Genomic DNA, 288,358 nt, shown 5'->3' on the forward strand with positions numbered 1-288,358 from the left:
TGCGATGATGTGGCGATACCGCGCCGCACGTGAAGCGCCCGACGCTAAATCAACGCGCCTTCGACAGTGCTTCTCAAATAGTTTTGCAGTGAAAACTTCTTTAACGACGGTGTGCTAAAGAAGTTTTTATGGATAGGTGAGAAATGTTAAACACGTCGCGTCACATGGAGGAAAAACAAATCACCGTCCCAGCTTAGGTAATGAAAATGTTCCTCTATCCACCGTGCAGCTAAAATGTATGACTACTGTTTCTACTTTTGCCGGCACTCCTATGGTGTAACTCATTGTTTATTTATTAATATAATCGATCAAAGTATTGATGACGACGAGACCACGACTTAAAAGAGACACATCCAGAGTGATGTACTGATCTGTCAGTTGTAACATTAGATTTATCCATCGCGATGAATAATGTCTTATTAAAACGACAATCCTTTAAGACTCATCAAATCAAAAGTTAAGCGTGTAAAGAAATATACACACATCTTTAACAAATTTACTCTAAAAACATAACTTTCTTGCCGAAGTAGGAGAAAAATTATAGAGACTCTCATTTTCCTATTTTGACTTACAAATTGTCATATCTACTTCCTGTAAATGTTTCTTGGAGACCTTTCTGTTAGTCTTAGGTAAGAAAAAAGACTTAATTAACTTGAAAGTAACTAACGGCCAATGACTTTACTTTTTAAATTGTACGTTTCTGTTATAATATTATTTCTTTTTCCTTTCCTATGAACTGTTATGTACTCTTGGAAAATCTTAGAGTATTTCAGTAAAAGCGAGTGCTTGTAGTGGGAGTTAATCTATTTTGTATTGAACTTATTGAAAAAGCATTTGAAGAGCAAAATACTGGAGAGCAAAATTTGTAGCACGTCGGAAAATCTGCTTACTTGGAATTAAATGTTGCAGGGTTTACAAAGGAATTCCTACTTTGCTCGCCTCTAATTAATGATTCAAGGAAACGAATCTGTTGATTCGTTTAATATAAGTTTATTTATGGAATGAAATCAAATCAAATCAAAATAATTTTAAATCAGTTTTTTAAATTTATAAAATACTAGATGACGCCCGCAACTCCGTTGCTCCAAAACTCGTTTATCGCGTGGGATCCGTACATTTTTCCAGGGCAAAAAGTATCCTATGTCCTTTTCCGGGACTCAAAGTATATCCATGCCAAATTTTATCGAAATCGGTTCAGCGGTTAGGGCGTGAAGAGGTAACAGACAGACAGACGGATAGACAGACAGACACACTTTCACATTTATAATATTAGTATGGATATATTTTTTTAATTATAAAACAGTTTTCAGTATTACGGCCGTACTCAAATAATGAATGATGACATTTCATGAAGATTTGACATAAACTCGGTAATATTTTCTGACAAACACTTGTCAAAATGATAAAATGTCTCTGAATGCGGCTGTTAGACTGCTCAGCGAAGTTTGAGCGCCAGCGGTCTAGATCATCAGACATTTTGTTTATGTAACGTACTGGGCACTAAATGGATGGTAGATTTCACGGTATAGCGGTCAAAGCCTAAACGAGAATGCACTAAGTAACGGGCACGAGAAATCTAAATAAAATGATACCATCTACAGGGATAAGTATAACACTCTTTTTCCAATTCGCTGCACATCGTCCGGATCGGACGGAAATAAAAATTTACACGTATAATATTCCAACGAAATAACATCTAATCTTAGAATCAGTAAAAATTAATAAGGAAGCGAAGTTAAACTAATTATACACATAAATGGCATGAATTTGGACAAAAAATTGTAGCTTACTTGGTCGCGTGTATGGGTTCAGTAGAAAACTATGGATATAGTTTTGAAGACGCAGAAACAAAATCAGCCACAGAAAAATCATTTTAAACACTTACGTTAAATGTCAAAATAACCAGTAGGTAACTTGTTATTTGGCCAACTGCATAAGTCCATAACTGGTAAATTGCTCTTTGCTACTGACAAAAACTACTAAAATATGTGTAATTATTCTTCCTCGACATATTTTATAAATTCATTTTTACTATTTTCGAGAAACTTGTGATAATTTATGAACTACGGATTCCTAAAACTGAGTAACAACGATTTGAGCATGAAATTATTATCAAAGGATTAATATTTACCGGACTATATTTTTTTTAAAGTGTAAAAAAGAAAACTAACTCGAACAGATCGTCATGTTCTCTTTTTACGACAGTCAGTAGAGATACTTTTCTAACTACTCAATATATAAAAAATAAAAGACAATTATTAAGTTAATAATTCTACTAATATTATCCTACTATCCTATCCTACTTCCTACTAATATTATAAAGGCGAAAGTTTGTTTGGATGTATAGATGTTTGTTACTCTTTCACACAAAAACTACTGAACGGATTTTAATGAAACTTTACATCCTACTATCCTACTAATATTACAAAGGCGAAAGTTTGTTTGGATGTATGGATGTTTGTTACTCTTTCACGCAAAAACTACTGAACGGATTTTGATAAAACTTTACAATAATATAGCTTATACATCAGAATAACACATAAGCTACAATTATAACCGACTTTCAAAATGGGGAGGTGTTATGTTCGTTTTTTTATGTTCAACGATTACTCCGCCGTTTGTTAACCGATTTTCAAAATTTTTCTTTTGGTATATAGGGAATAATCCTAATTTGGTATTATATTCACAAAAGTGGTGATCTGATGAAGGATCCATAAGTAATCGAGGGAACTCCTCAAAATTTATAGGGAAACATGTGGTGACTTCGGTTTCGTGAGAAGTATTCTAAGCATATGCTACCAACAAGTAAGATTTTGCACCGAGGTATACCTGGTATACCGTGGTTCGAAAGGTGCTGAGAGAACTCCTGATCCTTTATAGATACAAGTTTGGGAGTTTCGGCATTGTTTTAAGAACGGAAAGTATATGCTACTATGCAAATTACATTCATCATCATTATCATCATCACTACCATATTATACCATGCATCGTCCCATTATTATGAGCCGATTATGACCCTGTTATTGGTACTTTTCATAGTCTTTTAGATTGAGACTCAAGTTTGTCAAGCGATAATTTAAAAGAATCTATACTTAATAATATTATAAACCTGAAGAGTATGTTTGCTTGAACGCGCTAATCTCAGGAATTACAGCTCCGATTTAAAAACTTATTTCAGTGTTAGATAAGTAGCTAATTTATTGAGTAAGGCTTATAGGCTATAATATAATATTATCACGCTAAGACTAAAACGACGAAAGAAATTCAGGAAAATGTGGGAAAAACGGGGGAAATATTATAAAAGGGTTTATCTCACGAACTACTAGAGCAATTTTTATGGCAATATTTGGCACAGATATAGAGTACACCACGTGAAAGGAGTATAGCTATTTTTTATGGGAAAATGTACGGTTTCCGTAAAATTCCTAATTTGCGCGGGCGAAGCCGCGCGGGACATCTAGTAATAATATAAAAAATAAGAGACAATTAAGTCTGTCTCTTCAACAATATAACTGAACACCGAAAATAATAACCTCCTCATTTTTAAAGTCGGTGAAATAGCAATTATTACACGACGTAATAAATTTAAACCTGTCTGAAACGATGATTATTATAATTAATATTATATATTAACACTTTTACAAAAGCCAGGCCAAGCTAGGACTTACAAAAACCAAATTTTCCTATTAGCATATTAATTTGCGATCACGAAAGGCGTTGTAGCATATTATTATGATAAGAATGATATACGCAATGTTGCTCGAAATTACTAAGGCATAAAGAAAGAACCCACTTCACAGCGCAAGAAAAAACCACTTTTTTACGACGAAAGAAAGAAACACTTTTTTTTCACGATGAGATGTAAGTTTCGTGGCGGCACCGGAACCCTATTGAACTAGTCGTTTCACACTCGTCGAAAACACACATAATTATATTATTCGACAGTCTTGATTTTTTGTTCTCGAATTATGAAAATTAAGTCGAGGAGCTGATGATTGTGGGCTTACTAATGACGCAGCGCAAACGGACGGGACGCCTGTTATTTTAATATTTCGCTCACAAATTAAATAAATCAAAGAAAATAAATTATACAGTCCGATCATTTTATAGTCCGACTTCGATATTTAAGCAACATACATTTGAAAATTCGACGGCGAATTTGTTTAAAAATTTAAAGATATTTTTAAAAAGGGGGTGCGCATTCCAATTCAAAAAGGGGTAAATAAGACGGGATAAACAAAATAATATAATAATGAGGTATATTTCTCTACATTTATACAGGTGTAATTTGAAAATACTTACATCACGTTTCTTTTGAAGTTCCCCCTTGAGCCAGCATTAGCGTTGTTGATTTTAAACAATGCGATCAGTTGCGTTACATTTCATATTCATCAGGTGCTGCCCATAGCTACCAGTTAATCTCCTAAATCTGTTTGGGGGTAAAATCTGGGGGGTGAAATCGTTTGGGGGCGAAAACTTCGGGGGCCAACGCCCTACGAATTATCCCTTGAATTATACGCGTTTTGATCTCGCACCTGTCTCTATAATTGTCGAGATTTGAGATAAATACAATTACCGTCTGTTACAAATCCACTTGAACACAAAGAATAAAAGTATACCATTGATTTTTTTAAACATTTCTCTTATGTATTAGGTAAGTACGTGTATTTGATTTAAAAAAAATCATACTAGCTGCTTTGAAATGTTTTATCGTTATTAAATTATTGTTAATCGTATACGAGTGAATATTAAAATAGTATGTAAACTATTGTACAATGTTAAATCTAAAGGAAATGAAAACAAACCATATCAGACAACCAATAAGATAGTAATTTTTAAGTGTAGTTGGCTGATTGCTTTTATTAAAAATTGTTTAGCCTTTTTGGCACAGGCAACAAACACAAGCGAATTTTAATTTTACTTTTTAAACGGTAATCATAGCAATTATAAATACAGCTGTTAAAAAACTAAATTATTTTATGTAAATAAAAAATAATACAATAGTTTCACTTTCGAGTTTTAACTACTACTTCTAGTTTTATTCATTTCTAGCTAAAAGTTAAACTAACTATGAAATATTAACTGTAGGCTATTAAATATTACTGTTTAACACTAATCAAGAGTTTTCCTAGAACTTTTGTTGTTATTTCTCAAATATGTAGATCGTAAAAGATAGATGGTATAGCTTATAAGTTTGCTTAAAGGTTTTTTATATAGCTAATATTATGTTCTTTTAAAAAACATACTTATTTACTAAACAAAATTGCTTTAAAATATTTTAATTGCGCAATTATTGTGCTGTGTTTTATCCTAGTTTTATACCTTTGTTTTTTCATTTCACATTTAGTTTTATGAGGTTTAAAAAATTGTATTGTATAATAAAGACGTAATTCTTTTTCTTATCTGTCCAACTGCTAGGTAAAGGCCTTCCCCGGGGTCTTCTTATTGTGCTCGCTTCTGCGTCATCGCTAGCCAGCCTGGCTGGTAAGCCTCCAACTCTTCGCGGCATCATAAGTTATTAAATAGAAAATAATTTCCAACATCACTGTTTGTCACCCACTAGTTTCGTGCTATTTCGCGGATAATTAATAAAGTTTCCGCCACACGTGTGATATAGCCAAGAGACCGCGACTGTTCAATAAAAAACAAGTGCAACTAGAGAATCACACTAATGATAACGACGTTAGTAACGAGCCTCGGAAGCCGACAATGACGGCATCATTACCACGCCGGCAACACAAATTGACAAGCAATATTTCAAACTGGATGATTATCATATCGTCGGCGAATACCATAAAATTAAATCGCTAGGGTTGGGTTCAGTGAATGGAACAATTGCGGGTAAAGTGCATGTGTCGCGCGACAATGACTTCATTAGGTAGCAAATTGCGTCGTGTGGGACCGCCTTATCACAATACTGTTGTATACAGTTGACCGGCCGTGAGGATTTTAAATTCACGTTATGTGACATGTCTGGCATGATCTGGCAGATCTATAACATCAATGAACATCATGAATTGACCCAATTGATCGACCGCTTAGATGCATGTGGAAAGCGGCGATATCAAAATCTTAAATCACAAAACGGTGTCGAATCTACGGCACTATAAATATTCAATATCCTCATTGTGGGAATTTGACCGGAATCCCAAAATTGAGATGTCTAATTTAGCGAGACTAGGCTGTTACCAACCTAATGCATAATATTATAGTGTGTGCCTGCTTTTGACTCGGGCGCCCTTTTATGAAGGTAGTCTACTGTGATTATACTGTGGCCTTATGATGCATGGCTGCCAGTTGCTACATCACCAGATCCTGTATGTTTACAATAAACACAATTAGTGAATTATGTTTTTGTACACATATTTTTGTTAACAATAAAACCTTTCACGCAGGAAGACAATGAAATAAAATTATACGGATTCACACCGATTCGTCGCGACTCGCGATGTGTCTTGGGGGTAATAAAAACAAACCCTTTTACTAATAAAGATATTAATATTATGTTTCTTTTTTGTCCGTAGCGTGATAATGTGCTTAGTATTTTCTATGCTTTAAGGCCATCGTAGATGAAAATATAAAAAAAGAATGTACTTATGTTTTTGTTATTGTATTTCAATTTTCAGTAAAACTTAAAAAGCAAAGACAACAACATAGATTAATTAGTTGTATCTAATTTTTACCTCAAATTTTTTCCTTCAAATTAATAAAACTTGTGTGAATGAACAAATGTAGATAGGTACACAATATAAAAATATTTATTTTCATTAGATATACATACTTTGAATAAGTCACAATTTTTGAATACTTAAAAAACCTGCTGATTAAGTTTCAGAAACACCAAAGTCGGCTTCCAGCAAAATATTAAAAAAAAAGTAAAATAATGAACCATTGATTTTTTTTATATCTGCTGATTACAGATTACAGAAAACAATAACATGTCAATATCATGAATCTGCATCAAAAATAAGATAGGGAACAATTACTTACTGAAAAAATCACGGATTATAGGAAATTATAGGAAACACCACACCACAAGGAAGTCTGTTTAAAAAAAATTATACATAAGTCAATAATATTGGATAGATTACAGGTTTCAGAAACATCGAAGCGCTTCGAGCAAAATCACTTCATAAGTCAAAATATGACTTCATAGTACGGGAGCCCTAGAACAATTTTTTTTGTGATTACTAACAAGCAAATTTTTTGTGAGTAGCTATATTTTGATAAGACAAGATATTGGACGCCTGTCACCTCAGTCCACCCGTGACCACGGCCGCTGTAAAAAGGCGAAAAGTCGGGATTAATAAAAGTGCTCCGCGACAAAATCCGTAAGTGTTTGAACCTTGTAATATAAAAGTAACCTTGTCCTACAAATAAAACAATCCATATTTTAGGACCATCAAGTCAAAGTATGAAATCCTTTCTATCTCTGTTAGCTACCACATTCGAGATTTTTCGAAAATAAAAATGTTGTTCGTCTTATCAAAATGTAGCTACGCACAAAAAAATTGCTTGTTAGTAATCACAAAAAAAATTGTTCTAGGGCTCCCGTACTATCATAATAATATGCGTCTTAGGTCAATAATAAAATGATATAACTTATTATTACATATTAATAACATTGCGCATTAACAAATACTTAGATTACAGGTTTCAGATACTAAAGGGCTTCGAGCAAAATGACTTCATAAGTCAATATGCGCATTAACCTATCAAGCCGCATGATAAGAATAAGGACACCGGTGACCACGACAACAATAGAATAACAATAGATATCAAAGAATCTGCGATCGAAGGATTAAATGAAGTTAGTTATCTCAATAATGAATGACATAACTTATTATTAGATATTAACAACATTGCGCATTAACAAATACTTAGATTACAGATTTCAGAAACTAAAGGGCTTCGAGCAAAATGATTTCATAAGTCAATATGCGCATTAACCTATCAAGCCGCATAATAAGTATAAGGATAACAATAGAATAACAATAGATATCAAAGAATCTGCGATCGAAGGATTAAATGAAGTTATGTCAATAATGAATGACATAACTTATTATTAGATATTAACAACATTGCGCATTAACAAATACTTAGATTACAGGTTTCAGAAACCAAAGGGCTTAGAGCAAATTGATTTCATAAGTCAATATGCGCATTAACCTATCAAGCCGCATAATAAGTATAAGGATAACAATAGAATAACAATAGATATCAAAGAATCTGCGATCGAAGGATTAAATGAAGTTATGTCAATAATGAATGACATAACTTATTATTAGATATTAACAACATTGCACATTAACAAATACTTAGATTACAGGTTTCAGAAACTAAAGGGCTTAGAGAAAATTGATTTCATAAGTCAATATGCGCATTAAATGCAAGTTATGTGGTGTGGGGTCTATCCCGGGATAATGATACACTAGGAGACATATGTCAGCGATCATCCCCCCGACCCCATGCCAATTACGTGGGGTTGTTCAACTGTTGCTAATGATTTATTTGCGCAGAGTTTCTGAAACATGTTTACTTCGTTTCAGTAACTGAATTATTTATCATCTTTGGGGACATATTTTTTTAAAGTAATTTTTGCGCTACATTCAGATTTGCAAAAAAGTCTTTGAAAATTGCAATCGATACACCGCAAATCTTTAATAATTTAAACTTTTACAAAATAATAATAATTTCCAAAAAATAACAAAGCTTTTCAAACTTAAATATTAGTTTAGATTTCATTAAGTAAATTGAAACTCTATTACAGTTAAGTGTTACTAATTACAATAATATTAAACAATGGCACCAGTATCACAACACAATTACAAACAGTAGTTTTAACTCAAATTTATTCTAAAAATAATTTTCGAGAAACACAGAGAGAACAATATAACGCCTGCAACGTGATTTAGCATTGCTCTGCACTCAAAAATTATCTATAACTAGATGACGCCCGCAACTCCGTTGCGCCAAAACTCGTTTATCGCGCGGGAACCGTGCATTTTTCTGGGACAATAAGTATCCTATGTCCTTTCCTGGGACTCAAAGTATCTCCTTGCCAAATTTCAGCCAAATCGCTTCAGCGGTTTGGGCGTAAAGAGGTATCTAACAGACAGACAGACACACTTTCGCATTTATAATATTAGTATGGATAATATTATAATCCCGCTTGTATGTGCGTGCAATCGATTAAAGCGGTCTAGTACGAAGATCGTCCACTTATACTTACTCTCTTATTTAGTACTAGTATAGTGGGATATTTAAAACATTGTTAGAGCTAGTATTTATTAATGCTAGTTCTCATGATGGACATAAATTATAATAATAACTCCAAATTCGCGGTACGAAATAATAAAGAAATGATATTTACTTTTATTAAATAATTACAACAGCTGTTTTGGTTAGAAAATATTATAAATAGTTTAATTATTTTTCTAACATTTGCATATCCGTTATGTAAATGAATTCTGGACAATAAAGAATCTAGCCTATTCACAAACGTTGTGTAGGTTAGTACAGTTAATAGTTAATACTTCAGAAACTTGTGTCTAATTAACAACTTTTTTTTTATGAAATAAGGGGGCAAACGAGCAAACCTGATGGAAAGCAACTTCCGTCGCCCATGGACACTCACAACATCAGAAGAGCTGCAGGTGCGTTGCCGGCCTTTTAAGAGGGAATAGGGTAATAGGGGAGGGTAGGGATGGGAAGGGATGGGAATATGGGAGGGTAGGGAAAGGAATAGGGTAGGGGATTGGGCCTCCGTTAAACTCACTCACTCGGCGAAACACAGCGCAAACACTGTTTCACGCCGGTTTTCTGTGAGAACGTGGTATTTCTCCGGTCAAGCCAGCTCATTTTTAATTACGGCACTTAATTAATTATTTTGGTTGTAGTAAGTAAATATCATCTTTTAATCTCGCCAATATTTCTATACAAATGAATGTATGATATGTTATACAGTACGAGAAACCATAATTTCTACAAGCTTATTTTTGCGCTTTTGCAAAATCTTATATGAATAATACTGGTTACTGGTTACATATACAAAATATTAAGAAAACAATTTTATCGTCACTATTAAAAAAAGGAGAAATCAAAATATAGAACACGTTTTAGGAAAGGACAATGGTTACTTTTTACCTAAGTATTAAGAGTGCGTTTTTGACTACGAAAAAGTGCTTGAAACTAAACAATGGTACAAAGGAATTAAACAATGAAAACAATAAAGAGCAGAAATTAAAACAAACATCACCAATTTATCAACAAATACGTCACCCTTACATCGACTTTGCTTTACATACGTCTAGGTTATAAGAGTCAGCGACGTTAGTCGTTTATACTTAGATTACAGTTCAGAGAGATATCTAAAATCAATGTTGTGAAAAAAAAAGTTAAGGTTACGTTTAAGTTAGGTAATGTAATTTCGGTCACCTGTTGTAATTGTCCTTAAATAAATAAAATAATAAATCTACTGTTATAAGTTATAACATTACAAAAGCCTATCGTTTCGTCAAGTAGATCTACTTAAAAATAAAATATTTTGTATTTATAAATAAATTACCTAGGAACTTCGACTTAAAAGTTTTATATACAATATATTTGCATATTGTACATTGTATTTTTCCTAGTTTTTGGTTTCCTTTTTAGTATAAGTACTTATATATTTATTATTATTTATTTTTTATTTTCCGTTACACAATATAATAAACTGATTAGGAAAAAATTGCCACATTATAATAAGAATTAGGTAATTTCTATTGCCGGTATTTTATTTCGTATTACATCGATTTCTATTGTCCTTTTCTCTCTTACAACAAAAATAAATAATTTGTCATAAAAGCGCCCGCTCTTATATTGGGCCAAACATCATAACAAATAATGTACAGATTATGAATAATAGACGAGAAGGGGTGGAAAGAATTAGGAGTATTTGTACATCAAAAGTTAGTAAATATCATAAATAAAAAAGCTTTAGTAACACTAGCATTATGGCCCATAACTAACGGTATAATATTAAGCTAATTGATACAAATAATAAACTTCTGCAATGACATGGAAATATTAAAAGTTACAGAAGACAATTTGAAGAGGCAATTTTGGTTTCCATATTTTCGAGGCTACGTAGACTATTTACTTAAATATAAGACTGGATGTATCGATCATCTTAAGCTTTGTGATAAAATTTATAATATTGTATTGCTATCAGTAGAGTATTTATTTAGAAACGTTAAGTAAATAATATTCTAGTTGTTAAAAAAAAAATACGCCCTAGGCGAACACGATTACGATGATTACGATTTACGACGAATATTATTTAATAGAAGACAAATCTAAGTTAACCGATAACAAGAGTTTGAAGTTTAATTTCAACATAAGAATGTTGAAATTAAGCTTAAAGCTCAGGTAAGATTCATCTTCTATAAATCCAGTCGAATTTGAGCTAAAGGGGTACCCTTCTATCTCGAATTCGACTGGCCGTGTAGACCCCACAGCCAAATATGCAAACGTTTGGAAAACGTTTAAGCCCAAAAAGAACTGCCGAAGCGCTCATAGTGTGATCAATTTCAAAATATTAGTGTTAGGAGTAAAATCATCTTTGACAGGTGTCCATTGTTTCTCCAGTCTCGATATCTCTCTCGTAGACATCTCTATCCGACTACGTGTGAATGAATTTTCTGTCTAACTGTCATCATCACTTATACAGAACGGTGGGACTCATCGCACACTGTAGTTGTCCAAACCTTTAAACTTTAGAAAAACCACGTAATAGAAATAGTAAAAATACGAAAAAATATTATTATCTAAGTTGTTAATGCGAAAGTGTTTCTTTTTATCTGTCTATGAACTCTTTTCTTTACATATTTATGCGCATAGGATAGTTTGCATGAGGGGAAATTAATGTACGATTCCGCATGTACCGCGGATTTCGGAGAATCGTATTTACTGCGGCAAAGGAGGAAAAAGTGGGTGTTGATTTTATTAATTATTATTCACACTATACCTGTAAGCTATAAGTTATTTATAACTAAAAATACATATATACTTTAGTATAATGATACTAAAATATACATTTTAGTTAATGGCAAGGACAGGAAAACATAAAATAATACTTGCGGCTACAATTCGATAATTTAGGTTTACAAAATCGAATTACAAAATATATGTAATTTAATATAATTGGCACAATTTTATGAAATCTATTTTTTTTTTACTTTTGTTAGTTTTACAAAATAAAGTTACAGGTACAAAGAAGTCAATACAATTTACAAATATTATATTTATGTTTTGCCCTTCCAAAAACACTGACAACATAAATCTTTGAGAGAAAAATTCTTAAAGTGTTATACAATTGCCATATTTTTGCCCCTATTTTAAGCGTGTAAAGTGTGCGATGGGTCGAATGTTTTTTTTTTTGTTGATGTCCCAAAAGCGATAAATGGGACGCAACAAAATGTCTGTTTATCTACCTGTACTTAAACTAAAAGGGACTTTTATATCAATACGTTGAATGAAATGATGGATTTCACTGATAACGCTAAACCCGTTTTAACCGCCTAAGTGAAATGTAGAGTTCTGTATTTTTCGATTGATAAAACATCGCATTTTTATTATATAAATTCTAATGGTGGCTGTTAGTTTGTCTATTCACGCGTAAATTACGGAACAGATTTTGGTGAAACTCTACATGGTAACTTGAGTGCCAGGAAAGTTTTCCGGGATTAAACAGGTTAGGTTTGATTCATTCCGGAAAATTGTGGTTAAGTAATAAAATGTACGGTAAAAAACTATTTTTTTAATACGACAAACAGACAGTTTTAGCAGGCGCTCTACTTTTCTCCTCGTATATTTATAACTTATATATAACGTTTATATCGATCTGACTATATCTGGAGTCAGATCGATATAAAAGTTTCCAAGTTAGCTTGCATCGGGTGAAACGTAATAATTATATAGTTTCGGCTTTGGAGTTGGTACAATTAAATAAAGTTACCTCCGAATTTGTTGAATTTGACCAACTAGATGTGAAATCGCGAGATAAAGCCTTTTAATAATGTTGTTTAGATGTGGGTCCCATGCCCTAGGGATGCGGTCTGCTCTCATTAGGCCTCGCTGGGGCTACGCTGGGGCCACGTGGACGCCACGCGCCTCTCTTCATTACCAACCTCTTTGCAGAGTTTTATTATTTTTCGGCACGCGCCCTATTATGGCGGTTTTTTTTCGTAAACTCCTTTAGGCCGTGTAATCGGATACGGAGGATTATCGTGTAATAGAATAGACGCGATATACGATCAACATAAACACGACATTTATCGAGGTTAATAGTGTCGTATGACATAATAATATGTCAACCATTTGCGCTTAAAAACATGGGAGATATAAATCAAAAAGACAATATTTTTTTAAGAATTATACGTTCCTTTCCCAATTATTGTATTTTTCACTTTCATTCTGGGGGTGCGATATTGCTGATGTTATTAGTAATTAGTTAGTTTCGACAGTAGAAGTTAGGAAAGAAATCCGGACTTAAGAGGCCTACTAACCCAAAAAATCAAACATCGTCCTCTCTTCACACTCACGCCCGTCTTTCATAATAAAATGCCAGGTTAAAAAGGACGACGCGGAATCATCGCCAAGTTAGTTTTACTATGAATAAAAGACGAAATATGATGATTATGAAAAAAGTATTTTGAGCAAAATTAGGTTTTATCAATAGCCTAAGAAAATTAAGCCGAAAATGGACGATCAGCGGAAATAATTCGTGTAGTTTTGAAAATCGCTATAGTTATTCCTTGAGATATCCAGATAAACATATCGAAAATCCCCAAGGGTGGGGGGTGAGCTAAAGGTGTAGGGGGGGGTAAAGGACCCTTTTTTTAGATTTTAGCTCATAAGTCTAAAACCTGCACAAATAGCGTAACGGTTACTTCTAGGAAAACATTCTACATAAAATTTCCTTTAAATTTGATCCTATAATTTTTTTTGTATGGTCGATACTTTAGAAGTTACAGAGTGTTCAACTTTATATAGGTATAAAAAATGAGACGGTTTTAAATTGGTATGTTTTCAAAATGTATTCAAAACTAGAAAATAATAATTAGACAGTCTTAATTAAATCAATAATTTTCTTCTACTACATCATCACCATCTTCACCTTCTATATCTACCAAATCTACAGGTACGCCATTTGTACACGAACCCAAGCAGCCGTTGCATACTAGACTGCACGTGATACCAGCTTTTCGGCATCCACAATTACCAGTGCAATCACTTTTGCAGCGACAAAATATTGACTTCAGCACGGTGTCAGGAGCTGGAGGATCATGAGTGGTAACATGCTCGAGGTTTCCATCAGCTCCTCGCTTCCATCCCCACATTTCAGGAGGCAGTGCGTTACCTAACTTGTACTTGGTGGAACACTCGGAATGAGTGAAATTTTGCTGATCCTTTTGTAGGTGGGAGAGAGGAAAGATCTGGTTTGGATTTGGTGCTGGATTTGACAAAAACTGAGTATCGATGTCTGTTAAGATCAAGCTGATCAGTGGCTGCACGATACATCGTCAAAAACATCCTTTCTCCTGACTCTGCTATTTCTTCAGATGTTGATGTTGGATTGTAGAAGATGGCGGCAATATCCTTGATTTTTGGTTTTTGTGTGGAAAGAGTGACTAGCATGGAATTAGTAAGAACTTCGTACAGCTGGAAAGCTTACTGTGCATTAAGCATGCGACGAGCGAGAGGTCATTAATCTTGGTCTGTCCCTTTCAAACTAGTGTAACCATGCTTCTTGCCTATGTGTAAATCTTAAGACATTTTAAAAGAAAATCGCACAACTGAGAAGCTCAGTTTAATAACAATTATTGAAATTAAATAATATTAAACTGAAGCAGGAAAGCGCAGTATTAAAACATGTCGTTTATATAATATTTATGCCTTATTTTATCGTTTTCTACGAAAAATGCTTTTTTCAATTTACTACCAATGTATTATCGTATATTTTACATGGCAATTGTGCGAAAGGGACAAACCAAGAAAATCGATTTCTCGCTCGTGCTCGCTACTATAAGGAGATATTAGTTAATAAAAATAATACTTTAGCACATAAAAGTAAGGTTCATTTTAATATTTCAAAATGATGAAGTAAGCCTTCCAGCTGTATAGTACTTCCTAATTCCATGGTGACTAGTCTAACGTTTTGTAATAATAGCAGCTAGGACAAATAATTATCTGTGAATAGCAGGTATTTGAATCAAAATAAGTTGTTTTCTTAGTCTCGGACGTTCGATGCGTGTTATTTTCGCGATTCGCACTTTTGAGGAATTTGACCCCCCCTGTAGTTCCTAAAGTATCGACCGTACAAAAAAATTTATAGCACATAATTTAGAGGAAATTTTATGTAAAAAATTTTCCTAGAAGTAACCGTAATGCTATTTGTGCAGGTTTTTTACTTATGAGCAAAAACCTAAAAAAAGGGTCCTTTGACCCCCCCCTACACTCTTAGCTCACCCCCCACCCTTGAGGACTTTTGACATGTTCATCTGGATATCACAAGGAATAACTGTAGCGATTTTCAAAACTACACGAAATATTTCCGCTGATTTTATTAATTTGATCGTATTACAAGGCCTTTTCAGATATTAAAAAATATTAAAAAAACGACAGCAAACTTCGAAGATCCAAGCAAAAATGTGTTTAAAACAAGGTTTTTTGTAAAAAATTAAACTACCGAGCATTTTTTTAGTAATTGTGTTTCCTATTTTTGCTCTATAACGGTACGGAACCTTCGTGCGCAAGTCCAACTCGCACTTGGCTGATTTTTATTTAATATAATGAAGAGGCTACGAATGGTGATGTTTTAAAAACGTTGCGATAAGATTTATGCTTTCCTACAGAACCACTTTACTGAGTGCGCAAAATAAACATTTTATTATTGCTATAATTTCTACGATATCATCGCTGAATTAGAAGCCAGAGCTTCCACCTTTGACATAAAAATACCAGCTTGCCTATTTTATTAAAATATACTGTATTTTTTATTAAAATATAATATTATTATAACTGAAAGATATAGCCACTGCTAATGATAGTTTTATTGCTACCACAAATTCCGAGACCTTTATTATAACTGACACTTAATTATGTTTGGGGAAAATTAATTAATATGATTTCATAAATATTTAACAAACAGCGGGCGAAAAATGTACATACGGCAGCCTTGAGTTGTTTATGGAGCTGGTATTAGGCCTGCTTAACCGATGGTAAGAAGTATGATAAGAAAAAAATCACAAAGATGCATCTAATTTTCACGAATTTTTCATTTATTGCTATAACCGTGCATTGAACTAAGTTAATATTTTAACACATTGTATAAAATGCTATCATTGAGAGATCGACCTAGCGGATTTTCAAAATGTTGTATATTTATCGAGTTATTGAGAAAAAACTAATGATGAAAACTGGCGATGAATCCGCGTCGTCCTTTTTCACCTGGCATATGAAAGACTGGCGTGAGTGTGAAGAGAGAAGGACGATGTTTGATTTTTGGGGTTAATCGCCCTCTTAAGAAAATTAAGGATTTACCATTACAATCCAGTTCTTTTGTTTTTACTTTAGTGATTGATTTGACTGAAGAAACAAATATTATTAAACGCTTTGTATAAAAATACTGTAGCCGAGAAGACTGGAGCTTCGAGAGGTGGCAGATTCGATCCTAGGTGATACCATCCTCTAATCATAATGTTTTCTGATTATGATTAGAGGATGGTATCACCTAGGATCGTACCTCGTACGGAAAAGGAGAACATCTTAATTATGAAAATCCGCTCATTGATGGCATTACTTGTGGGGTATAGGCGATTGTAGAAGAATGGGCGTATGGGAGTGGGCTATAGTGTGGGGCCCATATCCCTAGGCACAACTTTAACACCTCCATCGTGGGTATCGCAGACACCATAGATTTTTAATTGTTATGCGGCAGCCGGCCGCCGCTTGGGGGTTGATGGATTAAAAGTAAGTATAAACAACCCCAAAACGAAAATAGTCACAACCGACACGGGGGCTAAGTTTTTACGAAGCTTGGTAGCTCGTTATCGCAAAAAAGGCAATAACAATTTGACACCGATCCTATTACCGAAAAAGCGAATATTACCCAAAAAAAAACACGTTAAATCGTGTAAAAACAAATAAGTGAGCGTTGAATCGGGCACGCGTGCGCCACGCGTCTTTACAAATCCTACTTGATTTCAGGCGTATACAATATAATAGTGCCCATAGGAAGGGAAGGGCATAGGAAGGGCAGGGTATAGGAAGAAAGCCGACAGGCCTCCCTAATGAGCGCGTGCTTTCCTGCGGGGTTGTGAAATCTCATCCGCTAAAGGGCGCCCTACGGAGTCCTCCCGTCCCTCGCGATTTACACGCTCACATGCATGTAATAATTATACACTTGAAAATATTAGAGGTAAATATTGATTATATCATTACTGACAACGTAAATAGTGAGTGTTTGGATAAGTTGGTAAACAGAAAGATTATGCTAAAATATTCAAGGAGTTGTGTTTTGGTTGACCCAAATTGATCGTTATGAAACCTTATTACGTTAAAGTAAAAGGAAAGGGAAATACATATTAGATAGACTGGCAGTCTATCTAATAATAATTATGTATGTGCCCTGGTAACCGCTAAACTATAGGTACTGGTCCGATTTTAACAAACGAGGTTTTCAAAAAGAGGTTAATCTACAGTGGATTTTTATTTTATTTTAGTAATGATGCCGCGACTGACACAAGCAGTTTTTTTTTACATTTCATAGTCTTTACTTAGTAGAGAAGGAGATTTTTAAACTTAAACTTACTATCATTTTTATAATTATAAATCATCTTTGATTATGATAAATCATTATAATATTAAAAAATTTCGGTTTCTTAATTAAAATTTGTGAGTGTTGACGTAAATATAAAATTCTAATTAATAATATTTATTACCTATGTAAATAAATGAATGCTATTCAGAATTATTATTCAAATTGTACGATGATTTCAAAAATCCTAACACGTGCTTTAAAGGAACAATAATATTATATTTGAAGACGTAAGTAAATGAAGTGGTTGTCAAACATTATTCTAAGGGTCGGGCAATTACTCATTTTTTCCTTTGAATAGTTTAAACAAAGCTTGTGTCTTACCTTCTTAATCATCTGGCTATAATAATATAATATCTTGGTTTTTGCAAATTGTTAGTTACCCACTTCATCCTCATACGTCTTCAACTTAAAACGTATTTCCCGGCGCAGGCGTTACATTAGCTGGCTAATTTTACTACATGGCTAGTTGAATGGACATGGAATAGCCACGTGGTGTCATCACGGCCCCAAACGTGATTACTCTGTTCAGTGAGCTGATCACCGTGCAGGTGTACAACCCACACAATTACTACCAAAATCCAAATCCATACTATATATAATATATGTGTGAAAGTATGTCAGTATGTTACCTCTTCACGCCCAAACCACTGAACCGATTAATTTGCTGAAATTTGGTATGGACATACTTTGAGCACCGGGAAAGGACATACTTAGGATACTTTTTATCTGGAAAAATATACGGTTCCCTAGCGATAAGCGAATTTTGGGGCAACGTTGCATTGCATATTACTAGAGATCGCCCAATGGTCGAAATTCGACCTTAGTTTCAACGACATTAGGACTACTACGTTTAATTTGTAAAAAAATATTGACTTTATCGAAATTGTTTTCATCCCGTCTCTGGGACTGAGCTGATCTCAGACTGGCCGTGTAAGCATTGTCTATACTCTAGTATCTAAGGCTGGTATAAATAGTCAGTACTTAAGATGCGACCCAGTCTCAAGACGCGGTTCGGCTCTGTGATTGGCCCAAATTACAGTACAAAGCGTACGTTTAGCCCCGCTGTTTTCATATTTTTCTTTTATCTGCACTTTCTGCTATTTGAATCCCACATGAATACATATTCGATTCAATCTGGATTCTAACGTAACAGAAAAATAATTGTTTATAGAAAAAACATGTTGTAATTTTAGTACAACGAGAATCAAGACTTACCGGGGTTGAGATTATATTTTTGTAAGAAAAAAATAATTTAAATAATATTTTTTTCCTTTTATATTAGTAGTTTTAATAGAGCTAAAAGAACCTTATTAGTAATAATAACAAATAAGTAAATGAAATATTAATCCCGAGTAAGGTTCTATATTTTCATTTACGTCTCTAGTAACATCATAATATTGTAATTAAATGTACTTATACTTAATTAAAAATTTCTAATGTAATTTTTCCAGAACATAAATATCTATTTCAAGTTTTTTCAGGTTTTAATTAGTGTTCAGATGAATGTAACATTATCTATAGACTTGGTTGCTCAGGTTTTAAATTTAAAATGGTATTTTATTTGTGTACAGACCTAATTACTAGAGCTTTACATACGATTTTATTATATTTCAAATACCTAGCTATATATTTCAAATACTACTTCCGCCGGTCTTCAAAGCCGCTACGCATATAATTACTTTGGCAAAAATATTTCGCCCATATTAACCGACTTCAAAAAAAATGAGGGCTTTATTTAAATCTATAACACGAACTGCGTGAGAAAAAAGTATTTTAGAAATGCAAAAAATAAAGGGTCTATTCTCACATCCTAGGCACACGACCACCCGACAGAACACAATAGGTGTTCCAATAATACCCGCAAAATGCATTATTCCCAAGACCACTCGACTCAACCCTGCACAACCCCCGCTCAACCCCGCAGCGCAGAACGTGAGCTTTGGCGCTTTTGACCCCACAACAAGAGGGCACTAGCCACTATGACACGTGTGCTATATTATAATTTGTATAATATAAACCCTATTCTTTATGCATTAGAGGTTATGTTACAAATTATTTTATTAATTAAATTGATAAAATTTTTTGTTGCCTTGACCGATTTGAAGTTTAATTAGAGTTACGAAATAGTACATATATACAGGGTGTAACAATACTAAATATAATACTTAAGGGTGTGTAAGTGTTCCATGTAGAGAGTTCACTGTGAATTTGTGAAAGCAGCCGCACTGAAAGACATTTTTTTTTCACTTTTGTACAGCAAGCGCCCCAGCAGCGTTACGTTACGTTTCCCCATACAAAGTTGAAAAAACAATTTGGTATTTCAGCTGCTACTTTCAGAGTGAACTCTCTACAAGGAACACGTACACACCCTAAAGTATTATCACTTAGTTTAGTTACACCCTGTATACTTTACGAGGAAAAAATGTTGCATGAAAAACTGTTCTTGGAATTATGATATCATGTTATGCTTTTATGATAATACCCTGGTCACGGGACCCAGACTCATTACCACCAGACGAAGATTGCAAATATACGTAGTTGAAAATGTATAAAAATGATAACAAAAATATATACGTGGTAACAACATAACATAAATATGTAATTTTCAGTGAGATTTGACGTCATATTATTACTGCATTTGTTTTAATGTTTAAGACTAAGACCCAATTTCACCAACCTCTGTTTGTTAAATCCTAACAAGGCATTACTTGACGGACCTTGGAAAATTAAACAGACTGTTAAAATACTTATGTCCCACAGTAAAAATTTAACAGCGGATTAGTAAATGCAACGTTACGTGAACAACGAGTGAATAACATTCAATTCGTTCGTTCTTGTTATAAGGCGACGAAATTGCAATGTACAAGTTTAATACGACATGTTGGCTGCAATGTGTCATTTTCACCTTATTCGTATAATACGTCATCTGGTGGATAATGCGACCAAATTAAAATATCACTGATCACATACATTTGTTACACTACAATAGTTCTTTTTAATTTACCAGGTTAATAATTATGGTCTGTCAAAGCTGAAAACATGAATCATGATACAAACTTTTATTTACTTATTTCGGCTTGGTAATTTTGATACAAGTCAGTGTATTTGCAATGTCAAGGAAAATCCGAGGGCTGAATTTTTGACAAAATGAAAATAAATAACTATTCATAACATGAAAAATAATTAATAATATGTAAGGATGTGGCGAAACATAGCGGCAACACTCAAAAGTCAAAACAGATTCTTTTATTGATATTGGATATTGTCTTTAAAAAGTTGTTGTTTTGACTATTTTAACGGCCTGTTATATATTTAACGGACCTCCCCAGCAGGAATTAAAATTTAACACCGTGTTAGGCGATTTGACATGACATTAGCGTATGGCAGAACGATAGCTCTAACAGGCCGTTAACTGATTTAAAAAGCCGTTATTTATTTAACATTGCTTGATGAAACTGGGTCTAAATCTTTTAACATTAAAACAAATGCAGTAATAATAAATTTTTAAATTGAAAATTTAACTAAATGTAATTCTTAAATTTCACTCTACCAACGTCATAGTTGATGGTAGTTTTAAATAACTTAATCTTTGACTAAACTAAATCATTATGGGCGCCATATTTGACCATAACCTTAACCTTAACTATAACTACACCTCTGGTGCAACTCACCCTTATAATATTTTTTTATAAAATAAAAAGTACTTAACAATAAATTTCTGATAATAATAATTGAAGGAGTTAGTGTGAGGCACGTAAGTAACAGTTAAAAAATTGGCGGCTTTTTGCATGAATGAACAAACTTTAGGGCCGGTAAAATGGGTTGATTTTATGTATAGCCAGACGATGAAGCAGGTAAGTTACAAGGTTTGTTCAATTTTTAAGGGAAATGAACGTATTATCTAAAATTTGTCCTTATGTTATAAAAATATGTCAGTTATCTGGTTTATCAACTCACGTCTTCAATAATAATAATTATTATTAAGAGCTGTATTTTTATAGTTTTCATTTTTATAATTTTTCTTTGAAGTAACACGGAAATTGAAATCTCATTTATGTTAAATACCATCAAATATAAAAATATAGTAGTTGTCACTATTAGTACGGGAGCCCTAGAACAGTGTTTTTTTTTTTATTATTATCAAGCAATTTTTTTGTGAGTAGCTTAATTTTGATAAGACGAACAATTTTTTTATTTGCGAAAAATCTTGAAAGTGGTAGCTAACAGAGATAGAAAGACTTTGAATTGATGGTCCTAAAATATGGGTACTGTTTTATTTGTAGGACAATGACACTCTTAAATTATATGACTATTAATCTATCAATATACAAAAAAATCTGCTCGATAGGGTTCCGTTATAGGGTTCTGTAATCAACAAAACTTGGTTGACTACTGAACCCAATAGTTCCGGTAGGGTGAAGTATTATCTCAAATGACATTTTCGTAGTTACACTCTCACTGGTTGAGATAGTACTACGGCGGTAATTTCTACTGAGATAAACTGGAAAATTCCTCACGATAAATACATAGTTCCCACCGGCTAATGTTAATTTGGCTCCGAGCAGATAAAATCTAAATCATAATATTTGGGAGGCGGGAAGACGATATCTTCTGTCAGGTGTACTCAATGAATCAAACATAATTGATGGTGCGCCGACTTGATCGTGCGATGACGTTGTCAGTCCTGTCAGATCGAACACGGGTTTTTGTCACTTTCAAATATCTTCTTTTTTTTGTGTTCTGTGTTTAGATTACGTTTGCAGGCCACTGAGCACTCGCATGTTAACATGCTAAGCTAATTTTTGTGGTCGGGGTCTTTTTGACCGCAGATGTGTCAGCACTGGTGTTATTAAAGTTCTGTAGCCAATTGGCCCTGCATTGGAGATTATAGAATTAATAATTATAGATCACAGTTAAAATAGCCTTATTGATTTGTTATGTCTGTCTGTCTATCCCGTCCGTATGTCACAAATGCACATTGCACAGCCAAAACTTACAAGAAGATTGTAATAAAAATAAATTGCCTTGTTTGCTTGATTTCAATATTATTATTTACCTAGTCTGATAGTACGGCACTACGTGTGTAAGCCCGATCGCACTTGGCCAATTTTTTATATCTGCCGCAACAAACGGTTAATAGGAAGATTTAAAATATAATATTATGAGTTTTATATTCATGTTTAATCTTTGTTATCACGATGACAGACTGACAACGCAAAAAAATCTTAGCTGTAGTTTTATTCCTAAAAGTCATAAAAACATCCCAAAATAGCACTCTGTAGTTCAGCATTAAAATAAAGTTACAATATTGATCGTAATAATAATAATTTCAAAAATTATTATAATATTATATGTATAGATTAACCATTTGAAACTTCTGTTTAATAGATACATGTTAACATAATATTTAATATTAAATGAATAATTATTGTAGTAATGATTTTGTGTATCTGAAATTTCAATTGTTATTAAATACAAAACAATGAATTTGATCGTAGATTTCCTCAATAACAAATTTATTTGAAATCATTGCATACTTAATGTTTTATTTTAAACAAGTTCACAATTTACATTTTTTCATTATAATAATAATTATTATTGTTATGTCCTCCGCGGGATTAACAGTATCATACAAAATTTAGCGTGGAAGGTAGTTTTTATTATTCGTAGGTGGAAGGTAACATCTAGATGAACTTTTGCGTATTTATCAATCCGAATGTGTTTAAGCTATTGATAAGTAAGACTTACAAGCAATTTATAACATTTTCTCATTTTATGAGAAAATGTTAAATTACTTGTAACCTGAAAGGTTCTTTCAAAGCCTACCTCCTGCCGCCGACAAACGGCTACGCAGTTTGGGAGGCTATTAAATTAAGGTGATTTTTCTCCAGGCACACTCAAAACTTCGTTTATAAAACTTAGTTCTCATTGAACGCGTTCACGCGGTGACGTAAATCTCGTTCTGTTTCAAATGGATTTCATAAACTTCTTTTGATCGCGATTATTAAAACTAAGCTTAAGTGACGTCATGCGATTATTTTTCATGTTTTCATCATTTTATAGCCTTATCACGTTCATTTAAGTACAAAATAGCAAGAAACAATACATACACTAACCAAACGCATGTGTCAAAACTGTCATCTTGACATTTCTATTTCTATTTCCGCCATGACAGGGCTTGAACGGGTTTCATGATGTTAAACTTCAGACTTTGGTTAGAAGATAAAACTCGGATTTGCTGTGAACGTGTTCAGTTTATTTTAGTGAAATGCAATTCAATGTTATAATCGCGTTTATACGTTTTGAACCGGTTCAGTGTGCATTGAACGCGTTCCTTTTTTCAAACATTACGTACGTAGTATTTGAAAACGTAAACGTTTCAAACGCGATATACGCAATATACTTACGAAATTTTTTATTTATTTTTTGCGTTACCTTTATTTCTGCTATTCTAACCGACTTCCAAAAAGGAAGAACTTTCTGTGTTCGGCTGTGGATATTTATTTTAACAACATTCTGTATAACTTATCTATTCTGAACTGTCACGCACAGTTAAACACTGGAATGAACTATTGCGATCGCCAGCAGTATTTCCGGACGAATACGACCTGCAAACCTTAAAGAAGAAAGCGTTATTCTCTCGCCGGCTATGCACCTGCAACTCTTCTGATGTTGCGAGTATCCGACGGAACTTGCTTTCTATCAGGTGAACGTTTGCTCGTTTGCCTCCTAATTTTATATTAAAAAAACTATTCTACCATTTTCACAATTATTCTACAGCTCTGTAGTTTTTACAGTTGTGCAGTTTTTACAGTATTTTATAGTTTTTTACAATAATTATGAAGTTTAAAAACTACAGAAGTGTAAATTGCATAGTAATTATAACGCAGTTTACACTTCTGTACTTTTTAAACTTCTGCAGTTTTTACAGTTTTGCAGTTTTTATAGTTATACAGACTTTACACTAATGTAGTTTTTAAACTTCTACAGTTTTCACATGTATATGCAGTTCACACTTCTGAAGTTATTAAACTTCTGCAGTCTTAATCGTTCTGCAGTTTTTACAGTTCTGCAGTTTTTGCGGCGTCCACGAATCTTGCCGGATGTGGCAACGACACGGGGCGACCTATTTCGTCCCAATTTTTTGCCGGCGCTCCGTTTACCGTTGCTACCGGTGCCATTTATTATATTACCCCATTAATATTATTTATGGTCAGTTTTTATTCACCACAACATCAGGAAACTTAACACTCGTGACGCGTGGGTAACATTGATAAATAATACAGAGATGTTTGTAATACGGTAGGTTATCTACCGAACCAGAAGAAATCATGATCGGTAACCATGATGGTAAAGCCTACAATAATCGCAGTCCACGCCAATCAAAGGAGAATAATATAATTCTCTACGTACCTACTCATAATCGCCTGTATTTATCCATTGTCCGATATGATTGGTGACCCAATATAAGTACAATACATAATATATTTATGAATTTCCACCATCCTTACTTATATTATATATATATATATATATATATATATATATATATATATATATATATATATATATATATATATATATATATATATATATATATATATATATATATGGACCAAACCACTGGACCGATCGGGCTAAAATTTGGCATGCAGGTAGATAATATTATAACGTAGGCATCCGCTAAGAAATGATTTTGATCAATTCCACCTCCAAGGGGTTAAAATAGGGGATGAAAGTTTGTATATAATAATACTTCTTAACGCGAGCGAAGCCGCGGGCAAAAGCTCGTGTACGATAAAAGCGAAAGTGTAGTCTGTTACGTCTTCACGTCCAAAACGCTAAACCGATTTTGCTATTTGGCTCAAAGTATCTCTTACTTTGATTCCGGGGAAAAGAGGATAGTTTTTAATTTTTATTCCAAAAGTACGATTCTCACACGATAAGTATTTTGGCGCGACGGAGTCATCTATTCATCACCCATACTTCCATACTAATATTATGGAAATGTATAAATGTGAAAGTGTGTCTGTCTGTCTGTTCGCTCTTCGCGGCCAAACTACTGCACCGATTTTCCTAAACTTTGGTGTGAAGATACTTGGAGTCCCGGGGAAGGACATCTGGGTACTTTTTGTCCCGGATAAATGCACGATTCTCACACGATGAGTATATTGGCGCGACGGTTTTGCGGGCGTAATTTAGTCATTTACACAATTTATATGATACGAACATAGATTCATGTAATATGTAGGTATATGTAATATAAAGAAATATTTCGGCGGGTAAATAAAGCATATTTTATCCACCTACTTGTCACGGTCGGGTAGGTGTGTAATGCATTTCAGCTGGCAACAGAACGATCCCGACTCTAAATCGTTTGACACAACCAAATGTGGCCCGACTCCCTAATTTTACTGCACGCAACATTACTCGAGCTAGTGTTGTACCGTTCATTTATCGATGTTCGTTTTTATATATTGATAATAATAATACTTTCATTGTGATTTTGTTATTTCCGTAGTTACCTGATGTTCATATTGTCTTGTTTGGTTTACAATAAATAGTAACACAATTCATAAAATTGGTAATTTTCGAATTATAACTTTGTCGTAACTATCCAATATGTAAATCGAATGAAAAATATAAATTTCATATAATATCATAGATACCTATACAATTATACATCTATATCTATACATATTATTAAAAAACAGAGTCTCTTTTTTTCCCTCTTGTCCCTTTGTTCCCTTTAATCTTTAAAAATACGCAACGGATTTTGATGCGGTTTTCTTTAATAGATAGAGTGATTCAAGAGGAAGGTTTATAAATTATAAGTATAATAACATTCATTAAATAGTGGAGAAATACTATTATTGTTGGGGTTTCTAATGTGATGCCGTAAATGATTACATTTTTTTCCGCTTACATTGCAAACTCAGGCTGAACCCTACGAGATTTATCGACATAATGTACCAAGTATTGTACACTATGAAAAATCTACAGAAAGCTCCCCGATTGTATATGTCTATCTCTTATGGATATCCCACAATAACATTTTTTGTCATTTACTTTATAAATAATGGCTAATTTGCGAAGCAATTTTAATAAATACAGCATTAATCCTTATGCAATTAAATAACTTAAATACATGGTTGTTTTAATGTAGATCTATATGGCCCTTTCCAGCTTAAGATTTAAATGAATATTTTCGAAGATATTACAGATTTAAAAATTGCGGGACGTAGCTTTTGCGGTGGTACAGACCAATGCGGGCCACGGGCTGAATCGATTTTAATCATTTTTTAGTGGTTATATATTTTATACCCGATGCGAAGCCGGGGCGGGTCGCTAGTAAATTATAATAAAGTTATACATAAATTAAAGATATTAACTGAAAACATTTTTTAATACTTTATTTACTATTGATACTTTACAGTTTTTAACGGAAATCGAAAGCGTGTTAATGTAGTTAATCTGTATAAGTAGGTATTATCTTTTCTTTAAAAGATAAAAAGATTATCTAAAATTAAAAGTAAGTTACACCGCTTTCGTATATTGCTTCACGCCTATCTTCTTAAGTAACGAGTGCTGTGGAATTTTAAAACAACTGATAAGTGTTCGTCTATACGTTTACTTGAGTAGAATACAGCTGACTCAATTAAGATTCTTAATTTATATTCGATCTCTTTTAATATAACTAATAACCTATGGGCTATGAGTTAAAAATTTAAAAGTTTCTTAGCACTATATCGGTACAATAGTATATTTTGAAAAAGTCAAATAATGTCATAACTCATAAGCCTTAACATTTATAATTTTCTAACGTCATTATAATATACTTAATATGTATTATGTCAACACAATATTAACTGCAAGGGAAAGGCAATTTTTTTAATTTTATCGATAAAAAATAATACACACTGCCATCCCTAAGCTAGTTATGATTTATTAGATCAGAGCAAACTAACAAGTGAAAATAAAATATTTTGGCCGTTCATTCACACGCTGATGAATAATTTGTATTAAATGATACCAATAATGTAATAATATAGCAATGTCAAATACTAAACTTTAGATTTTTCTACGGCCTCTGAATATTTTGTTCTAACATTTCATTAATATTACTGTGGTAATGAGAAACAAAAAAAATATACAAAAATCCGTTTTAATTAATACATATTTTATGTATCGGCTTAATTTTTAAATACATAAAATAATTTATTGAACTAGATGACGCCGGCAACTCCGTTGCGCCGAAATTGGTTTTTTGCGCGGGAACCGTACGTTTTTCTGGGATATAAAGTATAGTATAGTAAGGCTCAAAGACGGACAGACACACTTTCGCATAATATTCACCAGTGTTCATTAGTATTGATTAACAATTAAAAGTTTGCTTGAGGCTGGCTCATGTCAGTGTACATAATATTATTTCTAGTTTTACTGTAAATGACTCTAGGCATGACTTTAGGCATAAGTATATCCTTTCATTCGAATTCTTGCTATCGAACCCCTTGCTTCCATATTTCTTATTAAAAAAACAATTCATTGGAAAGCTTACACAGAGTCTGAGTAATATTTCGTCGAAATATCGATGCAAAGATCCAGCCTGCGCCAAACTCGGGCCAAAACTTGTCGCGCCGTTACCTATATCTGTCCCTTACTACCCCATTTTCCCCGGCTACCGTCTCTTTTTCCCATGAATGGTGACTACCGGATTGCGAGCGGAGGACCAGTTTTTATTCACCAACCACGATGTAGACGTGCCCTCGAAAATTCACGAATATGGAGTCATATACCTATAGCCACAGTTTTATAATGGTATCAATTTATATACTATCTCACCCGGCAAACCATTATCTTCCTCTTCTATATTATGTATGTGTTATACATAATTTGAACCTTCCTCTTAAAACCTATCTTCTTTATCTATTAATAATCCGTATCATAATCCGTTGCGCAGTTTTAAAGATCTAAGCGGGCAGACACTAGGAAGCAATTTTGTTTGTTTAAATACTACGTCGAATTTATCAAAAGGTTCGAGCTACATTATTATTGACCGAGACTTGAGACTCCATTTGGAAACTCAACCTATGACCCCCCAGTCCCAACCTAGTCTTTTACATTCCGAGCATTTAATATATTGTATAAATAAAAATGAATTAATTCGAATTTTGCTAGTCCCGCTAAAACAAGAGAACTGATTTGGCTACTTTTAGTCTTGAGATACTCGTGGAAGTCGTGAGGAAGGAGTATATTATATGACATAGTAGAGAAAGATTACGAAGTACACAGTCTTCTAGTTAACTTCGATTCGCTTCAAATTCTTAGCTATTAATCTTCCCTGTGGTGTTAAAAGTCACCGCTCAACATAAAAATAGATCATTGCAGTCTTAAAATTTAGCTACTGATATAATGATAAGAGGTATTTCAAAAGAATTGAGACCACCCAACAGCGGCTGCCTTGGCTTATTTATAGTTTTAATTAAAACAACATAACTCAACCTTTGCCGCTTTTACCTGACAGCTAAGAAGAGGGCCACATTGACGGTTTGAGAGCCAAAAATTTTTTATTGTAGTGTGGGTGCATCTTCATGAATTTCCTTTGAACATTTTTCACACAAAATATGGCTCTTTGTGATAATTATTTTTAGAGTTCCGTACCCAGAGGATAAAAACTAAAAACGGGACCCTATTACTAAGGTCTGTCTGTCCGTCTATCGTTTCGTCTGTCTGTCCGTCTGTCTGTCTCTCCGCTATGCTATGCTAGAATTCTGAAATTGTGTAAGTATACTGTATACCCGTTGCCGCTATAACAACAAAATATACTAAAAACAAAATAAATTAAATATATAAGATTTTTTGCTCGATATCAATAATGGCAGACTACAAAATACTCAGTTGTGTTTGTACTTTAATAATTAATAATAAAATTTAAAAAATAATAATAATAAAATGAAAATAATAAAATCCCACACAAAAAAACGTGAAAACCTTCGTGCGCGAGTCCAACTCGGCCTTGGCCAATTTTTATTGATATTTTAGCGTTTTTTACAAGAATCTCAGCAAGAAAAGACCGCGTTTTTATTAATTATACTTATCCATAGTCTATAATGCCTAAAGTATATAATATAACATAATTATTATAAAATAGTAACAGCGTTGAAACAGCAATTGTTTTGTAATTTGTTTGCTAGCGCCCCAGCGTCATGAATTAGCCCATATAAAAAAAGTTACTCTTTCAGTGCTGCCACTTTTACAGTGATACACAGATACTCCATACAGATTACTATAGTCAAGTGTACCCGGCCAATCTAGGCGGTAGCGGTCATAATGTGTAGCGGTTATTGGAGCTATAAAATTATAATATGATAAATGCTCGCATTGTATTCCGTTAACGACAAAAAAGGGGACACATCACACACAAAAGTATTGTCACTTCGAGCTTCGTTTTGTTACACCTTGTATAACTTGATAAATTCGTTTATCGTGCGATAAGCGTACATTTTTCCGGGATAAAAAGTATTAGTTGTCCTTTCTCAGGACTCGAAGTATCTTCATACCAAATTTCAGCAAAATCGGTCCAGCGGTTTAGGCGTGAAGAGGTTACAGACAGACAGACACACTTCTTAATGTCCTACAAACAAAACGACTCGTTCGAACTTTAGCTCCATTAGAATCAGTTTAAACAAATTCCAGATCATATGGGAGGTTAGCCATTGTTTCAAATTAGGCTTTATCAAAGGTCATTGACTCCAATTCGGTGATTCTCACGTAACAGTTAATCTTAGGTCTTATACTCACATTCAAATGACCTAATCCCACGGATTTAGTAATTTAACTGTACATACTTACTTGATTATTTAGTAGTAGTCTAATTTTTCATCTTAGTTTAACCATCTTATATATGAAATTCTCGTGTCACAATGTAAGTTACCGTATTGGATGTACTTGTTATATGTTTTAATAGAATTGGCATTTTCCTTTACGTTTCATTCCAAAAGATTTTTATCTCAATATTATCGTCTATCTGTATTTATTATTCTTTTAAGCTAATCGCACATTTGTCAGCACCGTATACGCGTCAAAGTTCGAACGCACCCCATACGCACGAAATGCGGCGCGTACGGTGCGGACGAATGTGCGAGGTTTCCCATCATTCCATACAACCAACAAACACATCAGCACGCACGCGCCGCAGTTCTTTAAACTGCGGCTCGTGCGTGCTGATGTGCGATCACCTTTAACATTCACAAAATATTACACTTCGTGACTTACGTCAGAAGCGCTTGTAAGTTTTTTTAATGATTATCGGAGTTGAACAATTTGAGGTCTATAAATATAGTTTTTTGTTGTAGGGAAATATAACAACGGAATTTATAGGTCTACCAGAATCTGATGGCAAAAAGTGAGAAAATAAATTGAATCTAGCAATACCGGTAACCGGGGTAATTGGAACAAAACATTTAGATATTTTTAGGGTTCCGTAGCCAAAGGGTAAAAACGGGTCTGTCCGTCTGTCTGTCCATCTGTCTGTCCGTCTGTCTGTCTGTCTCCAGGCTGTAACTCGATAACCCATAATAGAAAGAGTTCTAAAATTTTCACAGATTGTGTATTTCTGTTGCCGCTATAACAACAAATACTAAAAACAAAATAAAATTAATATTTAAGGGGGACTCCCATACAACAAATTTTTTGGCCTTATTTGCTCGTAAAAAATAATGGCAACAGCTGTATGCACTTGAAATGTTTATAAAGGACCTTATTATATGTCTTCTTTAATAATTAATAATATAATCCCATAGAAAACACAATTTGTGGCCTATATTTCCTCTATAACAGTACGGAACCCTTAGCGCGTGAATCCGACTGGCACTTGGCCGATTATTTTCTTATAGCGGCTTATTCTGTGTGTGAAACATGCAAATATAAAAATTTATTCAATGATCAAGGATATTTTTTGAAAATCTGCCATCAAAATTTGCCATCAGATTCTAGTAGACCTATAATAATTATTGTTTTAGTATTTCCAATGACTATGAATCATGGTTTTCCTCAAGTGTACATACCATATCAACATACCAGTGCTTGTCTTTCACAGATACTAGTTTGTTTGTGTGTGTTACATAATATTGTTATACTTACTTAATATTATTTTATTTTTTTGAAATTGTAATTTTCCATCTTTTTAGTATTTAAGGTGGCCCCGTGCGAGTTTCTTACACTGCCGGTTCTTCTCGCCGGGTTAGTTCCCGAACCGGTAGGCATCTTAGTTTCTTCTTTCTTTCTACGACGTTCAAAATGAGTAAGTATTTATGATACCTATTTTGAATAAAAAGATATATTATTTTATTTTTAACATGTGCTTGTATGTAAAACGTACATTAATGATGTTACAAACGCACACATACCTACATATCGCCACCGCCAGTAGAAGAGTAGAGACTAGAGAGTAGAGTAGTCTTGAAAGAGTTCAAAACTTTAACGCTACTTAAGGCGTTCTCATGAAAGTCGCCCGCATCAAGTACGCGGCCTCAATCATGTTGTCACCAGCATGCGGACCTGCCCTACTAGACAAGTGCCAAGCGATTATTGTAAACGCCAACAAAATAAGCGATGACTTATGTCAAATCGCATACATTTTGTTGGCGTAATTTACGATAATCGCTTGCTTCTTGTCTAGTAGGGCAGATCCGCGCGCAGGTAACATAGCAAGCGCCCTTATCGCATCAGTCAGTGGCTTGACATATTTTGACAAGTTTCAAAATTTTCTGATATAATCTGAGAAAACAATTTCCGCTCTACGCCGTCAGAACTTTGTTTTTGATGCTGCGTTTCCACGCTTGCCAAGGCTTGACCAGCGTCCACAAGCACAAGTGTGTAAAGAGAGTATCTGACTTGGCTTGCGTGAGTAGTGTCGGTTTTTATACACAGATCAAAGTGCGCTTGCTTGGATGTACGTAATACACTGATGCATTCACAAGCGTGTTTAAAAATGACTTCCAAATGCGAAGCGAGATTTGTGGACGCTTGTGCCTTGTGGATGCTTACCAAGCCTTGGCAAGCATGGAAACGCAGCATCACATTCAAATGAATAGAAACAGAGTACATTATGAATAAAACAAACTTTAAAATGGAATTCTTTTATTAACAGATTGTAGTAACTTTTAGCGAAACGCAAAACATTTAGGTTTGCGTTCGCTGCGTAACCTACCGAAAGACCTGAACTCAGTTTTACAATTAATTTCGGCTACTGAATGGATAGGAAATATTTCGGTTCATTAACCATAATATATTTAAATTATTACACTAAGTATATTAAGTTTATACAAAAAAGGAACTACCAGTGCGTTACTTAACTGGAATAACTATACTTATGCTAGAAGGTTCCGATTACCATACCTCGAATCGCGGTTCGATTTTCAGGCTATATTAGACACTCTTCATGCAAGATTCAGCACAGGAACACGCACACATGCGCGTGATTTCAGATAACTTAATTAAGAAAGCAATAAAAGTGATACGAGTTAAATTTCAAAGACACGTTTTACAGTTTATATTTATAATTTTGGTGCCTTGGAATCGAACTGAATTCGATGTACGGGAATCGGCACCCGGATTATGTGACAAAATCACCTTTAATTCGAAATTATTCGACTTGCTTGGGCACTCCCAAGCGCCTACGAATAGTCTTCAATATTTACATTTACGTTATTGCTTCACTACTACAGATACCACTTTTTATCCGACTTCCGAAAAGGTCCTATATTATAGTGATGGTTGCGAGAATGTTTCAACAGAGAGATAAGCATGAGTTTCTGTAGACAAATCGTAACGTTAACGAAAATAATTCGTGTAAAACTATTGGTGGCTCTATACATTGATTGGCATATTATTTAGTTAACGTTACGATTACCAAGTATACAGGAATACTCACTCCTCTGTAGTTATAGTTACAGTAGTACATAAGTTTCTGTAGACATGTGGTATCAAACAACAACCTTTGAGATTGTGGTCTATCAATAAATTCTAATGAAACTCTTGCTATTAATACTGGAAGTGTCATACGTTTATATTACAAAACCAATTAATTATATTTTATGATTTTTGAGCTTTAAACATTAACGTTATTTTGTGCGTAAACAATTTGTCGCGTTTTGTTTTTTTTTTAATTATTGTGGGACAGCAAGGCAAGACGGGTCTTTTCGACATGTTTAAATATATTTTATTATTTATTGCTTTAAAATTCTTAGTTACGGTCCCCTGCTCATTGCTGTTACAGATTTATATTGGCTTTAGTCTAGGGTTTTGCTAAGTTTTATACAAAGTAATATTAAAATATAATATTTAATGAAAAATGCATCAATATAATATTACAGATATAATGCTAAGCGCCAATTTCAGCAACAGTCATTAATTTAATTAATGTTCTATTTATTTTATATCATAAACAAATCAACTTTTGAATTAATGAAAGGATGCAGACAGAAAAGTTAACAGTCGTTGTTGAAATTGGAATTTAAGGTTATATTGTAAAGTTTAACAGACCTACAAGCATGTTTTCAACATAAAGTTAATATACCTACCTTCCGCTAGGTATATTTACTTTATGGTTTTTAATAATTTGTGTGATGACATTTATTTAGTAAGTTTGTATGTGAATACGAAAAATATGTCACTCGAAATGACGGTATTATATGTATTATGTACCATCGAGGAAATTGATTCGTAGGCAGTTGACGGACCTACGTCATTTGGTCGGCAATATGTCAATTCAATGTTGGCTGTGATCGGTCGGTAACCAAATTACTTAGGTCCGCCATCTGCATAGAAATCAACTTCTCTGATAGTACCTACATAGCGATATTTAATAATTGAGTCATATACGCAGTGATACCTACTGCACGGTCTACGTGTGAAGTGTATCTGTAACTTTGTACAAGATGGCGGCGTTAATTCTAAATTCAAAACATCTCCGTAGGACTGTTAAAATATATAGAGTTCTGTCAAGTACAAGCATAGATACATTATCGCACCCTTTATCTTATTTCTAGCTTTATCGTCGATACTAACGTTCTATGGAAATTCTTTTCTACCACTACTTAGTCTAAGGACATTAAATATTATTATTCAATAAATAAATAGTTATAATATATTAATTAGATCTCCCCCATACTCTACATAAAATAAGGCTTAGCAATAATTGCAAAATAATTTTAGTAATAATATACATTAAAACTTCTACATCGTAAAAATTTCGAATTGATGTTCCTAATTACCTTATATTTTCTTCGTATACTATCAGAAAATTAGAATCATAGACAGGTGTATACTAATATTTTGGTCGCGTCATAATATCTTATAGTCCAGTCAACTCGTCGACTAGACTAGATATGACACACACAAAATATAGAAGTCGACAGATTACGACTAAAATTACCTTGTCATAACCCGACCAAATAACGTGGGTCCACCATCTGACTATGAATAAATTTATCTGATAGTACTTACTTAAAAAAATATTAATTTTGCAGTTATGTATCCAAAATCAAAATTAACGAATGATTAGTCAAAGCAATTTGTTTCCTTTTGCGACTTATATTGTGGTCAAAGCAATAATTATTATTATTATGATGCTAAGTCTTATAAAGGAGATTGGCAAATCCTGCCCTAATACCTGTTCAGGTTTATAAAATATTTCAAAGAATAAATAATCGGCCAAGTGCAAGTCGGACTCCCACTGCATAATTTAGGTCTTTGTGAAATGTTGTCATTATTGATAACGAGCAAGAAAGATCAAAAAAAATCAAGTTTTATTGTAGGGAAGCCCCCGTTAAATATATTTTTTTTGTATTTGTTGTTATATCGCAACAGATATAAGTACGTAATCTGTGAAAATTTTATAAGTCTTAGTAATTGGGTTCCGTTTTTTAGCCTTTCGGTATGGAATCCTAAAAAGATAATTTTAGAGATACAAGAAAAAAGTTTTTTTAGAATCAAGGAATTAATCTGAATCTCTAAATACTTTTGGAAAATATAAGAGTAATTTAGCAAAAAATGAAATTATATTAGGTAATACTTGCATTCCTGAATTTTCAATGATAATAATCAGTTAATATTTCAAAAGTGCAATAAATCTCAATTTTTAATCTGTTGGCTTTTTATTAATAAAATTTTTAATTATTATATTATGTATGGGTATCGTTTAGATATCCATACTAATATTATAAATGCGAAAGTATCTCTGTCTGTCTGTCTGTCTGTCTCACTTTCACGCCAAAACTACTGAACCGATTGCAATGAAATTTTGTACACAGTTATTCTAGAGACTGAGAAAGGACATAGGCTACATTTTGATGTGGGAAAATATCTTATTTCCATGAAAATATCGATGAAAATTAATTCGCATTGCGCGTGGCCAGCGCTCATCCCGGGGGTCCTGGGTTCGAGTCCCGCAGGCGGACCATAAAGTTTTCAATGTTCCTGGGTCTTGGATGTGTATTAAAATAATATTTCAAAAATCTTAAATATATTTTATGTATAATATTATAAAAAATCCAGAAATATATCGATGCAATGAACATTTTAGTTCTAATACGATTCAACAGATGGCGTTTTATTTTTTACTTCATTGTAACATAGAACTAATCATACTTATTAGTTAATATGTTTTTGTTTATAGCTTTTAATACGTTAGATTATTATGTTTAATGATATTATCACTTGAATAATAAAAATCAATCTATCTTATATTATAGAAATCCTACTGCATTTCTAATATATATGACAACTTGACAAGTTGACAACAGAAGGCGCTCTAAAATAAAGGAGTTCGAGTGTACCGTGTTGGCCTATATTCCATCCAGAAAATATATCAATGCAATCAACATTTTAATTCTAATATATGAAAACAGATGGCGTTTTATTTTTTACTTCATTATTGTAACGGAACTAATCATACCAACTTTATTATATATTGTTTTCATTCATAACTAGCTGTTGCCCGCGAATTCGTCCGCGTGGACTTTAGTTTATAGCGCGCGTTGTCAACAAAATTTGTGTCAAATTTAAAAACTTTTTAAAACCCTGGTAAGTGGTACCCCTCTTAGGGCCGCGCTACACCGGAATGGCAGCGCTGAAAGTGCTCGCCTCGCTGCTGCCATTCCGGTGTAGCGCGGCCCTTTATTAATCAAAATACCCAAGAACAGCTGTGCAGTGTGCACATAATCTATACTAATATTATAAATGCGAAAGTATCTCTGTCTGTCTGTCTGTTTGTCAGTCTCGCTTTCACGCCAAACGCCAAAACTACCGAACCTATTGTAATGAAATTTTGTATAGAGATAGTCTAAAGCCTGAGAAAGGACATAGGCTACTTTTTTACTGGAAAAAAAGGTTGTAAGGGGGTGAAAATGCGTAAATTTGTTCAAATTAAGTTAGTTCAAAAAAAATCATAATAGATGGCGCCGTGCGTCTTCTACATCGCGCTGACGCTCGCTCAAAAGTATTTCTATAAGAGGTGGTATCATCTTACATATAAGTTTTGATTTTTTTTTCGATTGTTATATCTATTCTAAGGTATAAAATAACTCAGTACTTTATCTGTGCAGTGACGTAACCTTAAACCTATTAATGATAAATAGTTTATGGGTAAAGTTGTGTAATTGGGGGCTAAATAAGCTTTAAAATTTGGCATAAAATATAAAGTTTAATATAAAAAAATGAAATACTTATTGTGTGCACACTGCACAGCTGTATTGATTTAAGGGGTACCAGCATAGCTAGCACAAGCACGTAGACAAACGAAAGAAACTAAATTTTGACAGTTTTACCGGAAAAACACTGGAGAAAAAGTTTCTTTCGTATCTCGATATCTTCCGCTTTTGAAAATCTATAAGTCAAGCATGACGAACCGCTTATGACATTTAGTTTCTTGATTCTTTTTTATTTTTATTATGGCACTCAGGCGCGGTCGCAGCCTGAAATTTTGGGGGGGTTTTTTATCTGCGCCCTCGGACGTTTCTGGGTTCACAGCAGCTGTCTAAGGTCGGACGAAGTGGTGGCTAGGGGATAGCTAGATATTTCCTTTTATTATTTAGCAAGATTTTGAGATTTTTCAATTTTACCTTAGATTTTGGGGGTGGTCATGTCCCCCCCCTTCGGACCGCGCCTGATGGCACTTGGCTATAAAACCATGGCTAGTGTCGAGTAAATGGCAGCAAATTAAAAAAAATCGATGTATAGCAACCCTGTCTATAGCCGGAATTATAGTTTCGATCTACAAACTACGAATAATAAAATTACTTAGTTTTTATTTTTCGTATTTCGTAGATCAAAACTATAATTCCGGCTATAGACAGGGTTGCTGCACGTCGATTTTTTGAATTTGCCGCCATTTACTCGACACTGGCCATGGTTTTATAGCCGAGGTGCCATAATTAAAAAAAAAGAACCAAGACACTAAATGTCAAAAAAAAAATTGCCGTTGCTTTGATGGTCGCTATGGAAAGAGTTTCTTGTCTTTGTCCACTGAAACTCAAGTCGATGGGTGGTGCCATGCTCGGGAATAAGATATGTAGACATGGGAAAGAAACTGCCATTACTTTCTTCCGAAGAATCGACTGGGAAACCCCGTGCTAGCTACGCAGGGTTTTTTTATAAAAGCTTTTGACACCAATTTTGTTGACATCGCGCGCTTTAAACTGAAGTCCACGCGGACGAAGTCGCGGGCAACAGCTAGTCTTTTATAAACGCGTATTTGAGATACGAGCCATTTAATGTAATATTTAATATGCCGACTTGCCAACCTCCTTTATTTCTTTTTTTTCGTAGTAAGTTATAAGTAAAACTTAAACGATTTCTAATCGCTCATAAATTCTTTCTCATTTCAATACGAAAAGGAATAATTAATTATGTTAAACACATCGGTACAGGCGACATTGTTTCCGAATGTAATTTTACAAATGATTAAAATGTTTTGAATAAATAACTTTCGAATAAAATTTATTGAACATAAATTCTGTTATGTCTATAATATTCAATTATAAATAAATTAAATGTACAACTGTTACACCTGTGATACACATGCGAGTTACCTGGAAGCAGGCAAAAAATAGAAGAGTCGCACGGTGCTTCCATGATTTTCCAGTAACTATTCATCAGTAGCACAAAAACCGAGTGTACCGACAAAGAATGTCAGCAAGTTTAACATTTCCAATCGCATGTGAATCACGGGCACAACTTGTATTACAAAAGTATTACATTTCTATAGGAATAACGTTTAAAATGTGATATGTACGTAGGTCACACTGAAAGTTTTGCGTAACTTAAAAAAACGACGTGTTATAACCAAAATATTATGTATATTGCTTTTCAAAACCTTTTCCTTTACATTCTAAATATTTTTTATGCAATCGAACCATTTTTTAAAACAGGAGGACCACAGATCTGAAGGCATGTTTTCTACGTGCTGATTGAGTCTCATTTGTTGATTCTCATTGAGATCAGTGCCTCTTCGGAGTAGGTAAAAGTAAAACCTCTCATTAAATCTTTAATTTTGTGAAAAATACAGAAATCACAGGGTGCTAGGTCGGGGCTATGTGCAGGATGGGTGACGAGTTGTGATTTTTCGGAACCTAAAAATGACTTTGTTTTGTTGGCTGTGTGTGAAGAGGCGTTGTCATGGTGTAGGAGAATGCGGCTTTTTGGTCGCCTTTCGCGAACCTTTTTTAATATCCTGGGCAAACAAATAGTAGAATACCACTCAGCATTAAAACTCTTTTGATCTCCAAGTGGAATTGTACAAATGGGATCCGTAGTTCAGAAAAAAAACGCGATCACTTTCTTACCAACGTTTCTCGCCTGCCTCACTTTTGTTGGTTAGTTCTCATTTTCAAACACCCACGCACAAGATTGCTGTTCTTTTTTGGGTTGAAAACAACAAATCCATGTTTCGTCTCCTGTGAAATTGTCATAAACAGCATTAGAATGTCCGTGGGCGCGGTTCAGTAGCATCTGTGAGCACCATTCCACGCGAGCCCGCTTCTGCTCCGCTGTCAGTTCATGAGGGGTCCAACGACAACAAAGTCTCCGAACTCACAATTCTTCGTGTATTTTTTTTTTAATTTGGCTCATACCAATCCCCAATAGCCCTCAAATTGTCTCATAGGTAATCTACAGGTTTTCTTCAATTAGCCGCTTAACAGTAGCCACATTAATTTCGTTGACGGCAGTTGAAGGCCGCCCTTCACGAAATTCGTCATGTAAAGAAACTCGACCTTTCTCAAATTCAATATACCATCTCCTGACGGTGCTTAAACAAGGCACTTCCCTCCCAAAAGCATTTTGAAGACGAGCAGCACAGTCTTGCGGAGAGAGAGAATTTTAAAATCATAAAAAATCATCGCTCTAAAATCTTTTCGACCTAATTCCAATTTCGTTGCGTACGTAGAACTTTGATGCGTGGTAAAAAACAATTGACAAATGATTTCCCGCCATATTTTTTTTATATTGCTAGGAAGGTTGCAACGTTTAAAAAAATATAACAGTCAAAACTCAAATAGAAAAAAACTTTTAGTGTGCCCCATGTATAATACAGGGTGATGTAGAACGGTGCTACTAATAATTAAGCCAATTATACCTATTATTATTTATAAATATCACTGTTATTAGTCCAGTCCGAAACAAGAACTACAAAAGCATCTTGTAAATGGACGGATACAAAAAATTCTGAGCCTATTACAACTGGCCTAGTAGGCTTGCGGAAACGGACTTTACTCTAATGATTATTATATCGCTACATGTAGGAATATGACAATAATTTATTAATATGAAAACTGAAATGTTTCGAAGATAAATACGGTGTCCATTTCTATACACTCACAACACTCGGATATGCGCAGGCCGGCTGCGTCCGTGCGGGCTCACTCACAATGTTCAGCCGCAGAGCGCTCATAAGGCGCAAAACTGGGGCTACGGACAGTCCATGGAGTTGGGGCTGGGCGGCCCCCCCATGACGCTGTAGGGCGGACTGTGGGGAGGCAGCGACTGGATGGAGCCCATCGGCCCATGGTACATGTCCATCTCCATGGACGCGTCCGGCGAGCATTTCTCCGCCATCTTGTTTTCCTGCTTCGTCACCATTCGCCGCCACTTGGCCCGCGCGTTCTGGAACCACACCTGCGAACAAAAAACCCCCGGTTGGTGTCGTCACACAGAATAATGCGAACGAATCGCATTGAAATGTCGTGAGCAAAAGTCGCCTCTCCATAAAAAGAAAACGAGTCGCGCGGCGAAACAAACGACGCAAAAAAGTAGGCGCTCAGCTCGAAATATACAGTCGCCTCGTATTTATTATTCGGTTTAATTAGTTTCCGTTTAGCATTTCGATGCGGAAGCCTCGCTCGCCCGGGATGCGTCACCGCCGCACGTGAAACAATTTCGAGGGTTCTGTTCAGGCGAGGAGAGATAGTATCTGAAATTATGTAGATGGCCGACATACCTCTTTTGCGAATTTGAATCTCAACACTCAGCAGGCACCTTTTGATGCGATGTTCTGAGTGAACGCCTCGCATTCCTCGCCGTTGTCGCTATCACAGTCGTAGCATGCATTTCACGCAGTATCATTAAGTGTAATTTGAGCAAAAAGGTAATTAAAGTGGAGAATGTTATATCGTCTAAAGTTATGTGACCTTTGGCATGGTGGATTTTTAATTAGATTATGATATTGTTGAAAGACAACAATTCCTTTATTGGAATTGCATGTAAATTTCTTTTTTATGCGCCTTTGTATACATTATGACATTACGTTGGCTTAAATAAGTACGTACTTATTCCGCCATCTCGGCGATAAATTACAACATTGTTAATTTATAGCGAATTGTTACCTTCTTTTTGCTGTGAAACGGAGTAGGTTCAGCGGAGTTTTACTGAATTAATTTATACTGTGCAATCCTATTTCATAAAATCATTTTGCACTGTTATATTTACGCAATATAAAGATAAATAATAAGCTGCATACAGCATACTTACATAACTCAACGAAACTCGCCTACGCTTGCTTATTAAAGGAATTTTAAAACACTCTTAAAAAGCTTACTAAAAATAGGATTAAAAATTAGAATCAGATGAAAATTATTAAAAATAAGATAAAGTAGTAAATGTGGCTAACTTTGAACTCTCCGACAGACTGTTTTTGTCCTTTGTTTTTAGCTTTTGATAACAAAAGATGAATGAAAAAATGTAATGTCACCTATTATTCAAACGTCGAACGTTCCTTGCGCGCAAATTACCATAGCCAATGGCGCGCAACCGTACTATTGACTCCGCCTCCGCGTCATGGCCGCTACAAATGTTGCCTAATGCCAAAATAATTTTCAGTTCATAAATCCAGGACAGATTTAAAATTCAGATTGGTAAAGTATTATATACCAGACAATAAAAAGATAAATATTAATTTAATAGCTTTCAAAAACTAGTAGTACAATTTAAATATAATCTATGAGACATATTCAACTCGTATTGCACCTGAAGCGACTACAGAAGTAACATTTTGGCCTAAAAAAGGACTAGCATAGACAAAATTGTCTCTACATCCATAAATCTAGTAAGATGAGAAGTCCCGCGATAGTGTCAAAGGTATTCAAATGAGAAATGAGTGAAAAGCGCGGGAGTTGACGCGAGGATTGATGGTCTCACGTCAGCGGAGTCGTCGATACCTCACGGTGGTCTCATAGAAAAAACACACTCATGAGTCATGAATGATGCGACCAGTTCAATGCTTCATTCAGAGTTTTTTTTTTTTTTAATTTTTTGTGGTACCTATTACGTTTTTGCCAAACCGGTTTTTGTCTTTGCAGAGAATTTAGAAATATATGATTAGATAATAATATAATTTTGTCGTCTTCTATTGATCTTTTATTGATAACATTACGTAGAGCTTAAATATATTTAAACGAAAATCACTACTGAAAATTATAATTTGAAAATCGGCTAGTATTTTTATAATCTATCCATCCACCATCTAACGCCATCCATTCGAAAACATCTTAATTACCATAAAAATAACAGTCTATTTCTGTATCACCTACGAATATGATACATTCACCGGGCAAGTCGTTTGTTATGGCAACACCGACAGACGTTTGAAAATAGTTTTAGGTCTCGTCTTTTACCCTGCATCAATTTGCTTAACATCTTCCATGATAACAAATGAAGTGTGTATTAATTGTCTGCACTAGCTAAAACAAATTATAAAAGCTAAATTAGGAAATTACGTTTATTTAGATATCAGCTTAATTTTAAAAAATCTGATATTATGTCATCAGTATTTTAAATAATTTTTAATTTAAGTAAGTATGTATTTTTGAAAAAAAATGATAATGTAACCATTATAATATATTTACATAAGTCTAATTAATTAATTATGTTATCACTAAAGATGTGGCCCTAATCATTTTAGTACCTATCCGAACATTATATTATTATGTTTTAAAGAGTAGCTGTTACTTACCAACTTTCATACAAAAAAATAGAATTCTTAAAACTCGAATCAAATGTAACTTTCACTTTAATTATAAACAGTTTTTTAAGCTCACACATTTTAATAAGTATAATCTTTGACCTTGACATAATCAGACCCGATAAACTTATTTTTATTCCAATTATGGGTTAGTTTTTATTATTCGTAGGGTTTACCGAATAAATTAAAAGAGAAAGCATAAAATTTGTAAGTAGGTATAAATCAATATTAATTACTAATATTTATTTATAAATTATAATTAAAATTGACTGTTAACTTCAAAATATAGATAGGTACAAAAAACAAACAAGAACAATTTTAAGGAACTCGTAGTAAAAACGTAAAAGCACCTTTATAAATGCGTTTTAAAATACAGATCATAATAAAACATAGCTAGGTAGAAAACCAAAAATCAATTTCACTTGTTTATCCCATAGCATAGGTACAAGTTTATGCATGTAGCAGCGTATCAAACGAAATAAAACTGAGTAGTGTAATGGAACTATTTCTTGTAGTAGATATAAATCTAGCAGGGTTTCTCGGCCGACAGTGATAGAGTACTCTCCAATATTAATGTGTGTACGTGTATAAACAAGAACACGCTGTATCAGCTATTGAGTACTACCAATATTTTCTTTTCTTTATATCTCGGCTTGTACTGATGTAAATATTGTTTTTATCCACCAACATAACTTGTATTTGTTTGGTTGTTTTTTAATTCGGGTTTGTATTTTTGGTGATTCCGAAAATGTTTATTTTTATCATACATTCTGCTTAATAAAGCCATTTTAATGTGATCATTTTATTGAAGTTTATTATGAGATGTGTAGCAATCTAGTCATAGGTCATTAAACAAGAATGCAACGCGCTCGGAATAAAAAAAAGCTCCGGCGCTACCGTTCTTGTCATCAATAATAAGTCATCAAAAAGAAATACATCCATTATTCATTTTCACCATTCCTCTAAATAGAATTCTCTGTTTATCGTATTATAATATCAGATCTACTTAGATCAATAAAATAAATCAAACATTACAAAGCTCGAGACCACCGCGATCAAAGTAACTCGCATTCCACCGACGTGTAAATAAAAATTTAGGAGATGTGATTAATCGTCCCGTTTTCCTTAAATAAATAATATATGAATAAATTAGGAGAGCAGAGCGGCGGCACGTCCGCTCGGCGCGAGTTCTCGCGACTAAATGACAAATGGTCGCCTTTTGAAATCGCGGCGGAAATTATCTGCCCAACCGAGCGACTCGGGGCGATGCGTTCGCACTAATTACTAGAGCGTTTGATTGTGATCTCAAAACGTGTCACGGGCAAGAATGTGCTCTAACACAAAGGGCGAGCGGTCATAATTCAATGTAACGACGTTATTTATTATTGTCACCGAACGTACTTAGAGTGAAATTATATCGGTACTAATGTAGAGGTGTGACCATCCGCTACTAATTGCAGGGGCTGAGACGCCGCGTTATTTGTGTGCTGTCAAGACGCGTCTTTATATCCTCGGAAACGTTTTTCATTTAAATATAGACGCAATTTAATTTAGATTTGGAACGTGAAATTGTTTTGGATTTTTTTGTAGCCTTTATCATTTTTGTGAGTAAATTTATTAGACTTTGTATTAATATCTGTATTTTTTTTTTACGTAGTTTGAAATCTGAATACAAAATGTAGACAGATACGAAAAAGATATTATGTATTTTATACATACTTAACCAAATTTCACAATCACGTAACAGCAATCCGTATTCCTAATATGTATAGTAGTATAACTTTATCAGTTAAACCCCTACTTACAAGTTCACTAAAACACGGCAGTTTTTCAATCGTCTAATTACAGCCACTCGAAGCGGGGCCATTTTTCAGTGTGCTATAAGAAGTGGCTCGGGTGACAAATCACGGCCGAGGACGGCGAGAGATATGTGCCCCGCGCATGCGCCCTGACGCACACCAATTAGGGAACAACTAATAATTCAATGCACATTCTGAATTTGTTCGAAATTCAAAAAATAATAATCAAGTTTTAGGATTTTATAAGCATTTTACACCTTTTACTTATAAAAATCTATAAGGGTTCCGTTTTTTGCCATTTGGCTACGGAAACCTAAAAGTACATTTTACCTAAATATATACAGCGGATAACGATTCAAAGACGTTTGCTTCGGTGGCACAATTATTACACTATACGGTAGGTACGTAAATATATTTATTAATAAAAGAGAGAATGTAGGTAAAGGGATTAGAGAAGTAAAGCGTTTTGCATTGACACACGAACACGAATATTTTTTTTTTTGTTATATCTATTGCTGTCTCCCTTACCTCAGAGCGCGATAGAGACAACTGCAGAAAATCAACGATTCGTTGTCCCCTGATTTCTTCTCCAAAACTTTACCGATTTGAGTAGGTACTTTTTTCATTTTAAAATTATTAAAGCAAGGCTGTGTTCCTATGTTTATTTTTTGTATAATTTAGCCAAATTTGTTTTCTACTCTACCGGCATTATCCAGGGAGGAAGCAGGGGACAATGTTTGTATGGAAAAACGGCTCTAGTGTATCCTCCTAAAGTCCTAATGAGAAAAGATTGTTTTAAGATGTAGAGATAGAGAAGCAAAATTCAATTTGGTGATTACTAAGAAAAGATAATAATGAAGTGGTGATCAGGTGGAATAAATTCTATCTAAACTAAACGGATCTTTCAAAATTGGGTTCGTTGGTTGTCATGATAGTTCTCTTGTATGTATCATACTTTTTCATTTGTGGGACTATTTCAATATTATGTTAGTATCATACTAATTATCAAGTAATGGTAGAAATAGTAAAAACATATTTTTAATTACTTAACACCTCCATTGTGGGTATCGTAGGCACAATAGATTTTCAATTGATTGATGGGTTAACTTACTTTCAATTGTGCAGTATAAAATTAACTCGATATAAATAGGGCTCTACAAAAATCTCGATTAAGTTGCTGAGAGAGAATTTCCAAATAATAATAAAGTTTTAAGTCCGAATTTACTGAATAACTGATGTTATCAAATCACGGGAGCGGTGAACAAAACGAAAACGAGGCTTTTTCGCCACAAAAATCGCGATCAATATGAAGCGGACTCGGAGGGCGTACATAGATATACATGGAAAACTGTTACAATAAAACGATCCTTACGTCTTCGCCATAGAGGTCATGGTGGAGGTAAAATGATTTTGAACAGTAATTGGGTATAGCTATCTCGTTCCCGATACAAGGGAATGTAAGATGTCGCCGATACATATATTTATTAATATATTATGTGAGTACTACCATTATGTTGTATTATATGACCTATTGGTGTGTATGTGGATCGAGATTGTTTTTTATTAAAAAAATATATTATTTAAATGCTTTACCATAAAAGTATGCCCATTGCCCATAGGCCATTTTGGCTAACGGTACGGTGAAGCTAAAACTATTTATTAGTGACAAAGAGTTCCTACAAAACTATTATTATCAGCTTCCCTTATTTTGAAGAATCCTATCTATAAAAGCTCCTTCAGAAGAAGCCTATCGGCTAAAAAACTTTCAACTTTGACCCGACGAACAAATACAAAAGCAATCGTACATCGAACAAACACGTAGAAAACATAATAGACGCTTTACGAGAGGACGCTAAATGGCAGTAATTAGGGAAACAAAGAGGGATCCTTTTGGAGGCATCCTCAGGTCCACATTAAAGTGCCGCATATTAGGGCCAATATGAGGCTCTAAGTACTGAAATAGCCCGCGGTGTTCACTACCTATTAGACCACTCTATGTAACTGTTTGCTCTTTGAATGAACTTTTGACAACGCGCGCGTTACAAAAGGTTTTTTCTGTGTAGTATAAACAAAACATAGCTGATTTGTTTTTAAACGTAAATTTTATTTCCTCGCAAAATCTGTAGATTCTGCTGAACGGTGTTACAATAACATTATATTTTAAATACAGATTTGATTTGATTTCATTGCTGCCTCAGTATGATAAAAGTACAAAATAGTATTAATTTCATTACATACCAAACCAACATCAAAGCATTCTGATTATTCAGAATTAAACAATCAGTAATTTTTATCTAAAATAAAAAATCTGGCTTTTCTTTGTTCTATCTTACTATTTTGTCATTAGGTCTAGAATCTATTTGCTCAAATTAGTTATCTAATATTGGTTGGATCCAATATAATTTTAGAATATTGATTAAAATGTTATAATATGCCTTCGAAATCTCAATTAGCAATAAAAAGTAATGCATAGTAAAATATACAAAGTCCGGTTATGCTAATTATATAAAAATATTTCATTTGATCACATTATTTATAATTTTTAATCATATTTTATAAAATCTGTAATAATCTTGCTAAAATCTACAGCGTACTAGTTATTTATTATTTGCTGATTCTAAATAGTTATATTAATATGTTTTCCATTTTATTATTCTTAACACAACAGCAACTTTAATTTGTATATATATTTTGTTTATTTTTTCTTAAATTATGATTTATACGACACTGAAATGATTATTATATTTTAAAAGAAAAGTGACATAACTTTAGAGCGTGCTTTAGAAACTTGGGATGAAGATAAGTTTATATTAAAAGAGAAAAAATACTTACCTGATCTTGGGAGGGCCAACATTAGTCTAATAAATAATAAACCAATTTACCTTTTAGACGTGGACGGTAGGCCGGAAGTTCTAGAACCTGCTAGTCAAAGATCATTTACACAGCACCAATTCGCAGAGCAAATCAATCAAATCGCACATCGCTAGCGAGCCTTATATCGACTTAACCTAAAATACACTAAATACATACCATATAAAATATGTTTTAAATTATAAATGCCTGTAATATTACCTGTAGAACTCGTTTCGGTAGACCGGTCTTCTGGCTGAGTTGCTTCAGGTCTTTCGCGTCTGGGTTGTGGTTGATGGCGAAATAGGACTTCATGGTCCTCAGCTGATGGTGCTTGAAGCTGGTCCTCATTCTCTTGGTGCGCGAGGTGGACCCCAGAGCGCCACCGCCACGGAAACCAATGTCCAAGTACTCCGGATTCAGATCTGGTACGAAAAGTCATGCTGCTAAATGCTAAATTTATTTGTTAAAATACTTACGAATGCTACGAAATTAATAATTGTACATAAATGACAAATAAGAACCTTGATTTTAGACGATAAGGTTTTTATTTAACTGTGGCATAATATTTTTCTTTTTTAAATTCAGTTCATAAAGGTTTATAATTCATAATATTTTACATCTGCAGATACAGATACTAAAAATAGTAACCCATTAATTAAAAACGCAAACTACATCGAAATAGAGTGTAGCAAAAAAGTTTGTGATATTTTACAATTATTTAAATGTTTCCAATGTTTGTTTCCGTTTTTGATTAAAACGTTTAGTCAATACAAATCTTAAAGCGTTATATAAATACAAAAACCAGCGTAAATAGAAATTCGCCACGCGCATTCGCCACGGATATAATTTAGCAAATTGAAGTTATGGTTTCAAATGATAAACGAGTTGATATAAATCATTTTGCGTTAATTACCTTCACACCTTGCCGTTTTATTGATTCGTGGTTTTTCCACGAATCAATAAAACGGCAAGTTTTTAATTAAAAAAAAACAGTTACCCATTTCTGTTTTTATTATACCTGGTAAATTAAAACTACTGTACCTAGTCTGTTTCTAGTAGTATTATTTTCACTACACCTAGTAGGTTAAAATCTACTAAGTTAGGTATAGCTTTAACCTACAAGGTATAGCGAAACATTTTCTTTTTGTGTTACAATTTCTCACTTTACTTTGCGACATACCAACGACAGAAATATCCGCTCGAACGTCATTTTAATGGCCACTAGGATCGCCGATAAAATATAAGCAGTTCAAATATTGGTAATAACACACTGAAGTCTAAACATAAACACTAGGGTTAATTCTCCCGATTTAGCATAATCTTCTAGGCTTTATTTCAGGTATTACGATGACCTAACTGCCACTGTGGAAATGAATAGATAGATTTTGCTGTTGTATATCATACAATTTATCCACTGTATTTAAAAATAAGACAAGTCTAAAAACCTAATAACTAGCACGTAGCCAAAAAATTACATCAGTAAAGCTCAAATTTACCAAATCTAATAGGGGCTAAATATCAGACCAATGTTTACACTCCGCTTAATTTATCCATCTCTAAAGATTATTACAAATTAAGAAAACACTTTACAATAATTGTAAAAGAGACATGTCACTACAACTAACTACTGACTAATCATCTATTTTTGAACAAAAAATATCGCCATCCTATAAGAATGTATAATTCCTAAGATTTTTTTCCGAACGGAAACCGGGAAACCTACAAGTTTATTCTCAAGTTATAAGGAAAACTCAAACAATTATGTATACAAATACTCAACAACATAGACAAAAAGTCTAAAATTTTCCATTATTTACTTTAGCCAGAATTTTCATTTACTAGCCAAAATTGCTAACCAAAATTTTCCGCATACCATCTGTTTATCGGCAGATGTAATTCTCTGATCGATATTGCGGCAACTCGTGCTAAAAGCCGCGCAATTAGTACTAGTAATTACCCGTTCGCAACTTTACTGCCACTACGGTCGTTAACGTCAACACTACACGCTCCATTTTGCTCACAATATTACGGGAACTGAGGATTAATCTCGATTAACTATTGTACATAGACGAGTAAGTAAGAAAAATATTACCAACCTCAGTATTCCAATTGCTCTATAACATAGGCTATTGAGCCAACAAAAATGATGTCCAAATTCATTACTCTATTTTTACCATTTTAATGCAACGTTTAAAACTATTGGTCATTTGAAATACGACAGTCTTTAGGCATTGTAATTTGAAATACAAAATATAATTTGTGTTGTGTGTGTGCATCATGTGTTTTGTAAAGCAACTGTCTTAAAACTGTCGTGTCTCAATCAAGAGCCCCACCATTTTGTAGTTTGTTAGCAAACAGATTTAATCGAACAAGTAACAATAGTACGGGAGCCCAAGAACAAATGACAAAATACAAAAAATCTGCTTGTTAGGGTTCCGTTAGTCAAGCAAGTTTTGTTGATTACAGAACCCTATAACGGAACCCTAACGACCTAATTTTTGTATATTGATAGATTAATAGTCATATAATTTAAGAGTAACATTGTCCTACAAATAAAACAGTCCATATTTTAGGACCATCAATTCAAAGTATGAAATCCTTTCTATCTATGTTAACTAACACTTTCGAGATTTTTCGCAAATAAAATGTTGTTCGTCTTATCAAAATGAAGCTACTCACAAAAAATTTGCTTGATAGTAATAAAAGAATATTGTTCTAGGGCTCCCGTACTACCAATATGCTTTATACTTACAGAGTGTACAGATTAAATAAATACCAAGATACTACACGTCGTTTATACTGAGGCAATTTCATTTACATGCACACCCAATTATAATGTACAGTTGATATCTAACTTCACTACTTGTTCTGGATGTGATCGGTCCACTGGAAAAATAATAAAAAACAACCCTCAATTGTCTAATTCGTATAACTCTTTCTATACATTTAATTCGGTCTGACATAACATTCGGTCATAACATTCAGCTACCCATGTCTGTCTACTCTGCCCATGTGGTCTGTAGCTCATGCAAGAATATTAACTACGCATAGCTTAATTTTGCATGACTATAATCATCGAAGTTATCATCGATCATCGAAGTTAATAATATTAGTGCCTACTCCATTTTTTAGACACTAACAAATTATATCAATTAAATAATTTACTTCAGTTATTAAACCATTCATTGATTTTAAACTTTGAATTTTGCGAAGTAAAATAAAATCGGAGCCGTACGCTTCCGTACATTTCATAATACTTTGTAATATCGATACACATTCCGTTTTGTTAATTAAAATTTTAATTAGTATTTCAACTATTTTAGTTATAATAAAATTCTTAGTAACATACCGCCATACCTTGACCAGTTGACTAGAACATAATAAAGGTGGTCCCACACCGATCGCAGTCGAGATTCGCCGCGTTGACGGAACGTTTGTATTTGCCTGACATGATTTACGCACCCGCCGGCTGCGATAACGCCGCCGACAAAACAATTAAGACCTCCGTGCACACACAATAACTACGATGACTCAAAAACGACCGAAGAAACTAGGTCCGAGGACGGCTCATCCTACGCTGGTGGCCACGCGACCGCTTCGGGCGCTCGTGCAAAGCCTAGGCGATACGGTCTCTTGCTAAACAGACGAGTATTTGCATACAAGAGAATTTCTGAATACCTAAATGGCACTCGAACTCGCCATGGGAATGTGTAAAATGAACCGAATATATCACCCGGCTATTTAGGGCCGGGGCAAAAAAGTTTCGGGCTTCATCGAGTTATCGACACGTTACATCGGCGGGCGCGTCCTCAAATAAGACATTATTAATAGATTGAGACACAAAATGTACGCAGATAACGTACAGGATGGGGAAAAAAATTATAAAAAAGGGCGGGTGGGCCATAAAAAGATCATTGCGATCCCATAAATCGTACACACCATTCATGTAAGGTCGGTAAAAAAACGGAGATTTCCTATGCGATAGCTCCGTCCGGTGGCCACTAAATTTTTTATACCTGTCGTTATTGTCCTTTGGATGATGATGCAAAAACGAGAAGGTTAAATGACAGTAGTAAAACATCCGAGTCATACTATTGCACAATGGACGGGCTATTCTGAGGAGCATACGGCTTAGGAACACAAATAGTTTAGGGTCAAGAAGACCTGAAAGGATTCTAGCAACTGGAATTCATAATCATCGTAAAGCAGGGTTGCTCTATAATATATGCTTCTCCCGCGAAACTCTCCATACTAAAAACTTGCAGTCATATTAAATTTAAGACGCCCTGTCGTAGCAACCTAACTTCTTAATCATATTATGTTGTATGCTTATCTGTACCGAGCAAGTGCTGTTCATGTAAAACTTGGCTAAAGCTGTGTCAACATAAGAGTGGATACCGCCTCGCCGAGTACTATTAATAGTTTCAAAACTTCCTCGTGCGTTTCAGTCTCAAATCACTCCAACATCTTAAATTAGAATTTGAGGGAAACATCTCTAATTGGCCAAACTTGAGGCAAAAACAAGGTTCGATAAGTTCTTTTTATTTTTTATTAACACGACTATTAATATCGTAGATAAGATGTCCGAGTATCATCTTATAGAAGACCCCGCTGCGCGGTCGATAGGTGTTCTAATGCATTAGAATTGAAATATAAACAATTATTATGTCTAACATTCGATTAATTTATTCGACGCGTAAGAACCGGTAGGGGGCGCTACCGACCACTTAACCTGATACCGCTCATATTTCATGTTATTACTCCAAAACGTAAAGATAGACATCAATATCAAAATACATGGAATATATTACAACGTACGCAGCATGAGACAACTTAAAGAACGACTAAAATATCAACACGAATTTTGTCGCGAATAAAATGTCGTATTTTAGTGATCATTTATTTTATGGATTATACGGCTCGGGAAAAAAGATTTTTAAGTTAGAAATTCATACTAAGAAATGGTTCTGTCCGGACGTCCATTGATAAAAATCTGCAATGGGATCGCAGTAAATAAAACGGAAATAAACAAAAAAGGTACACCACAAAGAAAGTATCTATTACCTCGGCCGTGAGACGAGGTCTTATCCTAGCTGGCACCTGGAAATAATATGGTGTCTCGAAGACTTCTAATAATAGTATTTTATGGATATTTTGATATTAATGATATGTAGTTATGACGACCTCTGTGGCTCAGTGGTGAGCGCGTTGGTAGCTCAAGCCGGGGGTCGCGGGTTCGAATCCCGCCGACGGAACAAAAAAGTTTTCAATGTTCCCGGGTCTGGATGTGTATTAAATATGTGTATGATATAATAAAAATCTTAAATATAATATGTATAGTATAAAAGTATAGTATAAAATTTCCGTTGTCTGGTACCTGTAACACAAGTCCTTTAGGTACTTAGCACGGGGCCAGACTGGCGTGGTGTGAAGCGTCCATAGATATAAAAAAAAAGTTATAGAATATAATTATTATATCCATTATTTAATTACTCATTCGTCTCAAAAACTAAGTTTCCTACTACCTTTTTCAATTTACTACCCAAGAAAAAAGAAACTAATAAACCAAATCAACAGCCTTTGTGCATTTGGCAGTATAAAATTAAAAACAAAACTCTTTATTCCAAATTCAAAAGAGGTCCGAGTAATAAATAAGGTTTTAATATAAAGCTATTGGGTCGGTGTGCCACTGATACAGATGTCTGGTGCGCGATAGCGGCGGTTACAAAACGAAACAACATGGATATCACATTAGTCGACTGACGTGTAGTGAGACCATAAGTAAAAGAAAATTATAAATTACATTTTATTCATTACCGTATTAAAGGGTCGTTATTTATTTTAAAGATAACTAGTGTTTAGCGAGTAATCTACGCCGATGACGGCTACCTAATAAATTAAAGATATAACTTCATTTTTCTTTCACAGCGGAATAGCGTTTATAAAGGGCCGTCTTCATTACTACTAGTATTCCGCGGCTTTACATACGCACTTATTTGTTGTTTCTTTTTTGATGATTTATATCATATTTATGTACTTAGTATGATATCTCATCTGAAACTTTGTTAATGGTTTTAATATCTCGTATCTGCAACAAAATACTGATTGAAACGTGGTAGTTTACTTACTAGATTAATTTAGGTTAGTAAACATATCACATTTTAAAACATAAAAAACTTATACTTAACATACTATGTGAAACTTCTACGAAAATCAAAAAAGTATAACAGCCCGCTCTTTGTTGACAACTTTCGTGACATTGTTATCTTTTATCGGTACAAAAAACAAAAGAAACTTTAAAAGTATCGGTGCAGCATTTTTGTAAATAAAAAAAGTAAAAAATTTATTATTTTTCCGAACCAACTACCGTCCGCAACGGAACGCAGCCACCATATCAGTTTAATCGTCGGACGCTACTCGAAAGGTCCCTCGATACAAAAAAATGTCCACCCAGCACATATTTTGGCGGGAAATAAATCACCAGACGTATATACAACTTATTGGTTGGGAAGCTGAAAGATAAAAAGTTTGAGAGTATCTGAATTGAAGAAACGTTTTAAGATAAGTAGGTACTAACCCCAATATTGTGAAAGCAGATGATGGTGAATTGATGAAAATTTTAAGAGTAATATCAAAATCAGCTCATTTACGAATTACCTTTTTTCTTTAAGGCAACTTGAAAATATCATTTTAAAACTGTTTCTGTTTAGGATTTAAGAGCATTATAATTACCGATTTTTAAAGGACAAAAAACCTAATGATATTTAGGACTTAGGAGAGACCTTTGAGGAGGCCTTTGCTTGCAGTGGGACACCATGGGCTCATAAAAAATATTTAGGGCATTATATAATTGGTATGAAGCATGGTAGGGAGGGTGACAGGGCAGATGCGACTTCATTACGGCATAACTTACTCCCGTTAAAGTAGGAAATGTTTTTTGTCTGCCCCTTACAGGTAATTTATGGTCACGTCCCAAAACGACTTCTTGCTGTCGAAATATTTCAGTTCGAAACTCAATTCCGAGGAACAATTTAAAAAGTAATTACACGTGTACTTCGCGAAAGATTTTTATGATAAACTAGCTGTAACTTCGTTCGCGTATTCGTTAAGTACGCTTGCAGAAATCATAACTATTGTAAATCCTTTCCCTGGACTAAAAGGACCTCCAGACCAATAGCACCCAAGATATCAGTGCACAAGTCACACTTTCGCATATTTCAACTTGCCTAGATTTTTAACCAAATAACGAAAAGTAAAAGTACACGATGGTTAAATTGCTATTTACTATTTTCATTTTTGTGTTGCTTTTTGAAACATTAAAATTTTTCTAACCTACACCTGTGTCATCTTAATATTAAATTACTTTAAATAAATCCAATATATTTTTTGACAGTATATTGGATGGCAACATAATATCTAGGTTAATTACAACATATTACATAATATTCTTGGTCAATCACGTGTTCCTCTACCCCATCAATAAATTTTCTCTACGGCAGCACATGAATGAATTATGTAATTTATCCTGTCGGTTTTTATTGAAAGCTTGCAATTATCTTGTTCGTAAATTGCCCGTAACAATAACTTTTGCTACTCACTAGCTACAGTTTTTTACAATAAATCTTCTCATTATAAATATATTACATACTCTACTTACTCCTACAATCAAAATATCGATGCACAAAATTTTATACATGTTTTGACATATTTTATGAAGTTTTGTGCCACGATTTGCCGTTTGGACTATAGAGTTCACACAATCACACACTTATGTACCGTATTCCGTACCTTTCACGAAAACCGGGTTTCCTTATAAATGCAACCAAAGATGGTGCGGCGAAAAAACGGACCTTATTTGCGAAAACGGATGGTTACATACCTACTTGCCCTTATACGACGGGCGATGTTGAAAATTTAAGGAGGCATAAAGAAGCTTTATATAACTTATATATACCGATTGTAGAGCTTCCGTAAACGGTTGAATGGCTTTTTCATCGAATGTATTTCGGTACAGTTTTATGCACCTTTTGAATTTACATAACATTTTTATTCAACTAAAAAAGTAAGACTATTATTGTATGATCCAGTTAACAGGCAATGTGTATTTCAATAAAACCTTTAAGGTAAATTAATACGGAATTTTCAAAGTTCACTTAAGAAATGTCGTATCAGATTTGGTTAGATCTGTCAGTGAAGAGTTTCTGAGTAACAGTCGTTATAGTTCATAAAAGTTCGAATTCACTCAGATAAAGATAAAGTAATCTATTTTCTACTCGACAGAAAATTCTACACACTACCTTTTTATCTTTATGCTTATAACACTTCTTGGACAATAACCAACCTATTTGAATGTGATGATTTTTAGATCTGTTAAGAAGATTTTATAATAATTTATAACTTTATATTTAAACCATGTATTCTACTTATAATATATTTCTTTACACGAAATCCATGAAGAGGAAAGTACGTTTTAGTAAAAAAAACTTCACAATTCACATAACTACTTTTTTGTCTAGAATTTCGACAACATTTTTTAATACTTAAAAATGTTCTAATGTTAGGAGTACCCATGACATTAATGTACAATTTATGAGTATATTATTTTACTTGAAACCTTATTCAATGATTGAGAAACATGAAATGTAGGAGCTCAGACATCTAACATTAACATTTTTGACTTGGAATATGATATAATATGTCGTCTTACAACTAAATACCAGTTTGAAGAATTTAACGCATAATAAAAATATTACCAGGAACCTCAATTAAATGATATGATAGATTCCATAATCCATAATTGTTATAGTTCCCAATTTCAAAGTTATTTAAGATGATACGATAAGTCCGTGCTGCTATTCTAATATTACATTACAACATATAATATTAATATACTATTGACTGTTTAATATACCCACAAGACACTATTGAGTCAGCAAACGCTTGAAAAACTTTAATTTCCGTGCAATATTATACTTCCATACTAATATCATAAATGCGAAAGTGTACCTGTCTATCTGTCTGTTACCTCTTCACGCCCAAACCGCTGAACCGATTTGGCTGAAATTTGGTATGGAGATACTTGGAGTCCCGGGAAAGGACATAGGATCCTTTTATGTCGGAAAAATGTACGGTTCCCACGCCAAAATTCGTTATTTTGGCGCAACGGAGTTGCAGGCGTTATCTAGTTATGTAATATTTATTTGAAATGATAAAAATAATAAAGAAGTCTAAAGTATTTAAAACTTAAATAATAATTATATCTATGGACGCTTCACACCACGTCAGTCTGGCCCCGTGCTAAGTACCTAAAGGACTTGTGTTACATGTACCAGTCAACGGAAATATATTTAATACTTTTATACTATACATATATTTAAGATTTTTATTATATCATACACATATTTAATACACATCCAGACCCGGGAACATTGAAACTTTTTGTTCCGTCGGCGGGATTCGAACCCGCGACCCCCGGCTTGAGCTACCAACGCGCTCACCACTGAGCCACAGAGGTCGTTAAGAGGTTTATCGTAGCTTCACCAAGCTTTTTACTAAGATACGCTTGTTTTTGCAAATATTATCTAATAAGTATAGAAAAATAAGTCGGGTTTTCCTTCCTGACGCTATAACTCCAGTTTTGAATTCGTTGGAAAGGTCTCGGGCTTCGTGAGGTCTATAGAAAAAAAATCAGAAAAAACTTCAAGATAAAATCAGGAAAACAGGGAAAATCATTTTATGGCAAAACGACATTTTGACGCGTATTTGGTAGAACTCTACCTACCTTAACCAAAAACAGTGTAAACGTAACAATTAAGGAATGTAATTGATAGCGGAAAACTTTATTTTATTCATTATGTTTATAAATAAAATATATATTTTTAAATAAAGTCTAGACTGGTAGTAGGTATTACGTTTTTGCCAAAACTAAGTACAAATTATTGTACTGTTTATAATTTGGTAACTAATAAATAATTATTACTTCTGCGCTCACCGTGAATTCTGGGAATTAGTCTGCCATTTTTTCAATTTACTAAATTAAACTCCATGACAGCTATTATTTATAAATTATTATAAAACCAACACAAATTAAAGAATTCTCTCTCTACTTAAATGTATTAAATATAATTATAATTAAACATAAATGGTAATTTTATGAATTCATTGAATTTCCTCGTAAAGGTGCGGAAATGAGCGGTTGTGCTGTTTATGATCACTCGAAATGACTTTTATAATTATTTTTATTTACCTTATGCCTATTAATGTAAGTGTGAAAAAGTTTATGTTATAAAAAAGAATTTCGAAATGAAAAAGCTCTTCTTGGAAAGTTGACTGAAAAATCTTTAACCGGTTTATATAGCCAAAGCACGTATCTCTAAAAGTGCCAGATATAATTTTCGAAAGCCTTTTTTTAGGTTTTTTATGTAAAGATGAAGAGATGAGAATGCCCACTTGCATTCGATAGTATCGAAGCGAAAAGTCGTCAAATATTTATTTATTTCTAACTTTGCCGTCAAAATTACGGAATGCAAGGTAACTATTTTAAAAGTGCCAAGGACAATTAAGCGTTAAAATTGAATAGCTCTGAGTGTGCAGATATTATGCTTATATTTTATATTCGTTATACAATATTGAAATGTAAATATATAAAAGTTGAAACTAAAATATGCATGTCGAGTTTGAAGATCAAAATTATAACAGTAAATGAGCGAGTAAATATAAAACGTCTACTTATTTCTTTTTTGCAACTAGGTTTTAAGCTGCGAATAATAAAATATACAGTTGGTTGTCACTTATCACACTCGGGTCGGTCATACAATTTTAGTTGCCAGTAAAATACATTTTGTAACAGTAAAAAGAGCCATATTTGAGCATTCCCGTCTATGGCCGTTCTACACTGTATTCAGTTTCGATGGCTTAAGTTATATAAAAACCACTGTAACTATGGAGCTAATAATACTCCATAATGTCTATGTATACACGCCCCTTTCCGTCTAAGATTTATGCTTACATAACTGAAATCTCGCTCATATTTTGGTTTCATTTTACTTGGGGTGGCGCACCCTTCGATCCTGGATCAGAATTAGGAACAAATATAAAATATGATATCCTGTGTGAATACGCTTAAGCCTGGTTACAAGTTTCTTTTGATTGCGTATTAAACCAGTTGGAAAATATTTGTAAAAAGCCCTGAATATCTAACAGAGATCAGGTGCAATGTTTAATTTCTTTAAAATGGTAAGGTATCAACGTTCTATAGATATTAAATACTTTATAATTTTTTTGTTAGCTAGCTTAAAAAGTGAAAAAATAAACAGAATAAATTAAGATCACAAAGGAGAGTAACAAGAGCAAGTCATTATTATTCATCGGCAATAACCATGGATTATACAGATATACATATACGGTACACTGCAAACTGAAGCTACGGAAAATATAGACTTATTTGTTGGTGAAAATAAACTGTCGGTAAGTCGGTTCATTGAAATGCGGTGAGTATGATGAACCCCGATGTCGGACACGCGAGGAACCTGTTGCCGCTAAAATAAACCTAGACTCATTTCGGTGTGATTTGTACACACTCACGTCAAAATTATTGATAAAAGTTTACTATAGATACTTATTCGGATTCCTGTTGAAAATACGGCAGCGGCTGCATAAATGTGCGATAAATTGTGTTTCTTAGCTATAGGTTGTATGAATTTATTTCCCATGACCCTAATAACGCAAATAATTTTAAACGTTAAGTTAGCATAATAATGTAACTGTATTTTTACTTTTTCGTTAACAGAATAAATGTAAACTTTGAGATAAAAAAAAAAAAGATATTTAAACATAATGCAGGCAAAAAATTCACTATAATATTTTGATAGCCAACTTATTCATGAATATTATTATTCACGAGATACTCTACAGACCCTAGAAAAAATGTAATTATTCAAGTACGAGTAGTATTCTTATATCGGCGCCGACGCAGCATGTTCAATTGTATCTGTCACCGTGATCTTATCAGACAAAGCTCCGTAAAATTAATCCTATCAGAGTAACATGTACAAAAGAGGCCACTAACCGTCACAAAAAATACGATAAAAAATGTCGCAAGTTCATTGAGTATGTAGTCGGTTTGTTTAGAAACTTTAACAGGTGTAAGGTAACCTATTTTATTTCTTTATAGGCATATCGATATTTTTAGAACACATTACTATCTAATAATAAATGAAGTATGTGGTCAACACACACATGGAAAAGGAACCTGTATAAATTGTATAGCCTACTTTTGCGAACTTTGTTACAAAAACTGACGAGGATAGAATTTTTACTAAATACTTTGTAGCGTTTACTCAATTAATAATTATTTTATAAGCTTCTGAGACACACTTTACGCTGTTTTGTAAGAGTGATTTAGTATGCCGCATGCGTAATGCCTATACATCAATAATTTAACGAAATGTAAAAAAATATTTCAAGACTAGTTGTAGTATAAAAATACAATAATATCCTGTTTCGATCATCGTAAACATAAAATCTATAGGAGTGTAAGTAGCGACTTTATTAAACGTTCATAAGTGAATTGGTTATCTTGTAAAAAAAAGTCGTTTGGCCATATACAGAACGATTCGTGTTTCTATCGATGCAATTATTATTAGTAAAATGTATCGATTATTCAAATTAAATCGTATTGGCATCTTCTTAATCTGTAGGATCGATAATATCGATTTGTATAACACGACGATGTTATGATGTGCTGTTGTATACCTATACGGTCCATTACAAAAGTTCGAATTTTGAATAATATACTTTAAAATATTTTTGAGAACAGATTTTTTATGCTAATTGCAAGAAAGAAAAAAATAATAAAAATACGTAATTTTACAGTTAAGTTGCTTTGCAGATTTTTGTATAACTGTCAAAACATTTTTAGTTGTATCTTCATATCTAATTATATAAATACCTGTTATATAATTAACACTAAGAATAAATAATATTATATACGAACATTTTCGTACACACGTTAACGTAATTTCGAAATTAAGACGGAATTCTCGTCAAGAGAGTCGGTGTCGGTATACAAGTACTGTCGGTCCGATAAACGGACAGGTTTCGTTATCTCGGAAAGGGCAAAATGTACTTTTTATACACGGAAACCCGCCGTCGATAATCTGTGGTGGTAAGTGCAGTTTTGACTTTAATGTGTTAATAAAATTGTAACCTTTTTGGCCGTCGAAATATCCGAGCGCCGATTTGACGATAAATAACATCGAGTTGGCATAACTACAGCACAAACTACAGTTAGGCCTGACTCCTGAGTATTCTACGTCGTAACTTCGTAAGTCATAATGTTTTCGAAGCTGTCAAAATTTAGCGCGCCTGTCTAAAACCTAAGCGTAAATTATCACTTATCCAATATAATCTATTTTTTGGTTTTAATAAAAAGAAAATGTATCAAGTGATTGTGAATGACCCCATCCTCATTTTCATTGTAACCATAACTTCATCAACATACTTCGCCAGTCGCCAGCGGTACTCACCAAGGTTAGCGGACATGAGGTCTTGGTCTTTGGGCTTCTTTTTCCGAGGGCGCCCCTTCTGTCGGGGCGGTGGCGCTACCGCCCCGTTGAAGAACGGACCCTTGGGTATGTCAGGTTCCACTCGAGCAAACTCCGGTGAAGGGTAAGGTGAGTAGTGGGAACCTTGAGGTGGTCCCCCGTAGGGACCGGGACACATCTGCGGTGGTCCCGTCACGGCCATATGCGGGCCGTAGTCCGGCATCGTTTCGTAGTGTAGCCTGCAAGGAGGTTATGCTTTGAACGTGCCTCTTCACAATGGTCCATGCTGACCTACCATAAGCCATCTCCATTGTGTTGACGGGGTGTATGATGGCGGACGATGGCCAGTGGATTGCCAGGCAGTAATGAGCCATGGGCCATAATTGTGTTTAACACCAAAGGATCGTGGTCTACAGTACATAATGTGCCCACTGTGTACTGGGGGCTTAATTAAAAACTTTATTGATTACGTTAGATAGGCACCAAAAAGTAGTGCAAAAACTAGACTGATACTGATGAAAAACACTGGAATTACTATTCCATTAATTCCAGTGGTTTTTCATCAAAATCAGTTCCATAAATATTTATCGCCACTATGTACAGGACGCCACCGTGTGTAGTAGGGCTAGCAATTAATATCATACCAGCATTTCCTTTTTTGCTCCATCTAACTACACGGAAAATTAGGTGTACCTGCAGTATACAGCCGAATCTCGGATGCCGAACGTGTCGCCCTTCGTCAGTCGTGTGCTACATAGTGCACAGGAGAAGCAGTGCACGTGGAAGACCAGGTCCCTCGCGCGCATCACCAGCTCCGAGGCCGAGATGGGCGTGTTGCATCGCGCACACCGCTTCGAACCGTATAACCTGGAAAGAAGATTTTATTCAAATGGCATTCGACTGCGAAGTTTGATGCATAAGATTATAGGCATACCGCATAGTCAAAATGTATTCGACAGCGAGCATATCAAAAATGGATAGCATTTGGCGACGCTTGCGATGCATTATGCGTGTTTTGAATAATTTCAGCTTCGTTGCCAGTACACACTAGAGAGCTTTATTTTGCAGTCCAAAACAGTCTTTGCTAATAAACTACTTACCTATGTACCTTTAAAAACCCCAATAAATGCCATATATGTCTAGTGTACCAAACAGTTAAAATGATCTTGAGACTGTAGAATAATATTTTAACTGCTCCACGCTACTGTCTTACACCGTCCAAGATCGACTTTCATTTTGTAACAGAATGACAAGTCATTAATAAATGTCAATAAATGATTTATATCAGCACGATCTCAGTAAAGACTATTTATTAGAATTTAGAACAATTCACGACCAACATAGTTCTGTGTCACTTCACACTACCGTTCAGAATATTCGTCTCCACTCAAAACTCCTAATTTAAATTCAATTTCATGTTAATTCCCACTTAATTATAAATTTAAATATCATTATGCTATACGTGGAAGTATTAATTTATGTCTCATACAAAATATAGATTTATCTGCAATAGATAATAATAATATATTTTATTTACCCCAATAAAAATACTATTATAACTTTTGGATGCTTTTAATTTACGTTTGGATTTCGATAAAATACGTCGTTGATAAATAATCATGCTCTCAATTAAATATCGCGATTTACTTTTACATAGTTTAATAAGTAAAACTGTATACTATAATCACAGTGAAAACGTCATTTTAATTCTTTTTAGCTAAAGTGCGTTAAGTATAAATTTTAACATATTATTAAGTTACATTATTAATATCGTTCGCATTATTAATAAATGAATGGCAAATGGAATATCATATGTCATTCCCGCTCAGCTTATCAAGTAAATGGGTTTTAGTGAATCAAATAGATTGAGAATTTGTAATGAAGGAAGCAGGGACAGCTTTTGATAAACGTAATTGCCCTAACACTTTAGTGCTATCAGTAATTTATCGTCGAGAAAGAGAGCGCTAAGTCATTTATACTGATATTTTCTAGTGGAAATTTGCCAGTTTTTACTGGCCTGTCTCGTAATGAATAAGTTAGCTGTTAACTAAGTAGTTGTTCAATAATATTCCAATATTGTATTGTCTTTAGTAGGCGGTTATTGTTATAAGTTACAAGGCGAAAGTTTACATGTTCACACAAAAACTACTGAACGGATTTTGATCTTTAATATAATAGGTAGGCTCTGGATAACACTTAGGCTGACTTATCTCGAATAAGAATGTTGCTATAAAAAATTATTAACAACAGTGGAGCTGCGCTTATAAAAGATAACTAGCTACTTGATCGAGCTTTGCTCGGTATTCGATAAAACACGAATAAAAACACATTTTCTAAAAATGACTCCTAGCTAGATCGATTTATTGCCCCCGATACCCCCTATATATTAAGCTTGTCGTACTCTCACACGCAATAGAGACTAGAGAGGAAAAGATTTCGACTATCGAATGGAATCGGATATTCGAATTAACATATGCAGCTGATTCATATAAATCCAGGTGATACAGCCAGCTGTCTACATTCTAGTTAGATAATTAAAACCAGTCAAGGGTCGAGATTGAAGATAGCGGGTTCGACTCCCGAGTAAGTCATCCGTGTGGTCCCGATTCCACGACTCACCTATCTGCGATCGAGGGTTTCTAAAACTCGGACGAAATTAAGACATTGGTATGTATTTTATGGAGCGATAAACGCTGGTGTATTACGGATTTTATTAGTTCAATCAAACGAACACTTTTAAGGCCCCGCTGCACCCACGCGATCGGGTTTAATGTCTACATTTAATTACAACATCGTATGTATGTAGGGTTCAGCATGAAATTTTACTAATATAGCAAAGTTCTTAAACCCAGATTGATTGTAATAAATTAGACTCTTTTCACATACCTGTGAAAAAATAACTGCGCCAGAAAAAGAGATAGCGACAGGTTAATGGCTTTTTTTGTTTTAAATTCATAAGTCTAAAGCTGAAAATACTGAATTAAAATATTGGAGACTTTCACATAATAATTTCCTTCTAAAATACTATACTCTTTTATACTCGTATTGTGTAAGATCCTAAACAGTTGAATCCTTGGTATTCTGGTATTCATCATTATTATCTTACTCCAAGTTAAAATGAAGCTATTCAAGCAGTCGTGGACGTTGGTCACGAGCGATATTATCTAGATCCTAGACGGTCTGGGCTTGCTGTTGACCTAGGTCTCGCAGTAAACCCTAGGCGTCAGGCGATTAGATCTTTAACGATTTTTACAAAAGCACTAGATGTCTGATGTTACAATGTTTCGTATAATTATTATGTTTAGACTTATAGAAATTTATTCGATTAAAATATGTTACAGACATATTTTTTGCTTTTAAGACTTAGTTAATGAGAGCTATCGCAAGCTTATTTGCTTTACTTTGTCAGAAACTGCTTCCAAAAAAGGATTTTTATTTAGTTCTTTTTTAGATTTGACCAATCAGAACTTATTATACGTTGGTTAGAAAGAAAAATACAAATTCCTAGTTATGTTGTACTGAAACTGTACTATGGTAAGGTAATTAAGGATACTCTACATAGAGCTTTTTACCTCAAAAAAGATAACCAAAACCAGCTTTACCAACGTTATCGTAATCTCTAGTAATAGCTGCTACGTAAGTGCTATAAAATGGCAAAAACATTCACAACAATAAATTAGAAACCCATAGTACATATGTGTTGTATAATGTCGCAAGGTTAGCTGTGTAAAGTTTATGGGCGGTTTGGCTTTTAAATTTTTATTATATTCAGTGATTTGCTAGCTCCGTAGTGTTTTAGCACCTTTATAAGTATTTCGCATGTCTATTCGCGCAGGCATTCTACTTCTCTTAGTCGGTGCCTCTATGTTGTAAACTGTAGTGAGTCTGACACATTTTGACACTTATCCAAAACATCAATTGCTGTATTTCAATGCTAGGAGCGTAGAGAAAGCGCTATAAGGCTGTTGTAACTTGTAACCTCTGATGGAGTTGGAGTCAACTTTTGCGAAGATACGACTCTTTTTGAATTGGTAGCTAAGTAGAAAATTGGACTCCAGTCTCCAATACTAGAAAAAAGCAAAATATATGACGACCTCTGTGGCTCAGTAATTGGTGGGCTGTTGATGTTGGTAGTTCAAGCTGGGGGTCGCGGGTTTGAATCCCGCCGACGACGGAACAAAAATTTTTCAAAATTCCTTGGTCAAGGATGTGTATTATATGTATATCATATAATTAAAATCTTAAATGTATAATTAAAATCTTAAATGTATAAAAAGTATTAAATATATTTCCGTTGTCTGGTACCCGTAACACAAGTCCTTCAGGTATTTAGCACGGGCCAGACTGTCGTAGTGTGAAGCGTCCATAGATATTATTATTATTATATTTTTCTTTCACACTCTTATGGATTTTAGCGTTTCGTCTTTTGTGGAATAAAACTGCTCGGGTATATTGTACCTACCTACTAGTTCTACCATGTTATTCTTCTTTCGTCTCTAAAAGTGTTGTTAATTATCATATTTCCAACACTTTTAAGGGCACCATAATTATATTTTTCGAATGCATAATAGTAACAAATAAAACGAAACCGAAACGGTGAAACTTCCAATTCATTCATGAAATTCGATAAGTAATTAAAACCCGTCCGAGTTTCGGATACAAATGACCGACCGAATCCGAAACACCTAATCTTGTATACTAACGAGTGGTTACTGGTTAGCCTGGGATGTGTTAAATTTAGATTCACGAGACGTTTCGCATAGGATTGAGATTATGAGAATTAACAGAATTCTGAATACCTGCTAATATTATGAACGCAAAAGTGTGTGAGTTGCAGCGTTGCCAGATTTTTTTTGTGCCAAGTCGGGACTTTGGTACTTTTTGAGTGAAAGCGGGATTCTCCGGTCAAAAGCGGGACAATGTAAAAAAAGGTTTTATACCTTTTTTTGCATTGTCCCGCTTTTGACGAGCGAAAGTTTTTTTGAATTTATATCATTTTATTTGCGTTAAATAACGTTTACGGGACAATGGACAGCAAAAGTAGCCAAAGAAAATCCACCCCTCTACCTCCCACATACTTACGCTGCACGTACGTTCGGGCTTTCCCCGAACAGCGGGACTGAGCCTGTCCCGCGCGGGACATTTAATTTTGATGAAAAAATCGGGACGTCCCGCCAAAATCGGGACGTCTGGCAACGCTGGTGAGTTGTGACCAGTCAGCTGTGCGTTACCAGCTCTTCACAAATTCGGTTTGGTTTGTAAAAGTTAAGGTTGATTAAAAAAAATGCAGATAGAAGTTCCGAAGTCTGCGCTATAAATGAATTTTGTGACAACGGAGTTACGAGCGTCATCATGTTTTTTTTAATCGAGACTTAACGCGACTTATTTAAGTAGTAATGCTACTACGAGTACATACTTTTTCTCGACGAAAAAGTATGTACTCGTAATGGCATTACTACTTAAATAAGTCGCGTTAAGTCCCGATTAAAAAGTTTCATTATAATGCAACGCGAAAGTTTAAAATGTTGTCATCTAGTTTATTATGAATGAAGCAATACTCAACTCAACTTATACAATCCATAAGCTTGTTTTAGGCCTATTACTATCCTTTTAGATTCGTACATTTGGTTAAATGTTTTTATAATTTCTACACTAAAATTATATTTGTGGTGCCGACTGCTGAGTGGGCAATAATTTAGCAAAATTTCGGTTTACATAGCTAGTTTTTTATTTTTTATTTTTACCCAATATTTTATTAATTTTTTCTACATAACTATTTCTCCGTTGCCACATATCGCTGGCATTTTCGGTAGAATTTGATACCGTATGTTATCGGAGTTCGCATTGAGCACGTTTCACGCAAGAACCGCGAGGATTCGTCACGCGTCCACCAACAATGGCCGGCCCGCTTTATTGTGAATGACGTGTCACGCTAAACTAACACGCTATTCCACACCGATAAAAGCGCGCGCGATAAATGAAATACCTACTGGCGAAAATAAAAGTCGCAGCAACAAACATTGATGACGATAGAAGGCTCCATTTGTATGCATCCACGCGAACGAGCGGTTTGACCGCTACATCGCGAGATCACAAGCAATGGGCATTGTCCAAAAAAATCACATGTACTTTTTATTTATTTTTTTCGTTAAAATAGGGTATTTTAAGAATAAAACTTAAATAATTTTGAAATTCATTGGCTAGTATTTTCTCAATAGATTTTTAAAGTGTCGCTCTGACGTCATCTTCGGCGGCCAATTGACCTCTGCAGTATGTTTTAAATTTCCTTTCAATCTTATTTATAATGGCTGGTTCGTCAAATGCAAGTTCTCATTATGTGAAAGCTGATACGAGAAGCTTACCAAAAGTTCGAAACGTAATGTTGGTCGAATTTATTGCTAATTTCAATCAGTAATTATTAAGATTTATCTCAAAATAAAAAAAATAAACATACACAAGTTTAATGGCAGTTTTCATACACACTTAGATTAGCCAATTCTTATATCTTTTCATCTACCTGAGAAATATCTGTGTCTGTTTTTTTGCCCTTTTTCTAGATTGAACAGCTGAAACGATTGTGATGAAAATTGTTATAGATTTATTTGCGATCTCGACCCTTTCTAGGATAGTTTTTTCGAAAAACAGTTTTCGCGCCAGGAGCTGTTGGTCCAAAAGAAAAAAAGTTTTCGATACAAACTCGCGGTGGATTGCGCCAACCTCCAGCGCTTAATTACGGAACCGCGAAAGAAATGAGTAAATAAGGTATATATAGTGATAGACCATTAAAGAATATACTAGACATTCCAATATCTGAAAAAAACTCTCAGCAAAAACTATCGACGGTCATAATGTTTCTCTCTGACATTCCACTTAGTACGAAACTCTTTGCGTATATTTAATTGTGCAGGTGGTCTTTGCGATAAGTATTCGCATAGTCCTCGCTTCATTTACTAAAAAGAAGAATCTATGTTCGGCCGTGGAAAATGAACAGTAAAATTTATTTTTAATACAAAACATAGAAAATATAATGCATATTTTGATGTAAAAAAGTGTAATTTATTTACTTTTCCAATGTCATGAAAAAAAATAAGATTACTTAGGGTGCACCAGAGGCGTAGTTATAGTTAAGGTTAAGGTCAAATATGGCGTCCATTATGGACTTTTACTAGGGTATTGACAGTTCATTTGACATTTTGTTATGGATAAAGTTAAAGTTATAGTTAAATGTAAGTTGATGCAATCTAAATGAGTTTTTTTTTTAATTTAACCTAAATGAATTAGGAAATATAATATTAATTACTGCGGTTGGAGACGTATAATAGCTCGGTTTCAAATTTTCAGTTTTCTGACTTTTACTAATTTCGCTGAAACGTAAAAAAATAATTTAAGTATAAATTTAATAACAATGTTACTTTTTAATTGCTAATAATGTGGTAAAAACAATACATTTATATTATAAATAACAAAAGAAAGGAAACTATAGTTTCAGAATTAGTATTCCTTATCAAATAGTGCGTAAAAACAAAAAGTAAGGCTAGCAAATAAAATAAATATATATTTTTGTTTTTAAAATAGGTGCCTATTTAAATTTTTAATAAATACTTCTCTATAATTTATCCAATTGCTAGTATACAACAAATAGTTAATACATGTTACAAAGACACAAGAACTCTATTGTATACAATGTACCAATTAAATAATACCTACATAATAAAAAACAACTGGACAAACAGGACTGTGAACAAAAATAAAAATACTAATGGTGATTAATTTTAATCGCTGAATCAATTTTATGAGCAAAATTAGTAGTACGATACTCAACGTGTACTATAAAAATAACTTCAGCCCTATGTACCTGTGATAGGTTCTAGACATAACTGAATCGTGTTAACGAGTCACAATAGCACTATTAAATTTAATAATGTATAGAAAACCTGTATACTATACATTATTTTATTACAGAACTAGATGAGGCCGGCAACTACGTTGCGCACTAATTCTCTCGGGAACCGTACATCTTTCCGGAATAAAAAGTATCGTATGTTCTTTCCCGGGACTGAAATTATCTCCATACAAAATTTCAGCAATATTGGTTCAGTGGTTTGGACGTGAAGAGGTAACGGAGAGGTATAAACACTTTCGCATTTTTAATATTAACTAGCTATTTGACCGAGCTTTGCTCGGTATTCGATAAAACGATAAAGCACGAATAAAAATGGTTCTTAGCTAGATCGATGTATCGCCCCCGAAACCCCGGAATTTTATGAAAATCGTTGGAGCCGATTCCGAGATTTCAATTATATATACATACAAGAATTGCTCGTCTAAAGATATAATAAGATATGGATATTATATAATGCAAGGACACCGAAAGGGTTCTTTTCTACGGTAGAAAAAAGTGGCAGATTGAAACAGGATATAATATGCCTTTTCTTTTTAATCTGTAAATTATTCTATTTTTTCGCGTTTCTAGTTTAGTCAAGCTAAACCTGCATATCGCTATAGCTTCTCGACCAACATCATCATAATCATAATATTTATAGCCTAATTTTCATAATTTATCAATTAATACAAGAATTTGGTTGTATAATATATTTTATGTGTGTTTAACAGTAGATTAGGTGGCATCTGGTTTTCAGGAAAGTTGCTACCGCGAGTCTCGATTAATATTATAGTATTAGGTATATTATAGAAAGAAGGAAAGAAAATCTAAAATAAAATTTGGTATCTTAACATTTACAAACTTAAATATATATACTAATATTATATCAATAGTAGTAGTAGTACCTAAATAGAAATTATAAGGATGCCGCTCATTTTGTCTAAAAAGCTAGTTGGTCTACTTCCCTTTTAAATAAAATCTATCCAATAGTTTCGGAGGTCTTTCAATACAAACAATCAAATCTTTTATCTATATTAGTACAATTGCAACAAAACAAATTAGTAATAAAACTTTAAGGTGTGTTCCTCAATCAATTATATAGAGTTATCTGTGAAAGTAGCATCCTACAGTATTATTATTTTGGTCTGTTCCACTGCATATTAATAAATAATTATAGACACAGAACGAAACACATTGGATATTTTCAGCGGATATTTCAGTGTCTGTGAGTTCGTCACGAGCGATTGGCAGAAGACACCGTGTCGGGAGGGCATAACCTCAGCTTAATTAACGGCCCCATCTATTGGTGTCGCCCCCATCTATTTGACATACGGCCTGGAAGCTGCAGTTGGAATAAAAATAGGTAACTGATATCAGAGTAAACAGAACTAACTAGTAGGCCGACTCAGAAGAGATCTCGTATACGTTTGATGTAGTATGGCTTATCGGCCGGTGCCAATATTGGTCCAAAACTGGCAATATTGGCGTTGCGTTTCTTGAAGCATTCAATTATTGAATGCGCCAATATGAAAGTTGATGATGAAAATTGAAGATGAAAGTGCAAGTGTGTGGACATAGGCTCTCTCTATTGCGTGAGACGTCTTGCAAATCAGCTAAGTTTTCGTAAGTAGCTAAATTTTGATAAAACGAACAACAACATTAATATTAATGTTTTGCGTAATTTTGAAGGTTATGCCACAGCCCACACTGTTAGTAAGGCTTATATAGTATAGGTTGGTACTACTAATATATATTCTGTGGTATAGGTAGTTTTTGTAGTAGTAAATTCAGGGTAGCCAGAGTATGATTACAATTTTTACAAGTATGTTAGACATCAAATTATGGGATTTAACATTAATCATGGCAAAAAATTTATTTACATCAGATAAAGTCTGAAACCGGAAACGGATGGTGCGAATTGACTTGTTATAGATATTGTAGAGTCTAGTTGCTCTTTGAAAATTTTGGAGACAAAAATTTTGCAAGCTTTTGTGATGAATGAAAAAGTACTGCATGGTTTTTTGACCACCAGCCTCAAGGATTAATGACGACCTTAAATTACATAATTAATATACTTTTTTATTTAAGTAATTTAAAACTTCATAAAAAGACATGAAAATGGCTGTAAATCATTTTAAGTGCCTACAGACGGACAAGTTCGTAATGTATGTTACGTGAATTTTAAATCTAAAATGTTACTTTTATTCATGAAATTATTATTTTTTTTCTTAGTTATAATTTTTGTACGGTTACAGAAATGTAAAAAAGCAATAATTTATTATTAATTTACAAGCTTGTTGCATTTAAAATTATTATATAGGTATACTAATAATTATTCCCCAGAGTTAAAATACAGTGCCAATTTCGATAAATGTAAGACATAGTTTTAAAATATTACGAGTATGACGGTCTTATTACAAAAGATTTAAACACCTGTTGAACAGTTGATTAGAGAAAAATTCAGTACAAAACAACTGTTCAATAGATGTTTAATCTTTTGTGGTAAGACCGTAACTCCTTACAAATTACACTAGACGTACAGGCCATCGCAAGTATTCATTCATTAAAATTTCAAGACATAAACCGTGCAAACATGTTGCAAAGATTTAAACAAACTTTAATCAAAACATTGACTGTAAGCTAAAAGCAACCGCAGAAGCGCTTAAGCTCAGCAATTTCTAGGCTCGCAATTAAAATAGTAAAAGTGTAAAAACCTAATTGAACATATCATCAGGTTACGACAACTATAAACAATGCACACCTCTTACACAGTCGAGTGACTCGTTTAATAGGCGATACACTTTTTGCACGGATAGTTCCCAGCCCAACCAATGGTTCGGAAAATCAATTTAACTGCTTATTGATTTAAAGATATTATGAGGGATACGCTCTGTGGGCTGTAATTGTTACTTCTTTTGATCGACCGCTTCTGACTGATGAAGAAGTCAAATGGGGTAGGCCGTAGGAAACTTGCTGAAATTGCACTGCAATTATTCATAGATTAATGAGAATTTGAAATTGAAAGAAATTAATGAGAATGAGAAAACGTATGTGATTTGACATAGAGTCTCGGTTTGACGTTGTCCAGTCTGCGTATTTATCATTTTTAATATTACGAATCTACCCAATTTTTATACATTTTGTTGAATTCTTGGAAACAAAATATAAAGGAACGGTCGACTGGGAAAGTAATAATATTTGCCAACCGTTACTTAATTTAAATAATTAATTAATAATTAAGATTACCGTAAATATTACGAGGAAAAAACAAGTAATTATAATATGAACTTTCCTGAATAATTCCCTGTCGGTAACTGTTGACAAATAATAATAGCAACCTCGTTTAGATTTCCATAGAAATCTTACGGGTTTCAGCAATGTGCTCTTAACTTAACAAAGTAATTAAAAAGGAAAAGTAAAATATAAAAAAATATATTATATTAATTATTAATGGAATTTCAAAGGTTTTCATTATCTCTTTAATAAAGGCAGATTAATGCTAGCTTCAGCAAACAATAAAGCGTTATCCAAAAATAGTAGAGTTTGAAGATTTTGTAAATTAAATGTAGGTATGTCATACTTTAATTTTAAAGCAGCTGTTAATTTTTAACGCTTAAACCACCGCTCAATTAAAAAAAATGAAGTTATTTTATTTTTATTCCGAAAAATGTACGGTCGCGCATGCGATCAACTAATAATCCCAGTGAATCGAAATTCGAAGTTTCGTCCAAGTCTGTTATTGACTATTGTTGAGCTTATACTAGAATAAGCTCAACAATAACACAAGAAAGTAGAAAGTCATCCCTGCACTTATCTCCAATTTTTACTGTTTTATCGTATTGACTCTAGATGGCATTAAACAAAATGAAATTTATGAGTGTTAATTGAAGTCATGGGAAGAATCCACTATTTATGGCTCGAATACTATCTCGGAAAGCTCTCGGCCTAACCCCGATATCTTCGGATTATAAGATTTTAATTACTTTAAATTAATTTTTATCGAAAGTAAAACGTATGTGAATAGATACAGTTTATGTATTTAAATTTTATTCAGTACGATAAAGACGTATCGGTGGATGTCGCGCGGTGTAGAAGAGAGTGCCCGGCAAACATTTGTCATTTCGAATTTACAATCGCTATTAATATAATCTAAATGTGTTTTTTATTTCACCGTTTGTTTCCTACCGTTTTACATTTTATAACAGTGTTACATCGATAAAATTGAAAGCCTCACGTCGATCGCTCTAATGGATTCAATGTTTACGAAATAATAAAACTGCCTTGGAAATTCGACTATCTCAAATCCGTTTTATCGATGCGGCTTTGTTTTGTAATTGAGCTATGAATAGTTAAGTATTTTGAATGGAAAAGCCTTACAATTTTAATACCAGTGTTTCTCAACTACATATTTCGTTTTTCTTTAAACCGTTTAAATTTATGATGCCCAAATTTTTCTAAAATTCTCTCCTCTCCTACCCTCTAGCTTTTACTCTTTCTTATCATTACAAAAACGAAATTGATATAAATATGAAATAATTGTATATTAATATCAAATATTATAATATGTATAACGTTCAAAAAGCATTTTAAATCAGTTTGTGGCCGTCAGCTGGCCTCACCCGGAACTCGGAACGTCGGAGGCGCGTATCATGTTGCTGAATTCGTAACAAATTGCGATATCAACCCCAGAGTAGGCGCGCCGCGGGGGGGCACGCGCTGTGTTTGCAAATAAACACCCGGCAGGAACCCGGGGCACACAATAGTCGCGGGGCACCAGGCTTGCACAATGCCAACCAGCGGGGCCTCGCGGGGGCCCACCGCGCGATTCTCACGAAATAGGAAACACGCCTCTATGGGAATTCGACTTGCAACTCCTTACTCATTCACACGCGTGATCACCCGCTGATCGCATCATTGATTCGAACGTATACGACGCGTACCCACTGTGTAACACGACAAATTTGAATTTATATTTATTTTAATTTAGAACGTATTTAAAAACGATTTTTATTATCCAACGACATTCACACTGAATAAATAAGCGTTTTGTTTTACGATGCCACCGATGGCTGGCTTTGACATACTTAATGGCATGGCACGAAACCCACACAGTTTATTACAGTATTCCCAAGGTTAAAACACTTAAAACTTTTAAAATCGCCACAAATTGAGCAGAAAGTAAAACATCGTCTTGAGTAGGCAGAGTGACACTAAAATATTTTAGACTTATCAAAATGTAACTATATACTTACTTCAACTACTTTTTTTTGGTTTTCCGATAGACTCGTCTAGTTATAAGATTAGCTTTGTTGTGATAAAATTTTAAATTTAAATAATTTTCAAAAGTTACTGCAAGTCAAATTTTCTTTTCTCAAAACATTGTGTGTTATACTCGTACAATACCTATGATAACAAAGAAATCCTATGTTTCTAGTTTAAATAATGAATAAAATATTATGTAAATGAGTAGATAATATGAAGAAAACTTAATTTAAATAAAATGTCTCGATTTTTTATACAATGTATTAATTGCATTTTAATTCTAAAGAATTTCTAAGTCAATTATTAAACACATTACATAAATTAAACACAAAAACAATCAATATCAATTATAGACATTAATAATATTTACATAAATTTATTTTATCGAAGAGTGTTAAACAATAAAATTATGACCGCTGTTGTAATTTATTTAGAACATTAAAATTATGATAATTGCATTAAATTGTTGATCGAACTTTTGTTTCACACTAAGTAATAGCTTTAGGGTTGATTTGGCAAAATTAAAAAAGGATATACTTGAAACATAATTATACGATTGTCAATAAGATATTTAAATTAGGTATCAGGTTTTGTTAGGTATAAGAAGTATATTAGAGAAGTAAATTTTTTGGTATTATTATAAAATATTTTTCAGAAATAAATGCTCTTAACAATAGCCCTTTAAGAAAACCACAATTCGACGCAAGTCGCAACCAACACCACTATTATCGTATTATTTATAAGTAGGTCAATATATTCGAACACTTTATCCTACTTCCTTCACCATTGCGCCACTACCTGTTACCAATATTAGGAATTTGATAACGATAATTATTAATTTCTTAGAAAATTAACGAGTTTCACAGTCCGTTACTTTTGCGTATCAAGTAAACAAGTTCTATGTTGACCTAATATTATATAATAATTAATAATAATATAAACATTAAAATAATTATAGCTCATCCAAAAATTACTTCCGTTATAATCGGGGGCCCCCGCCTTTATTTTAGGGTTAGGCTGATCAAGTAGTGATCCTATTCATTAATTTGCAGTTTTATCGATCTTATTTACTCTTAAAATACTGGTTACTTATAATGCGTATATAAACCAAATTTTTCCATAACCGCAAAGTTTAAAAGGTCACAATCGGCTGAACATCGATTCGTAGTATGAGACGAAAATCGTAACGTTATCAGATATGACTGTATCATTAGGTTAATGTATCTTCACCTCTGGCCCTCGTTCTGTTAATAGCTTCGACGCGTGGCCGCCGAGTCGCTTCATAAACTACCAATCGCCGCGACTTTACGCGATATCTGATGATGATTTTTTGCGAAAATCCTTTATATTCAAAATTTTGCTTCTATTACAATAATTTAAGCATTAGACATCATTATAATTTAAGTTTTCGGAAAAACCTCGCTAGATTATAATGTTGGAAATTGATACTACAAAATGATAACATATTTAGTCATCTTCTTAGTACGTTACTGCCCAAATCGCACTCGCACACATTCGCGTGATTTCAGATATTTTGAAATTTCAAGTAGCAAAATAAGGTGGGTTGCAACTTGCACCCATGTTGCACCAGGGGCGTAGTTATAGTACTTATAAGGTTAAGGCACGGTTAAGGTTATCGTCAAATATGGCGTAAAGTCAGTACTCTTACATCTTAACGCTCTGATTTTACTCGAGTCTGATGAGAGCTCTAATAAAATCCAATTTCAGATGTTTTACAGGTTTTTTACTCGAGTCTGATGAGAGCTCTAATAAAATCCAATTTCAGATGTTTTACAGGTTTTTTACTCGAGTCTGATGAGAGCTCTAATAAAATCCAGTTTCAGATGTTTTACAGGTTTTTTACTCGAGTCTGATGAGAGCTCTAATAAAATCCAATTTCAGATGTTTTACAGGTCTTTTACTCGAGTCTGATGAGAGCTCTAATAAAATCCAATTTCAGATGTTTTACAGGTTTTTTACTCGAGTCTGATGAGTGCTCTAATAAAATCCAATTTCAGATGTTTTACAGGTTTTTTAATAGCATTTTTAATTGGTTGAAACTTGAAATGTCATATTTTGATGACCTTAGATATATAATAGCAAATCAAAGGCATAATATTATGATACTTCTGTCAAAAATATCAGAAACATTAGAACATTATTTAAACAGCTGAATTGCTAATAGTATTAATTATTATTATACTTCTACTGTACAAAAACGCACAATGACTTCAACAGCTCATGATGAATACAACAAAACAATAACAAAATATACTCATCTTTTATACAAAAACAAATAAAACACTATAGACGCCAACTTACACTTGACTTGCGTGTATTTAAAAAAAACAAAATAATCTATTGTGTTTTGTTTGCGTAATCAGTCAAGAGCCTTCCACCCTTCATCGAAAGCTAACAGAGGACAATAAAAAATTGCTACGTGACACCGAACCGTATTACAATGGCATAGATGCTAGATTTTTTTAAACAATTCGGCAAGCTTTGTCGTACAATGCATTGAACAAGCTGTGAATGTGTCTGCTAATCGTCATTATGGTTCGGCGAAGCATAAAACCGCATTATCTACTTATTCCATTTTCAAAAATGTATTATACAAACAAACAAACAATACCTTTTCTTATACCAGTATGGTTTTCCCGTTCTATACACTCGAACACGAATATGAGTCGTGGTATGACGAACGAGACTTGAAGTGAAAACGTCTTTTGTGATGTTGTACACTTTTTTGGGATGGGCAAAAAAATTTAGACTTGCATCAGAAAAATGGACACGTGACCTCTCACACGAAGGAGAGAGAGAGTAGGGTAGGGAAGTATCTTCGTAATCCTTGCAGCAGCTGCTACTGTTTTGACTTCCGTTCTTCCGGGTCGCAGAATGATCTATAGACCAAGAAACTAGCCAATGGATCACCTGTTGGTTGACCACCCACAAAGTAACATTCAGGTCAGGGACGTGATTCTCATACCTCGATTATCACTTCTACTTATCAATCTGTGTCCACTATATTTTTACTTAATAGACCGTAACAATATAATAATATACATATTATTATATGCCTTTGCTTTGTTTCATAAAAAAACTACATTCTACAGTATAATTTGAAATGAGCTGCATCTATATCTATATATTAATACGTGAGAGAAAAACTTTGTAACCCTTTTTACGCCGCAAAAATGGGGAAACGTAGGTGAATGAAATTTCGCACAGTTATAGTTTATATGGTGAAGGAGTGCATCGAGCTACTATTATTTTAAAATTATGCTTTTATCATATTTTTAACAAATAAAACGTTACACTCACTACGACACTACTACTAGAAAAAATGACAAATTTTTGAGTGACAAGCCTGTACATACGAATTATTCTCTTTTATTTATAGTTGAAGTCTGTTGACAACAAGTTGACAAATTGAAAATAGATTATTGTTTTTTTTTTTTTTTGTTTAATTTTAGATACTATTAGACAATGCTTAAACGGCCAGTCTGAGATCAACTGAGTCCCAGAGACAAGAATTGAAAAAAACTATGATGAAGTCGTTGCAAGTAAGGTCGAATTTCGACCATTGAGCGATCTCTAGTAATGTAAATTTTGGAACCAACCAAACCAAAAAGATCAAAATATCTTTTGACATTTCTTATCACTGCATGCCGTTGAGATAAATTAAAATAACCCATCCGTCTGGATTTCTCCGGATTCGTCCTAGTTTGAAGGGCATCCGGACTCCGGAGACCGTCCGGCTGGGTTTTGAAAAGGTGTTATTCAGACACTTTTGTTGAAAGAAATACAAATTTTAGTGCAGCAGCAATAAACGAAAGAATATTAGAACTCGCTAAGCATACATTAGATTTCTTCTATGATCAGAATGAAGTACGATTTCGAGGACTTGAGTTAGTCAGATTTTTACAAATTCTTGTTGCAAAAGATACATGTTTTAGTAAAAATTGTCAAGATGTAATCGTAAGTACCTTTTAAGGGCTGCTCGGGGAAATAACCACATTTCGGCCAAATGTCCGGGATTTCTGTCGTGCTTGACCGGCGACGGAAATGTAGGTGATGGCAGGCTGGCGGCCCTACGCAGAATCTTGCAGTTAGCAGTACCATAAGGGTTAGACTTTGTTCGATGACCGAATACTCCGCTGAGCCCCGCATACCCTGTGCGATATTCCTGTGCACGCCGCTGGTATTTTAAATTACTAAATTACAAGTAATAAAAATAAAATATATTAATTTGATTTGGTTTTTGGTATTTGAAATATACAATCTGTGAAAATTTCAGAAGTCTAGCTTTACCCTTTGGGTACAGAACCCTAAAAAGGTTTGTAAATTAAGAACTTTTGTCGATTCCTTTCGAAACAAAAACGGCAAATCTTAAAATAATTAGGGGTACGGATTAACAATAATATTACCCTATAATTAATAATGTTATGCATCCTTTTTAAGCTCGCATGAAATATAAGAGTACCTACCAATGATAAAAACCGACGTGTATTTCCTGTTAAACTCGTTACCGAAGCCTTTCTTTGGGAAAACAGGAAAAAAATGTTTTATAATATCCATTTCAATATTTTTAAATGCCAACTTATCTAAATAGACCTATAACCAATTTTTTAAAAAGCCACAGATAACATTTGTTCCGTTCGAAACTTAAAAAATTGCTGCAACCGCGAGGGAACAAAATAGAGTCGTCAATATACAATAGGACAACCACACAATATAATTGTCACCGTTCATTTGTCAACAAATCCTTAGACCGCAAACCCCATGACCCGTATTACGAAGACTTAGAGGCGAAAAAAATCTCTTCCGCCAGGGGCTCGTAACAATACTCAAATAGGTCAAATGTTTTTGTAAACAAATACCGGGGGTAACTTTTACGGTAACTAGGTAAGAAATGAAACCGTTACTGCAAAAAATTGGGTCTATAATATTTCATGTTAACAAAAGTCATATTATATTTATTATTATAATGTCACATTTTAAAAACGCCAGAAAAGAATCTTAAATATTTTTACTGCGATAAATTATATACAAATATTAATAAAAAATTCTCACAGCCCATAAAATATTTTGTCGAAAAGTCTTTGAATAATTAGACAATTTACTTTCGAGGAACGTAAAGATAGAGATCGAAGAAAGCCAAAATAGAGTAACGAGCGGGCAAAAAAGAGGAAAAATGATGTAATCAAAGATACACGGTATCAGATGGTACAGAACAGTATTGTTATACGTGTAATGGGTTCAGGAGTTTATCTGCCGAGGTGACTTACATGAGTTGATATTCTTGGTGACGACGCAGAGATAGACAACTAGATGCGACATGCCTGATTTTATATTTAGGTAGCTTTTTTGTAGCTTCAAATAAAAAATGTGATTTTAAAGGTGAAATATTTTTTATTAGATTTTTGGTGACTGTAAATAGTTAAGTGAATGATTTTTTTAGAAAAGACCAAGTAAGTAGTTTAAAGTTAAAGCTTTTTGCAACCGCTCTCGAAAGTGTCACTGGGGTTGCTTACAAATGCTATTTATTATTTAAATATTGCTTTTAGGAGATTATGATTCTCAGGTGTACAGTGTTGCCGTGCGAGAATTTACTCGAGAACGGCTTCTGTACTGGGTGGTCGAAAGAAAACACTTCGTCACTATTGTACTATTAGCGGGGGTCGAGGTAGACGCGATTTCCGGCCAGCCTTTCTTCTATTTCCGATGTAGCGATGACCCAATAATTCCCCAATATTTTCCCGATTCTTCTTGTCTTGCTGTTTCTTCTAGGTAGGCTGGCTCGGAGCGGTCTGGTTGGCGGCCGGCCCGGCCCTTTATTTATACTAGGTTTAAAACAATGGGCCTGACCTGCGGTCCCGTTATCGGTCCCGTTATCACCTCGCCCCCGCCAAACTTTCTTTATTGTTTCTAAATATTTACACTATTTCGTACAGATTTAATATGCTATGTTACTAAACTATTTTACTATATTACTCTAAACATTATTTTACTATATTACTTACCTATTTCTATTACAATATCGAACATAAACTATTAAAAACTACGGAAAATCGGTAAAACAAAGTGACTAATCTAGCTATCTCTATCTATTACATGCTACTTTGTATATGTCTATCCTACTCTAACACGAAATTTACAATGAACGATATAATTATACTATTTTTACTATTAAAGCTATTTAAATTTGACAGAACTAGAGATAAAATACAAATTAAACGAATTAACTATTAAATGTAAGTATTACACGACTATTAAACTATTTGGTTTTGGGAATAAGAGACACAATACGAGATCATTTATTTCCGTCTCACTCTTACATGAAACCTATAACTATGAATTAAATTAAAGTATTTTAAACCTATTACTATTATGAACAAACTAAACTATAAATGTTCTTGTATATAACTAAACTATAAAATCTATATTTTCGTCGTCTCGTACAATTCTCCCGCCGTGCAGCGACGTAGCCTCGACGCTGCAGATCCGATGTGCTGGGAGAGACGACGCACTATGTCGACAGGATCACCAGCCGCTTCGTCGGTCGCCGAAGTACTCCTCCTTTGGTCCTCACGTCCACCACTCGAACCGCGCCATCTTGTCCCGGGTATGTGGCGATGACTATCCCCCGGGGCCAGGTATTCCTCGGGAGGTTGCTGTCCACTATCAGCACGACGTCGCCCTCCTTGATGGTCCTCCCGCTTCCGCGAGGCTCCCGCCGGTGTTGGAGTTCCGGCAGGTACTCTCGGACCCAGCGCGCCCAGAACATGTCTGCCAGGCGCTGCGAGGCCCGCCAGTTGGAGCGGGTGATGAGGTCGGCGTCGTCGAACTTGCCGGGCGTTGGTACCCGCGCTGACCCACCCAGGAGGAAGTGGTTGGGCGTGAGGGCTTCGTCGTCTTCGGGCTGGACTGACACGTGCGTGAGGGGGCGGCTGTTCACTGTGTATTCCGCCTCCGCGAGCAGGGTGCTGAGGACCTCTTCGGATGGATGGCGCTCGTGCAGCACGGCGGAGAGCGCTATCTTTACGGACTTTACGAGGCGCTCCCACGCTCCTCCCATGAACGGAGCGCCGGGAGGGATGAATCTCCACTTGATGGCCCGAACGTCGGCTTCCTGGCTCATCGCTTCTATGGCGGCGCGTCGTAATTCCGCGTCCGCCCCGTGGAAGTTGGTGCCGTTGTCCGAGAATATTACGGTCGGACACCCGCGGCGTGCGATGAGCCTTCGAAGAGCCAGTATCGCGGAGTCGGTCGATAGGGACGCCGCCAGCTCTAGGTGCACGGCCCTTGTAGTGAGGCACGTGAACAGGGCGACGTACCTCTTATGGTGCTGCTTCCCCACTGTGACGCTGACTGGGCCGAAGTAGTCCACGCCGGTGTTGGTGAACGGCCTCTGGTGATGGGCCAAGCGGGAGGGTGGATGGTCTCCCGTGGCCGGCGATGGAGGGGCCTCCCGCCGTATTCGGCAGGGCAGGCAGCCCTTGACGATGGAGCGCACAGAGGGGCGCAGCCGGAGTACCCAGTAGTGCTGTCTGCACTCGTTCACCGTGGTCTCGACCCCGGCGTGCTGCAGGCGACGATGCGTGTGTTCTATCCAGAGCCGCACCGCCGGGTGGTCGCCGTCTATTATAGCTGGAGACTTCTGATTTTCTGTTACCCCGTCGACCGCGTTGATTCGGCTTCTTATTCGAAGTATGCCGTCTTCTACTCGAACGGACAGTTGTCGAAGGCGGCTATTGTTCGGCACGGGCTTTCCACTGTTTAACAGTTTTATTTCTTCTTCGAATGTTTCTTGTTGGATTGAGCGAACTATTAATTTTTCGGCCTCCCAGATTAAATCGGCCTCTATGGGGACGAATTTTCGCTTTTCCGTTTCGATCCGTGTTTTCTGTTTTGAGTTTTGCGTCGTTTTCTTCTGTTTTCTCCAGTCGGGATCACTATTATTTTTCTTCTTGCCTCTTCTATAATTCACTATCTCTTTTTTGGGCTTCATTTTCTTCACGAACTGTAGTACCCGAGCTGTGGCACGTAGGTACTTTTCCCAACTGGAGAAACGTGTGGCGTCCGGTATCACTTGGCTGATTGACGGCGGCTTTGACGTGACGTGATGAGTCCTCTCCTCGCCCGTTTCCTTCTCTTCTATGCCCATGGACTCGATGGAGAAGTGGTGTCTCAGCATGTCGTCCATTCTATCTTCTACCAGGTGGTTGACGAAGTGAACCTGGTTGTCAAGGGTGCGCGAGTCGGTGCCGTGGAGGACCCAGCCTAGAGGTGTCATCGATGCTGCGGGTTGGCGACGTTCGCCTCTTCTAATTTCGGACGCCACTAGTAGGTGCCAGTTGTCCTGGCCTATGAGGATGGTCGGCTGCATTTCTTGATAAGAAAAATTCTCTTCCAGGTCTTTGAGGTGGTCACAGGCCCACACTGTTTCTCGCCGGACGACCTGCGGCGATAGTTTGAGGTCGTCGATGGTTCGGGCCTCTATTTCGTGAGCCTCTCCGCTGCCCCTTAGCTGGACGGTGACTCGACGAGACGATTCGGACTTGAGGTTCTTCGGCGCCAGGGTTTCTATTTCAAGGGGATCGATGCGTCCCTTGGCGCCGATTTTCCTCGCTATATTGGAGTCCAGTAAGGTGACGGTTGACCCGTCGTCCAGGAGGGCGAAGGTGTCGGCGGAGCTCTTCGAACCGGTGACCCGAACTGGCACTATCTTTAGATAGGTGTGGGCTCTTCTATTTTCACACGTCGATGTGACCTTTTCTTTTTCGACTTCTTTCGGTTTGTCGAAATGCAGCAGCGGGTGATGACTCCTAGCACACCCATCTATTTTACAAGTCCGGAAGTCGCACTTGTGTGACATCGTTTTATAGCGCAGGCATCGGAAGCAGAGTTTGCATTCCTTTGCTATGGCCCATCTGTCTTCCGTCGACGCTTGCAGCAATTTTTCGCACTTGGCCGGAGGATGACCGAGTTGTTTGCAGAGGAGGCACGGCCTTTCTTCTGTCCTCTTCTCGCCTTCCACTCGTGTGTGGTGTGCTCGCTGTTTTCGATAAGGCGGCGTGCTCTCCTCTGTTATTGGCTCCGGAGCGGCATATCTCGCGCATCTTCTGGCTTCCTTCTCTATAAATTCGCAGAATTGCAGCAGCTCCGGTTCGTTTTTCTTCTCGGTCTCTATGGTTTCGACGTAGTCGAACCAGCGGTATTTGGTGGTCGACGGAAGCTTTTCCACTATGTTTTTTATTATCTCTGGGCTATACAAGTATCTATCCTTTCCCAGGAGCCGAAGTGTGGCGACGCTGTTCGCTATTTTGTTAGCGAACAGGCAGATGTCCCTCGGGGCGTCGCTTGTCCTGGGAAGGTTGCGCAGCTTGTCTAGTTCGGCGATCGCTATAGTGTCCGGTCGGCCGAATCGATCCTCCAGGGTCTTCATGATGACGTCCGACGGAGCGTTCGCTATTAGGAGGCTGGTCACGGCTTCCTTGGCCTTTCCCTTCAGGGCTCTTCGAAGCCTTGCCGCGTTTTCAGCCGTGGTCAGGTGGCGCTCCGTCTCCATGTAGGCCGACCGAAAGGCGAGCCATTCACTGTAGGCTCCGTTGAAGAAGGGCAGCTCCCCCAGGTACTTTGAGCTTCTGTTCGCCGCGGCGCTGTTCACGGCCGCGGTGATAGCTGAGGTGAGCTGCGCTATCTCGCTATTCATTGGCTGCGATGCTGTGTGCGATGCTATGTGCCCCGACGTCAGTGGTGCCGCTGTTTTCGATGTTTCGACGCGGGGCAGGGGGGAATCTTTCGGCGGCTTGGGGCACGCCGATGACGAGCACGGTACTATATTCCCCGACGGTTGCTCGATGACTTCTATGTTGTCTTCGGGTGCTGTGTTACGTGGTGGCGGCGGGGCTTGCGAAGCTATAAGTGCTCCCGCCGGTAACGAAGGCGGCAGAAGAGGCTGGTTGTCTATGTGGCCCTCTTCCGCACGCTGATTTTCCAGCCACGGTGTCACTCTCTCCTGTGCACCCTCAGACTCGTTGTCCGTGTCGTCCTCCGATTCCGCTTCGAGAACCCTCATCCGGGCGATGGCGAGCTCCAGCTTGCGCTTTGCTATTTCTTCGGCGGCGCGGGCGAGTTTCTTCGCCTTTTCCGCCTTACTCGATGCGCTCCTGAATTTCGCCCTCGTCGGCGCGGCTTGTGTAGTAACCGGCACCGACAGAGACTTCGGCGGGTCTTCGTGTCGCAGCGGGGACGACGGGCGGGACGCAGGTACTGTGAGATCCGCTGTCTCCTCGACGGACGGTCGGTCCTCTTCGCGGGGCGCCGACGCAGCTATTCCGCTTTGTGAACGGGTCACTGGCATGGTTGACGATGTGTTGATGCGATGATCCGATCCGGCTCGAATGTGACCAAAATGTACGGTGTTGCCGTGCGAGAATTTACTCGAGAACGGCTTCTGTACTGGGTGGTCGAAAGAAAACACTTCGTCACTATTGTACTATTAGCGGGGGTCGAGGTAGACGCGATTTCCGGCCAGCCTTTCTTCTATTTCCGATGTAGCGATGACCCAATAATTCCCCAATATTTTCCCGATTCTTCTTGTCTTGCTGTTTCTTCTAGGTAGGCTGGCTCGGAGCGGTCTGGTTGGCGGCCGGCCCGGCCCTTTATTTATACTAGGTTTAAAACAATGGGCCTGACCTGCGGTCCCGTTATCGGTCCCGTTATCACCTCGCCCCCGCCAAACTTTCTTTATTGTTTCTAAATATTTACACTATTTCGTACAGATTTAATATGCTATGTTACTAAACTATTTTACTATATTACTCTAAACATTATTTTACTATATTACTTACCTATTTCTATTACAATATCGAACATAAACTATTAAAAACTACGGAAAATCGGTAAAACAAAGTGACTAATCTAGCTATCTCTATCTATTACATGCTACTTTGTATATGTCTATCCTACTCTAACACGAAATTTACAATGAACGATATAATTATACTATTTTTACTATTAAAGCTATTTAAATTTGACAGAACTAGAGATAAAATACAAATTAAACGAATTAACTATTAAATGTAAGTATTACACGACTATTAAACTATTTGGTTTTGGGAATAAGAGACACAATACGAGATCATTTATTTCCGTCTCACTCTTACATGAAACCTATAACTATGAATTAAATTAAAGTATTTTAAACCTATTACTATTATGAACAAACTAAACTATAAATGTTCTTGTATATAACTAAACTATAAAATCTATATTTTCGTCGTCTCGTACATCAGGTCAAGACTACGGTTAGGGTATTACAATTAGACGTTTCATCATTACACACAAATTAGCTTTTGGCAAATTTACAATAATAAAAAAGCAGCTAGAAGTTACAAAAAAAAAAAAATACTTAAAATATAATTGACAAACAAAAATTTGTTAATGTTGTATATAGTTATGAAGTATGAACTGAAAGCTGTTAAATATAACACATAAAGAATCGTACACTCAAAATATATAAAAAAAGATTTTACTTCAGAATCTCCTTAACCTTTTTCGTCCTAAAAAAATAAGCAGCTGATCTATTGTCTGTATGTGTGTGTGTGTGTGGGGCATGCGCGTAGTTGGTGCGTGTACTTTGTCTGCCCACTGGCACCGATAAGCTATCTCGAGCAGAGGTTACCCTGCATCCATGTGCTGCACTGGGTATAAAGGCCGCTTTATTAACCTTGGCGCACCTAAAATTACGTCGCACTTATGACTAAAGAAAACGGATATTCTTATCTCCATTAAAATGTTGAGACTGTCAGTCTCTTAACATAATATTTTATTATAATATGTTTATTACGTACACCGCGCGTTATTAGCTGTCCGCCGTTTCTTGCGTTGTGCCAAATTTAATTATTGATCTTTGTGGTATTTTTAAATCTTCTTGGTTTTTAATACTATAATAATAAATATAGCTTATCCAGCAAACATTATTTTGTCATAAACGTTTAACTTATTAATTTTGTAAAACACCGTACCAAAATCTGTGGGGTAGTTTTAAAGATATTAGATATATTTTAGATATAGCATATTATAATTATACCGGACAGGCAGCTAGAAGCAACTTTGTTTAAGAATAGTCCTACGTTTGTATTGATAATAATTTAATAATTAACCGAAACAATTACATGTTCAGCACAATCAATCAATGCGAATAGCATTTCCGTCTAAATTTTGAATGTGGGAGCATAATTATTCGTACTTATCATGAATTTTGTTGTTTGCATTTGCGGAAACAGAGAATCTGCATATTCGCGAGCTACGCGCCAACATCCTTAGAGTATTGTGTTAAATGGTCCACAATTTGTACCGTACTGTATCACATAATGCACATTCGGTATTTCAAAATGGATATAGCTAGTTGCTATGGGAAAAGATTACAAAATGGATATCCAGCGAAGAGCAAATATGTCTAAATTCAGTATAATATGGCGCCACCCTTAAAACATAACAGAAAAAATCTCCATACAAGTCATTCATACCGTAAGTCATGACTCATAAAAGAGAAGTATCCACATTTTTCGGCATTTTACCTCAATTCGTCTACCGCTACTCGCTAAGCGCTAGGTCCTAGGAGCTCAAATTCATTGTATGAAATATCAAATAAATACGAGCAATTAAAATAATGTACCTTATGAAATTGGGGTTCCATTCAAAATGTCAAAATCGAAGTTTAATTTTGACCACCTAAAGTCATTTAGGAGTCACCTAAACAGATTTTTTTTCAGATGCCTCTATAATAATAAATTTGGCAATTGCCGATTAGAGTTACTATGGTAGCTCGTAACTATTAAAAAGCAGCAGCAAAGAAAGCTAGAACAGAAAGAAAATCAATAGCGCACTGGCAAATCTGCACAAGGACGACCCACGCTTCTTGCCCATCTCTTACTTCACTAAATAAACAACATCCATCCATCCATCAAACATCAATTGCGCCAAAGCACTCAAAACATCTCAAAACCATCGTCACCTTTGGAATGTAATCGCGATTCGGCGCCGAATCGTCGCGTTAGGTATTCTGGGCACCGGCCGTATCGCCACTGGGCCCGGGTGACCCGGACGCGATAAGTCCGCGCTACGACCGCGTGACAATACTGTTTACATTATAGGGCCATAATATGCGTATGCGCGTGGCGCGAAAATGGAAGACTTCAAAGTTCAATGACAATTTGCGTCATACGTAGCCGAGGAAATTATTAAGGAATATCCGTCAGGAAAATGGATTTCTAAGCAGATGGCAATTAACCTGAGTTATATGTTTTGGTATGTTTTGGCTTTGGTAATGTCAGACTTATGTTATTTGGTCGGGTTGTGTTAGTCAAGGCATACATTGTCAGGTGGGTTTAACATAACCCGCCCAAATTATAATCGCCATCACATCATCATCATCATCACAGAGCGCGAACATGCCGTCGCGACTAAGAGACTGAACGGAAAGGATCGTGCAGGACATCATCTCCCTGCTGAAGCAGACGGATCCTGACGAGGTACCGGCTTTTGTGGCAAAGGAGCTGCACAAGCTGCCGCCCGTCGACGACGACGACGGTCGACGTCGTCAGCCTACTGAAGGACATCAAGTTCCTGAAGGTGGAGCTGGCCGGAGGTAGATTGCAGGCATCAGAGTCTACGATCAGTGACTTACGTATTGAATTATCGCAATTAAAAAGTGGTAATTCAATATGTAGGTCACCTGATGCCGCATACGTCACCATACGTCGAGGCGCGCAGGCGAGCATGTTTAGCCCGTCAGCATTATCGGACGGGTCAACGAGCACCGCTGCTGCCGCCCGGCCCCCGCCCGTGTTCCCCTCCCGGTTGTGGCGACGCCGAGTCCACAGGCGACTCAGCAAAACGTTGCGACAGTTTCTGGTCGCCCAGCACCTCCCCTGCGGGCGAAAACTAATGGGGATAATGAGAGCCGCAAGGCTCCGAAGAGTCGCGAGACTAAGGAGAGCCGCAAGACTACGAAGAGCCGCAAGGTGAAGTCTTCTCGGCCTGTCAAGAACGAGAGCAGGAGGTGCGATGAGGAGGGCTTCATACTAGTGGAGAGGAGGAAGAAGAAGCCCGCCACTCGCAACCATCGCGGCACCGCACCATATGTACCTGAGCTGCGTCTGCGGAGCGAGGTCCCCGCGACGCCCCTGTACATATCTCGCCTGCACTGGTCCATGGAGGTCGAGGACTACATCCAGAAGAAGACGACACTGCGCCTGAGGGTCGAGCGTCTGCAGTCTCGCCACAAAATTAACTTTAGCTCCTTTGTGGTGATAGTACCGACGAATCTTCTGTCGACTTTCGAGGCGCTGGAGTTCTGGCCGTTGGATGTAGTCCAGGTAGGAAACTCCAGAACGAAGCGATTCACTTCGCCGGCAAAACGTGACAGTGTTAGTTTTTAAGAATACTAGCTATTTCACCGAGCTTTGCTCAGTATTCGATAAAACACGAATAAAATGACATTTTCTAAGAATGATTCCTAGCTAGATCGATTTATCGCCCCCGAAACCCCCTACATACTAAATTTCATGAAAATCGTTGGAGCCAATTCCAAGATTCCAATTATAAATATTATATAGTATATACAAGAAACCTCGCTTAAAGATATAAGATATATAAAATATGTTTGTTAGTTTTTAAGATAAGTATTTATTATGTAATTGATATGTATGTTAGATTTAAGGTATTTGTTATATGGGCCTCTGATGCCCGAAATAAATGATTTGATTTGATAATATTATACAGATACTTTACCGATGAATGCTGTACAAATCCCAGCTCAGGGGCGGAAAGCCATATGGGTCGCAACCCTTAATATAACCTCACCGCGTGCTCACCTGTACCGCTCAGAAATGACGACATAGTGCTCAGTTATTTTCAGACATAGTAGCAGGCAACAGCCTTTTAAGTTCTAAGCGATATTATTCACGTTGGTTCATTTCACCCGTTTATTTTGTTCATTGGCTTGTAGTTTATATGAATCATGTCTCTGAAAGTAGGTACAAATTAAAAATTATCACAAATTTAAAACATTATATCTTGGTAATGCACATAAGGATATCCTTATGAGAATTTCTATGATGTTCAAGAAAGCAATAATTTATGATAATGGGTCTCACGCAAAAATTAAGATGCAAGCTACACGATATCTCATATCAGCAATAGAATACTGAATATCCCTTCATCACTTACAGCTATATAAGTGATGAAGGGATATTCGAGGTGTGGGAATCGGGCCCCTGTACTAACGTACAGTTCAACACATTCGAAAGCTAACGCTTTCGAATGTGTTGAACGGGAATTCTGAGGCACCGTAAGCTACGCGCACACTGCGTCGGGGCACGGGCCGCATTTTTCATTACAACTAGGTAACATATTTTTAATTAAAACTTGTAAGATGCGGCAGCCAGTACAAACATGTATAAAAAAACTAAGCGCATAAAATCATCCAGCACGTTACTCTTCATCTTGAGTGGTGTTACGAGACCGATATCACAAGTCCAAACAGCGATACGCGCGTGCTACATGCCCAAAACATTATGTCCGGTTATCAAATTGTCCGGTTATCACATTTTACGGTTATCACTTATCAACCTTGATCGTAGTCGAAACAGTCCCACGAGTCAGCGTGCCCCCTAAATACGTAATGCGCAGAACGCTTATTAACTTAAGTCCTTAACCCTTTAAGTGCTTCGCGGGTCTGCCAGACCTGAGGTGACCTTTATCGTCACACAACACCTGTCAAAAATGTCAAAATTTGTGATAAAAATATTCTCTACAATTCATTTTATAAAGAATATTTTAATTTGGAATATTTTAACACTGTAGCTTGTACGTTGTAAATATTATTTTCATTATGAAAGTATACTGTATAATAAGTATTATGTGCCCTGCTTAACTGCTTTCTTTTTATAATTTCATACTTTTAAAAGTAAAATAACAATGGCTTGTTTAACATGTATAATGTATATAAATATTCTAAATATAGAAGTAGTTACTTAATCCAAAAGTAAATAAGTTTATTTTTAGACAAGAATAGAAACGTTCTATAATAATATTAAAAAGCGGAAGAAAGCATTTTAATTTTTAATTTTGTATTTTAAACAAAAGATAATTTTATTCGTACATTTACCTTTACTTCATTACAATGTTATTATCATTTTATCAAAAACACGATAAATGCTCCGGGTGGTCTATCACGGGGGGCGTTTAACGTTAAAAATGATTGACCTTATAAAAAAATATAATAACTGTTCGCGTGCTCGCGCAGAGTTTGATCATACTAATCCGTCAGGCAATGCGCAGGAGCAACGCCCGTGACGTCACGCGAGCTTCCGACAGAATATAATTTTTAGCCAGTAGCCAATTAAAATCTGCCTGGCAACCGCCCGACGGGCGAAAGTAGCACCTATGCCACACACACAAGACATATTACCTGGCAGAAGAGGAGCACACAGATTGTCAAAGAAAGTTTATTGGCGACACGGTCTGATAGAATGACTGATCTCAGACTTCAATGTCCGAGTAATACAAACTTATAAGTGGCGTGTTCTATTCCGAAATAGGATTAAAATATGTTGTACCATCGATGAAGTTGATTCCTATGCAATTGACAGACCAACGTTATTTGGTCGAATATGTCAATTCAATGTTAATTGTGATCTGTCAGCTGGGTTTGACGTAACGCAACCAAACTACTTAGGTCCCCGGTTTGCATAGTAATGAACTTCTCTGATAGTACCTAATATACGTATCTATGCATTTAGATGTTGCTGAAGTCCAGTATCAATACAGCTTCCTTCCACTTGTTAATCCTGGCGACACAGGAGTTGCAGTGGTGGGAATGTGTGGTGGGCCATTTGCCCGTTTTTTTTAAGCTTCCTGCCAGTACGGATCCGATCAAAGATAAAAAAAAACATGAACTGATTTTTGGGTCATCAATTATGAAAATCTGGCAACAATGAAAATGATGGGAATGACCAATGCGTGGTAACTGGTAGGCACTAGACAGCTAGATGTTTGTTAAGCATTTTATTAATGGTCTATTTTGTGGTTTAATTATACCGTGATTGCATCAAATCCGAATCATAATCGTATCATCGTGGGATTATTTAGCAGAATCGACCTACTGGACTACCCACGGTGCTACCGCGTAATGAATTTCTATTAAGAAAATATTAAAAATTGTTCGTAAACATAGATCAAGATGAGCCGATAAGGCGCCACAGGAGTGAGTAATAAAGATACGGTACGGTAATTAAAGTTTATCTATAGATGAAAAAGTTAACAGACTACTGTTATTTCAAATGATTCTGTATTTTCACTCGTATAACCATCGAAACTTTTTATAGTAGAGTTTATATCTTTTCATTTTCGTTGTAAACAATTCTTTGCTACATTAATCAAAGTCATGATAATCCAGACTCTTTTTATAGGTACTTTTGGAATTATATCACGGTTTTTATTGTTCATAAATTTAGTAATTTATAAATCCCACCAAAAAATACCTGTTAAAATGGGGCCAACTTCCTATCGGCTAATTTTCGGCCTAAAAAAAGTGTAGAAATCCAATCCAATGCCAAGTTTAGAGGCACTTTTATAGATGAACCGACTTACGTTTGACTGATTTCTTAATATTTTGTTAATCTACTAATAGCTCCCACACCGGTTTCGGTGACGGTGGCCGGTTTCATTGAAACCAGGCCAGCTACGCAGGAGTAATTTTTATAGTGCCCAAGTGTGTGCGCAGTACACAAGAGCACTCTCTATTCCTTTACTCTCATAACCCAGTGGGACGGAAGACCGACACGACTGGCGAGAGATCAGGCGCAGGACCGACTTTTTACATGCCCATCCGAAGCATGGATCATCTTACTTGTCAGACAATCAGGTGATCAGCCTGTAATGTCCTAACCAAACTTGGAATAACATGTTTCCAACGCGGGAATCGAACCCACGACCTCCGAGTCAAGATCCGCGCTCTATACCACTAGACCACGGAGGCATTGTTAATCTACATAATATAACACACGACCTGTGTGCCAAATTTCATAACGCTAGGAAAATTGGAAGTGGTCTAGAGGTTTTGATTACCGGTCAGTGAGTGAGTGCGTGCCAAAATTATCTATTTTTACAGGGACATATTTCAGGATCTACCAAAGCTATACCTATGAAATTGGGTATAATGCTTGAGTACTAATATATAATTACGAAGGTTTAATTTGATGTTTGCACTCGCAATAGACACTGAGCTACAGGGAGGTCAAAAGTGCGTCCAAACAGTTCGTGTAAATAGTGCACGGCATGCGCGCGGCCTGCTGGACCTTGATCTGCGCAATTTCGTGGGCTTTGATAAACAGTAATTAGAATAATTCACTTACAGCTCCACCTGTGTATTTTGTCGCCTGTCAGATAAAAGTTTTCGGCGTGAAAACACAAGTTTTAATGTCAAAGTCTTTTTGGTGTAATGAATAAGGTCGCAAAGTAATCCATTCGCTTGAGATTTCACCATTTCAATTGGGCGTTTCATAGATAAGTATCAGTGTGTATACTATGATTCGAAGTACACGAGAAATACTTATATGTAATTGCCTAATTCTCATCCGCGGAACAATAGTAACCGTTTCTGTGAAAACAATACATTATATTTTACCGACACAAAAAATGTTTAAATTTATACCTATAATATAACGAGACGAATTATAAAAAGAAAATAATCTGTTTTGGGTTACTTTATTTTTGTATTGTTATTTTTAGACCCCGTGTATACTTAAATATCTTTTTCGCGCCTATAAGAATTAAATTACTATACTCCACTCGAGCTAACTTGTCGCTAGCGGTCGTTGACTCCCTGTCAAAAACTTGTCATTTTCCATATAAAACACGATTGACAATATCTGACACTTCATTGTCAATCGCGGTTTATATGGAAAATGACAAGTTTTTGACAGGGAGTCAATGACCGCTAGCGACAAGTTAGCCCGAGTGGAGTATAGTTATATTCAGATTTTTCGATTGACCCAGAAAAATTACTATTTAAGTAGTGAAATATATTTTGAGTATATACTATATATTATTAAAAATATAGTTGGTAAATAAAATAAAAAAAAAGAAATTTACCATAAAGACTAACAAATAATTCATTCGAAACTGTCTCATATCTATTTTAACGTTTTGAGAAAACATAATACGACCTTTTTCATTTGTTAAAAGTTGTTTAGCGCATATCAGTGTAAGTGGTCGCGACTGGTGTAGTTATATAATTGGAATATGCAGATACATCATAGTACAAGTCTCGACTACGGTTCACCGGCTACACTAATTTATTGACTCTCTGTCGACGTATTTTATGTCCGACGCAATATTTTTACTACACATTTTTCCTTTTTTTATTGTTTTCTTTTTAATGCGATAAAATTAATTGCTTTTAAACTTTTGCGAGATCTCCGGCTGACGTACTGGGATTTTGTTTTCGTGTTTTTAAGATCCGTTTCTTCCGATGGTTTGTGATAGTCCCACATTGTTTATTAGCATAACATGCCTATTTCACATAAAAAACGTAATCTCTTTTAATTTATTCTAAATGTGAATTGTATAACAATATTTTAATGGACAATATATGTTAATAAAGCTTTATCTTTATTCATATTTTTCCTCTTTTTGTACATTTTAAATAGCGTATGTGCGTATAAAGTTTGCTACAATGATTTTGGCTGCCTATATGTATTTTAAATTTATCCTGTTGTGCAAAATTGACATTATTAGATTTTGATATATTGAACGAAGGAAGAAAAATTTTTAAAGTTAATATATTTTTTTAAATGTACAGTGTAGGTACCCTAAAATATTTTTTCCTGTCGAGCAAAAATAAATCATTATTATTTGAACTGAGTAATATCAACATCTGAAATAATAGAGTTGCAGATCGGCTTTTATGTCATCAAGTTTCGTAATAAATAAAAATAAAATAAAATAACTTTTTATTGAAAATGGGTATCATGATACACCTTTTGAAAGTCGAACGAAGAAACTACGTTGCCTACCACCGGTTCGCGAACTACCTCGCCGAGTTTTAACAAAAATAAAAGAAAAGTAACCTGCATGGAGCCACCCTATTCCCAAGGTGTGCTGTCCTGGAAGAAATCATTGACTTTATAATAATAAGAAGAAGAATAATTAGTTAATCAATTGTAGTAACGAGTAAGTACCGTATATTAATTACAAAACTAACCACTTACCTGTTGGTTTTTTTTTTATCAAGCAAACCAACACCAAAAAAAAGGCACGTGAATAACCTGTCGAATTTCGAGAAGTCGCAGTGACTTTATTGAACCTTCGAATAGCTTTATCAGTCCCGAGGATGAAATTCAAGTAATAATAAAGTAAAGTCGTAAACGTTATGTGTACATAAATCAAATGCAACCGGGCTACGAGACACTTGTTAAATTGCTCATAAAAGTCTTCAACGCAACGTATACGCGTATATTAGAATGACTTTATGGTATCGGTCTGCATCGGCCTGTTTGATTGGTCGGCCTGATGAATGGCCGGGCTAGACGGAGACCCGTGTCCAAACATATATACCGTAGCGGATTTATGTTGTTGATGACTGATACGGACTGATTTAAAAACATGATGCTCATTGCTCGTGAAGGCAAATGTAAGAGCAGAACAGAATTGGTTGAATTTTAAACTGTTTCAAATTCGTTTGTAACCAGAATGGACCATTTAAAAAATAAAAAGAATATTCACAGCCGAACATATAACCTCCTCCTTTTTGGAAGTCGATTAAGAATAGTGCAAGATACAACTATATTCTCGTGTCAAAAATGGGCTCCAATGTGTGGCGGTACCCACAATTCGCCTAACATTCCTGCATCGCGCTATCGAAGTTTTCTGAGCGCGTCGGTATATATACGACAGCTGAAGTATATCACGTGTAGGGATTGCAATCCGGAAAACCGGATCCGGAAATTCGTCGGATCCGGTATCATTTTACGGTTACCGGATGTGGTCCCAATATACCGGATCCGGTCTCCGGATCCGGTATATTGGTGTTAGTAATTAGTAGCAAACTGATGTGGTCGTTGCATGAAAAAGGTGCTTCAAATACGTTACACGTGGTGTTTAAGCTTTATCTTGTTTTTAATGATAATATTTTGCTGACAATAAAGCGAATTAGTACATTAGTGTCTCAATAGAACCTGTAAGGGCCTTTCAGCCATAAGCAGCTTTATTAGAAGTCGTTTACCAGGTGACGCCTTGGTGGTGACACTTTTGTTGGTTCCTCCTCCTCGCGTCGTGTTCCTCATTGGCCATTGCTGAGGGTCGTGATTCACCTTTATGAGTTTAGAGGTGACCACTTTACGCCATCTGTGGCGATCCTTGGCAGAATGTAGGGCGTCATGAAGGCCGAAGGCATAGCGTAGACCATCATTGGTCAGACCATCTGATAGGGCTTCGGCCTCTTGAACGGCGACCGTCAACTTTGCCTGTGACCACAAGCTGTTCAAGGTTATGGCTATCCTTTCTTGCGATGTGACCAAATAAATGCAAAACTCTTCGTAGGCATATTGACGACAGTCTTGTTTTTATGTTTAAGTCACTAAGGATGGTGACGTCGCGTTGGTATGAAAGGCGGTCCATGGAATTTGAGCATTTTCCGCCAGCACCACATCTCGAAGGCTATCCGCTATCCGCTTTCTTAAGATCCGGATTGATGGGAATCCGGTCAAATCTGGTCCGGATTGAAAATGACGCCGGATTGCAATCCCTAATCACGTGGGCTTCGGCCTGTCCGAGCTTAACACCTCGCTCGGTCGGAAGATCTTCCTTTGGCCACCACGCACATATCACACAAATGAAAATTCATACTTGCTCAATATTCATTTCCATTTCACAAATGGGTCCATTTTTTTTTATTCAACATAGATACGTCTATGGCCGCAGGTGATAATTAATAGTTTTCGATGATTTTACAAAAAGCTCGTTGTCGGCGTCACATCATATTGGACGTGACGTCCGTGTCGCGTCACTTTACATTTTGTCTGAATCGATGAACCCCCGCTATGTTACGTCGACAAAAAAAGAAAAAAGGTTCAGTTTATTTTAATTTCATTGCATTTTTGTCAATTTTCAGCGTTATTATATTTTTTCTTTGTATCCTGTTCGGTCCCAGAAGTTTATTTTTATGAGCCATTAAAAAAAATGATGCTCTACATGATATTTGAGAAATATTAAAATCACAAACCGATTAAATTGAAGATTTCAATGGCATTTCCCAAATATGTAGAGTATGTATTTTATTTGTAATTAAAGCGTTTAATAAAAATAAACTTTAGAGAGCGAAACAGAACCTTGAGACTAAAATTAAAACGTGGCGTGTACTGAAATAAAAAATAATTAATTTGAAGAAAAAAACAGAAATAAGGTAGCAATTAACAAGTTTTTTGTATGTTGTAGAGGCAATCACTTCTAACGGTACAGTAACAAAAATGTTTAAATAAACATAGAGTTTATAAGTAAGTCTAAACATTTTTGTTTATCTACCGGCTCGACTGAAGCAATACCACGGGCTCGCAGAAAACCATCGTGAAACAGCGCTTGCGCTGTGTTTCGCCAAGTGAGTTTACCGGAGGCCCAATTCCCTACCCCCTAGAAATGCTGCAGTTGAAAATCAATTTCTTACCCCAGAAGTGTTACCTAACTGCGTTGGAGAATCCCTCTGGAGTCTGGACGTCCATACTCAGGAACTCCTGGAAATGAACGTGGACGTCCAGGCTGCCCCTCGTATGCTGGGGAAAGCAAAAGTGCACTCCAACCTGCTTAGAGCAAGAGCAAACACAAAAAGGCACTTCCCTCGACAATATATTGTACTTTTGCAATATCAGGGGATTACACTTCAACCTTAATTTTTTTATTTATTTATTTAATTCAGGCATCTTGGCCCATATTATAAATACCTTATAGACTAACATACCTACATACAATTATACTAAAAACTAACGCTAACACTAAAACACTAAACACGTATTGTCTGCGACGTGGGGCGCGACGTGCTCGGAAGTCGTCCTCGGAACCTCCTGTAGACGACTCCAATCGGCCAGAACTCCTTAATGTCGTCCGTTACCACCTTGAGTGGCAAAGCCGGCTTTGCTCTTCTTAACCGCAACGCAGATATCATCTCCGAGTAACACCACCACCACCACCGACCACCCTCTCGTCTATGCGTGCATCAATAGGTTCCATAGTGGTGACCCCGGGACGGACCGATTCTTTGAACCTCAGAGATCATAACTATTTGGCCACTTTAACGCCCACCATGCCAACTGGCTCAATTGTAGTAATACTGCGGGGAGATCTGTCTACGACTTTGCCCTTGCGAAGGACCTAACATAAAGGTTACTACGCCTACCCGAATCACAGATGAGGAAGGTCGGTATCCTTCGCTGTTGGACCTTCTGCTGACTACAAATCCGGATGGGTACCGGATATTCCTGACCGCACCACTTAGTTCATCGGATTAGTGACGTTATGTCGCAAGAAAAATATAGTTTTTTTTTTTTATATTATTGCGGTCATTAAATTGTGGTCGTCAAGACTATAGTAATTTTGAGAAAGAATTTTATTTGATTATTATATTAAATTACAACTTACTTAACGAAGTAGTACCGACTTTTCTCAAAATACCGGACATTGTTCTGTCCGGTATGACCTTTTATTTTTTACCGGACTGGCCTCGAAAATACCGGACTGTACGCTTAAATATCGGACATCTGGCAACCCTACTTACGACACGTTTCCAACGTGATGATACAAGGTATGGAGCGTCATTCCTCCTTCTGTAACACCAACTGACGGCAGATTTCGTCCCTGGTTTAATTTATCCTCCAAAAAGTAATCCCCAGAAACAAGTAGCTATAATACGAATCCTCGGCCAATGCAGTGTCTGCTAGAGATTTAAACACCAGCGCATATAAAATGAAGTACAACCTTGCCTTTAGGTACTCCAAAACCGAGATCACTCGGGCAAAGAAACAGCACTTCAATAGAATTGGTCAGAGACTCGAGCGTCTCCCTTCGAGAACCCAAGCATTCTGGTCTCTGGTCAAAGCTATTAAAAGGAATTTCTGCAAGCCATCTCTACTCGTAGGAAATGGATCGTTGGTCCAATACAGCCTTAGTGAACTCGATCCCCAAACAAGTAGAACTACATAACAGACCAATACGACCCGCAAAGTTTTAAGAAGAGAGCGTATTCCCTCTTAAAAGGCCGACAACGCACCAGTATCTCTTCTGACGTTGCAAGTGTCCATGGGCAACAGTAGTTGCTTTCCATCAGGCGACCTGTTTGCTCGTTTGCTCCCTTATTTTCGAAGTGTAATTAAAAGTACGTTAAGTAAATAAATAAATAAAAATAAAAGTACGATAAGCCTACTATAATTAGACAAAAAATTATAGCATTATAATTTTGGTCTTTGCCTAATTAAGTAGTAGTATTCAACTTTTTTTTACATAATTAGAGGTAAATCTTTTCGAAAATACATTTTTACAGAACAATAAAAATACTATAAAAATGATTTTTTGTCAGAATAATTTTTTTCTTAATTTTTAATAATTTTTTTTAATTACTTCTCCCTTTTCCTAATTCTTGCACATTGGAACGTTTTATGAAAATAAATACCTACACACTTTTTATTTATTTATAATTGAATAAATGCGTCAGACAAAGTAAAAACTGTGATGAATGCAAAAAAAAAGTTTTCACATCGAAACGATGGAAAGCTTTAAGTTTTTATAAAATTTATAAATATTTATTCTCATAAAATTAAATTGATCTCAAGCGTATAACATGACATGTAAATGGAAAAGACATTACATATTTTAGTGTTACATTGAATATTTTGTGTCGACTAAAATTACAATTACCATACGCGCTTACTATTATCGACACACGGCTTCCGTAGAGTTAATGTAGAATGTGGTCTATAGCTGAAGGGTTAAGACTTTGTTCCTTATCTTTTTTTTGTTAATTATAATTTTAAAATAATATAAAAAATATTGTGTTGTTAAATATAATATTTACGAACATAGAAAAAATAAGTAATAGAATGATAAAGCCTAATGTTTAAACGTATCTAGCGTAAAGCGACTGAACTCTAAAGTTAAACAGGTCAAGCTGCAAATTGCAAGGTGGAGAGAGTACCGATGACTTATCCAATGCATGATCTATTGAACCTTATTTCAAAGGAATCGAGTTGAATAGTTATAAATTTAATCTGCCTGCAATGATAGAGTGTGATGAATGTTGGCGCCAAACCTATAATAATACTCCCCACACCGATTTCGGTGACGGTGGCCAGTTTCATTAAAACCTAAAAATTATAAAAAAAGTTATAATTACTCCTGCGTAGGAGTAATTTTATAGTGCCCAAGTGTGTGCGCAGTACACAAGAGCAATCTCTATTCCTTCACTTTTTATATTTTCAACCCAGTGGGACGGAAGACCGACACGACTAGCGAGAGATCAGGGGCAGGACCGACTTTTTACATGCCGCATGGATCATCTTACTTGTCAGACAATCAGGTGATCAGCCTGCATTGCACTAACTTTGGTAAGGTTAGGTCAGTGACTAACCTAACCTTACCAAACTTGGAAATAACATGTTTCCAACGCAGGAATCGAACCCACGACCTCCGAGAGCCACGCTCTTAACCACTGGACCACGGAGGCGTTAAATATAATATTATTATGATGATAATAATAATCATTTCAAATTCTTTGTGTCTCTGCAAATTTTGAAAAGAATTAAAAAACTTTACTTGAAATCGTATTTCGACAGCAATTCAGTATGGTAATTTGGAATAGAAGAAACGTGTAAAACAATACTTCCAGGTACAAGTTTATTCTAATGTGGATACTATAGTTATCCGATTTCATTCGATTCGAAACCGACACCTCAATATATTATTGTGACCGCATGGTTAAGTTTTGTTGTCTTGTTCGTAGAGCAATCTTTTAAAGATAGATTTAGTGAGTAGCTAAACTTGTAGAGTCGTAAAGATAATGTTATAGGCTATGGCCAGAAAAGTGTAAATATTGTAACAAACTAAAATTTATTTACTACCTACTTTTAACAATATTTTTTGTTTTTGCTGAAAAATAACTATATCCTCCAACTTAATTAACCGACTTCAAAAAAAGGAGTTTATCAATTCGACGCGTATGTATGTAATATTTCCAGAACTGCCTTATTTTTGTATATGTTAGTCTATATCAGCGTCTGGAAAAATGTGCCAAATTTTAAAAGTGTTTGTATGTATGTAAGTATGAATGTATGTAATGTGTATGTTTTTATGTTTGTGTTCGTATATCTCTGGAACTACCATACCGATTTCAGTAATTCTTTTTATGTTGTTGTAGGTATTGTTCAACTTAGGGTATAGTGCAAGTTTCATCAAAATCGGTTCAGCAGTTTTGGAGGTAGGGAGTTTTAATTCTCAATTACGTACATTTTTACGAAGTAGGTTTTATCTTTTTCGAATACAGTTATTATTAGGGGACAAAGACAGGAAGATTAAATTATTGGCTGTGTATATACACAGCATATTAAACGATACCTAAGTCCTACTCGTAGCCATGCTACTCAAACATTATTTTTCAAATACTTCTTATTAATTATACCGAATACTTAATAATTAAAATACACCACACATCATAAGAACCACAAACTACCACCGCAACATTTCAGGCGTGACAATCTGAAGGAACATAAAATTTGTCAAGAGTACATGAACAAAATGATTAAACGCAGCTTCAGATGATTTACACGACGCCAGCTACTATAAAACAACGTGTAGCCAATCTTTAAATCATTATGTCAGATTTGAGAGATATAGACGTAACACACCGAAATAAAATATATGATAATGATACCCGTTTATACGTAAACGAGACTCAGAATTGAAATATAGCAATAATTTTAAATTAGGAAAGAATAGAAAATAAATTGTTTGGTACCTATACATCTTACCAAACTAATAACAATTATTATAATTGATACTAACTTAGATAATACCAAATATTATAATAATAATAATAATATCTATGGACGCTTCACACCGCGTCAGTCTGGCCCCGTGGTAAGTACTTGATGGACTTGTGTTACAAGTACCAGACAACGGAAATATATTTAATACTTTTATACTATACATGTATTTAAGATTTTTATTATATGATACACATATTTAATACACATCCATGGCCCAAGAACTTTGAAAACTTTTTGTTCCGTCGGCGGGATTCGAACCCGCAACCCCCGGCTTGAGCTACCAATGCAACGCGCTCACCACTGAGCCACAGAGGTCGTCGAAGAATTATGCTTAAGCGGAGAGTGGAGCACCATGGTCCATGGGGTTCAAGTAGATAGATCCTACAGGGAGTCCCACATATCCCGGCCGATGTCCCCAATTTGCCGGGGAGGTACGAAACATTTCGCCATGTAAAAAAAATGCCTATTAATACCATATTGGTTAAAAAGTGTATTTAACTGAAAATCATCTACTGAATGATATATAAAACCAACGAGCCAAAACAACATTTTACTAATAAAAGCTAGTATTAAGCTTTTAAAATCCGTTAATTAAATGCTCTTCGTCATATGAATATTAATTTACCAACAAAATAATGCGAATATATCATTCCATTTTGTTGATAAATTAATATTGATGTTTGCAAATGCAAATACAAATTTTATTTTGTACTTAATTTAAAATGTGCAATTCTCTGTTAAATGCCAGTAGCATTGGTAAATTAAAAAATAATGATGATGATAATAATTGATGATGAAAAATCCTACAGCCTATAACATATTTGAACGTATAATTTATTTATTGACAGCACCAATTCCTAATTTTAGCTAATTCTCTACCTGATTCACTTTTAAACAACTTTACGTGCCTCATTTTATAGTAACGTTGATTTGATACTCATAATTAGACATCAGATTATATGCACGATCAAAGTGCCGAAATATGCACAAAATATGCACAATCAAAAGTCACTTACTATAAAAAATGTATACTTTTTGGAAGTTTTCCGGTGCTGCTCATAATAAATACACTAATTTTCATAATTCCATTAAATCCAGGACTTTTTCTTCTTTCCTTACTTACAATCTTAGAGCCCATGGAAGTTAATTACCGACTTAATTAATTTTTTTTTTCAAATGTGGACAACTACAAAGAAACATTTTGTTTCTAAAAAGATATTGCACTTCGGGTGTATTGCGGAAATCTTTAAACAAGGGTGGGCTACATATTTGAAGGATTTTGATCTATCATACCTCTGTTTCGTGGCCTCGGTGTGTATTAGATAGCTAGTTTGGAGACAACGAGGGCATAATATGGCCGAAATATGCACTATTGCCTAAAAAGCCCCATTATATGCATTTAGAGCCAGTCTCCAGAGTGTTTTTTTTTTTTAACCAAGAGCTGTTTCGATTGCAAGAATGTCATTTATGTCATCAAATAATGAATGTATTAAAAAAAAATAAGTACATATTATTTTTATTTTACCTATAAGTAGTAGAAAATTATTGGAATAAACGACAATGAATATAATTAGAAAGTGTACAATATTTTTTAATCACCGAATAGTAAAGTAATATGTGTTTACCAATATTCTTATCCCAAACAATTTCCGCGAATAATATTGCAATGAGATGATAAATGTGCATTTTATTGAAGTCGAAACGCAAAATTACCCGAATAATCATGCAATAGACAATAATGTTCAGAGCTTGACCTACTCCAGAACGATAAGTTGCGTTTTGCTTTATTAAATAAAAACCTTCGGTGGTAATTAAATATTGTTAAGATAGCAAGATAGGCAAAAAAATTAGCTTTCATTTGAGATATAAATCTTTGATGCTTTTTTTTTGGACGGAGTTACTAACAAAAATCAGTTTTTCGGCTCTCCTGAACATTTTCATTTTTACGATTGTCCGATTATTCGGTGGGGGCGTCGATATGCAAGTATGCAAATGCATATAATCCGATGTCTACTCATAATACTCAGTTCTCGTGTATAAATTATAGAGGCTAAGAAAGTTACCGCGTTTGGGTGTTTGGAAGACGATATAGGATTGCCTGGTGTAAAGATAAAAAATGATCTAGCAATACTATGTACAAGCGGTAGGTAGCAAGTACTAGACCTCCGCACGTACGAGCTATAGGCTTAGCAACTACAACTTACCTAACATAGTCATTCTTGCAGAATATATTACTGTCGCGCGCGTAGCACTTCTGTTCGGAGTCGAGCGGCATCTTGCACTCGCAGCAGCGGAGGCAGGGGGTGTGCCAGCGACGCTCCAGGGCGAGCAGGTAGTATCTGTCTGTTATTCTGGCACCGCAGCCTGCACAGGCGTCCTCGGGGGGGTTCGCTGGGGGCTCATCCGGGGGTTCCCGCTTCCTACACGAGGTGCAGTCACGAGGTGAACCGGGTGAGGTGGCGGGTGCGACTGGCGAGAGCTCCGAGCCCCCTTCGTATGCCGAGGATAGATACCGCTCGCTCTGTTGCTGGAACAAAGTGAAATTTAAGCTACTATGATAAACACCGTGTGGATGTTACCGTTGATGTGCGTAAACCAGTTAGACTGCAGATTAACAAGGTATTCTGCAGATTATCTGGGTGAGTCAGTTAAAGTGCAAAAAGTTTATTATATTCCCATTAAATTACATAAAAACGGGTTCTTGTTTGAATAAAGCATGTTATTTAGTGGTAGAGAATTATTTAATATAATTTTTGAGCCATAAACAAAGGGTTAAATTATTAAATTTTAAGTAAAATGTTACTCCACCAATAAAATATAACAGATCGTATCAACTAGAAAAAAAATTCATAACAACAATAGTCTTAGGTTGAAAAGCTTTTAAGTCAAAGTTTTTAGGACTTTTACGTAAGATAAGAATGCAAATTTGCAAGGTAAAGTGTAAATATATGGTATCAGGGAATCTGCAGATTACCTAGGTAATGTGCACGTTAACGTATTCTGCATTCTACTAATTTGTTATCGGTAAAGGCAAGTTACGACAGCGGCGAGTCTTGAGGCGGAGAGCTTGCTAGAGACAGGGCTACAGACTAGTGCTCTAATAATATGCTCAAATAAATATTTTTTATTTCAAGTATGTCCGTAGTAGCACGGTCACCTCTCAAGTTGTCACGCGGTACGCCATTCGAGCTCTTCTATTCTCTCTCTATAAGGCCTTTTTATCATAGGACACAATCAAGAACTCAAAAAACTATATTATTAACGAGCTTTTGCCCGCTGCTTCGCTTGCGTTAAGAAGTATTATTAATTATTATATACAAACTTTCATCCCCTATTTGAACCCCTTGGGGTTGGAATTTATCAAAATCCTTTCATAGCGAATGCCTACGTTATAACATCTACCTGTATGCCAAATTTCAGCCCGATCCGTCAAGTGGTTTGGGCTGTGCGTTGATAGATCACTGTGTCAATAAGTCAGTCACCTTTGAGTTTTATATATATAGATTGAAGATTGATGTTAAACACATTCGTATTATACGACTTATAGCAAGTATGCTATTCAATTTTTTATTTTTAAATTCAGCCAAGAACTTGGCTAGTAGGACGATAACTGCTTCTGTTGAGCAGTTTGGTCATAATGATATGACATCTAATGACAGCTTGGAATATGTTCCAAATAAAAATAATTTAAATTAGACTATAAGACAACAGAGGATGTCTCTAGCACTGTAGAACTAATTCAAAATAGTAAACTTAGTTCACTTACGCTGGTGCATCAAAATATACAAGGAATGTCAAATAAGGAACTAGAAATTGATTTATTTTTAAATAACAATAATGTAGATATTGAACATTGGTTCAAGAAAAATGAAATAATGTTAAATTATAGTATGCACCAGCTGGCAAGTTCTTTCTGCAGAGAAAAAGCCATAAGAGGTGGTTCACTCATACTAATTAACAAGAATTTAAAATATAAAGAACGTAAGGACTTAGTGAGCCTCTCTACAGAACGAACAACTGAAATAGCCTGCGTAGAGGTGGGAAACTTTATTATTATATGTGTATACAGGCCTCCACTAGGATTATATGATATATTTGAAAAGGACATGGAGATTTTATTAACAAAAATAAGTGCATCTAACAAACACATTTTACTTTGTGGTGATTTTAATATAAATATTTTAGACAATAATTCAACCACTGTTAGATTCACTTCTTTTTTAAAGTTAAGATCATATAATTTGACAAATTTGTTTTATGAACCCACAAGGATCAGTGGCAACTCTGCTACATGCATTGATAATATTTTTACCAATATAGACCCCTTAAAGAAAGAAGTCTTAAACATACTAAGCTCTGATCACTGTGGACAACGAGCTATTTTCCCCATGAACAAGAATTTCAAAAAAGTATGTAAAAACAAAAGTACTTGTATTCCAATTAATGATAAACGTATTGAGAAGTTTAGGGGTGAAATTATATCTAAGATTGGAAATTTAGAATATCATAGTAGTCCAGATATGACATTTGGTAATCTTTTCAAATTAATTAAAAACAATTTTGATACTACCTTCACCTCTAAGACAGTTGGAAAAAACAATAAGAGTAAATTTAGTGAATGGGCTACACCAGGTATTATGAAAAGCAGATTAAAACTGTATGACCTTTATAATGAAAGAACTATAAATCAAAGTGAACACTTTATAAACTATGTAAGATTATATTCAAAAATATTTAAGCAAGTCTATTCACATTAGAAATAAAATTAAGAATTCAAAAAATAAAGTAAAGACAACGTGGCAAATAATAGCAAGTGAAACTGGAAGAGTCGCAAGTCACAACTCAGATTTTAAATTAAATATAGATAACAAAAATATAACTTCCGACAATGATGTTGCGACTGCTTTTGAGAAATTTTTCGCTGACATTCCAGTTTCAATTACAAGTAACCTAAAGGACTCTCCTGATGATGCTATATTGTTACTTAAAGAAAATGTAAATAAATGTGATATCGACTTCAGATTTAAAGAAGTAGGTCCTGAAGACATTATAAAAACTTTCAATTTACTAAATATTAAGAACACTACTGACTTGTGGGGCCTATCAATGAAAGTTATTAAATCTATAATCGATGTTATCGCGCCCTACTTAGCTACTATTTTTAATGATTGTATAAAAAGTGGCGTATTTCCTGATCTAATGAAACACAGTAAAGTTTTACCTCTTTTTAAATCTGGTAGTAAGTTGAACCAGTCTAATTTCCGACCTATATCTATTTTACCGACATTGAGTAAAATTTATGAAAAGATAATACTGAATCAATTACTAACGCACTTTAATATAAATAATATTTTACATAACAAACAATTTGGATTTACTAAGGGACGGTCTACTACAGACGCTGGCGTTGAATTGATCAGTAGTATTTTTAATGCCTGGGAGACGTCGCAGGATGCTCTAGGAGTTTTTTGCGATCTCTCAAAGGCCTTTGATTGTGTGCAACACAAAACATTGGTCAGGAAACTCTGTCACTATGGCATAAAAGGCACAGCAGTCGCCCTCCTAAAATCGTACTTGTCAAATAGAACTCAGAGGGTTGAGATAAATGGTAAAAAATCTGCTGGTGCAAAAATTGAAATGGGGGTCCCACAGGGGTCTATATTAGGACCCTTCCTGTTTCTTATTTATATAAATGACTTGCCATTCTTAATTAAAGATAAACATGGGATAGTATTATTTGCTGATGATACATCTCTTACATTCAATATCAAACGGCTTAATGCGTGTTATGACGAAGTAAATAATGCTCTCTCAAAGATTGTACATTGGTTTAGCGTTAATAATCTTTTACTTAATAGTAAAAAAACGAAATGTATTAAATTCAAATTGCCCAATGTAAGGCAAACGGAAACCAATGTGTTTTTAAATGGTGATGTTATGGAGCTAGTGAATACAGCTGTATTTTTAGGTATTACACTAGACTCCAAGCTTCAGTGGGGCCCTCATATTGCTGGGTTGGCCGACAGACTCAGTTCAGCAGCATATGCAGTAAGTAAGATTAGACAATTTTCAGATGAAACAACAGCACGTCTAGTGTATTTTAGTTACTTTCATAGTATTATGTCCTACGGCATTTTGCTGTGGGGCAATGCTACAGATATAAATACAATTTTTGTGCTGCAGAAGCGAGCTGTGCGGGCAATCTACAAGTTGGCCCGTAATACTTCACTTAGAGAAAAATTTAAGGAAACTGGAATCTTAACTGTTGCTTCTCAATATGTCCTATCAAATGTATTATATGTTAAAAAGAATATATATCAATTCACGAAAAAATGTGATACCCATGGGAGAAATACTCGTAATAAACATAAGCTTGAAATTCCGGTGACTAGACTTACTAAAGTCAAAAATTCTTTTAAAGGTCAATGTATACGCCTTTATAATAAGATCCCAGAAATCGTTCAAAATCTCTCAATTAATAGATTTAAAAAAGTTGTTAAAGAACGTTTGTGTACCAAAGCATACTATAAAGTTACTGATATCATTAATGATAGTACACCATGGGAATAAGGTCGCCCCCTGCAGAGCTGTTTCTATATAATATTATGTATAATAATTGTACACTCGTTATATTTTATTTAGTCACACTGTTATTTTATAATATATTTTTTGTAATTTTCCATCTTTTTAGAAAAAGATGGCCCCGTGCGAGTTTCTTACGCCGGTTCTTCTCGCCGGGTTAGTTCCCGAACCGGCGGTGGTAGGCATCTGTGTAGCCCCGACGTTCAGAGAATATTTGAAAAAATTTATTCTGAATAAAAAATTTTGAGTTTGAGTTTGAGTTTAATTATATACTAATAATAAGGTACTAGTAGATAGAATCTCAAGAACGCATATTCACTAATGTGCAGCCATTAATGTAAAGTTATGACGTATGTGTAATGTGCGAGTAGATTTTAAGAAAATAACCTTTTTAGTAGTTAAATTAATGGCCTATTTACATTATTCCAATCCAGTAATCCAATCCGGCGCTGGATTGCTACTGGAATAATATTAACGGGCACTAGAATGCACTGAATTGTACTCCATGGCATTTTAGTCCAGTAACTGTCTAGATTGGATGGATGGTGGATTGGAATAATGTAAACCCGCCATAAGCCCACTTTCGCTGATCTTGGCTTTGACCTTAAAATTTAGATTGATAGTTTTTCCGGTGAAAATGTATGGTTACCGCGAGATAAGCGAATTTGACGCAATTATCTATACTAATATTATAATTGGGAAGAGTTTGTTTGTTTGTTTGTTTGTTTGAACGCGCTAATCTCAGGAACTACTGGTCATTTAAAAAATTATTCCAGTGTTAGATAGCCCATTTGTCGCGGAAGGCTATAGGCTATATTTTATCACGTTAAGACTAATAAGAGCGAAGAAATAGATGAAAATGTGGGAGAAACGGAGGAAATTATATGGGATTGCTTATTATCTTATGAACTACTGGAGAAATTTTTATGTTATTTGGCAAACATGAAGAATAGACCACGTGAAGGGACATAGGGTATTTTTTGCTGCAAAATGTACGGTTGCGTGAAATTCCTAAATTACGCAAGCGAAGCCGAATAAAAAATAATAGGAAAGTCAATTCTGTATATTGAATATTTTTGTACAATAAATAATACTTGGGATGTGATCTACTATGCTAACGCGGACGAAGTCGCGGGCAACAGCTAGTTATTATCATAACAGATACCTAATATAATAATAAATATAAATATTGCATTAAGTATTTCAATATATTGTATTATTTTAAAAGTGGTTATTTTTTGTCTTTTGTCTTCTGCATGTGTTTGGAATATTTATGCACAATAAAACATGATTTAATTTACAATCTTCTGATAAAAAATAAAGATAATATTACGTTGTTTACTAGCACTAAAAGGTATATTTTTTAAATTTGATGTCTCTTTGATAAACATCACCATTGTTATAATTTGGTAATAAGATTATTTTATTTGCTATTGTATAGTAGAGTGTAAGCCTATAGAATTCATGAAATCAATGAAAAGCGATAAAATGTAATTTACTGAGGTTAACAATGCTGCGTGGCACTGAATTTCATCCGAAATTTTGACACTTTTTAACCGACTTCTTAAAGGGAGGTTTTACGTTCGGTTGTGGTTATTTTTTTATACATGTTCAACGATTACTCCCCGTTTGTGAACCGATTTTCAAAATTTTTCCTTTGTTGCACAGAGTATTGTTCCAAATTGGTACCATGTTCACAAAAAAGGTGGTCTGATGATGGAAACCATGAAAAATCGAGGGGACTCCTTGAAATTCAAATAGGAACATAATATGGTCGGTACCAGTCTATAAGTTGGACTTATATTCTGTCATAGAACTGGCGATTAGGTAAGCTGGTAACGACTTCAAAATAATGAAGATTGACAACAGAAATACTAAGTACAGAATGAAAATTATTTAATACTTTTTAGTTCATTTAAGAATATTATGTTACTATTCTTTGCCTTGAAAGTAGGTTTTATTTTTTGTTTAAAAATAATAATTTGGCTCGATTCGCCCATTGAACTTTAGGGCCCGCAATTACTCACATACTAGCATCGAAGAAATTAACTCGTAGGCAGATGGGGGGCCTCCGTGATTTGGTCGCGCTATGTCAATTAAATGTTAGGGCTCTCACACATAACTGCGAACTCGCATCACATCGCAAGTATTCGCGACAAAACTCATAATAATAAAATCGGCAAGTACGAGTCGGACTAGTGCACGAAGGGTTCCGTAACGTTATAGAGCGAAAGTAGGGAAAAATTGTGTTTTTTTTGTATGGGAGCTCCGGTTAATTATTTATTTTATTTCAATTTTATTATTAAAGTACACATATAATTAAGGATTTTGTGACAATTTCAAGTGTCTACATGTTGCCAATATGGTAATCCATAATTTGCTCGTATTCCATAATCCATTCAGGCTCGTAATCGAGCCAAAAAGGCGAAAAAAAACACGTTTGTTGTATGGGAGACCCCGTAAAAATTAATTTTATTTTGTTTTTGTATTTACTGTATATAGCGGCAACATGAATACACAACCTGTGAAAATTTCGGAAGTCTAGCTATAGCGGTTATTGAGTTACAGCCTGGAGACAAACAGACGGACAGACAACGAAGTCTCAGTAACAGGGTCCCGTTTTTACCCTTTGGGTACGGAACCCTAAAAAAAAACATTGCAAATTGCGATGCGATACGATGCGAATTCCAAGTTATGTGTGGAAGTCCTTATTCGTGCTCTGTTGGCTGGGTTTAAAATAACGCGACCAAATTACGTAAGTTCCACATCTGCCTAGAAATCAATAATTTCTCTGGTAGATGTGTCTTTAGTATTTTGTCTCTTCTATAGGTATACATATTATGTGCCAAATAACATCAATAATAAATAGAAGTAATAAAAGCTGGACTAACAGGCAATAAAAAATATTTTTTGTAGTAAGTAAGTATATATAGTTATTGAAAAAATTAAAATATATTTTAGTGATAAGATATTGTATAAATAATCGTTTGTAATAAATAATAATATTTTTTTAGAGTCCGAGTATTATGTACAGATACAAACTACAGAGTAAATCGTAGGCCGTAGCGTAGCCCGTAGCCGACGGCAAACTGTGACAACTCAAATTATTTAAAATTAAGTAGTTTTAACTGTTTTTTATTAAAAGTTCATATTATACAAGAAAGTTTTTAGTTTATACCCAATCATTAACGAGGTATAATATTTTAGTAATAAAAAACAAAATTACAATTTTCTTAGGTGCACTACAGTATTTAGGTACAGTTTCTTTGCCATATAGCTGGGTAATAGTTAAAAACTTAAAATACAATAAAGTGAGTAAGAACATTCTCTTTACGCTATATTATGTAGGTATTAATCATAAAAATATTTTATTATTCCTAATTAGATTTCAGAAATGTAACAATAACCTAAAAGGAACTTACCTACATTCAGCACAAACACAGGGACAACTTACTCCCAAAGGTGAATAATATTGATAAATTAAAAATACAAAATCTTTTTTTTTTTTTATTATAAACAAAATGGAAACAAACACGAAACCGAAATCATGAATGAGCCGTCGCCCGTCGGGACTCAATTAGAAGGACCGACAAAAAGTAAAAGACCAAATTGATTTCTTATGTCGATTTTAATGTAACTCGAGCTACATTTTTGGCACTCGATAAAACTTTTATGGAAATTATAAAACCCAAAAATCTATTTAAGTTTCTAGCATACCTATTAAGTATTACCTAACATTCTACATTCCATATGGAATATCTCCATTCATTATTATCAATAAGGGAATCAGGAAAAAAAGTGTTAAAATTTATTTGAGTAGTAGGCATCAAAACAATTATATATAAAAATATATAAAAAAATCTCGTGAAAACTGTGTTGCAAAAGGCCTCTCATATATTATTATAGTCAAGTTATTACATAAATTATATAATTAACTAGCTGTCCCTGCAAACGTTGTGTTGCCATATACGAGTAAGTAAAGTATTTCGCCCATTTCATCAAAATAGACTGAATAGTTTACGCGCAAATCATAAAAGTATATTATGCAGTTACCGTAAATTTTCCGGGACAAAATGTATCCTATGTTCGTCTTCGGGACTCAAAGTATCTCTATGCCAAATTTCAGCAAAACCGATCCAGCCGTTTACGCGTGATGTCGTGACTAGCATCTGGATTGGATTACCGGATTGGAATGTAAATTCGCTATTAAACCGAAGAAGCAAATTAATAACAGTGTTGTTTGTGTCGAAAAGAAACTTCTAAATCTAACAACTACGTGTCATATTTTTAGATGACACGAAAAGTATGACAGTAAGTACTTATAATAAAAACAGTTAACTCGCAGGTATTACCCGGACGTTTTATTGTAAATTAAATCAAAATTCGTATTACAATAGGCTTTTGATTAAGCAAATAATGAAATCTATGTTTATTATTCAAAATGTATAAACAAAATTATTTAATAGTGTTGTATTATGTCAAATTGGATTTGCATTGAAATCGTTAAGTTTAACACTATTTAGTTCATTAATAAAATATACATTGTGTTTGTTGTCAAATGGTTAAATGGGTCTATCAATAATTAATTTGCAAATATATTCAACAAAACATCGTTGTCTGTAATGCATGCAGCATGAGGTATAGATATTTAGGCTCGATTTTAATGGCTACACGCGAGATCACAAGCAATAATTGTAACTAGAGATCGCCCAATGGTCGAAATTCGACTAATTTAATTATAAGTTTCAATACTATATAATAATAATCTATTATAATCCCAAATTTTGACTTTCTTCTTCTTCTTTTGGCTCCTCGTTTAAAGTATTGACTATTTCAAATTTAATAAAAAAACAACAATCCATTTTTAATTAGACAACAGACTTCAACCATAAATTAATAAAAGATTAATATAATTCGTGTGTATAGGCTTGTCATTCAAAATATCGTAGTGTGCACATTGTAGTGTGTGTAATTTTTTATTTGTTAAAAAATGTCTGATAAAAACATAATTTCAAAATAATATCAGATCGATGTACTCCTTCACCATATAAACTATAACTGTGCAAAATTTCATTCATATATCATATTATCATTCAACAGGGACTCACACATCCTAAAGCATTATATATCACTTATTTTTGTTGCACCTTGTTTAGAATTTTAATTAAGTGACCTTCAAATATCACTTTTGGATTTTAGATCCCAAAAATGTTCAACGAAGCGAGTAAATTTTTTGCGGCGACTACCTACCTAAAAGTGAAATAAATTTTCAAATTCAAAAAATATACATAACGAGCTCTTTTTTCAATGAAATATTTATTTCTTCACTTCGTAAATTTTCATATTAACATTTAAAAAAAGTTAATTTTATAACAAAAATAAAGATAAAAGGCACAGTGCAAAATACAGTTGAAGATTAGGTACTAATTAAGGAGCATAATATTGTGGACGTGAAACTAAAGACATGCCATTTGTGTTGTTAATTTTAACATTTATGAATAAAATTTTTATTATCTGTAGAAAATAGTTATAAAGAAAAAAAATTTGTTTACAGTTATTGGTGACTATGAGTACCACCAACCGTCAGTTTAAAACATTTAAATACCACGTTTTTATACAATTTACTAGCTGAGTGCTGAGGACTGACTAAGTTATTTGTTACACTAACAGATTGAAAAATTAGCCAAGTACGAGTCGAACTCACACACGAAGGGTTCCGTACCGTTATAGAGCAAAAATAGGGTAAAAATTGTGCTTTTTGTATGGAAGCCCCGTTAAATTATTATTTTTTCCCTTCCCGTTTTTACCCTTTGGGTACGGAAGTTCTACTAATCCTTAAATAATGCCGCCGCTTCCTTAATAATAATTTAAGAAGGCGACTAGAGCTAAATTGACGATTTTAACTTTAAGCCCCAAATTGTTTCATTTTTTAAACATAGATACAATAATATTATTATCAAAAATACGATATCTTAAAATTTTCTTAATGGAAAAAAACCACAAAGATGCATCTAATTTTCACGAATTTTTCATATTATATTACCAAAAAACCGTGTATTTAAATAAGTAAATATTTTAACACATTCTATAAAATTCTATTACAGAGGGACTGGCCTGCCAGTTTTATAAAATATGTTGTATATTTATCGACTTATTAATTAAAAAAACTAACTTGGTGATGATTCCGCGTCGTCCTTTTTCACCTGGCATATGAAAGACGGGCGTGAGTGTGAAGAGAGAAGGACGATGTTTGATTTTTCCTTTATTCGTCCTCTTAACGTAGGTAAAACATTTTCTATTTTACAAAAGGTTTTTAAAAAAGATATTTTTTTACAAAACACAGTTATGTACTAAGTGTAGTAAGTATTTGAGAAGAAGACAAATATATAAGATATAGTTCTATAGTATATAAAAAATATGCTTTAAGTAAACAAACTTAAAGCAGTTTCCTTCCGTCTATGAATTAAATAGATACTAGCTGTTTGACCGAGCTTTGCTCGGTATTCGATAAAACACGAATAAAATGACATTTTCTAAAAATGATTCCTAGCTAGATCGATTTATCGCCCCCGAAACCTCCTATGTACTAAATTTCATGAAAATCGTTGGAGCCGATTCCGAGATTCCAATTATTTATATATATACAAGAATTGCTCGTTTAAAGATATAAGATATAGGAGAAGGTGGTAATGTGGCACCGCACTTTGCTTATCAAGCATAATTTTTCAAAATATAGGAGTCAGAAACCTAAAAAATACATTATGGGACTTCTTATTCATTTGTTTAAACACACATATCATTAGTTAATAAATAAAACTCGTGCGGGATATAATCGAAAGTTTTAATTATTCTTAATCAATCACATTTGGTATTTTGAGATCAAGTAATGGTAATGTGACCCCCGGGGGGTCACATTAAAATATGTATTGCACAAGTGAAACTTAACGGCAAAAATCACAAAATATGTAATAGTCACCTTTGGAGCCTCCACTCCAAAATTTGATACTGTAGAGCCTCTGTCATTGGAATAAATTGTGTCGCAGAACATACACAGCACGTCCGCGTTTTCAGGAACCATATTTACAATATTATACGGCGTCTTCGTCAGCTTCAGAGCTACTGCTGGATATTGCCGTGTCTCTCTGGCGTCAAACGCCACGGCATACCTACCAGCGCCTTCTCCATCGTGATTACGTTTTCTACGTCATGTAACACTCTTACATGTAATGTGCCCCCGGGGCCACGTTACGATCAATGTGAGGGGGCAAAATTACAATAATTATTGCTAATATTTAAGCAAACGCACCAAAAATATTTATACCATTTTACATTTTCCTTTAAATTCCGTAGGAGAACAGTTTGATGTAACCGATGTTTGAACACAAAAGCGAAATATTTCTGTTTCTTAACAACTATCGATATAAAATCACACACTCTTAAAAGTTTCGCCGGTCGCAAGTTTAAACTCGATCAAATGACAATCGAACTTAACAGCATCTGTTTGATTTGTATGGTGCTAAATTAATAGCATGCCTGGATAGCGTTATTAAAACATTAAAATATTGAAGGGGGGCAAATGCCAATATATGTGCAGGGGCCACATTACCACCTTTTCCCTGTATATATAAAAATTATTAGATTAGTAATAATTTTTCCTTAACCTTTTTAAAGTGTAAATACATATAGACGATATTAAAATAGAAACAGCTGATATTGAAAATACGCAATGCGGCGCGGTTTGCGCGCCCAATGAGTCAAAGATTTCGACGATATATGAAAATATAAAACAACCTTTCCGAAAGTAGGCGATAATGCCCCCCTGTGGGCGCTGAAGGCCTAATAAAATGGGACCCATAAAAAAGGGGGCGTTATGTAGAGGTTTGGGAGGGTGATTTGTAATTTTATTTCATCTGGATGCGTTTTAAATTTATTGCATCTAACATCTAACATCACATGAGGTTCACCAACATCATTTTTTGGCTGGCAAGTTTTTGAAAGAATATAACAAATATAACATTTTGTTAAACAAAAATTTTAGTCGATGGTGATCTAAAGTAATTTTTGCTGAACAAAATATTATATTCTAAGTTATAGCCTCAAAAACTTGCTAGCCAAAAATTAAAATGTTAGACGATGATGATGAGAAGTAAAAATATGGTTTGAAAACGACTAATTTAGCATTTTACATATATTTTGATTTTCATAAGATGTGCGGAAAATGCCCCTTACTTTAACGTAGGTAGAACAATGGGGGCGCTCTAAAGTGATCTGTTCTCAAAGTAGGTAGGTAGACAAAATAAGTTTGGATGATATAAAACAATACAAAATATTTCGACCATCCGTCCCTCATTCATTATAGCACATAAAATATTTAAAAACACACTAAAATACTGTTGACTGATAAATATGCAGTATTTTAATCATCTACCTTAATTATTATTAAAATAACTGTTTATGCTTATTAAATTAGTTTGTAATATTGTATTCCTTCAAATATCTGCATGGCAAATGTATGCGAATTTTACCCAGCACGAAAGTAATTTTAAAAATTCTAACAAAATGTATATTATATCTACTTACATTTTTGTAAAATACAATAATTCCGCGTCCGCGTGCTAGATACTCGTATTATGAGGCCTTTTTATTCCTACCTTAAAAAGTATGGCATACAAAAAATATTTTTACAGGTTTTTAAATTTAATGTAAACTAAAATACTTTTTTGGTAACTATTACGTAAGTACCTACATAAGTAACCTTATTATATGTCCCTTTCAAGTCTTATCCTTTGCAAAATATTCTTGATTAGTATCAATATCAGGTACCTTCTAATTAGCATCTTTATAATATTATACCTATTTTATTACTATAATTATTATTATTATGTTAGTGTAAGGTATTCCTTGCTCACGGGCAATTAAATCCCGAACCTTTGGAAGGCATGCGTGTGTCTGAAGCCAACACGCAGAAGCCCGTTACACTGTTTTAATCTAAATGTTATGTCTTATGTGACACTGGCCGGTTACTCTCCCTGTCTGGACTATGGGAGTACGACCAAGGAGAGCCAGCGGTCAGTGTACTAGGGACTATTATAACAGGGAATGGATATTAGAAATGATACCGGGCTATGGGGGTGAGGTGCTAGTGGACTGGGTAATGGGACTATGGAAGTACCTACTATGGCGTCTGCCGATACAACGTGCCGTGCCGCGTTATTATTATTATTCTCATTATTATATTATGTTAATAATGTCCATAGACGCGCGTGTGACCTGAGAGAAGCTTATGTTATTATTGGGAAATAATTATATTTGATACATATTTATAGTTCAGCTTTCGCATTGTAATAAGTAAAAGTCATTGTAAAAAATAAAGATCTTCAATAAAAATATAACAGAGATATAATAAGATTATAGTAATTAGTACCTAATTATAAAATATTTTTAAAGTTGCATATTAAAAAATATAAGTAGATAACGTTGTAAGTTGTAACAGTACGTATATATTATTTAGTTACCATCACAAGTCACTACATAAAAATTAAAAACACTTTGGGCATCATGAGAAATAGACGATGTAGAAAAAACTAAAATTTCTACGTTATAATTATTGTAAGAATTCGTACTCTACGATTATTTTTACTAAATTTTAATTCACTTTACCTTGATCTCGTGAATTCAGTTAGTAAGAGCTTAGAGAGCTTACTGCTCAAGTGCACTAGGTACAGTACTTGACACGTTAATATACTGAATAATAGCGGCTACAACTATAAAATATACCTAGTTTCAATTTATAATACTTAAATGCTTTATATCAGAAATCGAATCAAAAACGCGTAATGCCTATGAAAGCTCCGGTATGATTGAAGCTTTTACATAGTTTTAAAATAATAATTAGTTACCATTAACTTAACAATTCTTAACATAAAAAGCTCTTAGACTCTACTTTTCTAAAAACCGACTTTAAAGGCCTACATTCCGAGACATTTACTTAACTTTAATTAAATGGAGAATTTTTCATAAAATGTATAGAGTTTACATCAAAATCTTCATTAAATGAATGTTAAGTGATCATTAAATTTTAGTGGGGCGCTACTCTCAAAGCCTTACCCAGTGCATCGCTCCCCTCTCTTCGTAAACTCCCATCTGGGGGTCAATTTTTCCGTTTTCTATTTTCGAACGTACGGGCTGCAGCCCCACTACACAGTCACTCACACAGGCAACATGACGTCCGCGTTACGTCGCGTCGGCCGACCAACTGTGGACGCAGTGCCGACTCGCCGCAAGAGGAGGGGCGACCCCGCCCCTTGATCCGCCTCTGGGTCGATTCTGACACGAGTACACTTTTTTTCACAAATGTTTATTATTGAATTTTTTGACGCAACTTTTTGCCACTCGAAATAGTGTTGCGCTTTGATTACGTTATCATAAAATTTTAAAGGATATAATCGCGTGTGCGTTTGTTTAGTTATCCGCCATGATAATTTCAGAGTTATTAGTTATTATAATTTTGTTTAGATTATTTTCGAGAATAACATTTGATTTTCATCATTTCAATAAAAAACTCAAACTAAAATAACCTAGTAAGTCAGTTGATATAAGTTTTAAATTCAATGAATGAAAAAAACCTATAATTTTAGGTTAATGTATCTGAGCTCTGCGTACGTACTATGCATCTTTTAAATTTTAATCCTATAACTCTCTTATAAAAAAATCAGACTCAAACTCAAAAATTATTATTCAGAATATATTTTTTTCAAATGTTCACCAAACGTCGGTACTTGGTATAGGTACTACGAGTACTGTTCATGTTTGAAAAAATAAAAATACTGCAAACATTTTTTACACTGAATCTGCAAATGAAAATTATTAGAGGCTGAATTAACGATTTGTTAATAACAGTTTTTCCGTTAATTAACAGATCCGATGAACGTAATCTTGAATGCCTTCATTAAACAGAGCTCATCCATTTTTTAAATAAAGTTGTACCTTGTTAAAGCGAAATTAAAAGAATCGAGAAAAGTATAGTACCTTATTGAATTTTATTAATTACATTCAGGTTTTTATTTTTCTTAGAATTATTATAGTACTTAATGAGACGTTTTATTGATAATATATTTTAGAATTGAATTATAGTTAATATTGAGAGCCCTATTTTGTGATTTGTTTATGATTAAAAGAAGAAAAATCTTAAAGCGGTTCACAGACTACATCTACTTATCTAGTTTCAATAGTATAGCTCTTAAAGTTTCAGAGAAAAGTGGCTGTGAGCTGTGACATACGGACGGACAGACAGAAGACAGACAGACAGATATGACGAATGTATAAGGGTTCCGTTTTTTGCTATTTGGCTACGGAACCCTAAAAACGAGATATAAATTATAATATTATGATTACGACTCAAATATTACGTGAGGCGTCATGCAAGTCTGTCAAATCAATACTTAAGAGAGCGACTAACGCAAAAAATCAAACATCGTCCGTCTCTCTTCTCACTCACTTTCTGTGGGTGTGGGTTCTTTCTCGTCTTTCATATGCCAGGTGAAAAAGGACGACGCGGACGCGAAACCATCGCCAAGTTCTTTTTTTTTTTCTTAATAACGCGATAAATATACTTAAAACATTTTAAAAAACAGCATTCTATCATTGAGAAACTGACCTATCAGTTTCTCAATGATAGAATTTTATACAATATTGTGTTAAAATATTAACTTGGTGTAATGCACGGTTATGGCAATATATGAAAAATTCGTGAAAATTAGATGCATCATTGTGATTTTTTTCAAGTGTAAAAATGAATTATAAAATCGACAATTTTGGGTTAGTCGCCCCCTTAAGATTTAAGAAATGCATCTACGCGTCGCATTGCGGTCTGAATTGACCCTAAGAATGAAGTAGACACATAATAATAATATATTACATAGTAAAGGTAATATTAAACATACTTACTACTTATTACTTCTTGAGATTTTTTTGTGATTTTATTTAAAAGACATTAAAAAAATATCAAATAATCGGCCGTTCCGATCCGTTATAGAGCAAAAATAGGCCAAAAATTGTGTTTTTTGTATGGGAGCCCCTCTTAAATTTTTATTTTATTTTATTGTTATTAAAGTACAGATATAATTAAGGACTCAGGTACATATATAGAACGTTTTGTGATTTAACAAAACGTTCTATGTAGGTACCTGAGTCCTGACCTGTATAAAAGTCAACTTGCAATCTATGCTAATAATATTTAAAATACAAAAGTGTCTGTCTATCTTCAAGCCCAAATCACTGAACCGATTTTGCTGGGTATGGATGATAATTTGAATTCCAGGAAAGGACATAGCTTCTTTATCCCGAAAAATGTACGGTTCCAGTGAGATACGCGAAATTCTACGCAACGGAGTAGCGAGCGTCATCTGGTTTATATAGGTACTGTAATAAAATACAATTCAGAATAATCTATACTATACTACATCTAGATCATCAATGCAATGTAATAATAATATCTTAATATACATATATTAAGATATTATTATTACATTGCATCATTATTATTCCCTTATCAATTATCATAAATCATAATAGACTTCATTTCTGTACTATTATAGTTAACTCATTGAGTACACCACAGATTTTAGAAGTAAGAGTACACGTAGGCACAGGACATGGGCGTACCCCATAAAAGAAACAAGACAAAGACAAGAAAGACAAAGAAGATAAAATAAATGTCAATTTTCCTGGCAAGTGGGCGCCATTAGCCTTTACGGGGGCCCTGTGTGTCAAATCCAGTTGATGACCATAAAGTTAATATACCTAACGGAATAGAGCAACAATCTCGAGCTGTCAAACGAAACCGAAATTGGTTTCATCTGTGTGTAAAAATATGTGTACGTATACACTTACACAAGCATGATTGAACATGATTTCTATGAGATTAAATTGTCAACGTGCGGCACGTGCCGACTGGACGTCAAAAAAAGAGTGCTGCTGTCATGTATCACATGTCTCTTTTTACCACGCAGTGTTACTGATAGTGACATCTCTCTTGCTCAGGCCTTTGTTTCTCTATTCCGCAAGGTATATTAACTTTATGTTCATGACTAATTTTAAATTTAAAATGACATAATTCGACCAAACAACGTGGGTCCCAACTCCCAATACAACGGCCTATAAGAATGAATTCCTTCGATGGTACAGGGTAGGTACTATCCGGGAAATTGATTCATAAGCAGTTGACGACGTTTCAAGTTACGTAATTTAGCCGCGTTATGAGTTATGTCCAGTCGAGACCAAAATTTACTTTACATAACCCGACAAAATGACATAGCTCTCTGCAAACTCAATCAATTTGTCTGGCACATCCTCGAAAACCTACCCTTCGACAAGCTTTACCTTGAGAATTCTAAACATCGATAATAATATTATAATCAACAAGTTCGTTGCGTTGTGGGCATGCGTAGTGTCATCAGATAGACACATAAGTCATAACAGCCACCTTGGCACACTAACGCACCTGTTCTCCAGCCGAGTGGCAGGTGCCGAAAGGGTTATTGACTACATATCTTGCGCCGACTGCTAAAAAAATTGACAATTAAAATAGAACATGTCCAGTTGACCTCAAAAATAATTAGGTTTATAAGGTCCAAGCCACAAGACAAATTAACCATACCACAATTAGTGTCACCGCAGACTTACTATTTCAAGTTGACAAACTAAATCGTATAGTATGATAGTTAGCTATGGCGGCTTACGAGTGCTCGTACATTGCATCCAACTAAATTGTACAACTTTTAGTTGGATGCACGAGCTCTCATAAGCCGCCACAGCTAACAGTATACTATACGATTTAGTTGCGGTGACACTTAGGGTTGATTCAGACCAGAGAGATTATTATGGATTTGACAGATTCGCAAGACGTCTGACGCAATTGAAATCTGTCAAATCCATACAAATTTAGAAATGCATCTACGCGTCGCGATGCGGTCTGAATCAACCCTAAGTCCCTAACAGACATAGCTACCTGTCTACTCTTTATCCAAAGTATTATTTTCCTCTATTCTACTCTGCTAAGGGCATATATTAAGTCTATGGCTAAGGGCGTATCGTATTTTGCATACTATATGTCAACTGAGTATGTAGTTATGACTTCGAACCGTAGCTTCGAACTAATAAATAGTTCATGATTATCATTCTGAGAGTTACCAAGAGGTTTTCTGATGAATCTATTTAAGGCCGTCCCCCGAGCAAACGACCTTGGCCATACATTTGCCGCGTTGCCGAGATCGCACCAAAACCCTATTTTTTACTTAACTTAGTTCAAAATTGTCCTAAAAAAATTTAAAACGGGGAATATGTAGTATATGATGTTGCCGATCTATTGGCGTGTGTTTCAAATAAAAGTAATTTGTAAATCCCATAAACTTATAATGGTAAATCCTAAGGAGATGCTAATGTATGCTTGAATTTTGATAAATTGGTTTTACTTTGGAAGCTGATATCTTGAGTATAATAAACAAAATTACAAAATTTAAAACGGAGAAAGGAATGTTGATATACTGAAGATTATTGCTGTATTTTTATTATAACTTTGTAGCTTTCAAATTCTGAGTTTATAAGGCTTTAATTACGGTAAATTACGGAATCTATGTAGGGAAGGCCCTTAATAGTGAGCTCAATTTTTTTCGTTAACAGAATACATTGCGATTTGCGAGCATTTTTCATATAGCTCCTAGACTAAAAAGGTCAACGATCGCTGGTGTCACCTTTAAATATTTTGACTATAGTACCATAAATGCGAAAACGTCTGTCTGATTACCTCTTCACGCGGAAACCGCTGAACCGATTTTGATGTTATTTTTTACGGAGATACTTTGAGCCCCGGATAAGGACATAGGATACTTTTTATCCTGGAAAAGTGCACGGTTTCAGCACTATAAACGAATTTGGTTTCATCTATTTTCATATATCTATTTTCATTGTAATCAATTTCTAGGAAATAAAGGATATGAATATGAATATAAATATTTGAATATATAATTTTGATATTTGGACTATACCTAAATTAGGAAATGAAGAATAGGTATAATTACTTCTTTGCTCTTTGAATTTCAGTTTGTCAGTTTGATTATAACAATTATTGCAATGTTATATTTTTAACTCCGTGTCTTAACCATAAAGTTAATATACCTAGCGGAATAGAGCAACAATCTCGAGCTGTCAAACGAAACCGAAATTGGTTTCGCCTGTGTGAAAAATATGTGTACGTATACACTTACACAAGCATGATTGAACATGATTTCTATGAGAACTGTCAACGTGCGGCACAGCGGCAGTGCAGAAATGGACGTCAAAACAAGAGTGTTGCTGTCATGTATCACAAGTCTCTTTTTACCATGCAGTAGTTTACTGATAGTGACATCTCTCTTGCTCAGGCCTTTGTTTCTATATTCCGCTAGGTATATTAACTTTATGGTCTAAACACACCATGCCGAAGTTACGAGGCCGAAGTTCGGCATGATTACATCAGCAATGCTCTACGCGACGTAATTTCGGCACGGCATTGCAGACGTAATCATGCCGAACTTCGGCCGCGTATTTTCGGCCTAGTGTGTTTAGACACTAAAACTATGGCAAAAATAAAATATTTTATGATTACAGTGTTTTTATTAAAATTCTCTATAATTACTAACAAATTTAAGTCTTTTTGAGGTAGAAAATTATTATTATTATTCCATTTCATTTCGACAAAATAGAATTTTTAGAGAAGCATCCACATCGATTGCTGGTATTGCGCCCTGAAAAAAAAAGTAGGGTAGTTAAGTATATTACTAAGTAGTCATAGTAACTATAACTGTCTACTGCCTACTTAGAATAGAAACTCAATTATCCAGTTCTTAGTTATCCGGATTCCCCATTATCCGGACTATTATTGGAAAATATGTACTTATTAACTATTATTAACTATTATCTGTGTTGTTCTTAATAAACACATAATAATATCATAATTATACTGTTCTTATGCACTCGGTTTTATTCATACACTAACTTTTGCCCGCGGCTTCGCTCGCGTTAAGAAGTATTATATTATACAATCTTTCATCCCCTATTTTTTCCCCTTAGGGGTGGAATTTATCAAAATTAGGGGATGCCTACGTCATAGCTTTATAATGCATGCAAAGTCTTCAGCCCGATCGGTTTAAAATTGACAAAGTTTCATACATAATTTCATCCCCTATTTAAAACCCTTGGGGGTAGAATTTATCAAAATCCTTTCTTAACGGATGCCTAAGTCTTATGAAGGAGGCATCCGTTAAGAATGAATAAAATAAAAGAATGTTATCATCTACCTGCATACCCAGCCCGGTCGTCCATTGGTTTGGGCAGCGCGTTGATGGAGTTCACTGTTCACTGTGAAAGTTGCAGCGCTGAAAGAGCTATTTTTTTATGAATTATAGAAGAATATGGACAAGCGCCCGAGTGGTCAGGAATTTTCACATACAAAAGTATAAAAAATTTGCTCTTTCAGCTCTATTACTTTCACAACGAACTCGATATACGGTACTCTTTACACACCCTTTTTTTATGCGCAGGGGAAACCCATCATGGGTGCCCCGGGTTGGGGATGTGCCTCAGTTGGCTGAAGCACCCCGGGGGTATGTGGGACTCTTACCCACAAAAACCACCTGCGGTTTGCTTTCAGCCGTATAAGGAGGGATGTCCCGGATCTGTCTAACACAGGACTCCCTCCACGACCGGCCGGTCTACCTCAAACGGACTTCCACCAACGTTACACGTTTTATAACAGCCTGTATAATTTATTTGGAAAAAGATTAAAACTTTATTTTTTATAAATTAAAATCTTAAGTTTATTTTATTTTATTTGTAAGCAACACGGTTTATTATTATATTTGAGCAAAATGCTATTTGGCTTACGAGCTTTTAAATTGCCCACAAACACCTGTGCAGAGCCATCTATCGAAGACTCATAATATTATGAATGTTACTAAACGATAGAATATAGAATATGATAGTGATTTTTTTTTTAATATTTTGAAGATTCACACATTTCACACAACAAAATTCGATAATAATTTGGCCTTGAATTATGTCTTGACTCTAGATAATATAGTTCCGTTCGACGCGTACGGCGACGACAAAATTGTGCGATAAGCTTAAAGCAACCAACCGTCCCAAAGATGAATATGTGGCTTCGTGGTACTGTACGGGTAGTATGCCCGGTTGGTACCAGTGAGGTTCTCCTCATGGGGCAGCAACCACTGCTTCGCCCAGACGTCCTTCATCAGATTCACCCTCGGACAATCTGCTTCTGGAATCTTGTCTGTCTTGTAATGAAGCCAGCCGAACCATTCTGGAGTGACCTGCGTAAACACGGTAAACGAGTTTGGCTACAAAAGGCTGAAGCCGCGCACGCTTGGTAAGCAGACACATTATTAAGGCCTGACGCACGTGACAAATAGATTGGAGTTTGGACAGCTTGGCCAAACATTGGCCAAGCTGAAGGCACAAACTTCCAAAAAATTGATAAGCAAATTGATACTTTAATAATGAATCACTATTGACTTGTGTAGATTAAAATGTTTGAATCAAACTACATGATTTCAGGATTATCAATAATGATGTAAATAATAATAATGATGATGCTTAAATTAGTCTGATATGGTAAGTAATACCCACGGGTACCAAATACCTATCTTTAGATACTATAGCTAGGTATTATTACAGCTATCGTTGTTTGTACTATCAAGTACCAACTTGTAAATAAAGTATGTAATATAAATACATATTTCTTGATTTCTAAGTTCTAACGAATACAATACTGTAGAGCTATAAAGATAATATTATTCTATACAGTTGTTTTGTATACCCACGCTTTTCAACGGAAACTTACCAATTCCGATGGCTTTGTCTGACAGAGCAGGGAGATATAAACTATAAAGGCCCTATTCCACTGTAGATCATGAATCATGATTCAATATCAATACCATGATTTTATTAAAATAATATTAATACGTGAGCCAAAAACTTCGTATCCCTTTTGACGAAAAATGGGGAAACGTAGGTGAATGAAATTTTGCACAATTATAGTTTATATGGTGAAGGAGTGCATCGAGCCAATATTATTTTGAAATTATGCTTTTATCATATATATTTTTAACAAATAAAACATTACAACACACATACTAGGAAAAATGACAGATTTTTGAGTGACAAGCCTATACATACGAATTATACTCTTTTATTTATGGTTGAAGTCTGTTGACAACAAGGTGACAAATTGAAAATCATAGAGTATACATTATAGCAAGCTATAGAGTGCTTCTAACAAGGTATGAACTGTAAGCACGAGTGTGAACATATTTTCCTATAAGCGTCAAACGATGGCGAATGGAATATCACTAGACTTGCGTTATACGTTTGACAAGTATCTATAGAACTTCTGCTTACGATCGGCACAACGGGGAACGAGCGATGCGCGCGCTCTATAGCTTGCTAATTTATACTCTATGTTGAAAATGGATTATATATTTTTTTATTGAATTTTTTATTTTTATAATACTATTAGACAATGCTTACACGGCCAGTCTGAGATCAGCTGAGTCCCAGAGACAAGAGTTCTAACTAAGGTCGAATTTCAACCATTGGGCGATCTCTAGTTTTAGTAATTAATTTACTAGGTATACTAAACCTACGGTATACTAATATAGCTGAGTGCTGACATAGCAAACTGTATTTTGCCACTTATCTACGTTATTTCGGGTATAAAAATGAATGTTGGCCAACTTTCACATCTACCCCATAAACATTAAAAACACAAAATCAAAATCGGTCCAGAGTCCAGACTCCACATTAATAATCCACAGTAACAAATACATATTCTACAAAGTTAAACACGTCTAAGGGTGGGTTGCACCAGAGGCGTAAATATAGTTAAGGTTAAGGTTATCGTCAAATATGGCGTCCATTATGGACTTTTACTATGGAATTTGACAGTTGATTTGACATTTTGTTATGGTTAAAGTAAAAAAACACTATGATGTCAGTTGTAACTTAACATCAGTCTGCGGGGCTAAAATGGTCACATTTAGCAATTCAGCAAATGAATTGTCAAAACTGTCAAACTGACAAAATATGTCAAATCAGTACAAAAATACAGAAATGAATTGCAAGTAGAGTTGCATTTTGCGATTTTAGAAAAATGAATCATATTTGATTCATATTATCATGATTCTTCAAAGCGACCATTTTAGCCCCGCTGTAGGCACAAAGAACGCTTTTCAAATTTCGCAGGACAAAATCAAATAATATATTATCAGTACTTAGATATAAAAGCATTAAATATATTCCTTTATTATTATTATACTTATCCTTTATTATTATATTCCTATAATTATTGTCTGCTACCCGTAAGTGCCGTAACAAGTCCTTCAGGTAGCACGGGGCAAGACTAACGTGGTGTGAAAATATATAATATAATATATTATTTAAATAAAAAATCATTAAAATCAATTAAATAAAAAGTGCGAGTTGGACTCGCGCATGAAGGGTTCCGTAACGTTATAAATCGAAAGTTGCAAAAAATTGTGTTTTTTGTATGGGAATGGAAAACCCTTAAATGTTTAATTAATTTCAATTTTATTATTAATTATTTAAATATAAATATAACTGAGTATTTTGCGAACATTTCAAGTGCCTACCTATTTGCCATTATTGATATTGAGCAAAAAATAGCAAAAAAATGACGTTTGTTGTATGGGAGCCCCCCTTAAATATTGAATTTATTTTGTTTTTAGTATTTGTTGTTATAGCGGCAACAGGTACACATAATTTCAAAAATCTAGCTATAGCGGTTCTTGAGATACAGCCTGAAGACAGACAGACATTGAAGTTGAAGTCTTAGTAATAGGGACCCGTTTTTACCCTTTGGGTACGGAACCCTAAAAATCACGCAAACAAGTTACTCCATGCGCCACAGTGGAAAGGCTACTTAACAGAAGCAGACGGCAACTATTGATCTTTATAGAAATACCTACTAATGAAGGGGGGACTGAAATAATAGGATTTACTCTATTATGTCTCAAACTCTCAACGCAGCTTTGACGTTGTATTTACTATCTACTGCATAGTAGGGAGATGGGGCTTAAACTTTGAGATGCAACTAACTTCATAATATTATATGTATACCCACCATAGCTGGGCATTAACTCGTTAATCCGTTAATCGTTTATTAACGAAGTTAACATTTTGATTAACGGATTAACTTTTAAGTTAAATTTAGAAAATGTTAACTTCCGTTAATATGTAGAAGTCCGTTAATCGTTAATCCAATGGCTACTATCTACCGCACAGTACCGCGGCGTGGCGCGAAAAACAGGTTCAGACAGTTCAGTCTGTCAAGAAAGAGTAGACGCAGTACAAAATTTTCTAAACATAATTACGTTCAAAAGGTGGGTTTTTCTCTTTGTTTTTCCGCAGAGAACGCTAATATACTTTAAATATTCTCACCTTGCACATTTTTATCTCGATTTAATAAGGTATTATATACGGGTAAAAACATTTTAACACCAAAACGAGCCTCGCTTAGGTACCGACGAGAACTTCAACATGTTAATGTTCATAAAGGGAAATTTCAAATATGCACCTTATGCCCGAATATTAAATTACACATTTGAATAATACGAATATTTTGTTTTGTTTCTAACCTGTTAACTTCCAGAACCTAAACCAACAGGTTTTATAAGTTCACTAACGCAACGATATTATAACAATGCAATTTTATACAAACGGATTAACGATTAACGTTAACTTGCGTTAATACTTCCGAAATGTAACGCTTTAACTTTTAACGAAGATAACTTTTTTTTGTAGCGGATTAACGATTAACGAAGTTACCTTTTTGATTAACGGTACCCAGCTATGATACCCACTATCTATAATTATATCACCCTATAGTGCTTTCAAGTGGATTATTCTAATTACTAATATATTGTTATACGCTATCCTATACACCTATAGAATATGGATTAAGGGCTCTGCTAATTTGGTTTAATTAATACCCTTCGCAGCTGTTACCAATGTACCATCACTCATCAGAGCTATGGATTCATAGGCAGTTGCCAGTTGGTGAACCTTAGGGCCAACCCATACGTATCACAATTTACAACCATACCACATCGAAACGACAAAATGTCGTCGAGCAGTGTTTACGTGTAAATGGTGTCGCTGCAGATTTTTGTAGATGCGTTGTGGTACCGACAAAACGCCGACGTGGTTGTGCTGTCACCAGTGGTTGCGATGATTATTGTGGTTACGTACGAAAGTCAATGAAACGGAGGTGGGAAGAGGGAAGAGCGCGGGCGGTGTGCGCGCACTGTCATTGCAACGACGCCATCGACGCAACGTTGTGGTTGCGATGTGGTCGGCCGTGGTTGCGATGTGGTTGCGATGTGGTCGGTCGACAACGACTGCAAAATTTGGTACGTGTGAATGGTCCAGTTCATTTACAATACAAAATATACGCCCGAACACGTGGTGTTGTTGTGGTGTGGTTGTTGGTACGTGTAGGCCCTTAGTCATTTGGTCGGGCTATGTCAGCCATGATCTGTTGACGCCATGTGCAAAGTAAGTATCAATTCCTCTGATAATGAAATAAACGCGCCGTTTTATTCCCAAGCACGTCAATCCTAAACGCCGAGAAAATTATAGGTAATTCTCTATTTCTTTTAACTTGGTCTGATCAGATTTGAGAGAGAGACACTCGGCACTTCTATTTCCAACTCAGTAGTGTTATAAAAGCAATAATGCTTTTCGATCAAATATAAATTTTAACCGACGCGACTTTAAGAAAGAGGATGTTATTAAGTACATCAGGGTATTAGGTATTTTATTGACCGGTGATTTTTTAATGCTTCGAATTTTCCCCAACGTCTACTCTTACTTTGGAACGAACTGTCACCAGCAGTCCGGAAATATCCGGACCCATACGACTTGCAAACCTTCAAAAACAGAGCGTCTTAAAAGGCCGGCAACGTACCTGCAGCTCTTCTAATGTTGCGAGTGTTCATGGGCGACGAAAGTTGCTTTCCATTAGGTGACCCGTTTGCTCGTTAGCCCCCTTATTTTATTAAAAAAAAAGATACATACAACCGAACGTAAAACCTCCTCCTTTTTGGAAGTCGGTAAAAAAAAGCGTTTAGGATTCCGGATCATAAGTCCCAGCTGGCCAGCTCTGTACCTGCGAGGCGTCATAGTGCCACTTGACAGCGGGGTTGTACTCGACCCATCGGCTCCGTCCCACCATGTAGTAGGGGTTCTCGAAGTATTTGTTGCCGAAGCTATCAGTGCCTTTGTAGGCTCCGATCTAGAGTGTATAAATATTTGTTATTAGATCCATACCGAAATGACCTTTGCTTAATATTCCCTTTATAGGCTATAGGTAATTATGGATTTCAATGATTAAGGGTGGGTTGCACCAGAGGCGTAGTTATAGTTAAGGTTAACCGATTCAGTGCGGTGTCATTTTTGGCAATTTCACGCGCCTGGCTGCGAACAAATATTTCGTATCTCCTCTGAGGCGCCTACCGCCAGGAACTTTGATATCTCCTCTCAGGCGCCACCCGCCAGGGATTGTAATTTATTGCTGTTTCGTCTGTTTCCAATTGTTTTTCTTTTAGTAGCGACCCAAAAGCGAACGTGAACGGAATTATAGTTCATTTCAAGTATTTAAAAGTGATTATTTACGTGTGCAAACAAAAATGGAAGGTAAGTAACTTATTTTTATCAGGTGTTGTAAACCTTTGGCTATATTGATCAATTTTTTTTCGTTTTATTGTAGAACGGGATATTACATGCTAGTCATATAAGTATAACGCCAAAAAATGTATCTACTTTTTATAGCATTTTCTAAACAAATAGACGTTGTTTAAGTGGTAGTTTTTGAATGAAATATCTGAATTCAACAAATCAAATCAAAAAAGGAAATGATGTATTCTACGAATAATAAAAACTAAGAAAGAGTAACTGCGTCAAAAAAATTGTTCCGCGAGCTACAAAAAGAAACCAGAATACATGCATACTTTATGCAAAAAGAGACCCGAATACATGCATAATTTTGTGTAATTATACAAGTGACAATAATTATTGTAAACGGCTTTTTTTCGTAAATTTGAGCGTTAGTGTTTCATAGCTATTGTCATATTTTAGTGTGTGAAAAGGAACCAAATTTAAAACAGTTGAAGTACAGGAGTTACGTTTCCTTAGTTTTTATTATTCGTAGAATACATCATTTCCTTTTTTGATTTGATTTGTTGAATTTAGATATTTCATTCAAAAACTACCACTTAAACAACGTTTATTTGTTTATAAAATGCTATAAAAAGTAGATAAATTTTTTGGCGTTTATTCAAATGGATGTATTTGGATTATCCACGTTATCCAAATACATCCATTTGAATAAAGGTTCATTTTGGCAGGGTAGTTCGCATTGAAAACTCTTTTACTCGACAGTGGAGTGAAAGCGGAGCACCTACAATTTTTTAGTGGGTAGACTCTAAGACTACCATCTTACCACACTCTCGCCGGGTTAATAACACCACCAACTTTAGAAATGTTAGTTTCATACCCGTGCGAAGCAGGAGCGGGCTGCTAGTTAGTTATAAGAATGAATTATGTTGATGTGAGATTTTGCTGGTGTTGGCGTTATATATTTATAAAATGTTTAGGACTCCTGAAGTATAAGTTTTTATGCAATATCCTAAAACTAACACTGTACACGTAAAATACGTGACAAATAAAGCCACTTTCATTGAGGGGAAACCTCTGAAAAATGTAATTTCATCATAGTTTTACAGGTAAACATTTTATCTCCTCTCGGGCGTCACCCGCCATACAGAAAAGCTACCCATGATGCCTATCGGTGACATCCGCACGGAAACGGTTAAGGTTATCATCAAATATGGCGTCCATTAAGGACTTTTACTAGGGATTTGACAGTTCATAAAGTTATAGTTAAAGTAAGTTGGTGCAACCCACCCGGCCATTCATCGGCATGTTCTATCCTATATTATGTTGATTGCAACTTTGTTTTATCCAGTCCAGCACAAAGTCGATAAGTAGCTAAGTACTGTTTAGAACAAAACTTACCTACGGACTACGGTACGTAGAACTTACTTTCAACGTATCCATACGCCACATTTTCTCCAGTGACTTTATGATTCCTCCATTGTGCTTCACGATATCAAGCGCAAACCGCCATTTCTCGTACGGAATCAATTTTAATAATTTACTCATGATTGTATTTGTTTAAGAATTTTCTTTACGCGATATTATTATGACATTGTAATTTTGATTGAAAATAATTTGACAGTCTCAACGACAGATGTGCTGATATCGGTCCGATCTCAGTTTACATCGGACCGATGCACGATGTATTCCGAGATCGAATTGTTATACAATAACGTATTACTTTATCCAAACTTTATCCAATTTATCTCAGACCAATGCAAGTATATTTTTTATAACTCTTTCGCTGTAACTTTCGTATCGTTTTTCCCAGTTCTGATATACAAGGCGTCCACTATTGGAATAGGGTCGTACGCTCTGTACACAACTTTAATATTTAATGGGACGTTTAGATTCAGCCACTGCCACTGCTGCTCGCGCTGCCGGCAATATTGCCCTGAATACTTCTGCGGGAAGTAACGACGCGTATGAGCGTTTACAGTGTATGTAGAATTTACACTCAGCCCTCTACATCAGGGGTTCCCAAAAGGCAAGAGAGACGCCCGCGCCGTGGCCCGTGAGTCGATCATGGAGGATCGACTCAGTACTTGCGTCAGGCAGCGGCAGCCGGCATGACGAGTGGCAGCGCGAGTGACTATTCACTATACATTCTCGCGCTGCCCACTTCCCTGTCCGACAGGTCACAGGGCTGAATGTAAACGACCCATAATACGACATTTATGGGACGTTTACACTCAGCCCTTGCCACTGCTCCTGCCGCTGTCGGAAATATTGCCTCAAATACTTCTGCGGCAGCCCTCATACTCTTTGACGTAACGACTCGCAACGATGACGGATATCGAAACTGTTGCGGCGACAGCATTATGTCTGCTGAGTATATATAGAGACTATATATTATATAACTACGAGCTTTTGCCCGCGGCTTCGCTCGCGTTAAGAAGTATTATTAATTATTATATACAAACTTTCATCCCCTATTTGAACCCCTTGGGGTTGGAATTTATCAAAATCCTTTCTTAGCGAATGCCTACGTTATAACATCTACCTGCATGCCAAATTTCAGCCCGATCCGTCCAGTGGTTTTGGGCTGCGCGTTGATAGATCACTATGTCAATCAGTCAGTCAGCCATCTTTGAGTTTTATATAATATAGATATGCATATTTTAAAAAGAAATCAAAACAGATCGAAAACGCCGTCGTCGTAGTAAAAGGAAATTGCGGATGAGGGAAATTCATTCATTTTTATCACACGGATCCCATATTATCCGCGGGGCAAAAATGGTCACATTTAGCCATTCCTCTCAATCAATTCAGCAAATGAATTGTCAAAACTGTCAAACTGACAAAATGTCAAATCAGTACAAAAATTTTTAGAAAAATGAATCATATTATGATTCATGTCATGATTCTTCAAAGCGACCATTTTAGCCCCGCCGCGCGCCATTCTGTTTCATAAAGTTCCAAAAACTTTATGATTTTCTCGTTACTTCATTCAGTTGGCGGCGGTATCGTAGGCGGTGACTTTTTTGTGGATTTTGTCGCACGTGCTTCTCGTTCAAAACGCTGGCGGCAAGTAAACGAGAAAGCTGAATTTAAACGCTCACTCGCGCTCGCGCTGCCCGTCCTACTGATAATTAAAAAATAATAAAATTTTAAATAATATTATTACAATTTACTAATAATATTGTGTATTGCATATCAAAAATGTAGAAATTAGTCGCAGACTTATGAATAAATTAAATTTCTTTAGACTCGTTGCGCCCGCGATATTCTGATGTTGCACCCGCGATCGTGAAAATTGTTAATAATTCCTAGTACTAATTACTTAAATTAATGTATCTAGTTAAATCATTTCTTTGTCTTATACACTTTTGAAATATGGGTTACTAAATTAGGTACTAAAAGTTCCACAATTAGCAGTATTCTCAAATGAACTCGTCCGAGTTCTTAGTAGAGGACCAATTTGGTTGCACCCGCGATAGTACTTCAAACATGTTTTGTGGCTTTTCTTAGATTTAATTTTAGTTTTCATTTATAATTTATGATTGAACTTGTTAAAATGTATCCCTTCAAAAGATAATTTATTAATAAATGTGTTTTATTTTGTCAGTAGGACGCTTTAAGTGCGTCAAAATGTTGCACCCGCGATAATGGAATCGCCCACATACGAAATTCTGACTTTGGTACATACCACGCAAAGTTGTGATAGCGCCTTTAAACAAATGTGAATTTGTATGTCAGATATTACAGGATACATTTAAATTAATTTTATATTACGTAAAAGCTTACTTTTCATAATTTTATCTACTATTCGAAAAAACCGAAAATCCGGATTTTGAAAAATAAAAATCCGGATTTTTAAGAGGCCCAAAAATCCGGAATATACGCATTTTTCGGATTTCGAAGCATCCGGATTGCAATCCCTAGTTGTATTGTTATTTAAAATTATTAGAAGGTTACGAAAAATATGACATACTAGCTGTTGCCCGCGACTTCGTCCGCGTCAACATAGTATAATAACAAAGATGGATAGTCCGCTAACAAATATGAAAAAAGTAAAATATAACCTCCTCCTTTTTGGAAGTCGGTTAAAAAGTAGCCTAAGTTACTCCTTATTACATCAGCTATCTGCCAATAAAAGTCCCGTCAAAATCGCTCCAGCTATTTCGGAGATTAGCCGGAACAAACAGACAGACATACAGACAGACAAAAATTCTAAAAACTATTATTTTGGTGTAAGTACCGTATAAATATTCATATGCATGTACCTAGTAAAAAACGGTTATTTTAAAATTACAAACATACACTCCAATTTTATTTATATGTATAGATATGTATAGATTATGTAATGTTTGTGTTTATTCGTCATACCATAAAAATACATTTCTTTAGAAACTTTAGATAGATGTGCCCATTTTCTACTTTAGTGGGTTTAAAATGGTTATTTTCGTTAAGAAACATCTTGACATTAAACAAATATGTAAATTCTCTTTTGTAGACTTTGTAGTTACACTTAACATTGTCATAAGTATACATATTCTAGTATTTGTAAAATTTGTATCCCTGCATGCCGACATCAAAAGTTAGTTTTTATTTGGAAAATAATGGTCCGTCCAACGCACCTTACTTAATATACGTGGGGGAGCCATGCTTCGGCACGAATGGGCCGGCTCGACCAGCCAAATACCACGAAAAATACCACGTTCTCACAGAAAACCGACGTCAGGAATAGCAAAATCCATTGAGGTTGATTAGTTTCAAATCGATCCGCAGCACGATCGTGCGCTATTTTAGATGTCTAAAGCAATGATATTCTATGTTACTAACGTAACTGCTACTCTAGTATTTTAGAAACTCATTGAGTCTAAAGCATGTCTAAAGTGTCAAAAACTGTTGAAATCGAAAATCGAAATCGATATCAGTTTCGGGAGTAAGGCCCCTGTTTTGATTTCTTTTTAAAATATGCATACAGTTATATTATATACTCAGCAGACGCCAGACATAATGCTGTCGTCGCAACAGTTTCGATATCCGCCATCGTTGCGAGTCGTTACGTAAAAGAGTATGAGGGCTGAGTGTGACCACCCACTCGCCTCTATAATGCCGCAGAAGTATTTAAGGCAATATTTCCGACAGCGGCAGGAGCAGTGGCAAGGGCTGAGTGTAAACGTCCCATTTGACTTCCGCCCGAAAAACCGACACTCGAGGGAGCGCCGGGCAATGGCAGCGGCATGAGCAGTGGCAGCGCGAGTCGTATTCACGCTGCCCACTTCCCTCCCCACTTCCCTGTCCAACAGGGCTGAGTGTAAATGTCGTATTTCACTCAGCCCTGTTGGACAGGGAAGTGGGGAGGGAAGTGGGCAGCGTGAGTGTGTAAATAGGTGACTCGCGCTGCCACTGCTCATGCCGCTGCCATTGCCCGGCGCTCCCTCGAGTGTCGGTTTTTCGGGCGGAAGTCAAAGGACGGGCAGCGCGAGCGCGAGTGAGTGTTCACATTCAGCTCTCTCGCGCACTTGCCGCCAGTGCCGTCTTTTTTAGAAATGAAGCATAGTTAATTTTTAATTTAATTTTTTGTGACTGGTCCATGCGCCAATTTAAAATAATGATCTTAACATGTAGAATTTGTAGTAATAGGTAGTTACGGTGTTCTATTTCTATGAATTTCCCTCATCCACAATTTCCTTTTACTACGACGACGGCGTCTTCGATTCGATCTGTTTTGATTTCTTTTTAAAATATGCATATAGTTATATATATACTCAGCAGACATAATGCTGTCGCCGCAACAGTTTCGATATCCGCTATCGTTGCGAGTCGTTACGTAAAAGAGTATGAGGGCTGAGTGTGACCACCCACTCGCCTCTATAATGCCGTAGAAGTATTTGAGGCAATATTTCCGACAGCGGCAGGGGCAGTGGCAAGGGCTGAGTGTAAACGTCCCATTTGACTTCCACCCGAAAAACCGACACTCGAGGGAGCGCCGGGCAATGGCAGCGGCATGAGCAGTGGCAGCGCGAGTCACCTATTTACATATTCACGCTGCCCACTTCCCTCCCCACTTCCCTGTCCAACAGGGCTGAGTGTAAATGTCGTATAAGAAATTATAAAGAATTTGTGATGACCCTATGCACGCTGATGTTACCATATACTTTGCTAAAGTTCCGTAGGACCAAGATCTTTTGCTCTGGATGCGAATTTTAGGGCCAATAAATTTAAAGCAGGATATTAAATAAGTAAAACAATGGTAAGGAAAAGCAACATAATAATTTAATATAACGATCGCCGTTTACACAATATTCACAGCCTAATCACGAAAAAAACATTCGAGTGTAATTAAAGTGGGGGCAAGAACGGCCAACATGAGTCCATGAGCAACACAGTTTCTGCGTTGTAAAACAAAAAAATTGAATTTCTTTTGCTAATAGATAATATAATACCAGTTGTAACAAAACAAAATATTAGATACTTTAGTCCAATATAATATTCTAGAGTTCACTGTTATAAGGCTCAACTCACACTGGGGCAGAATCGAAGCGTCGCGACGCGTCATATTTTTTACCTACAAATTTCAAATTCAGTCAACGCACGCATTCGCTCTTCAACGCTTCCATATATTCATAAAATAAGTTTGTACTTAAATAATAGAGCAATAGAGATGCTGTCCCAGTGTAAGTTGAGCCTAAAGGCAGCAGCGCTGAAAGAATTACCTTTAAGTATGATTGATGATGATTATGTTTCGATGAGAAACCCTCCATCATCATGAATTAGCAAATTTAAAAAATTAAAAAAGCTGCTATTTCAGCGCTGCTACTTTCACAGTGAACTCAATGTTAGGGACACAGAACTTTGACGACCTCTGTGGCTCAGTAATGAGCGCGTTGGTAGCTCAAGCCGGAGGTCGCGGGTTCGAATCCCGCCGACGGAACAAAAAGTTTTCAAAGTTCCTGGGTCATGGATGTGTATTAAATATGTGTATCATATAATAAAAATCTTAAATATATATATAGTATATAAAAAGTATTAAATATATTTCCGTTGTCTGGTACCTGTAACACAAGTCCATCAGGTACTTACCACGGGGCCAGACTGACGTGGTGTGAAGCGTCCATAGATATTATTAGATATTATAGAACTGTAAAGTATTATCACTCTGTTTTGTAGCTACATTTATATAGTGAAGAGCGCCAGATCCTCTGCGAGATCACAAGCACGAAGCAATCGTATGTAACGATGCGGTCGCACTGTCATTTGCAATAATTATTGCTTGTGATCTTACGGTTTAGCCGCCAAATCGCGCGTTCTGGCGGACACAAATAAATCGAGCCTGAAGAAAAAAACTACCACTGTATGGCACTGACCATCTTGGCACATTCTTACCCCAACTGTCACTACATAATATCTCATCGTACAGACCTGCAAGGATGTTTTTGTCCGTAAATTATCATGGAAATACGTTATTATGCCATAAAAAGGTAAACGAAAAATAGTTTTAGTGATTAAGTTCTGCCATAAAATGCTATTTAAATTACCAGTAGGTAATAACGGCTGTTTCTGAAATTAAGGTGAGACCGCACTACGCAGCAGCCAGCAGCAACGCGACGCGACACTTCATGTTTCATAGAACTGACGTTTTATAAACGTGAATCATGACATTTTAGAAACATCTGAGGCCCGAGTGTGAGTTTTTGTTTCACATTCGATCGTGAACGCGTTTGGTGCGTTTGGCGTTTACTAGGATTTTGTAAGGGATTTGTACAGCGCCACCTAGCGATGCTCACGGGAGTGAGCCCAGCTGCCATAAAAAATCTTAGTAAACGCCAAACGCGTTCACGATCGAATGTCAAACAAAAAACTCGCACTCGGCACACAGTTTTATGAAACGTGAAGAGTCGCGTTGTCGTTTTAGTGCGGTCTCGGCTCTCGCCCTAACACAATTCATAAGATGGCGGGATTTGTGCTGATTTTGGTCACGCGCAAAATCATCCTTGCAGGTCATATCAGCATCACTCATTTACTTATTTGAATAATGAATCTTAAACACAATATTCGAGGCACTCAAATTATACGAATTTTTGTCATTTTGTCGATACAAAAAAAATTGCAGCGTTTTGTTAAAAACATTCGAAGAAAAATCACAATTTATGTGGATAACAATGAAGTAACAAAACATATTTTGCAAAGTAAGGAGATTTATAACTTTTTTATATTACTTATAATATAAATTAACTTACAGGTTAAAAAGATAGAAATCTACACAAATTAAAATATCATAATAAAATAATATGGAACCTCCAGATCACAAGCAATCGTGATCTGAAGGTTCCATCAAAGTAGGGGCGCGACCGCGCCGTTACTTAAATAAATAGTTACATACAATTGCTTGTGATCTCGCGGTGTAGCGGCCGAACCGCTCGTTCGCGCGGACGCATATAAATCGATCCATATTATATGAAAACGTTGTATCACTTTTCGACTTTGACACCTTGCAATAACGTTCAAAATGGTACACCACATGTGGCCGCGACTGTACTATAGAAGTTGATTCCTAAGCAGATGGGGGACCTACGTAGTTTGGTCGCGTTAAGTCAAACCCAGCCGACAGATCACAATTAACATTAAATTGACATGATCCGACCAAATAAGGTTGGCCTGTCAACTGCCTAGGAACCAATTTCCTCGATGGTGCATTGATAAAATAAGCGTTATTATTGTACGCTTAAAAATAATATGACAAATATGAAGGAAGACTACAAACTTACATACTCCGAAAACCAACTTACTAATGACTGTCGACAATTTTCGTCCCGAGAGCCATTTTGATCGTGGTCGCATAACCTTAACCTAAGTTTTAACTACTCGTACTCGAAAATCGCTTAAGTATTTGGGCGCATATGAACGAGGAATTTCATCCTATATAACAACTATTTAAAGATATAAGCGCCCAATAATAAATATATTACTTGGCTATTGTATACATTATTATAAAATAATATTTAATATCATGGCTAAATTGGCATTGGGCGCGATTTACTTGACTATGATATTATAATATTTGACGCTAGAGCATAGACAGTAAACAAAAAGTTTTGCGATCGTATGTAAGTAATATTTTTTCAGCTGTTCCCTATATTCATTAGCTTGTGTTTAAATTATTTTGGAAAGTGTTTGTATATTGCACACGTCATATCTTTGCAATCATGGGCGTACCCAGGTTCTGGGCCAGGGGGGGGGGGGAAATTACCCAGGTTCTGGTGCCAGGGGGGGGCAACATGTACTCCCATGTTTGCAATTATATTTCATCAATTGCAATATAATATTATACATATTGCAAAGATATGACGTGTGCAACATGTTGGATTATTTACTGTATGTGCATTGTGCAGTATAGCCAGTAGCGCCCTCTGCTCTGACATTTATATAATTATATTCCCTTTTTGGATTTTTATTACATATTTCAAATTGTACAAATCGAGCCTCTTATTACGTTTGACTTGAATTTTAACATAACATTAAATAGGTAAAATCACATTCTTCTTTATTATACATAGTATTTTCAATCAGTTGAATTTTCAACTTTGTAACTTTAAAAACTTCACTACCCTGCACTTTTTAATGTGCTTAATTTACACGACGTATCTAAACGACCCATTTACAAATTTTTTGACACCCATTTATATTATAAATTATAACAAGTATACATATTTATATTACAACCATACAAGAGAATACAATAATTCATATTTCATATACATTATACATACCATACAAAAGCCAAGACATTAACTGACGTACTCTGTCCGCCGTACTCAGAGACATTTATATGATTAACCTTCAATTTAATGAAGAGTTTGACAGATAATGTATGGGGCTTATGTCAAAATTTTGAATTAATTACATTTAAGTAATTAATGTTCCACTCTGAGTACGGCAGTGTGTTTAATTTAATAAAGATTTTGACATAAACTCCGTAAGTACCTTTCCAATCGGTCATTTATGAAGCTTCAGTCTCGAAATCAGCGGGCAGCGGGGCGGGAGCGGCGGCGGCACGAGACATCAGACAGTGATTTACGGCGCGGCGCGTACCTACTAGACGGCTTATCCATATAAATATAGATTTATATGGATGTATAGACATTATCACGCGCCGCCGCCGCTCCCGCCCCGCTGCCCGCTGATTTCGAGACTGAAGTTCCGTTCCGATACGCGGCTGAAGTTCCGTGGCCGATATTACGTTCCGACGTATTCGGCTGATATGAAACACGATAAGAGCCGAAATTACGCGCCAGAAATTCAGTTGCGTAACTTTGTCCGAGTATTCAGTGTCTCGAAAGCCGCCGAATTGACGCCGAAAAAAAACATTACCGCCGAATCGCTGCCGAACTTACGCTCGACCGAAGTTCGACCGTACGCTATAACGCGACGTAATTTCGACATGGTGTGTCATCGGTAATTTAAAATACATCGCAGGCGTAATCTGACGAACTTCGGCCGCGTATCTGCGGCATCGTGTGTTTAGACACTAAGGGTCAATTCAGACCGCAACGCGATCACGCATAGATACGCGCGCGTAGATGCATTTCTAAATTTGTATTAAATTGACAGATTGGCGTGACGTCTCACGCAATTGAAATCTGTCAAATCCATACAAATTTAGAAATGCATCTTCGCGTCGCGTTCCGGTCTGAATTTACCCTTATAGTTAAGTAATCATTAAATCTCTCTAAATGCGCCGTTAATCGCAAAACTTTGACGGGTTAGTTCTCAAACGCTACTCAAAGGTCACAATTCATAGAAAATCTTTTTCTTTGTCTGTTACAATGACAATGCGCCGTTAATCGTAAAGCTTTTTATCTTGGATAGCTTTCGAGTATAAACTAATAATACTATTTCCATCCTAGGTATAGACTACTTTACATCGTCAAATACAGTACTACTTACAAAATATTATATAGTTGGCATCTACGATGGAAGAATTTGGTCTACGTTCCATTAAAAAAATAATATAAAAAGTATTCGATTTTACGAATAAAACTTTTTGTGTAACTAAAACGTCTGTATACAGTGTTATTTTTATACAAGTACAGGGGGTTAGTAAATAATTACATACATGAACATAGTTGTCCATAAACTTCAATAGTAGAAATTTAGACATAATACAGTAATAATAATAATAGGCTACTTGACCTACTTTTTTCTTCATGCTAATCGCTTCTTAATCATTCATTTTCACCAAAAAAAACTAATATTTTAATATTTTAAACAGTAGAAACCCATAAAAATGTTGATTGAAAAATATGCGTTTTAAATGGCGCCGAAAACACTGTCCGTCATATTTTTTGTATTTTATACTTTCTTTATTGAAAAATTTTACGTGCTAAACGTACAAGTCTAAAAGTGTCAAAAAAATCGAAACGAATTAAATAAGTAATGAGAATTCATTTGTAATGTTAAAAACTTTTGGAGAATAAATTATGATAATATATAAAACTGATGTTTTATTTGAATTATTCAAGAAAATATATTTTATATATCTTTTTAAGCTTATACTTATTATTTATGTACAAATATGATCAAGTAGCCTATTGATAATATTGTACCGTATGTAAATTGTAAAACTATAGGTATATTGTAAAAACTGAAATACCTAATTATCTAATTAAGTATAGTAGAAGGTTGAAATAGGTCATCAAGTAGTAAAAATAAATTATTTTTGGCAACACGAGAATAGGTACTTTTTAACGTTTAGAAAAAAACACAAAATAAGCTTTATAGGCGCACATTCAGAAACTTAAGTTCTGATTACTAAAAAGTATTTTATTTACTAAAAAAATAGCTAGCTTATAAATAAGTGCAACTTTTATTTTATCTTTAACATAAATTTAGTACATTTGAATAGAGAAACTTTTCTTTATATTTTATATTGGCACATGTTTATGATGAAAATAATTCAAAATTATCTTTGTGCAAATCTTTAAAACCCGAGTTTCAAAGGATTTCATGGAATGTAAGTGTATCATATACACTATTATAAAATACGTTAGTAAAATACTAATAAAAGTAATAACTCAGAATTTATAAACATGATGTTACCGACTTTGCCTGATACTTACATTGGAAAAGTTAGATGACAGATATCAGATATAAAGAAGCGACAAATTCAGTCGAATTTGATGACAAGGTAAAAATAGGTAGTACTTTCTCAAAAATAGTACTTACATTGGTTTAATGCTTATAAGATATTGGTTGAGTTCTAATAAAAAAAAATTAGAATTGTATACAAATAGTCGAACCCAGTAAAAGAAACGCATTAAGAGCAAAATTGTATATGTATAAGGTAAAGCAGGCATTGTTGGCACTATATGACAAACATTTTGTAAAAATATAAATTATTTAAGAATTCATTCCTAACACAAATATCATACTGCACTGTAATAAATTGTGACCGTATGTGATGTTAAAAAATTATTACTTACGAAAATTGTACTTAAAATATAACAAAAAAGCAGTGCTTTTATTTAAAACTAGCCTTTAACTTGCTAAGTATCAATACATCAACTATTTTATTCATTCTATTTTAAATTCTGAACTGATACCATAATATGCTACCAAATTTTAATAACAACCATGATACAAATCACGTTATAAAAAGTGCCACTTCAAAAAATGCTCTATAAACGGTGAACTACTCCCAACTATAGCATTTATACTTCAAACTAAAAAAAGAACATAAAAGAACATTAACAGTGACTCACAAAATCGTTGTTCTATCATATAACCGACAACGTACTATAACGTGATAAACACTAACATACAACTAACATTGTGATTTTAACGACTAATAGATCTATTTCTAGACTAGAAATCTTAAGTAGTATTCAAATCCATTCAATTATAAAACGAACGAGCTCTACTTTTATCGAGAGCATTTATTAACGAGGCCACATCACTCAGTTTCGTTGCGGGCCCCTAGACGATCAATTTTACTGCGCAATATTTACTTCATGTATTGCGTAATATTATTGGCCATCTAGGGTTGATATTGAACATTGTGATTTGTGCCCCTTCAATCTAATTGTCAAATAAACTGTTCAATAAAATTGAAGCGTGATATTGCATAATACAATTGATCGTCTAGGGGCCGGCTTATGTCATCGAAACGGAATAAAGGCAAACCGCACTAGTGTGATACGACGCGATACTTCACTTCCATATACTAAGTACTCAAACACGGTTTTACTCGATCGACCAATCACGTCGAGTAAAACCCTCGGCTTGGGCTTTCGTCCACATATTCAGCATTACTCGATAGTTTTACTCCAAATAGAGTAAAAATATCGTGTGGACCGCAAAACTCACACGCTTAACACTCGCGTCGAGTAAGTTTTAAGGAAATTAGGTTTATTTAATTCCATCGAGCCGGCTCAATGCGAGCCTTCGAGCTGTGAATTTTGCGGTCCACACGTTAATTTTTACTCAATTTAGAGTTAATAACTATCGAGAAACCGTACCTACTTAGCATTAGAACTGACGTTTTACAAACTTGAATCTGAAGTTTTAAAAACATCAGTTTTACGAAAGTAAAGTGTCACGACTCACGTCCTTTCGTATTGCACTAATGCAGTTTCACCTTTAAGGCGACGCGACTTTTCACTTTAATTATTTTTCGTATGAAATCGTATAAGCTAAGCTGCACTTCATGGCAGCGGCGCTACACAACACAAAACGGCAGTGCCATGGAACGTGCTACGTAGTGTCGCGTAGTGCGGTCTCACCTTAACACATTGTGCGTTGCGACGACGCGGCAAATTGACAGTGACAGCGCAAAGACACTCCCACTTTTTTGCTTCCGATGCAGTAAATATTTAGATATACAGAATTATCCAGTCATTATGTAGTATAATTAGCCTCTCCCATGCCTAACACGAACAGCGGAATCCGAAACAATGTGGTAATCATAAAAATTCGTGTAAGGGCCAATTCACACGTTACCACAACCACACCACGTAGTCGGGCGTATATTTCGTATTGTAAATGAACTGGACCATTCACACTTACCACATTTTGCAGTCGTCGTTGATACCAACCACATCGCAACAACGGCCGACCACCACAACGTTGCATCGATGCAATGACAGTCCGCGCTTTTGCCCCCCCCCCCCCCCCCCCCCCCCACCTTCAGTTTCATTGACTTTTGTACGTAACCACATCGCAACCACTGGCGACATTTTGTCGGCATTTTGTCGGTACCACAACGCAACTACAAAAAACTGCAGCGACACCATTCACGCGTAACCACTGCTCGACGACATTTTGTCGTTGCGATGTGGTGTGGTTGTGGTACGTGTAGATTGGCCCTAAAACGTTGACACTGCGAAAACGCAATGAACGTGGCGTCTTACAATAACAATCCAATGCATGGACCACTTACCACATTTTTTTTAAATCACAGTCTAAGAATAATAAAAACTATATTATTCGTAGATCACAGTATATAATGTGATGTGAACATTTCATTTACCTTTAAAAACTTAACATCTTGTAAGTTTGAAACATACATTATATTACCAGTATTACCATTTCACTTATTTTCCCAAAAACATGGCTTTCTTTAAGTACAGTTTTTACAAGGCAGTGTACTAGTCTTAGGTCTGTGACGATCCGTACGTGCCAGCAGGTGGTCTGTAGTCGAGTGGCAGCGCCATCACTTGCTTCTTTGTAAACGCGTATTTTCGTACGTTGATGTTTTTGAATGTGTTTTCTCTGCGACAACCCTCGCTGTAATATTTAGAGTATTTGATTTAAGTGTGTTGCAAAAAATTGGTTTTAAGGTGACCGGCGGTGGTGAATTCTTCACCGCAAGCGCTCGCGATGGACAAAAATTTAAATAAAATGCCACTTTATGAACTAGGCTGAAGATTTCAAAGATCGGAAAGTCACCTTTAGACCCATGATCGCTATTGTCTCTTTCACTACCACATAAATGCTATATTTCTTCCACATGTACGCGAAGGGACTACAATCTATATTTAAATTTTAAATGCACGAGTATGACAAGTAGCGATGGGCGATGGATGTTTTTCCACCTGTTTTTCGACCGAACTATAGATTCGAACTAATCCAAACATTTACAGATTCTTTTAAAAAATAATAGTATGTTTAAGTGATGATAATTTAAAATCTTGTCATGAAAATGGGACCAAGTTAGAGCCTGTCTAGATGAGGCGTTTTACGCACGAGCGAGCGACTCGCCTGTTTTACGCGCGTACCCAAGATACTAGAGCTACATATATCGCGTCCAGATGCCTACGCGCGTTTTCTTACTCGCGCGTAAAACGCTTGCAATGAGCGGGACTTTAGAGTCTAGACTCGCTCATAAAACGTGCGAGCGACGCGAGATACTTGGGTGCCATTGCAGCAGTACTACGCGCGAGACCGTGGCGAATGAACGTATTTGATTGGAGCGTGATAACTTCCGAGTCTAGTGTAGCGTAAAAACGCGCGTAAAACGCGTTATCTGGACGCTATGGCTGGTTTTATAGTTAAGCGTTTCGGCAGCGCCGTTGGAGCGCCGCGCGTTCGAAGATGTATGGGGGTAGTAGTTGCGTTTCTAAGTCGCGCGCTTGAGCAGCGCCGTTCGCCCGTATGTTCGTTACATCTTAGAACGCGCGCGCTCCAACGGCGCTGCCGAAACGCTTAACTATAAAACCAGCCTATAGAAATTGAAACGCGCGTATACACTTCGCGCGTAAAACGCCTCATCTGGACAGACAGTGTCTAAACACACTAGGCCGAAGTTACGCGGCGTAAATTCCGCATGATTCCGCCTGCAATGTATTTTGAATTACCGATGACACACTATTCCGTCGCGTTCCGTCCGTATTTGTATTTTTTTTTTTTATTAAATAAGGGGGCAAACGAGCAAACGGGTCACCTGATGGTAAGCAACTACCGTCGCCCATGGACACTCGCAACATCAGAAGAGCTGCAGGTGCGTTGCCGGCCTTTTAAGAGGGAATACGCTCTTTTCTTGAAGGTTTGCAGGTCGTATCGGTCCGGAAATACTGCTGGTGACAGTTCATTCCAGAGTTTTACAGTGCGCGGCAGAAAGTTACGCGAAAAACGCACTGTGGAAGACTGCCACTCATCAAGGTAATGAGGATGGTATGTTTTTCGCGTGGGACGATGGCGAAAAGTTGCAGGTGGTATGATTCCGAACAATTCCTCAGAGCACTCCCCGTGATACAACCGATAAAGGATGCAGAGTGAAGCTACATCTCGGCGTAATTCCAGGGGGTCCAAGCTGTTTGAAACACTATGGCAGTCAATAATTCGAGCAGCCCTTCGTTGGATACGATCCAGAGGGAGCAGTTGGTATTTTGGCGCCCCTGCCCAGAGATGAGAACAATATTCCATATGAGGCCGAACCTGAGCCTTGTAGAGTTGTAGGCGTTGGTCCGGACTGAAGTACTGTCTCGCTCTGTTAAGAACGCCAAGCTTCTCCAAGGCTAATTTGGCCTTACCCTCAAGATGATATCGGAACTGGACTTCGTTATGCTATGCAATTTCATACGCGTATGCGTATGAAATAGGGATGATGACAAGGTCAAAGATTAGCGAATTTTGTTAATAAAATAAAGAAATCACGGTGAACAATAAGTATTCCCAAAATTTCAGCTCGATAGCATTTTTATTTTTTTTGTTATGCGCCTTCAAAGTTAGATAATCAAGTCAATTTTTTTTTTCAATTAAATTTCTTAATATTTGTATACCAATTGATAACTTATGCAATTAAAAGTAACTTTTGTTATGAAACCACTTTCATAAACGCAATATTTAATATACCTATCGAACAAAGTTCTCTCCCGATGCGTACAAACTACGAAAGAGTGACGTCAGTCTTTCGTAGCATTTTGTAGGAGCGTTTCGGGCAGGTTTATTTTATGAGATGTTTGAATTGTCATATCTTGGTGAATTTTTAAGCTATCAGAGTCATTCTTTCAGCGATGTTTCTATTTTTTAAGGTTCTTTCAATTACCAATAAGAAAAAAAATAGTCATCAAGCCTATTGGGACGTAATCATGCGGAATTTACCGCATAACTTCGGCCTAGTGTGTAGACACTTAGAAGAAGCCGCGAATTCACATATAAGCCCCCTGTGGTTCAGACGCCAAAGGACAAAGCAATAACATGATCCGTCAGCTCATATCTTGGGACCACTTCATAGAAATACACCATTATTTCAGAGTCAATACTAATTATAGTATTTTAAACATAATTTGTTATTTTAACAATTGTGTTTTACAGCCTACTTACCTCCTCATAATATTCAACGCTTTCTTCATCTCGTGTTCAGCTAAATGATATTCTGAGGCCAGTATCGAACACTGTTCTAGAGTAACTGACATACCCGTCCTGTCTTTGGCACTCTTGCACGACGTAAACCTTATTCCTGTAATTAAATTTAAGAATGAGACACATAAAACTTCCTGATAAGGCTATCCACCAATTAACTTGACAGATAAAGTATGGAGAATCTGTCAAAAAAGTTGTGAATAGCCTATTAGGCACTTTATCAGAAAGTGGTGAAACAGGCCCTTAGTCACGCTTTAACATAATCTTTATTGTTAGCTGGTTAGTGAAGTTCAGTACTTGATGTCAAAATGAAAAATAATAAGAAACGAATTACACAAGGTAAAAAATGGTTATTGTGATAACGATATTCTAAGATATTTTATTAGTTTTCAATTTTTATATGCTGCAGTTCTGTCTCTGGTTTTTGACTTTCATATAAGATGATCGATAGTTAAAAACTATAATTGACTACTCAAATGATTGTTTTTTTTTTTTTGCTGTAAAAATATAAGATTTGAAAATATTTACCATTCATAAGTCTAGTAGCCAGCGCTCCCAAATGTAATACTTCTACGTTCTTTGGTACTTTTTTATGGACAACTATACGTAGTTGTTCCATAACGTCTTCTAGCGGTTTCGTTCTTGAGGACGCTGTAAGGAAATAATAGATAAAAAGATAATAAAAGTTGGCAATGAGATGTCATAACAGACATATTTAGTATTTTAGTAATAGCTCCTTTAATCTCAGATTAAATTTATTATTTAGTATTTAGTAATCTGTGGTATAATATTTAAACAATCTAGCTTGTACAGTGTTAGTTATCCTATAAGTTCCTTGAAAACTGTGTTAAGACTATTAAGGCCTACCTCTATTAGGTGCCGAATGGTCAGTCGGAAACACCTTATTGTATTTGTGGTAGTATTTGTTGAGTCGATCTAAGTTATCGTTGTTGGAATGAAACTGTGGTGTTGTTTCGCCAAGCGCCTCTGCGAGAGTTGCCTTCTCATTGATACCGATGTTGAAGAATACCGCCGTTATTGTAAAACTTAGTTGCTGAAAAATGTAAAGATGAAAAATAAAAAATCGTTTATAATTTGTCAGGCGCAGAAATGACGTTCCGCAGTACCATAGAAACCAATAAAAAGCCGCCCGCTCCGTACGCTCCGATTCCGAATCGGTGGACGCGCACATTTAGAGTTACTTGATATTAAGAAGCTATGGCATACTTAAAGTAGTGATTAAAATCTAAAATTTCCTTTAAATATACAATATATATATTATTCTTATTATATTATTTTATAATAATATTGTATATAATATACAATATTATTCAACTATACTATAAATCAAAAAAGATAATAATAAATAATAGTAGTCACGTCTCATGAACAGACACTTAACAGTCGATTACTTTGTAACTGAGCTAAGTTTCGTAGCAGTAGCAAAAAAATGGTAACCTTTTTATCTGTGAATTTTCCGTACAACGAATCCGAAACTGGAATTTGCACATTCAGAGATCCTCTCGTACCGCTCACTTGTGGTATCGACATATTGCTAAAATAACAATTAAAATTAATCCACAATTTATACAGCAATTTTAATATTGATTAGAAACTAGGAAAGAACGGACGTATTAATGTTATATGACTAGCTTTGTGTGCGCCTCCTTCCGCGTGGATCTATCTTGCAACATTTGCGAATATCTGCGCATACATCTATATATGTATGCGATTGCTGTCAAGGGTTCTGGTTGTAAAAATAGCTATTGATAACACTTGACGGTGTCTACTTATATTACAGAAATATACTTAAATCGGCTCATTTGGGACTCTACGATACCAAAGACACAGAAACATAACAATCTTATAACCAGGGTTATGGAAGATAAAAATATTTATTGCGGGTTAAAAATAATAAAAAAACATTCAAAGTTACCTGTGGCCAACCTTGGTGAGCGTAAACACCACCGTCTGTAGATCCTCTATAGCCACCACCATATCGCCCCACATGGCTTTCTCAGCAGCATACAGACTGAGTAGACCCTCGAACTGACACAGTGGACCCAGGTCTGATGTCAACACCTTCACCACTATGTCGCAGGGAGTTGAGCAGAACCAGCATAGTAGGCCCGATGTTACTGTGGCCAGCTGAAATATGTATGGGTTATTTTTTAAGAAACTTAATGTCATTTTAGTCCAATTTCGATGGAGTTCGTACATTGGGCGCCACAAACGACAGGATAAAAGCGATAGAGATTAAACATACAAAGGTCCAACTTTAGCGCCATAAAATGTAAGAAACCCTATCTACATACAAAGGGCTTCCATTCCGGATTTCTCCGAATTGGTCCCAGTTTGGAAGGCGTCCGGGGACGGTCCGGCTGGGATTTTGAAAAGTGTCCGGGTATAATCCAAGTCGGAGCGATCAAGTCCAATGTTGATAATCAGTTTGTAAATGGTGAGAAAGTTAAAAAAATTGTTAACCATTAGCGCTTTGTTGCTCGCTCGTCTTAGTTGCCCCTTACCCCGCTTATTGTACTCACAGCCTGCGAGAAGCACGCGTCCCGTCTCGTCTGTAATGCGGCGTGGTCTCTGGAACACTTGGGCAGCTCGCAGCACAGTCTGAACGACGCGTGCGACACTCGCTCCCAGCGTACTAGACGCTCGCTCGTCTTTTCAAACGCGTGTATCAACGCGCGCAGGCCGTCTATCTCGTCGTCGGTTTTCGCTGAAAATATGATAGACTACAGTCACATCAGAAATAACGCTATACACATTAAAAAGTCACGCCGTAAGCGAAATATGTTACATTTTAGCGCTCGAGACTAGCACTCGTGTCTCATTACTGTTGCTGACTTCTCACGGCGCGTAATATCACAAGCCGCGCCGCGCCGAGCCGATTTGTACACGAGCCAACAGGCGAGTCCGCGCTACCCGTCCTCACGGCGCGTAATATCACGCGCCGCTCGACGGCGCGTGGCTCAAGCTGGCGCGGCGCAACTCACGCGCCGCTCGACGGCGCGTGGCTCAAGCTAGCGCGGCGCGACTCGTAATATTACGCACCGTGATGTGGTTACTTTCAGCACAAACGTGATTTGTATAATATGTTTTGTGCGCCATCGCTGAAGAAACGACTTAACGAAGATAAGGGCAAATGGCGTATACTACGTCATTCCGTTGTGACGAGACAACGCTGTTGCCTTGATGTGTTCATCAAGGTGGCTCTTTATATTGCGATCCAACCAAGATGGCGCTAGGATCTTAAACTTATAAATTCTATAGAATTTACCTCTGCTCAGAGATGACAGATGGATGGCTGCATCAAGACAGGAATTGCAGCATGACTCTAAATCTTCTCCAAAGCTCTTCAGCTGGATCAAGTTGCTCTTCTTCATGGCCTCATCGACAGCGTTGGGTATAGTGTCGGTTTTCTTATCGGAGCCCTTGAAATCATTTATTTTATTTTACTTTCATCATTTATGTATTAAATGGTAAAAGAAAATAATAATACAATGTCAGGTTAAATAGAATAATATATATGAAGAGAATGTTTATATTTTTATATGTTTGTGATGGAAATAATAAAATAGAAAAGATTGCAAATGCACAGAGAATATTTCATCAAACTTATAATTTTAAGTTTTAATGATTTTAGTTCAAATTGTTTTTAATAACAAATCAGATCCCAATCGCCTACCCTTTTCCCTTCCCTACCCTCCCCTATTTCCTTCCCTACCCTCTCCTATTCCCTTCCCTACCCTCCCCTATTACCCTATGCCCTCTTAAAAGGCCGGCAACGCACCTGCAGCTTTTCTGATGCTGCGAGTGTCCATGGGCGATGGAAGTTGCTTTCCATCAGGTGACCCGTTTGCTCGTTTGCCCCCATATTTCATAAAAAAAAGATAAAATAACGTTGCCATAAAATAAATAAGATTTTATCATTGAATTAATTGCCTCCATTCTAGTGTCTGACATTTCTAAAAACAATTTATGTATCGCTAGCGTATTATGTATACAAGGCATTAGCTGAGCCCCAGCGCTCCGCAGAGCACACTTAGAAAATAATTTTGTTCTAAAGTCTCAACTTAAACCATGATAGCGTTAACATTTTTAATAGTCAATTTATGAGACTACATCCTTAATTAATAAAATCGCCCTTGCCAAAACAATCAATTACAATAACTTTTTTTAATGATTCGCATTTGTTTTCATTTGCCTGCATTTTTCATTACACAATATTATAAAATACTTTGCTTAAATATTGCAATAATTTTTCCTTTTTTGTTTTTTTTTCACTATTTTATAGTTTCTTATGACAATGGCACAGCTCTACTTAATAATAATAGCTTATCAAGTCATCACATTCGCAAGCAGATATTCACTTTACTTTACACACACAGACACACACAATAAACGTTTCGCATAGCTTATTAATTATTATTTATAAATATATTTACAACCGAGTCCTCACAACAGACAATAATATATATTTTTTAATATTTATTATGTTGGAATTTTTATGGCTTTATTATAACTTATAATAGACAGTCGCTAGCTTTCGTAGAAACCATATTAGTAAATAGTAATAAAATATAACAAAATTATAGACCATTATTTTTCACTAAATTAATGATATAGATTATTCTAGACTACAGAGAATAGAATATGGATAAAACTTTCTCTTGAATATACTTTACTTGCCGAAAACTGTATTAAAATATGTTTGATAATTCGCAATTACATTACTTATAAAGATTTAACACTAAATATTAAGGCTGGAAGTCAATGTAATTTGCACTTTATAACCTAAAATAATTTGTATAAATTTGGAGATATTGTTAACTTACAATGACGCTCGTAACTTCGTTACGGCAAAATTCGTTTATCCCGCGAGAGCCGTACATTTTGAATATTATTACGTAATGGATCATTATCTTTTGGACATTTTTGCAAACTTAGACGCAGGAAAAAATTCCAGGTGTTTCGTTGTAATGTAGGTACTCTGCTAATATTCTTTACCTTTTTCTTCTCTGCCCCGCTGAGGCTGTCCATAAGGCATCTATACGACACTTGTTCCAACGATGAGTTCTTGTAATCGTGCTTCAGACTCCCTCGTCTCGTTCTATTCGAATCGAACGATAAACTATCGTTCTTGCTCCTGACCGGCGACCGAACTGAACGGAACGAGTAATTGAATCGATTCCGTTCCTCGATATTGAAGTAGTCGTTGTAGAATTGTAGATCGGACCTTTCTAGTGTATTTCGGTTTGAGTCTGTTCTCTTGTGGAAGATATTGTGAGCACTGGAGGACAATGTTGGAACGTCAACGGTCGGGGACGTATCCTTGGAACTCGAACTGGACGAGGCATCGAATGTGTCACAGTCAGAATTCGCATCGAACATATTTAGTTGCTCCGTTAAACGCATTAGTGATGACATTGTCTGAAAAAAATGTCTAATGAGCAATATTTAATCATTTTTTCTGCATTATCTAAAGATATTTGTTCCATATATTATTGAACTTTATTTCCATTAAAAGACTAACATATATACAGCCACTGATCTCCATTATACAAGTACGCTGGATCTATGATACCCACTTTTTTTTGTGCCATTTGAAGCGGAATCAGCGCTCCCATTATTAGGTTAGAGAACTAAATTTGACGTAACCATTGGTAACCATGTATGTATTTTAATTCTCTATGGCTTAATCGTTCGAATTGTTTTCGTGTTTTTTAAAGTATTTTAAAAGGTTTTACGCGATTAAGTAATATTATAAATAAGTGGTGGTCATAGTTAAACTATGAAAGGGTGTATGTTATGTAAAACACGGTACAAAAAGGGATGTAGGGTTACATTTCACAAGTAAGTGATTTTAACAGCTCATTTCTACGATATTAAACTTTTATTGATAATATAGGCACTTAAAAATGTGGCACTAATCTTATTATACCATATTCACCACATATTTTAACCTTCGTTTTACCGATTTTTGATAAACAATAAAATTCAATAGTGCTGGAGTTTTCTGTCGATAAAACTTATCGATATCTATAATAATTGTATTGAAATCTCCAATAACCGATTTTTATTATCAAATACATAATATTATGCTCTTAAAATAATTGACAGGTTTCCGTCTGACGAAGGAAGACGGGAATTATGGTTGAAAAAAATTGAAAGGACTGGTTGGCGTCCGAAAATTGCTACTACCGCTTGCCGTTACTATTTGAAGTGTACAAACGTTCTCTGTGAAAATACAAGGCGCAAAACTACCATTTGATCGTGATTATGTTTGGAAAATTTATTTCAGCGTCTACTCTTTCTTGACAGACTGTAACTGTGTAACGGTAACTAATAAAATATAATGTTAAAGTGTCGCACATAATATATTTTTATTATTTACAACCTTACCTACTCCACCCTAATAAAAAAATGTATTCAAACGTTCCATATTTATTTATGGATCGCATTACCCAATTAGTTATTTTCCCTCGCACTTCTGCAATCAGCGCCAAAATGGCGAAAATCGAATGAAATAAAGTAAATCGATAAAAATTGGCTTGCTAGATCCATAAATAAATAGGGAACTTTTATATTATTACTAGACTTTCCGCGCGGCTTCTCCCACGTAAATATCTAATTACACAGACAAATGGGGATTGTCCATTTTTTTTTAATTTTGCTCATTACAAAAACATTTCGAGGAATAAGGTCAGTGATCGTTTTTCTGTACATAAAAGAAAAAGTTACTTATATTTTTGAACAAATATGTTTAACCTTTGTTTGACCTTCAATGGCGTTAAATTAGCAATAAATTCGACCAACATTACGTTTCGAACTTTCGGTAAGCTTCTCGTATCAGCTTTCACATAATGAGAACTTGCATTTGACGAACCAGCCATTATAAATAAGATTGAAAGGAAAAAACATACTGCAGAGGTCAATTATTGACCGCCGATGATGACGTCAGAGCGAAACTTTAAAAATTTATTGAGAAAAAACTAGCCAATGAATTTCAAAATTATTTAATTTATATTCTTAAAATACCCTATTTTAACGGACAAAAATATAAAAAGTACATGTGATTTTTTTTGGACAATGCCCATTGGTCCACAAAAAATAGCCTATGTTATAATCCTTCACGTTATACATTCCTCCGATTTTCCACATTTTCCTCTATTTCTTAGCTCCTATTAGTCTCAGCGTGATAATATATATAAAATGGGCTGTCTAACACTGAAATAATTGTTCAAATTGGACCAGCAGTTCCTGAGATTAGAGCGTTCAAATAAACAAACTCTTTCGCTTTATAATATTACTAGATGTCCCGCGCGGCTTCGCCCGCGTAAATTAGGAATTTTACGGAAACCGTACATTTTCCCATAAAAAATAGCTTATGCCCCTACTCCCTTCACGTGGTCTACTCTATATCTGTGCCAAATATTGCCATAAAAATTGCTCTAGTAGTTCGTGAGATAAACCCTTTGTAATATTTCCCCCGTTTTCCCCACATTTTCCTGAGTTTCTTCGGTCGAATTAGTCTTAGCGTGAATTATCACGCTAAGATAGAGATATAGCCTTACTCGATAAATGAGCTATCTAACACTTAAATAAGTTTTTAAATCGGACCTGTAGTTCCTGAGATTAGCGCGTTCAAGCAAACATACTCTTCAGGTTTATAATAATATTGGGACGATCCATAGTATAATATGGTAGTGATGATGATGATGAATGTAATTTGCATAGTAGCATATGCTTTCCGTTCTTAATACAACGCCAAAACTCCCAAACTTGTATCTATAAAGAATCAGGAGTTCTCTCAGCACCTTCCGAACCACGGTATACCAGGTATACCTCGGTGCAAAATCTTACTTGTTGGTAGCATATGCTTAGAATACTTCTCACGAAACCGAAGTCACCACATGTTTTCCTATAAATATTGAGGAGTTCCCTCATTACTTATGGATCCTTCATCAGATCACCACTTTTGTGAATATAATACTAAATTGAGATGATACCCTATATACCAAAAGAACAATTTTGAAAATCGGTTAACAAATGGCGGAGTAAGCGCCATCCGTCGAATCTGATGTAAAACATTCCAAAATCAAAAACTCCTTACAAATAAAAATTAATTAAAAAAACATCTGAATTCACAAAATTATTTATACACACTTCAAAACTCTTTAAAAAATAATTACATTTAATATTTTAATCAGCACATGAATTGAATAACAAAAAATTTTTCAAATTAATCGTAGCACCATCTGTCAGGACAAACTAAAATTGAAATAGAATAATATTGAATGCGATGATAGCGCCGTCCGCCGGATCTAATGTAAAACATTCCAAAATCAACTTCTCCTTATAAATAAGAAATTAATTGAAAAAACATTTTCCAGTAGACCAAACTGTAAATCTAAACCATTCTCGAATCTCCACGAACACACACAAAAAATTTCATCAAAATTGGTCCAGTCGTTTAGGAGGAGTTCAGTCACATACACACGCACACAAGAAATATATATATTAAGATATGATGAGATTAGTTAGGGTCTAATCACACAGAACACTTATTCAACTTTAATACGATACACTTTAGCACTACTTTGATAATATTAGAAATGAAATTAGAAAATACAATACAACAAAGTTTTCGTTAGAAGCTTATCTTCAGTTTTGTTTTTAGTTTTTCGTAGTGCTAACGGGTAAAAATAAATGGATTATAGATAGGTACTGCTACTTCACGTTATCTACGTATGAAATCGTTGTTAATTTATAATCTAAATTACGGAGAGGAAGTCTGTAATCTTTAATACAAATATGTAGCGTTTGTATTATTCAATTTAATATTTTTGTCCTAATGGTCGACATTATCTGAATCTGGAAACATTTAATCGATAATAGAAAAGACAGTTGTACATCAATAGTATTAGTTCCAAATACTCCCACTGCTGCTATCAGCGCCAATATGGCGCCATGATGGCGACTTTCAAACGTCATTTTTACGTCAAATTTAGTTCCTATCCCTAATAATGGGGGAGCTGATTCCGCTTCAAATAGGCACAAAAATAGCTGTCATTTCAAAGGGTATCATCAGTCCAGCGTACTTGTATAATGGAGGTCAGTGTATACAGCTTAGAAATCAATATGCTGTTAGCATTTTTCAAATGTCAACATCATCTCATTTTCCAATAGAAAAAGCAACGACTGTAAAGCACCATACAGTGGATGAAACTTTACATTAAGGCCATCCTCTGAGCAAACGACCTTGACCATACATTTGCCGCGTTGCCGAGATTGCACCAAAATCCTATTTTTTTTACTTAAGTATCTTAGTTCAAAATTGACCTAAAAAAATTCAAACGGCAAATATGTAGTTAATGAAATTGTCGATCTATTGGCGTGTGTTTCAAATAAACGTAATTTTTAAATAGGGAGAAACTGAATGTATGTTTGAATTTAAATAAATTGGTAATACTTTGGAAGCTGATATCATGAATATAATAAACAAAAAAGGAAATAAATAACGGATAAATGAATGTTCATATTATGCTAAAGATTTTATTGCTGTATTTTTATTATAATTTTGTAGCTTTCAAATTATGAGTTTATAGGACTCTGAAAACGGTAAATTACGGCATTTCCGTAGGGGGAGCGTCTTAAACTCATTGTTAAGAACCACAGTCGGGTATTTATTTCATTAGATGGCAACATCGTTTACCTGCAGCTCGGCCTCTTCATTGAATGCCTGCTTCGGCCATCCTATCATACTCATCGACTCCACTACCACGTCAGGCTCCCATAGAGCTAGCATACTTTTAGACTTGCGTTTGATACCTGTAAATAATGATGATAATTATTGACAAGTTAGGGTTCCTCACCAGTCCGAAATATATCAAAGTTCAAAAATGATTTGTGACAAAAGATCTCATTTCATTGTAGCGTTATGGTGCCCCGTGCCATAGCAGTGATAGACAGAATATTGTAATGTGCCATATTGCGACGTGATGTGGCATATCATAATATGTTACATAATATACAAAGACGATGCGATAACGTCTTGCACGTCAGCGCAACGCAGAATAGACTAAACAATGTTACGCTCTGTTCTTACTACGCAACACCATTACCATAAACCATACCAATGTAGCTTCTCCTTAAGGCTCTCGTTCACTTCCGAGTTCCGACACAACATTCTTTAGACAAACTAGTGCAATACAAAACATTTGTTTTGCACTAGTCTGTCTGTGATTTCTATAGCTGTAACGTGTCTTAAGACTCTTAAGACTGTCGTGAGTCGTGACTCGTGTCTCAAGCGAACGTTCGCCTTTAGGACTTTCGCTTGTTTGAGACACGACAGTTTTAAGATACTACACCAGTGTTACTCAACCTTCTGTTTTATGCGGGCCACAAACACGTTTTAGTCTTGCTGTCGCGGGCCGCAAGCAACATTTTTTAAGGTTGAAATAACGTTCTTCAGTATTAGCGATTTAAAAGTGGAAATATTTTCACGACTGCACCATTTTGCCGGTGGGCGTAAATTTTAAAAGGGTTTAACTTCACGCGGGACACTAATAAAGTCCCAGCGGACCGCAGGTTGAGTATAGCGGTACGAAACATACCTTCAACGACAGTTTGAAGATACTAAGACCCAATTTCACCAACCTCTGTTTGTTAAATCCTAACAAGGCATTACTTAACGGACCTTGGAAAATCAAACAGACTGTTAAAATACTTATGTCCCACAGTAAAAATTTAACAGCGGATTAGTAAATGCAACGTTAAGTGAACAACGAGTGAATAACATTCAATTCGTTCGTTCTTGTTATAAGGCGACGAAATTGCAATGTACAAGTTTAATACGACATGTTGGCTGCAATGTGTCATTTTCACCTTATTCGTATAATACGTCATCTGGTAGATAATGCGACCAAATTAAAATATCACTGATCGCATACATTTGTTACACTACAATAGTTCTTTTTAATTTACCAGGTTAATATTTATGATCTGTCAAAGCTGAAAACATGAATCATGATACAAACTTTTATTTACTTATTTTGGCTTGGTAATTTTGATACAAGTCAGTGTATTTGCAATGTCAAGGAAAATCCGAGGTCTGAATTTTTGACAAAATGAAAATAAATAATTATGCATAACATGAAAAATAATAAATAATATGTAAGGATGTGGCGAAACATGGCGGCAACACTCAAAAGTCAAAACAGATTCTTTTATTGATATTGGATATTGTCTTTAAAAAGTTGTTGTTTTGACTATTATAACGGCCTGTTATATATTTAACGGACCTCCCCAGCAGGAATTAAAATTTAACACCGTGTTAGGCGATTTGACATGACATTAGTGTATGGTGGAACGCTCGATAGCTCTAACAGGCCGTTAACTGATTTAACAAGCCGTTATTTATTTAACATTGCTTGATGAAACTGGGTCTAAACCTACCTTCTACAGTATCAATGACGTCATCCACTTGGCTCGCCTGCAGCAGCACCACAATTCGCTCCATATCCATGATGACTTCATCGCGTAGACGAATCATCGCCAGCACGTTGTCATAATCCGTCTGCACTTTGTTGGCGATCGCGAAATTGATTGCCGATTTCGGACAGTTTATACCCTTTAGTTGTTGAACCAATCTGAAAATAATATTTTAGATGTAAAACTATATTAAACAAGGGTTGGAGGAAAAGAATACCACTATTTAAACGCTGAAAATGCTTTCTTCTTGAAACTTTAGTATTTTTATTAAGTCGACTTTCGGTCTACTCAGTTCTTTAGCAGGCAAAAACTTGATATTTTATTCAAGTACCTAAATATACGAGTATACGCTAAATAAAGACAGTGATACTTATGAGGTATTTGGTAGTCAACTAAGTAATATTAGAAAATATACTTAAGATAATTCATATTCTGTAAATACAACATTCCAATGTTTTCAGACAGTTCAACCATTAGCGACTTAGTTTATACTAGACGTTCCGCGCGACTTCGCCCGCGTATATTAGGAATTTCACAGACAAATTAGCCTACAAAAATAGCCTAAGATCCTTCACGTGGTCTAATTTTTATATAATACTAGCTGTTGCCCGCGACTTCGTCCGCGTGGACTTCAGTTTATAGCGCGCGGTGTCAATAAAATTGGTGTCAAAAGCTTTTTAAAACCCTGGTACCCCTTCAATCAAAATACCCAAAACAGCCGTGTAGTGTGCACATAATATGTTTTTTTTTTAATCAAACTTTTTTATACCTTTTAAAGCTTATTTAGCTTTACACAACTTAGCTGCATAATGCATTACACAACTTTAGCTTTGCCCAATAGCCAATACCCATAGGCCATTAAACTATTTAGGGCGGATTCGACCAAACTGGAGTAAAATTTTACTCGAGTAACTGTCTCCTAATCTAAGAGTAAGCTGGTTTTGCGTTTTCCAACTTCTAATCCAAGAATGAGGTAACGGGAGTAAATAATTAAACGGGCTATTTTGGTGGAATAAATATTAAACTGAGAATAGTTGCTGAGAACTGCACAACAGGGTTCAACTGTCACGGTCGGTGTCATTGTGAACTATAATTGACATTTTATTTCATACTCTTTGAGTAACTTGGTAAAATGCAAACGATAATACCCTAGAGTAAATTAAAGGAGTAAAATTATTCTCATGATAGTTATACTCGTGTAACTTCAAGTTTGGTCGAATCGGGCCTTAGTATTTATTAGTGGTAGACAGTTGTTTCTGATTTCTATGTTGGTACGTGTGTTATTCAATTTAATAACATGTATAACAATCGAAAGAATCGAAAATATTAACTTAACATGGTACCACCTCTTATAGAAATACGCATGAGCAAGCAATAGCGCGATCTAGGGGCTCTTGGTGCCATCTATTTTAAGTTTTTGGAACTAACTTAATTTGACCAAATTTACGCATTTTCACCCCCTTACAACCCCCTTTTCCAGTTAAAAGTAGCCTATGTCCTTTCTCAGGCTTTAGACTATCTGTGTACAACATTTCATTACAATCGGTTCAGTAGTTTTGGCGTGAAAGCGAGACAGACAGACAGACAGACAGACAGACAGACAGACAGACAGAGATACTTTCGCATTTATAATATTAGTATAGATAATATTCTAACGTATTAAAAACTATAAACAATAACATACTAACTAATAAGTATGATTAGTTCTATGTTACAATAAAGTAAAAATTAAAACGCCATCTGTTGAATCGTATTAGAACTAAAATGTTCGTATTAGAAATTGCATCGTTATATTTCTGGATTTTTTATAATATTATACATAAAATATGTTTAAGATTTTTGAAATTTTATTTTAATACACATCCAAGACCCAGGAACATTGAAAACTTTTTGTTCCGCCTGCGGGACTCGAACCCAGGACCCCGGGATGAGGGCTGGCCACGCGCAATGCGAATTCATTTTCATCGATATTTCCATGGAAATAAGATATTTTCCCACATCAAAATGTAGCCTATGTCCTTTCTCAGACTCTAGAATAACTGTGTACAAAATTTCATTGCAATCGGTTCAGTAGTTTTGGCGTGAAAGCAAGACAGACAGACAGACAGACAGACAGACAGAGATACTTTCGCATTTATAATATTATATATAATATATAATATATATGGATATATATATATATATATATATATATATATATATATATATATATATATATATATATATATATATATATATATATATATATATATATATATATATATATATATATATATGGATATATGGATAGTATTGATTAGAAATGCAGTAGGAGTTTTATAAGATAAGATAGATTGATTATTATTATACCAAGTGATTAAATTATTAAACATAATATTCTAACGTATTAAAAACTATAAACAAAAACATACTAACATTTTTTATAATATTATACATAAAATATGTTTAAGATTTTTGAAATTTTATTTTAATACACATCCAAGACCCAGGAAAATTGAAAACTTTTTGTTCCGCCTGCGGGACTCGAACCCAGGACCCCCGGGATGAGCGCTGGCCACGCGCAATGCGAATTCATTTTCATCGATATTTTCATGGAAATAAGATATTTTCCCACATCAAAATGTAGCCTATGTCCTTTCTCAGACTCTAGAATAACTGTGTACAAAATTTCATTGCAATCGGTTCAGTAGTTTTGGCGTGAAAGCAAGACAGACAGACAGACAGACAGACAGACAGACAGACAGACAGACAGAGATACTTTCGCATTTATAATATTAGTATGGATGCCAAATAACATAAAAATTGCTCCAGTAGTTCGTGATATAATGTCATTTCAAATAATTTTCCTCGTTTTTCCACATTTTCCTCTGTTTCTTCGCTCCTATTGGTCTTAGCGTGATATTATATAATATAGACGTGATAGCGTGATATTATATAATATAGCCTTCCTCGATCAATAATTCGAGCTATCTAACACTGAAAGAATTTTTCAAATCGTACCAGTCTTGAAAAAAAAAATTTTTAAGTTTGTTTGAACGCGTTAATCTTAGGATTAGCGCGTTCAAACAAACTCTTCAACTTTATAATATTAGTTAAGATATAGATTACAATATAATAATATACTAGGGACTATGAAAATAAATAAATAAATAAATACATAAATGACATAATACAGAAGGCATAATAAAGTCTATATACAATCACTAGATGGTGAACTCTAAATAATAAACAATTACGAATTAATCTATTTAATGTTTAATAAACAAATTACTATACGGAAGATGACATTGCAAAAAGGAATATTATATTTAACTTTACTTATATAAAGAGATAACGATTAATGTCGTATGTGATTACAAAATATATCTAGCATAGGACACAGCAAAGCCGACTTTATAGATAACCTCTTTGAATTTATAAAATGTTTCAATGGCTTATTATAGGGTTTGACTTTATGATAAACATATTATTGTTTACGTTAAGTAGCAAACTTGCAACTACTCTAGTAGCTAACTTGTAATTTTGTGTAGGCAACATTTTTGGCAGTAGCTTTTATAATTATATTGAGAAGTGTAAAAAAATATTACTTTCTCTCCCGAAGATTATCTCACTTAACCTTATTGGTCTTCTCGTTCCTATCCAATACACCTTCAAATTGTCATAAAAAGCGAGCCGTTTTTAACATCTACTACAAACAACGAGACAATAATTTTATACATAAAGGAATTAGTGAAATACTACCTAATAAGTCCGCCTGTACGCTCGGACTTGTGCGTGTGCGCCGCAAACGCGCCCGCAGTGACGACGTCATGGAACCCCGTTTTGTTCAGCGTATCGTTGTATACCCACATCCTCTGTAGATGCAAGTTGATCGGCGCAAACTCTAGACTCGAGTCATCTGTCAATATAGAATATAGTGCCATTCATGAAATCGATGATGGCGAACGACATAATTTGATCGGGTTACGTCAAGCTCAGTCGATAGATGACTTGACATAACGTAAACAAAAAACGAAGGTCCACCATCATTTGATGAAGTTTAAAAATCAAATCAATTTTTTTTTATTTGCAACAAGTATTCAATTCGTTTGATAAAAATTAATATATTGAATTTTATTAGTAGGTGAAGGATTAGATTTTAGAAGGTGACATTTTACTGGTAACATACGACGATTACTGACTGATATTGTTGGGAAGTCATCGTCAGACAGAGACAGCTTGAATATGCAATGAAATTGTCTTCTATTTTGTGTGCGAAAGCATATTTAATGACAATTTTAGTGCCTAACTGTTATGACTCTAAACCAGTTTTACTGGCATTTTTTTATATCAGTAATCATAATAACTGTTTTACAGTTACTGTTTTTATTAGTTGCAGCAATATAATACCTTTTTTACTGCTCGCTTTAAAGTAAGCGTGTTCCGATTGTTGAAGGCACCGCTTCGAATGACAATAATGTTTAATTAATGACATATGGATGCCGGCCAATTCCAGTTGTTTCTTCTGGAACATTCCGTTTATTTCACCAACGGACAATAGCTCTTCCAATAATTCCTTTTCCCTCTGAATAAAAATGTCTCTGCAATATAAAATATTGGATTAGAATATTGATCTACGGGATATTACAAAAACAAGGATGTTGCCAATTGGTTATTGAATACTTATAACTTTTTTACAAATCGAGTTTAAAAATTTCTAAATTTAGATACTTACTCGAATCATAAAATATTTAGGTTAACGTGATTAAGATTTATTACAAGTGAATAAAAATTATTGCTAATTTCTTTGTCACAAAATAGTCTATTATTTTCAGACTTTATAAGCATAAGGTCACAGTTTGTTATATTACCGCTATCTTTAATACTATATATAGAAATTGTAATATATTTATTATATTTCTTTACGATTTGATATTATATTTTTTGGCTTACTTACAATAGCTGTATGGGTAGCTGGTAGCAAAGCTTCGGTTCAGCCATTATCTCATGTACTGTAATATCCCCACCGAGACCAGAGTGAAACCTGTACGTAACTTGATGACTATTCACGAAGTTTTGCTTCAACAGGCTGCCGTATGACGGAAATTTCAATTTGAGGCCCAATCTCGGTGGCAGAGATTGAGATCTGCGATGGCATAGGACCTTCTGAGAGATGTCTATGGAATTTTTGTCGTTGGAGTGAACGGGGCTTGTGCCAATATATGAGGGTTCCAAGCTCCAGCCATGTAAGGTAACAAACCCAACGGTTTTGCTGTCACGCGTCATCAGTGCGACTCGTAGCCTTTGTGCTTCCTGTGAAATAAAAATAAATTGTAAATATGCCTTATAATTTAAACCCACTAATAAAATACAAAGCGGTAAAGTGTGGGTAAAGCTATTGCATAGCATTTTTAGGGTTCCGTACCCAAAGGGTAAAAACGGGACGGGTAGATATTACTAAGACTTCGTTGTCTGTCCGTCTGACGGTCTGTCTGTCTGTATGTCTGTATGTCATCAGGCTGTATCACAAGAATTGTGAAATTTTCAGATTGTGTATATTTGTTGCCGCTATAACAATTAATACTAAATACAAAATAATATTAATATTTAAATGGGACTCCTATACAACAAACAATAATAATATTTAAATAAAATAAAAATTTAGAGGGGGCTCCCATACAAAAAACAAAATTTTTGGCCTATTTTTTCTCTATAACGGTACGGAACTATTCGTGCGCGAGTCCGACTCGTACTTGGCCGATTATTTATCAACTTATGCAATTATAATTATTTATTTATTTTATTTATGCAGTATAAAAAGCACGCTGCTTCTCCTAGCATTGTGTCTAAAAGTTGTGAAGTTAGTAGCTAGTATAAGTCTAGTCGCACCTTCACAAAATATATCGTGCCAAAGTCTGCCGAACTGAAAGGACGTTAGACGATGCACAGCTTTCAACGGCGCACCGCTGTGCCGGTCGGAGTGGGGGGTGTTAGGTTTGTTTTCGTTACGGAATTTCTTTATTCAGTCGCCGCGCTCAAAGCCCGCGATAATAGCTATGCAATATCTTAAAAGGTCTTCATTGTAAACATCATATAATACAATGTTTTGCCTTGGGAAGCCAGTCTCGTAACATATCAGATAAAGACATAACACTGTCTAACTGTGTAACTCAGCGGTAGACAACACGGACCGCGGAAGATCGAATCTCGGACCGCGAAATATTGTAATGTATTTTATACCAAGTATCAATTAGTACATAAATAAGGTATACGTAATACCTTTATTAATTAAAATAATATTTTTAAGCTACATAGGACAAATGTGTTTTTTTCTGGACCTCGTTAAAAATTTCGCACAGTATCCGGACCCCACCTAAAATTACTTGCCGACCCCTGGTCTAACTATATAACATTTGTACAGTGTAAATGTTTTATTAATTATTAGTATGGGGTCAATAATTTTACTGACCAAAACTTATATTTGTAGCAGTACTTACTTAAGTTTCTTGAGAAAAATGTTAGTATAATTTAACAATTCTCCTTTAACCATTAAGAAAACAATGGTATTGCGACATGCCTTATAAAATGAATAATGTATTTATGTTAAAGCCATCAATTCTGCATTTACGTCACAAGACGTATCTAAGGAATGATTTACCATATTTTACATGCTATTGTCTTCAGTGTGACTATGACTTAATTAACTGTTACGAGCTTTTGCCCGCGGCTTCGCTCGCGTTAAAAAGTATTATTATATACAAACTTTCATCCCCTATTTTAACCCCTTGGAGGTGGAATTGATCAAAATACTTTCTTAGCGGATGCCTACGTCATAACATCTACCTACATGCCAAATTTCAGCCCGATACGTCCAGTGGTTTGGGCTGTGCGTTGATAGATCACTATGTCAATCAGTCAGTCAGTCACCTTTGAGTTTTATATAATATATATATAGACATAGATTAACGGTGCGGAGCATCTACCAACTAAATACTAATGGGATATTATTTTTTTATACATTGAAATATCATCGGATCTGTCAGATTAAGATACTGGATGTTATTATACCCCAAAGAAGCATCCATATAAAGCACTGACGATTCAAAGGTTTGGTAAGCCTGTAGGTACATTTTAAATTTATAAAAGTAAAGCTTCATATTTTCCTAACTAAGCTTCGCAGATATTTTATTTTGCACTAAACTAAATGATTTAGCCCTTGCTGTCTAAAATATATTTATAACTGACTTAAATAAGCAATTTTCTAAATATATTTTCTTTTTCAAAACTTTAAAATGGCTGTAGTTTCTGAACCCAACACTAAAATAAATTCTCGCTCTTAATATTTTTTAATCAGTTTTATCTAATGAACAAAACCTACTAAGTCTCCATGACGCTCGAGTGACTACAAAAATAGCACATTTTAATTTCCTGTAATTTTTCAGCACCGAAGTTAGTTTGTCGCGCGTGATGAATAAATTTTTCAATAACTAAGATTCTCCTCTATACTCCTTTACAAAAAATAACTACATAGTAAATATCTGAGGATGGTAAATATTTAAATAATAAATAAATAAAGTATATTTTTATTCAGAATAGGTATTATAAATACACTTTTTGAATGTCTTGAACGTTGGGACTACGGTGCCTACCAACTACCATTGCACTCGTTCGGGTACTAGGCCGGCGAGAAGAACCGGCGTAAGAAACATACATGGGGCCATCTCTTACCTGTAGTATAGCAAGTATGTACCTAGTATAAGTAAGTGAATTACACTACAATAAAGTTAGTCTTAACCAAGTCGTCCAGTGTTTCATTTCACCTATCAGGGCCCATCCTCACATACCAAAAAGATGGGAAAGTTTTTTGAAATAAATGATATGCATTTGTAATATTAGAATTAAATAAGAAAATGATAGACATTAATAATATTAGTATGGATATTATATCAAGTTACAAAAACTTACCTGTATAGTGCTCAACTGCATAGAGGTAAATCCCATAGGCACTGCGGTTTCTGAAACACGTTCCTTCACGTCGTATACAACTATCCTCACAACTGCGTCCCTTGTTAGTCCATCACTAGCACGAAACAATATTGTCTTCGAAAAACAAGGATTGCTGCTCTTCTAAAAATATATATTTTTCAATATTAATATTTTTGTTCTCTAGAGATATTATGTATATAATAATAATACAATGTCAAAGCAATTAAACTTACATCATTTAGCATATACAAGTCAAACCAACAAAACTCTTTATTCTACAAAGCCGAATATTAGTAAAATACTATCATTATATTACTCACATCACATATTTCAGTTGTGCCGTATTTTATACACAGTCCTTTAGAATGTCTAATATAAATAATAATTAACGGAGATGGAGGCTGTCCGTGGGCATCACACAACAGATTATCACATGACAATGCTAATTCACAGAGAGGTACCTCGTTCATATCTACAAAACATATTCTTGTAATGAATCGAACTTTAAAACTAAGCCACATTGCTCCTCTGCGTTGCAGTGCGTCGCCGCAACGGAAAAGCGCGATGTGGTTTCACTCTAATCCATGTACTCAAAGGACAATGCCCAAAAAAAAAACCATAGACGATTCAAATAATTTATGTACAGCAAAGTAGAGCATAAATAGTAGATTGAAAATATGTAATTCATTTTTTTCTAAACCATAACCGAAACCGATAATTAAAAAAATAAATCTGAGATACAAGTATGGTATCTACTTCGAATCAACTAGTTATTTCCTTTGTTTTTGTGATTTTTCTCGTGAAAGCGATGTTGATAGACAATAATGTACAATTAAATATTAAAAAAATCGGCCAAGTGCGAGTCGGACTCGCGCACGAAGGGTTCCGTACCGTTATAGAGCGAAAGTAGGGAAAATTTGTTTTTTGTATGGGAGCCCCCCTTAATTATTTATTTTATTTTAATTTTGCGATTAAATATTAAAGTACACACATAATTGAGGATTACGTAAAAAAATCATGTGTCTACGTAATATAACCATTATAGAGTAGGAGCCAAAAAGGGCAAAAAATCACGTTTTTTATATGGGAGCCACCCTTGAATCTTAATTTTATATAGTTTTTAGTATATGTTGTTACAGTGGCATCAGATATACACAATCTGTGAAGATTTCAGAAGTTTAGCTATAGCGGTTCTTGAGTAAGAGCCTGGAGACAGACAGACGGACAGACATCGAAGTCTCAGTAATAGTGTCCCGTTTTTACCCTTTGGGTACGGAACCCAAAAAATATATGTCAAATATAATATATTTTAAGAATAAACTAAATCACAAGTGGCTTCACTCTACATCCTCTATCGGTTGTATCACGGGGAGTGCTCTAAGAATTTGTTCGGAATCATACCACCTGCAACTTTTCGCCATCGCTCCACGCAAAAAATATACCATCCTCATCACTTTGATGAGTGGCAGTCTTCCACCGTGCGTTTTTTGCGTAACTTTCTGCTGAGCACTGTAAAACTCTGAAATACACTGTCACTATATTTTCAATACGACCTGCAAACCTTCAAAGGCCGGCAACGTTCTTGCAGGCTGCAAGCTCTTCTAATGTTGCGAGTGTCCATGGGCGACAGTATAGTGGCTTTCCATCAGATGACCTGTTTGCTCATTTGCTCCCTTATTTTATAAAAAAAATGGTCCTAATAATCCTAAAAAAACAGTACATAATTATTTCCTATACCAAACTAACATTCTATACTGTCAGATATAAAAGTGATAAATATTTCAACATTAAATTCATAAATACATACAACACTGTACATCTGTATTAAAAATGTTTTTACTACGTACTAATCGCCAAACTATCGTTTGTAGCATCGCGTCGTCCTGAATATTGTATAGATTCCTATAAGAAAAGTCAATTAGTTACGATCGATTTTAAAGTACTCGGTGATTGTTTAATCCAAAAAGGACATTGTATTTGGGATACAGTTTAAGTAGTCTACTATGCCACATATAAATGGTTTCAATCAATTACGGGTTTTTGGTCCATACATTTTTGGGCATTCACCTTTGTTCATAATATTTATTTATTTATTTATTTATTTTATAACATTAATTATACAGCACGCACTGTACTGTGTAACTACAAATTAACAGAAATATATGTACAGAATTCTAATTTTACATAAAATTACTATTCAGAAGAATAACAAAAGTAGTTAATTTAAATTAACTTAAAAACAAACATATTTTTAATCATACTATATTCTATAAGGTTTAAGCTAAAATTAATATTAAGAAGAAAAGATACGCAAATTTGTAAATAAACTATGTCTTACCTACTACAATCCCTTTTTGCAATCTATAAGTATTTATATCTAAGACTGGTCTTATTCGGTTGAGTTTTTCCCGAAGAGTTGTTACTTGTGCGTTAAGTACATCATATGGGGCCAAGTGTATGGCCTTCAACCACATTGTTCGCTCTGACTCATGGTATGTAGCCAGTCTGTAACAGACCCCATTCTCCCACACTAAAACAGACCAAATATATTCTCCATCATTATGTAGAACATCTTTAAATAATATATACAGTAGAACCCGTTTAAGACGATCACGCTTAATACGATTTCTCGCATAATTCGCCATTTTGTATGAGTCCCTGCAACTTGGGACATGTTTTCATACATTCTTTAACGCTTAATACGATCATCCCATTCAATACACCATAACGGCCAACACCTTACCTCATCGCCACTGCATTGTGTACCGTCAAATCAATGGTAATTGGGATGTTGATACGTGGATGGCAACACTTCCCGAATTATTGAAAAATTACGAACCGGAAGACATTTCTAACGCAGACGATTTCGGTTTATTTTTTAAATTGATGCCAGAAATATCCAATGTTTTCAAGGGAAAGACTTGTCATGGTGGCAAAGCAAATAAAGAGAGGCTGATTGTCCTGGCCTGTGCCAATCTGGTGGGTCAGAAAGGTTACATTTGCTGGTGATTGGTAAGGCGAAAAATCCACGTTGTTTCAAAAACGTAAAATCGCTTCCTGTAACATAATATGATGCACAATCTCGAGCTTGGATGACCGGCATTTGTTTCATCGATTGGTTACAAGCTCTAGATGATCACTTCCAGAATAAATATAGACGCATAATTATTCTCTTTATTGATATGACCAACTACATCCGAAAAATAAAATAATAATTAATACATACGTATATTGGCACCTTATTAAGGAATAATATTAAAAAAAAGAAGAAGAAGTACTCCAAAACAAAAAGACGAAGAAGATCCCAAAAGCTGGATATAAAAACAATGGAAACCATGGAAAATCTTTTAAAACAAATGAACGAGAATCTGATCACAAAAATAACCGAACGTAAAAAATGATTTTGCCGTACAAACAAAAAATATAACATCAAATATGGTGGCAACAATAAAAGAGAAGCTGAAACCATTGACTGACGATAGCGTAAAACTAAATGAAAAAGTAACCACACTTCAAGGCAAAGTCCGTTCTCTCGAAAGAGAAATAAGAAAAAACAACATTATATTACATGTCGTACAATAAATCGAAGAGGACAGTATTAAGCTTATGCAATCTGTGCTTCTAACTCTAAACGAGATGGGGAAAAAAGCTGGTACGGAGGAGTTTGACAAATGGGAAATAAGCGAAATACGCAGACTAGGGAAGAAAGGAAACAACAAGGCAAGACCTATACTGGTAAAACTAACGCTTGCATGGAGAAGGAACGAAATATTAAAGAATAACAAGCATTTCCCGTCAGGTATTTATGCGACAGAAGACCTTCCAAAAAAAATCTTATTAATCAGAAAAGATCTTAAAACCAAACAACAAGAAGAGATAAAGAAAGGAAACCATGCATTTATACGCTATGATAAGCTCGTCATAAAGGAGAACGCACCAGAAAAGAAATCAAGAGAATATAGCACTTAAAATGGAGAAGGTAATAGACAAAAGGGGAAAGAAAACACTGACACGAAAAGAAAAAGATCACCGACAAACTCACCAAAAGACTCTGAAATAAGACACAAAGAAACAGATGCAAGCGCACCAAGCAAAATAAACAAAAACTTCCATATTTTTCGTCACAAAAGCACCACAGACCAACAATAATAAAACAGAACAACTAAAAACTGCCACCGGAGCCGCTACGATAAATGCTAATTGCACAAGTGAAAATGAACCAAAACACAATAAAATAACCAAAACCTTAAGTAAGAAGCAAATTGATTGCTGCGAAACAGTCAACTACTCCCCAACCCGGCTGGTCACCGTGGTGGAGTCAGACCAAAACCCTCCTAACAATAGTATAACCACTAAAAATAAAATATCACAAAAAAACAGGTCAAGAATTAGAATAGGCACGTATAATGTCAGATCCCTGGCTACAACCTACCGGTATTTGGAACTCGTACACGGGCTGGATTCGATAAATATTGACATACTGGGACTCTCTGAAACGCGTCTACAAGGATGCCAAATCGAGGAATATGCCAACTACATTCTTTGCTACATTGGAGAAACAAAGGGCCTACACGGTGTAGGTTTTCTAATTAAAAAGATCTGGAAGGACAATATCATTAATTTCAAAGGTATATCTGAGAGAGTTGCACTACTGGAAATGAAATTTGAGAAAGACCAAATATTCATAATACAGGCATATGCACCTACAGAGAGTTATAGCGACATTGAATTAGAAAAGTTCTACGATGATCTTAAACAAGCTCACGCTCTAGCCGACAGAAAAATTATTTTATTAGGAGACTTTAACGCAAAAATAGGACAACCAAAACCTGAAAAAAACTTGATTATGGGAAAATTTGGACTAGGCATCAGAAATAAAAGAGGAGAACGTCTCATAAACCACGCGCAAGAATATAAGCTCTCCATAATTAACAAATATTATAAACTGAAACCTCAAAGAAGATGGACATGGAAATCACCCGACGACAGAACAAAGAACGAAATAGATTACATACGAGGGCTGCTATTTATGTATCCGGAATTAAAAAAAGAAACAAACATATATCATTTAATATGGTTTTATTGCTTTTCAAAATATTCGCCGCGATGATCGACACACTTTTGCATACGCTGGAACCAATTTTCATAGCACTTTTTCCATTCTGATTGAGGTATCTCCAAAACGTGCATTTTGAACGCATCAACAGCCTCTTCGCGGCTCGAAAAACGTTGACCACGTAATTTGTTCTTCGCGTATGGAAATAAAAAGAAATCGTTAGGTGCCAAATCAGGGCTGTACGGCGGATGACCAGTCAATTCGATCTTTTGACCCTCCAAAAACTGAGTTGTTTCAGCTGAGGTGTGACAGCTAGCATTGTCGTGATGTAATATGATTCTGCGTTGTCGGTTGTCCTTTCTTATTTCTTCAAAGACTTCTGGTAAACAAATGGTCGTATACCATTCAGAATTAACCGTTTTACGATTCTCTAATGGCACTGTAGCCACATGTCCATTAATTCCAAAAAAATAGGCGACCATTTGCTTCAAAGTACTTTTTGCACGAGTAACTTTTGTTGGTTTCGGCTCATCTTGGAACACCCACACCGTTGACTGTTGTTTAGTTTCGGGGTCATATGCATAGATCCAAGATTCATCACCTGTGTAGATATTATAAACGGCTTTTGACGTACCACGGTTGTATTTTTTTATCATTTTTTTGCACCAATCGACACGAGCCCGTTTTTGATCGATTGTCAAGTTGTGCGGAATCCAACGCGAACATATTTTTTCTACAGCCAAATGTTCGTGTAATATCTTATGTATGCTCGTCATACTTATGCCTAAGGACGCCTCTATCTCGCGATATGTAACATGATGATCACGCATTATTAGTTCCCGCACAGCATCTATATTTTGTGGGACAACAGCTGTTTTTGGGCGACCTTCTTTATTTTCATCCGTGAGCATAGACCGCCCACGATTAAACTCACTGTACCAGTGATAAACAGTGGTTTTTGATGGTGCTTCATCTCCAAAAGTTGCGGTGAGTTGAATAAAGCACTGTTGTTGATTTAGCCCACGCCGAAAATCGTAGTAAATCATTGCATGAAAATGTTCACGCGTTAAATCCATGGCAAATGAAGACACGCAATTTTCAAAATGACGCCACAATGGAAAAATAATTGACAGTCACATGAAACAAAATGTATTCTTCAACCAAAGAGTTCTATTTTCAAATGTTGTAATTACTTTTTAAATATTGTTCTTGTAAGTGGCCAGTTCCGGATACATAAATAGCAGCCCTCGTAATAGTAAATATCCCAAAATCTATACATAAATACGAAGTTCTAAACAATGTAAAATTTCGGACGGACCACAGACTAATACGAATAACCCTCTCCCTGAAACAAACTAAGAAAAGCAGAAACAACTTCAAACCTCAGCCTAAAATCCCTAGAACAGATGAAGAAATAAAACAATACAAAGACAACTTAAAAATAAACATAGAAAACAAACTAGAGAACGCAAACGTACAAACATACTACGACACACTAGAAGAAGCAATAAAAAACAGTCTTGTCACTAAAACAGATAGACAGGAAAATAGAGACACAATGTATTTAACAACGAAACACTTAATCTAATTTAAAAAATAAACGAACTGAAAATAAAAGAACATAAAGGTAAAAATATTAAACAAGAACTAAGTAAATTATATAAAGAGACGAGTAAGGCAATAAAAAGAGATTACAAACAACATAGGCAAAGGATACTTACTCAGAATCTAAACAAATTCAGGAGCACAAAAAGAGGTCTAAAAGAGCTAAATCTACACAAAACATGGATACAAAATCTAGACAGAAATAACAAAGAAACTACAAGCAGACAAGAAATTTTACAAGTGGCAACACCTTTCTTCCAACAACTGTACAAAAAAAAGGTAAGAAAACCTAAAAGAACTTCGAAGTGGCGACGAGCATAGAAGTGACGTTACAGAAACAGAACATCTAGTACATACAAATGAAGTATTAGAACTGTTGAAAAATCTTAAAACAAACAAAAGTCCAGGTCCTGACGGCATTACCAACGAAGCCTTAAAACTTGGAGCTCCAGTGCTTCTTGCCCATCTCACCGATTTGTTCAATCTAATATTGGAAACCGAGGAAGTACCTACCCAATGGTATACATCAGATATCATACTCCTACACAAGAAAGGTAATCCAAAAGACATCAATAACTATATCCTAATAAGCCTTCTAGCAAGTCTATATAAGGTATTTTCATCTTTAATCCTAAACCGTATTTCAAAAACTATTGACAACACACAACCTATAGAACAAGCTGGCTTCCGTTCTGGCTTCAGTACCTTAGACCATATTCAAGCCTTAGAACAAGTAATTGAAAAATACAAGGAGTTTAACAAACCGCTGTATCTCGGGTTTGTAGATTACAGCAAGGCCTTTGATAGCATCAGCCACGCCTCAATATGGACCGCATTAAACAAGCTTAACATCAGCTCGAAATATATTAATATCATAAAACTTATTTACAAAAACAGCACTAGCAGAGTAAGGCTGGAAACGAAAGGTGAACTAATCAGTATAGAGAGGGGCGTAAGACAAGGTGACCCCTTATCACCGAAATTATTCATTGCGGTTCTAGAAAACATATTTAGAAACATCAACTGGGAAACCAAAGGCATAAAGATTAACAAGAAATACTTAACCCATCTCAGATTCGCAGATGACATAGTCTTGCTATCAGAATCAGCATCAGACCTGGAAAATATGCTTGAATCATTAAACCAAGAAAGCAAAAAGATAGGACTAGAAATGAATGCTTTAAAAACGAAAGTCATGACACAGTATTAAAAGACCTGTAAAAACAGAGGACACAATAATAGAATATGTTGACAATTATATATACCTAGGAAAACAGATATCTTTTTATAAGACTCACAACATAGACGAAGTAGAACAAAGACAGAATATAGCCTGGAAAAAATTCTGGTCCCTCAAAGAAATCCTAAAGGGAGACTACTCAATAAACCTGTAAAAAATTGTACTTGATACCTGCGTGTTACCCAGTTTGCTTTACGGTTGCCTAACATGGGTTCTATCAAAACTAACCAAACAAAAGATAATAACAACCCAAAGAGCTATGAAAAGGAGCATCCTAAATATAAGAAAAGTACAAAAAGTGAGAAGCGAAACAATTAGACAAAAAACAAAACTAACAGATGCCCTAAAACAAGCTCTAAAACTGAAGTGGCAATGGGCTGGACATGTTTCTAGGTATAACGATAACAGATGGACAATAGAAACCACTGAGTGGGAGAAACCTACTGGAAAAAGAAGAGTTGGCAGGCCAAAAAGAAGATGGGCAGATGACCTAGTAAAGACAGCAGGCAAAAACTGGCTTAAGATAGCTAAAGACAGGGAGAAATGGAAAAACATGGAGGAGGCCTTCACCCGTCAAGGGACCTATACTACACAAGAAGGCTCGGCAGGGCACAGTGGAGGTTCCGGGGACATGGGTGCTGATGGCCTAGGGAGTGGGGGTGACAGTTTACCTTAAAAATCTGCCGCTTTGTTCCCAGGGTCCGTCTGAGCTTGTGTTACCTTGAGTATCTACTGTGCCATGCAAAGCCACGTATAAAGTAAGAAAATACATATGTAATTCTTAAACTTTAGTGTATTTTATAGGAAATAAAGGCTTTTTTATTTATTTATTTTACATACGTATATAGTAGGTCTGTTTTTTATTTCCCTATATCCCGCATAATACACTTTCCCGCTTAAGGGCATATTATTCCGCCGCGCCAGTGTTTAGCGCTGTTTGATTTCGCGCGTAAAATACATCGCGCGGACGCAGCGCCGATGAACTTACTTGACCCCGGGAGCCGGCTATCAGATGTCACAGAGTAAATACTTCAGTAATACGTAATTGATTAAGTTTTTCTATGGTATTATTATTACATTAATGAAAAGTGAAAGAGTAAATACAAATCATAATTCATAACCCCATAATAATATAATAATATAAGTGTAATAAATAACATTATTTATTTTAAACATTACCTACTTTAGTCTGAGCTTTTGTATTAAACTAATAATTGTAAATACATTTAAAATTGAAATTAAAATCTTATAATATTATATAAAATTCTCGTGTCACAATGTTAGATAGCGTACTCCTCCGAAACGACTTTACTGATTTTAACCAAATTTTATATATTGCATATTCAGTGGGTCTGAGAATCGGCTACTGGGTACTTTTTAGGGTTCCGTACCCAAAGGGTAAAACGGGACCCTATTACTGAGACTTCGATGTCTGTCCGTCTGTCTGTCTGTCTCCAGGCTGTAACTCAAGAATGATAATAGCTAGAGAGTTGAAATTTTTGCTTTGGTTCTAGTAAGAACAAGTAACTTACATGGAAAGAAATACCTCCTTTTGGCCAATTGACTTTCGTACTTCTGTTTTTACAATTAGACACTACACAATGAGGCATTTTTACACAACCGCTCCAGTGTAATCATGTCGGAAGTGCGCGCTGACTGAATGAATGCTCAACGAATCTTGCACACTTGTGCAAGATTAAAACACGCGTACTCCACCCGCTTAGCCGCTCTATCTTGATTTATTTCTGTGTGACATACTAATTATTTAGTCACTTCAATAAAATAATATTCAGGGCAATGATATTATATGAAAAACTCAAAGATTTAGGGCTAAATACTTTATATGGCAAAACAAAAACATTTGCCGGGACAACTAGTATATTATAAAACACAACAAAACAAACAAAAGGAAATTGGAAGTAAAGGAGCTCTAAAAGCATATTTTGTAAGTAACCATTTCATAAATACCTGCTTATACTAGAAACAAATTTATAGGAAATTGAATTAGTTGTGTATAAAGATTTAAGGGTAATAAGAAAAAAATAAAAAGTAATCGAAAATATTATATTTTACATAATATGTGCTAAAATTGTTCAAAATTAATTAGACTTTTCTTGGGCCCAGCATTTAGATTTGGCTGTGGCTGAGACGATGATGGACCTGTGTTAGAAGGACCTGTGTTAGAATTTTCTTCTAACGTCAAATTTCTTATAGGCATTCCTCTTGAGTGCCTGCTGTCAACAATTTCAGGTAGTAAGCACTTCATATAAAATTTAACAAGTGTTGGTTCCATTTTCGCCTTCCAAAAATCGTCGTCTTTTTCTATTCGTAACGTCAATAGCGGTTCGCTTTCCCCTCCCCAGATTCCAAGAAGACATTCTTGCCTCTCCGTAACGTGAAGTTGTCCCTGTATTTGGTAATACCAATTACTTTTTTTATTAACTAAGCTGGTGCCCGTTTTTTTGTCATATTTTAAAATTTCAATCTTGTTTTCTTTGAACAAATTGGATAAACCTTTTTTTGAGGCACTGAAGGGACATTTTATTTCCACCAATATATTATCGTCTATCAGGCCGTCAGGAGTAGCTCCAATGAATGGGTGATTTTTATCGATGAATAATCCACAAGGGTCAATCTTTACATTTTCTTGTTCTTGAAGCTGCTGAAGGGCTTGGCGTTCGTGTTCTATTCCGTAACAAATAGACGCAACATTTGCCAAATTTTTTTTATACAAAATATTTTTTACTAAAGGTGCAGTATCTAAAGTACTTTTCCTCTTACAAATCTGGCCAAAATTAGAAGCAGTGATAAGATTTTTTCTTATTTCTAGCCACTCACTACAGTCCCGTTGCAACACCGTAGCTCTTTCTATGCAATGTCTGTCAGCAGTAAGTCGTTTTAGATTTGTTAAAAATTCTTCTTTGGCTGCAGCAAATTCATTTTGGGACATATCTGGTGCTGAGCTTGCCACTCCATAATCATGTTGCTGATTGGATTCTTTAAGTTTTCTAAATTTTTTTACTGGACGTTCGAAATTTAATTTTCTTTTTAATGTTCTTCTTCTTTCAATCTCTTTAACCCTTCCTCTAGGACTTTTTTCTGTAAAAGCTTTTTGAACAGAAGAAATAGCAGACATTGTGTTAAATGACACAGCAGCTGCAGAACATCTACCTTGATATCCACCTTTCAAAGCAAGATTTGTTCGTTTTCCCCCTATAAATTTGGCAATAACATTATTAAAACTTTCTACCCTATTCGTGTCTACATTTTCAATCAAACTGCGTGATTTTCTTGCAACATGTGACACTATTGCATTTAATCTGAAAAAGAACATAGAATTCTGAATAGTTTTGAACTCTCTGTTACTATTCTTATCCTTGTCGCAGTAATGCGGTTGACACATTTTGTGATCACCAAAAGCATGAGACACGGAGTTCACAATGTCATTGTGCAGACATGTTATGGCACCATCCCGTGTCCTGTTGTCTGATGCGTGATGATGTACTATCGATTTAACTATCACTTTACGCATTGTCATGATTTTAATATTAGTCAGGGTCTTTCGATGCGCTAACTGATACTTCGTATCAGTTGATAGAGCCCGCAGTTTCTTACAAAAATTTCTCAATATGTGGTTTCGGCACTCAATTTTTTCAACTGTTATGTTTTGCGATTTGTAAGGGTTAGCCTTAAGAATATTTAAATGCGTTGATGCATCTCCGTCTCCTATCATACGGTGGTATATAATGCCGTACGTCTGCATAGATAATTTGAATCCTTCGACCAATATTTGAGTTTCCATGGAGCTGGAAGAACCCTTGAAGTTTTTAAAGCACTTATGTTCCGCTGGTGTAATATTTTTGTGTTCAGCTCGGGCACAGACAAGACAATATTTATTTTTTACTCCAATATACAGAATTTGGCCAGTTTTTCTACCAATTATAGCTGCAGTTCCCGATGAAGCTGTGTAATTAGAACCGTATGATCTAGCGCACCATGAACCATCAGTGTAGACATCCACTAAAGCGTAGCCATTCTTAGTTCGCCCTTCCGCTATGGCAATCTCCTTCTCTTTTTGTGCAGCAACTTCCATACAGGTACTTGCAACCTTTTCCCATTTCTCTAAAACTTCAGATTGTAATTTAGAATAATAGTTTGGGCTGAATACGGGAATGTCCATAGCTGCACACAATTCATCAAACTGAGACAATCCAATACCAGTCGCTATTATACCACTAGTTGCAGCTATATTCAAATTGACCTTTTCATTATCGTTTATATTTTACGAATCAATACAACAAATATGTTTGCAAAAGTTGCACTTAAATTTAAAGGTTGATATCAGCCCTGTTCTTTTTTCACTTATCAATTGAAAGTTGTTTTTGTCACAGTTAAATAAGCCATTATGACGTCCTTTCTCTTGAAGCTGTTCTAAAACATAATTTATGTCGACAATCCGTCGTCCTGAGACAGGCTGAAAGTCATCGTCTTGCTTTTCAAGTTCTATGACTAACGAATAATCATCATTTTCATACTGGCTGAAACAATATATACATAATCTTCTATATATATAAAACTCAAGGGTGACTGACTGACATGGTGATCTATCAACGCACAGCCCAAACCACTGGACGGATCGGCCTAAAATTTGGCATGCAGGTAGATGTTATAACGTAGGCATTCGCTAAGAAAGGATTATGATAAATTCCTACCCCAAGGGTTTCAAATAGGGGATGAAAATTTGTATATAACTATAATATATATAAAACTCAAAGGTGACTGACTGACATGGTGATCTATCAACGCACAGCCCAAACCACTGGACGGATCGGCCTGAAATTTGGCATGCAGGTAGATATTATAACGTGGGCATTCGCTAAGAAAGGATTTTTTCGCTAAGAAAAGAACCCTAAAAAACAGAAAAACAGACAAACAAACCGACAAACAAACAAACACCCAAATAACAACTTTATAATTGTATAGATAGACTAGCTGTCATATTAATATCTGTGTATGTACTTACGATAACGGCGAAAATGCATCTTCTTTTGTTCTATTTACATCTTTACTTCCGTATATGTTAATAACATCTTCATTTTCAAATATTCTACTTACATCTTCTGTGTTTTTGCATCTAAAACAAAAATCAGAAACCATAATATACCTAATAATAAGTTTAGTTAGTCCTACTGCTATTCTTTTTTTACCCCTTGGGTACGGAACCCTAAAAAACAGACAAACAAACCGACAAACAAACATTTAACATCCAAATAACAACTTTATAATTGTATAGATAGACTAGCTGTCATATTTTATCTATGTAGGTACTTACGATAACGACGAAAATGCATCTTCGTTTGTTCTATTTACATCTTTACTTCCGTTTATGTTAATAACATCTTCATTTTCAAATATTCTACTTACATCTTCTGTATTTTTGCATCTAAAACAAAAATCAGAAACCACAATATAATAAAATATAAAAAAGTTCAGTTAGTCCTACTGCTATTCTTAGACTGTGGTCTGTGTCACTTTGAGTACGGAGTACTATTATATATTCTGTGCTGAGGGAAATTATAATAGTATTTTCTTTGCTTTATTGCATATGTCTATAAATATCTACATATAGAATATAACAATCGCTGTTATTTAAATAATGTGACATCTTAGAGTAGATTAGATTGAAAATTTGGAAAATTATTTATTTGTATTATCTTATTTACAATACATTATTATAATATAATTATGTAAGGTTCATCAGCTGAAATTCCTATGCTATAGTACTTGAAATGGCTAATATTTTGGTATGTACTGACTGTCTTGGTACTTACGAGACTTGTCCATCATCATCGTTGGGTTGTTTGGCAAAAATTCCTCTCTGTGTTCGCTGTCTCACAGCACTAAAATGAATTGAAATAATTTTATAATATTACAATACTATTATGATCTTGGTTTTTATATTAGTAATAATAATTATAATATTATTATCGATCGTCGAAAAGGTAACAAAGGTACTTATCAAAAAATGTATACTATACAATTTTTGATACATTGTATAGAATAAATAGGTACTTACGCAAAGTGCTTTCGGAGCTTCTTGAGTTCCGACAGCCTTGTCTTCTTGATTTTATTTTTTTTATTTGCCATTTCAAATATATTAATTCACCAATAACCTTAATTCCTATCTATACAAACTATTTTACAATATAATACACAGAGGCAATAATAATAATCAGCGGCGACAATGTAGTGACGAGCAAAATTGGCACAGGTCCGACCTCGATGACGTCCGACAGGACACTGATGTGACGTGGATTCAGGCGTGGTGCGCGTAAACCGTATTTTTCGTTGATATTGAATCGAAAAATAATAAAACTAAACATCTATCCAATGAGTGCCCTGTAAAATTTTATTAGTAATCGAACTGTCCAAATTATTTTTCGATTGGGTGCCTGTAAGTCCTATAAAACTCAAAATGCTTTTAAAATCGATGTTGTTTCGGAATTTTTTTCTATCGAACAAAATTATCTGTATTGTGTTTCTATCCAATGAAAGCACTAGTTAAAAGATGCATCTATACATGTATATATTTTTCAGTTTTTTTAAATGACGCTTTCTTTAAAAAAAACTCATTCTAGAAACGTGAATTTGGAATAAGCGGGCCTTAAGACACCTTTTTGGTTGAGTCCCTGTGAAATCGTCTTAAACGGGTTTTACTGTACTATAATCCAATCAGAATAGTTAAAAATATGCCAAAAATAATTAATCATTATTCATTAACCAACTTGACTTCAATTAAAATATTATTTTATAATAATAATTGAAAGAAATATTTACCTATGTGAAAAGGCCAGTGACCGTTTTCATCTTGGCTCTGCAATTTCACTTGATGCTGGCCAAGTATTATAACTCCTATAGGTTCATACCATGGCTCTGGGCCTTTCAAATAGAAAAGGAGATTACCACGAAGGCGAAACCATCTGGCCGCGCATCCTAAAAAGATAAATTATTTATACAAAATCAGAGCCGCATGGAATATTCTGATTTCTTTATGGTAATGGTCTTACACATATTTAAAAAAAAACATTTGCAATGTAATTACTTACAGAACTGTAATATATAATTATAGAAAAAATGGAAGTTACTTGTAATAAAATTAATACGGAAATATAGTTTAATAAGAAATTTACCTTCCGAACGCCGAAAAAATCCCTCTTGTTTTTCTTTCATTACCATCACACCTTCACGGTCGAAATTTTGTGCTGTTTGAGAAGCTAATGCAGCTAATTCTTGCTTATTGTACCGCATATTTAATAAATTATATCATTATCACCGTCAAACAAAAAGAAATACCAAACCACACCTTTTTGTATTTTTGTTATTCATAAGTCTTAACGAAACTAAGACATGTCTAAAGGAATTTTGTTCAAAATATAGTAATAAATCAGTCCATTGTATTAAATAAAATCATATTTATTGAAAACTATTTATGAAAATAAATTCAAAACACTTGAGAAATCACTCGCAAAATGCAATTTGCAAACCAAACGCAAACGGACGATGGCAATTTTGACATAGGACCACAGATTATGGAATCCATAATCTGTGGTCTTATGTCAAAATTCCCTAAAAGCGCCCATTCACGTCAGTCCGCCGGTTTATGCAGGATAGTAAATGGCATAAACTTATAATATACTGTCGTATAGACCACCTGACAACCCATAGACTTAATTTAAACTGTCGTAGCGGCGGTGTCGGTTTTATTGCGGCTCTACACGATGGGCCAGCGTAGTGGACCATCACGATGAGCCAGCGTGGGGAAGACGTAGTGGCGTAGGATGGCCGATGGCGCCAACGCTGGCCGTGGAATGGCCTCTACACGTTGGCGATACGACATCAGTCGGTGCCCGACTGCGGTCGAGTGAGGACGTCGTAATTCGTATTACAATTTATGAATTTTATTCAAAATGACGAGTACGTGATCTCATAATGAATGAAGCTATAATAATATGATAAAGGTGAAAGTTTGTATGGATGTTTGTTACTCTTTTACTCAAAAACAACTGCACGGATATTAATGAAACTTTACAATACTAATTATAGCTTTTACATTATGTACATAACTCCCGACTTTTAAAAAATACAAGTTCGGGAGTTTCAGCGTTGTTTTAAGAACAGAAAGCATATTAATATTATGCTATTATTACATTCTTCATCGTGCAGCTGTGCAGGTCCACCTACACCAACGAGGAGATCTGCAAGGGTAGGCTCGTGCTGTACGAAGCGCTCGGCAAGACAGCGCAGATGACGTCCCGGAGGAGAGACGGAAGCGAACGAAGCTCGCAGGACATCATTTCCCTGCTCAAGCAGACTAATCCTGCGGAATTGCCGGTGTTTGTGGCCAAGCAGCTCCACAAACTGCCGGCGGTATTGATGGAGCACCAGCCTGCTCCAGAAGTTCAACATCATGAGGGCAGAGCTGGACGAGATGCGAGGTAGATTGGATGCCTCGGAACCCACCATCAGTGAGTTACGTAGTGAATTATTACAATTAAAAAGTAATAATTCATTATGTAGGTCACCCGAGCATCCGATCGACTAGATAAATATGCGTCGCGGGGCTCATCGCGACTCGCCATTTTGCACGTCAGCAAAATCAAGTGGGTCAGCACTCAGCAACAGCCGCCGCCGTCAGCTCGCCGTCAACGCGTGACGTCGACACGAAATTGAGGCCATCGACTCCAGCAAAAAATTATGCAAGCGTCGCTGCTTGCCCCGCACCGCCCCCGCGGGCAAAGGCGAGGGTTGCAAAGGAGGGCCGCAAGGCTGAACATCTTCGTCTCGACAGGGACGAGAGCAGAAGGTGCGACGAGGAGGGCTTCGTTCTGGTGGAGAGGAGGAAGAAGAGGAAGCCCACCGTCCGCAACCACCGCGGCACCTCACCTTATGTGCCCGAGCTGCGCCTGCGGAGTGAGGTGCCCGCGACGCCGCTCTACGTGTCGCGCCTGCATTGGTCCATGACGGTCGAAGACGCCGTAAACTACATCCGCGAGAAGACCACCTACACTTTGAGGGTGGAGCGTCTGCACTCTCGCCACATAGTGAATTTCAGTTCCTTTCTGATGAGAGAGCCGACTCAAGTTTTATCCCATCTTGTAGAGCCGCTATTACGGCCGCACATCAAAGGATGATGGCCCAGCGATGGCGGTACGCCTCTACACGTTGGGGATACGACAGTCGATGCCCGACCGCGGTCGAGTGAGGACGTCGTAATTCGTATTACAATTTACGAATTTTGTTCAAAATGACGAGTATGTGATCTCATAATGAATGAAGCTATAGTAATATGATAAAATCGAAAGTTTGTAAAAACGTATGGATGTTTGTTACTCTTTTACTCAAAAACTACTGAACGGATATTAATGAAACTTTACAATAATAATTATAGCTTTTACATTATACATAACTCCCGACTTTTTAAAGATACAAGTTCGGGAGTTTCAAGCGTTGTTTTAAGAGCGGAAAGCATATTAATATTATGCTATTATTACATTCATCATTGCCATCATCATCACTACCATAAACCATTATTTTAATTTTAGTCTCGAAATAATTATTCCTAGAATTCAAGAGAAGGTTCATATTAGGAGTAAGGTGATACGAAGTTCACCGGGTCATCTGGTGAAGTCATAAATATTATTAAAAATGCACGTTTTGCAAAGCCGGAATGGCTAATGCTTACACGTCCAATGTCCATCTTGAATTACGTTTAGATTAAAACTGAACACGGCCATCATGTAGAGGCGTTGCGACCATTGCATAGCCATCGTCGCATGCGCCATTCGATCAGCCAGCGCTGGCCCATCTTGTAGAGCCGCTATTATTCCGCAATTTTTATCTGTTTATTGGTCACGTGACCATTTAGCAAACCATAGACAATCTGTCTTTTCTATCCACGCCCGGTGGTGGCGGCTCATGCCCGCCGATAAAAATTAATTTATTTTAGAAATTTAATGTTAAATAACGAAAAATGGACACTAGAAAGCTGACGGAAATATTGCGCGCCACAATAGAGCCTAATCAACGGCAGCAAGCCGAGGAACAGTTATCGCAGGTAATGAACATTCACCATCCACATGCTCGGCAATTTGACAATACCAATTTGCACTCATTCCATTATCAATAATATTTAATCGTATTCTTTGTTTCTGATGATAATAATTTAAAGGCAATCTATTATAAAATTAGTATACAATAAGTCGTTTTCTTGCGAATCAACCTTATATTAAGCATTTCAATGTTTAATCTATAACCTGGAAACTTCTAGACACTTTGGCATTGTTAAGATAATGGCAATATTAATTCCTAATTTTCTTAATAATTATGCGGCGAATAATGTATATTTAATGCACGACTTTTATTTCCATTTGGGTGTATCACGACAAAGATGCTAAAGCGAAAGATTTTTATATTGATTTGCTTTACAGGGTCATATTATAACCTATAGGCTCACATTTATTGTCGTTTTGTAAACATTAACACGATTATTTCAGATCCACAAAATCATTGGTTTTGCTCCATCCTTGCTCCAAGTGGTTATGCAAAATGATGTCCCAATTCCAGTCAGACAGGCTGGGGTTGTGTACCTCAAAAACATGGTTACAATGGGTTGGCCGGACAAAGAGCCCGAAGAAGTGCCCACTGAGCCTATACCGTTTAGTATTCATGAGCAAGATAGGGCTATGATTCGGGATATGATAGTGGAGGCAATCGTCCAAGCTCCCGATATAATACGTGTACAACTGTGCGTGTGTCTTAAAACAATCATCAAGCATGACTTTCCATCGAGGTGGACCCAAGTTGTGGACAAAATTCACATCTACCTGCAAAACAATGAAGCCAACACCTGGATGGGGGCACTTTTGTGCCTCTATCAGCTGATCAAGTGTCACGAGTACCACATTGCAGAGAAGAGGGTACCGCTGATTGAAGCAATGAACCTCCTGCTTCCCATGATGTACAACTTGATTGTGAATCTACAAGCTGACCAGTCGATGGAATCTGTTTTGATTCAAAAACAAATCCTCAAATGTTTCTATGGGCTTATAAAGGTAAATACGACCATACAAATTGTTTTATACACTGCTGCAGCTGTTATAAGATTTATTATTCATTGATGTTGTTTTTAGTACATCTTGCCCCTGAATCTGATTACAAAAGAAGTATTCACAAAATGGATGGAAGTTCTTCGGTCGGTCATGGAGCAGCCAATTCCTGAACATACTCTGCAAGTTGATGAGGATGAGCGTATGGAGCTCCCTTGGTGGAAGTGCAAGAAATGGGCAGTGCATACGTTGTACCGATTATTTGAACGGTAAGAAATATACTTTATTCCTATAAACATATTTTACTGGTTTTTTTTATTTCAATTGTTTCAGCAATCATTTTCAATAAAAAAATTATATGTATTTTAGTCTTGTAGAACCAACTAGCCGTTCCCTAAGTCTCTAGGATTTTTCTCTTGAGCCCTTGAATTTTTGTATTGATATAAAATTTCAAGGGCTCTAGTCAAGATCATTAATTACTGTGTTGGTAATAATATGTTTAGATGTTTGTTATATAATTTTTTGTATAATTCAACTGAATATTTTGTCTCTTCAATTGATTAATTAATTATTGGGGATTTTTAATACAAAAGATGTAGTTAGAAATTTTATGTATGTATTTTCAAAAAAATTTTTACTGTAGGTATGGAAGTCCTGTGAATGCCCGTGATGAGTATGTTGAGTTTGCTGAATGGTATCTTACTACATTCACTGGTGGTATATTGGAGGTCTTGTTGAGGGTTCTGGATCAGTACAGGAACAAAATGTATGTTTCTCCGAGGGTTCTGCAGCAAACTCTGAGCTACATAGATCAATGGTAAGTACAAGTACTTTCAGCTAAGTTGCACAAATTCTATGAAGCTTCATTAAAATTTAAAAAAAAATAACATTTTGAAATGGAATTTAGAAGCTTTTTAAAAACATATTTTTCAGAACATTTTAATTTGATGACACATTTGATTTTAGTGTAAGCCATGCACATTCATGGAAGCTGTTGAAACCTCACATGTTTGCAATCATTCAAGATGTGCTCTTCCCGCTCATGTCATATTCTGAAGCTGATGAAGAGCTTTGGTTCACTGACCCTCATGAGTACATTCGCATCAAATTTGGTGAGTAGTAACATTTCGAAAACACATTCAGTCATATACTTATAACCTTTTACCACTTCTTAGAACAGCACACAATAATATTCTCATACCTTTTAGACATATTCGAGGACTTTGTGTCTCCAGTGACAGCAGCACAGACTTTATTGATATCATGCTGTAAAAAGAGGAAAGACATGTTGGAACGGACAATGCATCTTTGTATGCAAGTGCTGACCAATCAAAGTGGGGAGTATGGGCCGAGGCAGCGAGATGGTGCTCTACACATGGTGGGCACGATCAATGAGATTCTCATAAAGAAGAAGTTCTACAAAGATGAAATTGACTCACTGCTAAGTCAATACGTATTTCCAGAATTCCACAATCAATTAGGTTACATGAGAGCCAGAGCCTGCTGGGTCCTACATTGTTTTGCAGCCATTCGCTTCAAAAGTGAACCCCTCTTGATAGAAGCACTCCGACTGACTGTCAATGCACTGCTGACTGATACAGATTTGCCTGTTAAAGTTGAAGCAGCTATTGCTATTCAAATGCTTCTCACTTATCAGGAGAAGGTTCAGAAACTGCTGGAACCTCAAGTAGCAGCTGTCACCACTGAATTACTGAAAGTCATTAGGGAGACAGAAAATGATAACATAGCGAGTGTGCTGCAAAAGATTGTGCCACTTTATGCCGAGCAACTAATCCCAATGGCATACGAAATCACTGAACACTTGGCAAATACATTCAGCAAAGTTATTGAAACCGACTCTGGTACTGACGAGAAAGCTATTACGGCTATGGGACTCCTCAACACAATGCAGACAGTTCTCAATGTGATGGAAGACAATCCAGAAATTATGGCGCAGCTAGAGAAAACTGTTCTGCGTGTAGTTGGTCATATACTGCACCACAATATTATTGGTGAGTAGCTTTGTTATATTCCACTCTTAATTTCTTTTGATCTCAGTGTAAAAGAAGCTTAGTGAAACAATGCTATTTTTAAATAGTATGCAATAAAAATCATTTATTTGGTTGACTTAAAATTTTTCTTTACCGAAGATGCATTGAAACAGTATACCCATTACTTCATTAAAGACATTTTTTGATTAGATTTTTATTTGTAGAATATTATGAAGAAGCTATGACATTGCTGTGCAACCTGACGGCGAAATCAATATCTGAAGATATGTGGAAAGTACTAGAAATGCTGTATCAAATATTTGAGAAGGATGGCTTTGATTATTTCACTGACATGATGCCAGTGTTGCACAATTATATTACAGTTGACACAAATGCATTCCTTTCCAATGAGAATCATATTCTGGCTATGTTCAATATGGCGAAAACCGTAAGTTGCGTTTATCATATGTGATTAATGCCCGGTTCCTATATCTAACGAATCGTCACTGTACATCAGCTACCAAACGTTTTTCACTTATGGGCAACGAACCGTTAAAGGCGTTTCACAAAGTTATTTTAGCTTCTACCTACAACGACAGTCGTTAGTAACGCACTAACCGAAGCCCTCCCGACGGTAATACTGCGTTTTGATATTAAAGACCTCATTTCAAATTTATGGTGACCAATGTTTATTAACAGCTCGATCACCTAATAATCACTTAAATAATCCGCGTTTTATTTAATTTGGTTTGTTACGATGAAGAAAAAAACATTTTAGTAGAAAATGTAGTTTTACCAAGTTTTACCCATTATTGCTGAAGAGAACAAAACGCAAAATACCTATTATATTCTATGATCATTGATTTGACATTTAAAATAATATTTAAAATGCTTAAAATAATGAAAAACTAAAATTAATAAATAAATTAACATATTATCCCTACTTGATCACAGTAGGTTAACCAAATTTGGAAAAAAAGTATAGTATTAAGTGCTTATTCAATTGGTATAAACAAAAATAATGGTTCTTGATTAGTTTTTTTTTAATTAAATTTTTATGCAAATTTATGACCCGGATAAGGCCAACTTTGACTCGCTTTAAAAAAAAACTACAAATAATATCGATCTCGGAGTTTCACTGTAATGTTTATATAGCTATCAACTATAGCATTTTGAAAGAACAACAAGGTGAAACCAAATTGAGGTTTTTATCACACTGTGCATCGTAAGTAGGTTCCTTTCCAGGCACCAAAAGTAAAATAATTTTGATCATTCTATTTTTTAAGCAACAAATTAAAACAGTCACTACATACATACCTGCAAGTTCCCTTCACTTTTAAGTAAGGGTATATTATATTTTCAGCAAGTTAGCTTTCAACACACGGTTTATCCAGTCGAAATTTAAGCTGAAAATCTGAATGATCCTATGATTGTTACCACTATCTTCGTCGAAATCAGATCCATTCCAGTCTGATAAAATTTCTAGATTACTAAGATCAGTCTGATCACTGTCTGAATGAGACATAATGAGTATTTCTCACAATATGAAAGAACACAACAACGTTCAACCGCCTGATTTCGCGCGGTATGTAAATTGTAAACAACTAATGTCTACTAAACTTGGACGTAACAAAATAATTTATAGAAACACCACATGCTTCCATGCCCATACAATAACCTAACGGTCCGTTATAAAAGCCCTCCCTACTGCTTACCATCCGCAGGTACCAAGCATACGGTAACTTTGCTTACGAAACGTTTTTTATAGAAACACTTTCGGGTTACGCCTCGTCCTCGAATCTACCATCCGTAAGCAAAACGATTCGTTTTGTGTATATTGGAACCGGGCATAAATCAATATATTTTCGGTATATGATCTACCGTTTGTAAATGGATGCTTCAGAAAACCTACGGCGACTCTGTGGCTCAGTGGTGAGCGCGTTGGTAGCTCAAGCCGGGGGTCGCGTGTTCGAATCCCGCCGATGGAACAAAAAGTTTTTAAAGTTCCTGGGTCATGGATGTGTATTAAATATGTGTATCATATAATAAAAATCTTAAATGTATGTATAGTATAAAAGTATTAAATATATTTCCGTTGTCTGGTACCCGTAACACAAGTCCTTCAGGTACTCCTCATGCATAACACGGAGCCAGACTGACGTGTTGTAAATCGTCCATAGATATTATTATTATTATTATTATAGAAAAAAAACTTAAGCCATATAACGAAACCCTATTTAAGACTCAAACGTACTAATCGGAATTCCGCGTCTTACTCCAAGAAACGCGAAATAAAGTTGTTAGAGTAGGATGCAGATTTCTCATTCAATTGTTTGAGTCTCAAAATTGTTTTGTTGTAGGCCTCCAGAATCTCATCTCATCTATTGTAACGCTTGATGCAAACTCTCCTATATTTAAAAGCTCTTTCATATTCATATTTGGAAAATATTGGCTCTGTTTCATGTTGTTTTTTTTTTTACTTTTCAATTAGATCTTGAATGCTGATACTGAGGATGAATCCGAGATACATGCAGCAAAACTTCTGGAAGTAATGGTATTGCAATGCTCGGGAAAAATTGACAACTGCCTTCCATCATTTGTAGAGTTGGTTCTTAGCAGACTTACTAGAACAGTTAAGACTTCTGAGCTCAGGACTATGCTGCTGCAGGTAACTTAATATTGTTTTTAATTACTAAAAAAAATGCTTATTTGAAAACCCTTGCTTATTTGGGTGTTCCAACATTTAATGTTTATTTCTCTGTAAACAGGTCTTGATTGCAATTTTATACTGCAACCCACATCTGCTGTTCACTATCCTGAACAAATTACAAGAATCTGTACCAAACACCTCAATAACTCAGCAGTTCATTGAGCAATGGATTCATGATGCTGACTGCTTCATGGGGTATGTATAATTAGAATATTTGCATGTGTGATTACGCCAAACTGCTTTGCCATGCTTTGTGCATACAGTTTAGTTAAAGTCTCTATTCAAAAAGTATTTGGTTTTTGTAGTGAACACTTACCTAATATTTATTTGAAGATCAATGTGCACTGATTTTGAACAGAATTGTATGCATAACACAAATAGTAATATAATAATAATATTTATTTGTTTAATTTTGTAATTAAATTAAATTTGTAAAATTACTACATAGTAATTTTGGGCGACTTGGAGTCCAAACTAAGCCTAAGAGCCTGTCCACACGCGCGTTGCGTCAGCGTTGCGTCGACGCAGCGCTGCCGTTTGATGCATAGCCGGCCACACGGGCGCTGTGTCATCGCAGCGTCATTACGAAGCGGTCTTAACGTCAAAACCCCCCCTCCCGCTTCGTCTCGGGGACTGCTGTCCGTCATGTGTGCGTTGCGCGCTGCTGTCACGACGCAGCGTGCCGTGTGAACACCTTGGTTACTTGTATGTAAAACAAGGCAACGGCAGCGCTGCGTCGACGCAACGCGTTACGCGCCATGTGGACTGGCTCTAAGCCTGTATATTGGTGCCCCAGATATATTACAACTTTAAACAACTCAAGTACAAATACTCAAGTTGACTAATTTGTCTATATTTCTAAACGCTATAAAACATTTTTGGTTACAGATTGCATGACAGAAAACTGTGCGTCCTTGGCATCTGTACATTGCTTGAAATGGGTCCTCAACGACCCAACATAGACAAGGTCCTGCCTAAGCTGCTGCCCTCATGTTTGGTGTTGTTTGAAGGCTTGAAACGGGCTTACGAAGCTAGGGCAGAGGCTGACGAAGATACATCCACTGAAAATGATGACGATGAAGAGGATGAAGGTAATTAGAACACATCTGAATTATTTAAACTGATAGCTAGACAATCTTCATACAACAAGGCAGTACTCTTCCCGCGCAATAATTGTATCAATTATGAGCAAGTTTACTTTCAGAGACACAACTTACTCTACAATTTATTTATATTGCAGTGAATCTGTTATAATAACAAAATGTAAAAATTTTCGTGCTTTTTCAGAGGTCCTCTCAAGTGACTATGACGATATTGACCAAATGAATAGCGAATATTTAGAAAACCTAGCCAGGATGGCAACTAAAACCAGTGCAGCGCAGGGCATAAACGTATCAGCAAAAGTTGAAGAGTATGACAGTGACGATGTTAGTATCTCTTTAATTTTAAGATTGTATCATTGAAAGTTTTATAATTACTAGAGATCGCCCAATCCTATATTTTGTAAAAAAAATATTGACTTTATAATTTTTTTTCAACTCTTGTCTCTGGGACTTAGCTTATCTCAGACTGGCCGTGTAAGCATTGTCTAATAGCATCTTAGATTTAATAAAAAAACTATAATCCATTTTCAATTTCTCAACTTGTTGTCAACAGACTTTAAGCATAAATAAAGAAAATTCGTATGTATAGGCTGGTCACTCAAAAATCTGTCATTTCTCATGTGTGTGTGTTGTAGTGTGTGTAATGTTTTATTTGTTAAAAAAATGTATGATAAAAGCATAATTTCAAAATAATATTAGTTCGATGCACTCCTTCGCCATATAAACTATAACTGTGCAAAATTTCATGCACCTACGTTTCCCCATTTTTCGTAAAATGGGTTGCAATGTTTTTCGTTCGCGTATTAATATTATGATTATTTATTATACTTCTCTATTGAGGGTTTTCGATTATCATTTGCCACCAGAGGTATGGTAGTCGGTAGGGTCTTTCATGTCAAATGTCGTGTCAGCTATTACTTGACATAATATGACAGCTGTTTGACACAACGATTGACATGATAGACCCTACGGCTACGAATAGACATAGCGCCATTTGTCCCTCATTGTCGTGCGTGCACAAAACTCGAAAGTCACTAATATATTTTTTTTGTCAGGACTCTGATGAAGATTATGAGGCAGATGAGACTGCTATTGAATGCTACACAACTCCTCTGGATGAGTCGGATTGTACTGTTGATGAGTACATCAAATTTAAGAAAACATTATTAGGTAAAAAATAGCCTCCCAGACCCCAGTCAACTATGTCTGTAAAAATTGTATCAAAATTGCTTCAATAAAATCAGTCTATTATATGCAAACAAACCTTTTCTATGTATTAATTTGTTTGTCATTGCCATAGAAATTGCGATTATTGCTGACAATCATAAAATTTAAGAAATCTTCATTGGTTTCAATTGTTTTTTACAGAATTATTAAATGGCGAGCCAGCGCTATACCATGCACTCACAAGTGTATTAAATGAGGAACAACAGAAGCAGTTAAATGCTGTATTTGTGCTGGCTGATCAGAGGAAAGCGCAGCAAGACAGCAAACGCATTGAACAAAGTGGAGGTAAATATAAAGTTTTTTTTTACTAAAGGTTTTGAAGATTTCAAAGTGATTGTTTACATTTTTTAAGTAGTTTGACTATACTGCTCAAAGTCTTAAGTTTCGTAAATACCAAGTGTGTATGATAATTGATAATTCAACAGTATTGTTTGTTTTTAGGTTATTCATTCACTGTGCCAGCACAAGTACCGACGACATTCAAGTTCGGATCCTAAGTGTATTTCATCGTCGTGAAATTATTGTCATTATAAATAATAAAAAATATCACAAGCACTTTTTGGTAAACACGCCAAATGTTTCTATGTCAACCACTGGGCAAGAATGGATAGGCTAAGATTATATGTCCATTTTTATTCTACGTGTAAATCTGTTAAATGTTGTAATAAATAAGCTGGTGCGTTTCTTTCTCTTGGTAAATTTAATAATTGTTAATAGATAATATATCCAGCTACCGAATATACTCTGGCCGCTGCCGCCAATTTCGCCAGTACAGGCTTGCATGTTCTGAACATGCAGGTGCTATACGTGACAGCATATTTCAAGTCAATATTATTGTAAAAGTTTCGAATTAGCGACACCAGTGACATATGTATCACATAAATATATTGATCAGTGACAACATTGCGTCGCACTCGCGAAAATTAAGGCGCCGGTCTTAGGAAAATGTCTGTTTCTAAAACTCACACCATAGATAATAATATGTGTACTTGGAAATAAAATACAGATGTATGTTGTAAATAATTTATATGATGCATGTTAAGCTTCCATTAATATTGTGGGTAGATCGTCTAGACGTGTGGCCCTAAAAATTTTCAATTTAGATAGAAATTTGAATCAATTATTTTGCAAAGGTTATTTGGAAAACGAAAAGTTTGATTTAATAGCATGGATCATATTTATAGTTCCTGTAACACATTGAATGAATCATGCTAACAAGCTATTTCATCCTTTACTAGATTTATTGTTAAAAGGTGCTAAAATTGTGACGGATTTCATGGGGCTGGTTTATGGATAATAATAAAATATGTAAATGTCGCAGTCATCTAAATTCTAGTTCAATCTACGATTCGATTGAATGACTCGGGCGAATGTCGATTGAGCGATCGTCACTCAACGTCCAACTAGTTAGCAATTTGTAACATAGCCATTTGAAGATAACGGACATAAAATTAGTCAGGTAATTGAACGTTTTTATTTTTTTCTCACTGCGGCACTATTAGTCATTAAAACAAATATGGCGTCAAATGTACAGCTGATAGCACTGTGTTAATATTTTATCCATTAAGTTTACTTTAAAGTGCTATAAATTAGTAATACTAATAAATTAATATTATGACTTCATGGAAATCCAGGTAAATACTTATTATTACCCCGTCGACGGCTACTTAAAAAAATTATATCATGCCATTTAACGACTTCAGTAATATTTAAATGACTTTTAGTCAAGATGTCATAGTCATCGTCTTAACGAGTTGTTCTTTAGTCATTCAATTGAATGGTGTCATTAAATCGAATCGCAGATTAAACCAGATGACTGCGACATAAACATTACGTTATATTTAAATATCATCTTTTAAATATTATCTTCTCTAAAAAATATAAATTTTACAAATTGTAAATTGTGACGTCACATTAGGGAGGGGGGGAGGGGGGGACTCACCAATGTGATCACCTGTGACAAGGAGAGGGGGAGGGGGTCTGTTACGTACTTTATAGATGGCCCCTATGCTGTGAATTTATTTCGCCCGATTTAATCTTCCAAGTTTCATTACTGCTTGTATTAGATTGAGCAACGGGGACGAAAAAAGCAAGTGAGCAATAAATCAAGATAGAACGGCGACACGCGTGCGTTGCTAAGGAGTCGCTCGTGTCAATTTTTGCACAAACCACGCCCCCAATGTTACGTCATTGCCAGAGTAGACAGAATGATAGAGTATGCCGACTTAAAACTGATGTTGAAATTTTTAAATTTGACGTATTATGTATTATGTATGTATACGAAAATCATCGCTAGGGTTGTTAAATTGTTATCTACGAATTTAAAACTATGACATATTCGCTGGACGTGTTCCTCTTTGGTCGTATTGTTGTTTGTGTTTTGGCACATGCGATTAAAATTGTGAGAATCCAATTTTGAAATCTTTATTTTAAATATTTAAAAACAAATTATATCAGCCAGCGAGGCACAATCCGTTCATAATCCTAGTGAAACCCGACGAATTTGACAGATATTGAAACCTGTCCGTCTCTTTGCAGTCGAACTACTGGTATAATAGACATAGCTTGTCTATTGTGTCATTGCCAAGGATATAGTGATGTGACACACTCTGAAAAAATTGGAGACATATTTTGACCGATTCACTTTTGTACTTCTGTTTTTACAATTGGATACTGCACAATAGGGCATTTTTGCACAACCGCTCCGGTGTAATCAAGTCGAGGCATGTGCGCTGACTGAATGAACGTTCAACGAATCTTGCACTACAGTGCAAGATTAAAACTTGCGTACTCCGCCCGCTTACCCGTTCTATCTTGATTTATTTCTATGGAGCTGTCAGACATATTTGCACTAGTTAATGCCCGCAACTCCATTGCTCATCGTTTATTGCGCGGGAACCGTAAATTTTTCTGGGATAAAAAGTATTTTGTTTCCTTTCCCAGGACTCAAAATATCATACCGAATTTCATCAAAATAGGTTCAGTGAAGCGGTAACAGACAGACAGACGCACTTTCGCATTTATAATATTTGTATGGATGCATTTTCTAATTCTGCTGTTAAGGGTGCGTCCACAAATTACGTGAGGTGTTTAGGGGGGCAGGGGGTCGAGTCAAATCTCATCTAATCTCACGTTGGGGAGAGGGGGGGTCTCGGTAAATCTCACGTAATTTTATTCTCAACAAAATAATACTATTTTGGTCCATTTCATCCAGATTGTACGTATGGGAGATCGCAGACGGTACACTTTTTGGGTGATCGAGTCTGCGGCGCACATACAATTTGCATGATCGCGCCATGCCGACTGTATGTGCGCCGCAGACGACCACACAAAAAGTGTGCTGTCTGCGATCTCCCTGATCGTTATACGATTAACATCATTCACAAATTCGTTCGAAAGAAAATCTACTGACTGTTAAACCAAACGTTTACGTGTAAGAAACTCACATTTTGAAAAATCTCACCGGGGGGGAAGGGGGTGGGCCAAAAAATTCAAATAAACACCTCACATAATTTGTGGACGCCTCCTAACAATTATTTAAAAGATTATCCTAAAGTACAATCATGACGCAAAGATTCAAAATAATAACATCCGTGCAGTATGCATTCAAGCAATGCTTAAATTCCCCGTCACTTTTAGCGTTGTTTTGTAAAGCAAACCTAAGCAGGTTTTCCAAATTACGATAAAACTCGCCTAGACTTAGAAATACGATTCTACATATTTTATGCATATAAAATATGCAATATTGTTTGAAAATAATATAAAAGCAACAACACAATAAGATTTACCCCTTTCACAGGCGCAACCAAGTCTTAATTAAGTACTTCAAATTTTATTTTTATGATATAAAAATAAAACTTAGTATTTTCAAATTTAATACATTTTATAACAATCACGTAGAAAATTTTAAAGCTATCAATGCGCCTGTGACCTCACTGTCCAAAAATAAATTTTGTATGTATGTCTCAATAACTCCCTACAGCCTAAACTAATAATCATGGATTTATTCTAACACCTAAGGTCGCTTTCCTGTCATGCGGGCAAGTAACATGTTAACTTACATGACGTGGACCCGCGCGCGGACGATAATAATCCGTATGACAGGAAAAGCGCTTTAAGCTATGGAGTGACAGTGAAGTCAACAAAGTATTTATTGTTTATACTTTTATATTATTCATGACTAACCACTAATGTTTGAAAAATATTTTTTAAAGTGTAAAATAAAGTTTAAGACTGAAGGATTTTATCTTGACCATACAATAAATGTAATAAAAATTGTTAAAATGTCAGTAGCATACGCGATTTTAATGGAATGAAGGATTTTAGCGTAAACAATCTGTTATACTGTATACATTATATTATGTACTTATATCAATAATCAATATGAAATTTTCACATCACATTGAGATATCCTCAGATAGGGTTGCCATCCGTCCGGATTTCCCCGGATTTGTCCTAGTTTGAAGGGCGTCCGGGGTGCGTCCAGCCGGTTTTTTGAAAAGCGTCCGGGTGAAATCCAAACACTTTTGATGAGAGAAATTTAACTTTTAAGTCATGCAGCAATAAACGAAAGATAAAAACTCGCTAAGCATACACACGGTTTCTTGCACGGACTTGAGTTAGTCAATTTTTTACAAATTCTTGTTGAAAAAGCAAAAATTGGCAAGACGTTATCATAAATACTGTTTAAGAGGTGTCCGGGGAAATAACCACATTTCGGCCAAATGTCCGGGAATTTTGTCTTGCCTGACCGGCGAAGGGAACTTGGGTGATGGCAACCCTATCCTCAGATGATGATTGCTATAATTTTAAATGTATCCTCACATGGCTGATGTAACCTATTTTGGTTGAAATGTTCGAAAACAAATGCCATGGGATATCATTGTCACACCAGATTATATCATTATAAAATTATATCAAAAGGTTGTGTCTGTAAATATTTTTTATCTGATTTGCAAATGAACTTTGGTTCAATAACCAAATTATGTTTTTGGTACAGGTTACACAATGAAATTAATACTTGCGCCACTCTGAAGCCATTTAATTTATTATATCATAATTAAAATCGCATGAACATGATATGTTTATTTTTATTCAACTTAAAACGGTATTGTGCATTTATTATCTTAAACTTCTCTGTACTTTTGGCAATGTTTTGTTACTAGTTATTAACTCGATATTAGTTTTTTATACATATTCCTTGTTTATTTATTAATAAGAAAAAAAATTAAGTTTATATGTAAGGCGTGGAATATTGTCATGTTTATTCATTGTTTATGTGACGATTTGTTATCCTGCTTTTTGTAAGTTTTGTAATAAGACCTGTCTAAGTGTCTACACTATGATTTCTTTACGAATTAATTGGAACTTAAGGTTTTATTTTTATATAGCTATTAGCTATTGATGTTAGCACTTGAAAGCATAGTACATGTATGTAGAATTAATATCTAGTGTGTCCATACTATGTACGTTCATTGTAGTTACTTCTCACATCGAAATTCAAAGTAAAGTTATGCAAAAATTGTTATGTTAAGGATTATGGAAAGCGTGCTACTGTCAATCACTTACCTTTTATGTCAGTGTAAACTAAATGGCTGCTTAAATGTATACACAATACAAATAATCTGTATTTTCTAGATCATTCTTTCATTTAATTCCTTCTCCTCAGTATTCTGCACCCCAAAATTTAAGGCCATCAGCCTCGAAATCGGCGGACAGCGGGGCGGTGGCGGCGGCGGCGCGGTAGCGGGCAGCGAGGCCATGAGGCCAGTTTCATATAAAGGTCACAGCACACATGTCAACTCGGAAAGGGATCGGCACCGTATCGGCTCGAGCCGTTCAATTTATACTAGCGCATCGAAGCGAATTATTAAAACTGAACATAACAAATTCAACCTTAACTCCAAAGCGTTAACGCACTTTATTACTGCTGAGAATTTAAAAAGGCGCGCACATCTGCGCTAATTCGCGTGAATGCGCCCGACCAACGCTGATTGGCCTTGCAGAAGTAATGTATGCGTTAGGGAATAGGGTCAATTTATAATAGCGCAGTCTACGAATAATAAAAACTATTAATTATTCGTAGAGCGCAGTAGTAATTTTTATTTATACAGGGTGCAATTAAACCTTCCTGCCAATTTTTTTCCAGGGCTTAGGTATCATTAGGAGAGTGAAGAGTCCATTTAAGCAAAAAAATTGTGTGTTTTTTATTGACATATTTTATCCCATATAAAATCGTTGCAGAACGGTCACTCGCGGCGCGGGGGAATTAGCGGGGGAATATATAATATTCTGTGGCAGGGGGAGGCGCGCGCGCGGGGTCACAACTCACATCGCGCGCGGGCGACGCGCCGTGTTCGTTATTGTAGACTGTAGCGTTTTTAGGATAACTTTCGGAAGTTATTTCTCAACATTTTAGTACTAAATGATTATAAAATAAAAAATACGTGTATTTTTATTTTTAACAAGGATCAATATATCAAAATTTGGCAGGAAGGTTTAATTGCACCCTGTATGTAGATGTGTTCAGTCAAGGTTTCTTATAATATGTAGATGTGTCATCATCAGTCAGTCAACCGGACACGTCATGTAGGAAGCCTATACAAGCTTAATGTGACACGCTCGAGCATATCGACGTCGACGTCGTGGACTACATCCAGAAGAAGACCACATTGCGCTTGACGGTCGAGCGTCTACAGTCTCGCCACAAAATTAACTTTAGTTCCTTTGTGGTGAGAGCACCGACGAATCTTCTTTCGACCTTTCGCCAGAGTTCTGGCCGATGGATATTGTGGTCTACCGGAGGTTCCGGGGAGACTCGAAACGAAGCGCGTCACGTGACAAAGTGTAGTTTTAAGTATAAAATAATAATATGTATGTTAATCCTTAAGGTTTTTATTATATAATATGAATATGTATGTTAGTCTGTAAGGTATTCCGTATTTGTATTATGGGCCTAGATGCCTGAAATAAATGATCAAATAAAATAAAATAAATATCGCGAAATCCCTTGGGCTCCCCTACTATATTATGTATCGTGTGATCGGGCTCATAACACGAAAATATGGTATCGGGTATCCGGTAGTTAGCAATTACTGGCAACTGTTGGAATTAAGCTTGATTTCAATGATTGGAAACAATGAATTGTCAAAACTGTCAAACTGAGCTATGCTATGCTGCATTTATGGGCTTTATAAATTTTATTTTTTGTCTGGGTGCCTACGAATAATAAAAATTAAAAACTAAGTTTTTATTATTCGTAGCTGGGTGCATTGAACTTTTGCTCTTACTACTTGATTAAGGACTCAAGAGAAAGTACTAAAGCACCCTACATAAATTCATAAACAGACAAGCATAATATTGTTATTATAGATTTAGTAATAGAGGTCTATTATAAATAATACACACATTTAAAGGTAAGTATAATATTACTTACTTTTATTGTACAAAATTAAATATAACCACAACCATTTTTTGAGATTACTTAATAATAATAATTGTAATTACATTACAAAAATTATGCACAGCATAAAATCAATAATATTATCCAAAACAGGCAATTTTAAGCTTACTTCCTAAGTAAATAACTGCAGTATAAAACATCTGAACACTCCATGGAGTGTTCAGATGTTTTATGAGACACAGGCAAGCATCTTGGCGGAGAAATAATTAAGAAGTTTTATTTGAGCCAAGCAAATAAACAATGTTAAGTTGATGATTGTTTCAGACAAAATAATTTTCTTTGCCCATTATTTACAGCAGATCATTATTATTTTTTTTGTTAACAGCATTAACTTAATTTTAAAATACCCGAAACCATTAAAGCTAAAGTTCCAAAAACCATTCACCAACTTAGTTGAAAAAAGTATACTTAGTCAAGAGGAAATAATTCCAAATTTTAGGGGTGTGAAGCTGCTACACTCTGCCTTTAAATTTTTTTCAAAACTTAAAGTAGAAATTAATAGTAATTGAATTTATAGTGTGATAAACCTTCTTGACTAAATAATGTTTTTTTTTTAAATCTTAAATAGCCAGACCTCTTAAATAATCATATCGCCAGTGGCGTTTGTCTTGCATTTGTGATACTTTAGTGGCCACATTTTGTTCGCGACATGCACCACAGAAAACACAAGTGAGTACATGAAAGGGACTTCGGTAATACAAGTTTGGATCTTTTAACAGCTTATTTTTTTCGTGACACCTCAAATGTAAATAAACTTCAAGCATAAACAGGAGAACGCAGCATAGTTTTGAGAACACAAGAGTTGTTATTATCAACAGCAGTCTAGGGCTTGTAGTATTGGATCCTGCCAAGATGTTAGCCTTTAATTCTTGAAATTGTTTGGAACGATTAAAAGGACCAATCGGAAATAGGGTGCTGTTAGGGCTATGGGTTTTTTCCATCACAGATTGACTGTTCATAAGCCGCGGTTCTCCAGTTTCATCGTTAACTTCATAGGTAATAATTTCTCCGGTTTCGTCATCGCACCTATATCTCCTCGATGTACTCATATTGTAGGTATGGGCAGATCTAAAATAAGAATACACCAATGAGACCAGTTATGCTCAAATTAGTAATGAGTTATGTGTTGTTTTTTCCTGTTCAATATGACCAATGATATTCTATGTTACTAACGTAACTAGATTGGAAGTATTGGAAGTTTACGGTAGCAACGCGTTGCCACTCCGAAGATGCCTGCAGGCATATCTCACATACATAATGACATAACGAATATATGACTTGACATTGTCTTTTGAACAAAAAAGTGGTTACGCATTTCTGAGAATCTTTTGTAAGACATTGCTACTCTAGTATTTTAGAAACTCATTGAATATGACTTGAAGGCGGATCAACCTTCCAGAATATTTAGAAAAATAGAATAACTGCTCAAGTTTACAGTTCTGTCTTACCTTATTACTAATTTTTGAGGTAAAAATAAACGAGTTTACAAGCGTTATAATTTAATCTAAAACGATTTTTTAATAATAAAAAGTGTACGGTACCTAAAGTTCGACAAGGCTTTATTTTAATTGAACCACAGATTATTATTATACATGATTTGAACGTGGGTCAGTGTTGCCAACTTTTTTTTTTACTAACCCACCAAAGTTCAGCAGCGTAAACCACCAGAAACCGCTAAAATCTAAATAGCCTCTCAAACCACCAGAATTCCACCAAATAATGGAAAAACAACAACAACCTATCTGAATATAATTTGAAAATAATACAACAACAACGTCATTATTATTATGAAATAATTATTTTTGTTACTACAAAAAGGAAAACTTTAGTTACCTATGTAAGTACCTATGTATAAGTAGGTACTTAACTAAAGAGTAAAGTCGAACGTCTTTAGAGGAATCATTATCATTTACTTGTTCAGTTTGTGAAGAATAAATTTCTTTAGTTCTAATTTTTGTAATACGATATTTGGTATTATGTTGTTATTACAGCATTTGCCTTCGCGTGCTAACCTTGCACGAAAGAAAGGCGATCAAACTTCATCCGGTTTCTCTGTTAAGTCTTGACAACATTCATCATGCTAAATAATTTCTCTATATCAGCGTTAGAATGCGGCAAAACGAATAAAGATGATAATAATATGATTAAGTTTCCAGTGTGCGTCTTCAAGTGTTAGAAACATAATAAAAAAACTAGTGGTTTAACGTCGAAGCTACCACTAACTTAAATAATCTAATCCACTAAGAAATCCACTAGCCACTAAAACCAAATTTTTCCCGCCGAAAGGTACGTCTACGAGGGCTGCTATTTATGTATCCGGAACTGGCCACTTACAAGAACAATATTTAAAAAGTAATTACAACATTTGAAAATATAACTCTTTGGTTGAAGAATACATTTTGTTTCATGTGACTGTCAATTATTTTTCCACTGTGGCGTCATTTTGAAAATTGCGTGTCTTCATTTGCCACGGATTTAACGCGTGAACATTTTCGTGCAATGATTTACTACGATTTTCAGCGTGGGTTAAATCAACAACAGTGCTTTATTCAACTCACCGCAACTTTTGGAGATGAAGCACCATCAAAAACCACTGTTTATCACTGGTACAGTGAGTTTAATCGTGGGCGGTCTATGCTCACGGATGAAGATAAAGAAGGTCGCCCAAAAACAGCTGCTCTCCCACAAAATATAGATGCTGTGCGGGAACTAATAATGCGTGATCGTCATGTTACATATCGCGAGATAGAGGCGTCCTTAGGCATAAGTATGACGAGCATACATAAGATATTACACGAACATTTGGCTGTAAAAAAAATATGTTCGCGTTGGATTCCGCACAACTTGACAATCGATCAAAAACGGGCTCGTGTCGATTGGTGCAAAAAAATGATAAAAAAATACAACCGTGGTACGTCAAAAGCCGTTTATAATATCTACACAGGTGATGAATCTTGGATCTATGCATATGACCCCGAAACTAAACAACAGTCAACGGTGTGGGTGTTCCAAGATGAGCCGAAACCAACAAAAGTTACTCGTGCAAAACTAAAAAGTACGTAAAAGTACTTTGAAGCAAATGGTCGCCTGTTTTTTTGGAATTAATGGACATGTGGCTACAGTGCCATTAGAGAATCGTAAAACGGTTAATTCTGAATGGTATACGACCATTTGTTTACCAGAAGTCTTTGAAGAAATAAGAAAGGACAACCGACAACGCAGAATCATATTACATCACGACAATGCTAGCTGTCACACCTCAGCTGAAACAACTCAGTTTTTGGAGGGTCAAAAGATCGAATTGACTGGTCATCCGCCGTACAGCCCTGATTTGGCACCTAACGATTTCTTTTTATTTCCATACGCGAAGAACAAATTACGTGGTCAACGTTTTTCGAGCCGCGAAGAGGCTGTTGATGCGTTCAAAATGCACGTTTTGGAGATACCTCAATCAGAATGGAAAAAGTGCTATGAAAATTGGTTCCAGCGTATGCAAAAGTGTGTCGATCATCGCGGCGAATATTTTGAAAAGCAATAAAACCATATTAAATGATATATGTTTGTTTCTTTTTTTAATTCCGGATACATAAATAGCAGCCCTCGTAAACCACCAGATCTAGTGGAAATTCCACTAAGTTGGCAACACTGACGTGGGTGATCTCAGTGTTGCCAACTATTCAAAACATTTTCCACCTAAAGCAACTTCAAAACCCACTAAATTTTAACAAAAACTCCCCAAAAAATCTAAATATTTAAAATTTCTTGCGGTATGTTCTACTAAGCGCTCACAACGCTGAAATACACCTTCAATAGGCCAAATAAACAAACAGGCCGGCAGTTTTTAAATATTTAAATCTTTCTTTTTTCATTATATACAATGACAACAAATATAATAATCTGTCAGCCTGCTGCCAGCTGGTACGGCTCAAAAGACTATAGCGACATGTGCTTTATGCGGCAGTTCCATTTTAAGGTGGCTTTCGGATCTATGCCACGAGCGACCGCGACCGGTAAAAAATCAAATAAAATGCTACTTTATGACATAGAATATAGGTATCATTTTCTACTGACATTTACGTGGCGACCCATGCTGCCGCCGAGCGCCGGCGCCAGCGCGGCGGCGGCGTAAAAGCTAGTGGTTGAGTAAAATGAAACCTATAGCCTATGTCATAAAGTGGTATTTCGTTTGAATTTTCGTCCGTCGCGGTCGCTCGCGGGTAAGTTCCGATCCACTTTAAGGTTGTTATTAAAAAAAATATTCCATTCTTCAAAATTTTTATCCCCAAAAATATCCCCAAAATATTTTACCCGCTAAAAACCAACTAAATTTATTTTTTCCCACTAAATTTAGTGGGAAATCCCCATAGTTGGCAACACTGGGTGATCTCAATCAGAGCAAAGGACTCGTTTCCAGCTCCCAATAAATTAATTAAAAAAAAACAGTATATATGTCGCAGCCGACTGGTTTAAATAGCCGTTCAATCAAACAGCTAGCCCTTTGACTGAACAACGCCATTCGATCACACGGCTATACGTCGTTTAGCCGACTTGTTGACTACAACGTTCAACACTACAGCTAGACGACGCTTAGCCAACTGGTTTGTTTTTGTTTTGGCGGGGGGCTGCGCCCCCCGAGCTCCCCTTTTATTTGACGGCGGTCGCTGGCTGCTGCAGCAGCACGCTCGCTGCGCTCGCTCGGCTCCCTCTGCGTTGTGGTCTAAGTTCTAACCTAACCCAACCAACTTTTGGACTTTCTGGATTGTGTTTGTCTTTGTTTTGACGGGGGGCTGTGCCCCCCAAACCCCCCTTTCGGGGGAGGCTGCGTCCATCCATTTCATAATCCCGTAATTTCTCCTCGAATATTTGTTGAAATTTTAATTCACTCTTATGTGCCTCCACAATTTTTGTCTCTTTAATAACACTTGTAACTTTTATTAACTACTTTCTTTCCGAAAAACAACCACAAACACCAACAAACACCTGCTAGTTGACGTCATATTGTAAATAAAACGCACCTAGCGCCGCAGCGGTGCGCGCTGAACTACTTCGATTAGACGGCGGCTTTTGAATCAGCTGTAGTGTTGAACGTTTTGAGCGACTAAAATATTCAATATAAAAGCTAGACGTGTAATTGAATGGCGTTTTTCAGTCAAAGGGCTAGCTGTTTGATTGAACGGCTATTTAAACCAGTCGGCTGCGCCATATTATACACTGACCTCCTTTATACAACTTGTTTAATGGCGATCAGTGAGTATAAATCACATAGATGAAGTATAGTACCTCAATGATATATCACGTATATAATATGTATTATCTATGGTGGGTGATGTTGACGGGAGCGCAGTGTTGCCAACTCTTAGAAGTTCGTGGAGGGAGCCTTGACAGTTGATAATGTTACGGTATTCTTTCTAACTATAGTGCGTTTCATCAAATAGTTCCTTTGCCGTCATGTTGGCACTTATTTTTTTATTATTTTTTTTAATTTATTGGGAGCTGAAAACGAGTCCTTTGCTCCAAAAAAAATACATTAATAATACAAAATACAACAGATTAAAATTAAAAAAAGGGAATGTCTTTCTTCTATGTTGGTTCTCACCACAGGCTCTCACCCTTAGAGTATACATTAGCAAGCTATAGAGCGCGCGCATCGCTCGTTCCCCGTTGTGCCGATCGTAAGCAGAAGTTCTATAGATACTTGTCAAACGTATAACGTAAGTCTAGTGATGTTCCATGCGCCATCGTAAGACGCTTATAGGAAAATATGTTCACACTCGTGCTTACAGTTCATACCTTGTTAGAAGCACTCTATAGCTTGCTATAATGTTTACTCTATGCTCTCACCAATGTTCACACTAAGCACTATTTACAAAAAAAAAAAAAACAAAACACTACGGTACCTATTTACAATTTAAACTTTTTCCATCGTTGAGCATATATAACGGTATAAACATTTGAAGAAATTGTAATTAGACAGTAAATCTTCTGGGCGGCGGGGTACACTTATATCTTCATCTTTACAAATTTTATCTATTTCAGAGCAGAGTAAAATTATGTCCAGATCTAGTGCTTTGCAATCAAATATTATAATATGTTTGAGGTCAGCATCATTTTCTAAGCATTTGGGGAATTTTGCATCATCTAAAATTCTTAATTTATGGAGGTGGGAGGGGACCAAGCAATGTCCAAATCTCATCCTTGTTATTATTGATGTGAATTTTCTTGATTCAGACTGTACAGTGTTATACCATGGGATTGAAAAATCTTTCTTTATGTCACTGTACCATTTACCCTTATTAACCTTTACTATATTCCAGATTCTTTTCCATAGCTCAAATATTTCATCTTTGACAATCAAAAAGAGGTCTGTAAATGGCACTTTTATGATGTCCTTATGATCCTCATCTGGTGGTCCTCTAGAGGCTGTATGAGATATGTATATGTATGAGAGGGCTCATTTCCAGCAATTCCTCTGTGGGAGGGAACCCATAGAAATTCAATATTAATGTTATTACTGACTAATTCATGTAGAATGTTTTTGATCTTAAAAATTAAATAATTACTTTTGAAACTTAAATTACTATTATCTAGAGCTACTAACACACTTTTACTATCTGATATTACAAGAAAATTATTTACATATGACAAAGTTTTTATATATTGTAATGCCATATAAACAGCATAACATTCGGCTGTGTAGATAGAACACATATTACTGATAATAAAACATTTGGTAACATCCAGAAATTCATCATAATAAGCCTTTTTTAACCTCATATATAGTTTTCGACCCATCTGTATAGATTTTGTAAAAGTCTGTTTTCTTTTCTATAAAACTGAGAAAGTCGGTCTTACCATAGATGTCTCCAGTTGTTACCAAATATTTTTTCTCTAGAAACCTTCAAAGTTGTCAAAAATTGGCCATAGATCACTAGAATAAATGTCATTTGTCATATTTAAAACCATGAAGGTATGTTTAAAACCAACTGTAACAAAGTCGGCATCCTCTGTCAAGTGTCGAGCGCGCCGGTTTGTTTCCAAATTTTTGCTTTCATTTGACGGATTTTTTGGTATCTGAACATTTATCAAATCTGATTTGTATACATTTTGTGTTGTCCTGTATTCGTGGTAAGTGTTTGTCTGTACTGTTTCGTGTTTCCTTAAGTCATGGAGGGTAACGAACCTCCTGACCCTATACCTCCTGATAAAAAATTTCCTTCAATCGAATTTCCTTACTCTCCCGTCCTATCTGCCCCCCTTTCTTCTTTCACTGCTTTAGAATCATCTGTAGGAAAAAAACATCTCAAACTCTTGCTGATCTTCCTGCAAAACAACCCAAACAAAATGAACATAGGTTAATATACAATAAACATGATAAGCGTCCCTTTATCGTTCACGTTACTAGAGTGGAAAGTGATCATTCATCTAGTACCGCTCTTCATCCTGTGAAGTTTGGTCAGTTCTTAAAAAAAAATGATTTTAAAGGAATTCTTATTGATGGTGTCAAACGTGTTGGTCGCAATAAAGTGTCAATTGAATTTAAGTCTGCCGAATTCGCCAACTCGTTTTTGACTCATACATCACTAATTCAAAATGGCTACAGCTCTTCAATACCAACTTACAATATTACCAGAATGGGGGTTGTCCGAGAAGTTCCTACTGAGTGGTCCCCAGAGGAAATTATTGTTAATCTCGAAGTTCCATTAGGCTGTGGTAAAATTATAAAGGCTCGCCGAATTAACCGTAAAGTGATTGTTAATAATTCCACAGAGTGGCATCCTACTCAATCGGTGATTTTCACCTTCGATGGTCAGACATTACCTACCAGGGTTTTTTGTTTTTATACCTCCCTTCCTGTAGATCTCTATAAGTACCCTACAATTCAATGTTTTAATTGCTGCCGTTATGGGCATACAAAAAACCAATGCCGATCAAAACCAAGATGTTTTAAATGCTCCAAAGATCATAGTGGAGATAGCTGCTCTATCTCAGATGTTAATTTTCTATGTCTTTACTGTTCTGGACCACATTCTGCTGTGAACAGACGTTGTCCAGAATATGTTAGACAGACAGAGATAAAATTAAAGATGGCAGAACAAAATATATCATATGAAGAAGCCTCAAAATTTATGCCTCCCTCCTACATCTGTAGGAGGGAGGCATAAATTTTGAGGCTTCTTCATATGATATATTCATATGATATACCGTCTGCGGATGTTTCAAAAAATAGTATAAGTCCTCAAATAAATTCTTCTTCTACTCCCACAAAACCAATGAGTATGTCCTACAAAAAAACTGTGTTTATTCCACGGAAACCTCGTCCGGTTCAAGTTCCGGGATATGACAGACAGGCACATAATGCAATTTTAAATAATTTTAGAATCCCTGAATCTCAAGATGGTTGTGCTCTTTCTGACTCTATTCCTTCAGTATCAGACATTAACAACATTAATATTAAGGATTTACTTATAAATCATCTAGTAAATCTTATCAACATAAAAGATTCTATAACTGACCACGTAGCACATAAATTATACTCGATCATAAATCAGTCTGATAATGGATCCTCTCAAATTTCTTCAATGGAATGTCAGGAGCATTCAGACCAAGAAGCATGAACTAATTCACATAGCCAATAATATTTCTCCTTCTGTAATATGTATAACAGAGACATGGTTGAAACAAAATAATAATTTTTCTTTAACAGGTTATTCATCATACCGAGATGATCGGGATGATGGATATGGGGGATCTATGATCCTTGTCAATAATAATATTCCCTTAGTCAATGTATCAATTCCTGCTCATAATAACAACAATATTAACATTGTAGGTGTAAAAATAGATGGAATGAGTATCTTATCTATTTATATTCCTCATCCGGATAGTTCTATCCTTTCTTTTCTTCATAATATCTTCCTTCACTTCCCTCCTCCTCTCCTTGTTCTAGGATACTTTAATAGTCACAATATTATGTGGGGTTCAGAAGCTAATGACTCGATTGGCTATAATTTGGGGGAACTGTTACAGGAGTTTAATTTCTGTATCTTAAATAATGGTCTACCTACCAGAATAACAGCTCCTGGACAAAGAAAGAGCTGTGTAGACCTTTCTTTTTGCTCTAATGATTTGTCCGCCCTTTTACAGTGGGAACGTTTAGACAGTGCATTTGGAAGCGATCACTACCCTATTAGCATTGCATTCCCGTTAAGATGTATTCCCCATGTAGGCCATATACCACTTCTTAAGTACAGATTAACTCGTGCAAATTGGGATCTGTACAATCTTAGAATCCAAAGTTTCTTCATTGCCTGAAATTAATTTAGTAAATCTGAATTAATGCTATACAGAACTTTGTAATATCATATCTGAAACTGCAGATCTCCTTATCCCTATCAAAAACTCAGCCAAAAGGAAAATATCGTCTCCTCCATGGTGGGATAATGAATGCACAGAAATGATAAAAGCCAGGATGTCAGCAGAAAAAACTTATAATAGAAATATGACTGAAGAAAATTTGATAAATTATCGTAAAATTTTGGTTAGATCCAAACGTTTGTTTAGGAAAAAGAAATTTCTGAGCTGACATCAATTCTGTGCATCTCTGTCCCCAAGTACTAATGCTAGTGTAGTTTGGAACCAAATAAATAGATTTCGTCGTGGTTGTTCTCCCACAAACACTCCTCGTATTTCTGTAGAAACTGCTACAGCCTTCTTTAATAAAATTGCCCCACCTTTTGTACCTAATTTTTATGATTTACCAAATACTTCCTGCTCAAATCAAAATCATCACCTTTGTTCTCCCTTCTCTATGTCAGAACTTAAATCCGTCCTCTCTCATGTCAAAGACTCCACCCCTGGAATTGATGGTTTTCCTTACTCTTTTCTTAAAAAAGCCGGCCCAAAATTTCTAAATTATTTCCATAAACTCATAAATAATTTTTTTGACAATAATTTTATCCCCCGAGAATGGAAGCTTCAAATAATTCTCCCTATTTGCAAACCTGGGAAACCACCTAATGAAAGTGACAGTTATCGTCCAATTGCCTTGTCTTCCACTTTCTGCAAAGTCTTTGAGCATCTTTTAAAGAACCGAATTGAATACTTTGTAGAAAGTAACAATCTCATCCTCCCTTGTCAATTTGGCTTTCGTAAAGGTTTGAGTACCTTAGATAGCCTAAGCCTATTACTCACTGATATAAACATAGCTTTCTCTAGAAAGGAGTCTCTCATTGCATCATTCCTCGACATATCAGCAGCATATGATAGAGTCCAGCTCTCTGTGTTCAGGTACAAGTTACAACAGCTGAACTTACCAGAGAAGTTTATTCTTGTCATTTGTAACCTGCTGATGGGTCGGGAGGTGAAACTCCACATCCCTGGATATAATTTTGAACCTCGGTTGGTTTGGATGGGTCTTCCCCAGGGGTCGGTGATCAGTCCAATCCTTTTCAACCTTTATTCCTCATCCCTTTATCTTTCCCTTAACCTTAATTGCTACATTCTCCAATATGCTGATGACCTAGTCCTTTACATTCTTCATTCCTCAGCTTTATCATCCTTGCAAATATCTTTAGATTCTCTTATTAGTACTCTACAACAGATTGGTCTTCAATTGTCAGCTTCTAAAAGTAGTGTAGTTATGTTCAGCAAAAAAATAAATCTCCCTCCCTGACAATTGTAAACCAATCTATACCAGTAAAAAATAATGTTAATTTTTTAGACTTGGACTTTCGCGTGGCCATTTTGTGCTTATTTTCATACAAGTAGTGTGCGTTTATTTTCTTGAATATTTCTATTTGTCGATTATTTCGAAGCACTACATGATACAGGAAAGAAAGTCAATTTGTTCATGATATCGATTAACTATAGATCAAGTGATGAGAATCCGTAAACACACGTAAAAAGCTATGCAATTTTTATAGCCAAAAAATAAATTGATGTGACATTTTTAGTACTAATGCCTTATATAGCACAAATAAGGGATTAATAAACTTATAAATTATCTTTTTAGCTCACAAAAATACCGATTGAAAAGCCCTAAAACGTTGCTCAAAACGAGGGATAACGTTATACGTGGGAGAGCCATGCTTCGGCGCGAATGGGCTGGCTTGACTGGAGAAATACCACGTTCTCACAGAAAACCGGCGTGAAACAGCGCTTGCGCTGTGTTTCGCCGAGTGAGTGAGTTTACCGGAGGCCCAATCCCCTACCCTATTCCCTTTCCTACCTTCCCCTATTCCCTTCCCTTCCCACCCCTACCCTCCCCTATTACCCTATTCCCTCTTAAAAGGCCGGCAACGCACCTGCAGCTCTTCTGATGCTGCGAGTGTCCATGGGCGACGGAAGTTGCTTTCCATCAGGTGACCCGTTTGCTCGTTTGCCCCCTTATTTCATTAAAAAAAAAAAAAACGGCTCCTTTGTTATGTCCTAGTAAGTAGGACATAACATTACTCGCTTTTGACGCTTATACACCGATATAAGGCACTCTCCAGTCTATAGTACCTCAATGGGCCACGCCGCGCAGATTCTTAGCTCGCCAGCGCGTGGCCCACGCGCTGGCGAGCTAAGAATCTATCTACAATAATTATATCCTTCTATGATAGAGGCACTGACCTGGACAGGCTATGCCGTACAAAATGACAGCTATTTCTTATGCTGATTTGAAGCGCCGCGGTGAGCGTACTGTGAACTAATTTATATAGAAAATAACAACTGCCATTTGCAAAATAGTAGTTCCAAGTACACTCACTACTGCTTTCACATAGCAATCAGCGCCAATATGGCGACTTTCAAATAGGAATATTTTATTGATAGCGATCGCCTGTCCAGTGTATTATAGAGGTCAGTGGATAGAGGCCTTAAAGTCTGGCTTCTACTGGCCAAAAAAACATATAAAAAAGTAATACCTCAATAATCTATAATCTATGGGCATAGGAAACTGGAAAATTTCTAAACTGTCATACGGTACTTGAGGACCTTGAGGCATAGACTTAATATATACTGTCTTGAGGTATATCTACTTCTATTGAGTACCGTATTGCATTTTCAAGTTAAAAATTTGGTAAATAATAATTATGTTTTACGTTTTATTATCACTTGTATTAAATATACTTTAAAGTTTGTCTTTGATGAAATGATTAAATGCTATAAACAGTTCAAGTGTTACGGAAAAACCTTCTCTTTTTGAGGTATTTTGCGAGTGTACTTCATAATGTAACGTTATTGCTTTATTTTACAGTGCTTTCCATGTTATACGTACATAAAAATTGCAGTGAATTGTACCCCTATTTATCTAATATGTCCAAAAACTATTTGATCAAAATGTATATAACTTGTGGAACATTGTTTTCTTTTTAAAACTACCTATGGATCATTGGTTGCTATGATATAACTACATACTTGCATAGAATTGATGCGGCGATTTCATTTCGTCCCTATTTTGGCCTTGCATTGCATGTTAGTATAATAATTATGGTGAAAATCTTTTTGTATGTATGTCTAATTTTTATATTCCTTTGTATACAGAACAGTATTTTAATTAATTTTGTGCATTTTAGCAGTAAAAATTGGCATTTTACCATATACTAATAAATCTGATAAAATAAATAATTGCTTTCATGATGATATCATACACTTATTATTTATAATGCTTGTAGGTTATGTTACATATTGTTGGCTATGCGAATTGAAGGGGCTCTATACAGTAATATAGTATATTGTAATTACATAAAAATTAAGCTTAAAATAATGCAAAAAGCTATGATATGCTTTTTTGGGCTCATGATATTTTCTTGTGGTTACTTGTAGGGTTACTTGTAATAATTTAGGCTTACCAAATTACTTAATGCTTCTACTTCCAAGTGGGTTCGATTCCCGCGTTGGAAACATGTTATTTCCAAGTTTGGTTAGGACGATGCAGGCTGATCACCTGATTGTCTGACAAGTAAGATGATCCATGCGTCGGATGGGCATGTAAAAAGTCGGTCCTGCGCCTGATCTCTCGCCAGTCGTGTCGGTCTTCCGTCCCACTGGGTTATGAGAGTAAAGGAATAGAGAGTGCTCTTGTGTACTGCGCACACACTCGGGCACTATAAAATTACTCCTGCGTAGCTGGTCTGGTTTCAATTAAATCGGTCACCGAAACCGGTGTGGGAGCTATTATATATATATATATATATATATATATATATATATATATATATATATATATATATATATATATATATATATATATATATATATATATATATATATATATATATATATATATATATATATATATATATATATATATATATATATATATATATATATATGTCGTAGGATGATTTGATAAATCCGTGTTTTCGCGAAATCCCTAGAATTTTCGCGAAAATTCAATTTATCAAATCATCCTATGACATCGTAGGATGATTTGATAAATCGAATTTTCGCGAAAATTCTAGGGATTTCGCGAAAACACGGATTTATCAAATCATCCTACGACATATATATATACAATTTATATTTGCTGAAAGAATTTGATGCTAATAAACACAATGATCTTCCAGTTCAAATCAATACTGCTAATATAATTGACTGTTAAAGGTAATCACTGATGAATTCTATTTATTTCAGATAAGATCAATAACACTACCAAAAACATGGGCAAAGAGTAAGTTTTTTTATGTAGCTTTTGTTAAAAAAGAATTTTAAATTTTAATAATATGTTGTTACTTCTTAATATTTTGAACTTATTATTAACTCTGAATAATAAAAACTAAGGAAATTTAACTCCCATACTTCAAACGTTTTGAATTTGGTACCTTTTTGCACACTAAAATATGGCAATAGCAATAAAACACTAACACTTAAATTTACGAAATAAAGCACTTCTATATTTACACCAAATTGTGTACCGAATACATGCATAAAGTATGCATGTATTCAGGTAACATTTTGTAGACTCGTGGACAATTTTTTTGAAACAGTTACTTTTCCTTAGTTTGTTATTATTCGTAGATTATTAATATATAATGATTGTGATTCTTTATCATCATAATAATAATTATAACACAGCAAAAATTTAATTATTTTTCTGATAGTCCAACTGAAATGTGGTCTGTGCGATGACTGGTTCATTTTGATTAAAATTGCATTAACAAAATGTAAGGGGTGATTCAGTATTTGTGTTTGACTTGGATTCTGAAAATTTTCCCTTTGCTTAGGCTGGATCATAAAGTTAATATATTCTGCTAGGTATATTAATTTTATGGGCTGGATTTACAAGCAGCGGCGCGATCGCGCACATTGGCTACACCGTGATATGACAAGTGACAACGCGCCGCGCCGCGCAAACTTAATAAACCGTTACAAAAATATATATTATAAGCTTGTGATCTCATGGTGTTACGGCTAGTTTGTACAGAAGCATATAACCAGCCTTATGGGCAATATTCAGAATGGAAAGTGTTTCCTAATGGTTATTAGTGGTCAGGTGACAAAGTAATAACTAGACCTCAGACTAAACCTTGGACAGCCACAATGTGTAAATAACATATTATTAAAAAACTATCTTGACTTTTCCCTCTCATACTTGTCATTTGTTGACATATTATGGTACCATACAAGTCTCCATTTGGTTCCTTCTGTTTTAATGATAATTTGTTTAAATAAGCACAATGGATATAAATATTAGTATAAAACTTTGCAAAAGAGAAACAAAACAACGGTATTATTGTTTATAACAAGTAATTTGATTTTGAATGAGTACTAAAAAGTAATTAAAATAAAAACACATCTTACAGACCTGCTAAGAAAAACGCGGAGAACCGAGGAACGTCTTATCATTTTGTAAGTATTTTTTTTGTTTATTTGTTTCAGACCAAGTAATGACTTTGAAAAATCTGCTAACGGTGCTACACAAGATGATGAAAATAAAAAGAAAAAGAAGAGCAAGAAACATAAAAAGTTGAAGAGGGGCAATGACGATGACAAAAGGGAACACAAGAAAAGGAAAAAATCAAAAAAGGAAAAGTACAAAAGCCCCAAGTCCGAGAGTGAAACATCTTTGTCTGATATAGAGGAACTATTAAAAAAATCAAGACAATGTAAATCTCTCACTTCAGGTTCAGTCGCAGATTCCGTTGATTTTGATTCAAGTAAATCAAAAGTTAAGAAAAATAAAAACGGCAGTGCCGCAGTAAAATCCCGTAGCAGTAGCAGAAACAATGAACGCGACAAGAACGTGGAAGCCTTGGAAATAATATCATCTAACTCTGAAGCAGAGAACTATCAAGAAGATTGTGCCAGTCCCGAACTAACTATGATCGAAGATGATCTTAATCTCGAAGAATTAATGAAACAAAAAGAGTTACTACAAGCTCGTCTCGTCGCTTACTTCTCCGAGTCCGACGGCGAGAGTATAGACAAAGAAAACGACGTCGTGTGCTTAAACGACGAGAAGACGACCCATCGAAAAAAAGACACGAGTGAGAGATCCACAAAACACAGTAAAGGTTCGAAACATGATTCGAGTAGGGAGAAACTTGGGGAGAGGGAAAAGTCAAAAACAAAGCGTAACGAGGAAGATTTAAGAGCTATTATTAATAGAGAAAGTAGAAAAGAATTTGACAGAAAAATGGAGGAAAGAGAGTATCGGGAGAGAAAAGATCGCGAACGCCGTCGGCTAGAAGCCGAAAAGGAGCGTGAACGTGAACGAGACAGGGAGAGGGAACGGGAGAAGGAGAGAGAGCGCGAACGTGAGAGGGAGTGGGAGAGAAGGAGGGAAAGAGAGAAAGAGAGGGAAAGGGACAGGGACAGAGAACGGGATCGGGACCGGAGATCTTCGGAACTGAGGCGTCGTGATCGCGACTCGGTGCGTCGCCGGTCGAGGGAGCGATCTCCTCTGTCTCGTGATCGAAGACATGGGGACCGGGATAGGAGATCAGCTGACAGGAGCAGGGACAGCCATCGCGGCAGGTCACGGGATAGGAAACACAGAAGTGATAAGAATGATAAGCGAAAGGTATGGTTGCAACTTGCTAGGTACTTTGCATTTTTTTATTGTTTACTAGGAATTCTCACCGTCAATTCATTGAATTTATTGAATTGAAACAAAAAAAATATATTAATAATAATTTTATGTATTCTAAAATTAAGTGGAAGTAAACATTTACATAATATATTTTTAAGATAATAGTGTATTTCACATTATTATGTCTGTGAAGGTTTTCGTTTTCTCCTATTTCTCTCATGGTGCCTCACACATACATCTGTGAAAAGAAACGATTCTGAAAATACAAATGTATTAACTATGTTTTAAATCGAGGATTATAACTACAGATGGTCGTAGATTGGGTATGTTTCCTTACTCGACTGATAACTTTCTTATTTATTTTTAGGATTCTACCAATGAAGTGGCACAGATAGTAGCGAGCTCGAGTGACGAAGAGTTGGATATATCCATCAATACCGATGATGAAGAGGAAACTGAAGAACAAATCATTGAAAAGAGAAGGAAGCAAAGGGAGCAACTGTTAAAAGTAAAATACCTTTTTTATAAAAATATTACAACAATATCTTAGTATATTATGCAATATCCCATAGACCCTTTTCTTACTAGGGCACCAAAATCGGCCGCACGCACAAATATTATGCATGATTTCAAATTTCAATTAACTTATAATATACTAGCGACCCGCCCCGGCTTCGCACGGGTATAAAATATAATATAGCATATTTGATATTATGTCACTCACTGAAAAAAATATTAAAATCGATTCAGTGGGTAGTTTTGATTTATATTCATTACGAGGGCTGCTATTTATGTATCCGGAACTGGCCACTTACAAGAACAATATTTAAAAAGTAATTACAACATTTGAAAATAGAACTCTTTGGTTGAAGAATACATTTTGTTTCATGTGACTGTCAATTATTTTTCCATTGTGGCGTCATTTTGAAAATTGCGTGTCTTCATTTGCCATGGATTTAACGCGTGAACATTTTCGTGCAATGATTTACTACGATTTTCGGCGTGGGCTAAATCAACAACATATTCAACTCACCGCAACTTTTGGAGATGAAGCACCATCAAAAACCACTGTTTATCACTGGTACAGTGAGTTTAATCGTGGGCGGTCTATGCTCACGGATGAAAATAAAGAAGGTCGCCCAAAAACAGCTGTTGTCCCACAAAATATAGATGCTGTGCGGGAACTAATAATGCGTGATCGTCATGTTACATATCGCGAGATAGAGGCGTCCTTAGGCATAAGTATGACGAGCATACATAAGATATTACACGAACATTTGGCTGTAAAAAAAATATGTTCGCGTTGGATTCCGCACGACTTGACAATCGATCAAAAACGGGCTCGTGTCGATTGATGCAAAAAAATGATAAAAAAATACAACCGTGGTACGTCAAAAGCCGTTTATAATATCTACACAGGTGATGAATCTTGGATCTATGCATATGACCCCGAAACTAAACAACAGTCAACGGTGTGGGTGTTCCAAGATGAGCCGAAACCAAGAAAAGTTACTCGTGCAAAAAGTACTTTGAAGCAAATGGTCGCCTGTTTTTTTGGAATTAATGGACATGTGGCTACAGTGCCATTAGAGAATCGTAAAACGGTTAATTCTGAATGGTATACGACCATTTGTTTACCAGAAGTCTTTGAAGAAATAAGAAAGGACAACCGACAACGCAGAATCATATTACATCACGACAATGCTAGCTGTCACACCTCAGCTGAAACAACTCAGTTTTTGGAGGGTCAAAAGATCGAATTGACTGGTCATCCGCCGTACAGCCCTGATTTGGCACCTAACGATTTCTTTTTATTTCCATAAGCGAAGAACAAATTACGTGGTCAACGTTTTTCGAGCCGCGAAGAGGCATGCATTTTGAACGCATCAACATGCGTTCAAAATGCACGTTTTGGAGATACCTCAATCAGAATGGAAAAAGTGCTATGAAAATTGGTTCCAGCGTATGCAAAAGTGTGTCGATCATCGCGGCGAATATTTTGAAAAGCAATAAAACCATATTAAATGATATATGTTTGTTTCTTTTTTTAATTCCGGATACATAAATAGCAGCCCTCGTACTACCCGTGGCCCGCATTGGTCGCTACTGCCGCAAAAGCTACGTCAAGCAATTTTTAAATCTTTAATATTGTTACGGTACACGATATACGGACATGTGGTGCCATCTAACGGCAAACCAGCGAAGCTGATCAAGGGGACACACTACACATAAATCCCCTACTCGAAACTAGATGGCGCTAGGTGGTACATGCTCGAGCCTCCTAGAAAGTTCCCATACTTGTTTACTTGTTTACGTGAATCGGGAACTTTCTGGAATTCGTCTCGCCATATAAAAAGCCAGGTAGACGGCCCGGCAGTTCAGTTCAGTTCGAGCGATCTTCGAGGCGACAACAAGTGATCAATAGTGAGTGAACCAGTGAAACCTGCGACTTGGCTACGACCTAGGACAGTGATAGTGCTTAGTGATTGGACCTAGTGATTTGTGTTTGGACTTAGTGCTAAGTGTTGTGACCTAGTGTTTAGTGCAGTGTTAATAAAGTCTTCAAGAGAGTCACCAGGTCTTTCTCTCCAAATCCTCGAACCGTAGCACGTAACAATATCAACGAAAATATTTATTTAAATCATATGCTGTAAAGGGCCACTGCACGCTTCGCTTCGTGCCCCCAGATATATTAGGTCGGGGAAAAGGTTTCTTCGCATTGGATATAAAAATTCAATTGTTTATTTATAGGAACAAGAGATCGCCCAATGGTCGAAATTCAGTTCACAGTCAGTCAAGTTGTTAAAATTGTGCCCTTGTACCTAGGGTTGCCAACTATCGAAAGGACCAACTCGATAGAATTGTGTGTGGGGGGGGTATGACTGATGTATGATGTTTTTTTTTTACTTTGACTTTATTTTTTATATGAGAAAGGACTCTCATCTCAGGACCATATTTTCTCTCTTTCAATTTCGTAAATAATCCAAGCGATTTTCTTCGAACAGATAATATGATTTATTTTTTATATGAGAAAGAACTCTCATCTCAAGACCATATTTTCTCTCTTTCAATTTCGTAAATAATCCAAGCGATTTTCTTCGAACAGATATGATTGTCCAGTCCAACTTCATTTTACAATTTTTCACTAAGTCAATATATTATGCGATAATTATTAGTTTTTAAAAAAACCGGAGAAATTATCGTTATCCGGGAGGACGGGAGGTTAAGCATTATTACCGGAGTCTCCCGGGCAATCCGGGAGGGTTGGTAACCCTACTTGTACCACCGAAGGTGCGTTATGTTGGTTATAGTGCAGAATAATATGCAAAGAATACCGTCTATATTAAATGTGCTCTTGGATGAGCCCGTCAATAATGAATATGAGCCTAATATGAAACCTCCACTTTGGGTTCATACGAAGCTCGGCTCCTATAGAATCCAGGTGATGCTGCAGCAGTAGCATGCAAATATTTACTATTTATCTACGTCATATTGATTGTTGCAATTAAAATGAAACCTCTGCTCTAAGGTGCTGAGGAGTTGAATATCCTATTGATTACCAGGTGATGCTACAGCACCAGGTCAACTTTCCATTAATGTGTATGTTATTCATAAATATCACGAACCAGAATGCAAAATATAAAACTAATCAAACGACTGCAAGTTGCTAAAGGCCTTTCACGAACCAGATAAACCGCGATTTTCTAGCACTGAGTAGTCTGATGATGATGAATTATAGCTAAGAACACTCTCGATCATGTCAGCTTTCAAACAAAAAAAACTAGATCAAAATCGGTCCACCCGTTTGGATGCTACGATGCCACGGACAGATACACACACAGACAAACAGACAGACAGACAGACAGACACGTCAAACTTATAACACCCCTCTTTTTTGTCGGGGGTTAAAAATATACTTAACCTGAAAACCATCAACTGAATCATGATGTGAACATAACCAAAACATGATCCGACACGTTCGCAGGCTGCTTACCTTACCTCCGAATCAGCAGTAAACGAAGTTAAGCGTTATGAAAACATCCGAAAGCATGATCGGTTTGGCCGACTAGTCGGCCGATTAGTCGGCTTCTTTGCAACCGACTAATCGGCTTCGGCTAGTCGGCCAAAGTCATGATAGGCCGATCTCTATTTATTTATATATATTAATAAATGATTGAACATAATTTATATGAGATTAAATTGTCAACGTGCGGCACGCGTGCCGACTGGACGTCAAAAAAAAGAGTGCTGCTGTCATGTATCACAATCTCTTTTTACCACGCAGTGTTACTGATAGTGACATCTCTCTTGCTCAGGCCTTTGTTTCTATATTCTGCTATGTATATTAACTTTATAATTATACTGGCTAAGTTTTATGTCAAGTAACTCAGTTCTGGGCTGGTACCGACTTCAAAAGAATAAAAATTGAGTACAGAATTCGTTGAGATTTAGTCGAATTTTGTAAAAGGCACTAATGAAGAATAAGAATTATTTCATACTTTTTAGGTCATTTTAAGAATATTATTTTTTCCTTGGAAGTCGCGTTAAATTTTTTGTTAAAAATAATAATTGTTATAAAATCTCACATTTACCTAATTTGGATATGGAATTGTCTTCTGTAAAATTATAACTTTTTAATAATACCAAAATCAGCCAGATACAATTGGTATAGCCCAAGAGATTTTATGACAAGTTTATTCATACTATGATGCGAAAAGACTTTTCCCCCGACCTATTAGATCTATATATTGTGTTAGATCAACAATGTATTTAAAGTATTTAATTGGTTATGGATTAATGCTTGATTATGTATTGGTTAAAATCGCTTCGAAAATTAGCCATTATTTGTAGTTAAAAGTAAATGACAAAAAAAGTTTGGATATCCATAAGAGATAGATATATTATACCATCGCGAAGTATTCTGTAGACCTTTTCATAGTGTACAATACTTGGTACATTATTTTGATAAATCTCGTAGGGTTCAGCCTGCGTTTGCAATGGAAGCGGAAAAAATGTAATTATTTACGATATGACATTAGAATCTCTCCTCTATTTAATGAATGTTTTTATTAAACTTATAAACCTTCCTCTTTAATCACTCTATCTATTAAAGAAAACCGCATCAAAATCCGTTGCGTTATAGTTTTAAAGATTAAATGAGGGAAAAAAGCGACTTTGTTTTATAATATGTAGTGATTATGTTGTTACTGTAAATAGATATTGGTTTAATACTTACTAAGTATATTAATACTTAATAGTACGCCTGACTAGAAACTTTATATTAATCTCTAAAATTATTATATTACTTTCAAACAAGAGATTGAGAGGATGGGTCTTCACAGTACGGAAACTTTGGTATAAATATTTAAATGGTTTTCAGCGACTCGGGTGCAATAACACAATCAATAGTGAAACACAACCTACAGAACCAAAAGATAGCCTATCACCGAAATCCCCACCGGCTCGCAAAAATGAAGAAATCATAGACACAGAAACAAAACATAAAGAAAAAGAAACTACCACAGTATATACTACGAAAAGTGAGAAAAATGAGTACAAGACTGAAGCAAAATCACAAGCGAAAACCACAGATGATTTAAAAACACAGAAGACGGAGAGATCTTTAAGGACCAATGAATGGGACATGTTTGCGGACCAGGATAACTTTGAAAATGCTGACGTGAGTGTTTGTATTTTTGCTATGGTATCATATCCCTTTTTCCAATATATTTTATAAACTATACAACGTAAAATCGTTGAAGCCACATTGCATGTTGAAGCCATCAGAATCTTAAAGACCATCATTTTTTAGGGTACCTACCGTAGTTATCAATTTTCAAAATTAAAAGTATTTGTGTGTTATTATAAAATTTTCCAAAAACTCTATTATTTGTGTACGTACTGTTAATATAAATAATTGTGATTTATTCTAGACTCCTACCACAGCTAACTACCGCAGTAGAAATGCATTGGAGAATCCGTCGCTTACAGATAACTGGGATGATGCGGAAGGCTACTACAGGTATACATTGTTGCTGTTTTTACTTTTTATAATTTACCAAATTGCTTTAGGATTTACACAGCTCGGCTTAATATCAATGTGACTTTGAACCACAGAGGATTTTAAGTTTTTTTTGTTAAGTAATGGATTGCATTAACCACTGGTCTTTGTTGTTCACTATAAGTGTTATAATAAATTATACAGGTGTAACAAAACTAATGTGATATTTACGCTCAGTTCTGGATAGGAAGGGAGGAAGAAAGTGGGCAGCGCGAGCATGTAAATATAGTGTCACTCGAATTATGAGCAAAGGCAGTGGCTGAGTGTAAAAGGCCCTAAAGTGATAGTACTTCAGAGTTTGTGTGTTCATACTTAGTTTTGTTACACTCTGTATACTCAGTGCCGGTTTTAGCACTACCAGCGCCCTGGGCGAGAATTCTTCGGCTTTCGGTTGTTTGCCTTCAGCGCCCCTTTTTATCCGTTTATCTGGCGCCCTGGACGGTTGCCCCCCACCCCTCCCTAACAACGCTACTGTGTATACTCGTATTTGTCGTTTTCAGAGTGTTTACTATGTATAATTGACGTTTTCAGACTGTTCACTATAGATTAATTTCAGAACATTTACAATATCATGACATTTTCAGAGTGCGTATCGGCGAGACATTGGACAATCGATACACGGTGTACGGTTACACTGGTCAGGGTGTGTTCTCCAACGTGGTTCGGGCGCGCGACCAGGCGCGAGGGAACACTGACGTCGCCGTCAAGATCATACGTAACAACGAGATTATGTGAGCTTAATATACATCCGATAAAAATACTCAAAGCCAGAAATTGTCTAATGCTAAGTACATACAGTTTTGCTTGATAGTTTTACTCCAAATCGAGTAATAATTACTGTGTAGACCGCAAAACTCACAGCTCGAAGGCTCGTATCGAACCAGCTCGAAGGCTCGATGGTATTAAATATTATATCGATTTAGAGTAAAACTATAGAGGAAAGCTGAATGTGTGGACGAAAGCCCGAGTCGTGGGTTTTACTCTACATGATTGCTCGATCGAGCAAAACCGTATGTGAGTGCTTAGCATAAGAATTACAAAACTGCTAAAATTGATTTGGATGAATAATTTCAGGCATAAAACGGGTCTACGCGAGCTAGAGATACTCAAACGACTGAACGACGCTGATCCCGACGACAAATACCACTGTCTACGATTGTTCCGCCATTTCTTCCACAAGAGACATCTGTGTATGGTTTTAGAACCATTGTCCATGAATTTACGGGAAGTACTCAAGAAGTACGGCAAGAACAGTGGCATACACATAAAGGCCGTTAGAAGCTATACGCAGCAAATACTGCTGGCGCTGAAATTGCTCAAGAAAACTGGCATTCTGCATGCCGGTAGGTATCATTTATTACCATACTAGCTGTCCCGGCAAACGTTGTTTTGTCTTATAAAGTATTTCGCCCATATTATTTTATTGAAGTAACTAAATAAGTATGACACCAGAGCAACGTCCAACGCTATCCCGTCGCATAAACAATTAACCTGAGAAAATTAAGGAATTCAGACCGAATAATTCGTGTAGTTTTGAAAGTTGGTACAGTTATTCCTAAAGGTGTCCAGATGAATATACTAGAAGTCCCCGAGGGTGGGACAAGAGCCGCCGGTGGGGGAAGGGTCTCTTTTTCAAGGTTTTTGCTTGTGACCCGAAAAGTATTAATTATATCTCTTTAGTGACTTCTACATTAATTAAATACATTAAATTTCCTTTAAATTACGTCTACACATTTTTACTGTACGAGCATTACTTTAACCCTCCGTGTACTAGGTGACTAATCTCACCATGCTGTACTAGGTGGGGTATGACATACCCCAACAATGAAAGGCAGTTAAATTCGAAATATTGTTCCTTGTGATTGTAAAATAATAATATATTTAAATATCTAATAATGAATTGGTTTAAGTAAAGTTAATTCAATTTTACCTTTTAAAATACATTTTATAAGCAAAACTCCAAAAACTTGACTTTTTCTTCAAACTGTAAACTATGAAATCTTTTCTTCAGTACAAAAATCAAATGGAACCTATTACAATCAAATTCTTCTCAATTTCTAAGACTATAGTATATCTAGTTTTAACCTATTTATAATATCAATTTAAAATAAACAATATGAAATAGATCTTGGTCACTTAAGTTTCCGTAATATTGACAGTTATTTAGACAGAAAAATTAGTATGTAAAATACATAATATGGACATATTATATTTTTTTGCAAATGTGCCCATATATTAGTATAGGCCATATCCGGTATCCCTGATTTGATCTTCATTACCAGCCGATTCTTGTTTGAAACTCATTAGCTCAGCGTCACAGTTATCATCTTCTTCAGTCAGAGCTCGTAAAATATATTTTTTTCGATAACCGAGACATTTTTATCAAAAGTTATACCAGAAAATAATATTTCATCAAGTTAAACACCAAATTAAACATATAAATAAATAAAAACAAAAGAAGTTACACTTACTTTTTTAGCTACATGCTGTACTAGGTGGGGTATGTGATACCCCAGCGCACTTTAATCACATTTAACAGAATTGGTGATAAACGTAGGACTGAATATTTGGTAGGAATTAAAACAGCAACGTCTTATTTGCAGCTATTGAGTAAACCAACTCGCATACATTCTTCGTTTAAAAATGCTATCAATTTTTTTAGCGCTGGGGTATGTCATACTCCACCTCGTACACGGAGGGTTAAGAAATACAGAGTATTAATAGGCCATACAAACGTATTCCTCAGTTTACTCCCTGGACATTGCGTCTAGACAAATGATTTTTTATACAATATTGGGATCTGTTAAAGCATGCCTCTACATTAGATTTTTTTCTAAAATTAAAAATATGACCAAAAGAAAATTCAAAAAATTAATGCCCCATACTCTCCCGCCAATCGTCCGAACATAAAAAAAATTGAAAGATCTTTAAGATAAAATAAAAACGTAGAGGCAATAGACTTACTCTTTCTGAAGATATTTAAAAATGATACATATCATACTTCATGAGGTGCATTAGGTCATTATAATATATAACTTGAACTAGTAAAGTAAGGCTAATCAGGATAAGTTCGGACACAGGGTAAGTCTGGATAATTCAACTTATCACTAAATTAGTCGGTGTTTTTTTTGCCTGGCGCTACGCCATATATGCCTATACGCCACACTACACTGCAACCGCGTACTGTTGTACTTGTACCGTACCGTTACTGTACTTTAATTTAGAGTTAACTTTAAATATCCAGACTTACCTTGTGTCCAAACTTACCCTGATTAACTATGTCGCTTCGCACGCGTATACTTTGGTTTCAAGGTTTAACGGCTGTGGTTTCAAAGACTTACCCTGTATAATAATTATTTGTGACGTTATCAGCGTGAAGGGACCTTATTGTCGGTATTGAGTTATTAGTATCATAATCTGTACATTTAATAGGCTATCGAACCATGTAAATAACATGCGTGTAGGTCTGGAAAATATATTTTTTTTAAATGTTTAAACTCGAAAGTCGTAAAAGGTGATATTGAGAAAATCGCATTCAAACTTCGACACCCTAAAAAAGTATGTTATTGTAAGAAGTTACATAGATAACATGTTTTTCGAGAAGTACGATAAATGGCCTTTTCGAATTGAACTTCAATTAAGTACTTATATAATTTTTTGACTCTATTCCTGTTGTTTAGGTACCACGCCAAAGTGCATGAAGTAATGAAAATGCCCCAGATGGTTTTTACTAAATATTTCATATAAAGTATGTTTTCTATTGGATTTTATAAAAGAATAATATAAAACGGATCATTTTTTACTAAATAGAGACGTCTTCGATATTAAACAACATTGTTTATTGTATATAAAAAAAGTGAACAAATAAACATTGTGCTTCTACTAATCTTATTAATCAATCAAAATCAACAAAGATATATATTTACTACACTTAAACATAGTCAAATGAGATCACATATATAAACTTCTATTTAAAAAGTATTTTTTTTCTGACTTAAAATTCAAGGTAAAGTTTAATAAAAAGCTGGTTACTGGTACAAACCACAAAACCCACATAAAAAATCTTATTTCGAGTCCGACTCGCACTTGGCCAATTTTTATAGTTTTCCCTTTATGTGGCCATTAAACCCTAACTCTGTTCCAAATTTCAGCTCTCTGTGTTCATGGGAAGTACTAGTTCTATTTTGATGATCTTGAGTGAGTGAGTGTCATAAATGAAAAACTTTGCTTTAGCTTAACTTCGGAACTTAATGACCGGCCTCTAGAGGTTCTCAAATAGGGGCCTAAAATGCGGCGAAATGGTTCCTGTAAATGATGGTACGGCAGTGTTTGCTTCGCGCTCCACTTGGTGGGGGCATGCCCCCAGATATTCTAATCAATATTACCGATTTTCAGCTTGGTACAAATTACTAGTAGTATAACAGTAGATACCGTGCCGACAGAAAACCGCAATCGACTCTCGACTGCAGCACCGACAATAACGTCCCTTTTTTACTAAACTTTAAGATATATTTTAACCTATAAAAATCGTTATTAAAACCTGTGTCTTTGTCATGTCAAAATTTAGAGTCTGTTTATTAATATGGAGCAAAAAAAGAAAAAATAATTTTTTTGGACACTTTAAAGGCGAAAACTAGAACCGACAACAAGGTCCCTTTTCCCAGATAACGTCATATTTATACTGTTTTATTTTTACTATGGAATTAAAATAAAACCTGTAAGTTTATGTTTCTCTCTTTCAGATATAAAACCTGACAATATACTAGTCAATGACAGTAAGTTGATGTTGAAGCTGTGTGATTTTGGTTCAGCAACACTAGTGTCTGACTGTGAAATCACACCATACCTCGTCTCGAGATTTTACAGAGCTCCAGAGATTATATTGGGTGTTTCCTATGACCACGGCATAGATATGTGGTCTACAGCCTGCACTATATACGAGTTGTCCACAGGGAAAATTATGTTCAGCGGCAAATCTAACAATGAAATGTTAAAATACTTTATGGATTTAAAAGGAAAGATACCAAATAAGATTATAAAGAAGGGCCACCTCAAAGAGCAACATTTTGATGCCAATTGCAACTTTTTGTACCACGAGCTAGACAAGATTACGGAACGGGTATGTATCTTATGTATTGTTAGAAAAACTTGTACTACAATACGACTAATAAACAGTAGTTTTCATCTTCATAGACCGCTAGAATTGGGCGCCTGCGGATGCAAAATTGTCGCTGTGTTGAGTTTTTCAGTAGCTCAACTACGAAACTGACCCAAAGATACTTGCAATTATGATCTTGCAACCGCATATTTCATTTAAGAACACTCCTTTAGAGCTATAACTCACCGGGACGCTATCGCGACGTAGCCAGTGACGTTACCATGGCGACGTCCAAGCAACGTCTGGCGTCTCTACGTCGCCGCAAAGCCCTGTTTTTCTTAAGTTAAGTTAAAAACACCGCTTTGCAGCGACCTAGAGGTGATATGGTAACGTCAGCCTACGTTGTGATGGGCGTCCCGGTGAGTTATGGCCCTTAGGGCTGGTTTACACATATTAAGTTGATAAGTAGTTAACTAAATTTTAACTTAATTTTAAGTTATTTATTGCATGTAAACACAAAATTTAGTAGCAAGTAGCAAGTTAAAATTTTGTTAAGTACTAAACAAGGAAATTAGAAATTTGACTATTTTCTAATAAGTTGGCAGGCGGGGCTTGTAACTTGACACATTTTTTGCAGGCACTTCAAATTAAGTTAAAATTTACTTATCTACTTAATACGTGTAAACCAGCCATTAGTCTACGAATAATAAAAACTAAGGAAATGTAACTCCCATACTATTACCGTTTTGAATTTGGTTCCTTACAAACTACCATGCAATGTCAGCCTGATACCGCTGAAGGCCACCTAAATATTGCAAGTGTATTAAAAAATTGTACCTAGATTAACCTACATTTTTGACAAGTATTGTAGTTGCATGCAAGCATGTTTTTTGACGGCGTTACATTTTGTAGCCCTTAGCATAATGATTTTCAAAATTCCACTGTAGCTTTTTTTCAATAAAGTTTAATTTGAGAATATTTAACTATTTATTTATTCACTAAATATGCCTATTGTTACAGGAAAAAGTGGTCGTCATGTCCAGCATTAAGCCCATACGCGACTTGCAGACGGAGCTGGCGCCGGCACATCACAGGCTGCCAGCTACCGAGGCTAAGAAAATGAACCAGTTGAAGGACTTGCTAGAGAGAATGCTGATGCTCGACCCCGCGAAACGCGCCTCCGTCAACCACTGCCTAGCCCATCCCTTTATACAAGAAAAAATATAAACTTTTTTTAATAGGACAATATATAGCACCGGACAATAAAACAAGGGCTATGAACGTAGGAGTATAAGCTGGATCCAACAAAGCCCCACAGAATTTCGGTGAAAATAACAGTTTTTTTTTCTATGAGATGATCGAGATGAGTTCTAAGAGTGAGAGTGAAGACTCAAGGGCCAATAAACCAAGAAGGCTAGTGCGCTACGCCATAGGTTACAATCGTAACATCTGTGATGATGTAACTTGCTAAGGTCGGCGGTAATCGCTTACCAGCAGGCGATCTGTCGTACCCTGGTCCATTTCATCAAAAAGTGTAAATTCATAATGTAAAATCTTTTATCCTGTTCAATTAAGTTTTAGATAATCGCGTAGTGTTCTTTAAAGTTTTCATTAGATGTTAAAAAAATAAATTTTATACTGTATTTTGAAATGAGACTTTTGTGTATATACTTAGACATTGCATTTATATAAATGTAAGTTGTTAACATTAATGTTTTCATAACAACTGAAAGAAATGAATTAGTAACATTAATACATTGTAATATGAGGTATAAAAGTGGACGTTTTATTTGTTCATAAACTACTAGATGACACCCACAACCATGGTTGTCTAACCCCCCCCCCCCCCCCCCCCCCTATGTACAATTCTGTCTACGCCCATGTCCACAACTCTAGGGCTGGTATAAATAGTCTGGTATAAATAGTAGTAGTAGGTATTTTTTCTGATTGATTTGAAAGGGATGACACTACGATGTTGCCACTTTTTAATTTCTTCACTTTCTTACTGTAATGTCGGTTGTACACTCTCGCCGAGACACAGCGAGGCGGCCCGAGTGTGAGAGTGTAAATGGGTGCGCTCGCCTCGTCTCGCCTGTCTCGGACCCTCTCGGTCCGGTGTCGGTATTTTGCGCCCGAGACAAAGGGTCTCGCGAGGAAAGCGAGCGCATTACTGTACACTCTCGCGATTTTCACTACTAGTCGCATCACGCACTGACCTCCATTATCAATGAGTTTCTCGTTAGTAACATAGAATATCATTGTCCATTATACAAGTACGCTGGACTGATGAAATGACAGCTATTTTTTGTGCTTAATTGAAGCGGAATCAGCTCCCCCACTATTAGGGATAGGAACTAAATTTGACGTAAAAATGACGTTTGAAAGTCGCCATCATGGCGCCATATTGGCGCTGATAGCAGCAGTGGGAGTATTTGGAACTAATACTAGTGATGTACAACTGTCTTTTCTATGATCGATGAAATGTTTCCAGATTCAGATAATGTCGACCATTAGGACAAAAATATTAAATTGAATAATACAAACGCTACATATTTGTATTAAAGATTACAGACTTCCTCTCCGTAATTTAGATTATAAATTAACAACGATTTCATACGTAGATAACGTGAAGTAGCAGAACCTATCTATAATCCATTTATTTTTACCCATTAGCACTACGAAAAACTAAAGATAAGCTTCTAACGAAAACTTTGTTGTATTGTATTTCCTAATTTTATTTCTAATATTATCAAAGTAGTGCTACAGTGTATCGTATTGAAGCTGAACAAAGCTGAATAAGTGTTCTGTGTGATTAGACCCTAACTAACCCATTTAGACCCAAATGAAACTGAGCCATGGAAAATATGAATTTTCTTTATTAATTTATAGAAACCAATAAAATTATTAGGAAAACACAAAAAAACTTATTTTTTTTTTAATTCTTATATTAAAAAAATTGCCGTCCTCAAATGGGGCCAATGGGATCATACGGTGTGAAAATTTTCGACACATATTTTATGAATGTACCGTGTTTTCACACATTTCTCAAATTGCCTTTGACCTTTTTCATGACGTAATGCTAGCCCATCAGAACAACGCGATTGTTGCGACAGCTTTTCAGGAAATTCATTCAATTCTTTCATGCTGCAGGTTTGGCAGTACAGATATGTATTGCTGGTTGCAGGATTCTACCGCTTGTATGTCTCAAGTAATGACGACCAAATGCCGCCGAAATTGGAGCTGATTCAATTCTTGTTTTTATTACTTTGATGATGCAGCCGCCATGCGTTTACCACTGCTACATCCAGCATGTGCGTAAACAGTACCTACCAGTTACCACCAACTTTTGTTTCGTATAACAGTGCGAGAAAATCGATTGACCAGTTGACTTGACCCTGCGCATATCCTTGTTATAGCTTTGATAAAAATGTAGGAAGCTAACGTCCACATTCTTTCAACAGTAATACATCTGTTTACTTTTCCCAGAAGAAAAACGCTAGACATTATTATCCAGCCGATGTAAAATAAATTCTGAATTAGTTAGTCGAAACGGTAGTCAAACTCGTCGTTTTCTTTTTTTTTCATATCCTTGAAGGATACGAGAGGACACTTTTCTGTACTGCCTTGGCCAACAGTATCAGTTGCACAATAGCCAGCTACCCCTTGTAATAGTGAAAAACTGGTAAAGAGACACATGGTTGCGAAGGAAATATGAATAAATATATCTTTCCACTGTCATCTTCTATCATAGCAACTTCCAGAAGTCCATAGTATTTATCATAGCTATTGAATACCCTTCAGTTCATTGATTATACGACATTGATCGGTGGACAAAAATTGGAATAATTTACATCCAATGTGCCCATTGGCCCCAAATAGGGACACTTGTATAAAACTACTCCTAATCTTATAAAGACTAAAGCTTTTCACACTAATATGTATATTTTTTATAGGTTATAGTGTAATGAGCTCTTTCAAGTAAAAAAATATAAATGCCTAAAAGAAAAACTTAAAAATAAAAAATACTAACTTGGCGTCATTTCGGATGTTAGAAACAGCTTCAGAAAAATCGTTATAAAACACTGTGAACTATTTTAATATTATTTGTTCCTTCTAGGAATAAAAAAATGCACTTTTAGCAAATTGACACTTACAATAAAAATAAGTATAAACTTGAAAGACAAAAAATTTAAGTAATTTTAAAAGTGTCCTCGTTTGGGCACGGCGGGTCTATATGGGCTAATCTCATCATATAATATTATAAAGCGGAAGAGTTTGTTTGTTTGAACGCTCTAATCTCAGGAACTGCTGGTCCAATTTCAACAATTATTTCAGTATTAGACAGCCCATTTAATATATTTTATTACGCTGAGACTAATAGGAGCTAAGAAATAGAGGAAAATGTGGAAAAAGCGGGGAAATGTATAACGTGAAGGATTATATAGGCTATTTTTTGTGGACCAATTTGTCTGTGTAATTAGATATTTACGTGGGAGAAGCCGCGCGGAAAGTCAAGTAATAATATAAAAGTTCCCTATTTAGTTATGGATCTAGCAAGCCAATTTTTATCGATATACTTTATCTCATTTGATTTTCGCCATTTTGGCGCTGATTGCAGAAGTTGAGGGAAATTAACTAATTGGATAATGCGATCCAAAAATAAATATGGAACGTTTGAATACATTTTTTATTGGGGTGGAGTAGGTAAGGTATTTATAAATAATAAAAATATATGTGCGATACTTTAACATTATATTTTATTACTTACCGTTACACAGTTACAGTCTGTCAAGAAAGAGTAGACGCTGAAATAAATTTTTCAAACATAATCATGATCAAATGGTAGTTTTTGTACACTTCAAATAGTAACGGCAAGCGGTAGTAGCAATTTTCGGACGCCAACCAGGCTTTTCAAATTTTTTCAACCATAATTCCAGTCTTCCTTCGTCAAACGGAAACCTGTCTGTATAAAAATCGGTTATCGGAGATTTTAATACAATTATTATAGATATCAATAAGTTTTATCGACAGAAAACTCCAGCATTATTGAATTTTATTGTTTATCAAAAATCGGTAAAGCAAAGGTAAATATGTGGTGAATACGGTATAATAAGATTAGTGCCACATTTTTAAGTGCCTATAAGTATTATCAATAAAAGTTTGAAAAAAATTATTGTATTGGTAACCATGTATTTATTTTAATTCTCTATTAAATCTAACCATTGGTAACCATGTAATTAAAATAAATACATGGTTACCAATGGTTGCGTCAAATTTAGTTCTCGGTCCTAATTGCGCTGATTCCGCTTCAAATGGCACAAAAAAAAGGGGGTATCATCATGCTATCATAGATCCAGCCATAGACATAATATATTATGTCTATGGATCCAGCGTACTTTTTTTTTTTTTTTTCTTGGCAACTTGACACATCCCAGCGTACTTGTGTTGTCACGTCAGTTGTCTGTCAACCAATGCTGTCAAGTGATGTCAACTGTCAAAAATCAAAACAAATGGACCAAAAAGTCCTTTAAGCCACTCTGACATTGGCAACTCACCGAGGCGGCCATTTTTAAAAGAAGAAGAAGAAGATCTCAAATCAAATAAAATACGCAGGTTATACAATTTATGTAACTTGAAGATTATAGTTTATATATTATAAAGATATAAGTGTTAAGTTCTCCAGGAAAATCGGATCTTCTTTTGAAAAGTTTGTAGAAGTATAGCTCTAAATGTCAGCATCAGAACATGTCCTTCGAGTTCGGCGCCTTTATAAACTTATATTTCGGGTCCACCGAGCCTTGCCACCAGAATTGCGTATAATGGGAGATAATTATGCAAGAGATGAGTTTAAGCGACATAAAAATTGCAACCCTCAGGAGGCCAACATATTTTTAAATGAATGGACGGTAATTTTCATGTTTTTTTTTATTACAATAATTTGGCAAATGTAATTGACCTTATCCATAAACTACTCAAGTAATCAGTTCAGGCTTCAAAGGTTTTGCTAAATTTATTATTAACACCCCGTTTCGATTTATTTTGATGTATTTATAATTTAACTAAAATCTAAACGAACATATCAAACCTCACTCAATTTAATGTTTTTTTACTGTATTGTTACTACTTCTTTACTGTATTAACTATACAGTCAATTGTTGCAAGTTGCAACGAATACTAAGGATTGCTGATAATTTATATTCATATCAAAATAAATTAGATCAGAGCATAACAAACAAACAAACAAATATACTTTATTGTGCACATATTGATAACATAAAAACACAAATAGGTACAATATAATTAATTGAACTGCACACACAGGCGGCCTTATTACTTTAAAGCAATATCTTCCAGGCAACCTTTATTACGTCATAAGAGATGAAGAACTTAGGAAAATGGTGATGTGCAAAAGTATAAACATTTTTGACAACAATTGACTAATTATGTTGTAAATATTATATTCAATAAATATTACAATAATCAATAATATATATTAAATAATACATCATGCTACATAATATATACAATACATAAAATTAAATACTTACAATAATAATATTATATTATATATAAGTATATATACAAAATAAGTGGTCATAAAAAGAATATTTAAATGAAATTACCTAATAATTATTGTTGACTCATGATTGATGAATTAAAATAGTGATTAAAAAGTAACAGCTTAAAGTGGTTTAACGTTTTCGCCTGCCTAATATGAGCAGGTAAGGAGTTCCAAAGTACAATGGACTTGACAGTAAAGGAGGAATGAAAATATTTTGTTTAATGGATGGGAATGTTGAGGAGGAGATTTGAATGGGAGCGGAGATCTTGCCTATCATAATTGTGGAACATATAATTGTTTTTTAAATAACTAGGGTAATGGGAGTAGAAGAAAATGTTGTATAGTAAGGAGAGTATTCAAAAATCACAGTGATAACGGATTGGGAGCCACTTAAGCTTGAGATGGTATTCAGTGATATAGCATACTGTAAGCAGTAAATAGAGATCGCCCAATGGTCGAAATTCGACCTTAGTTTCAACGACATTAGGACTACTACCTATACTCGTATTTTGTAAAAAATAATATTTACTATCTTTTTTTTTTTAACCTCTTGTCTCTGGGACTCAGCTGATCTCAGACTGGCCGTGTAAGCATTGTCTAATAGTATCTTAGATTCAATAAAAAAAAAAACTGTACTTAATCCATTTCCAATTTGTCAACTTGTTGTCAATAGACTTCAACCATAAATAAAAGAGTAGTGTATGTATAGGCTTGTCACTCAAAAACCTGTAATTTCTCATGTGTGTGTGTGTTGTAGTGTGTGTAATGTTTTATTTGTTACAAAAATGTATGATAAAAGCATAATTTCAAAATAATATTAGCTTGATGCACTCCTTCACCATATAAACTATAACTGTGCAAAATTTTATGCACCTACGTTTCCCCATTTTTCGTAAAAATGGTTACAAAGTTTTTCGTTCGCGTATTAATATTATGATTAGTATAAGTTATTAGCTAAAGTAATCAGATTAGTTTTTGTTTCCAGGATTATGCTATAAACTTAGCAAAACAGATGAAACCACTGCAACAAGCAAAGCAAAAGAAGGTAGGAAAGTATCTTGATCCCAAAATGCTGGACTTTATGAGTGACGAACAGCTAGTGCAATTGTATGAATTACACAAGGCAGCTTCGAACGACAGCAGCAAAGATTCCGATCAGATCAATGTCACTGATAACAACAAGGTCAGATAATATGGAGCGTTTACACAAAATTCATCGTAGATTGATTTTTATTATACATACTTACAACATAGTTTGAAATCAGACAATTATTTTCAATTTTCAATGTAATATGTAAAAGTATTTTACACTTTACAGTATTTTGTTTTATAATGATTATTATATTTTTTAAATGTGTGTACCTAAAGATGTGTAAAAATAAATGTATGGTTTGGGTGCAAGAACTTCTAGTCCCACCATTTAATTGTTATATTAATAAGAAATTGTGATTACTATGGCAAAATAATAATACTAAGGTCTAAGCATAATTAGTCAACACGTAAGACAGTCCATATGGCTGTTTAATCCTTCAATAGCGGATTCTTGGAAATCTATTGTTTTGGTATCCACATGTGGCCACTTGTGAGTTGAAGCATTAAGTCAAATAAGTTAGAAAAGCAACTGACAGACTGACATGGATTAATGTATGTGCAGTGTTAAAATTTTAACTAATAAAGAGATATATTTAATTGACATTAATCAAGATGGAGTAGGTTTATATTTAAATTAGTAAAAAATAGACACAAAACAACTTAAAGAATGCTATTTTTACTAGCAAAAGAATAATAATTATACCACTATGTTCTATAGAATATTTTATAAGTACCTAGTAGATATATTGAATAAGTAGTAGAATTTAAAATTAAACCACAATATAAGTAATTATATAATTCTAATGTTTTTGAAGTTGAATTTAAATATTCTCAAGGTTTTTTTATTATTTGGATGTTCTTATCTATGTTCGTATATAAATCAATAAGAAACAATAATTATTGTTATATATTTCCCGTCGTCTTTACTTTTTTGGGACATTGTGGCTTTACATTACTATACCTTTAAATTATCAAAATTATATATAGCGTTTTATTTATTCACATAATCAAATTATTGTTATAATAATATTTAAAGTACCTACTTAATATAAATGTACAATAGACTATCTAAAAATATGTAGCGTTGAAAATAATTAAGTGTGTTAAAATAATAATTAAGTAACATAAAATAAAATGCATTTTAATTTTAATTCTCGTTTATTTATGTAGGTTAAAATACCAAGGGCTGATTTTTCAATCGTCAGATAAATTTTAGCAATGGAATAATTTTGGCGTTTTGACAGATTTTATATGGAAAAAATGTCAAAGTGTCATAAATATTCTTTAGGTAAAAGCTATCTGACGATTGAGAAAACGGCCCTAACAATAATAAATAGGTTTAAACATAATAATTGATGAAATGTTTTAGTGTTCCTCCTTTTTAGTCCATTAAAATGTTACATGAGCTTTGCAATTAGAGGACACAATTTTATTTTTGGGATATGTTGGAGGGTCAACAGAAGCTTAACCTCAAGTTTGTGGGGTCGCCACCCTTGTGCCCCGGTTCCTTGTACCCCTTTTTTCAAAATGGCGGCAGGGGGATAAAGGTGGCGACCCCAAAAACTTGAGGTTAAGCTTCTATTAACCCCCCCAACATATTCCAAAAATAAAATTGCGTCATCTAATAATTGCAATATTCGGTCCTTTTAATGTAACATTTCAATGGACTATTTAGATTTTTTGACATAAGGAGATTAAAATCAAACACACGACTCATAAACTTTCAAAGTAAGAAATACTTCCAGCATGCTAATATAATATATTTGAGGAATAACAGCTGACTACCTTACAGTAAGAGTCAAAAGTGGTGTACTGTTTTAGTTTTTACATTTTTATTAATGACTATTTACTTACAATTCATTGGGCCCTTAATATTTACAATTTAGTAGTAAGTACACCACTTTTGAACCATTAATATCATGCAAACACAACACTTCACTATTGTCTCTGATTCCAAAGTTATTCAACACGTTAGAGTTGAATTGAGCCACTGTAACAAAAGAAAACATTTTTTTTTTCAAATTAATTAGGAATGTGATGATTAAGACCTAATTATGGTCAGTTCGGATACCTATAACCTACATGTTAATTTCCAGTAATTCGAATTGATGGTAAATCAGCGAGTGCCTATATTGTATTTTGCCTCAACCCACACAAGGTCTATGAATTCGCTAGTCTTTCAACCAAATAGCAGATTCAACCACATGACTGCGACAATAATGCATTTTATGTGTTGGTTGGTGGTTTAATCATTATTATTGTAAACCTATAGAAATTCAATAAATAGTCAAAAGGATCTTACCTCAGAAAACGTGAAAGTAACTTTGTATGAAGGTGACGAACAGTTGCGGAAGAAAGTATCTGAAATACGTAAAAAAAGCTGTAAAATGTTTTTAAAATATTAAGGGTCAATTCAGACCGCAACGCGACGCGTAGATGCATTTCTAAATTTGTACTGTATCAATGACATTTCGTTATCGTGAGACGTCTTGCAAATCCGTCGATTATACAAATTTAAAAATATATAATATTAGTATAGATACAAAGGGCGGTCCTAGCAAACCATGTTGTGAATTAACAAGGGACTTTTAAAGGTACGAGGGCTGCTATTTATGTATCCGGAATTAAAAAAAGAAACAAACATATATAATTTAATATGGTTTTATTGCTTTTCAAAATATTCGCCGCGATGATCGACACACTTTTGCATACGCTGGAACCAATTTTCATAGCACTTTTTCCATTCTGATTGAGGTATCTCCAAAACGTGCATTTTGAACGCATCAACAGCCTCTTCGCGGCTCGAAAAACGTTGACCATGTAATTTGTTCTTCGCGTATGGAAATAAAAAGAAATCGTTAGGTGCCAAATCAGGGCTATACGGCGGATGACCAGTCAATTCGATCTTTTGACCCTCCAAAAACTGAGTTGTTTCAGCTGAGGTGTGACAGCTAGCATTGTCGTGATGTAATATGATTCTGCGTTGTCGGTTGTCCTTTCTTATTTCTTCAAAGACTTCTGGTAAACAAATGGTCGTATACCATTCAGAATTAACCGTTTTACGATTCTCTAATGGCACTGTAGCCACATGTCCATTAATTCCAAAAAAACAGGCGACCATTTGCTTCAAAGCACTTTTTGCACGAGTAACTTTTGTTGGTTTCGGCTCATCTTGGAACACCCACACCGTTGACTGTTGTTTAGTTTCGGGGTCATATGCATAGATCCAAGATTCATCACCTGTGTAGATATTATAAACGGCTTTTGACGTACCACGGTTGTATTTTTTTATCATTTTTTTGCACCAATCGACACGAGCCCGTTTTTGATCGATTGTCAAGTTGTGCGGAATCCAACGCGAACATATTTTTTTTACAGCCAAATGTTCGTGTAATATCTTATGTATGCTCGTCATACTTATGCCTAAGGACGCCTCTATCTCGCGATATGTAACATGACGATCACGCATTATTAGTTCCCGCACAGCATCTATATTTTGTGGGACAACAGCTGTTTTTGGGCGATCTTCTTTATTTTCATCCGTGAGCATAGACCGCCCACGATTAAACTCACTGTACCAGTGATAAACAGTGGTTTTTGATGGTGCTTCATCTCCAAAAGTTGCGGTGAGTTGAATAAAGCACTGTTGTTGATTTAGCCCACGCCGAAAATCGTAGTAAATCATTGCACGAAAATGTTCACGCGTTAAATCCATGGCAAATGAAGACACGCAATTTTCAAAATGACGCCACAATGGAAAAATAATTGACAGTCACATGAAACAAAATGTATTCTTCAACCAAAGAGTTCTATTTTCAAATGTTGTAATTACTTTTTAAATATTGTTCTTGTAAGTGGCCAGTTCCGGATACATAAATAGCAGCCCTCGTATAGAACGGTATGTCATGAATGCGTTTCAGTTAGGGGTTCAATTATACAGGAGAAAATAGATCCTTTAAAGTTATATTATAGGTAGTAAATGACGCCCGCGGCTCCTTTGCGCCAAAATTCGTTTATCGAGCGGGAGCCGTACAATTTTCCGGGATAAAAATAAAAAAGCATCCTATGTCCTTTCCCGGGACTCAAATTATCTCCATACCAAGCAAAGCAAGCAAGCACCAAAATCGCTTCAGCGGTTTGGGCGTGAAGAGGTAAAAGACAGACATACACACTTTCGCATTTATAATATTAGTGTGGATATTGGTCAGCGAAAGTGACTTACGAAACGCTCTATGTAGAAAGACGACTGCTGACACGAAATCTCCGAAGCGGACCATTCCGTCTTTCCTCATATACTTGAAGACGAGTAACGCTAGCGCTCGCTCCGGTATCACAAACCCTACGTCTCTTAGCGCGTCCCTGAATCTCTCTATACGCAGCACACCCACTTTCTCCGGAGCATGGTCCTTGAAGACCGTCTGCCAGTGCTTCAAACTACATATCAGGTCCTTGAAGTCTTGCAAGCACATCCGTCCGGAACCATCTTTCTGTGTTAGCGTTTAAGTTATTACTAGGTACTACGTAAAAAGTTTTATAAATGCCTAGTTTTAAGACTATAGAAAATTCTACGATCGCATACTATTAAACGAACCTCAAAAAGTCTTTTAACAGTTTATTTTTTTAGTTAGGTATCTAACGATAGGAATGTTTCAATGGACATCACTCCAAATCCAATTTATTCTACTCTCGCATTTTTATCTAATCTGTACGAAACTATAGTAAAAGCAATAAAGTCTTTACTTTTTACTAGAGATCGCCCAATGGTCGAAATTCGACCTTACTTGAAACGACATTAGGACTACTACCTATCAGACTGGCCGTTTAAGCATTGTCTAATAGTATCTAAAATTAAATAAAAAAAAAAAAACAATAATCTATTTTCAATTCGTCAACTTGTTGTCAACAGACTTCAACCATAAATTAAAGAGTATAACTCGTATGTGTATACTTGTCACTCAAAAATCTGTCATTTTTCCTAGTAGTAGTGTCGTAGTGTGTGTAACGTTTTATTTGTTAAAAATATATATGATAAAAGCATAATTTTAAAATAATATTAGCTCGATGCACTCCTTCACCATATAAACTATAACTGTGCAAAATTTCATTCACCTACGTTTCCCCATTTTTCGTCAAAAGGAATACAAAGTTTTTGGCTCACGTATTAATATATAGATGATTAATAAATGACTTTGAATCGTAACTGGTGGGTAAATATTTGCAGATTTTTTGAAAAGGATACTTCCAGCGACAGTACAATCTGTCTGCACGTCTCTGTGGTGGCGCAGCTTTTAATGTAGTCATTCGGTAGACATCTCTCCAACAATTCTTGGAGTTCAAAGGCGTTTATGGTTTTATGTTCATCAGCTAAATGGAGAAACTGTGACTCGTATTGCGCGAAGCTGCTCGCGTCTGTGCCCACTGGTGCCTTCAACATCGCCGACTTCAACATTTGCGGCGCACAGTCCAATACGTTCATTTTGACTGACATCATAGAAAACACTCTCAGAGAGAAGTTAGCCTCCTGCCTCGGTTCAAACGTAGTCGGTATCACTAAGTAAGCGCCTGATTCTAAGTAGTATCTGAAATATATTATAACTGCTGTATAACGTCCAAACAATGAAACGAGACAATTTTAGGCTTTTGTGTGAAGTTTTGTGACTCGTCTCCGAACATATATTATATCGCACACAAAAATCAAAAGTTTATATTTAAATATTTCGCATAGCATTCATAAATAAAATTGCAGATTGCAAAATCAATATACTTAGGGCCTGTTTCACCACTACCTGATAAAGTGCCGGAAAGGCTATCCGCAACTTTTTTGACAGATTCTCCATACTCTATCTGTCAAGTTAAGTGGTGGATAGCCTATCCGGCACTTATCATTAAAATGAAACAGGCCCTAAGGATACCAGTAATAATCAGTACATTGCAATCAAAGTGAAAATTCAACTTGGCCAATTAAGTTGCTAAAACAGTACAAATATTTATTATTTCTTTTGCGTCTTGTCAATTATAATAGGCCTATACATAATATTATTCTTGTAGTACCGAATACAATAATTAAGTTAAAACAATCTACGAAGAAAAGCGACACAAAGTTACAGCTTATCCTACGAGCTTCACCAGCCCCGTAGTGCTCTCTTCGTAAAGAAAAACGCACAGCAATTGCAACGCGAAAATATTAATTGTTTACGTTTATACAGGGTCTAAACTCTAACTTTAGGTACGGTGTGAGGGACAACCCTCATATTGAGGTAGAGTTCACTGTGAAAATAGCAGCACTGAAAAGAGCTTTTTTTTGTTCGCTTTGTATCGGCAAGCTCTTCGGGGTCATGAATTTGCCCATACGAAAAAAAGTTACATTTACACTGGGGACTGTGTTTTGTTACATCCTGTAATCTATAATCTGTATGAGCCAGGCCGTTACGGCGTCGCATCGTAAATATCTACGACCCTGCAGAACGCATCGTAGAAATGTAGTTTTGCATTGCGACATCGCATCGCATTTTTGTGCGACGTTGTTTCTGATACGACGCCGCAACGTAGTATTGTGGCTTGGCCCTAAAAGTGTACAGTGTAAATGAATAGATACCTCTCACTGACTTGCCGGCTGTTCGTATATTGGGAATTGATTGTACTCTTGGTGGTCTTAAAAAATAAAGGCGGCGCGGTTTCCTTGAACAATTTAGGGATCTTGTAGATACTGAAACCGATGACTTTGGGCTCCATTATACTGTGTTGGTTGAGCGATATCACTACGCAGCCAGGTTCGTTCAACACAAGTTGGATTTGAGGGTTCATGTGGAAGAAATCTGAAAAAAAGTGAAAAAATACGTAATCATGTAGATTGGGAGTCCTTAGGATTCCACATTAGTGATGCGATTAAGAATAGATTCCGATTTAGATAAAATTTGGTATGGAAATACCTTGGGAGATGGGAAAGACCAGGGGTAGTTTTAGTTGCGATATAATTTACCCGCGATAAAGGATTTTCGGCGCAATGGAGTTGCGGGCGTCATCTAGATTTTAGAATTTAGAAATAGAAACATTTTACTTACTGACTGGATTCCTGCAACCGCCGGCGGAGACCCCCTTCTTCCATCTTCCCTGATGGCACTTGACCTGCCACGTGAGCTTGTCGCACAAACTCGGCTCCGACTTGGACGTATCTACGTCCAAATGCACCACGTCCAACCGCGGGAACGTACTCGCTAAGTTCTCGTATGACATCCAAAATCCTCTAGTTGGTGACATAAACCTCTCTCTGATTGCACTCCCAACCAACAAGTTTGCCCTATAACAAATCCTTATACCTCAAAAAAGCTGGGTAAGCGATTTATAAAGGTTTTACTGGTAAGTGGTAACCGAAGGTTTAGGTACCTCCAAAGTTTTACAAAGCAAGCAAGCATAAAGCAAAAACAACCTATCAAGGGATGTAAAGGTTTACATGATAGATAGGTACATCGACAATTTGCCACTTTGCTAAAGGCAGAACATATTCTGCCATCCAATAATATAGTCTACAGATGATTCAGTACACGGTCCCTAATCGAGTGAGTCGAGACTCGAGAGCCAAGCTCTAAAACACTTTACCACGGGAAATTATATTATCTAATATAGTACACGGTATAACTTATAAGTAACAGAGCAGATTAACTTACATAGCTGGATCCAATATACATCGATTTGTTTTCCCAGGTCTTCCCAAATGTACGAAATACTTCATACGTCCATCCAGATCCTCGATCTTAAAAATATAAAATGGAGGTGTTTATTAGCCATCCGCATTTTGTTTACAATCGTCAATCAGCAAGGTTTATAATAGGATATTAATTATATTACTGAAATGTTTCCACACTAGAGGTAGCACCAACAAGACAGTAAAAATGTTTGACAAGGTTTCTATGTTTGACAAGGTTCCGTACCGCTTTAGAGCGAAAGTAGGCAAAAATTGTGTTTTTGTATGGGCTATTCAAAAAAACAATTTTTGCCTAAATATATTATTTTAATTTTTTAAATAATTGTAAAAGTACAAATAACATTAAGGATTAAGTGAAAATTTCAAGTGCCTACTACGTGCCTTTAGCCCTTTATTGACTACGAGCAAAAAAGGGCAACAAAAATTACGTTTGTTGTATCCCCTCCCCCTCCTTAAATATGACCTTAATTTTATTTTATTTTTAGTACTTATTTGTTGTTATAGCGGCAACAGAAATACATAATATGTGAAAATTTCAGAAGTCTAGCTATAGCGTTTTTTGAGATACAGCCTGGAGACAGACGGACAGACATCGAAGTCTCAGTAATAGGGTCTTGTTTTTACCCTTTGAGTACGGAACCCTAAAAACTACTTGTACCTTTTCAACATTATAAATCATGTAATTCATCCCGGGTTCAATATTTTTCGACATTGGTGTGTCTGTTACCTGTAACAAAATTAATGACATAAGTACATAGAATGGGCGGTTACATATGGGCCGTTACATATATTGTGAACGATTTAAATACAGTAGACAGAAGTAAGGATAGTCGCGCGGCAACCGTACAATTTTTCAGGATAAAAACTTCTTTTGTCCTTTCCTGGCACTCAAAGTGTCTCCAAAGCATAAAGATGTAACCAGTAACATAGATCCATGAGATAGTCAGGCAGTAAGACAGACAAACACGCTTTTGCATTTACCATATTAGTTTAGATTCTCTAAAGGTAGTTGATCTATAAATTACCGAGCACTTCTTTTTATGAAAATAAAAAAAAATAGAGAAAAAAAGCTGACGCCCGCAACTCCGTTTCAACAAAGTATCGAAGTTTCACCGTTCATTTTTCTTCGACAAAAACTCTCCTACGTGACCTACGCCCTTACCCGGGGGCCGGGACTTATGCCTAGTATGTAAAATTTAAGCATGCTCACTTTCGCATTTATAATATTAGCAAGACAAGCACTTACATTAGGAGAACAGTAAGCCGTGATGATAGTTGCCATTTTTGTAAAGTTGTATAACGAATTGTGGTCGACGTTTACCGACAGCGGTAAAGACAGAGGTATGCCGCCAGTGAAGTCGGCAAGGCCGTCCAAAAGGTTTCCATACTTTAAGGCCTCATAGGACCCATGCATTCTGAAATGAGAAAAAATTAATTGAGGTACCTATTTAGATAAATCTTTTTTGTTTTTTAGCAGACTTGATGTAGGTACTATCAGGGAAGTTGATTCATAGGTAGTTGACGGACCGGTCACGTTGTCAAACCCAGCTCCCACACCCACAGATCACGACTAATATTGAATTGACATAGCTCGACCAAATGTCATTAAAAGGTTATAAAGGCATTATCAGAAGAACTATGAAATTATCATTAACATTCTATACACAAAAAATCTTTACTTTGCGTAGGCTTTCTCCAATAATGCCGGCCACATCTGTTCGGAGTGCGTGGAGTGCATGAAAGCCAGTATACCATTGACTGTCGGCAGCCGGTCATCAACTAGCACCTCCGTCCATTTGCCGCACCAGAACAGACGAAACCTGTAACACGATCATGAGCAGTCTGGCACTGATAACTCATAACTCCAACGGCAGCACTCAGATTTAACGATTAATTAATGATTTTGATATAAATGTGTATATAATATGTCAGTTATTAAATGAATACGACCGTAATCATTTATTTCCTCTAGGTATGGTTTCCCATATGCACATCATCCTGAAATGACAAAGCCTTATGCAAGCCGACCCAACCAATATACCATTGGACGAATCGTTAAAAAAACTTGAAATTTTGTCAGTACAATGATTTATTCCATGAATTACTTCAAACATATTTTCGGCAGCGGTGCAAGTTCGCCTCAAGTAGCGGGACTTTTTTTATAGTTATTTTTAACAAAATACTGGATGTGCTTTGGGTAAACCACAATTTGGTGCAAAATCTGTGAATGTAGCAAAGTGGTTATTAGTAGTCTAATAACTCACCGAAATATGCCCGTGTAGTTTGAATCTATGTGTTGGTCTGAAGGCACCACTTTGTGGAAGAGACCTTTACATTGATACAGCACCTCAATACATGAAAGCAGCCATTTGTCTCCTGCAATTGCATGCCGTCATTAACCATTAGCTATGTCCACACTATGCAATTTCATCTTCAATTTTCGTCATCATCTTTTTATTAACCCCCGACAAAAAAGAAAGGGGTTATAAGTTTGACGTGTCTGTCTGTCTGTGTGTGTATCTGTCCGTGGTATCGTAGCATCCAAACGGATGGACCGATTTTGATCTAGTTTTTTTTTCAACTTTCGTTTGGCATATTCAACAATTAAATGCGTCAAAATCCACCCGCGTTGGAAAGAAAAGTGTCATAGCGTCGCTGGCATGCCTCACGTGCGATGTTGACTGCACTATAACGCATGCCCTTGATGAACAAAAAAAAGGCACAGTGTGGACAAAGCTAATAGATAGATTTGTGACATATCCGGTTTTCCAATAGGGAAAACCATTTATTTTAGGTATTTGGGGAAAACTGACTAAACCATGGCCACCTTACAAGATGGTGTTAGCTCGGTTTTAAGGATAGCGCACATTGTCACTGTACGCAGTGGAGCGAGCCGCATTGCTATACATGCTTTAAATGACCGAATGCGTACGGTATAAAATAATATAACAAATGCAACCCACTCCTTATTCTACATTTAGGTACGCGCAATGGGTCATTAGACTTGTATGTGCTTGTATGAAAAACGCGGTCCGCAAAATGCTATATTTACTCTGAAGATCATGGTATTACGATTGAGTTATGATTGTATTATGCAATGATTGTGACAATACACGGGTACATTCCCACGCTGCGCTTGAATAACACATGATTAATAAGTCTCGTGCGTTTCGTGCTTCGAGATGAACCGATTCTCATATGCTGTTAATTAGTATAATTGATTTACCGTCACGAATATTTCATTATCTATTCTAATAAAGAAGATGTTATACGGACGTAACAGATTCAAAAACTATTGGACCGAAATTGATGAAAATTGTCGCAGATGTAATTCGAGATGCACTTTGGGCGTACGATGTTGCGAAAGTTTGTGAAGTTTCTGAATTGTTTACTTGTTTACGTAAAAAGTACTTAACCGATTTTGAAGGAATTATGTTTGATATTAGATTGGAGATAGATGAAATTCCGAGAAAGTATAGTTCCGGTGGAATAAAGTGCACATTTCATCGGGCGCAGCGGGCGGGGATGCGGACAAAAGCTAGTATTAATTGACTCTAAAAGTTGTGTGAAGTCTTCGTGCGGAGTCTCTCTTCGATTGTTCATAAATTGTTACCAGTTAAACAGGTATCAAAGTATACATAATAAAATTATTTATATTCTACATTGTTACTAATTGAAACTTTCGTTAATTAGATTGGTTCAACATTTTGCATTTAGGCTCCTGATACTAATTAGTTGTAGTTTTGAATGTGGGGGCTATTTTTATATTTCTGAGTTCAAAATTAGCTATACCGTAAAAAAACACAAGAACAAGGCAAGAAAAGCGCCTTTAAAAGTATAGGCGCTTTTCTTGTCATACCGTACGTGTCCCGACTCCCGCGCGTGTTTTTGGTCCGCAAGAAAGTTGGCAAAATCCTCAAAATCCTATAATTTGGATTTTGAGGATCCCAGGAGCATGCCCACATGTGGACCAGACCAGTGACAACACACATGACAGAATAAGGGTCAATTCAGACCGCAACGCGACGCGTAGATGCATTTCTAAATTTGTACTTAGTTGACAGATTTCGTGAGCATGAGACGTCTTGCAAATCTGTCAAATCCATAAAAAAATAGAAATGCATCTACGCGTCGCGTTGCTGTCTGAATTGACCCTTATTCTGTCATGTGTGTTGTCACTGGTCTGGTCCACATGTGGGCATGCTCCTTGCATCTAAATGCAAATGGGTCTGAATTGACCCTTAGGGTCTTTCGTGTCAAATAGATATATTATGACAGCTATATAAGTACCCCAAGACTGCACAGAGGGACCTGGTGGCAAAGGTAATATCAAAAACCCTAATTAAGCACTTGGACTTACCAAGTCTTCCCGACACCACGTCGAAAGTTTCATTCTCCGCAATGAAAGTCGGCTTGTCGTAGTGCAGTTCCTGCAAATTGTGCAACATGTTAACTGGATCGGACGGTCACGAAACTAAATGAAATAAAACCTGTATTCAAAGTTTTGCAACTGCACAAAGTTACAGTATAGATGTATAGTGCAATTTAAGTTAAAAATAAACACTTGTAATTTATTTTGATCTAAATATAACTACCAAAACAAATTGGTTGTGAACCCTCGTATAAACATTGATTGTTATCTTTTAGTGTTATCCTTACTAATATTATAAATGCGAGAGTGTATCTGTCTGACTGTCTGTGTGTTCGTTACCTGTTCACGCTTAAATGGCTGAACTCAATTAAATGTCGGAACTTGGTACTTTGAGTCCTCGGATAGGACTTAGGATAGTTTGTATCACGGAAGAATGCCGTATATTTTCTATCATCATCTTATCATCTAGTTGAATTAAAATAATCGTCTTGGTATTACTTATATTACATAAATGCGAAAGTGTGTCTGTGCGATTTTGCTGGGTATGGAGATACTTTGAGTCCCGGAAAAGGACATCAGGATACGTTTATGGGAAATTGTAATAAACAATTTTGTAGTATTATTCAACGGCCTAGTCAAATTTCTTTGCGCAATGATGTATATATTGTTTCTAGATACTTCTTAAAAATTTAAGATGTTCAAAGATCCGGTCATTACACTTGATTCCAGACCGCCGGATCTAATTACGGCGATAAAAACGCAGCGTTACGGTTGAAAAGATAACGAAACAACGTGGTGAGCCACAATGTGCGTTAAGACGAAATTAGAAAAAAAAACCTGAATGCTTAAGGTCAATTCAAACCGCAACGCGACGCGTAGATGTATTTCTAATGTACTGAATTGACAGATTTGCAAGAAGTCATATCCATCACGCAATAATTGAAGTCTGTCAATTCAGTGCAATAAAAATGCATTCTTCTCTCTATCTCTACCCAATATAATTTGACCCTAAGTCAAATTATATTGGGTAGTAATAAAAACGAAATTACACATCTAACTTTGTTATCAAAACTATAGCGAATGCAATTTGACTAATTCGTCTCATAGACCACAGTAAACTCAAACACCTATTCTTAATTCTTAAGAACTTAAGTTAGTGTGCTAACTGCTAACCTAGAGAAAACTGGACTGATTTTTATGTAATTTGGCACAGATATAAAGTAGACGGGGGCTAAGCCACGAGGAGCATAGGTTACTTACTTTTTTCCAGGAAAACGGTTACCGTGGAATTCCTTATTGAGGCAGAGGCGCACGAAACCGCTGGTAGAAAATAAAGCTCATTTTTGAAATCGCTAATGGAAAAATGGAATTCGCAGCGCTGCCTCGCATCTCTGATCTCGTAGTAGTAACATTAGTTGAACTTTGTGGTCTATATTACTGATTTAGCAATTTTAAACGTCCTTATTCACAGAAATTGCATATCAAAGGTCGAAGTATGGAAGTGGCAGTGCGTGTGGGTCGGCCTTGGAATGTCGCAAGGCAGTCTCCACCCACGAAATTTCAATTTCTATATCCGTCTAGATTATTATGTTCTATATTCCGAACATATTGAAACAACAATAAAACCTTATATAGCGCAGCTTAATGTCAATGAAAGTGTTAAGTAATAAATGTAATAGACAATAACTAATCATAATATTATGTTAATTGGTAATAAGGCTTTGAAATGGAATGTATCGTGTTCGAAGGTTTTGCGCAGTGACAAATCTGTTTTTCATTTAAAATAAAGTTTTAAACGTAAACTTGGGCAAGTTTGACAAGAAGACAGAAAGAACTAAGAAAAAATTGTTTCCCTCCATTTAACAAAGTATACAGCTTCTCTGTGGAAAAGTATCCCACTGCCCACTGGTGTAAAATAACGCCATGACCATAACTCACGGACTTCTTAAAGCGAACAAACTTTATAGGCACTGACATAATTTAATTAGATGAATCACGGTATAGTTTGTTTTGTAATAACGAACCAAAAGAAGTGGCCTTCAAAACCTTTCACTGTACGCTTTACTGCGAATTTACGAGTAAGTATACCTAATTGGAGCAATTTGTGCTGAGAACTGCTCAAATTATAAGTTAGTATGATACCCTGATTCTAATTAATCCAATAATAATAGTCTTTATCCAGTCCAGATTCTATAAAACATATTTTATAGTATTCCCATAACGTCAAACAAACTTTAAACGACGAAGTTTACCATGCTCCTAACAAAAGTGGCGCAGAACGTAGTACATATATATTATTTTGTGGCTATTACTATTTATTCCTCTATGCTATTACGTTAAAATTCCGTTGAGTGGTGGTAACAATGAAGGTCAAGTTTGCTTGGGCCTTAAACTCATAACGGTACTGGGTTCCATCTCGTTTGAACCGCTTTCCACTGGGTGTTGACAGGTACAATAAACACGTTAGAGTACAATCGCGAACATTTACCGGTTATTTTTTTTATTTTTATTTAACATTTATTGTACACAAGACACTTATTCTAAAACAATTGACATGGAAAGACGACACAAAGGAACTGCTTATTTCAATAAAAATTTCTTACAGCAGCCCTACGAAGAGAAAATGCGATATAAGAAAATGGACAGAGCGTGCACAATAAAAAAAGTACTTTAGATTTACATACTAAAAATAATATCTAATAATAATACTATATTATAACAAAAATAAATAATTTATAATACCATACTAATTGAAATAAATACAAAACAATTTACCTATAATACATAAATACTATATGTAAGTATATTTAATAACGGTATTTATATGGATTCTTGAAGATAATGCTCTTTTAACCTTTTTTTGAATAAACTGATAGTGGGGCTATCGCGAACAGCATGAGGAAGTGAGTTCCACAATCTGCCTTCATGAACAGTGAATGAGTAAGAGTAGAAGTTGGAACGATGTGGTGGAAGGTAAAGGTTCATTCTAACACTGGATCTACATGGGATATGGAGGGGTCGGGAAAAATTAAATCGATCGACAAGGTAGGAGGGAGATAGAGGATTATACAGGATTTTATATAGTAAGCTAAGGATATGGGAGTTGCGACGGAGACGGATGGGAAGCCACTTGAGTTTTAATCTGAATTCAGAAATGTGATCAATTTTTTTTAGGCCAAAAATAAAACGGATACAGAGATTCTGCAGGCGTTCTAATTTTGTAAGTTGTTCCTCATTCAGGTCTAAGTAGCAGGAATCGGCATAGTCGAGGATAGGGAGAATGAGGGTTTGGACAAGGAGAATTTTGTGGGAATAGGCAAGAAATTTTGGAGGCTCCTCATCATGTGCAACGAATGGTGCACCTTTCTGCTGACTTCATTAACCTGAGGTTTCCAACTAAGATTAATGTCCAAGATGATCCCTAAATTTTTTGTTGAGTCAGTAGTAGTTTAGTATAGTCGATAACAGTACCATCATATATGACTGGAGGCACATTTCATAAGTGTTGAGTCATGTATTTGCTGCCAATTATGATGGCCTGCGATTTTCTCGGATTCACAAGCAAACCGAAAGATCTGGCCCAGACGGCTATTTGTTGTAGGTCAATATTAATGCCGGTAACCGCAGAAATGGTATCTTCGATAGTACAATGCCGATAAATTTGCAGGTCGTCTGCGTATAAATGAAAATTTGATCTGATGAATGTAGTGATAACATTAATAAAAATAGAGAATAGGAGGGGAGAGAGAACGCCACCTTGAGGAACACCCGCTTCATTATCGCACCAATCTGTGGTGGACTCATCTGAGCGGACACGTTGCGAGCGTCCTCGAAGGTAGGTGTCGAACCAGTCCACCACTGAGGGAGATATGTTAAGAGGATACACCAGAGGCTAGAGAAATGAAAAAAAAGTACGTGTAATATCTATAGCTGTCTCCCTTACCTCAAGCCTATACCGCAGAACACGATAGAGACAACTGCAGAAAATCCAGAAAATCAACGATTCGTTGTCCCCTGATTCCTTCTCCAAAACTTAACCGATTTAAGTAGTTTTTTCATTAAAGATTAAAAAAAGGATTGAGCTGTGTTCCTATGTTTTGCTTTTTTTTGTGTAATCTAGCCAAATCTGTTTTCTGGACGTTTGAACACAGCGGAAAATCTGGCCATTTTTTTGGGTTTTTGAACGTTCATATCTTATTTAATAATTAAATTATGAAAAAAAAGAAAACATAGGGACATTGTATTAGTGGCCGTAGATATTCAGGAAAAAAATTATAACTCTACTAGCATTATCCAGGGAGGAAACAGGGGACAACGTTTGTATGGAAAAAAGGGCGGTGTGGACTCCTCTTAAGGGAACCGGTTAGTGTGACATAAAAGTAAAATGTTTGTGCAAATAATTCAATTTAAAATTATTCAGAATAATGCTTATTCATACTACCAAACTTAGCTTATATTATCCTATACCCCAGGGGTTCCCAATCTTTTTCAGCCTGTGGCGCAGTTACACGTGACAATATTTTGTCACGGCGCCCTACTCTACCTAGCTATTACGAAGAAATAAACACCTTTAATGATTATAGTTAGGTTAAGGTAAATAGTAATAAACAAATATTTAATTATCTACCGGCTTTACATAATTTAACTAGCTGTCCCGGTGAACTTCGTGTCACTTTAAAACCTTCTTTGGACTTCTACGAATATTTTAAGACTAAAATTAGCCCAATCCGTTCAGTCGTTTGCGAGTTTTAGCGTTACTAACACAATTGAAAATCCATTTTTATATATTTACACTAGCAGCTGTCCCGGTGAACTTCGTGTCACTTTAAAACCTTCCCTGGACTTCTACGAATATTTTAAGACTAAAATCAACCCAATCCGTTCAGCCGTTTTCGAGTTTTAGCGCGACTAACACATTTGAAAATCCATTTTTATATATAAGAATATAATTTTATTTTATAAAATTTGTGGTTTTGGATAATGATGGAGGATCGACTCACGGCGCCCCTCTTGCCTTTCCACGGCGCTTTGGGAACACTTTAGGAACCCCCTATATCCTATTCATATTCCTTTCCAAACTTGCTATTCTGATTGCAAAAGTGTATGTTTGTTATCATCAATTCTATCAATCTCTCTTTTGTAACCGTTGAACCAATTTTATGGATTTGCTTTAGGTAAGTCGTAGGTAAGTCTCAGACAGGGACATAGGATATCTACCCTAGAAAAATTGTCGGTTTCCATGCGATAAATTTCACCATAAAGAAGTTGAGGGCAATATCTATAATTAGTATCAGAAATATAACCCGAATATTATACTTGCAATAAGTATAATATTTGCCAAGTGGCTTCCTATGTAAGTAATCAATACTTACCCTTAATCGGATATGTATCAAAGGCATAACGGGTAAAAGCCTGGTCATTGGGGCGGGCTGCTCATCATGACTCATGATGACATGAGTGATGTTGGGAAAACAAAAGTGATGCCACTTGATGACGCACTTGAACCAGATCGTAAATTATTATTTTTTAACAAAAAATTAAAACCGACTTCCAAGGTAAAAACAAAAGTAATATTCTTAAAAATAATCTAAAAAGAATCAAATAATTCTTATTCGTTATTATAGTGCCGTCTTCAGACTTCGCCTAAACCTCAACTATTTCTGTACTCAATCTTCGTACTTTTGAAGTCGCTTTTGTTTTTACCTTGGAAGTCGGTTTTAATTTTTTGTTAAAAAATAATAATTTTACACTTTTTAGTTACCTATGAGACCACAAGGCTATATTACTTATAGCTTGTTGTCTTAGAGTTGTACATATTATTACTAGCGGTCGCCCGCGGCTCCGCCCGCGTGGATGTCGGTTACGGCTGCAAAAAGCGTACCCAGGAAAGAGTCGGTCAGCAAACTGATTCTCAGGTCAATTCACAGACTGCAACACTGACATTGACTTCGCGGACGCAGTCATTATCCGAAGGGATGCATATAGTGCACACTGCACAAGATTGTCTTCCTCCCGCACGCGCACCCCCGCTTGGTGACGCCCACTATCCTTATATTTTCATTTCGCCATAATTTCAAAACTAAACGTCCAATTTTAATCATTCAAAGACCAAATGTTATCTACATAAACCGTACTTAGTGATGAAATAATTTATTTTCATAAAGATTAATTGCACAAGTAAAATAAACGCGTTTAAATGTTGTCCAAAAAAATTCAAGATTTTTAAATAACAAAATTGTTATGGTGCCTTACTCGACATAGATGAGTATAGTGTGTCGCGGACTTTTTTGTAGATATTTATAAGATCTACAATTACTTAGAACATTTTATGGTTCTATCTTATATAGTTTCGGCAGCGTACGCAAAATAAGTAACTTTTCTGTTGATTTTACACCTGGCGTCCGAAAAACACAAATATCTTACGAAACCCAATTTTTTCCAAAATAAAATTTAGCCTATGTTCAGCAGAAATAATGTAGAATTCATTGGCGTTTGCTTGGAGTAGTATCATCGGCTGATGTCAAGTCAATGTTAGCTGTGATCGATCTGATGTGTTTGACTTAACGCGACTAAATTACTTAGGTCCGCTATCTGCCTAGGAATCAACTTCTCTGATAATACAAGCAAACATGTCAGATCAACGCGACGCCTAGGTATCATTTTTTTTAGGCTGCGTTTCCACAGAAGTGGCCGGAATTGACCAATCGTGCTATTCCAGCAGAATGACAGCGAAGATTTCGAGCATGGTGATTGGTCAATTCGGCACCGCTAAGCTCCGCTCCGCTTCAGTGGAAACGCAGCCTAGTCAAAACTTTTACCTGCTATTTGTTTGACGTAATTATTAAAACTAGATGACCTCCGCAACTCCGTTGCGCCAAAATTCGTTTATCGCGTGGGGACCGTATACTTTTTCGGATTAAAAAATTTCCTATGTACGTCTCGGGACTCAAAGTTCAAAGTATCTCCATACCAAATTTCAGAATAAATCGGTGCTGCGGTTTGAGCGTGAAGAGTTAACAGACAGACAGTTAGACACACTTTCGCATTTATAATATTATAGTATGGATTTAGTATTATAAAATATAATAACATTTTGCGATTGAATAGGATTCGGATTGAATTATTAATTTAGGATTTAAATAGCAGTATTGCGGTACCGCCAAGAGTTAGAGTTAGAGCCACTGTTAAGTACACCAGACAATACACATATTATAATATAATTGGAATCTCGGAATCAGCTCCAATGATTTTCATGAAATTTAGTATATAGGGGGTTTCGGGAGCAATAAATCGATCTAGCTAGGAATGATTTTTAGAAAATGTCATTTTATTCGTGTTTTATCGAATACCGAGTAAAGCTCGGTCAAATAGCTAGTTTTTTATTTATGAGGGAAAGCCGCTTCATTTACGTAATCTGTAGTAGCCTTTATAGACGCTGCCGCCCCTAGGCCGTGGGCTATATCGGCCTATTTATAAATCCAGGGCTGACAGACATCCATATGGACAAAAAGTCAGACAGACAAACAGATACACAGATCTGTGTGTCTCTTTCTCTGTCTGTCTCTCTCTGAGTATCTGTGTTATTCTTTCGTATTTTTAATGCCAGTAAGGAAATACTGCGTGATGGTTGTTTTCCCGCAGTAAAACGATTCTATCTCAGTAGTACAATATAGTCAGGGAGCCCTAGAACAATTTTTTTTTATTACTATCAAGATATTTTTTTGTGAGTAACTTCATTTCGATAAGACAAACAACATTTTCATCTGCGAAAAATCTTGAAAGTGGTAGCTAACAGATATATTAATATCAACAAAACTTGGTTGACTACGGTACCCTAAAAAGGAATCCTAACCAGCTGATTTTTTGTATATTGGTAGGTTAACAGTAAAATAATTTAAGAGTAACATTGTGTTATAAATAGAACAATCCATATTTTAGGACCATCAATTCAAAGTATGAAATCCTTTAGCTATCTCTGTTAGCTACCACTTTCAAGATTTTTCGCAGATGAAAATGTTGTTTGTCTTATCAAAATGAAGCCACTTACAAAAAAATTGCTTGATAGTAATAAAAAAATTGATACAATGCTCCCTGACTAATAGATTTGTGAAGTATTTTTTTATTCGTTTTATTTATGATAAAATTCGGCCGGATCATAGCCGCTCGAGCCTATCGGAATAAAGTTGCCATAGTAGGTACATCATACAAAATATTTCTAATTTACAAAAATAACTCGCACGATTCGATAACACTACTATAGGTAAATCGTTCTGTTGCGGGAAAACAACCACTATTCAAACCGCAGTGTGACGAGGCGAGGCGAGGCGCGGCACGGCAAAAAGTTGTATGGATTTGACAGATTTCAATTACGTCAGACGTCTTGCGAATCTGTCAAATCCATATAAATTTAGAAATGCATCTACGCGTCGCGATGCGGTCTGATCAACCCTAAAATGTCACGTTGTATAGATTTTTGGAATAATTTGGTACTCACTCTCGGTCGCCTCCACTCGAACCTGAACGGCGGGACCTGGTGGTAGAAGACGGACGGCTGGATGGCGGGGAAGTCCGGGTCCTCCCACAGCTGGCGCTGCTGCAGCAGCGTGCCCCGGATGCGCTCGTACTCCGACATCCTGGACAATCCACCAGCTTTTAAAAATAAACAGATTTAATGCATTTTTTGGGGTTCCGTACCTAAAGGGTAAAAACGGGACTCTATTACTAAGACTTCGAGGTCTCCAGGCTGTAACTCAAGGACGGTAATAGCTAGAGAGTTTAAATTTTTACAGATTATATTGTATTTCTGATGCCGCTATAACAACAAATACTAAAAATATAATAAATTAAATATTTAAGGGTATTTTCCTTTTATTTCCAATACAACAAACGTGATTGTTCAAACATTTTTTGCTCGATATGAATGATGACAACTCAGGTAGGCACCTGAAATGTTAGCAAAATACTTAAATAATTAATAATAATATTTTTATAAAATAAATAATTAAGGGCTCCCATGCAAAAAACAAAATTTTTTACTATGTTACGGAACCCTTCCTGCGCGAGTCCAATTCACACTTGGCCGATTTTATAATTAAATTATAGTATTATAAAAAGAACTTCAATTGTACGTGAAATTGAGAAACTACTGAACCGATTTTTATAAAACTTTCAGTATTCCCTGAGTTGAACAATACATATTTAATGCAACAAAAAATAATCACTTAAATCGGACTTGTAGTTCCGGAGATATGCGAACACAAACATAAAAATATACAACATACATACATACATATAGGCTAGCATATACGAAAACTGAGCAGTTCTTGAAATATTACATACTGACTACTGTATACGGGTCGAATTGATAACCTCCTTTTTTGAAGTCGGTTAAAAATAAAAGTTCAGCCATGTCAAACTCTCCTTACTCAAAACATCAACATGCCTTTTTAGATTAACTTATTAGTTATTAGTTTATACGTAATCGTTAACGGGGGCGCAGCTATATGAACAGACAGCCAGTAAACAATAAAATAATATTAAAAAATGATTTATGAAATTATGAGTAATTGAAGTAAAATAAAATATCATTATTTTACTACAATTACTTAACGCAATAATTATTACGAAATAGCAGCGCGTACAAAAGACATCAACGCGTTGCTACAGACACTAGACAGGTATAGTGCGTTAGCAATAATAATTGTTTTTCTTTTAAGTTTTAAAATACACTTTGCACAACTTACTTTTATATTTTTATTTAACGTGCATACATTTAATTATCTATTTTCATGCTCATAACACTAAGTTATTTAGAGGTAAAACATGTTTTCCAACAAAGATAAAATTTAATTGTATTTGTGGCTCAGTGAGTAACCCACTTGTTCTTTCCGTGTAAACCGAGATTCATGATAGGAATAATCATTCGGTTAACGCTAAACTACCGTTCTACTTATTTTGAACCACATAATTACAGTACAGTCGAGGCCGTCCGCGTTGAGCCTTATCGTAATAATGACACCTTTATACCAACGACATAAGAACCATTCTAGAAACTTCGTGGTAAAATATATTATGATGATATTGAACGTGACATTTGAACTGCACGTGCTTGCATGATAAAGAAATAAATAAAAACATGATACAAAAAGATGCACGCTACAATACTTACTTATTGTAAATACAATCGGTCTGTCTGTTTGTCACCTTTTCACGCATGTATTACTATAACGTTTATGATAAAATTTAGTATGAGTCTCAAAGACATCAACAATCAACAAGAAGATAGTTTTAACTTTTTATCTCTATTATTATGCGGTTCTAGCACAATAAACTTTTGGTATAAAGTAACTGGAAACATAGCAATATAGATTTCTAAAACATGTGCAGATAAAATAATAATGTGTATGATATATAAAAATAAAATATTATGTACTTGTTATCAACTCGCAACTAACTCTCACTTACTTTTATTTTACTTTCGTATATATAAACATGATTATTATAATATTCAAATAAAATTTACTTTCACTAGTTAGTTGATTAACATACTGACATAGTTAAGATAATATAGCGAACGAGATAAAAATCGAAACTGATATTTAAGGTCATTGTAAACATAAAAAAATCTTACTTTCGGCGTTTTTTTTTCTCTTTATTAATCTCATATAGCTTGCTGAAGGTTAAATTAATAATAAAGATATTAAAGTAGGAAGTAGCTATTTCAAAATTATATTTAGTATGTATTTCCAATATATAAAAATAAGTCGGGTTTTCCTTCCTGACACTATAACTCTAGAACGTACGAACCGATTTCCACGGTTTTGCATTCGTTGGAAAGGTCTCGGGCTCCGTGAGGTCTATAGACAAAAATATTCAGAAAAAACTTCAAGAGAAAAACAGGAATACAGGGAAAATCATTTTATGGCAAAACAACGTTTGCCGGGGTAGCTAGTTATAAATAAAACCTACCAAATGCAGAAACACAATGCACCTCCTTCCATACAGGTCCCTAAGAGAGAGACGAACATTACTTAACTCTAATTAAATTAAGATTTAGACATTTTGCCGCAACGAATAATGTTCTATGTTCTTATCCGGGAGATAAAGTATCTCCGCACCAAATTTCATGCAAATCGTTAGAGCTGTTAGGCGTGAAAAGTAATAGGTAGATGGGCAGACGAATTCATAAGTATCAATTAATATTGTTTCGATGAAATGTTGAGTTCGCTGTAAACTGAATTAATTTAACGAGATTTAGGCATGTCAGTGAAGGTACTGGATAATTATTTATGAGTTGCTATTAGTATATATAAAACTCAAAGGTGACTGACTGACATGGTGATCTAGCAACGCACCGCCCAAACTACTGGACCGATCGGGCTGTTTGGCATGCAGGTAGATATTATGACGAAGGCATCCGCTAAGAAAGGATTTTGATCAATTCCACCTCCAAGGGGTTAAAATAGGGGATGAAAGTTTGTATATAATAACACTTCTTAACGCGAGCGAAGCCGCGGGCAAAAGCTCGTTAGTAATAACGTTTTACAAATCGTATTCCATTTGAACACTTTCACAGTTTTTATATACACACTTATTACTTGAAACACGTAATTTAAGTTGCAAACAAAAGTATTTTGTATATGTTCACTTAGCGATATTGAGATTTAACTAAACAGGGTATATTACACTATGTAGAAATTCAACCCCTGCGTTCTTTCAATATAATAATATAAACAATGAAAAAGATCGCACTGCATTCAAATTACTTAGATATTAGATAAATAAATATCAACGATTATAATCCAAAAAAACTTCACATCGAAAACGGCCGACTTTAGAGATTCTGTACTTTAAAAACAGATGAGAAATATTTAATAGTGCCTGGGGGGTTTAATTATTGTATAAATACTTAACGCTTGAAATGTAAATACGGAAAGAAAGTCAAGGTAGAAAGCAGATAAATGGACGGGCCAGTTGCGTCTTTATACTAAACACCATAACATTTGCAATAGAAAAAACATAACTAAAAGTGGTCCATTGTTCATTGAAACTTTCGCTTAGCCAAAACAGCAAGGTATCTTTAAGTATGAGTTATAGTTAAGTTAAACTTACTTTATCTTTACACTGCACTCATATTAAACATTATTTCGTCACAATCCAACGGTTTCACGCACTCGCTCTGGGAGTTGGCCACTAACTGGTTTACCGCAACACTTCTCAAACACTCCCCACCGAGAAAGCGGCACTTAATCCATAAGTAACCTTCGAGCAACAGTGATCCGTATACCGTTGGAATAAAGACCATCTGAGACTTAAAACAAGTCTGAACAGACTGCGGATTCTACTTAAATTAGATCTTTTATAAACAAACTAACTGATTTCCAATTTATAGTTTTTTCATATTGAATTGACCTTTGGAGTCATAAGTGCGAATGTCAAAATGACCATCTGTAAAGATGGCTTTGCAACATAACTCTTAAAAGTCACTTCTAGTAACGACTCACTGCAAACTTAACTATAATAGTAGCTCTATAACAGTGTTTTCAAACTTATTTATGACGTGACATGGCAAAATAATTCACGACCCCCCATTGGCTTTTTTTTATCATGTGTGTATTTTTGAAGATTTCCTTCTGTTAAATTGCACCCTTAATCTTTATTTTTTTTAAATAAAATAGTCCTTTTAACCTTTGGCGACGCCCCTGGGGGTCGGGACCCACAGTTTGAAAAACACTGCTCTATAGTGAAGTGACGTGCTTGATTGTTAAGTAAATGGTAGTGTTGCCTACCAAAAGTAGTCCACACCATAAAATTTTATCAGCTGTTTAGCTAATTTAAATAAAATATGGGTCACACTTTTTATTAACGCTTGGATTCCACTGTAATAATTATATAGTGACTTACTTGTTCTTCGTTGTTGTTAGACTAAGTTTTAGTACTGGGTAAACTATGGTTTGTTATAAATTCAATCTTTGTAAGTCTTGAGTTTTTTAAAGATAAAAATTATTAACTTGTTAGAAACTCCACACTAATACCACCTTAAACACATAGGAAAATGTTTCTGTCCATTACCTCGTCACATACTTTTTGAATTCGGTACAAAAAGAAATGTACTTTGAGTCGCAGGGAAACTAGGAGACCATACTATTTAGTCCGGAAAAGCGTTGGGTGCTGCTGTACCAACAAATATTGGTGCAAAATGCAAATAAATCTCGGGCGATAATATGTAGCAAATTGTAATGTAGTAATTTTACTTAAGTCATTTCATTGTATCTTTGAACCTAAGCATTTTGTGAGCATGCAATACTTTCTCGCTATAAACGGTTTTGCGCGGTTATAGAATGTGTGGAGCTACTTACACAGTAGGTATGCACGATTTTGTGCGTGTCTTATGTTAATTAGTTATGATAATTATTTCCGATTGATTTATGCATTTCTATTCCGTCTGCCTTGTTCTAGAGTATCACTCACATCGATTTCATTTGATTGAAAGCAGTTTCCGAGAATGTCACATCTTCCCACCGAAAATGGTATTAAAGTAACAACGAATTGATCAATCGAGGCATAAAATTTCAAAGCTTGAATGAAATTCTGTACCCAGTTTCATCACTTATCAGAAGATCTTGACGTCTATATTTTGTATTGGAAGTCGATTGAAATTATAAAGATGTTCCTCTCCTGGTTGGATCTCGAATTAGTCAGTGGTAGGTCAAAAAAGTAGGACAGTAATTCTTAAAACACCTGTTTCGTATTAATTAAAAAATAAAATTTTGAGATATTGCATAGCATTTATCGCGGGCTTGGAGCACGGCGATCGAATCAAGAAATTCCGTATCGAAAATAAACCTAACACCCTCCACTCCGACCGAGCCGTGCATCGTCTATCGTCATTTCAGTTTGGCAGACTTGGGCAGGGTTATGTGCGTACGACTAGACTGGGAATGAAAACAAATTGCATAAATAAAACAAATAAATAATTTTAATTGCATAGTGTAGTAAATAAAATATTGATAATTATTACTTAACTGCGGCAGTTCCAAGTGCCACGTACCTATTTTAGTTTTAAGACTTCGTTAATTCTAAATCAAGTCTATGGGTGGGTTTCACCAACTTACTTTAGGTATAACTGTAACTTGAACTATAACTACAATGCAAAATGTCAAATCCTTGGTTAAGCTTTGAGCTGGACAAGGCTTTGAATGAACGTGGCGAAAAAAGGAACTAACGCTGTCATCATACAAAAACGCCATTTTTGACAGTTCTTTTTTACCAGCAGCACCCCCGCCCACGTTCATTTCTAGCATTGTCGGACCAGCTGTCATCTGTCAAATTCTGTGGTCAAAGTTAAGGTTAAAGTTCTGATTAGAAAAATTTGGACGCCCGCTGGAACGCACTCTGTTCATACATTTTGCTGTAGACCCCGCATGCTATCAGAATTCTGACGTGTAAAAATGTATGAGCTGGGCGGGGCGTCTGAATTTTTCTGATCAGAAATTCGGAAAATGTGCGGCCGGCCTTAGTATGCATTTTATTTTGCCCGTTTATGACCTGTCACTATCACTAGGTGATAGGATTGGAAACCCCTGCCCTAGGTTCTAAGTCATAGAGTAGAGGTGGAGAATTTTATCGAAGGTCAAGTAGCTTCAGACTGGATACCTCCTAAAGTCACCAAGACCAAAACTCCGTAGGTCGTTCTTACCCCCATAGGGGCCATAAAGAAAACTTACAGCTTTTATAAAATGACGAAAGTTTGGCTGTCAAGCTCTTGGGCCGAAAAGAAGCAAACCAAGTTGCCGGCAATACCTAGTAAAATCTTATATCTTTAAACGAGCAATTCTTCGTTATATATACTATATAATTGGGATCTCGGAATCGGCTCCAACGATTTTCATGAAATTTAGTATATAGGGGGTTCCGGGTTCGATAAATCGATCTAGCTAGGAATCATTTTTAGAAAATGTCATTTTATTCGTATTTTATCGAATACCGAGCAAAGCTCGGTCAAATAGCTAGTATGTCTTTAATAGGGCATATTTTATGCTCTATTAGCTATAATATTGAGACCAGTAGGTGTCACACGGCAACTGTTAACCACCGTGACCATTTGGTAACTGTACACTGATGGAGCCACTCATTTGGAAGACTAGATTTCTCTGGTGATCAAAATTCCAACTCAATGTTTGTGTACAAATGCAGAGCCTTGTGCAGGGGTTTTCTTTAAAAATTCTCTGGATTGAACGTAAAACATAATTATTATTGTTTCATAAATTGTTTTTAAGTAAAATAAAAGAATTTGGGTAAAGCAAATTATAAAACAGACGTTACTTAAATAGTCCTTTATTTTCGACTACATTCAAATGTTATGCAAACAACGTAGAAAAATATATTTACAAAATATTTGCCCTCTTACTTAAAAATATATTTACGAGGCGTATAACACTTTAAAGTTCGCTGTCTTTTTCTGTTATATGATTTTTCTAAAGTGCCAGACATAGACAAACAGCTTTTATAACTTTATAATCCATCTGTAAATATATTTATTAGTAGTGGTGTCAAAATGTACCTACAGTCTACACGTATCTACAAAATAATTGTACAAGATGAAAAGCAGATTGTTATTTAAGTAATAATAATATGTCGTTTATACTCGTATTTATTATTTAACCTTCGGATTCTGTTAAATTTATCGCTAAAGCCTAAGTGATATGTTAGGTATAAATATCAAGCCAGTATATAATATATTAACGCAGACAGCGTATTTTGATGATACGTATCATCAGAAAAAATCATTCATAGGCTGATGGCGAACCTACTTTATTTTGTCGGGTTATGGCAAGCCTATGTTGAATGGGCTTGACATAGACCGTCCAAAATGCGTAGGTTCGTAACCTGCCTATGAATCAAATCTCTGTAAACAAGTAAATAGTTATATGTCTAATACTTTTTAGTATTGTTGTAATGTAACGTTACAGAGTGGAGTATTACATCCGTGAGGGAGGAGAACCGAGTATTAAAATGCGCACCTTGTAATGATACATAATGTGTTACAATATCTTGATACAAATTGTAACATCAATGCTACGTGACGGTGTAGTCCACTTGCTATGTAGTGCTCAAAGTCGAGTCTATAATGTTACATTTAACATTACACGCGAATGCTCGTCAGTCAGGGAGGTAGTATTGTTAGGTACCTAATGCTTAAAGTCGAATCTATAATATTACGTCACACGCGAATGCTCCCGGTGAGGGAGCACCTTAATGAGCTAGTTGTTTGACATTTAGTTTGGTTTCTTGGAATTTTAGCTTTTGGGTAGCTATATTAATAATTATATTTTTTATATTTGGTAGATTGAATAGTCAAATGTCAGTCTTAAATCGGGCGAGATCGTGAATTTATTACATTCATTTTTTACTGACTGTACATAATATATTATGTTATAACGTTTGTAAGTTTAATGTTTTGTTATTATACATTCATAATTTTCTTTATAAAAATATATTTGTGTTATTTTTTAAATAATTTATTATGCCTTCTTACGTAAGCAGTTTCTTTTTTGGAATAGTTCATAGGCAAACATGACTAGTGTGACTAGATTTTTCCATAATATGTTTTAAAATATTTTAATTTCTACAAGTACTTACATACCTTATAAGCTCAGGTTTGGAAATCTACAATAATTCCATAAAAATGTATACTTACTTACTTAACTAACTTGTTGATAAGTGGATATACAATTACTATATTTCCATTGTTAAGTACCATCAGGAAATTGATTTGTAGGTTGATGGCGGTCGACTTTCGTCATTTGGTCGGATTATCTCAAGTCAATGTTACGTCTTGTGATCTGTAGGTTAGGCTCATAAAGTTAATATTCCTAGCGGATTCCGCTAGGTATATTAACTTTATGGTTGGGCTTGACATATCCGACCAAATCCGGCCTATAAATTAATCTCTCTTATAAATGGGCTAGAAAAATATTACGTTATTGAAGCGAATAGGTAATCTTATTGCCACACCCAGAGACAGAACTTAATGATTACCTACTCAACTTCATTTTGATGAAGAGATGTATGATCAATGTCAAAAAATGTAAGGAGTTTATGTATCTTCATTATATAGACCTTATACTGTAATCCTTTGTGTCTAAACACACCATGCCGAAGATACGCATCCAAAGTTCCGTGGCCGATACGTTCCGACATTACCGCCGAATCGCTGACGAACTTACGATCGATCGATGTTCGGCTGTACGCTAAAACGCGACGTAATTTCGGTGTGTCATCGGTAATTTAAAATATATTGCAGGCGTAATCTCGGCCACCTATCTGCGGCATGGTGTGTTTAGAGACTAAGATCCATCTGTGTACGGCATTAAGGGAGCGACTAAACCTAAAATGTCGATTTTATAATTCATTTTTATACTTGAAAATAAGCCCCGAATTGTTTCATTTTCTAAAATTAGATACAACATTATATTTCCGAGAATTCGATCTGAGCAAAAACACGATATTTTAAAATTTTCTCGATAGAAAAAAATCACAAAGATGCATCTAATTTTCACAAATTTTTCATTTATTGCCATAACCGTGCATTGAACTAAGTTAATATTTTAACACATTGTATAAAATTCTATCATTGAGTGATCGATCTAGCGGATTTTTAAAATGTTGTATATATTTATCGAGCTATTGAGAAAAAACTAATTTGGCGATGATTCCGCGTCGTTCTTTTTCACCTGGCATATGAAAGACGGGTGTGAGTGTGAAGAGAGAAGGACGATGTTTGATTTTTGGGGTTAGTCGCCCTCTTAAGATAAATAATATTATAAAATTTGCACGGCTCTCAGTGCTTTCTACAACATTACATTGCTACCAGATACTGGTGCGCTACTCTGAATCTTTCAGTTCAAGAGTTCAGACGTAGTATGAGTGTTGCGTGGCGGGGCAGTCCTGGGACGGGGATCTCGCGGCGCAGCCCACCAGCACGCGGCATGATGGCACAGGCGACGTCGTGTACTGCTGTTGGACAATACTGGATGAGTTTCGGTAGTATGCGAGCAATTAAATCGTCGGCAGATGTGAGATGACAAATCATATTTTGGTCAGGTTTTGTCAATTCAATGTTGAATGTAGTTGTAGTCTTGTACAGAGGCAATTGTGATAGTAGCAGCGTTGAAAGCTTAGCTTTTTTTGTGATCTGTATGGGCAAAAGCCCCACCGTCATGAGGTTGCCCATATACTGTATACAAGGGACACATACATGTCCTAAAGAATTATCACTTAGTTTTGTTACAGCCTGTATAGAACTAGATGACGCCCACAACTCCGTTGCGAAAAAATCGTTTATCGAGAACCGTACATTTTTGCGAGATAAAAGTATCTATGTCCTTTCCTTCAAAGTATCCCTATATGAAATTTAATTAAAAACGGTTCAGCGGTTTAGGCGTGAAGAAGTAACAGACAGGCAGATACACTTTCGCATTTATAATATTGGTATGGATTAGTTTATGCTTACATTAGGACACGATGCCAGTTGGTTGACGGTAATATTGGTGGTGCCGAGTAATCGCTCCTCTCTTGTGAAATCCGGCTCTCGGTGAAAAGTACCTGCTTACAAAAAAATTAAAAATCTTATTACACGAACTTTTTTCGTCATCATAAATGGAAGTTTAGGTGTGACCACGCTAAACGTTAAAGACCGCACTAGGCGACACTACACTGTAGCGACGCGACGCGACACGTCATGGTCAAATAAGAATCGTATGAGCGTCGCTATACAGCGTGGTGTAGCCTAGTGCGTCCTCGCCTTGACTACATTGCAGCAGACCGGCCGTACACATCACAGCCAACTATTTTTTTGTATAAATTTTTTTGATACCTAAGCCGGCCCCTAGAAGATCAATTGTATTGTGCAATATCAAGCTTCAATTGTATTGAACAGTTTATGTGTAATTAGATTGAAGGGGCACGATGTTCAATATCAACCCTAGACGCACTGGACGGTTAATAATATTACGCAATACGTGATATTGACAATAGTATTGCTCGTCTAGGCGGCCGGATAGACACTCACCATCAGACCGCGGCACCAGATCGGGGTTATGCTGGTCCCTCTTGGCCTTGAAGGCCTTGACGCAGAGCGTGGTGGCCACCAGCGCCGCCGCCACCGCCACCGCCCCCGCACCCACCTCCAGCCAGTGCGTCCATGACTGAGGCTCCTCGTTCTCCGCTATAGCTGGAAATTCACCAAAAATTTGGGAAATGTGATGGATATTTTCTGTATGTACCATCAGAGAAGTCGACTTATGGGCAGCTGAGAGATCAAGCCTAAAGCCCCATCCCCACTCGCGCGCGAACCGCGCGCGACGCCGCGGAATTTCCGCGAAACGTGAGTGTGTGGATCCGGTTCGCATATGTTTCGCACTTCGCCGCCCGTTCCCCGATTGCTGTCGGTTTTCTGTCCCGCGACAAAGAGATTTTTTTTTAATCTTTATTTTAATAAGGGCTTTTGCCATACAAGACATGCCAGCATTTTTTAGTGAACAGAATATAATTAATCCTACTTTATACTTTATTACTTTATACTTTATATACTTTATAATATTATAAAGGCGAAAGTTTGTTTGGATGTATGGATGTTTGTTACTCTTTCACGCAAAAACTACTGAATGTATCTTAATGAAACTTTACAATAATATAGCTTATACATCAGAATAACACATAGGCTACAATTTTAAATGACTTTCAAAATGGGGAAGTTTTATGTTCGTTTTTTATATTCAACGATTACTCCGCCGTTTGTGAACCGATTTTCAAAATTTTTCTTTTGGCGTACAGAGTGTCATCCCAATTTGGTACTATACTCACAAAAGTGGTGATCTGATGCTGGGAGCCATGACTAATCGAGGGAACTCCTTAAAATTTATATGGAAACATGTGGTGACTTCGGTTTCGTGGGAAGTAGTCTAAGCATATGCAATCAACAAGTAAGATTTTGCACCAATGTATACCATGATTAGATTGGGAAGGTGCTGAGAGAACTCCTTTGCATTACTTTAAGAACGGAAAGCATATGCTACTATGCAAATTACATTCATCATCACTACCATATTATACCTTATAAAGTTATATGCATCCCATGATTATGAGCCTATTATGATCCATTGGTACTTTTCATAGTCATTTAGATCAAGATTCGATTTTGTCAAGCGATTTAAAAATATTTATTTGTTTGATTGAACACGTTAATCATATTTTGGTCCGATAAAAAAAATATTTTAGTGTTAGATAGCTCATTTATCAAAGAAGGCTATAGGCTATTTTATCACGCAAACTAATAGGACCGAAGAAACAGAGGAAATGTGGTTAAAACGGAAAATCATTAGCAAGGGTTTATCTCACGAACTACTAAAGCAATTTTGTATGTTATTTGGCACAGATATAGAGTAGACTACGTGAAGAGAGATATGCTATTTTGTTGCGAAAAAATGTACGATTTCCGTAAAATTTCTAATAATTTACGCGAGCGAAGCCGCGTGGGACATCTAGTTTATAATATAAAGTAAGATAAATTTGGCTCAAGGGCGTAAACTATAGTGCATCAAGAAGGTGAAGTAATTAAAAAGTGGCAACATTGCGAACATGTCGCGAACTTTGCGAGTGTGGATCAGTAAATTTGGCAGAATGCGCGATGCGCGGCGCGATGCGCGCCGCGATCCGCAGCGCGCTGTCGCGCGCGAGTGTGGATCGGCAGTAAGAGCCAGTCCACACGGCGCGCTGAGTCAGCGCTGCGTCGACGCAGCGCTGCCACGAAGCTCAAATAACATAAACATTAAAAATTGTTCGTGAAATAAGCACTTTCAAATAATATTTTTTCCTGTTTTAGCCACATTTTCCTCTGTTTCTTTGGTCTTATAAGTCCTAAAAGCAACAAAAAAATTTTGCTCTCGCAGCGCTGCTACTTTCACAGTAAACTCTATATAAGGAACTGACATTAGAAACTCACTGAAATCAGCCATATTAAACAAGAAGAAGAAGGAGAAGATCTCTGTTACTGAGTATCTATCTGGATCTAGTACCTGAAGCACTAAGCGGCGTTATAGTCTGTAGATGCAGGACCCTCTTCTCGCTTCTGCCCCTAGAGCTGCTGGCATAGACCACAGCGGTCATGTTCCTCTCATCATCACCGTCTGGGATGCTGAAGTGGCCCGCCTGGTTTGATACGTTGTGGATGAGAGTGCCATCCGATGTGAGGAGTTCTAGATGTATCATCTGCGGTCTACCACCGTCCCATGCTGAAATTAGATAATAAATTATAGTTTAAAAAAAAAACACTATTACAAAAAAAAAACTCAGTGTTTTGGCACTATTTTACAAAACTTGAGAAGTGTCAAGGGGCACCCGGATGGAACGAAGTTCCAGTTTATTATTTCTTATGTACAAAAAACCTGTATACACTAAAAAAACAAAAAAAGTCTATACCACACTGTTCAATGCGAGAGAGAGACAGAGACATACGCGCTTCCACACGGCTTACAACTATAGCATTTTTGCTATAGTTGTAAGCCGTGCGGTTGTAACGACACTTCTGTTTCGCAACGCGCGATAAGGAACTTCGTTCCAAAAACAAATTATTACATTGTGATTGGCTCTGGAGATAGGTAAAAATCGTTTTCAAAGATTGCGTTACATAATACATACATACCTGGGCTACAGCCCAAGCTTATAAAAACGTGTTAAAAATGATGTTGAACGAACATTGAACAACAAGTAAGTATACCTAATATATTCGCTTTGTGTTTAGTGATTGGCGTTAGGTAATAGGTATTATTTTAAAATTTAATGTCACTAGACACTAGGTGTGGATTTTTTATATAAATTGGTATTATTTATTTGCTTTAAAATCGATAAGCAATTCAAACCTAGGTTTGAAGTTTCCTTACCCAAAATTTTATTTCCGCTATAGCAAATTATTAAAATCAGACTAAAATTAATAGTCAAGTTCATTCACACAAACTATTTTACTTAAGGAATTATTCGTCCGTAATTTTGCGTAGCCTTTTGCACAACATAACTACCAAATAAAGAAGGCAAACGAACCCACCTTTCTGACACTGAACCCTGATGGTCTTCGGGAAGGATCTCAGTACCACACAGTCGGGTGTGCATGGTGGTCCGCCTTGGGCGATGGAGTACGAGCACGGCTTCCTCTGTTCCCCGAACGCGTTGGTCGCGCGACATAGTACCGCTCCAACGTCACCGTCACGCGGACGCCAGGTTAGAGATGACGTGTAGCGGTTCTGGTGACCCGACACTGACTGTAAAGGAAGCAATGAATCAAATAGTATTTTAAAAAGATAAAACCGAAATTCGCTATCTCAAAAACTACTGAACCGATTTTGACGAAACTTGCAGCATTCCCTAAGTTGAACAATACCTAGTACGAGCGAGCCCTCCTCGCGATCCCTGATTTTACGTGGGAGAGCCATGCTTCGGCACGGATGGGCCGACTCGACCGGAGAAACACCACGGGCGCAGCGCTTGCGCTATGTTTCGCCGAGTGAGTGAGTTTACCGGAGGCCCATTCCCTTACCCCATTCCCTTCCCTACCCTCCCCTATTCCCTTCTTTACCCTCCCCTACCATATTACCCTATTCCCTCTTAAAAGACCGGTAAAGCACTTGCAGCTCTTCTGATGTTGCGAGTGTCCATGGGACACGGAAGTTGCTTTCCATCAGGTGACCCGTTTGCTCGTTTGCCCCCTTATTTCATATAAAAAAAAGTGTATAAAAATCGGTTTGGCCACTACACCGCGAGGTCACAACTCACAAGCAATATTATTATTTACTTATTTACCAAATAAAGTATACAATTACCTATTCATTTTAATTTAAAACCAATAAGGTTTGTGCAATGGAGCGATACAGTAGGTATGTGACGATTTATTTAAATAGCAACGCGCTCGTGCTGTCATTTACATAATTATTGCTTGTGATTTCGTGGTGTAGGCCAAACCGCGTGTTCGGTCGAACGCATATATTATATTGAGCCTTATCATTCAGCGTGATCACGATTAAAGTAAATAATAATATAACAATTTATTGACACCCGCCTTTTTGGAAGAGCTACGTAAGGCCATCCCCTGAGCAAACGACCTTGACCATACAATTGAATGCATTAATGAGATCGCACCAAAATCCTATTTTTTTTACTTATCTTATTTCAATTTTTTTTAATCTCTTTTTATTTAGGGTTCAAAATTGTCATAAAAAAATTCATTCAGGGAATATGTAGCAAATAAAATTGTCTATCAATTGGCGTGTGTTTCAAATAAAAGTAATTTTTAAATACTAGGGAGATGCTGAAAGTACGCTTGAATTTTAATAAATTGGTATTACTTTGACAGCTAATATCATGAGTATAATGAACAAAAATAGTAAATTAATAACGGTGAAAGGAATGTTAATATACTATATACTGAAGATTATTGCTGTATTTTTATTATATTTTTGTAGTTTTCAAATTTTGAGTTAATAAGGCTCTAAATAGGGTAAATTACGGCATCTCCGTGGGGGGAGCGCCTTAATGCATTATGCAATATACTAGCCTTTCTTACCTTAACACTGGTATACAGTATTCTCGAGTCAGCAAACGTCCAACTGAATTGCAGGGGCGGCGGCGAGGCTTCTACCACGCACGATATAGTTTCAGTTTCGTCCAGTATGGCGCCGATCGTCTCTTCCCGCGGAGAAAGGCAGAGAGGACGATCTGTAAAACGTGTATGAGTTACTGATGTTATGGTTACTCCAAGTTTGTTCAAGCTTTTATGCTTGTCAATTTTTAAGGCACTAAGTAATAGTTATAATTTATAATATGATTTTTTAGAACGAAGTTCCTTATCGAGCGTCCGGCGTAAAGGAGGCTAGACAGAACGACATTTGACCTCGACACTTTTTATTAGTACCTGCATGGTAGGGGCAGAGGGCGTTGATAGTATTCCTGTGCGTCAACTAGATGGCGTTTTTGAGAATAAACAGCGACGCGTTGTTAGTATTTCTGGGCGTCAATAGATAGCGTTTTTTTTAAATAATTTTTTCAGTGTACTATATGTATACAGGCTTTATGAACATAAGAAATAACTTCGTTACATTCGGGTGTCCCTTGACACCTCTCAAGTTTTTTTATTACAGTGAGTGTGGCAAAGTGCGCTTACCCAGCAAGTGCGCCATATAGCTATTTTTCCATACTGCTGATTGGAGATTTTCAATCAGCAGTATGAAAAAATAACTATATGGCGCACTTGAAAGGTAATCGCACTTTGCCAGTTGCCACACTCGCTATACTCAAATCGAAGCACATTGTGTATTGTGGAAGGCACCTTTTTTTTTTTAATGAAATAAGGGGGCAAACGAGCAAACGGGTCTCCTGATGGAAAGCAACTTCCGTCGCCCATGGACACTCGCGGCATCAGAAAAGCTGCATGTGCATTGCCGGCCTTTTAAGGGGGAATAGGGTAATAGGGGAGGGTAGGGAAGGGAAGGGAATAGGGGAGGGTAGGAAAGGGAATAGGGTAGAGGATTGGGCCTCCGGTAAACTCACTCACTCGGCGTGAAACAGCGCAAGCGCTGTTTCACGCCGGTTTTCTGTGAGAACGTGGTATTTATCCGGTCGAGCCGGCCCATTCGTGCCGAAGTATGGCTCTCCCACGTATAAAATTAACGTTGAGCCGTGACGGATAATATAAAATATTATTATGATTACAAAGCTGTCTTGTTTGCACAGTCTATGTCAATCAGGGGTAATCGTAGAGATTTAGATTCGTAGAGATTTACAAGGTAGAGAAGCCGCATAAGTATTATATTTTCTGTTACCTACCGTCACACGAGACCTATATTAATTAGGTAACTTTAATGCGATTAAAATTTTGCCATAAGCTCCGAACATTTTTAGTCAAATTCTGTTATCAATAACAAACTTTTTAATATAATCTGAGTGCGAGACATTTGTGACGCCGTTAATATAGATCAAACTTTTGTGAATCTACTTACATCCAACATTTAAGGTGACTTTATCTTCAAATACGGACGACGGTAGATGAGAGTTGTGAGCTCTACACACGAGATCATGTTTTGAATCACGCAGTGAAGGTGCTAGGGTCAGTGATGATACTGTGTAGTTGCCGTCGTGAAGTTCCTAGAAAAATTAACAGGTATGAGGTAATAGAATTAATACCTACATTCTTACTTTTTCGATCTTATTAAACAGTTCTCGGAAAAATATTTAGATCCACAGGGGCATCGACATGGGCGTACCGAGGGGGGGCAGGGGGCAGCTGCCCCCCCCCTCTGGATTATGTTGACGTCCCTACTAAGTATATTATCTAGTACTTTTATCTATAAAAACCAAAAATTAAGAAAACGAATTTTTGCCATTTGTTTGAAATACAATATTTTACAACTAAAATTATAAATTTTTTATTCTTTATAAACACCTAGCTTATAAAAAATCTGATTTGCCCCCCCCCCTGGCCCAGAACCTGGGTAATTTGCCCCCCCCTGGCCCAGAACCTGGGTATTTTGCCCCCCCCTGGCCCAGAACCTGGGTATTTTGCCCACCCCTGGCCCAGAACCTGGGTACGCCCATGGTCATCGAAGATATTGATCCAGTCAGTTGGCAGACCTGCGTCATTTAGGTGAGTTTTGTTAATACAATGTTAGTCGTGATCTGTCGCCTGGGTTTTACATAACGCGATCAAATTATATAGGTCATCGGCCTAGGAACAAACTTCTCTGATAACACCTTATGAACACTGGGTCTAAAGGTGACCGTACATTTATCAGCAAGCACGCGACGTACGTGCATTTTAGAATTTGTTGTATGAAATGATGTGAAACCTCGCACATTCGTCCGCACCGTATGCGCCGCATTTCGTGTACTGTGTGGTGCGTTAGACGTGTACGGCACGTACGGTGCTGACAAATGTACGATCAGCTTTAGCACGAAGTTCCCCACGGAAATTGTATGTACATGGTATGTACCATCGAGGAAGTTGATTCCTATGCAATTGACAGACCAACGTTATTTGGTCGAATATGTCAATTCAATGTTAATTGTGATCTGTCAGCTGGGTTTGACGTAACGCAACCAAACTACTTAGGTCCCCGATTTGCATAGGAATCAACTTCTCTGATAGTACCTTATGAACACTGGGTCTCAGCAACGTGTCACCCAAGTGCCAGGTGATTGATGGAGGTGGCACACAGCCAACTACCACGCAGTCAACCACTCTAGGTTGACCCGCCTCGAAGTCGTAGTTGTTATTCAACCGGATCTCAACCTTCATTGGCGGCACTGTAACGGAATATATTATTATGGTTTTTTTCATAAACTTGTTGCGCCGAATTCGTTCGCGCATGTGTCTAGTTCGTGTCGCGTCGCGTTTCGCACGTGGACTTCGGTGCGTAGCACCGTGTGTACGCGCTCTATCATCACGCCGACGACGCTAGTAGCTAGTGAACTGATGGCGTCGTAATGGTCGTGTCTGTCTTTTACGTCTTCACCGGCTAAACCGATTGAAAAGAATATTGGACAGTTTTTATTGCGGAAAAATTCATGGTTCTCGCGCGATAAAGGAATTTCGGCTCAACGGAGACGCGGACGTCATCTTATTATAATATTTACAATACTTACAATACATTTTAATAACGACACTGGCGCTCAGTGGCTCAGTTACATCAGCATTCTGAGCGAGACACTCGTAGTGGGCATCTAGTTCGTCCCGCGTCGCGTTTCGCACGTGGACGTCGGCTCGTAGTACGCCGGGTCGGACCGTGTGTGCGCGCTCTATCATTACGCCGTTGCGACGCCAGTAGACTAGCGTGTCGGGCTGGTCTACAAATTTATTTTAAAAATACATACCATAATATTCCATACATTTTGGATATACGATTCTGTAAAGAGGTTATAAACAAAACGTATTGGCTAGCCGCTAGGGGCTAAGAAGAGTGTAAAATACTTACCATCGTCTACTTCGCATATCAGGGTCAGATCTGATCCCAGGCTTAGAGGGCCAACGTATCCCCGTTTCAACTCCTCATTCGCTTCATTATATATCCTCGGTATACCTGGTGCATCTGAAATATATATCATACATACAATATACATATTATTATGTTTCAACCATTTCGTAAAAGTTTTAGTTTTCCCGGAATTTTCAGATGTACTATCAGAGAAGTTGATTCCTATGCAAACCGGGGACCTAAGTAGTTTGGTTGCGTTACGTCAAACCCAGCTGACAGATCACAATTAACATTGAATTGTCATATTCGACCAAATAACGTTGGTCTGTCAATTGCATAGGAATCAACTTCCTCGATGGTACCATCTGAAAATTCCATCAAAAACAATTTTTTTCCGCCGCCCTTGCATTAAAGATCTCGATTCTCGAGTAGTTCAATTTTCGTACCTAACAAGGAATCAGGAAAATTATTCATATGCAGTTGATGGCGGACCTAAGTTAGTTGGTTTATGTCACTTCAATATTAGCTGATAGCTGCTGCGCGATTTTCATAACTTAATTACTTAGTCCCGCCATCTGCTTATGCTTTAATTTCTCTAAAATAACATAAAAAATCTCATAGTTCACTCACCGACCAACCTAACATCAATAACATAGTCCAGCGACGGCGACGCTTGGTAGTGTATCCGGCAGCGGTAGATACCGCTGTCCTGCTCACTCACACGCTTTAGAAGGAGAGAGGTGTCGTCATAGCAAGTCCCCGAGTCGCACGAGGTCCCATATATTCGGTCACGGTTGGCCACCCTGGAAAATCGATACAACCCCATAGGGTGAGGATAATTAAAATATGATCATCAACTCCCGCGCATGTGTTAGGGGGACTGTTGATAGGTGTGTATTACGTTGAAATACAATATTTAATGAGCTTTATAATAAATTGTTGATGAGTATTGTATCTATGGAATAAGATCGGTTAGTTATTATAAACTTTATCGCTATTAGAAAATGTAAAGGAACAAATGAATTATGGACTCTAGTCTCTACCATCTTACTTGTGCCTCTACGGTCGGCCATAAACGGACCGCATCTTGCATCCGCATTTTTCAGTCGAACCGACTGAAAAAAGCGGATACAGACATATAGTCGGCGTATATCCGCTGTCTGTCTTGTGACTTTCCCAATTAACACAAGGAGATTGTAAACTACTAAACTCAAGTTGTAAAAAATCGCTGTTTGAACATTTTTATTAGCCAAAGACAGGTGGGACTTCTAGTGGCTATAAAGGTACCTAGCTTAATTAAAGTGACTTTTTAAGCAGTTAGAATTTATTCAAAGTCAGTCAGTCAAATTCATTTTTTTAATATATTTTTTCATAAAACTTTAACAAATTATTGCACTGTATTAGATCTTAATACGCAAAGTTTTAGACAACTGGAGATAGGTAAAAACGTGTTCAAAGATTCTAATAAAAGTGTGTTAAAAATAGTCACCTTTGCTCACTATCCTCATTGGGGAAGCGGTATATGAAGTCCCTGTCGTTTTTCAGCCAGAGGACATAGGAGTCTGGTCCGTCTAGGAACACTTTGCCCTGTCCGCACGGGAGCCTCGCGTCCAGACCTCGCACAGCTCGTAAGACTACTACTTCTAGAATATCAGTAGAATAATGAATGTAGGATAGGTTTATAAAGAACTTCATCGTCGCCTGATAAGTGAAGAATAAGTAGGTTCATGGGCGTACCGAGGGGGGGGGGGCAGGGGGGGGGGCAGCTGCCCCCCCTGGATCTTGTTGACGTCCCTACTAAGTATATTATCTAGTACTTTTATCTATAAAAATTAAAAAAAACGAATTTTTGCCATTTGTCTGCAATACAATATTTTTACAACTAAAAATAATTAATTTTTTATTCTTTATAAACACCTAGCTTATGAAAAATCTGATTTGCCCCCCCCTGGCCCAGAACCTAGGTAATTTGCCCCCCCCCCCCCCCCTGGCACCAGAACCTGGGTAATTTGCCCCCGCATGGCCCAGAACCTGGGTACGCCCATTAGTAGGTTATCCGGAAATTTTGTCGCTGAATGAAACGACACAACGAATATGAATAGACCAATGATATTTAATTTTTATGATAGGAATAGACAGTCTGAGTCTCTGATTTAGATGTTACATAACTAAAATATTACATCGTAAGAGTTAAATTATAAAGCCGAAATATATGCACCGAACCGCAAACGCTATAGCTAAGACAGAGGCGGCGTAAGGCATGGGCGACGTAGGCCACCGCGGTCCAAGGAGCCTCGCACCTCTTGGATCACGAGGATTTTTAAGGATTTACTACTTTTGATACTCAATTTTTTTATAAATAAAAGTTTGAGTATCAAAAAATTGTTTCTCTCAACAAAATTCATCCTCTCGAGTCATCCATCAGGGAGCCTCGCAAAATATATCTTGGCCCATATCTTTAGGTTTTGCCCCGCCACTTCTAAGAAGTAACATAATTTAAACAAGTTAGTGTTACCTTAAAAATAATTTAAATATCGTTTACACAAACTATAGTACAACAGAATATAATACCTGATTCTAAGCCTATGGCGCTCGTGAAGAGAGTGCACAGGATTAAAATGTTCTGTACAGTCATATCGATCCTGAAACAATATGAAACATTTTCATCGCACTTCAAAGCGAACTTTAAACAATAAGCCTGAAACACTAGCAGTTTTCCGGCTTCATAAAGTTTAGTTTTGAGCCGCGATAGCTAGACAGTATAATGAACTTAATTTGATAGCTACTTCATATTACAAACAAACAAAATACATTTTGTTTATGAAATATAATTTACAATTTGAATATTTTGCTAAATTATGTAAATAGCCACCCATGATACTAATCTATACGCTCCACATCCATACTAATATTATAATTGCGAAAGTGTGTCTGTCTGTACGTCTATCTGACTGTCTATTTTTCTGTCTGTTATCTCTTCAGGCCCAAACTGCTGAATCGATTTTGCTGGGTATGTAGATACTTTGAGTCTCGGGAAAGGACATAGGATACTATTTGTCCCGGAAAAATGTACCGTTCCCGGGGGAATAAACGAATTTTGGCGCAACGGAATTACGGGCGTCATCTAGTGATGTATATTTTATCATATCACATACTAAATAATCTATACTAATATGTATTATAAATGAGAAAGTGTGACTGACTGTCTGTCCATCAGTCTGTCTGTTACCTATTCAAGCTTAAACGGCTGAACCGATTTACCTGGGAATAGAGATACTTTGAGAAACGGTAAAGGACAAAGGATAGACAATTCTTGAGGAAAAATGTACGGTTCCCGTGCTATAAACTAATTTCAACGCAACAAAGTTGCGGGCGTTATCTAGTACATCAGGGTTCCCAAAGTTATTTTGTCTACTGCCCACTTTGAGAACAAATTATGTTCTAGTGCCCGGCCCACCATTGTTTAAATATGAAATGCATCCAGACGAAATGAAATTACAAATCACCCCCCAAGCATCTACACAACGCCCCCTTTTTGACCTTCAGCGCCCACAAGAGGGCGTTATCGCCCACTTTGAGAAAGGCCAAACAGGGTTGGGGTTGGGTACATGATCAAGGGTTGTTTGTATGGGTTTATAAGTAGATTGAAGGTAAGAGTTAAGAGATTGACCCATCATACATTCCCACTTCTACAACTCTTATGGCGCAAGGTTTGATAGTGTCAACCAACCACGAAAAGCCACATGGATAATTCAAACTGTCTTGGTACCCGCAGGCCGCAACGAAAAGCAGAAGAAAGAAGTGGTGTTTCTTTTTTTTATTTATTAATTGATCATTTATTTAACATTTTAACTTATAACCCAATAAAGAGTTAGCCTGATGAGTAAAATGTGAGTCATACAAGAAACGAAAATTAATCGGGTACAAACTGATCGTGCCCAACCATAGTAGATCTCTGTGTGGTGAGGCTTTCCTAGCTTTTTTAATCCAATTAGCAAATGTACGAGGGGGCATAGGGGTCATGTTACAGTTGGTTTAGAGAAGTGCATTTGTACACGCAACCAACATTCGGGGGTGACTCATTTATTATGTCGTAAAGGGGAACGTACAACTTACAAGGAGGTTTGTTAGCGGCATAAGCCAAAGAAATGAGATTTTAAACCATTTTCAAACGCTTTGTTATTTTTAGTATACATTAATTTTATTCGCATACAGTGCTATATCATGTTACTTGCAGGCTGCAGCCAGCTGACTAAGGGTCAATTCAAACCGCAACGTGACGCGTAGCTATACATTTCTAAATTTTTACTGATGTTGCAGCTACGCGTCGCGTTGCGGTCTGAATTGACCCTAATAGTATATTTTATGGTGAATATTCTACGAATAATAAAAACTAAGGAAACTTAACTCCTATACTTCAACCGTTTTGAATTTCGATTTTATTTTATTAATCACAAAATATGTTTTATGTCACAAAAGAACTACCAACACCTTAGACATAATCCCCAGCTTCCTTATAATCAGTCTATAGATAAAGGTGTATGCTATATCGTATGGTATGGTATAGGATTTTCAGCGGCGAAGCCTTCCCGTACTACGTGTGTTCGGATATCCGGTATCCTGTAATCCTTTACTGCAAGGCTTCGAACCTTATTACCTAGTACTAAAGTCGAAAACCTATAAACCGAAGTCTGTACCACCGACACTCTGTTCCAGATTTGAATTTTAAATGGCGACTTTGAAGTTCAAATGTAGATATTTACAGCAGGGGACAGGGCCATATATTTTCAACAGCGCTAACCCACCCTATCCTTTGGGTCCAGAACCTAGGACCCAAAGGATAGGGTGGGTTAGCAGTAAGGCTGGCCGCATAGGCACGTTTTCCGTATTCGATTTTCTAACGTGGAATTATGATTTGGAATTCACTGAGACTAGCGCAAATGTTAGTTTTTCTTCACCCGCGAACACGCTGGCTTGCACTCATTACTTACCTGCGGAAAAGTCCCGTTCGGAAAAAAGCAAACGTGCTCGTGTGCTTCAATATATTATTTTCCACTGATTCCTTGCATTTGGAAATCCGAGTACCGAAATCAAATCGGAAATTGAATACGGAAAACGAATTTGATTAATGCTACGAATTTGGAAATCGAATACGGAAAACGAATGTGATGAATACGCTTATGTACATAAGCGTATTTACTGATAACTTTGCGTGCGCTCTATAATTATAGAGATGGTACATTCTCTATCATTATTTATTCTAAAGTACCTACCACTAAATACCATTCACCATATAATATAAAACCTTAATAAAGTGAAAGGACTGTAAAGTTTAGAGTATGTATGTGCCCCTCGTATACAGTTTGCTGGGAAAGTAGGAGCGCTGCAAGAGATATTTCGCGTTTAGAACATCTCATCTCATCCACACTTATCCATAATTAGGTATGAATCTTATGATACTCATAATATAAATGTGAAAGTGTGTCTGTCTATCTGTCTGTCTGTTACCTCTTGACGCCCAAACAACTTAACCGATTTTGCTGAAATTTGGTATGGAGATACTTTAGCGTCCCGGGAAATGACATAGGATATTTTTATGCCGGAAAATCTGGGGTTGACGTGCGAGTAAAGAATTTTGGCGCCACGGAGTACCAGGCATTAAGTATTATATTAAATTGCAAAGTGAACTGAACTGGAAGCTGTGAGTGGTCCGTATTACATTGCAGCAAATGCTCAGGAATGTAATCTTCTTTAGATAATTGATATTGTTCTCGACTCTCGACGAGACTCGACCTTGATCCATCCATTATACCGAAAATCGATATACTACTTTAGAAAACTTTCTTCAACTTTTTTAACTTGCTAAATATAATTCTTTCGTAGGTAATTGACGTATCTAATCTGTAATTTTGTTTGCCAAAAATTTGCATATTGAGTGAAATCATTTTGTCGTGATTCGTCGCAATGACGCACGCAACTCCGTTGCGGCAAAATTCATTTATTGCGCGGGAACCGTACATTTTTTTGGGATAAAAAATATCCTGTTTCCTTTCCCGGGATTCAGAGTATTTCCATACGAACGTTCAGCAAAATCGGTTCGGCGGTTTTGGCGTGAAGAGGTAACAGACAGATAAACAGACTGTTAACTAACAATAAATACAATCGAACCCTATCTTGACCTATAACTCTAAACAAAGGAAATATTTTCAAGTATATCAAATAAATTTCCAATAAGTGTCTATTAAATGCGAAGTGGATCGCGCACTTCGTCTGATTCTGAACCGTACACGTTTCACGTAAGGGAACGTCCATTAACTACGTAATACCTGCCATATTTCACATTGGTGGGATCAATGATATTCTATGTTACTAATGGGTGGGATAATGTAAGATTCCTCAATCCTAAAAAAATATTAAGCGCTAAATGATCCGGAGAACTTCATATCACTATCCTTTCCTCCTAATAATATAATCTCTAAAAAATTTCCTCCTGGACTAAGGAGACTCAGAAAATTTAGAATTATTTTTGTTTATATACCTACTATCAGAGAAGTTAATTCATAAGCAGATGCCGGACCTACGTAATTTGGTGGCGTTATGTCATACCCTGAGGCCTGATCACTAACACATTGAATTCACATATACTCCGACCAATTGACGAACGACCGTCAACTGCCTATGAATCAATTTCTTTGATGGTACAATAATGGGTTCACAGTTCACACAATTTCTTAATTTATTTTTAATAATGCTAGTGAATACTAATTGTACTATCAGAGAAGTAGATATATAGGCAGATAGTGGACAAACATAATTTGGTCGCTATTTCTAACCCAGTTGACTGTCTGCCTATGAAAAAATTTCAGTGTAAGGGCGTTTGTGCACTACACAGAATTTTACCGTCCGGCGTTCATAACTTTCACGTTTGCCATATCAAAACGAAAGAAATCAGGAAAATTCCGTGTAGTGCACAAACGCCCTTATTCTACTAAGCTACTAAGCTACTAAGCAGTAAGCACTTAACAGAGTTTTTAAAATATGGGTAACCTAATTTCCTAAACTTTAGAGACCTTTTTTGCAGGGCAAAAATATGTAACATTTGCTGGTTCGTCCCCCACTCCAAGTGCAACTCGGTGACATTCAGCATAACCCCTGCTAAATACCTCACGTAATTTATGATCGCCCCTTACTTCTTGTAAAGGAGAGCTATTTATTTAGCTGTAGAGAGTAGTTCAAAAGAAATGAGATTGAACATAGCTCAAAGGCGGCTTCACGGAAACGCATTCGCACTTGCAATCGAGTTTTATTCTTTTCAAGAGAATAATTGAGACCTTTACTCCTACTGTTTCAATGCAATGTACAGTAAATTAGATGACGCCCACAACTTTGTCGCGCCGGGACCGTACATTTTTCCGCGATAAAAGTATCTTATGTCCTTTCCCGGGACTCAAAGTATCTCCAAAGTTTGGAGTCCAAACCTTTCAGCAAAATCGGTTAAGCAGTTTGGGCGTGAAAAGGAAACAGACAGACAGCCAGACAGAAAGGCAGTTAGACAGACACACTTTCGCATTTATAATATTAGTACGGAAGTATGGATATGTCGCAGTCGGAATGTATAATCCGCCTAGACATTACGGCTAGCTGTTACAGGCGCGGTCCGAAGGGGGGGGGGGGGGGGTCACAGGGGACATGACCCCCCCCCCCCAAAATCTAAGATCAAATTGAAAAATCTCAAAATCTTGCTTAACTGTAAAAAAAAGGAAATTTCTAGCTATGGGGGGGGGGGGGGGGACGGACGGACACATTTTACCACTTTGGAACAGTATCTCTCGCAAACTATTAAGATTAGAAAAAAATGATATGAGGAACCTCAATATGATTATTGAAGACCTATCCATAGGTACCACACACGCATAGGTTAGATGAAAAACATTTTTTTTTGTTTCAGTTGTACCTATGAATCTTAATGCGGTTAACAGGCTACATCCACTTACCAAGTTTCAATAGTATAGCTCTTATAGTTTCGGAGAAAAGTGGCTGTGACTTACGGACGGACAGACAGACAGACATGACGAATCTATAAGGGTTCCGTTTTTAGCCATTTGGCTACGGAACCCTAAAAAACGCCGGAATGTATTCGGCGCCATACGTCATTCAACACGGCTAGCCATAATGTAATGAAGTCAAAGACCTAGCTATAATATGTCAATGAATGAAGCGAGAGATTAGTCGCATCTTTGACAGTTTTGTTTCGACGGTTTCGACTTTCGAACACTCGTGGGTCATGGGTGCTCGTGGCGCTGTCTGTGATATACCAATTGGTTACAGAAAGTACGTTGCTAAACCGCGAAGTATTGAGTGAACTAAACAAATAAAACAATTAATTCAAAAACACACAACACAAACACAAACACCAGTTAAGAAACCGTTGACAATGGACAGACTTTTGAAGGTTCGCACATTCAAACAGCAAACTCCTAAAGTGGCCTTGGTTTTCGATGGATTCCTCCTACACAATAATTTATTATTGTTGAAAAAAAAATGTTCTGAATGTGGCCGATGAAGTACAAAACACAATATTATAGGTAATAATTGAAGAAACCATTGCAATGACAATCTGGCTAATTGTAGAACCGCCGCTTTTCAAAACGTAATGCAATATAATCCGACAGCGACAGATATACAGACAGTAGGGAATATTATATATACTTAGCAAATATTCTGACCAAAATCCAATATGTTGCACACGTCATAATATCAGAATAATGACAGAAACGTTGTCAAACGTGTATAAAATTTTCGTTAACCTATGCTGGTGCTGCCGTCTAGCGTGAAAACATTGCAGAAATATATCCTATTTCGCATATTGTACGACAAACACAGGACATACGATTGAGTTTTGGCCAATTTGATGTTCAGGCGACAGCTAGGCTGGATCCAAGGAAAGCTGCATTCATGTTTTATGTTGCATTTAAATAATAGATTCCAGGTATGTGGTACAAAAAGCAAAAATATAACATAATATCAAGAATGGCTACACTTATTCTCCACACGCGAGTACCGAGAAATCATAATACTAACTAAGTATATATAAGATGTAAGATGTTGAAAAAAAAATTGCTTTATTTATGAATTTTGAAACAAATATTTTCAGAAAGTCTATATTCGGAAACTAATCCGGCGAGAAGAACCGGCGCGGCGCGAAGAAACTCCTAGAGGGCGACTAGCAAAAAATCAAGCATCGTCCTTCTCTCTTCACACTCACAAGTCAGTGTCTCAATGATAGAATAATGGCAATCTTAGAGAAATGATTGGTCTCGCGCGCGCGCTCGACTAGATACCGCGCTGTATAGAAAACACAGATTCCCGAATGCGGCACCTCAATATTGTAGTGTGTGTAAAACAATGCACAAATATTGTTGTGTGCGTAGATAATCGGGTTGCCAGATACGTGACTGGTGCCCAATCAATGGGGAAAAATTATGTTATACATAGTTTCTGTGGCCTTGTAATTTATTATTATTGTATAGTAAGTGCTGATTTTTTCAATCACCAGATAAACTTTACCATTGGAATAAAGTCCATTCGAAAAGAATGCGATAAAATAACAACGTTGTTTAGGTCAACGAAATATAATGGGTATAATATTGATGAGAAAACAATACAAAAACAATGCTAGGAAGTTTAACGAAAGTTAAGAATGAGTCATAAAAAAGCAAATGTTAAATTTGTTTTCTCATTTGTTACTGTATTGTGTACTTACATAAAATATAAACTGTATTTAAGATTTTTATTATAATATGATACTCATAATTCATATTTATTAATACACATTCATGATCCAGGAACTTTGAAAACTTTTTGTTCCGTTGGCGGGATTCGAACCAGCTACCCTAGCTAGAGATTTTAATGCGCTCATCCACTCATCCACTATGTATATATAAAAAAATAAGATATAATAAATAAATAAATAAAAATCACAATCTCAGAAAAATTTGGGAATTTTTAGTTTATGGTAATTGGCAACACTGAACATCAAGCGGTACTCCGATCCGAATTTTCAGGTTTATATTATTTTTCTGTGTTTATGACGATTTATATAATATTTACTGATGGTATGTGATGCCAGTACCTTTCTTGTAGTGTTATTATTGCATAGTCTCACTACGCAAATTTTGCTACGGACGTAACTTAAAATTTCGTAAATTATCGACACATCTACCTCACCCGAAGCTTGCGGCGCGACTGGCGCGGTTACGCCCGATGAGGCGTATTATTTGTTGCCGCATTTTTCAAGTACTTCGACGGTATCTAGTCGTAGCGCGAGCGCGAGACCAATCATTCATCTAAGATGGCAATATTGTTTAATATAGGAAAAATTCATGACAATTACATGTATTGTTGAAAGCTAAACCGCAATTCAAAGTTACCCAAAATGAGCGTAGATGCATCTTTGTGATTTTTTCTATCGAGAAAATTTTAAGATATCGTATTTTTGCTCAGATCAAAGTTAATTTTTAAGAAAATAAAACAACTCGGGGCTTATTTTCAAATATAAAAATGAATTATAAAATCGTCAATTTTCGGTTAGTCCCTAAAGTAAGTTCCATCGTCCATGGGAAGTCGGACTTCCAAAACGAAAATACCCCGTGGTATTTTACCTTTTCGATTACCTACTCAGAGCTCGCGCAAATTAGCATATACTGTATAGTTATTACTCTATGCTATTGCAAAGCTTTTATCGCGAGCTTTGAGCGCGTCGATCGAAACAAGTAATTCCGTAACGAAAATAAACCTAACATCCCGGTCGGACCAGTGTGCATGTTCGTCGGTGTGGCGTTTGTGTGCGTGCGACTAGACTTATGCTATTTTAAATATAATTGCATAAGTTGACAAAAAATGCTATACCGCTAATAGCTTTACCGCGAAATTTTTTAAATAAGTACTTACTTAAGTGATCTGATTATCTCAAAATTTTTTAGCGATTACAAATTACAATAATTTGAAAACTATACCTACATATTTATATTGCTGTGAGCAAGTACCAAATTCTGCGCTACATCGACGCTAGGCGACGGCCCAGGGCGCCGGATAAAAAGGGGTGCCGAAGGCAGACAAAAAGGTGCGCCTTTTGGCACCCTGGGCGCCGACGAAATCTCGCCCAGGGCGCTGGTAGAGCAAAAACCGGCACAGACGTCACCACGTAAGTATAATAATTATGTAATATTATGAACCACCAAGTAGTAAAAGTAGGTAACAAACTTTTATTAAAAGTTGGGATCTTCAACTGGTATTAGGTAGGTATGTAGCGTTACATGACTACAATAATTCGCAAAGCAGGTAAAGTAAACTTAGTGAAAAATTGTTTAAATGCTGGCTTTTAGCTATTAAAGTAAATTAAAAACTTTTAGGGCTTGTTTTACCACTTCCTGATAAAGTGCCGCAACTTATTTAACAGATGCTCCGTACTCTATCTGTCAAAGATAAAGTTGTGGATAGCCTATTCGACACTTAATATTAGGAAGTGGTGAAAAAGCCCTTAAATATAATAATTCGCAATATTTTATAACATAAACTTACAATTTAAACTGATATTGTTAAACAGTCCGAGTGACACAATACTATCTAGGTAATCTATGTTTAAGGTACCTAAGTAGGTAGGACCTAGGTAGTCTAAGTTAGCTGGAACAAAATAAATAAACGTTAAATACTACTGTTTTAAAATGGCAAAAGTTTGTGAGTGTGTTTGTTTACATCTTAACGCAAAAACTATTGAACGGATTTTAATAAGCATAGTATTTTTGTGTATGCGCTAATTTAACAAAATAGTACACAACTTTTTATCCGAAAAAAAAAATTACGGGTTATCTTTATAAAAGTTACTGTGGGCAAGAGAAAGCAAAATATTTTCATAAAAAAGAATTATTTAAAAAATCAGTCCACAAACAGCGCAGTTATCATTAAATATACTTAAATAAAAATATAGAGACGAACATATAACCTCGTCCTTTTTGAAAGTCGGTTAAAATATCATTAAGTGAGTATTAATATTCGCGCTAATAAATAAAATGAAACATACCCTTTATTTTTTCCTGTTGTTCCGGGACGTGCGCTTCGCTCGACAACTTTTGTCGGAATAAACTTTTCACCTCGGACCTTTGATGCCAGGTACGGTTTAATTTAAGGCTCGTCAAATATGGAGATGGACTTCTGTAAATATAAAAGGGGTGTTTTATTTTTCAAAATGATAAACATAATGTTTTACAGTAAAAATATTTAAAACGTTGATTAAAATTTTTAACATCAATCATCATCAATTAATAAAACTTAATTATTTAAAAAAATAAACTTTTTTGCTTATACCTACTAGGTTCTGGAATAATAAATTAATGAAATATAATCCTATAGTTAGGTTATTAGGTCTATAGCTACGAATAATAAAAACTAAGGAAGAGCTGTATATAACTGTGTCAAAAAAGTCCACGACTCTACAAAATGTGACCCGATACATGCATACTTTATGCATGTAGGGTAGACTGGGTACGGTTGTGACAATTTTGGTTTGGAAGACAATAATTTTGTTAATTTTACACCTAGCCAGGAAAAGTTGTCACAAACCATAGTTTATTTGTCTACATAAAAATACTAATATAATATCATGCTAAAATGCGATGTATTAGTAATGGAATCAAATTTAAAAGAAAGAGGGAAATTGTCACAACCGACCACAACCCAAGGACGGTTGTGACAGTGGTTGCGGTCAGTAGTGACACCTTCAAAAAAATGATTTATATGATTTTATTTCATTAAAAATGTACCATAAAACATCATAATCTTATTATAAACAAATTCATCTAGCGTATCAAAATATAGTCTATTTCTAAACATATTTATCGACAAAAACAACGACATCCGATTCATTTGATGAATATTGCCGTTCTCCGTAAATAAGTCCTACATTTGACTTCTTCGT

At 35.9% G+C, this 288,358-nt stretch overlaps 9 protein-coding genes and 1 long non-coding RNA gene across 18 annotated transcripts; 4 read left to right on the forward strand and 6 right to left on the reverse strand.

The window, feature by feature from the left end:
- Window positions 1–40,452: 40,452 nt before the first annotated feature.
- On the reverse strand, window positions 40,453–118,643 carry LOC121739355 (protein apterous-like). 3 transcript variants are annotated; one of them, XM_042131764.1, is made up of 6 exons: window positions 118,507–118,643; window positions 104,022–104,338; window positions 62,269–62,442; window positions 61,558–61,814; window positions 48,251–48,453; window positions 40,746–41,038 (listed from the first exon to the last, which is right to left on the reverse strand). In XM_042131764.1, exons 1-6 carry the CDS (start codon window positions 118,540–118,542, stop codon window positions 40,832–40,834), a joined length of 1,194 nt encoding a protein of 397 aa, XP_041987698.1. In that variant the 5' UTR covers window positions 118,543–118,643; the 3' UTR covers window positions 40,746–40,831. The 3 variants fall into 3 exon arrangements, with proteins under 3 accessions (XP_041987699.1, XP_041987698.1, XP_041987696.1); XM_042131762.1 differs by having other exon boundaries at window positions 104,022–104,344; XM_042131765.1 differs by lacking the exon at window positions 48,251–48,453 and having other exon boundaries at window positions 40,453–41,038; window positions 104,022–104,344.
- Window positions 118,644–124,077: 5,434 nt separating this feature from the next.
- On the reverse strand, window positions 124,078–132,719 carry LOC121739356 (probable NADH dehydrogenase [ubiquinone] 1 alpha subcomplex subunit 12). The gene is made up of 4 exons (XM_042131766.1): window positions 132,574–132,719; window positions 130,640–130,765; window positions 125,573–125,765; window positions 124,078–124,181 (listed from the first exon to the last, which is right to left on the reverse strand). Exons 1-4 carry the CDS (start codon window positions 132,691–132,693, stop codon window positions 124,123–124,125), a joined length of 498 nt encoding a protein of 165 aa, XP_041987700.1. The 5' UTR covers window positions 132,694–132,719; the 3' UTR covers window positions 124,078–124,122.
- Window positions 132,720–145,449: 12,730 nt separating this feature from the next.
- LOC121739353 (inositol polyphosphate-4-phosphatase type I A-like) lies at window positions 145,450–183,279 on the reverse strand. The gene is made up of 19 exons (XM_042131760.1): window positions 183,059–183,279; window positions 182,706–182,861; window positions 170,306–170,497; window positions 168,288–168,439; window positions 167,947–168,108; window positions 164,939–165,294; window positions 164,392–164,582; window positions 163,744–163,900; window positions 159,967–160,160; window positions 158,225–158,340; window positions 153,517–153,939; window positions 151,787–151,940; window positions 151,041–151,225; window positions 150,434–150,645; window positions 149,956–150,052; window positions 149,365–149,551; window positions 149,026–149,148; window positions 148,459–148,594; window positions 145,450–145,920 (listed from the first exon to the last, which is right to left on the reverse strand). The coding sequence occupies exons 1-19, from the start codon at window positions 183,174–183,176 to the stop codon at window positions 145,788–145,790; spliced, it is 3,444 nt and encodes a 1,147-aa protein (XP_041987694.1). The 5' UTR covers window positions 183,177–183,279; the 3' UTR covers window positions 145,450–145,787.
- Window positions 183,280–185,819: 2,540 nt separating this feature from the next.
- Window positions 185,820–194,689, forward strand: LOC121739354 (importin-7). Its single transcript, XM_042131761.1, has 14 exons — window positions 185,820–185,982; window positions 186,422–186,979; window positions 187,058–187,242; window positions 187,617–187,790; window positions 187,940–188,085; window positions 188,182–188,985; window positions 189,189–189,412; window positions 191,456–191,632; window positions 191,733–191,869; window positions 192,563–192,765; window positions 192,962–193,101; window positions 193,833–193,947; window positions 194,146–194,289; window positions 194,446–194,689. Exons 1-14 carry the CDS (start codon window positions 185,899–185,901, stop codon window positions 194,499–194,501), a joined length of 3,147 nt encoding a protein of 1,048 aa, XP_041987695.1. The 5' UTR covers window positions 185,820–185,898; the 3' UTR covers window positions 194,502–194,689.
- Window positions 194,690–198,147: 3,458 nt separating this feature from the next.
- LOC121738394 lies at window positions 198,148–203,040 on the reverse strand. 4 transcript variants are annotated; one of them, XM_042130411.1, is made up of 3 exons: window positions 202,915–203,001; window positions 202,017–202,534; window positions 198,148–198,163 (listed from the first exon to the last, which is right to left on the reverse strand). In XM_042130411.1, the coding sequence occupies exon 2, from the start codon at window positions 202,513–202,515 to the stop codon at window positions 202,027–202,029; it is 489 nt and encodes a 162-aa protein (XP_041986345.1). In that variant the 5' UTR covers window positions 202,516–202,534; window positions 202,915–203,001; the 3' UTR covers window positions 198,148–198,163; window positions 202,017–202,026. The 4 variants fall into 4 exon arrangements, 3 of the variants coding, with proteins under 3 accessions (XP_041986345.1, XP_041986346.1, XP_041986344.1); XR_006037280.1 differs by lacking the exon at window positions 198,148–198,163 and adding an exon at window positions 201,497–201,578 and having other exon boundaries at window positions 201,613–202,534; XM_042130412.1 differs by lacking the exons at window positions 198,148–198,163; window positions 202,915–203,001 and adding an exon at window positions 203,008–203,040 and having other exon boundaries at window positions 201,497–202,534.
- A 10,441-nt stretch (window positions 203,041–213,481) lies between these two features.
- Window positions 213,482–230,337, forward strand: LOC121738392 (serine/threonine-protein kinase prp4). Of its 3 annotated transcripts, none has more exons than XM_042130406.1 (10): window positions 213,482–213,527; window positions 215,084–215,120; window positions 216,329–217,472; window positions 217,849–217,989; window positions 222,862–223,161; window positions 223,415–223,503; window positions 224,127–224,273; window positions 224,617–224,885; window positions 228,285–228,661; window positions 229,661–230,337. In XM_042130406.1, the coding sequence occupies exons 2-10, from the start codon at window positions 215,110–215,112 to the stop codon at window positions 229,865–229,867; spliced, it is 2,685 nt and encodes an 894-aa protein (XP_041986340.1). In that variant the 5' UTR covers window positions 213,482–213,527; window positions 215,084–215,109; the 3' UTR covers window positions 229,868–230,337. The 3 variants fall into 3 exon arrangements, with proteins under 3 accessions (XP_041986340.1, XP_041986341.1, XP_041986339.1); XM_042130407.1 differs by having other exon boundaries at window positions 213,488–213,495; XM_042130405.1 differs by having other exon boundaries at window positions 213,490–213,654.
- A 3,894-nt stretch (window positions 230,338–234,231) lies between these two features.
- On the forward strand, window positions 234,232–236,504 carry LOC121738395 (succinate dehydrogenase assembly factor 3, mitochondrial). Its single transcript, XM_042130413.1, has 2 exons — window positions 234,232–234,546; window positions 236,188–236,504. Exons 1-2 carry the CDS (start codon window positions 234,370–234,372, stop codon window positions 236,392–236,394), a joined length of 384 nt encoding a protein of 127 aa, XP_041986347.1. The 5' UTR covers window positions 234,232–234,369; the 3' UTR covers window positions 236,395–236,504.
- A 1,419-nt stretch (window positions 236,505–237,923) lies between these two features.
- Window positions 237,924–260,557, reverse strand: LOC121738393 (calpain-C). 2 transcript variants are annotated; one of them, XM_042130408.1, is made up of 14 exons: window positions 260,480–260,557; window positions 256,863–257,001; window positions 248,357–248,426; window positions 246,261–246,372; window positions 245,676–245,816; window positions 245,243–245,411; window positions 244,655–244,723; window positions 243,959–244,044; window positions 243,356–243,591; window positions 242,890–243,109; window positions 241,534–241,873; window positions 240,517–240,781; window positions 238,597–238,655; window positions 237,924–238,284 (listed from the first exon to the last, which is right to left on the reverse strand). In XM_042130408.1, exons 2-14 carry the CDS (start codon window positions 256,998–257,000, stop codon window positions 238,258–238,260), a joined length of 1,932 nt encoding a protein of 643 aa, XP_041986342.1. In that variant the 5' UTR covers window position 257,001; window positions 260,480–260,557; the 3' UTR covers window positions 237,924–238,257. The 2 variants fall into 2 exon arrangements, with proteins under 2 accessions (XP_041986342.1, XP_041986343.1); XM_042130409.1 differs by having other exon boundaries at window positions 256,863–257,017; window positions 260,480–260,554.
- On the forward strand, window positions 242,616–251,667 carry LOC121738396. The gene is made up of 3 exons (XR_006037281.1): window positions 242,616–242,626; window positions 250,646–250,648; window positions 251,609–251,667. It is a non-coding gene; the product is annotated as an uncharacterized LOC121738396 (long non-coding RNA).
- Window positions 260,558–266,281: 5,724 nt separating the features above from the next.
- Window positions 266,282–278,020, reverse strand: LOC121738461. The gene is made up of 13 exons (XM_042130521.1): window positions 277,957–278,020; window positions 276,875–277,028; window positions 276,016–276,188; window positions 275,386–275,499; window positions 275,057–275,257; window positions 274,563–274,717; window positions 273,415–273,559; window positions 271,983–272,134; window positions 270,471–270,684; window positions 269,446–269,661; window positions 267,441–267,602; window positions 266,883–266,974; window positions 266,282–266,386 (listed from the first exon to the last, which is right to left on the reverse strand). Exons 1-13 carry the CDS (start codon window positions 278,018–278,020, stop codon window positions 266,282–266,284), a joined length of 1,947 nt encoding a protein of 648 aa, XP_041986455.1.
- Between the last annotated feature and the right edge of the window lie 10,338 nt (window positions 278,021–288,358).

Source organism: Aricia agestis, chromosome Z, assembly GCF_905147365.1.
Source record: "Aricia agestis chromosome Z, ilAriAges1.1, whole genome shotgun sequence".
NCBI classification, from domain to species: domain Eukaryota; kingdom Metazoa; phylum Arthropoda; class Insecta; order Lepidoptera; family Lycaenidae; genus Aricia; species Aricia agestis.

Bases quoted from the DNA above. Each gene is read 5' to 3' on its own strand.
- LOC121739353 (XM_042131760.1), bottom strand. From the start codon at position 183,176: ATGCGGTACAATAAGCAAGAATTAGCTGCATTAGCTTCTCAAACAGCA. The intron at 168,109-168,287 runs GTGAGTAATATA...ATATATTTTTAG, and splicing joins GCACAACTGAAATATGTGAT to AAGAGCAGCAATCCTTGTTT. The intron at 145,921-148,458 runs GTAAGTAGGCTG...TAAATATTACAG, and splicing joins GCGTTGAATATTATGAGGAG to CGAGGGTTGTCGCAGAGAAA.
- LOC121738461 (XM_042130521.1), bottom strand. From the start codon at position 278,020: ATGACTGTACAGAACATTTTAATCCTGTGCACTCTCTTCACGAGCGCC. The intron at 277,029-277,956 runs GTATTATATTCT...CTGATATTCTAG, and splicing joins CGCCATAGGCTTAGAATCAG to AAGTAGTAGTCTTACGAGCT. The intron at 274,718-275,056 runs GTAAGTATTGTA...ATTCCGTTACAG, and splicing joins TGTCGTTATTAAAATGTATT to TGCCGCCAATGAAGGTTGAG.
- LOC121738392 (XM_042130406.1), top strand. The intron at 217,990-222,861 runs GTAAAATACCTT...AATGGTTTTCAG, and splicing joins AAAGGGAGCAACTGTTAAAA to CGACTCGGGTGCAATAACAC. The intron at 223,162-223,414 runs GTGAGTGTTTGT...GATTTATTCTAG, and splicing joins ATAACTTTGAAAATGCTGAC to ACTCCTACCACAGCTAACTA.
- LOC121738394 (XM_042130411.1), bottom strand. From the start codon at position 202,515: ATGAGTACATCGAGGAGATATAGGTGCGATGACGAAACCGGAGAAATT.
- LOC121739354 (XM_042131761.1), top strand. From the start codon at position 185,899: ATGGACACTAGAAAGCTGACGGAAATATTGCGCGCCACAATAGAGCCT. The intron at 186,980-187,057 runs GTAAATACGACC...TGTTGTTTTTAG, and splicing joins GTTTCTATGGGCTTATAAAG to TACATCTTGCCCCTGAATCT. The intron at 191,870-192,562 runs GTATGTATAATT...TTTTGGTTACAG, and splicing joins GATGCTGACTGCTTCATGGG to ATTGCATGACAGAAAACTGT.
- LOC121739356 (XM_042131766.1), bottom strand. From the start codon at position 132,693: ATGAGTAAATTATTAAAATTGATTCCGTACGAGAAATGGCGGTTTGCG. The intron at 125,766-130,639 runs GTACAGAGCTGG...GTGTTTACGCAG, and splicing joins GGCACTATGACGCCTCGCAG to GTCACTCCAGAATGGTTCGG. The intron at 124,182-125,572 runs GTTGGTTGCTTT...TTTTTTTTTCAG, and splicing joins ACATATTCATCTTTGGGACG to GGCGCAATACCAGCAATCGA.
- LOC121738393 (XM_042130408.1), bottom strand. From the start codon at position 257,000: ATGTCGGAGTACGAGCGCATCCGGGGCACGCTGCTGCAGCAGCGCCAG. The intron at 245,412-245,675 runs GTAAAGATTTTT...TTCTCATTTCAG, and splicing joins TTGGAGAAAGCCTACGCAAA to AATGCATGGGTCCTATGAGG. The intron at 244,724-245,242 runs GTAAGTGCTTGT...ATTTTGTTACAG, and splicing joins CGGCTTACTGTTCTCCTAAT to GTAACAGACACACCAATGTC.
- LOC121738395 (XM_042130413.1), top strand. From the start codon at position 234,370: ATGTCAGCATCAGAACATGTCCTTCGAGTTCGGCGCCTTTATAAACTT. The intron at 234,547-236,187 runs GTAATTTTCATG...TTTTGTTTCCAG, and splicing joins TATTTTTAAATGAATGGACG to GATTATGCTATAAACTTAGC.
- LOC121739355 (XM_042131762.1), bottom strand. From the start codon at position 118,542: ATGGGAGTTTACGAAGAGAGGGGAGCGATGCACTGG. The intron at 104,345-118,506 runs GTAAGGCTTTGA...ACTTTGTTCCAG, and splicing joins AGAGGGGAGCGATGCACTGG to CAACAGAGCGAGCGGTATCT. The intron at 61,815-62,268 runs GTACACCTAATT...ACCTCCTTGCAG, and splicing joins GATTCGGCTGTATACTGCAG to GCTACACTACGAAACGATGC.